We start from the raw sequence: 288,358 nt of genomic DNA, 5'->3' as shown, positions 1-288,358 counted from the left end.
GACTGAAAACCCGGGTCCCAGAAAACGCGTTGCAAGCCCCTTTGGACCATCCAAAAGTGTCACTAAAGGAAGGCTTTGGGTACAAGTGAACTCCCCAGGGGAGCCTTTACGCAGCCCCACATGCAACTGGACCCTCCGGGTTCGCTGTTTCCGAGCATCACTAAACATAGCCCTAGCCGGCATTGAAGACGACTGAAAAATCAGGCCCCAGCAAATGCGTTGCGAGCCCTTTTCGCCCATCCAAAAGTGCCCCCAAAGGAAGGCTTTGGGTACAAGAGAACTCCCCAGGGGAGCCTTTACGCAGCCCCACATGCAACTGGACCCTCCGGGTTCGCTGTTTCCGAGCATTCCTAAACATAGCCCTAGCCGGCATCGATGACGACTGAAAAATCAGGCCGCAGGAAATGAGTTCCGAGCCCTTTTAGCCCTTCCAAAAGTCGCCCCAAATGAAGACTATGGGTACAAGTGAACTCCACAGGGGAGCCTTTACGCAGCCCCACATGCAAGTGGACCCTCCGGGTTCGCTGTTTCCGAGCATCCCTAAACATAGCCCTAGCCGGCATCGAAACGACTGAAAAATCAGGCCCCAGGAAATGCGTTGCGAGCCCCTTTGGACCATCCAAAAGTGCCCCCAAAGGAAGGCTTTGTGTACAAGTGTACTCCCCAGGGGAGCCTTTACGCAGCCCCACATGCAACTGGACCCCCCGGGTTCACTGTTTCTGAGCATCCCTAAACATATCCCTAGCCAGCATCGAAGTCGACTGAAAAATCAGGCCCCAGGAAACGCGTTGCAAGCCCCTTTGGACCATCCAAAAGTGTCACCAAAGGAAGGCTTTTGGTACAAGTGAACTCCCCAGTGGAGCCTTTACGCAGACCCACATGCAACTGGACCCTCCGGGTTCGCTGTTTCCGAGCATCCCTGAACATAGCCGTAGCCAGCATCGATGACGAATAAAAAATCAGGCCCCAGGAAATGCGTTCCGAGCCCTTTTCGCCCATCCAAAAGTGCCCCCAAAGGAAGGTTTTGGGTACAAGTGAACTCCCCAGGGGAGCCTTTACGCAGCCCCACATGCAACTGGACCCTCCGGGTTCGCTGTTTCCGCGCATCCCTAAACATAGCCCTAGCCGGCATCGAAGACGACTGAAAAATCAGGCCCCAGGAAATGCGTTCCGAGCCCTTTTCGCCCATCTAAAGTGCCCCCAAAGGAAGGCTTTGGGTACAAGTGAACTCCCCATGGGAGCCTTTACGCAGCCCCACATGCAACTGGACCCTCCGGGTTCGCTATTCCTGAGCAAACCTAAACATAGCCCTAGCCGTCATCGGAGACGACTGAAAAATCAGGCCCCAGGAAATGCGTTGCAAGCCCTTTTCGCCCATCCAAAAGTGCCCCCAAAGGAAGGCTTTGGGTACAAGTGAACTCCCCAGGGGAGCCTTTACGCAGCCCCACATGCAACTGGACCCTCCGGGTTCGCTGTTTCCGAGCATCCCTAAACATAGCCCTAGCCGGCATCGAAGACGACTGAAAAATCAGGCCCCAGCAAATGCGTTGCGAGCCCTTTTCGCCCATCCAAAAGTGCCCCCAAAGGAAGGCTTTGGGTACAAGTGAACTCCCCAGGGGAGCCTTTACGCAGCCCCACATGCAACTGGACCCTCCGGGTTCGCTGTTTCCGAGCATCCCTAAACATAGCCCTAGCCGGCATTGAAGACGACTGAAAAATCAGGCCCCAGGAAATGCATTACGAGCCCTTTTCGCCCATCCAAAAGTGCCCCCAAAGGAAGGCTTTGGGTACAAGTGAACTCCCCATGGGTGCCTTTACGCAGCCCCACATGCAACTGGACCCTCCGGGATCGCTGTTTCCGAGCATCCCTACACATAGCGCTAGCCTTCATCGATGACGACTGAAAAATCAGGCCTCAGGAAATGCGTTGCGAGCCCTTTTCGCCCATCCAAATGTGCCCCCAAAGGAAGGCTTTGGGTACAAGTGAACTCCCCAGGGGAGCCTTTACGCAGACCCACATGCAACTGGACCCTCCGGGTTCGCTGTTCCTGAGCAAAATTAAACGTATCCCTAGCCGTCATTGGAGACGAGTGAAAAATCAGGCCCCAGGAAATGCGTTGCGAGCCCCTTTGGACCATCCAAAAGTGCCCCCAAAGGAAGGCTTTGGGTACAAGTGAACTCCCCAGGGGAGCCTTTACGCAGCCCCACATGCAACTGGACCCTCCGGGTTCGATTTTTCCGAGCAACGCTAAATATATCACTAGTCGGCATGGGAGAAGACTGAAAACCCGGGTCCCAGAAAACGACTTTCAAGCCCCTTTGGACCATCCAAAAGTGTCACCAAAGGAAGGCTTTGGGTACAAGTGAACCCCCAGGGGAGCGTTGACGCAGCCCCACATGCAACTGGACCCTCCGGGTTCGCTGTTTCCGAGCATCCCTAAACATAGCCCTAGCCGTCATCGAAGACGAGTAAAAAATTAGGCCCCAGGAAATGCGTTGCGAGCCCCTTTCGCCCATCCAAAAGTGCCCCCAAAGGAAGGCTATGGGTACATCTGAAGTTCCCAGGGGAGCCTTTACGCGGCCCCACATGCAACTGGACCCTCCAGGTTCGCTGTTTCTGAGCATCCCTAAACATAGCCCTAGCCGGCATCGAAACGAATGAAAAATCAGGCCCCAGGAAACTTGTTGCAAGCCCCTTTGGACCATCCAAAAGTGTCACCAAAGGAAGGCTTTTGGTACAAGTGAACTCCCCAGGGGAGCCTTTACGCAGCCCCACATGCAACTGGACCCTCCGGGTTAGCTGTTTCCGACCATCCCTGAACATAGCCCTAGCCGGCATCGATGACGAATGAAAAATCCGGCCCCAGGAAATGCGTTACGAGCCCTTTTCGCCCATCCAAAAGTGCCCCCAAAGGAAGGCTTTGGGTACAAGAGAACTCCCCAGGGGTGCCTTTACGCAGCCCCACATGCAACTGGACCCTCCGGGTTCGCTGTTTCCGAGCATCCCTAAATATAGCCCTATCCGGCATCGAAGACGACTGAAAAATCAGGCCCCAGGAAATGCGTTGCGAGCCCTTTTCGCCCATCCAAAAGTGCCCCCAAAGGAAGGCTTTGGGTACAAGTGAACTCCCCAGGGGAGCCTTTACGCAGCCCCACATGCAACTGGACCATCCGGGTTCGCTGTTTCCGAGCATCCCTACACATATCGCTAGCCTTCATCGAAGACGACTGAAAAATCAGGCCCCAGGAAATGCATTACGAGCCCTTTTCACCCATCCAAAAGTGCCCCCAAAGGAAGGCTTTGGGTACAAGTGAACTCCCCAGGGGAGCCTTTACGCAGCCCCACATGCAACTGGACCCTCCGGGTTCGCTGTTTCCGAGCATCCCTAAACATAGATCTAGCCGGCATCGAAGACGACTGAAAAATAAGGCCCCAGGAAATGTGTTCCGAGCCCTTTTCGCCCATCCAAAAGTGTCACCAAAGGAAGGCTTTGGGTACAAGTGAACTCCCCAGGGGAGCCTTTACGCAGCCCCACATGCAACTGGACCCTCCGGGTTCGCTGTTCCTGAGAAAACCTCAATGAATCACTAGCCGCCATCGGAGACTATTGAAAAATCAGGCCCCAGAAAATGCGTTGCGAGACCCTTTGGACCATCCAAAAGTGCCCCCAAAGGAAGGCTTTGGATACAAGTGAACTCCCCAGGGGAGCCTTTACGCAGCCCTACATGCAACTGGACCCTCCGGGTTCGATTTTTCCGAGCATCCCTAGCCGGCATGGGAGAAGACTGAAAACCCGGGTCCCAGAAAACGCGTTGCAAGCCCCTTTGGACCATCCAAAAGTGTCACTAAAGGAAGGCTTTGGGTACAAGTGAACTCCCCAGGGGAGCCTTTACGCAGCCCCACATGCAACTGGACCCTCCGGGTTCGCTGTTTCCGAGCATCCCTAAACATAGCCCTAGCCGGCATCGAAGACGACTGAAAAATTAGGCCCCAGGAAACGCGTTACGAGCCCTTTTCGCCCATCCAAAAGTGCCCCCAAAGGAAGGCTTTGGGTACAAGTGAACTCTCCAGGGGAGTCTTTACGCGGCCCCACATGCAACTGGACCCCCCGGGTTCGCTGTTTCTGAGCATCCCTAAACATAGCCCTAGCCAGCATCGAAGTCGACTGAAAAATCACGCCCCAGGAAACGCGTTGCAAGCCCCTTTGGACCATCCAAAAGTGTCACCAAAGGAAGGCTTTTGGTACAAGTGACTCCCCAGTGGAGCCTTTACGCAGACCCACATGCAACTGGACCCTCCGGGTTCGCTGTTTCCGAGCATCCCTGAACATAGCCCTAGCCGGCATCGATGACGAATACAAAATCAGGCCCGAGGAAATGCGTTCCGAGACCTTTTCGCCCATCCGAAAGTGCCCCCAAAGGAAGGTTTTGGGTACAAGTGAACTCCCCAGGGGAGCCTTTACGCAGCCCCACATGCAACTGGACCCTCCGGGTTCGCTGTTTCCGAGCATCCCTAAACATAGCCCTAGCCGGCATCGAAGACGACTGAAAAATCAGGCCCCAGGAAATGTGTTCCGAGCCCTTTTCGCCCATCCAAAAGTGCCCCCAAAGGAAGGCTTTGGGTACAAGTGAAATCCCCATGGGAGCCTTTACGCAGCCCCACATGCAACTGGACCCTCCGGGTTCGCTGTTCCTGAGCAAACCTAAACGTAGCCCTAGCCGTCATCGGAGACGAATGAAAAATCAGGCCCCAGGAAATGCGTTGCGAGCCCTTTTCGCCCATCCAAAAGTGCCCCCAAAGGAAGGCTTTGGGTACAAGAGAACTCCCCAGGGGTGCCTTTACGCAGCCCCACATGAAACTGGACCCTCCGGGTTCGCTGTTCCTGAGAAAACCTAAATGAATCACTAGCCGTCATCGGAGACGATTGAAAAATCAGGCCCCAGGAAATGCGTTGCGAGACCCTTTGGACCATCCAAAAGTGCCCCCAAAGGAAGGCTTTGGATACAAGTGAACTCCCCAGGGGAGCCTTTACGCAGCCCCACATGCAACTGGACCCTCCGGGTTCGATTTTTCCGAGCAACCCTAAATATATCCCTAGCCGGCATGGGAGAAGACTGAAAACCCGGGTCCCAGAAAACGCGTTGCAAGCCCCTTTGGACCATCCAAAAGTGTCACTAAAGGAAGGCTTTGGGTACAAGTGAACTCCCCAGGGGAGCCTTTACGCAGCCCCACATGCAACTGGACCCTCCGGGTTCGCTGTTTCCGAGCATCCCTAAACATAGCCCTAGCCAGCATCGAAGACGACTGAAAAATTAGGCCCCAGGAAACGCGTTACGAGCCCTTTTCGCCCATCCAAAAGTGCCCCCAAAGGAAGGCTTTGGGTACAAGTGAACTCCCCAGGGGAGTCTTTACGCGGCCCCACATGCAACTGGACCCCCCGGGTTCGCTGTTTCCGAGCATCCCTAAACATAGCCCTAGCCAGCATCGAAGTCGACTGAAAAATCAGGCCCCAGGAGCTGCGTTCCGAGCCCTTTTCGCCCATCCAAAAGTGCCCCCAAAGGAAGGCTTTGGGTACAAGAGAACTCCCCAGGGGAGCCTTTACACAGACCCACATGCAACTGGACCCTCCGGGTTCGCTGTTTCCGAGCATTCCTAAACATATCCCTAGCCGGCATCGATGACGACTGAAAAATCCGGCCCCAGGAAATGAGTTCCGAGCCCTTTTTGCCCTTCCAAAAGTCGCGCCAAATGAAGACTATGGGTACAAGTGAACTCCCCAGGGGAGCCTTTACGCAGCCCCACATGCAACTGGACCCTCCGGGTTCGCTGTTTCCGAGCATCCCTAAACATATCCCTAGCCGTCATCGAAGACGACTGAAAAATCAGGCCCCAGGAAATGCGTTGCGAGCCCTTTTCGCCCATCCAAAAGTGCCCCCAAAGGAAGGCTTTGGGTACAAGTGAACTCCCCAGGGGAGCCTTTACGCAGCCCCACATGCAACTGGACCCTCCGGGTTCGCTGTTCCTGAGCAAAATTAAACGTAGCCCTAGCCGTCATTGGAGACGAGTGAAAAATCAGGCCCCAGCAAATGCGTTACGAGCCCCTTTGGACCATCCAAAAGTGCCCCCAAAGGAAGGCTTTGGGTACAAGTGAACTCCCCAGGGGAGCCTTTACGCAGCCCCACATGCAACTGGACCCTCCGGGTTCGCTGTTTCCGAGCATCTCTAAACATAGCCCTAGCCGGCATCGAAGACGACTGAAAAATAAGGCCCCAGGAAATGTGTTACGAGCCCTTTTCGCCCATCCAAAAGTGTTACCAAAGGAAGGCTTTGGGTACAAGTGAACTCCCCAGGGGAGCCTTTACGCAGCCCCACATGCAACTGGACCCTCCGGGTTCGCTGTTCCTGAGAAAACCTAAACGAATCACTAGCCGTCATCGGAGACGATTGAAAAATCAGGCCCCAGGAAATGCGTTGCGAGACCTTTTGGACCATCCAAAAGTGCCCCCAAAGGAAGGCTTTGGATACAAGTGAACTCCCCAGGGGAGCCTTTACGCAGCCCCACATGCAACTGGACCCTCCGGGTTCGATTTTTCCGAGCAACCCTAAATATATCCCTAGCCGGCATGGGAGAAGACTGAAAACCCGGGTCCCAGAAAACGCGTTGCAAGCCCCTTTGGACCATCCAATAGTGTCACTAAAGGAAGGCTTTGGGTACAAGTGAACTCCCCAGGGGAGCCTTTACGCAGCCCCACATGCAACTGGACCCTCCGGGTTCGCTGTTTCCGAGCATCCCTAAACATCGCCCTAGCCGGCATCGAAGACGACTGAAAAATCAGGCCCCAGGAAATGTGTTCCGAGCCCTTTTCGCCCATCCAAAAGTGCCCCCAAAGGAAGGCTTTGGGTACAAGTGAACTCCCCAGGGGAGTCTTTACGCAGCCCCACATGCAACTGGACCCTCCGGGTTCGCTGTTTCTGAGCATCCCTAAACATAGCCCTAGCCAGCATGGAAGTCGAATGAAAAATCACTCCCCAGGAAACGCGTTGCAAGCCCCTTTGGACCATCCAAAAGTGTCACCAAAGGAAGGCTTTTGGTACAAGAGAACTCCCCAGGGGAGCCTTTACGCAGCCCCACATGCAAGTGGAACCTCCGGGTTCACTGTTTCCGAGCATCCCTAAACATAGCCCTAGCCGGCATTGAAGACGACTGAAAAATCAGGCCCCAGCAAATGCGTTGCGAGCACTTTTCGCCCATCCAAAAGTGCCCCCAAAGGAAGGCTTTGGGTACAAGAGAACTCCCCAGGGGAGCCTTTACGCAGCCCCACATGCAACTGGACCCTCCGGGTTCGCTGTTTCCGAGCATTCCTAAACATAGCCCTAGCCGGCATGGGAGAAGACTGAAAACCCGGGCCCCAGAAAACGAGTTTCAAGCCCCTTTGGACCATCCAAAAGTGTCACCAAAGGAAGGCTTTGGGTACAAGTGAACCCCCAGGGGAGCGTTGACGCAGCCCCACATGCAACTGGACCCTCCGGGTTCGCTGTTTCCGAGCATCCCTAAACATATCCCTAGCCGTCATCGAAGACGAGTAAAAAATTAGGCCCCAGGAAATGCGTTGCGAGCCCCTTTCGCCCATACAAAAGTGCCCCCAAAGGAAGGCTATGGGTACATCTGAAGTTCCCAGGGGAGCCTTTACGCGGCCCCACATGCAACTGGACCCTCCAGGTTCGCTGTTTCTGAGCATCCCTAAACATAGCCCTAGCCGGCATCGAAGACGAATGAAAAATCAGGCCCCAGGAAACTTGTTGCAAGCCCCTTTGGACCATCCAAAAGTGTCACCAAAGGAAGGCTTTTGGTACAAGTGAACTCCCCAGGGGAGCCTTTACGCAGCCCCACATGCAACTGGACCCTCCGGGTTAGCTGTTTCCGACCATCCCTGAACATAGCCCTAGCCGGCATCGATGACGAATGAAAAATCCGGCCCCAGGAAATGCGTTACGAGCCCTTTTCGCCCATCCAAAAGTGCCCCCAAAGGAAGGCTTTGGGTACAAGAGAACTCCCCAGGGGTGCCTTTACGCAGCCCCACATGCAACTGGACCCTCCGGGTTCGCTGTTTCCGAGCATCCCTAAATATAGCCCTAGCCGGCATCGAAGACGACTGAAAAATCAGGCCCCAGGAAATGCGTTGCGAGCCCTTTTCGCCCATCCAAAAGTGCCCCCAAAGGAAGGCTTTGGGTACAAGTGAACTCCCCAGGGGAGCCTTTACGCAGCCCCACATGCAACTGGACCATCCGGGTTCGCTGTTTCCGAGCATCCCTACACATAGCGCTAGCCTTCATCGAAGACGACTGAAAAATCAGGCCCCAGGAAATGCATTACGAGCCCTTTTCACCCATCCAAAAGTGCCCCCAAAGGAAGGCTTTGGGTACAAGTGAACTCCCCAGGGGAGCCTTTACGCAGCCCCACATGCAACTGGACCCTCCGGGTTCGCTGTTTCCGAGCATCCCTAAACATAGATCTAGCCGGCATCGAAGACGACTGAAAAATAAGGCCCCAGGAAATGTGTTACGAGCCCTTTTCGCCCATCCAAAAGTGTCACCAAAGGAAGGCTTTGGGTACAAGTGAACTCCCCAGGGGAGCCTTTACGCAGCCCCACATGCAACTGGACCCTCCGGGTTCGCTGTTCCTGAGAAAACCTCAATGAATCACTAGCCGCCATCGGAGACTATTGAAAAATCAGGCCCCAGAAAATGCGTTGCGAGACCCTTTGGACCATCCAAAAGTGCCCCCAAAGGAAGGCTTTGGATACAAGTGAACTCCCCAGGGGAGCCTTTACGCAGCCCTACATGCAACTGGACCCTCCGGGTTCGATTTTTCCGAGCATCCCTAGCCGGCATGGGAGAAGACTGAAAACCCGGGTCCCAGAAAACGCGTTGCAAGCCCCTTTGGACCATCCAAAAGTGTCACTAAAGGAAGGCTTTGGGTACAAGTGAACTCCCCAGGGGAGCCTTTACGCAGCCCCACATGCAACTGGACCCTCCGGGTTCGCTGTTTCCGAGCATCCCTAAACATATCCCTAGCCGGCATCGAAGACGACTGAAAAATTAGGCCCCAGGAAACGCGTTACGAGCCCTTTTCGCCCATCCAAAAGTGCCCCCAAAGGAAGGCTTTGGGTACAAGTGAACTCTCCAGGGGAGTCTTTACGCGGCCCCACATGCAACTGGACCCCCCGGGTTCGCTGTTTCTGAGCATCCCTAAACATAGCCCTAGCCAGCATCGAAGTCGACTGAAAAATCACGCCCCAGGAAACGCGTTGCAAGCCCCTTTGGACCATCCAAAAGTGTCACCAAAGGAAGGCTTTTGGTACAAGTGACTCCCCAGTGGAGCCTTTACGCAGACCCACATGCAACTGGACCCTCCGGGTTCGCTGTTTCCGAGCATCCCTGAACATAGCCCTAGCCGGCATCGATGACGAATACAAAATCAGGCCCGAGGAAATGCGTTCCGAGACCTTTTCGCCCATCCGAAAGTGCCCCCAAAGGAAGGTTTTGGGTACAAGTGAAATCCCCATGGGAGCCTTTACGCAGCCCCACATGCAACTGGACCCTCCGGGTTCGCTGTTCCTGAGCAAACCTAAACGTAGCCCTAGCCGTCATCGGAGACGAATGAAAAATCAGGCCCCAGGAAATGCGTTGCGAGCCCTTTTCGCCCATCCAAAAGTGCCCCCAAAGGAAGGCTTTGGGTACAAGAGAACTCCCCAGGGGTGCCTTTACGCAGCCCCACATGAAACTGGACCCTCCGGGTTCGCTGTTCCTGAGAAAACCTAAATGAATCACTAGCCGTCATCGGAGACGATTGAAAAATCAGGCCCCAGGAAATGCGTTGCGAGACCCTTTGGACCATCCAAAAGTGCCCCCAAAGGAAGGCTTTGGATACAAGTGAACTCCCCAGGGGAGCCTTTACGCAGCCCCACATGCAACTGGACCCTCCGGGTTCGATTTTTCCGAGCAACCCTAAATATATCCCTAGCCGGCATGGGAGAAGACTGAAAACCCGGGTCCCAGAAAACGCGTTGCAAGCCCCTTTGGACCATCCAAAAGTGTCACTAAAGGAAGGCTTTGGGTACAAGTGAACTCCCCAGGGGAGCCTTTACGCAGCCCCACATGCAACTGGACCCTCCGGGTTCGCTGTTTCCGAGCATCCCTAAACATAGCCCTAGCCAGCATCGAAGACGACTGAAAAATTAGGCCCCAGGAAACGCGTTACGAGCCCTTTTCGCCCATCCAAAAGTGCCCCCAAAGGAAGGCTTTGGGTACAAGTGAACTCCCCAGGGGAGTCTTTACGCGGCCCCACATGCAACTGGACCCCCCGGGTTCGCTGTTTCCGAGCATCCCTAAACATAGCCCTAGCCAGCATCGAAGTCGACTGAAAAATCAGGCCCCAGGAGCTGCGTTCCGAGCCCTTTTCGCCCATCCAAAAGTGCCCCCAAAGGAAGGCTTTGGGTACAAGAGAACTCCCCAGGGGAGCCTTTACACAGACCCACATGCAACTGGACCCTCCGGGTTCGCTGTTTCCGAGCATTCCTAAACATATCCCTAGCCGGCATCGATGACGACTGAAAAATCCGGCCCCAGGAAATGAGTTCCGAGCCCTTTTTGCCCTTCCAAAAGTCGCGCCAAATGAAGACTATGGGTACAAGTGAACTCCCCAGGGGAGCCTTTACGCAGCCCCACATGCAACTGGACCCTCCGGGTTCGCTGTTTCCGAGCATCCCTAAACATATCCCTAGCCGTCATCGAAGACGACTGAAAAATCAGGCCCCAGGAAATGCGTTGCGAGCCCTTTTCGCCCATCCAAAAGTGCCCCCAAAGGAAGGCTTTGGGTACAAGTGAACTCCCCAGGGGAGCCTTTACGCAGCCCCACATGCAACTGGACCCTCCGGGTTCGCTGTTCCTGAGCAAAATTAAACGTAGCCCTAGCCGTCATTGGAGACGAGTGAAAAATCAGGCCCCAGGAAATGCGTTACGAGCCCCTTTGGACCATCCAAAAGTGCCCCCAAAGGAAGGCTTTGGGTACAAGTGAACTCCCCAGGGGAGCCTTTACGCAGCCCCACATGCAACTGGACCCTCCGGGTTCGCTGTTTCCGAGCATCTCTAAACATAGCCCTAGCCGGCATCGAAGACGACTGAAAAATAAGGCCCCAGGAAATGTGTTACGAGCCCTTTTCGCCCATCCAAAAGTGTTACCAAAGGAAGGCTTTGGGTACAAGTGAACTCCCCAGGGGAGCCTTTACGCAGCCCCACATGCAACTGGACCCTCCGGGTTCGCTGTTCCTGAGAAAACCTAAACGAATCACTAGCCGTCATCGGAGACGATTGAAAAATCAGGCCCCAGGAAATGCGTTGCGAGACCTTTTGGACCATCCAAAAGTGCCCCCAAAGGAAGGCTTTGGATACAAGTGAACTCCCCAGGGGAGCCTTTACGCAGCCCCACATGCAACTGGACCCTCCGGGTTCGATTTTTCCGAGCAACCCTAAATATATCCCTAGCCGGCATGGGAGAAGAATGAAAACCCGGGTCCCAGAAAACGCGTTGCAAGCCCCTTTGGACCATCCAATAGTGTCACTAAAGGAAGGCTTTGGGTACAAGTGAACTCCCCAGGGGAGCCTTTACGCAGCCCCACATGCAACTGGACCCTCCGGGTTCGCTGTTTCCGAGCATCCCTAAACATCGCCCTAGCCGGCATCGAAGACGACTGAAAAATCAGGCCCCAGGAAATGTGTTCCGAGCCCTTTTCGCCCATCCAAAAGTGCCCCCAAAGGAAGGCTTTGGGTACAAGTGAACTCCCCAGGGGAGTCTTTACGCAGCCCCACATGCAACTGGACCCTCCGGGTTCGCTGTTTCTGAGCATCCCTAAACATAGCCCTAGCCAGCATGGAAGTCGAATGAAAAATCACTCCCCAGGAAACGCGTTGCAAGCCCCTTTGGACCATCCAAAAGTGTCACCAAAGGAAGGCTTTTGGTACAAGAGAACTCCCCAGGGGAGCCTTTACGCAGCCCCACATGCAAGTGGACCCTCCGGGTTCACTGTTTCCGAGCATCCCTAAACATAGCCCTAGCCGGCATTGAATACGACTGAAAAATCAGGCCCCAGCAAATGCGTTGCGAGCCCTTTTCGCCCATCCAAAAGTGCCCCCAAAGGAAGGCTTTGGGTACAAGAGAACTCCCCAGGGGAGCCTTTACGCAGCCCCACATGCAACTGGACCCTCCGGGTTCGCTGTTTCCGAGCATTCCTAAACATAGCCCTAGCCGGCATCGATGACGACTGAAAAATCAGGCCGCAGGAAATGAGTTCCGAGCCCTTTTTGCCCTTCCAAAAGTCGCCCCAAATGAAGACTATAGGTACAAGTGAACTCCACAGGGGAGCCTTTACGCAGCCCCACATGCAAGTGGACCCTCCGGGTTCGCTGTTTCCGAGCATCCCTAAACATAGCCCTAGCCGGCATCGAAACGACTGAAAAATCAGGCCCCAGGAAATGCGTTGCGAGCCCCTTTGGACCATCCAAAAGTGCCCCCAAAGGAAGGCTTTGGGTACAAGTGAACTCCCCAGGGGAGCCTTTACGCAGCCCCACATGCAACTGGACCCCCCGGGTTCGCTGTTTCTGAGCATCCCTAAACATTTCCCTAGCCAGCATCGAAGTCGACTGAAAAATCAGGCCCCAGGAAACGCGTTGCAAGCCCCTTTGGACCATCCAAAAGTGTCACCAAAGGAAGGCTTTTGGTACAAGTGAACTCCCCAGTGGAGCCTTTACGCAGACCCACATGCAACTGGACCCTCCGGGTTCGCTGTTTCCGAGCATCCCTGAACATAGCCGTAGCCAGCATCGATGACGAATAAAAAATCAGGCCCCAGGAAATGCGTTCCGAGCCCTTTTCGCCCATCCAAAAGTGCCCCCAAAGGAAGGTTTTGGGTACAAGTGAACTCCCCAGGGGAGCCTTTACGCAGCCCCACATGCAACTGGACCCTCCGGGTTCGCTGTTTCCGCGCATCCCTAAACATAGCCCTAGCCGGCATCGAAGACGACTGAAAAATCAGGCCCCAGGAAATGCGTTAAGAGCCCTTTTCGCCCATCCAAAAGTGCCCCCAAAGGAAGGCTTTGGGTACAAGTGAACTCCCCAGGGGAGCCTTTACGCAGCCCCACATGCAACTGGACCCTCCGGGTTCGCTATTCCTGAGCAAACCTAAACGTAGCCCTAGCCGTCATCGGAGACGACTGAAAAATCAGGCCCCAGGAAATGCGTTGCAAGCCCTTTTCGCCCATCCAAAAGTGCCCCCAAAGGAAGGCTTTGGGTACAAGTGAACTCCCCAGGGGAGCCTTTACGCAGCCCCACATGCAACTGGACCCTCCGGGTTCGCTGTTTCCGAGCATCCCTAAACATAGCCCTAGCCGGCATCGAAGACGACTGAAAAATCAGGCCCCAGGAAATGCGTTGCGAGCCCTTTTCGCCCATCCAAAAGTGCCCCCAAAGGAAGGCTTTGGGTACAAGTGAACTCCCCAGGGGAGCCTTTACGCAGCCCCACATGCAACTGGACCCTCCGGGTTCGCTGTTTCCGAGCATCCCTAAACATAGCCCTAGCCGGCATCGAAGACGACTGAAAAATCAGGCCCCAGGAAATGCGTTACGAGCCCTTTTCGCCCATCCAAAAGTGCCCCCAAAGGAAGGCTTTGGGTACAAGTGAACTCCCCAGGGGAGCCTTTACGCAGCCCCACATGCAACTGGACCCTCCGGGATCGCTGTTTCCGAGCATCCCTACACATAGCGCTAGCCTTCATCGATGACGACTGAAAAATCCGGCCCCAGGAAATGCGTTGCGAGCCCTTTTCGCCCATCCAAAAGTGCCCCCAAAGGAAGGCTTTGGGTACAAGTGAACTCCCCAGGGGAGCCTTTACGCAGACCCACATGCAACTGGACCCTCCGGGTTCGCTGTTCCTGAGCAAAATTAAACGTATCCCTAGCCGTCATTGGAGACGAGTGAAAAATCAGGCCCCAGGAAATGCGTTACGAGCCCCTTTGGACCATCCAAAAGTGCCCCCAAAGGAAGGCTTTGGGTACAAGTGAACTCCCCAGGGGAGCCTTTACGCAGCCCCACATGCAACTGGACCCTCCGGGTTCGATTTTTCCGAGCAACGCTAAATATATCACTAGTCGGCATGGGAGAAGACTGAAAACCCGGGCCCCAGAAAACGAGTTTCAAGCCCCTTTGGACCATCCAAAAGTGTCACCAAAGGAAGGCTTTGGGTACAAGTGAACCCCCAGGGGAGCCTTTACGCAGCCCCACATGCAACTGGACCCTCCGGGTTCGCTGTTTCCGAGCATCCCTAAACATAGATCTAGCCGGCATCGAAGACGACTGAAAAATAAGGCCCCAAGAAATGTGTTACGAGCCCTTTTCGCCCATCCAAAAGTGTCACCAAAGGAAGGCTTTGGGTACAAGTGAACTCCCCAGGGGAGCCTTTACGCAGCCCCACATGCAACTGGACCCTCCGGGTTCGCTGTTCCTGAGAAAACCTCAATGAATCACTAGACGTCATCGGAGACTATTGAAAAATCAGGCCCCAGAAAATGCGTTGCGAGACCCTTTGGACCATCCAAAAGTGCCCCCAAAGGAAGGCTTTGGATACAAGTGAACTCCCCAGGGGAGCCTTTACGCAGCCCCACATGCAACTGGACCCTCCGGGTTCGATTTTTCCGAGCATCCCTAGCCGGCATGGGAGAAGACTGAAAACCCGGGTCCCAGAAAACGCGTTGCAAGCCCCTTTGGACCATCCAAAAGTGTCACTAAAGGAAGGCTTTGGGTACAAGTGAACTCCCCAGGGGAGCCTTTACGCAGCCCCACATGCAACTGGACCCTCCGGGTTCGCTGTTTCCGAGCATCCCTAAACATATCCCTAGCCGGCATCGAAGACGACTGAAAAATTAGGCCCCAGGAAACGCGTTACGAGCCCTTTTCGCCCATCCAAAAGTGCCCCCAAAGGAAGGCTTTGGGTACAAGTGAACTCTCCAGGGGAGTCTTTACGCGGCCCCACATGCAACTGGACCCCCCGGGTTCGCTGTTTCTGAGCATCCCTAAACATAGCCCTAGCCAGCATCGAAGTCGACTGAAAAATCACGCCCCAGGAAACGCGTTGCAAGCCCCTTTGGACCATCCAAAAGTGTCACCAAAGGAAGGCTTTTGGTACAAGTGACTCCCCAGTGGAGCCTTTACGCAGACCCACATGCAACTGGACCCTCCGGGTTCGCTGTTTCCGAGCATCCCTGAACATAGCCCTAGCCGGCATCGATGACGAATACAAAATCAGGCCCGAGGAAATGCGTTCCGAGCCCTTTTCGCCCATCCGAAAGTGCCCCCAAAGGAAGGTTTTGGGTACAAGTGAACTCCCCAGGGGAGCCTTTACGCAGCCCCACATGCAACTGGACCCTCCGGGTTCGCTGTTTCCGAGCATCCCTAAACATAGCACTAGCCGGCATCGAAGACGACTGAAAAATCAGGCCCCAGGAAATGTGTTCCGAGCCCTTTTCGCCCATCCAAAAGTGCCCCCAAAGGAAGGCTTTGGGTACAAGTGAAATCCCCATGGGAGCCTTTACGCAGCCCCACATGCAACTGGACCCTCCGGGTTCGCTGTTCCTGAGCAAACCTAAACGTAGCCCTAGCCGTCATCGGAGACGAATGAAAAATCAGGCCCCAGGAAATGCGTTGCGAGCCCTTTTCGCCCATCCAAAAGTGCCCCCAAAGGAAGGCTTTGGGTACAAGAGAACTCCCCAGGGGTGCCTTTACGCAGCCCCACATGAAACTGGACCCTCCGGGTTCGCTGTTCCTGAGAAAACCTAAATGAATCACTAGCCGTCATCGGAGACGATTGAAAAATCAGGCCCCAGGAAATGCGTTGCGAGACCCTTTGGACCATCCAAAAGTGCCCCCAAAGGAAGGCTTTGGATACAAGTGAACTCCCCAGGGGAGCCTTTACGCAGCCCCACATGCAACTGGACCCTCCGGGTTCGATTTTTCCGAGCAACCCTAAATATATCCCTAGCCGGCATGGGAGAAGACTGAAAACCCGGGTCCCAGAAAACGCGTTGCAAGCCCCTTTGGACCATCCAAAAGTGTCACTAAAGGAAGGCTTTGGGTACAAGTGAACTCCCCAGGGGAGCCTTTACGCAGCCCCACATGCAACTGGACCCTCCGGGTTCGCTGTTTCCGAGCATCCCTAAACATAGCCCTAGCCAGCATCGAAGACGACTGAAAAATTAGGCCCCAGGAAACGCGTTACGAGCCCTTTTCGCCCATCCAAAAGTGCCCCCAAAGGAAGGCTTTGGGTACAAGTGAACTCCCCAGGGGAGTCTTTACGCGGCCCCACATGCAACTGGACCCCCCGGGTTCGCTGTTTCCGAGCATCCCTAAACATAGCCCTAGCCAGCATCGAAGTCGACTGAAAAATCAGGCCCCAGGAGCTGCGTTCCGAGCCCTTTTCGCCCATCCAAAAGTGCCCCCAAAGGAAGGCTTTGGGTACAAGAGAACTCCCCAGGGGAGCCTTTACACAGACCCACATGCAACTGGACCCTCCGGGTTCGCTGTTTCCGAGCATTCCTAAACATATCCCTAGCCGGCATCGATGACGACTGAAAAATCCGGCCCCAGGAAATGAGTTCCGAGACCTTTTTGCCCTTCCAAAAGTCGCGCCAAATGAAGACTATGGGTAAAAGTGAACTCCACAGGGGAGCCTTTACGCAGCCCCACATGCAACTGGACCCTCCGGGTTCGCTGTTTCCGAGCATCCCTAAACATATCCCTAGCCGTCATCGAAGACGACTGAAAAATCAGGCCCCAGGAAATGCGTTGCGAGCCCTTTTCGCCCATCCAAAAGTGCCCCCAAAGGAAGGCTTTGGGTACAAGTGAACTCCCCAGGGGAGCCTTTACGCAGCCCCACATGCAACTGGACCCTCCGGGTTCGCTGTTCCTGAGCAAAATTAAACGTAGCCCTAGCCGTCATTGGAGACGAGTGAAAAATCAGGCCCCAGGAAATGCGTTACGAGCCCCTTTGGACCATCCAAAAGTGCCCCCAAAGGAAGGCTTTGGGTACAAGTGAACTCCCCAGGGGAGCCTTTACGCAGCCCCACATGCAACTGGACCCTCCGGGTTCGCTGTTTCCGAGCATCTCTAAACATAGCCCTAGCCGGCATCGAAGACGACTGAAAAATCAGGCCCCAGGAAATGTGTTACGAGCCCTTTTCGCCCATCCAAAAGTGTTACCAAAGGAAGGCTTTGGGTACAAGTGAACTCCCCAGGGGAGCCTTTACGCAGCCCCACATGCAACTGGACCCTCCGGGTTCGCTGTTCCTGAGAAAACCTAAACGAATCACTAGCCGTCATCGGAGACGATTGAAAAATCAGGCCCCAGGAAATGCGTTGCGAGACCTTTTGGACCATCCAAAAGTGCCCCCAAAGGAAGGCTTTGGATACAAGTGAACTCCCCAGGGGAGCCTTTACGCAGCCCCACATGCAACTGGACCCTCCGGGTTCGATTTTTCCGAGCAACCCTAAATATATCCCTAGCCGGCATGGGAGAAGACTGAAAACCCGGGTCCCAGAAAACGCGTTGCAAGCCCCTTTGGACCATCCAAAAGTGTCACTAAAGGAAGGCTTTGGGTACAAGTGAACTCCCCAGGGGAGCCTTTACGCAGCCCCACATGCAACTGGACCCTCCGGGTTCGCTGTTTCCGAGCATCCCTAAACATCGCCCTAGCCGGCATCGAAGACGACTGAAAAATCAGGCCCCAGGAAATGTGTTCCGAGCCCTTTTCGCCCATCCAAAAGTGCCCCCAAAGGAAGGCTTTGGGTACAAGTGAACTCCCCAGGGGAGTCTTTACGCAGCCCCACATGCAACTGGACCCTCCGGGTTCGCTGTTTCTGAGCATCCCTAAACATAGCCCTAGCCAGCATGGAAGTCGAATGAAAAATCACGCCCCACGAAACGCGTTGCAAGCCCCTTTGGACCATCCAAAAGTGTCACCAAAGGAAGGCTTTTGGTACAAGAGAACTCCCCAGGGGAGCCTTTACGCAGCCCCACATGCAAGTGGACCCTCCGGGTTCACTGTTTCCGAGCATCCCTAAACATAGCCCTAGCCGGCATTGAAGACGACTGAAAAATCAGGCCCCAGCAAATGCGTTGCGAGCCCTTTTCGCCCATCCAAAAGTGCCCCCAAAGGAAGGCTTTGGGTACAAGAGAACTCCCCAGGGGAGCCTTTACGCAGCCCCACATGCAACTGGACCCTCCGGGTTCGCTGTTTTCGAGCATTCCTAAACATAGCCCTAGCCGGCATCGATGACGACTGAAAAATCAGGCCGCAGGAAATGAGTTCCGAGCCCTTTTTGCCCTTCCAAAAGTCGCCCCAAATGAAGACTATAGGTACAAGTGAACTCCACAGGGGAGCCTTTACGCAGCCCCACATGCAAGTGGACCCTCCGGGTTCGCTGTTTCCGAGCATCCCTAAACATAGCCCTAGCCGGCATCGAAACGACTGAAAAATCAGGCCCCAGGAAATGCGTTGCGAGCCCCTTTGGACCATCCAAAAGTGCCCCCAAAGGAAGGCTTTGGGTACAAGTGAACTCCCCAGGGGAGCCTTTACGCAGCCCCACATGCAACTGGACCCCCCGGGTTCGCTGTTTCTGAGCATCCCTAAACATTTCCCTAGCCAGCATCGAAGTCGACTGAAAAATCAGGCCCCAGGAAACGCGTTGCAAGCCCCTTTGGACCATCCAAAAGTGTCACCAAAGGAAGGCTTTTGGTACAAGTGAACTCCCCAGTGGAGCCTTTACGCAGACCCACATGCAACTGGACCCTCCGGGTTCGCTGTTTCCGAGCATCCCTGAACATAGCCGTAGCCAGCATCGATGACGAATAAAAAATCAGGCCCCAGGAAATGCGTTCCGAGCCCTTTTCGCCCATCCAAAAGTGCCCCCAAAGGAAGGTTTTGGGTACAAGTGAACTCCCCAGGGGAGCCTTTACGCAGCCCCACATGCAACTGGACCCTCCGGGTTCGCTGTTTCCGCGCATCCCTAAACATAGCCCTAGCCGGCATCGAAGACGACTGAAAAATCAGGCCCCAGGAAATGCGTTAAGAGCCCTTTTCGCCCATCCAAAAGTGCCCCCAAAGGAAGGCTTTGGGTACAAGTGAACTCCCCAGGGGAGCCTTTACGCAGCCCCACATGCAACTGGACCCTCCGGGTTCGCTATTCCTGAGCAAACCTAAACGTAGCCCTAGCCGTCATCGGAGACGACTGAAAAATCAGGCCCCAGGAAATGCGTTGCAAGCCCTTTTCGCCCATCCAAAAGTGCCCCCAAAGGAAGGCTTTGGGTACAAGTGAACTCCCCAGGGGAGCCTTTACGCAGCCCCACATGCAACTGGACCCTCCGGGTTCGCTGTTTCCGAGCATCCCTAAACATACCCCTAGCCGGCATCGAAGACGAGTGAAAAATCAGGCCCCAGGAAATGCGTTGCGAGCCCTTTTCGCCCATCCAAAAGTGCCCCCAAAGGAAGGCTTTGGGTACAAGTGAACTCCCCAGGGGAGCCTTTACGCAGCCCCACATGCAACTGGACCCTCCGGGTTTGCTGTTTCCGAGCATCCCTAAACATAGCCCTAGCCGGCATCGAAGACGACTGAAAAATCAGGCCCCAGGAAATGCGTTACGAGCCCTTTTCGCCCATCCAAAAGTGCCCCCAAAGGAAGGCTTTGGGTACAAGTGAACTCCCCAGGGGAGCCTTTACGCAGCCCCACATGCAACTGGACCCTCCGGGATCGCTGTTTCCGAGCATCCCTACACATAGCGCTAGCCTTCATCGATGACGACTGAAAAATCCGGCCCCAGGAAATGCGTTGCGAGCCCTTTTCGCCCATCCAAAAGTGCCCCCAAAGGAAGGCTTTGGGTACAAGTGAACTCCCCAGGGGAGCCTTTACGCAGACCCACATGCAACTGGACCCTCCGGGTTCGCTGTTCCTGAGCAAAATTAAACGTAGCCCTAGCCGTCATTGGAGACGATTGAAAAATCAGGCCCCAGGAAATGCGTTACGAGCCCCTTTGGACCATCCAAAAGTGCCCCCAAAGGAAGGCTTTGGGTACAAGTGAACTCCCCAGGGGAGCCTTTACGCAGCCCCACATGCAACTGGACCCTCCGGGTTCGATTTTTCCGAGCAACGCTAAATATATCACTAGTCGGCATGGGAGAAGACTGAAAACCCGGGCCCCAGAAAACGAGTTTCAAGCCCCTTTGGACCATCCAAAAGTGTCACCAAAGGAAGGCTTTGGGTACAAGTGAACCCCCAGGGGAGCGTTGACGCAGCCCCACATGCAACTGGACCCTCCGGGTTCGCTGTTTCCGAGCATCCCTAAACATAGCCCTAGCCGTCATCGAAGACGAGTAAAAAATTAGGCCCCAGGAAATGCGTTGCGAGCCCCTTTCGCCCATCCAAAAGTGCCCCCAAAGGAAGGCTATGGGTACATCTGAAGTTCCCAGGGGAGCCTTTACGCGGCCCCACATGCAACTGGACCCTCCAGGTTCGCTGTTTCTGAGCATCCCTAAACATAGCCCTAGCCGGCATCGAAGACGAATGAAAAATCAGGCCCCAGGAAACTTGTTGCAAGCCCCTTTGGACCATCCAAAAGTGTCACCAAAGGAAGGCTTTTGGTACAAGTGAACTCCCCAGTGGAGCCTTTACGCAGCCCCACATGCAACTGGACCCTCCGGGTTAGCTGTTTCCGACCATCCCTGAACATAGCCCTAGCCGGCATCGATGACGAATGAAAAATCCGGCCCCAGGAAATGCGTTACGAGCCCTTTTCGCCCATCCAAAAGTGCCCCCAAAGGAAGGCTTTGGGTACAAGAGAACTCCCCAGGGGTGCCTTTACGCAGCCCCACATGCAACTGGACCCTCCGGGTTCGCTGTTTCCGAGCATCCCTATATATAGCCCTAGCCGGCATCGAAGACGACTGAAAAATCAGGCCCCAGGAAACGCGTTGCGAGCCCTTTTCGCCCATCCAAAAGTGCCCCCAAAGGAAGGCTTTGGGTACAAGTGAACTCCCCAGGGGAGCCTTTACGCAGCCCCACATGCAACTGGACCCTCCGGGTTCGCTGTTTCCGAGCATCCCTAAAAATAACCCTAGCCGGCATCGAAGACGAATGAAAAATCAGGCCCCAGGAAGTGCATTACGAGCCCTTTTCACCCATCCAAAAGTGCTCCCAATGGAAGGCTTTGGGTACAAGTGAACTCCCCAGGGGAGCCTTTACGCAGCCCCACATGCAACTGGACCCTCCGGGTTCGCTGTTTCCGAGCATCCCTAAACATAGCCCTAGCCGGCATCGAAGACGACTGAAAAATAAGGCCCCAGGAAATGTGTTACGAGCCCTTTTCGCCCATCCAAAAGTGTCACCAAAGGAAGGCTTTGGGTACAAGTGAACTCCCCAGGGGAGCCTTTACGCAGCCCCACATGCAACTGGACCCTCCGGGTTCGCTGTTCCTGAGAAAACCTCAATGAATCACTAGCCGTCATCGGAGACGATTGAAAAATCAGGCCCCAGGAAATGCGTTGCGAGACCCTTTGGACCATCCAAAAGTGCCCCCAAAGGAAGGCTTTGGATACAAGTGAACTCCCCAGGGGAGCCTTTACGCAGCCCCACATGCAACTGGACCCTCCGGGTTCGATTTTTCCGAGCATCCCTAGCCGGCATGGGAGAAGACTGAAAACCCGGGTCCCAGAAAACGCGTTGCAAGCCCCTTTGGACCATCCAAAAGTGTCACTAAAGGAAGGCTTTTGGTACAAGTGACTCCCCAGTGGAGCCTTTACGCAGACCCACATGCAACTGGACCCTCCGGGTTCGCTGTTTCCGAGCATCCCTGAACATAGCCCTAGCCGGCATCGATGACGAATAAAAAATCAGGCCCGAGGAAATGCGTTCCGAGCCCTTTTCGCCCATCCAGAAGTGCCCCCAAAGGAAGATTTTGGGTACAAGTGAACTCCCCAGGGGAGCCTTTACGCAGCCCCACATGCAACTGGACCCTCCGGGTTCGCTGTTTCCGAGCATCCCTAAACATAGCCCTAGCCGGCATCGAAGACGACTGAAAAATCAGGCCCCAGGAAATGTGTTCCGAGCCCTTTTCGCCCATCCAAAAGTGCCCCCAAAGGAAGGCTTTGGGTACAAGTGAAATCCCCATGGGAGCCTTTACGCAGCCCCACATGCAACTGGACCCTCCGGGTTCGCTATTCCTGAGCAAACCTAAACGTAGCCCTAGCCGTCATCGGAGACGACTGAAAAATCAGGCCCCAGGAAATGCGTTGCAAGCCCTTTTCGCCCATCCAAAAGTGCCCCCAAAGGAAGGCTTTGGGTACAAGTGAACTCCCCAGGGGAGCCTTTACGCAGCCGCACATGCAACTGGACCCTCCGGGTTCGATTTTTCCGAGCAACGCTAAATATATCACTAGCCGGCACAGGAGAAGACTGAAAACCCGAGCCCCCAAAAACGCGTTGCAAGCCCCTTTGGACCATCCAAAAGTGTCACCAAAGGAAGGCTTTGGGTACAAGTGAACTCCCCAGGGGAGCCTTTACGCAGCCCCACATGCAACTGGACCCTCCGGGTTCGCTGTTTCCGAGCATCCCTAAACATATCCCTAGCCGTCATTGGAGACGAGTGAAAAATCAGGCCCCAGGAAATGCATTGCGAGCCCTTTTCGCCCATCCAAAAGTGCCCCCAAAGGAAGGCTTTGGGTACAAGTGAACTCCCCAGGGGGGCCTTTACGCAGCCCCACATGCAACTGGACCCTCCGGGTTCGCTGTTTCCGAGCATCCCTAAACATAGCCCTAGCCGGCATCGATGACGACTGAAAAATCAGGCCCCAGGAAATGCGTTCCGAGCCCTTTTCGTCCATCCAAAAGTGCCCCCAAAGGAAGGCTTTGGGTACAAGTGAACTCCCCAGGGGAGCCTTTACGCAGCCCCACATGCAACTGGACCCTCCAGGTTCGCTGTTCCTGAGCAAACCTAAACGTAGCCCTAGCCGTCATTGGAGACGAGTGAAAAATCAGGCCCCAGGAAATGAGTTGCGAGACCCTTTGGACCATCCAAAAGTGCCCCCAAAGGAAGGCTTTGGATACAAGTGAACTCCCCAGGGGAGCCTTTACGCAGCCCCACATGCAACTGGACCCTCCGGGTTCGATTTTTCCGAGCAACGCTAAATATATCACTAGCCGGCATGGGAGAAGACAGAAAACCCGGGTCCCAGAAAACGCGTTGCAAGCCCCTTTGGACCATCCAAAAGTGTCACCAAAGGAAGGCTTTGGGTACAAGTGAACTCCCCAGGGGAGCCTTTACGCAGCCCCACATGCAACTGGACCATCCAGGTTCGCTGTTCCTGAGCAAACCTAAACGTAGCCCTAGCCGTCATCGGAGACGAGTGAAAAATCAGGCCCCAGCAAATGCGTTAAGAGCCACATTCGCCCATCCAAAAGTGCCCCCAAAGGAAGGCTTTGGGTAAAAGAGAACTCCCCAGGGGAGCCTTTACGCAGACCCACATGCAACTGGACCCTCCAGGTTCGCTGTTTCCGAGCATCCCTAAACATAGCCCTAGCCGGCATCGAAGACGACTGAAAAATCAGGCCGCAGGAAATGAGTTCCGAGCCCTTTTTGCCATTCCAAAAGTCGCCCCAAATGAAGACTATGGGTACAAGTGAACTCCCCAGGGGAGCCTTTACGCAGCCCCCCATGCAACTGGACCCGACGGGTTCGCTGTTTCCCAGCATCCCTAAACCTAGCGCTAGCCGGCATCGAAGACGACTGAAAAATCAGGCCCCAGGAAATGCGTTACGAGCCACATTCGCCCATCCAAAAGTGCCCCCAAAGGAAGGCTTTGGGTACAAGTGAACTCCCCAGGGGAGCCTTTACGCAGCCCCACATGCAACTGGACCCTCCGGGTTCGATTTTCCGAGCAACGTTAAATATATCACTAGCCGGCATGGGAGAAGACTGAAAATCCGGGACCCATAAAACGCGTTGCAAGCACCTTTGGAACATCCAAAAGCGCCCCTAAAGGAAGGCTTTGGATACAAGTGAACTCCCCAGGGGAGCCTTTACGCAGCCCCACATGCAACTGGACCCTCCGGGTTCGCTCTTTCTGAGCATCCCTAAACAAATCCCTAGCCGGCATCGAAGACGAATGAAAAATCAGGCCCCAGGAAATGCGTTGCGAGCCCATTTCGCCCATCCAAAAGTGCCCCCTAAGGAAGACTTTGGGTACATCTGAAGTTCCCAGGGGAGCCTTTACGCAGCCCCATATGCAACTGGACCCTCCGGGTTCGCTGTTTCCGAGCATTCCTAAACATAGCCCTAGCCGGCATCGATGACGACTGAAAAATCAGGCGGCTGGAAATGAGATCCAAGCCCTTTTTGCCCTTCCAAAAGTCCCCCCAAATGAAGAGTATGGGTACAAGTGAACTCCCCAGGGGAGCCTTTACGCAGCCCCACATGCAACTGGACCCTCCGGGTTCGCTGTTTCCGAGCATCCCTAAACATAGCCCTAGCCGGCATCGAAGACGACTGAAAAATCAGGCCGCAGGAAATGCGTTGCGAGCCCCTTTGGACCATCCAAAAGTGCCCCAAAGGAAGGCTTTGGATACAAGTGAACTCCCCAGGGGAGCCTTTACGCAGCCCCACATGCAACTGGACCCTCCGGGTTCGCTGTTTCCGAGCAACGCTAAATATATCACTAGCCGGCATGGGAGAAGACTGAAAACCCGGGCCCCAGAAAACGCGTTGCAAGCCCCTTTGGACCATCCCAAAGTGTCACCAAAGGAAGGCTTTGGGTACAAGTGAACTCCCCAGGGGAGCCTTTACACTGCCCCACATGCAACTGGACCCTCCGGGTTCGCTGTTCATGAGCAATATTAAACGTAGCCCCAGCCGGCATCGAAGACGAGTGAAAAATCAGGCCCCAAGAAATGCGTTGCGAGCCCCATTGGACCATCCAAAAGTGCCCCCTAAGGAAGGCTTTGCGTACATCTGAAGTTCCCAGGGGAGCCTTTACGCAGCCCCATATGCAACTGGATCCTCCAGGTTCGCTGTTTCCGAGCAAACCTAAACATAGCCCTAGCAGTCATCGGAGACGAGTGAAAAGTCAGGCCCCAGGAAATGCGTTCCGACCCCCTTTGCACCATCCAAAAGTGTCACCAAAGGAAGGCTTTGGATACAAGTGAACTCCCCAGGGGAGCCTTTATGCAGCCCCACATGCAACTGGACCCTCCGGTTTCGCTGTTTCCGAGCATCCCTAAACATAGCCCTAGCCGGCATCGAAGACGACTGAAAAATCAGGCCCCAGGAAATGCGTTGCGAGCCCTTTTCGCCCATCCAAAAGTGCCCCCAAAGGAAGGCTTTGGGTACAAGTGAACTCCCCAGGGGAGCCTTTACGCAGCCCCACATGCAACTGGACCCTCCCCGTTCGCTCTTTCCCAGCAACACTTAACATAGCCCTAGACGGCATGGGAGACGACTGAAAACACAGGCCCCAAAAAACTCATTCCAAACCCCTTTCGCCCATCCAAAAGTGCCCCCAAAGGAAGGCTTTGGGTACATCTGATCTCCCCAGGGGAGCCTTTATGCAGCCCCACATGCAAATGAACCCTCGTTTTTCGCTCTTTCACTGCAAGCCTAAATATAACCCTCGGCGCAATGGGAGAAGACTGAAAAAGCGGGCCTCAGAATACGCATTGCGATTCCCCTCGGACTATCCAGAAGTGCCCCCAAAGGAAGGCATTAGGTACAAGTGAACTCCCCAGGGGAGCCTTTACACTGCCCCACATGCAACTGGACCCTCCGGGTTCGCTGTTTCCGAGCAACACTATATATATCCCTAGCTGGTATTGGAGACGACTGAAAACTCGGGCCCCAGAAAACGCATTCCGAGCCCCATTCGCCCAACCAAAAGTGCCCCCAGAGGAAGGCTTTGGGTACATCTGATCTCCCAGGGGAGCCTTTATGCAGCCCCACATGCAGATGGACCCTCCGGGTTCGCTCTGTCCTGGTTTCAGTTAGCACAGAATTAATTTTCTTCCTAGTAGCTGGTGGAATGCTGTGTTTTGGCTTAGGATGAGAAGAGTGCTGATAACACCCCGATGCTTTAATTGTTGCAGAGCAGTGCTTATACTAAGCCAAGGACATCTCAGCCTTTTGCTCTGTCCTGCAAACAGGCAGGCTGGGGGTGCAGTAAGAGCTGGGAGGGGACAGACCCAGGACAGGTGACCCAAACTAGCCAAAGGGGTATTCCATACCATCTGACGTCATGCTAAACAATATATAGGGGTGGCTAGCTGGGGGGAGGGGGCCGGACTGCTCGGGGTTAGGCTGGGCATCGGTCAGCGGGTGGTGAGCAATTGCATTGTGCATCACTTGTTTGTACATACTATTACTTTCGTATTATCACCATTGTATCATTATTATTATTATTGTTATTAATATTTTTGTTATTATTATTTTCCTGTCTTATTAAACTGTCTTTATCTCAACTCACGGGCTTCACTCTCCATTTCTCTCCCCCGTCCCAGAGAGGGAGGGGGGAGGGTGAGCGAACGGCTGCGTGGTGTTTACCTGCCGGCCGGGTTAAACCACGACACGCTCTTTCCGAGCAACACTAAACATAACCCTAGCCGGCATGGGAGACTACTGAGAACTGAGGCCCCAGAAAACGCTTTCCGAGCCCCTTTCGCCCATCCAAAAGTGGCCCCAGAGGAAGGCTTTGGGTACAACTGAACTCCTCAGGGGAGCCTTTATGCAGCCCCACATGCAACTGGACCCTCCGTGTTCGCTGTTTAAGAGCAACCCTAAATATAACCCTAGCCAGCATGGCAGACGACTAAAAAATCGGGCCTCCGAAAACGCGTTACAAGCCCCATTCGCCCATCCAGAAGTGCCCCCAAAGGAAGGCTTTGGGTACAAGTGAACTCCCGACGGGAGCCTTTATGCAGCCCCACATGCAACTGGACCCTCCGTATTCGCTCTTTCACCGCAAGCCTAAATATAGCCCTCGGCGCAATGGGAGAAGACAGAAAAACTGGGCCTCAGAAAAGGCATTGCGATTCCCCTTGGACGATCCAAAAGTGCCCCCAAAGGAAGGCTTTGGGTACATCTGAAGTTCCCAGGAGAGCCTTTACGCAGCCCCACATGCAACTGGACCCTCCGGGTTCGCTGTTTCCGAGCATCCCTAAACATAGCCCTAGCCGGCATCGAAGACGACTGAAAAATCAGGCCCCAGGAAATGCGTTGCAAGCCCTTTTCGACCATCCAAAAGTGCCCCCAAAGGAAGGCTTTGGGTACAAGTGAACTCCCCAGGGGAGCCTTTATGCAGCCCCCCATGCAACTGGACCCTCCGGGTTCGCTGTTTCCGAGCATCCCTAAACATAGCCCTAGCCGGCATCGAAGACGACTGAAAAATCAGGCCCCAGGAAACGCGTTGCAAGCCCTTTTCGACCATCCAAAAGTGCCCTCAAAAAAAGGCTTTGGGTACAAGTGAACTCCCCAGGGGAGCCTTTATGCAGCCCCACATGCAACTGGACCCTCCGGGTTCACTCTTTCACCGCAAGCCTAAATATAGCCCTCGGCGCTTTGGGAGAAGACTGAAAAAGCGGGCCTCAGAAAACGCATTGCGATTCCCCTTGGACAATCCAAAACTGCCACCAAAGGAAGGCTTTGGGTACAAGTGAACTCCCCAGGGGAGCCTTTATGCAGCCCCACATGCAGATGGACCCTCCGGGTTCGCTCTGTCCTGGTTTCAGTTAGCACAGAATTAATTTTCTTCCTAGTAGCTGGTGGAATGCTGTGTTTTGGCTTAGGATGAGAAGAGTGCTGATAACACCCCGATGCTTTAATTGTTGCAGAGCAGTGCTTATACTAAGCCAAGGACATCTCAGCCTTTTGCTCTGTCCTGCAAACAGGCAGGCTGGGGGTGCAGTAAGAGCTGGGAGGGGACAGACCCAGGACAGGTGACCCAAACTAGCCAAAGGGGTATTCCATACCATCTGACGTCATGCTAAACAATATATAGGGGTGGCTAGCTGGGGGGAGGGGGCCGGACTGCTCGGGGTTAGGCTGGGCATCGGTCAGCGGGTGGTGAGCAATTGCATTGTGCATCACTTGTTTGTACGTACTATTACTTTCGTATTATCACCATTGTATCATTATTATTATTATTGTTATTAATATTTTTGTTATTATTATTTTCCTGTCTTATTAAACTGTCTTTATCTCAACTCACGGGCTTCACTCTCCATTTCTCTCCCCCGTCCCAGAGAGGGAGGGGGGAGGGTGAGCGAACGGCTGCGTGGTGTTTACCTGCCGGCCGGGTTAAACCACGACACGCTCTTTCCGAGCAACACTAAACATAACCCTAGCCGGCATGGGAGACTACTGAGAACTGAGGCCCCAGAAAACGCTTTCCGAGCCCCTTTCGCCCATCCAAAAGTGGCCCCAGAGGAAGGCTTTGGGTACAACTGAACTCCTCAGGGGAGCCTTTATGCAGCCCCACATGCAACTGGACCCTCCGTGTTCGCTGTTTAAGAGCAACCCTAAATATAACCCTAGCCAGCATGGCAGACGACTAAAAAATCGGGCCTCCGAAAACGCGTTACAAGCCCCATTCGCCCATCCAGAAGTGCCCCCAAAGGAAGGCTTTGGGTACAAGTGAACTCCCGACGGGAGCCTTTATGCAGCCCCACATGCAACTGGACCCTCTGTATTCGCTCTTTCACCGCAAGCCTAAATATAGCCCTCGGCGCAATGGGAGAAGACAGAAAAACTGGGCCTCAGAAAAGGCATTGCGATTCCCCTTGGACGATCCAAAAGTGCCCCCAAAGGAAGGCTTTGGGTACAAGTGAACTCCCCAGGGGAGCTTTTATGCAGCCCCACATGCAACTGGACCCTACGTGTTCGCTGTTTCCGAGCAACTCTAAACATAGCCCTAGCAGTCATCGGAGACGAGTGAAAAATCAGGCCCCAGGAAATGCGTTGCGAGCCCCTTTGGAACATCCAAAAGTGCCCCCAAAGGAAAGCTTTGGGTACATCTGAAGTTCCCAGGAGAGCCTTTACGCAGCCCCACATGCAACTGGACCCTCCGGGTTCGCTGTTTCCGAGCATCCCTAAACATAGCCCTAGCCGGCATCGAATACGACTGAAAAATCAGGCCCCAGGAAATACGTTGAGAGCCCTTTTCGCCCATCCAAAAGTGCCCCCAAAGGAAGGCTTTGGGTACAAGTGAACTCCCCAAGGGAGCCTTTATGCAGCCGCACATGCAACTGGACCCTCCGTATTCGCTCTTTCACAGCAACCCTAAATATAACCCTGGCACGCATGGCAGACGACTGAAAAATCGGGCCCCATGAAATGCATTGCGAGCCCTTTTCGGCCATCCAGAAGTGCCCCCAAAGGAAGGCTTTGGGTACAAGAGAACTCCCCAGGGGAGCCTTTACGCAGCCCCACATGCAACTGGACCCTCCGTATTCGCTCTTTCACAGCAACCCTAAATATAGCCCTGGCCAGCATGGCAGACGACTGAAAAATCGGGCCCCCCAAAACGCATTACGAGCCCCATTCGCCCATGCAGAAGTGCCCCCAAAGGAAGGCTTTGGGTACAAGTGAACTCCCCAGGGGAGCCTTTATGCAGCCCCACATGCAACTGGACCCTCCGGGTTCGCTCTTTCTGAGCAACCCTAAATATAACCCTAGCAAGCATTGCAGAAGACTGAAAACTCGGGCCACAGAAAACGTTTTCTGAGCCCCTTTCGCCCATCCAAAAGTGGCCCCAGAGGAAGGCTTTGGGTACAAGAGAACTCCCCAGGGGAGCCTTTATGCAGCCCCACATGCAACTGGATCCTCCGTGTTCGCTGTTTACGAGCAACCCTAAATATAACCCTAGACAGCAGGGAAGTCGACTGAAAAATCGGGCACCCCAAAACGCGTTACAAGCCCCATTCGCCCATCCAGAAGTGCCCCCAAAGGAAGGCTTTGGGTACAAGTGAACTCCCCAGGGGAGCCTTTACGTAGCCCCACATGCAACTGGACCCTCCGGGTTCGCTGTTTCCGAGCAACACTAAATATAGCCCTAGCTGGCATTAGAGACGACTGAAAACTCGGGCCCCAGAACACGCATTCCGAGCCCCATTCGCCCATGCAGAAGTGCCCCCAAAGGAAGGCTTTGGGTACAAGTGAACTCCCCAGGGGAGCCTTTACGCAACCCCACATGCAACTGGACCCTCCGGGTTCGCTGTTTCCGAGCAACACTAAATATAGCCCTAGCTGGCATTAGAGACGACTGAAAACTCGGGCCCCAGAACACGCATTCCGAGCCCCATTCGCTCATCCAGAAGTGCCTCCAAATGAAGGCTTTGGGTACAAGAGAACTGCCCAGGGGAGCCTTTACGCCGCCCCACATGCAACTGGACCCTCCGTATTCGCTCTTTCACAGGAACCCTAAATATATCCCTGGCCCGCATGACAGACGACTGAAAAATCGGGCCCCCCAAAACGCGTTAGAAGCCCCATTCGCACATCCAGAAGTGCCCCCAAAGGAAGGCTTTGGGTACAAGTGAACTCCCCAGGGGAGCCTTTATGCAGCCCCACATGCAACTGGACCCTCCGTATTCGCTCTTTCACAGCAACCCTAAATATATCCCTGGCCCGCATGACAGACGACTGAAAAATCGGGCCCCCCAAAACGCCTTACAAGCCCCATTCGCCCATGCAGAAGTGCCCCCAAAGGAAGGCTTTGGGTACAAGTGAACTCCCCAGGGGAGCCTTTATGCAGCCCCACATGCAACTGGACCCTCCGGGTTCGCTCTTTCCGAGGAACCCTAAATATAACCCTAGCCAGCATTGCAGAAGACTGAAAACTCGGGCCACAGAAAACGCTTTAAGAGCCCCTTTCGCCCATCCAAAAGTGGCCCCAGAGGAAGGCTTTGGGTACAAGTGAACTGCCCAGGAGGGCCTTTATGCAGCCCCACATGCAACTGGACCCTCCGGATTCACTCTTTCACCGCAAGCCTAAATATAGCCCTCGGCGCAATGGGAGAAGACTGAAAAAGCGGGCCTCAGAAAATGCATTGCGATTCCCCTTGGACAATCCAAAACTGCCGCCAAAGGAAGGCTTTGGGTACAAGTGAACTCCCCAGGGGAGCCTTTATGCAGCCCCACATGCAGATGGACCCTCCGGGTTCGCTCTGTCCTGGTTTCAGTTAGCACAGAATTAATTTTCTTCCTAGTAGCTGGTGGAATGCTTTGTTTTGGCTTAGGATAAGAAGAGTGCTGATAACACCCCGATGCTTTAATTGTTGCAGAGCAGTGCTTATACTAAGCCAAGGACATCTCAGCCTTTTGCTCTGTCCTGCAAACAGGCAGGCTGGGGGTGCAGTAAGAGCTGGGAGGGGACAGACCCAGGACAGGTGACCCAAACTAGCCAAAGGGGTATTCCATACCATCTGACGTCATGCTAAACAATATATAGGGGTGGCTAGCTGGGGGGAGGGGGCCGGACTGCTCGGGGTTAGGCTGGGCATCGGTCAGCGGGTGGTGAGCAATTGCATTGTGCATCACTTGTTTGTACATACTATTACTTTCGTATTATCACCATTGTATCATTATTATTATTATTGTTATTAATATTTTTGTTATTATTATTTTCCTGTCTTATTAAACTGTCTTTATCTCAACTCACGGGCTTCACTCTCCATTTCTCTCCCCCGTCCCAGAGAGGGAGGGGGGAGGGTGAGCGAACGGCTGCGTGGTGTTTACCTGCCGGCCGGGTTAAACCACGACACGCTCTTTCCGAGCAACACTAAACATAACCCTAGCCGGCATGGGAGACTACTGAAAACTGAGGCCCCAGAAAACGCTATCCGAGCCCATTTCGCCCATCCAAAAGTGGCCCCAGAGGAAGGATTTGGGTACAACTGAACTCCCCAGGGGAGCCTTTATGCAGCCCCACATGCAACTGGACCCTCCCCGTTCGCTGTTTATGAGCAACCCTAAATATAACCCTGGCCGGCATGGCACAAGACTGAAAAATCGGGCCCCCGAAAACGCATTTCAAGCCCCATTCGCCCATCCAGAAGTGCCTCCAAAGGAAGGCTTTGGGTACAAGTGAACTCCCCAGGGGAGCCTTTATGCAGCCCCACATGCAACTGGACCCTCCGGGTTCGCTTTTTCCGAGCAACACTAAACATAGCCCTAGCCGGCATGGGAGACGACTGAAAACTCGGGCCCCCGAAAACGCGTTACAAGCCCCATTCGCCCATCCACAAGTGCCCCCAAAGGAAGGCTTTGGGTACAAGTGAACTCCCCAGGGGAGCCTTTACGCAACCCCACATGCAACTGGACCCTCCGGGTTCGCTGTTTCCGAGCAACACTAAATATAGCCCTAGCTGGCATTAGAGACGACTGAAAACTCGGGCCCCAGAACACGCATTCCGAGCCCCATTCGCTCATCCAGAAGTGCCTCCAAATGAAGGCTTTGGGTACAAGAGAACTCCCCAGGGGAGCCTTTACGCAGCCCCACATGCAACTGGACCCTCCCCGTTCGCTGTTTATGAGCAACCCTAAATATATCCCTGGCCCGCATGGCAGACGACTGAAAAATCGGGCCCCCTAAAACGCGTTACGAGCCCCATTCGCCCATGCAGAAGTGCCCCCAAAGGAAGGCTTTGGGTACAAGTGAACTCCCCAGGGGAGCCTTTATGCAGCCCCACATGCAGATGGACCCTCCGGGTTCGCTCTGTCCTGGTTTCAGTTAGCACAGAATTAATTTTCTTCCTAGTAGCTGGTGGAATGCTGTGTTTTGGCTTAGGATGAGAAGAGTGCTGATAACACCCCGATGCTTTAATTGTTGCAGAGCAGTGCTTATACTAAGCCAAGGACACCTCAGCCTTTTGCTCTGTCCTGCAAACAGGCAGGCTGGGGGTGCAGTAAGAGCTGGGAGGGGACAGACCCAGGACAGGTGACCCAAACTAGCCAAAGGGGTATTCCATACCATCTGACGTCATGCTAAACAATATATAGGGGTGGCTAGCTGGGGGGAGGGGGCCGGACTGCTCGGGGTTAGGCTGGGCATCGGTCAGCGGGTGGTGAGCAATTGCATTGTGCATCACTTGTTTGTACATACTATTACTTTCGTATTATCACCATTGTATCATTATTATTATTATTGTTATTAATATTTTTGTTATTATTATTTTCCTGTCTTATTAAACTGTCTTTATCTCAACTCACGGGCTTCACTCTCCATTTCTCTCCCCCGTCCCAGAGAGGGAGGGGGGAGGGTGAGCGAACGGCTGCGTGGTGTTTACCTGCCGGCCGGGTTAAACCACGACACGCTCTTTCCGAGCAACACTAAACATAACCCTAGCCGGCATGGGAGACTACTGAAAACTGAGGCCCCAGAAAACGCTATCCGAGCCCATTTCGCCCATCCAAAAGTGGCCCCAGAGGAAGGATTTGGGTACAACTGAACTCCCCAGGGGAGCCTTTATGCAGCCCCACATGCAACTGGACCCTCCCCGTTCGCTGTTTATGAGCAACCCTAAATATAACCCTGGCCGGCATGGCACAAGACTGAAAAATCGGGCCCCCGAAAACGCATTTCAAGCCCCATTCGCCCATCCAGAAGTGCCTCCAAAGGAAGGCTTTGGGTACAAGTGAACTCCCCAGGGGAGCCTTTATGCAGCCCCACATGCAACTGGACCCTCCGGGTTCGCTTTTTCCGAGCAACACTAAACATAGCCCTAGCCGGCATGGGAGACGACTGAAAACTCGGGCCCCCGAAAACGCGTTACAAGCCCCATTCGCCCATCCACAAGTGCCCCCAAAGGAAGGCTTTGGGTACAAGTGAACTCCCCAGGGGAGCCTTTACGCAACCCCACATGCAACTGGACCCTCCGGGTTCGCTGTTTCCGAGCAACACTAAATATAGCCCTAGCTGGCATTAGAGACGACTGAAAACTCGGGCCCCAGAACACGCATTCCGAGCCCCATTCGCTCATCCAGAAGTGCCTCCAAATGAAGGCTTTGGGTACAAGAGAACTCCCCAGGGGAGCCTTTACACAGACCCACATGCAACTGGACCCTCCCCGTTCGCTCTTTCACAGCAACCCTAAATATATCCCTGGCCCGCATGGCAGACGACTGAAAAATCGGGCCCCCTAAAACGCGTTACGAGCCCCATTCGCCCATGCAGAAGTGCCCCCAAAGGAAGGCTTTGGGTACAAGTGAACTCCCCAGGGGAGCCTTTATGCAGCCCCACATGCAACTGGACCCTCCGGGTTCGCTCTTTCCGAGCAACCCTAAATATAACCCTAGCCAGCATTGCAGAAGACTGAAAACTCGGGCCACAGAAAACGCTTTAAGAGCCCCTTTCGCCCATCCAAAAGTGGCCCCAGAGGAAGGCTTTGGGTACAAGTGAACTGCCCAGGAGGGCCTTTATGCAGCCCCACATGCAACTGGACCCTCCGGGTTCACTCTTTCACCGCAAGCCTAAATATAGCCCTCGGCGCAATGGGAGAAGACTGAAAAAGCGGGCCTCAGAAAATGCATTGCGATTCCCCTTGGACAATCCAAAACTGCCACCAAAGGAAGGCTTTGGGTACAAGTGAACTCCCCAGGGGAGCCTTTATGCAGCCCCACATGCAGATGGACCCTCCGGGTTCGCTCTGTCCTGGTTTCAGTTAGCACAGAATTAATTTTCTTCCTAGTAGCTGGTGGAATGCTGTGTTTTGGCTTAGGATGAGAAGAGTGCTGATAACACCCCGATGCTTTAATTGTTGCAGAGCAGTGCTTATACTAAGCCAAGGACATCTCAGCCTTTTGCTCTGTCCTGCAAACAGGCAGGCTGGGGGTGCAGTAAGAGCTGGGAGGGGACAGACCCAGGACAGGTGACCCAAACTAGCCAAAGGGGTATTCCATACCATCTGACGTCATGCTAAACAATATATAGGGGTGGCTAGCTGGGGGGAGGGGGCCGGACTGCTCGGGGTTAGGCTGGGCATCGGTCAGCGGGTGGTGAGCAATTGCATTGTGCATCACTTGTTTGTACATACTATTACTTTCGTATTATCACCATTGTATCATTATTATTATTATTGTTATTAATATTTTTGTTATTATTATTTTCCTGTCTTATTAAACTGTCTTTATCTCAACTCACGGGCTTCACTCTCCATTTCTCTCCCCCGTCCCGGAGAGGGAGGGGGGAGGGTGAGCGAACGGCTGCGTGGTGTTTACCTGCCGGCCGGGTTAAACCACGACACGCTCTTTCCGAGCAACACTAAACATAACCCTAGCCGGCATGGGAGACTACTGAAAACTGAGGCCCCAGAAAACGCTATCAGAGCCCATTTCGCCCATCCAAAAGTGGCCCCAGAGGAAGGATTTGGGTACAACTGAACTCCCCAGGGGAGCCTTTATGCAGCCCCACATGCAACTGGACCCTCCCCGTTCGCTGTTTATGAGCAACCCTAAATATAACCCTGGCCGGCATGGCACAAGACTGAAAAATCGAGCCCCCGAAAACGCGTTTCAAGCCCCATTCGCCCATCCAGAAGTGCCTCCAAAGGAAGGCTTTGGGTACAAGTGAACTCCCCAGGGGAGCCTTTATGCAGACCCACATGCAACTAGACCCGCCGGGTTCGCTTTTTCCGAGCAACACTAAACATAGCCCTAGCCGGCATGGGAGACGACTGAAAACTCGGGCCCCCGAAAACGCGTTACAAGCCCCATTCGCCCATCCAGAAGTGCCCCCAAAGGAAGGCTTTGGGTACAAGTGAACTCCCCAGGGGAGCCTTTACGCAACCCCACATGCAACTGGACCCTCCGGGTTCGCTGTTTCCGAGCAACACTAAATATAGCCCTAGCTGGCATTAGAGACGACTGAAAACTCGGGCCCCAGAACACGCATTCCGAGCCCCATTCGCTCATCCAGAAGTGCCTCCAAATGAAGGCTTTGGGTACAAGAGAACTCCCCAGGGGAGCCTTTACGCAGCCCCACATGCAACTGGACCCTCCGGGTTCGCTCTTTCCGAGCAACCCTAAATATAACCCTAGCCAGCATTGCAGAAGACTGAAAACTCGGGCCACAGAAAACGCTTTAAGAGCCCCTTTCAACCATCCAAAAGTGCCCCCAAAGAAAGGCTTTGGGTACAACTGAACTCCCCAGGGGAGCCTTTATGCAGCCCCACATGCAACTGGACCCTCCGTATTTGCTCTTTCCGAGCAACACTAAACATAACACTAGCCGGCATGGGAGACTACTGAAAATTCTGGCCCCAGAAAACGCTATCTGAGCCCATTTCGCCCATCCAAAAGTGGCCCCAGAGGAAGGCTTTGGATACAAGTGAACTCCCCAGGGGAGCCTTTATGCAGCCCCACATGCAACTGGACCCTCCGTGTTCGCTGTTTATGAGCAACCCTAAATATAACCCTGGCCGGCATGGCACAAGACTGAAAAATCGGGCCCCCGAAAACGCGTTTCAAGCCCCATTCGCCCATCCAGAAGTGCCCCCAAAGGAAGGCTTTGGGTACAAGTGAACTCCCCAGGGGAGCCTTTATGCAGCCCCACATGCAACTGGACCCTCCGGGTTCGCTTTTTCCGAGCAACACTAAACATAGCCCTAGCCGGCATGGGAGACGACTGAAAACTCGGGCCCCCGAAAACGCGTTACAAGCCCCATTCGCCCATCCGCAAGTGCCCCCAAAGGAAGGCTTTGGGTACAAGTGAACTCCCCAGGGGAGCCTTTACGCAACCCCACATGCAACTGGACCCTCCGGGTTCGCTGTTTCCGAGCAACACTAAATATAGCCCTAGCTGGCATTAGAGACGACTGAAAACTCGGGCCCCAGAACACGCATTCCGAGCCCCATTCGCTCATCCAGAAGTGCCTCCAAATGAAGGCTTTGGGTACAAGAGAACTCCCCAGGGGAGCCTTTACGCAGCCCCACATGCAACTGGACCCTCCCCGTTCGCTGTTTATGAGCAACCCTAAATATATCCCTGGCCCGCATGGCAGACGACTGAAAAATCGGGCCCCCTAAAACGCGTTACGAGCCCCATTCGCCCATGCAGAAGTGCCCCCAAAGGAAGGCTTTGGGTACAAGTGAACTCCCCAGGGGAGCCTTTATGCAGCCCCACATGCAACTGGAACCTCCGGGTTCGCTCTTTCCGAGCAACCCTAAATATAACCCTAGCCAGCATTGCAGAAGACTGAAAACTCGGGCCACAGAAAACGCTTTAAGAGCCCCTTTCGACCATCCAAAAGTGCCCCCAAAGAAAGGCTTTGGGTACAACTGAACTCCCCAGGGGAGCCTTTATGCAGCCCCACATGCAACTGGACCCTCCGTATTTGCTCTTTCCGAGCAACACTAAACATAACACTAGCCGGCATGGGAGACTACTGAAAATTCTGGCCCCAGAAAACGCTATCTGAGCCCATTTCGCCCATCCAAAAGTGGCCCCAGAGGAAGGCTTTGGATACAAGTGAACTCCCCAGGGGAGCCTTTATGCAGCCCCACCTGCAACTGGACCCTCCGTGTTCGCTGTTTATGAGCAACCCTAAATATAACCCTGGCCGGCATGGCACAAGACTGAAAAATCGGGCCCCCGAAAACGCGTTTCAAGCCCCATTCACCCATCCAGAAGTGCCCCCAAAGGAAGGCTTTGGGTACAAATGAACTCCCCAGGGGAGCCTTTATGCAGCCCCACATGCAACTGGACCCTCCCCGTTCGCTCTTTCCGAGCAACACTTAACATAGCCCTAGCCGGCATTGGAGACGACTGAAAACTCAGGCCCCAAAAAACTCATTCCAAGCCCCATTCGCCCATCCAGAAGTGCCCCCAAAGGAAGGCTTTGGGTACAAGTGAACTCCCCAGGGGAGCCTTTATGCAGCCCCACATGCAACTGGACCCTCCAGGTTCGCTCTTTCCGAGCAACACTTAACATAACCCTAGCCGGCGTGGGAGACGAGTGAAAATTCAGGCCCCAAAAAACTCATTCCAAGCCCCATTCGCCCATCCAGAAGTGCCCCCAAAGGAAGGCTTTGGGTACAAGTGAACTCCCCAGGGGAGCCTTTATGCAGCCCCACATGCAACTGGACCCTCCAGGTTCGCTCTTTCCGAGCAACACTTAACATAACCCTAGCCGGCGTGGGAGACGAGTGAAAATTCAGGCCCCAAAAAACTCATTCCAAGCCCCATTCGCCCATCCAGAAGTGCCCCCAAAGGAAGGCTTTGGGTACAAGTGAACTCCCCAGGGGAGCCTTTACACAACCCACATGCAACTGGACCCTCCGGGTTCGCTGTTTCCGAGCAACACTATATATATCCCTAGCTGGCATTGGAGACGACTGAAAACTCGGGCCCCAGAAAACGCATTCCGAGCCCCATTCGCCCATCCAAAAGTGCCCCCAAAGGAAGGCTTTGGGTACAAGTGAACTCCCCAGGGGAGCCTTTATGCAGCCCCACATGCAACTGGACCCTCCGGGTTCACTCTTTCACCGCAAGCCTAAATATAGCCCTCGGCGCAATGGGAGAAGACTGAAAAAGCGGGCCTCAGAAAACGCATTGCGATTCCCCTTGGACAATCCAAAACTGCCCCCAACGGAAGGCTTTGGGTACAAGTGAACTCCCCAGGGGAGCCTTTATGCAGCCCCACATGCAGATGGACCCTCCGGGTTCGCTCTGTCCTGGTTTCAGTTAGCACAGAATTAATTTTCTTCCTAGTAGCTGGTGGAATGCTGTGTTTTGGCTTAGGATGAGAAGAGTGCTGATAACACCCCGATGCTTTAATTGTTGCAGAGCAGTGCTTATACTAAGCCAAGGACATCTCAGCCTTTTGCTCTGTCCTGCAAACAGGCAGGCTGGGGGTGCAGTAAGAGCTGGGAGGGGACAGACCCAGGACAGGTGACCCAAACTAGCCAAAGGGGTATTCCATACCATCTGACGTCATGCTAAACAATATATAGGGGTGGCTAGCTGGGGGGAGGGGGCCGGACTGCTCGGGGTTAGGCTGGGCATCGGTCAGCGGGCGGTGAGCAATTGCATTGTGCATCACTTGTTTGTACATACTATTACTTTCGTATTATCACCATTGTATCATTATTATTATTATTGTTATTAATATTTTTGTTATTATTATTTTCCTGTCTTATTAAACTGTCTTTATCTCAACTCACGGGCTTCACTCTCCATTTCTCTCCCCCGTCCCAGAGAGGGAGGGGGGAGGGTGAGCGAACGGCTGCGTGGTGTTTACCTGCCGGCCGGGTTAAACCACGACACGCTCTTTCCGAGCAACACTAAACATAACCCTAGCCGGCATGGGAGACTACTGAAAACTGAGGCCCCAGAAAACGCTTTCCGAGCCCATTTCGCCCATCCAAAAGTGGCCCCAGAGGAAGGCTTTGGGTACAAGTGAACTCCCCAGGGGAGCTTTTATGCAGCCCCACATGCAACTGGACCATCCGGGTTCACTCTTTCACCGCAACCCTAAATATAGCCCTCGGCGCAATGGGAGAAGACAGAAAAATTGAGCCTCAGAAAACGCATTGCGATTCCCCTTGGACGATCCAGAAGTGCCCCCAAAGGAAGGCTTTGGGTACAAGTGAATTCCCCAGGGGAGCCTTTATGCTGCCCCACATGCAACTGGACCCTCCGGGTTCGCTGTTTCCGAGCAACACTAAAAATAGCCCTAGCTGGCATTGGAGACGACTGAAAACTCGGGCCTCAGAAAACGCATTCCGAGCCCCTTTCGCCCATCCAAAAGTGCCCCCAAAGGAAGGCTTTGGGTATAACTGAACTCCCCAGGGGAGCCTTTATGCAGCCCCACATGCAAATGGACCCTCCGGGTTCACTCTTTCACCGCAAGCCTGAATATAGCCCTCGGCGCAATGGGAGAAAACTAAAAAAGCGGGCCTCAGAAAACGCAATGCGATTGCCCTTAGACCATCCAGAAGTGCCCCCAAAGGAAGGCTTTGGGTACAACTGAACTCCCCAGGGGAGCCTTTATGCAGCACCACATACAACTGGACGCTCCGGGTTCGCTGTTTCCGAGAAACACTATATATAGCCCTAGCTGGCATTGGAGACGACTGAAAACTCAGGCCTCAGAAAACGCATTCCGAGCCCCATTCGCCCATGCAGAAGTGCCCCCAAAGGAAGGCTTTGGGTACAACTGAACTCCCCAGGGGAGCCTTTATGCAGCCCCACATGCAACTGGACCCTCCGTGTTCGCTGTTTCCGAGCAACACTATATATAACTCAAGCCAGCATGGAAGAAGACTGAAAACTCGGGCCCCAGAAAATGCATTCCGAGCCCCATTGGCCCATCCAAAAGTGCCCCCAGAGGAAGGCTTTGGGTACATCTGATCTCCCAGGGGAGCCTTTATGCAGCCCCACATGCAACTGGACCCTCCGGGTTCGCTCTTTCCGAGCAACACTAAACATAGCCCTAGCCGGCTGGAGACGACTGAATACTCGGGCCCCAGAAAACTCATTCCGAGCCCCTTTCGTCCATCCAGAACTGCCCCCAAAGGAAGGCTTTGGGTACATCTGAACTCCCCAGGGGAGCCATTATGCAGCCCTACATGCAATTGAACCCTCCGTATTCGGTCTTTACAGCAACCCTAAATATATCCCTCGGCGCATTGGGAAAAGACTGAAAAAGTGGGCCTCAGAATACGCATTGCGTTTCCCCTTGGACTATACAAAAGTGCCCCTAAAGGAAGGCTTTGGGTACAACTGAACTCCCCAGGGGAGCCTTTATGCAGCCCCACATGCAACTGGACCCTCCGGGTTCGCTGTTTCCGAGCAACACTAAATGTAACTCAAGACAGCATGGCAGAAGACTGAAAACTCGGGACCCAGAAAAAGCATTCCGAGCCCCATTGGCCCATCCAAAAGTGCCCCCAGAGGAAGACTTTGGGTACATCTGATCTCCCAGGGGAGCCTTTATGCAGCCCCACATGCAACTGGACCCTCCGTATTCGCTCTTTCACAGCAACCCTAAATATAACCCTGGCCAGCATGGCAGACGACTGAAAAATCGGGCCCCAGAAAACGCGTTACAAGCCCCATTTGCCCATCCACAAGTGCCCCCAAAGGAAGGCTTTGGGTACAACTGAACTCCTCAGGGGAGCCTTTATGCAGCCCCACATGCAACTGGACCCTTGGGGTTCGCTGTTTCCAAGCAACACTATATATAGACCTAGCTGGCATTGGAGACGAATGAAAACTCGGGCCTCAGAAAACGCATTCCGAGCCCCTTTCGCCCATCCAAAAGTGCCCCCAAAGGAAGGTTTTGGGTACAAGTGAACTCCCCAGGGGAGCCTTTATGCAGCCCCACATGCAACTGGACCCTCCGGGTTCGCTCTTTCTGAGCAACCCTAAATATAACCCTAGCAAGCATTGCAGAAGACTGAAAACTCGGGCCCCAAAAAATGCGTTACAAGCCCCATTCGCCCATCCAAAAGGGCCCCCAAAGGAAGGTTTTGGGTACAACTGAACACCCCAGGGGAGCCATTACGCAGCCCCATATGCAACTGGATCCTCCGCGTTCACTCTTTCTACGCAAGCCTAAATATAGCCCTAGCCGCAAAGGGAGAAGACTGAAAAAGCGGGCCTCAGAAAACGCATTGCGAGTCTCTTTCGACCATCCAGAAGTGCCCCCAAAGGAAGGCTTTGGGTACAACTGAACTCCCCAGGGGAGCCTTTATGCAGCCCCACATGCAACTGGACCCTCCGGGTTCGCTGTTTCCGAGCAACACTAAATATAACTCAAACCAGCATGGCAGAAGACTGAAAACTCGGGCCCCAGAAAATGCGTTACAAGCCCCATTCGCCCATCCAAAAGTGAACCCAAAGGAAGGTTTTGGGTACAACTGAACACCCCAGTGGAGCCATTACGCAGCCTCACATGCTACTGGATCCTCCGCGTTCACTCTTTCTACGCAAGCCTAAATATAGCGCAAGCCGCAAAGGGAGAAGACTGAAAAAGCGGGCCTCAAAAAACGCATTGCTAGTCTCTTTCGACCATCCAAAAGGGCCCCCAAAGGAAGGCTTTGGGTACAAGTGAACTCCCCAGGGGAGCCTTTACGCAGCCCCACGTGCAACTGGACCCTCCGCATTCACTCTTTCTACGCAAGCCAATATATATAGCCCTAGCCGCAAAGGGAGAAGACTGAAAACTCGGGCCACAGAAAACGCATTGCGAGTCTCTTTCGACCATCCAAAAGGGCCCCCAAAGGAAGGCTTTGGGTACAAGTGAACTCCCCAGTGGAGCCTTTATGCAGCCCCACATGCAACTTGACCCTCCGGGTTCGCTGTTTCCGGGCAACACTAAACATAGCCCTAGCTGGCATTAGAGACGACTGAAAACTCGGGCCCCAGAACCCGCATTCCGAGCCCATTTCGCCCATCCAAAAGTGGCACCAGAGGAAGGCTTTGGGTACAACTGAACTCCCAAGGGAAGCCTTTATGCAGCCCCACATGCAACTTGACCCTCCGGGTTCGCTGTTTCCGAGCAACACTAAACATAGCCCTTGCTGGCATTAGAGACGACTGAAAACTCGGGCCCCAGAACCCGCATTCCGAGACCTATTCGCCCTTGCAGAAGTGCCCCCAAAGGAAGGCTTTGGGTACAAGTGAACTCCCCGGGGGAGCCTTTATGCTGCCCCACATGCAACTGGACCCTCCGGGTTCACTCTTTCACTGCAAGCCTAAATATAGCCCTCGGCGCAATGGGAGAAGGCTGAAAAAGCGGGCCTCAGAATTCGCATTTCGTATCCCCTTGGACCATCCAAAAGTGCCCCCAAAGGAAGGCTTTGGGTACAAGTGAACTCCCCAGGGGAGCCTTTATGCAGCCCCACATGCAAATGGACCCTCCGTATTCGCGCTTTCCGAGCAACACTAAACATAACACTAGCCGGCATGGGAGACTACTGAAAACTCGGGCCCCAGGAAACGCTTTCCGAGCCCCTTTGGCCCATCCAAAAGTGCCCCCAGAGGAAGGCTATGGGTACAACTGAACTCCCCAGGGGAGACTTTATGCAGCCCCACATGCAACTGGATCCTCCGGGTTCACTGTTTACGAGCAACCCTAAATATACCCCTTGCCCGCATGGCAGATTACTGAAAAATCGGGCCCCTGAAAACGTGTTACAAGCCCCATTCGCCCATCCAGAAGTGCCCCCAAAGGAAGGCTTTGGGTACAACTGAACTCCCCAGGGGAGCCTTTATGCAGCCCCACATGCAACTGGACCATCCCCGTTCGCTCTTTCCGAGCAACACTTAACATATCCCTAGCCGGCATGGGAGACGACTGAAAACTCAGGCCCCAAAAAACTTATTCCAAGCCCCTTTCGCCCATCCAGAAGTGCCCCCAAAGGAAGGCTTTGGGTACATCTGATCTCCCAGGGGAGCCTTTATGTAGCCCCACATGCAACTGGACCCTCCGTGTTCACTGTTTAGGAACAACCCTAAACATTACCCTAGCCGGCATCGAAGACGAGTGAAAAATCAGGCCACAGGAAACGCGTTGCGAGCCCTTTTCACCCATCCAAAAGTGCCCCCAAACGAAGGCTTTGGGTACAACTGAACTCCCCAGGGGAGCCTTTATGCAGCCCCACATGCAACTGGACCATCCGGGTTCACTCTTTCACTGCAAGCCTAAATATAACCCTCGGAGCAATGGCAGAAGACTGAAAAAGCGGGCCTCAGAAAACGCATTGCGATTCCCCTTGGACGATCCAGAAGTGCCCCCAAAGGAAGGCTTTGGGTACAACTGAACTCCCCAGGGGAGCTTTTACGCAGCCCCACATGCAAATGGACCCTACGTGTTCGCTGTTTACGAGCAACCCTAAATATAACCCTAGCCAGCATGGTAGACGACTGAGAAATCGGGCCCCCCAAAACGCGTTACAAGCCCCATTCGCCCATCCAGAAGTGCCCCCAAAGGAAGGCTTTGGGTACAACTGAACTCCCGAGGGGAGCCTTTATGCAGCCCCACATGCAACTGGACCCTCCGTATTCGCTCTTTCACAGCAACCCTAAATAAATCCCTGGCCAGCATGGCAGACGTCTGAAAATTCGGGCCCCCGAAAACGCGTTACAAGCCCCATTCGCCCATCCTGAAGTGCCCCCAAAAGAAGGCTTTGGGTACAAATGAACTCCCCAGGGGAGCCTTTATGCAGCCCCACATGCAACTGGACCCTCTGGGTTCACTCTTTCACCGCAAGACTAAATATAACCCTCGGCACAATGGGAGAAGACTGAAAAAGAGGGCCTCAGAAAACGCATTGCGATTCCCCTTGGACAATCCAAAACTGCCGCCAAAGGAAGGCTTTGGGTACAAGTGAACTCACCAGGGGAGCCTTTATGCAGCCCCACATGCAACTGGACCCTCCGGGTTCGCTCTTTCCGAGCAACACTAAACATATCCCTAGCCGGCTGGAGACGACTGAAAACTCGGGCTCCAGAAAACGCATTCCGAGCCCCTTTCGCCCATCCAGAAGTGCCCCAAAAGGAAGGCTTTGGGTACAACTGAACTCCCCAGGGGAGCCTTTATGCAGCCCCACATGCAACTGAACCCTCCGTATTCGGTCTTTCACAGCAACCCTAAATATAACCCTGGCCAGCATGTCAGACGACTGAAAAATCGGGCCCCAAAAAACGCATTCCGAGCCCCATTGGCCCATCCAAAAGTGCCCCCAGAAGAAGGCTTTGGGTACATCTGATCTCCCAGGGGAGCCTTTATGCAGCCCCACATGCAACTGGACCCTCCGTATTCGCTCTTTCACAGCAACCCTAAATATAACCCTGGCCACCATGGCAGATGACTGAAAAATCGGGCCCCAGAAAACGCGTTACAAGCCCCATTCGCCCATCCAGAAGTGCCCCCAAAGGAAGGCTTTGGGTACAACTGAACTACCCAGGGGAGCCTTTATGCAGCCCCACATGCAACTGGACCCTCCGGGTTCGCTCTTTCCGAGCAACACTAAATATAACTCAAGCCAGCATGGCAGAAGACTGAAAACTCGGGCCCCAGAAAATGCGTTACAAGCCCCATTCGCCCATCCAAAAGTGAACCCAAAGGAACGTTTTGGGTACAATTGAACACCCCAGTGGAGCCATTACGCAGCCTCACATGCTACTGGATCCTCCGCGTTCACTCTTTCTACGCAAGCCTAAATATAGCCCTAGCCGCAAAGGGAGAAGACTGAAAAAGCGGGCCTCAGAAAACGCATTGTGAGCCTATTTCGACCATCCAAAAGTGCCCCTAAAGGAAGGCTTTGGGTACAACTGAACTCCCCAGGGGAGCCCTTATGCAGCCCCACATGCAACTCGAACCTCCGGGTTCACTCTTTCTACGCAAGCCTATATATAGCCCTAGCCGCGAAGGGAGAAGACTGATAAAGCGGGCCTCCGAAAATGCATTGCGAGTCTCTTTCGACCATCCAAAAGGGCCCCCAAAGGAAGGCTTTGGGTACAACTGAACTCCCCAGGGGAGCCTTTATGCAGCCCCACATGCAACTGGACCCTCCGGGTTCGCTCTTTCCGAGCTACACTAAACATAGCCCTAGCCAGCATGGGAGACGTCTGAAAACTCGGGCCCCAGAAAACGCTTTCCGAGCCCCTTTCGCCCATCCAGAAGTGCCCCCAAAGGAAGGCTTTGAGTACAACTGAACTCCCCAGGAGAGCCTATACACAGCCCCACGTGAAACTGGTCCCTCCTGGTTCACTCTTTCTACGCAAGCCTAAATATAGCCCTCAATGCGGTGGGAGAAGACTGAAAAAGCTGGCCTCAGAATACACATTGCGATTCCCCTCGGACCATCCAGAAGTGCCCCCAAAGGAAGGCTTTGGGTACAAGTGAACTCCCCAGAGGAGCCTTTACGCAGCCTTACATGCAACTGGACCCTCCGGGTTCGCTCTTTCACCGCAATCCTAAATATATCCCTCGGCGGTATGGGAGACGACTGAAAACTCGGGCCCCCGAAAACTCATTCCAAGCCCCTTTCGCCCATCCAAAAGTGCCCCCAAAGGAAGGCTTCGGGTACAAATGAACTCCCCAAGAGAGCCTTTACGCAGCCCCACAAGTAACTGGACCCTCCTTATTCGCTCTTTCCGAGCAAGCCTAAATATAATCCTAGCCGGCATCGGATATTACTGAAAATTCGGGCCCCAGAAAACGCATTCCGAGCCCCATTCGCCCATCCAGAAGTGCCCCGAAAGGAAGGCTTTGGGTACAACTGAACTCCCCGGGGGAGCCTTTATGCAGCCCTACATGCAACTGGTCCCTCCTGGTTCACTCTTTCTACGCAAGCCTAAATATAGCCCTCAACGCGGTGGGAGAAGACTTAAAAAGCCGGCCTCAGAAAACGCATCGCGATTCCCCTTGGACCATCAAAAAGTGCCCCCAGAGGGAGGTTTAGTTACAACTGAACACACCAGGGGAGCCTTTATGCAGCCCCACATGCAACATGACCCTCCGGGTTCACTCTTTCACCGCAAGACTAAATATAGCCCTAGCCGCAAATGGAGAAGACTGAAAAAGCGGGCCTCAGAAAACGCATTTCGAGTCTCTTTCGACCATACAAAAGGGCCCCCAAAGGAAGGCTTTGGGTACAAGTGAACTCCCCAGGGGAGCCTTTATGCAGCCCCACATGCAACTGGACCCTCCGGGTTCGCTCTTTCACAGCAAGCCTAAATATAGCCCTAGCCGGCATGGGAGACGACTGGAAACTCGGGCCCCAGAAAACTCATTCCAAGCCCCTTTCGTCCATCCAGAAGTGCCCCCAAAGGAAGGATTTGGGTATAACTGAACACCCCAGGGGAGGCATTACGCAGCCCGACATGCAACTGGATCCTCCGCGTTCACTCTTTCTACGCAATCCTAAATATTACCCTAGCCGCAAAGGGAGAAGACTGAAAAAGCGGGCCTCATAAAAAGCATTGCGAGTCTCATTCGACCATCCCAAAGGGCACCCAAGGGAAGGCTTTGGGTACAAATGTACTCCCCAGGTGAGCCTTTATGCAGCCCCACATGCAACTGGACCCTCCGGGTGCGTTCTTAACGAGCAACACTAAGTATAGCCCTAGCCGGCATGGGAGATGACTGAAAACTCGGGCCCCAGAAAACGCTTTCCGAGCCCCTTTCGCCCATCCAGACGTGCCCCCAGAGGAAGGCTTTGGGTACAAGTGAACTCCCCAGGGGAGCATTTATGAAGCCCCACATGCAACTGGACCCTCCGGGTTCGCTGTTTACGAGCAACCCTAAATATAACACGGGCCGGCATGGCAGACGACTGAAAAATCGGGCCCCCCAAAACGCGTTACAAGCCCCATTCGCCCATCCAGAAGTGCCCCCAGAGGAAGGCTTTGGGTACAACTGAACTCCCGAGGGGAGCCTTTATGCAGCCCCACATGCAACTGGACCCTCCGTATTTCCTCTTTCACAGCAACCCTAAATATAACCCTGGCCCGCATGGCAGAAAACTGAAAAATCGTGCCCTAGGAAACGTGTTACAAGCCCCATTAGCCCATCCAGAAGTGCCCCCAAAGGAAGGCTTTGAGTACAACAGAACTCCCCAGGGGAGCCTTTATGCAGCCCCACATGCAACTGGACCCTCCGTATTCGCTCTTTCACAGCAACCCTAAATATAACCCTGGCCCGCATGGCAGACGACTGAAAACGCGGGCCCCCGAAAACGCGTTTCAAGCCCCATTCGCCCATCCAAAAGTGCCCCCAAAGGAAGGCTTTGGGTACAACTGAACTCCCCAGGGGAGCCTTTATGCAGCCCCACATGAAACTGGACCCTCCTGGTTCACTCTTTCACCACAAGCCTAAATATAGCCCTCAACGCAATGGGAGAAGACTGAAAAAGCGGGCCTTAGAAAACGCAATGCGATTCCCCTTGGACCATCCAAAAGTGCCCCCAAACGAAGGCTTTGGGTAAAACTGAACTCCCCAGGGGAGCCTTTACGCAGCCTTACATGCAACTGCACCCTCCGCGTTCACTCTTTAAACGCAAGACTATAGAGAGCCCTAGCCGCAAAGGGAGAAGACTGAAAAATCGTGCCTCAGAAAACGCGTTACAAGCCCCATTCGCCCATTCAAAACTGCCCCCAAAGGAAGGCTTTGGGTACAAATGAACTCCCCAGGGGAGCCTTTATGCAGCCCCACATGAAACTGGACCCTCCGGGTTCACTCTTTCACCGCAAGCCTAAATATAGCCCTCAACGCAATGGGAGAAGACTGAAAAAGCAGGCCTTAGAAAACGCATTGCGATTCCCCTTGGACCAACCAAAAGTGCCCCCAAAGGAAGGCCTTGGGTACAACTGAACACCCCAAGAGAGCCTTTACGCAGCCCCACATGCAACTGGACCCTCCGGGTTCGCTGTGTCTGAGAAACACTAAATATATCCCTAGCCGGCATTGGAGACGACTGAAAAATCGGGCCAAATAAAACGCTTACAAGCCCCATTGGCCCATCCAAAACTGCCCCCAAAGGAAGTCTTTAGGTACAAGTGAACTCCCCAGGGGAGCCTTTATGCAGCCCCACATGCAACATGACCCTCCGGGTTCACTCTTTCCGAGCAATACTAAATATAGCCCTCGGCGCTATGGGAGAAGACTGGAAAAGCGGGCCTCAGAATACGCATTGCGATTCCCCTTGGACCATCCAAAAGTGGCCCCAAAGGAAGGTTTAGTTACAAGTGAACTCCCAAGGGGAGCCTTTATGCAGCCCCACATGCAACTGGACCCTCCGTATTCGCTCTTTCACAGCAACCCTAAATATAACCCTGGCCCGCCTGGCAGACGACTGAAAACTCGGGCCCCCGAAAACGCGTTACAAGCCCCATTCGCCCATCCAGAAGTGCCCCCAAAGGAAGGCTTTGGGTACAACTGAACACCCCAAGAGAGCCTTTACGCAGCCCCACATGCAACTGGACCCTCCGGGTTCGCTCTTTCCGAGCAATACTAAATATAGCCCTAGCTGGCATTGGAGACGACTGAAAACTCGGGCACCAGAAAACGCATTCCGAGCCCCATTCGCCCATGCAGAAGTGCCCCCAAAGGAAGGCTTTGGGTACAAGTGAACTCCCCAGGGGAGCCTTTATGCAGCCCCACATGCAACTGGACCCTCCGCGTTCACTCTTTCACCGCAAGCCTAAATATATCCCTCGGCGCAATGGGAGAAGTCTTAAAAAGCGGGCTTGAGCGGGTCCAAAGAAGGGCGACGAAGCTGGTGAGGGGCCTGGAGAGCAAGTCCTATGAGGAGCGGCTGAAGGAGATGGGCTTGTTCAGCCTAGAGAAGAGGAGGCTCAGGGGTGACCTTATTGCTCTGTATAAGTACATTAAAGGAGGCTGTAGCGAGGTGGGGGTTGGCCTGTTCTCCCATGTGCCTGGTGACAGGACGAGGGGGAATGGGCTAAAGTTACGCCAGGGGAGTTTTAGGTTAGATGTTAGGAAGAATTTCTTTACTGAAAGGGTTGTGAGGCACTGGAACGGGCTGCCCAGGGAGGTGGTGGAGTCACCATCCCTGGAAGTCTTCAAAAGACGTTTAGATGTAGAGCTTAGGGATATGGTTTAGTGGGGACTGTTGGTGTTAGCTTAGAGGTTGGACTCGATGATCTTGAGGTCTCTTCCAACCTAGAAATTCTGTGATTCTCAGAAAAACGCATTTCGATTCGCTTGGACCTTCCAAAAGTGGCCCCAAAGGAAGGGTTTGGGCACAACTGAACTCCCCAGGGGAGGCTTTATGCAGCCCCATATGCAACTGGACCCTCCGGGTTCGCAGTTTCCGAGCAACACTAAATATATCCATAGCCGGCTTGGGAGACAACTGAAAACTCGGGCCCCAGAAATCGCTTTCCGAGCCCCTTTTGCCCATCCAGAAGTGCCCCGAAAGGAAGGCTTGGGGTACAACTGAACTCCCCAGGAGAGCCCTTACGCAGCCCCACATGCAACTGGACCCTCCGGGTTCGCTCTTTCCGAGCAACACTAAATATATCCCTAGCTGGAATTGGAGATTACTGAAATCTCGGGCCTCAGAAAACGCATTCCGAGCCCCTTTCGCCCATCCAAAAGTGTCCCCAAAGGAAGGCTTTGGGTACAACTGAACTCCCCAAGGGGAGCCTTTATGCAGCCCCACATGCAACTGGACCCTCCGCGTTCACTCTTTCTACGCAAGACTAAATATAGCCCTCGGCGCAATGGGAGAAGACTGAAAAAGTGGGCCTCAGAAAACGCATTGCGATTCCCCTTGGACCATCCAAAAGTGCTCCCAAAGGATGGCTTTGGGTACAAGTGAACTCCCCAGGGGAGCCTTTGAGCATCCGCACATGCAACTGGACCCTCCGTGTTCGCTCTTTCACAGCAAACCTAAATATCGCCCTGGCCCGCCTGGCAGTCGACTGAAAACTCGGGCCCCAGAAAATGCGTTAAAAGCCCCATTCGCCCATCCAGAAGTGCCCCCAGAGGAAGGCTTTGGGTACAACTGAACTCCCAGGGGAGCCTTTATGCAGCCCCACATACAACATGACCCTCCGTATTCGCTCTTTCACAGCAAACCTAAATATCGCCCTGGCCCGCTTGGCAGACGACTGAAAATTCGGGCCCTAGGAAACGCGTTACAAGCCCCATTGGCCCATCCAAAAGTGCCCCCAGAGGAAGGCTTTGGGTACATCTGAACTCCCCAGGGGAGCCTTTATGCAGCCCTACATGCAACTGGACCCTCCGGGTTCGCTCTTTCCGAGAAGGACTATACTTATCCCTAGCCGGAATGGGAGACGACTGAAAACTCGGGCCCCAGAAAACTCATTCCAAGCCCCTTTCGCCCTCCCAGAAGTGAACGCAAAGGAAGGCTTTTGGTATAACTGAACACCCCAGGGGAGCCATTACGCAGCCCCACATGCAACTGGATCCTACGCGTTCACTCTTTCTACACAATCCTAAATATAGCCCTAGCCGCAAAGGGAGAAGACTGAAAAATCAAGCCTCAGAAAACGCATTGCGAGTCTCTTTCGACCATCCCAAAGGGCCCCCAAAGGAAGGCTTTGGGTACAAGTGAACTCCCCAGTGGAGCCTTTATGCAGCCCCACATGCAACTGGACCCTCCGGGTTCGCTCTTAGCGAGCAACACTAAGTATAGCCCTAGCCGGCTTGGGAGACGACTGAAAACTCGGGCCCCAGAAAACGCTTTCCGAGTCCCTTTCGCCCATCCAGACGTGCCCCCAGAGGAAGGCTTTGGGTACAATTGAATTACCTAGGGGAGCATTTATGCAGCCCCACATGCAACTGGACCCTCCGTGTTCGCTGTTTACGAGCAACCCAAAATATAACCCTGGCCCGCATGGCAGACGACTGAAAACTCGAGCCCGAAGAAACGCGTTACAAGCCCCATTCGCCCATCCAGAAGTGCCCCCAAAGGAAGGCTTTGGGTACAACTGAACTCCCCAGGGGAGCCTTTATGCAGCCCCACATGCAACTGGACCCTCCGTATTTGCTCTTTCACAGCAACCCTAAATATAACCCTAGCCCGCATGGCAGACGACTGGAAACTCGGGCCCCAGAAAACGCGTTACAAGCCCCATTCGCCCATGCAGAAGTGCCCCCAAAGGAAGGTTTTGGGTACAAGTGAACTCCCCAGGGGAGCCTTTACGCAGCCTTACATGCAACTGCACCCTCCGGGTTCATTCTTTCACCGCAAGACTAAAGAGAACCCTAGCCGCAAAGGGAGAGATCTGAAAAATCGTGCCTCAGAAAACACGTTACAAGCCCCATTCGCCCATTCAAAAGTGCCTCGAAAGGAAGGCTTTGGGTACAAGTGAACTCCCCAGGGGAGCCTTTATGCAGCCCCACATGAAACTGGACCCTCCTGGTTCACTCTTTCACCGCAAGCCTAAATATAGCCCTCAACGCAATGGGAGAAGACTGAAAAAGCAGGCCTTAGAAAACGCATTGCGATTCCCCTTGGACCAACCAAAAGATCCCCAAAGGAAGGCTTTGGGTACAAGTGAACTCCCCAGGGGAGCCTTTATGCAGCCCCACATGCAACTGGACCCTCCGGGTTCACTCTTTCCGAGCAATACTAAATATAGCCCTAGCCGGCATTGGAGACGACTGAAAACTTGGGCCCCAGAAAACTCATTCCAAGCCCCATTCGCCCATCCAGAAGTGCCCCCAAAGGAAGGCCTTGGGTACAACTGAACACCCGAAGAGAGCCTTTACGCAGCCCCACATGCAACTGGACCCTCCGGGTTCGCTCTTTCCGAGCAATACTAAATATAGCCCTAGCTGGCATTGGAGACGACTGAAAACTCGGGCTCCAGAAAACGCAATCCGAGCCCCATTCGCCCATGCAGAAGTGCCCCCAAAGGAAGGCTTTGGGTACAACTGAACTCCCCAGGGGAGCCTTTATGCAGCCCCACATGCAACTGGACCCTCCGTATTCGCTCTTTCACAGCAACCCTAAATATATCCCTGGCCCGCATGGCAGACGACTGAAAAATCGCGCCCCCGAAAACGCGTTACAAGCCCCATTTACCCATCCAGAAGTGCCCCCAAAGGAAGGCTTTGGGTACAACTGAACACCCCAAGAGAGCCTTTACGCAGCCCCACATGCAACTGGACCCTCCGGGTTCGCTCTTTCCGAGCAATACTAAATATAGCCCTAGCTGGCATTGGAGACGACTGAAAACTCGGGCACCAGAAAATGCATTCCGAGCCCCATTCGCCCATGCAGAAGTGCCCCCAAAGGAAGGCTTTGGGTACAAGTGAACTCCCCAGGGGAGCCTTTATGCAGCCCCACATGCAACTGGACCCTCCGCGTTCACTCTTTCACCGGAAGCCTAAATATATCCCTCGGCGCAATGGGAGAAGTCTTAAAAAGCGGGCTTGAGCGGGTCCAAAGAAGGGCGACGAAGCTGGTGAGGGGCCTGGAGAGCAAGTCCTATGAGGAGCGGCTGAAGGAGCTGGGCTTGTTCAGCCTAGAGAAGAGGAGGCTCAGGGGTGACCTTATTGCTCTGTATAAGTACATTAAAGGAGGCTGTAGCGAGGTGGGGGTTGGCCTGTTCTCCCATGTGCCTGGTGACAGGACGAGGGGGAATGGGCTAAAGTTACGCCAGGGGAGTTTTAGGTTAGATGTTAGGAAGAATTTCTTTACTGAAAGGGTTGTTAGGCACTGGAACGGGCTGCCCAGGGAGGTGGTGGAGTCACCATCCCTGGAAGTCTTCAAAAGACGTTTAGATGTAGAGCTTAGGGATATGGTTTAGTGGGGACTGTTACTGTTAGGTTAGAGGTTGGACTCGATGATCTTGAGGTCTCTTCCAACCTAGAAATTCTGTGATTCTCAGAAAAACGCATTTCGATTCGCTTGGACCATCCAAAAGTGCCCCCAAAGGAAGGGTTTGGGCACAACTGAACTCCCCAGGGGAGCCTTTTTGCAGCCCCACATGCAACTGGACCCTCCGCGTTCACTCTTTCTACGCAAGACTAAATATAGCCCTAGCTTTAAAGGGAGATGACTGAAAAAGCGGGCCTCAGAAAATGCATTGCGATTCTCTTTGGACCATCGAAAAGTGCCCCCAAAGGAAGGCTTGGGGTACAACTGAACTCCCCAGGAGAGCCCTTACGCAGCCCCACATGCAACTGGACCCTCCGGGTTCGCTCTTTCCGAGCAACACTAAACATAGCCCTAGCTGGCATTGGAGATTACTGAAATCTCGGGCCTCAGAAAACGCATTCCGAGCCCCTTTCGCCCATCCAAAAGTGTCCCAAAAGGAAGGATTTGGGTACAACTGAACTCCCCAAGGGGAGCCTTTATGCAGCCCCACATGCCACTGGACCCTCCGCGTTCACTCTTTCTACGCAAGACTAAATATAGCCCTCGGCGCAATGGGAGAAGACTGAAAAAGCGGGCCTCATAATACGCATTGCGATTCCCCTTGGACCATCCAAAAGTGCACCCAAAGGAAGGCTTTGGGTACAACTGAACACCCCAGGGGAGCCATTACGCAGCCCAACATGCATCTGGATCCTCCGCGTTCACTCTTTCTACGCAAGCCTAAATATATCCCTAGCCAGCATGGGAGACGACTGAAAACTCGGGCCCCAGAAAACGCTTTCCAAGCCCCTTTCGCCCATCCAAAAGTACCCCCAGAGGAAGGCTTTAGGTACAAGTGAATTCCCCAGGGGAGCCTTTACGCAGCCCCACATGCAACTGGACCCTCCGTGTTCGCTGTTTATGAGCAACACTAAATATAACGCTAGCCAGCATGGAAGAAGACTGAAAATTCGGGCCACAGAAAAAGCGTTTCAAGCCCCATTCGCCCATCCAGAAGTGCCCCCAAAGGAAGGCTTTGGGTACAATTGAACTCCCCAGGGGAGCCTTTTGCAGCCCCACATGCAACTGGACCATCCGGGTTCACTCTTTCACCGAACGCCTAAATATATCCCTCGGCGCAATGGGAGAAGACTGAAAAAGTGGGCCTCAGAAAACGCATTGCGATTCCCCTTGGACCATCCAAAAGTGCTCCCAAAGGATGGCTTTGTGTACAAGTGAACTCCCCAGGGGAGCCTTTGAGCATCCGCACATGCAACTGGACCCTCCGTGTTCGCTCTTTCACAGCAAACCTAAATATCTCCCTGGCCCGCCTGGCAGTCGACTGAAAACTCGGGCCCCAGAAAATGCGTTAAAAGCCCCATTTGCCCATCCAGAAGTGCCCCCAGAGGAAGGCTTTGGGTACAACAGAACTCCCAAGAGAGCCTTTACGCAGCCCCACATGCAACTGGACCCTCCGGTTTCGCTCTTTCCGAGCAACACTATATATATCCCTAGCATATATGGGAGACGACTGAAAAATCGGGCCAAATAAAACGCCTTACAAGACCCTTTCGCCCATCCAAAAGTGCCCCTAAAGGAAGGCTTTGGGTACAAATGAACTCCCCAGGTGAGCCTTCATGCAGCCCCACATACAACATGACCCTCCGTATTCGCTCTTTCACAGCAATCCTAAATATAGCCCTGGCCCGCTTGGCAGACGACTGAAAATTCGGGCCCTAGAAAACGCGTTACAAGCCCCATTGGCCCATCCAAAAGTGCCCCCAGAGGAAGGCTTTGGGTACAACTGAACTCTCCAGGGGAGCCTTCATGCAGCCCCACATGCAACATGACCCTTCCGGTTCACTCTTTCCGAGCAACACTAAAGATAGCCCTAGCCGGCATGGGAGACGACTGAAAACTCGGGCCCCAGAAAAAGCGTTTAAAGCCGTATTCACCCATCCAGAAGTGCCCCCAAAGGAAGGCTTTGGGTACAACTGAACTCCCCAGGGGAGCCTTTATGCAGCCCCACATGCAACTGGATCCTCCGCGTTCACTCTTTCTACGCAAGCCTAAATAAAACCCTAGCTTTAAAGGGAGATGACTGGAAAAGCAGGCCTCAGAAAATGCTTTGCGAGTCTCTTTGGACCATCGAAAAGTGCCCCCAAAGGAAGGCTTTGGGTACATCTGAACTCCCCAGGGGAGCCTTTATGCAGCCCCACATGCAACTGGACCCTCCGCGTTCACTCTTTCACCGCAAGCCTAAATATATCCCTCGGCGCAATGGGAGAAGTCTTAAAAAGCGGGCTTGAGCGGGTCCAAAGAAGGGCGACGAAGCTGGTGAGGGGCCTGGAGAGCAAGTCCTATGAGGAGCGGCTGAAGGAGATGGGCTTGTTCAGCCTAGAGAAGAGGAGGCTCAGGGGTGACCTTATTGCTCTGTATAAGTACATTAAAGGAGGCTGTAGCGAGGTGGGGGTTGGCCTGTTCTCCCATGTGCCTGGTGACAGGACGAGGGGGAATGGGCTAAAGTTACGCCAGGGGAGTTTTAGGTTAGATGTTAGGAAGAATTTCTTTACTGAAAGGGTTGTTAGGCACTGGAACGGGCTGCCCAGGGAGGTGGTGGAGTCACCATCCCTGGAAGTCTTCAAAAGACGTTTAGATGTAGAGCTTAGGGATATGGTTTAGTGGGGACTGTTAGTGTTAGGTTAGAGGTTGGACTCGATGATCTTGAGGTCTCTTCCAACCTAGAAATTCTGTGATTCTCAGAAAAACGCATTTCGATTCGCTTGGACCATCCAAAAGTGCCCCCAAAGGAAGGGTTTGGGCACAACTGAACTCCCCAGGGGAGCCTTTATGCAGCCCCACATGAAACTGGACCCTCCGTATTCGATCTTTCCGAGCAACACTAAACATAGCCCTAGCTGGCATGGGAGATGACTGAAAATTCGGGCCCCAGAAAACGCTTTCCGAGCCCCTTTCGCCCATCCAAAAGTACCCCCAGAGGAAGGCTTTGGGTACAACCGAACTCCCCAGGGGAGCCTTTTTGCAGCCCCACATGCAACTGGACCCTCCGCGTTCACTCTTTCTACGCAAGACTAAATATAGCCCTAGCTTTAAAGGGAGATGACTGAAAAAGCGGGCCTCAGAAAATGCATTGCGATTCTCTTTGGACCATCGAAAAGTGCCCCCAAAGGAAGGCTTGGGGTACAACTGAACTCCCCAGGAGAGCCCTTACGCAGCCCCACATGCAACTGGACCCTCCGGGTTCGCTCTTTCCGAGCAACACTAAACATAGCCCTAGCTGGCATTGGAGATTACTGAAATCTCGGGCCTCAGAAAACGCATTCCGAGCCCCTTTCGCCCATCCAAAAGTGTCCCAAAAGGAAGGATTTGGGTACAACTGAACTCCCCAAGGGGAGCCTTTATGCAGCCCCACATGCCACTGGACCCTCCGCGTTCACTCTTTCTACGCAAGACTAAATATAGCCCTCGGCGCAATGGGAGAAGACTGAAAAAGTGGGCCTCATAATACGCATTGCGATTCCCCTTGGACCATCCAAAAGTGCACCCAAAGGAAGGCTTTGGGTACAACTGAACACCCCAGGGGAGCCATTACGCAGCCCAACATGCATCTGGATCCTCCGCGTTCACTCTTTCTACGCAAGCCTAAATATATCCCTAGCCAGCATGGGAGACGACTGAAAACTCGGGCCCCAGAAAACGCTTTCCAAGCCCCTTTCGCCCATCCAAAAGTACCCCCAGAGGAAGGCTTTAGGTACAAGTGAATTCCCCAGGGGAGCCTTTACGCAGCCCCACATGCAACTGGACCCTCCGTGTTCGCTGTTTATGAGCAACACTAAATATAACGCTAGCCAGCATGGAAGAAGACTGAAAATTCGGGCCACAGAAAAAGCGTTTCAAGCCCCATTCGCCCATCCAGAAGTGCCCCCAAAGGAAGGCTTTGGGTACAATTGAACTCCCCAGGGGAGCCTTTTGCAGCCCCACATGCAACTGGACCATCCGGGTTCACTCTTTCACCGAACGCCTAAATATATCCCTCGGCGCAATGGGAGAAGACTGAAAAAGTGGGCCTCAGAAAACGCATTGCGATTCCCCTTGGACCATCCAAAAGTGCTCCCAAAGGATGGCTTTGTGTACAAGTGAACTCCCCAGGGGAGCCTTTGAGCATCCGCACATGCAACTGGACCCTCCGTGTTCGCTCTTTCACAGCAAACCTAAATATCTCCCTGGCCCGCCTGGCAGTCGACTGAAAACTCGGGCCCCAGAAAATGCGTTAAAAGCCCCATTTGCCCATCCAGAAGTGCCCCCAGAGGAAGGCTTTGGGTACAACAGAACTCCCAAGAGAGCCTTTACGCAGCCCCACATGCAACTGGACCCTCCGGTTTCGCTCTTTCCGAGCAACACTATATATATCCCTAGCATATATGGGAGACGACTGAAAAATCGGGCCAAATAAAACGCCTTACAAGACCCTTTCGCCCATCCAAAAGTGCCCCTAAAGGAAGGCTTTGGGTACAAATGAACTCCCCAGGTGAGCCTTCATGCAGCCCCACATACAACATGACCCTCCGTATTCGCTCTTTCACAGCAATCCTAAATATAGCCCTGGCCCGCTTGGCAGACGACTGAAAATTCGGGCCCTAGAAAACGCGTTACAAGCCCCATTGGCCCATCCAAAAGTGCCCCCAGAGGAAGGCTTTGGGTACAACTGAACTCTCCAGGGGAGCCTTCATGCAGCCCCACATGCAACATGACCCTTCCGGTTCACTCTTTCCGAGCAACACTAAAGATAGCCCTAGCCGGCATGGGAGACGACTGAAAACTCGGGCCCCAGAAAAAGCGTTTAAAGCCGTATTCACCCATCCAGAAGTGCCCCCAAAGGAAGGCTTTGGGTACAACTGAACTCCCCAGGGGAGCCTTTATGCAGCCCCACATGCAACTGGATCCTCCGCGTTCACTCTTTCTACGCAAGCCTAAATAAAACCCTAGCTTTAAAGGGAGATGACTGGAAAAGCAGGCCTCAGAAAATGCTTTGCGAGTCTCTTTGGACCATCGAAAAGTGCCCCCAAAGGAAGGCTTTGGGTACATCTGAACTCCCCAGGGGAGCCTTTATGCAGCCCCACATGCAACTGGACCCTCCGGGTTCGCTCTTTCCGAGCAATACTAAATATAGCCCTAGCTGGCATTGGAGACGACTGAAAACTCGGGCACCAGAAAACGCATTCCGAGCCCCATTCGCCCATGCAGAAGTGCCCCCAAAGGAAGGCTTTGGGTACAACTGAACTCCCCAGGGGAGCCTTTATGCAGCCCCACATGCAACTGGACCCTCCGCGTTCACTCTTTCACCGCAAGCCGAAATATATCCCTCGGCGCAATGGGAGAAGACTGAAAAAGCGGGCTTGAGCGGGTCCAAAGAAGGGCGACGAAGCTGGTGAGGGGCCTGGAGAGCAAGTCCTATGAGGAGCGGCTGAAGGAGCTGGGCTTGTTCAGCCTAGAGAAGAGGAGGCTCAGGGGTGACCTTATTGCTCTGTATAAGTACATTAAAGGAGGCTGTAGCGAGGTGGGGGTTGGCCTGTTCTCCCATGTGCCTGGTGACAGGACGAGGGGGAATGGGCTAAAGTTACGCCAGGGGAGTTTTAGGTTAGATGTTAGGAAGAATTTCTTTACTGAAAGGGCTGTTAGGCACTGGAACGGGCTGCCCAGGGAGGTGGTGGAGTCACCATCCCTGGAAGTCTTCAAAAGACGTTTAGATGTAGAGCTTAGGGATATGGTTTAGTGGGGACTGTTACTGTTAGGTTAGAGGTTGGACTCGATGATCTTGAGGTCTCTTCCAACCTAGAAATTCTGTGATTCTCAGAAAAACGCATTTCGATTCGCTTGGACCATCCAAAAGTGGCCCCAAAGGAAGGGTTTGGGCACAACTGAACTCCCCAGGGGAGGCTTTATGCAGCCCCATATGCAACTGGACCCTCCGGGTTCGCAGTTTCCGAGCAACACTAAATATATCCATAGCCGGCTTGGGAGACAACTGAAAACTCGGGCCCCAGAAATCGCTTTCCGAGCCCCTTTTGCCCATCCAGAAGTGCCCCGAAAGGAAGGCTTGGGGTACAACTGAACTCCCCAGGAGAGCCCTTACGCAGCCCCACATGCAACTGGACCCTCCGGGTTCGCTCTTTCCGAGCAACACTAAATATATCCCTAGCTGGAATTGGAGATTACTGAAATCTCGGGCCTCAGAAAACGCATTCCGAGCCCCTTTCGCCCATCCAAAAGTGTCCCCAAAGGAAGGCTTTGGGTACAACTGAACTCCCCAAGGGGAGCCTTTATGCAGCCCCACATGCAACTGGACCCTCCGCGTTCACTCTTTCTACGTAAGACTAAATATAGCCCTCGGCGCAATGGGAGAAGACTGAAAAAGTGGGCCTCAGAAAACGCATTGCGATTCCCCTTGGACCATCCAAAAGTGCTCCCAAAGGATGGCTTTGGGTACAAGTGAACTCCCCAGGGGAGCCTTTGAGCATCCGCACATGCAACTGGACCCTCCGTGTTCGCTCTTTCACAGCAAACCTAAATATCGCCCTGGCCCGCCTGGCAGTCGACTGAAAATTCGGGCCCCAGAAAATGCGTTAAAAGCCCCATTTGCCCATCCAGAAGTGCCCCCAGAGGAAGGCTTTGGGTACAACTGAACTCCCAGGGGAGCCTTTACGCAGCCCCACATGCAACTGGACCCTCCGGTTTCGCTCTTTCCGAGCAAAACTAAATATATCCCTAGCCGGCATGGGAGACGACTGAAAAATCGGGCCAAATAAAACGCCTTACAAGAACCTTTTGCCCATTCAAAAGTGCCCCTAAAGGAAGGCTTTGGGTACAACTGAACTCCCCAGGGGAGCCTTTATGCAGCCCCACATACAACATGACCCTCCGTATTCGCTCTTTCACAGCAAACCTAAATATCGCCCTGGCCCGCTTGGCAGACGACTGAAAATTCGGGCCCTAGGAAACGCGTTACAAGCCCCATTGGCCCATCCAAAAGTGCCCCCAGAGGAAGGCTTTGGGTACATCTGAACTCCCCAGGGGAGCCTTTAAGCAGCCCTACATGCAACTGGACCCTCCGGGTTCGCTCTTTCCGAGAAGGACTATACTTATCCCTAGCCGGAATGGGAGACGACTGAAAACTCGGGCCCCAGAAAACTCATTCCAAGCCCCTTTCGCCCTCCCAGAAGTGAACGCAAAGGAAGGCTTTTGGTATAACTGAACACCCCAGGGGAGCCATTACGCAGCCCCACATGCAACTGGATCCTACGCGTTCACTCTTTCTACACAATCCTAAATATAGCCCTAGCCGCAAAGGGAGAAGATTGAAAAATCAAGCCTCAGAAAACGCATTGCGAGTCTCTTTCGACCATCCCAAAGGGCCCCCAAAGGAAGGCTTTGGGTACAAGTGAACTCCCCAGTGGAGCCTTTATGCAGCCCCACATGCAACTGGACCCTCCGGGTTCGCTCTTAGCGAGCAACACTAAGTATAGCCCTAGCCGGCTTGGGAGACGACTGAAAACTCGGGCCCCAGAAAACGCTTTCCGAGTCCCTTTCGCCCATCCAGACGTGCCCCCAGAGGAAGGCTTTGGGTACAATTGAATTACCTAGGGGAGCATTTATGCAGCCCCACATGCAACTGGACCCTCCGTGTTCGCTGTTTACGAGCAACCCAAAATATAACCCTGGCCCGCATGGCAGACGACTGAAAACTCGAGCCCGAAGAAACGCGTTACAAGCCCCATTCGCCCATCCAGAAGTGCCCCCAAAGGAAGGCTTTGGGTACAACTGAACTCCCCAGGGGAGCCTTTATGCAGCCCCACATGCAACTGGACCCTCCGTATTTGCTCTTTCACAGCAACCCTAAATATAACCCTAGCCCGCATGGCAGACGACTGGAAACTCGGGCCCCAGAAAACGCGTTACAAGCCCCATTCGCCCATCCAGAAGTGCCCCCAAAGGAAGGTTTTGGGTACAAGTGAACTCCCCAGGGGAGCCTTTATGCAGCCCCACATGAAACTGGACCCTCCTGGTTCACTCTTTCACCGCAAGCCTAAATATAGCCCTCAACGCAATGGGAGAAGACTGAAAAAGCAGGCCTTAGAAAACGCATTGCGATTCCCCTTGGACCAACCAAAAGATCCCCAAAGGAAGGCTTTGGGTACAAGTGAACTCCCCAGGGGAGCCTTTATGCAGCCCCACATGCAACTGGACCCTCCGGGTTCACTCTTTCCGAGCAATACTAAATATATCCCTAGCCGGCATTGGAGACGACTGAAAACTTGGGCCCCAGAAAACTCATTCCAAGCCCCATTCGCCCATCCAGAAGTGCCCCCAAAGGAAGGCCTTGGGTACAACTGAACACCCCAAGAGAGCCTTTATGCAGCCCCACATGCAACTGGACCCTCCGGGTTCGCTCTTTCCGAGCAATACTAAATATAGCCCTAGCTGGCATTGGAGACGACTGAAAACTCGGGCTCCAGAAAACGCAATCCGAGCCCCATTCGCCCATGCAGAAGTGCCCCCAAAGGAAGGCTTTGGGTACAACTGAACTCCCCAGGGGAGCCTTTATGCAGCCCCACATGCAACTGGACCCTCCGCGTTCACTCTTTCACCGCAAGCCGAAATATATCCCTCGGCGCAATGGGAGAAGACTGAAAAAGCGGGCTTGAGCGGGTCCAAAGAAGGGCGACGAAGCTGGTGAGGGGCCTGGAGAGCAAGTCCTATGAGGAGCGGCTGAAGGAGCTGGGCTTGTTCAGCCTAGAGAAGAGGAGGCTCAGGGGTGACCTTATTGCTCTGTATAAGTACATTAAAGGAGGCTGTAGCGAGGTGGGGGTTGGCCTGTTCTCCCATGTGCCTGGTGACAGGACGAGGGGGAATGGGCTAAAGTTACGCCAGGGGAGTTTTAGGTTAGATGTTAGGAAGAATTTCTTTACTGAAAGGGCTGTTAGGCACTGGAACGGGCTGCCCAGGGAGGTGGTGGAGTCACCATCCCTGGAAGTCTTCAAAAGACGTTTAGATGTAGAGCTTAGGGATATGGTTTAGTGGGGACTGTTACTGTTAGGTTAGAGGTTGGACTCGATGATCTTGAGGTCTCTTCCAACCTAGAAATTCTGTGATTCTCAGAAAAACGCATTTCGATTCGCTTGGACCATCCAAAAGTGCCCCCAAAGGAAGGGTTTGGGCACAACTGAACTCCCCAGGGGAGGCTTTATGCAGCCCCATATGCAACTGGACCCTCCGGGTTCGCAGTTTCCGAGCAACACTAAATATATCCATAGCCGGCTTGGGAGACAACTGAAAACTCGGGCCCCAGAAATCGCTTTCCGAGCCCCTTTTGCCCATCCAGAAGTGCCCCGAAAGGAAGGCTTGGGGTACAACTGAACTCCCCAGGAGAGCCCTTACGCAGCCCCACATGCAACTGGACCCTCCGGGTTCGCTCTTTCCGAGCAACACTAAATATATCCCTAGCTGGAATTGGAGATTACTGAAATCTCGGGCCTCAGAAAACGCATTCCGAGCCCCTTTCGCCCATCCAAAAGTGTCCCCAAAGGAAGGCTTTGGGTACAACTGAACTCCCCAAGGGGAGCCTTTATGCAGCCCCACATGCAACTGGACCCTCCGCGTTCACTCTTTCTACGTAAGACTAAATATAGCCCTCGGCGCAATGGGAGAAGACTGAAAAAGTGGGCCTCAGAAAACGCATTGCGATTCCCCTTGGACCATCCAAAAGTGCTCCCAAAGGATGGCTTTGGGTACAAGTGAACTCCCCAGGGGAGCCTTTGAGCATCCGCACATGCAACTGGACCCTCCGTGTTCGCTCTTTCACAGCAAACCTAAATATCGCCCTGGCCCGCCTGGCAGTCGACTGAAAACTCGGGCCCCAGAAAATGCGTTAAAAGCCCCATTTGCCCATCCAGAAGTGCCCCCAGAGGAAGGCTTTGGGTACAACTGAACTCCCAGGGGAGCCTTTACGCAGCCCCACATGCAACTGGACCCTCCGGTTTCGCTCTTTCCGAGCAAAACTAAATATATCCCTAGCCGGCATGGGAGACGACTGAAAAATCGGGCCAAATAAAACGCCTTACAAGAACCTTTTGCCCATTCAAAAGTGCCCCTAAAGGAAGGCTTTGGGTACAACTGAACTCCCCAGGGGAGCCTTTATGCAGCCCCACATACAACATGACCCTCCGTATTCGCTCTTTCACAGCAAACCTAAATATCGCCCTGGCCCGCTTGGCAGACGACTGAAAATTCGGGCCCTAGGAAACGCGTTACAAGCCCCATTGGCCCATCCAAAAGTGCCCCCAGAGGAAGGCTTTGGGTACATCTGAACTCCCCAGGGGAGCCTTTAAGCAGCCCTACATGCAACTGGACCCTCCGGGTTCGCTCTTTCCGAGAAGGACTATACTTATCCCTAGCCGGAATGGGAGACGACTGAAAACTCGGGCCCCAGAAAACTCATTCCAAGCCCCTTTCGCCCTCCCAGAAGTGAACGCAAAGGAAGGCTTTTGGTATAACTGAACACCCCAGGGGAGCCATTACGCAGCACCACATACAACTGGATCCTACGCGTTCACTCTTTCTACACAATCCTAAATATAGCCCTAGCCGCAAAGGGAGAAGACTGAAAAATCAAGCCTCAGAAAACGCATTGCGAGTCTCTTTCGACCATCCCAAAGGGCCCCCAAAGGAAGGCTTTGGGTACAAGTGAACTCCCCAGTGGAGCCTTTATGCAGCCCCACATGCAACTGGAGCCTCCGGGTTCGCTCTTAGCGAGCAACACTAAGTATAGCCCTAGCCGGCTTGGGAGACGACTGAAAACTCGGGCCCCAGAAAACGCTTTCCGAGTCCCTTTCGCGCATCCAGACGTGCCCCCAGAGGAAGGCTTTGGGTACAATTGAATTACCTAGGGGAGCATTTATGCAGCCCCACATGCAACTGGACCCTCCGTGTTCGCTGTTTACGAGCAACCCAAAATATAACCCTGGCCCGCATGGCAGACGACTGAAAACTCGAGCCCGAAGAAACGCGTTACAAGCCCCATTCGCCCATCCAGAAGTGCCCCCAAAGGAAGGCTTTGGGTACAACTGAACTCCCCAGGGGAGCCTTTATGCAGCCCCACATGCAACTGGACCCTCCGTATTTGCTCTTTCACAGCAACCCTAAATATAACCCTAGCCCGCATGGCAGACGACTGGAAACTCGGGCCCCAGAAAACGCGTTACAAGCCCCATTCGCCCATCCAGAAGTGCCCCCAAAGGAAGGTTTTGGGTACAAGTGAACTCCCCAGGGGAGCCTTTATGCAGCCCCACATGAAACTGGACCCTCCGGGTTCACTCTTTCCGAGCAATACTAAATATATCCCTAGCCGGCATTGGAGACGACTGAAAACTTGGGCCCCAGAAAACTCATTCCAAGCCCCATTCGCCCATCCAGAAGTGCCCCCAAAGGAAGGCCTTGGGTACAACTGAACACCCCAAGAGAGCCTTTATGCAGCCCCACATGCAACTGGACCCTCCGGGTTCGCTCTTTCCGAGCAATACTAAATATAGCCCTAGCTGGCATTGGAGACGACTGAAAACTCGGGCTCCAGAAAACGCAATCCGAGCCCCATTCGCCCATGCAGAAGTGCCCCCAATGGAAGGCTTTGGGTACAAGTGAACTCCCCAGGGGAGCCTTTATGCAGCCCCACATGCAACTGGACCCTCCGGGTTCGCTGTGTCTGAGAAACACTAAATATATCCCTAGTCGGCATTGGAGACGACTGAAAAATCGGGCCAAATAAAACGCTTACAAGAGCCTTTCGCCCATCCAAAAGTGCACCTAAAGGAAGTCTTTAGGTACAAGTGAACACCCCAGGGGAGCCTTTATGCAGCCCCACATGCAACATGACCCTCCGGGTTCACTCTTTCCGAGCAATACTAAATATAGCCCTCGGCGCTATGGGAGAAAACTGAAAAAGCGGGCCTCAGAATTCGCATTGCGATTCCCCTTGGACCATCCAAAAGTGGCCCCAAAGGAAGGTTTAGTTACAAGTGAACTCCCCAGGGGAGCCTTTATGCAGCCCCACATGCAACTGGACCCTCCGTATTCGCTCTTTCACAGCAACCCTAAATATATCCCTGGCCCGCATGGCAGACGACTGAAAAATCGCGCCCCCGAAAACGCGTTACAAGCCCCATTTGCCCATCCAGAAGTGCCCCCAAAGGAAGGCTTTGGGTACAACTGAACACCCCAAGAGAGCCTTTACGCAGCCCCACATGCAACTGGACCCTCCGGGTTCGCTCTTTCCGAGCAATACTAAATATAGCCCTAGCTGGCATTGGAGACGACTGAAAACTCGGGCACCAGAAAATGCATTCCGAGCCCCATTCGCCCATGCAGAAGTGCCCCCAAAGGAAGGCTTTGGGTACAACTGAACTCCCCAGGGGAGCCTTTATGCAGCCCCACATGCAACTGGACCCTCCGCGTTCACTCTTTCACCGCAAGCCTAAATATATCCCTCGGCGCAATGGGAGAAGTCTTAAAAAGCTGGCTTGAGCGGGTCCAAAGAAGGGCGACGAAGCTGGTGAGGGGCCTGGAGAGCAAGTCCTATGAGGAGCGGCTGAAGGAGATGGGCTTGTTCAGCCTAGAGAAGAGGAGGCTCAGGGGTGACCTTATTGCTCTGTATAAGTACATTAAAGGAGGCTGTAGCGAGGTGGGGGTTGGCCTGTTCTCCCATGTGCCTGGTGACAGGACGAGGGGGAATGGGCTAAAGTTACGCCAGGGGAGTTTTAGGTTAGATGTTAGGAAGAATTTCTTTACTGAAAGGGTTGTTAGGCACTGGAACGGGCTGCCCAGGGAGGTGGTGGAGTCACCATCCCTGGAAGTCTTCAAAAGACGTTTAGATGTAGAGCTTAGGGATATGGTTTAGTGGGGACTGTTACTGTTAGGTTAGAGGTTGGACTCGATGATCTTGAGGTCTCTTCCAACCTAGAAATTCTGTGATTCTCAGAAAAACGCATTTCGATTCGCTTGGACCATCCAAAAGTGCCCCCAAAGGAAGGGTTTGGGCACAACTGAACTCCCCAGGGGAGCCTTTATGCAGCCGCACATGAAACTGGACCCTCCGTATTCGATCTTTCCGAGCAACACTAAACATAGCCCTAGTCGGCATGGGAGAAGACTGAAAATTCGGGCCCCAGAAAACGCTTTCCGAGCCCCTTTCGCCCATCCAAAAGTACCCCCAGAGGAAGGCTTTGGGTACAACCGAACTCCCCAGGGGAGCCTTTTTGCAGCCCCACATGCAACTGGACCCTCCACGTTCACTCTTTCTACGCAAGACTAAATATAGCCCTAGCTTTAAAGGGAGATGACTGAAAAAGCGGGCCTCAGAAAATGCATTGCGATTCTCTTTGGACCATCGAAAAGTGCCCCCAAAGGAAGGCTTGGGGTACAACTGAACTCCCCAGGAGAGCCCTTACGCAGCCCCACATGCAACTGGACCCTCCGGGTTCGCTCTTTCCGAGCAACACTAAACATAGCCCTAGCTGGCATTGGAGATTACTGAAATCTCGGGCCTCAGAAAACGCATTCCGAGCCCCTTTCGCCCATCCAAAAGTGTCCCAAAAGGAAGGATTTGGGTACAACTGAACTCCCCAAGGGGAGCCTTTATGCAGCCCCACATGCCACTGGACCCTCCGCGTTCACTCTTTCTACGCAAGACTAAATATAGCCCTCGGCGCAATGGGAGAAGACTGAAAAAGCGGGCCTCATAATACGCATTGCGATTCCCCTTTGACCATCCAAAAGTGCACCCAAAGGAAGGCTTTGGGTACAACTGAACACCCCAGGGGAGCCATTACGCAGCCCAACATGCATCTGGATCCTCCGCGTTCACTCTTTCTACGCAAGCCTAAATATATCCCTAGCCAGCATGGGAGACGACTGAAAACTCGGGCCCCAGAAAACGCTTTCCAAGCCCCTTTCGCCCATCCAAAAGTACCCCCAGAGGAAGGCTTTAGGTACAAGTGAATTCCCCAGGGGAGCCTTTACGCAGCCCCACATGCAACTGGACCCTCCGTGTTCGCTGTTTATGAGCAACACTAAATATAACGCTAGCCAGCATGGAAGAAGACTGAAAATTCGGGCCACAGAAAAAGCGTTTCAAGCCCCATTCGCCCATCCAGAAGTGCCCCCAAAGGAAGGCTTTGGGTACAATTGAACTCCCCAGGGGAGCCTTTTGCAGCCCCACATGCAACTGGACCATCCGGGTTCACTCTTTCACCGAACGCCTAAATATATCCCTCGGCGCAATGGGAGAAGACTGAAAAAGTGGGCCTCAGAAAACGCATTGCGATTCCCCTTGGACCATCCAAAAGTGCTCCCAAAGGATGGCTTTGTGTACAAGTGAACTCCCCAGGGGAGCCTTTGAGCATCCGCACATGCAACTGGACCCTCCGTGTTCGCTCTTTCACAGCAAACCTAAATATCTCCCTGGCCCGCCTGGCAGTCGACTGAAAACTCGGGCCCCAGAAAATGCGTTAAAAGCCCCATTTGCCCATCCAGAAGTGCCCCCAGAGGAAGGCTTTGGGTACAACAGAACTCCCAAGAGAGCCTTTACGCAGCCCCACATGCAACTGGACCCTCCGGTTTCGCTCTTTCCGAGCAACACTATATATATCCCTAGCATATATGGGAGACGACTGAAAAATCGGGCCAAATAAAACGCGTTACAAGCCCCATTGGCCCATCCAAAAGTGCCCCCAGAGGAAGGCTTTGGGTACAACTGAACTCTCCAGGGGAGCCTTCATGCAGCCCCACATGCAACATGACCCTTCCGGTTCACTCTTTCCGAGCAACACTAAAGATAGCCCTAGCCGGCATGGGAGACGACTGAAAACTCGGGCCCCAGAAAAAGCGTTTAAAGCCGTATTCACCCATGCAGAAGTGCCCCCAAAGGAAGGCTTTGGGTACAACTGAACTCCCCAGGGGAGCCTTTATGCAGCCCCACATGCAACTGGATCCTCCGCGTTCACTCTTTCTACGCAAGCCTAAATATAACCCTAGCTTTAAAGGGAGATGACTGGAAAAGCAGGCCTCAGAAAATGCTTTGCGAGTCTCTTTGGACCATCGAAAAGTGCCCCCAAAGGAAGGCTTTGGGTACATCTGAACTCCCCAGGGGAGCCTTTATGCAGCCCCACATGAAACTGGACCCTCCGTATTCGATCTTTCCGAGCAACACTAAACATAGCCCTAGCCGGCATGGGAGATGACTGAAAATTCGGGCCCCAGAAAACGCTTTCCGAGCCCCTTTCGCCCATCCAAAAGTACCCCCAGAGGAAGGCTTTGGGTACAACCGAACTCCCCAGGGGAGGCTTTATGCAGCCCCACATGCAACTGGACCCTCCGCGTTCACTCTTTCTACGCAAGACTAAATATAGCCCTATCCGCAAAGGGAGAAGACTGAAAAAGTGGGCCTCAGAAAACGCATTGCGATTCCCCTTGGACCATCCAAAAGTGCTCCCAAAGGATGGCTTTGTGTACAAGTGAACTCCCCAGGGGAGCCTTTGAGCATCCGCACATACAACTGGACCCTCCGTGTTCGCTCTTTCACAGCAAACCTAAATATCGCCTTGGCCCACCTGGCAGTCGACTGAAAACTCGGGCCCCAGAAAATGCGTTAAAAGCCCCATTTTCCCATCCAGAAGTTCCCCCAGAGGAAGGCTTTGGAGACAACTGAACTCCCAGGGGAGCCTTTACGCAGCCCCACATGCAACTGGACCCTCCGGTTTCGCTCTTTCCGAGCAAAACTAAATATATCCCTAGCCGGCATGGGAGACGACTGAAAACTCGGACCCCAGAAAACGCTTTCCGAGTCCCTTTCGCCCATCCAGACGTGCCCCCAGAGGAAGGCTTTGGGTACAATTGAATTACCTAGGGGAGCATTTATGCAGCCCCACATACAACTGGACCCTCCGTGTTCGCTGTTTACGAGCAACCCTAAATATAACCCTGGCCCGCATGGCAGACGACTGAAAACTCGGGCCCCAGAAAACGCGTTACAAGCCCCATTCGCCCATCCAGAAGTACCCCCAAAGGAAGGCTTTGGGTACAAGTGAACACCCCAGGGGAGCCTTTACGCAGCCTTATATGTAACTGCACCCTCCGGGTTCACTCTTTCACCGCAAGACTAAAGAGAGCCCTAGCCGCAAAGGGAGAAGACTGAAAAATCGTGCCTCAGAAAACGCGTTACAAGCCCCATCGCCCATTCAAAAGTGCCCCGAAAGGAAGGCTTTGGGTACAAGAGAACTCCCCAGGGGAGCCTTTATGCAGACCCACGTGAAACTGGACCCTCCTGGTTCACTCTTTCACCGCAAGCCTAAATATAGCCCTAAACGCAATGGGAGAAGACTGAAAAAGCGGGAGTTAGAAAACGCATTGCGATTCCCCTTGGACCATCCAAAAGTGCCCCGAAAGGAAGGCTTTGGGTACAAGTGAACTCCCCAGGGGAGCCTTTACGCAGCCTTACATGCAACTGCACCCTCCGGGTTCACTCTTTCACCGCAAGACTAAAGAGAACCCTAGCCGCAAAGGGAGAAGACTGAAAAATCGTGACTCAGAAAACGCGTTACAAGCCCCATTCGCCCATTCAAAAGTGCCCCGAAAGGAAGGCTTTGGGTACAAGTGAACTCCCCAGGGGAGCCTTAATGCAGCCCCACATGCAACTGGACCCTCCGGGTTCGCTCTTTCCGAGCAATACTAAATATAGCCCTAGCTGGCATTGGAGACGACTGAAAACTCGGGCTCCAGAAAACGCAATCCGAGCCCCATTCGCCCATGCAGAAGTGCCCCCAATGGAAGGCTTTGGGTACAAGTGAACTCCCCAGGGGAGCCTTTATGCAGCCCCACATGCAACTGGACCCTCCGGGTTCGCTGTGTCTGAGAAACACTAAATATATCCCTAGTCGGCATTGGAGACGACTGAAAAATCGGGCCAAATAAAACGCTTACAAGAGCCTTTCGCCCATCCAAAAGTGCACCTAAAGGAAGTCTTTAGGTACAAGTGAACACCCCAAGGGAACCTTTATGCAGCCCCACATGCAACATGACCCTCCGGGTTCACTCTTTCCGAGCAATACTAAATATAGCCCTCGGCGCTATGGGAGAAAACTGAAAAAGCGGGCCTCAGAATTCGCATTGCGATTCCCCTTGGACCATCCAAAAGTGGCCCCAAAGGAAGGTTTAGTTACAAGTGAACTCCCCAGGGGAGCCTTTATGCAGCCCCACATGCAACTGGACCCTCCGTATTCGCTCTTTCACAGCAACCCTAAATATATCCCTGGCCCGCATGGCAGACGACTGAAAAATCGCGCCCCCGAAAACGCGTTACAAGCCCCATTTGCCCATCCAGAAGTGCCCCCAAAGGAAGGCTTTGGGTACAACTGAACACCCCAAGAGAGCCTTTACGCAGCCCCACATGCAACTGGACCCTCCGGGTTCGCTCTTTCCGAGCAATACTAAATATAGCCCTAGCTGGCATTGGAGACGACTGAAAACTCGGGCACCAGAAAATGCATTCCGAGCCCCATTCGCCCATGCAGAAGTGCCCCCAAAGGAAGGCTTTGGGTACAACTGAACTCCCCAGGGGAGCCTTTATGCAGCCCCACATGCAACTGGACCCTCCGCGTTCACTCTTTCACCGCAAGCCTAAATATATCCCTCGGCGCAATGGGAGAAGTCTTAAAAAGCGGGCTTGAGCGGGTCCAAAGAAGGGCGACGAAGCTGGTGAGGGGCCTGGAGAGCAAGTCCTATGAGGAGCGGCTGAAGGAGATGGGCTTGTTCAGCCTAGAGAAGAGGAGGCTCAGGGGTGACCTTATTGCTCTGTATAAGTACATTAAAGGAGGCTGTAGCGAGGTGGGGGTTGGCCTGTTCTCCCATGTGCCTGGTGACAGGACGAGGGGGAATGGGCTAAAGTTACGCCAGGGGAGTTTTAGGTTAGATGTTAGGAAGAATTTCTTTACTGAAAGGGTTGTTAGGCACTGGAACGGGCTGCCCAGGGAGGTGGTGGAGTCACCATCCCTGGAAGTCTTCAAAAGACGTTTAGATGTAGAGCTTAGGGATATGGTTTAGTGGGGACTGTTACTGTTAGGTTAGAGGTTGGACTCGATGATCTTGAGGTCTCTTCCAACCTAGAAATTCTGTGATTCTCAGAAAAACGCATTTCGATTCGCTTGGACCATCCAAAAGTGCCCCCAAAGGAAGGGTTTGGGCACAACTGAACTCCCCAGGGGAGCCTTTATGCAGCCCCACATGAAACTGGACCCTCCGTATTCGATCTTTCCGAGCAACACTAAACATAGCCCTAGCCGGCATGGGAGAAGACTGAAAATTCGGGCCCCAGAAAACGCTTTCCGAGCCCCTTTCGCCCATCCAAAAGTACCCCCAGAGGAAGGCTTTGGGTACAACCGAACTCCCCAGGGGAGCCTTTTTGCAGCCCCACATGCAACTGGACCCTCCACGTTCACTCTTTCTACGCAAGACTAAATATAGCCCTAGCTTTAAAGGGAGATGACTGAAAAAGCGGGCCTCAGAAAATGCATTGCGATTCTCTTTGGACCATCGAAAAGTGCCCCCAAAGGAAGGCTTGGGGTACAACTGAACTCCCCAGGAGAGCCCTTACGCAGCCCCACATGCAACTGGACCCTCCGGGTTCGCTCTTTCCGAGCAACACTAAACATAGCCCTAGCTGGCATTGGAGATTACTGAAATCTCGGGCCTCAGAAAACGCATTCCGAGCCCCTTTCGCCCATCCAAAAGTGTCCCAAAAGGAAGGATTTGGGTACAACTGAACTCCCCAAGGGGAGCCTTTATGCAGCCCCACATGCCACTGGACCCTCCGCGTTCACTCTTTCTACGCAAGACTAAATATAGCCCTCGGCGCAATGGGAGAAGACTGAAAAAGCGGGCCTCATAATACGCATTGCGATTCCCCTTGGACCATCCAAAAGTGCACCCAAAGGAAGGCTTTGGGTACAACTGAACACCCCAGGGGAGCCATTACGCAGCCCAACATGCATCTGGATCCTCCGCGTTCACTCTTTCTACGCAAGCCTAAATATATCCCTAGCCAGCATGGGAGACGACTGAAAACTCGGGCCCCAGAAAACGCTTTCCAAGCCCCTTTCGCCCATCCAAAAGTACCCCCAGAGGAAGGCTTTAGGTACAAGTGAATTCCCCAGGGGAGCCTTTACGCAGCCCCACATGCAACTGGACCCTCCGTGTTCGCTGTTTATGAGCAACACTAAATATAACGCTAGCCAGCATGGAAGAAGACTGAAAATTCGGGCCACAGAAAAAGCGTTTCAAGCCCCATTCGCCCATCCAGAAGTGCCCCCAAAGGAAGGCTTTGGGTACAATTGAACTCCCCAGGGGAGCCTTTTGCAGCCCCACATGCAACTGGACCATCCGGGTTCACTCTTTCACCGAACGCCTAAATATATCCCTCGGCGCAATGGGAGAAGACTGAAAAAGTGGGCCTCAGAAAACGCATTGCGATTCCCCTTGGACCATCCAAAAGTGCTCCCAAAGGATGGCTTTGTGTACAAGTGAACTCCCCAGGGGAGCCTTTGAGCATCCGCACATGCAACTGGACCCTCCGTGTTCGCTCTTTCACAGCAAACCTAAATATCTCCCTGGCCCGCCTGGCAGTCGACTGAAAACTCGGGCCCCAGAAAATGCGTTAAAAGCCCCATTTGCCCATCCAGAAGTGCCCCCAGAGGAAGGCTTTGGGTACAACAGAACTCCCAAGAGAGCCTTTACGCAGCCCCACATGCAACTGGACCCTCCGGTTTCGCTCTTTCCGAGCAACACTATATATATCCCTAGCATATATGGGAGACGACTGAAAAATCGGGCCAAATAAAACGCGTTACAAGCCCCATTGGCCCATCCAAAAGTGCCCCCAGAGGAAGGCTTTGGGTACAACTGAACTCTCCAGGGGAGCCTTCATGCAGCCCCACATGCAACATGACCCTTCCGGTTCACTCTTTCCGAGCAACACTAAAGATAGCCCTAGCCGGCATGGGAGACGACTGAAAACTCGGGCCCCAGAAAAAGCGTTTAAAGCCGTATTCACCCATCCAGAAGTGCCCCCAAAGGAAGGCTTTGGGTACAACTGAACTCCCCAGGGGAGCCTTTATGCAGCCCCACATGCAACTGGATCCTCCGCGTTCACTCTTTCTACGCAAGCCTAAATATAACCCTAGCTTTAAAGGGAGATGACTGGAAAAGCAGGCCTCAGAAAATGCTTTGCGAGTCTCTTTGGACCATCGAAAAGTGCCCCCAAAGGAAGGCTTTGGGTACATCTGAACTCCCCAGGGGAGCCTTTATGCAGCCGCACATGAAACTGGACCCTCCGTATTCGATCTTTCCGAGCAACACTAAACATAGCCCTAGTCGGCATGGGAGAAGACTGAAAATTCGGGCCCCAGAAAACGCTTTCCGAGCCCCTTTCGCCCATCCAAAAGTACCCCCAGAGGAAGGCTTTGGGTACAACCGAACTCCCCAGGGGAGCCTTTTTGCAGCCCCACATGCAACTGGACCCTCCACGTTCACTCTTTCTACGCAAGACTAAATATAGCCCTAGCTTTAAAGGGAGATGACTGAAAAAGCGGGCCTCAGAAAATGCATTGCGATTCTCTTTGGACCATCGAAAAGTGCCCCCAAAGGAAGGCTTGGGGTACAACTGAACTCCCCAGGAGAGCCCTTACGCAGCCCCACATGCAACTGGACCCTCCGGGTTCGCTCTTTCCGAGCAACACTAAACATAGCCCTAGCTGGCATTGGAGATTACTGAAATCTCGGGCCTCAGAAAACGCATTCCGAGCCCCTTTCGCCCATCCAAAAGTGTCCCAAAAGGAAGGATTTGGGTACAACTGAACTCCCCAAGGGGAGCCTTTATGCAGCCCCACATGCCACTGGACCCTCCGCGTTCACTCTTTCTACGCAAGACTAAATATAGCCCTCGGCGCAATGGGAGAAGACTGAAAAAGCGGGCCTCATAATACGCATTGCGATTCCCCTTGGACCATCCAAAAGTGCACCCAAAGGAAGGCTTTGGGTACAACTGAACACCCCAGGGGAGCCATTACGCAGCCCAACATGCATCTGGATCCTCCGCGTTCACTCTTTCTACGCAAGCCTAAATATATCCCTAGCCAGCATGGGAGACGACTGAAAACTCGGGCCCCAGAAAACGCTTTCCAAGCCCCTTTCGCCCATCCAAAAGTACCCCCAGAGGAAGGCTTTAGGTACAAGTGAATTCCCCAGGGGAGCCTTTACGCAGCCCCACATGCAACTGGACCCTCCGTGTTCGCTGTTTATGAGCAACACTAAATATAACGCTAGCCAGCATGGAAGAAGACTGAAAATTCGGGCCACAGAAAAAGCGTTTCAAGCCCCATTCGCCCATCCAGAAGTGCCCCCAAAGGAAGGCTTTGGGTACAATTGAACTCCCCAGGGGAGCCTTTTGCAGCCCCACATGCAACTGGACCATCCGGGTTCACTCTTTCACCGAACGCCTAAATATATCCCTCGGCGCAATGGGAGAAGACTGAAAAAGTGGGCCTCAGAAAACGCATTGCGATTCCCCTTGGACCATCCAAAAGTGCTCCCAAAGGATGGCTTTGTGTACAAGTGAACTCCCCAGGGGAGCCTTTGAGCATCCGCACATGCAACTGGACCCTCCGTGTTCGCTCTTTCACAGCAAACCTAAATATCTCCCTGGCCCGCCTGGCAGTCGACTGAAAACTCGGGCCCCAGAAAATGCGTTAAAAGCCCCATTTGCCCATCCAGAAGTGCCCCCAGAGGAAGGCTTTGGGTACAACAGAACTCCCAAGAGAGCCTTTACGCAGCCCCACATGCAACTGGACCCTCCGGTTTCGCTCTTTCCGAGCAACACTATATATATCCCTAGCATATATGGGAGACGACTGAAAAATCGGGCCAAATAAAACGCGTTACAAGCCCCATTGGCCCATCCAAAAGTGCCCCCAGAGGAAGGCTTTGGGTACAACTGAACTCTCCAGGGGAGCCTTCATGCAGCCCCACATGCAACATGACCCTTCCGGTTCACTCTTTCCGAGCAACACTAAAGATAGCCCTAGCCGGCATGGGAGACGACTGAAAACTCGGGCCCCAGAAAAAGCGTTTAAAGCCGTATTCACCCATCCAGAAGTGCCCCCAAAGGAAGGCTTTGGGTACAACTGAACTCCCCAGGGGAGCCTTTATGCAGCCCCACATGCAACTGGATCCTCCGCGTTCACTCTTTCTACGCAAGCCTAAATATAACCCTAGCTTTAAAGGGAGATGACTGGAAAAGCAGGCCTCAGAAAATGCTTTGCGAGTCTCTTTGGACCATCGAAAAGTGCCCCCAAAGGAAGGCTTTGGGTACATCTGAACTCCCCAGGGGAGCCTTTATGCAGCCCCACATGAAACTGGACCCTCCGTATTCGATCTTTCCGAGCAACACTAAACATAGCCCTAGCCGGCATGGGAGATGACTGAAAATTCGGGCCCCAGAAAACGCTTTCCGAGCCCCTTTCGCCCATCCAAAAGTACCCCCAGAGGAAGGCTTTGGGTACAACCGAACTCCCCAGGGGAGGCTTTATGCAGCCCCACATGCAACTGGACCCTCCGCGTTCACTCTTTCTACGCAAGACTAAATATAGCCCTATCCGCAAAGGGAGAAGACTGAAAAAGTGGGCCTCAGAAAACGCATTGCGATTCCCCTTGGACCATCCAAAAGTGCTCCCAAAGGATGGCTTTGTGTACAAGTGAACTCCCCAGGGGAGCCTTTGAGCATCCGCACATACAACTGGACCCTCCGTGTTCGCTCTTTCACAGCAAACCTAAATATCGCCTTGGCCCACCTGGCAGTCGACTGAAAACTCGGGCCCCAGAAAATGCGTTAAAAGCCCCATTTTCCCATCCAGAAGTTCCCCCAGAGGAAGGCTTTGGAGACAACTGAACTCCCAGGGGAGCCTTTACGCAGCCCCACATGCAACTGGACCCTCCGGTTTCGCTCTTTCCGAGCAAAACTAAATATATCCCTAGCCGGCATGGGAGACGACTGAAAACTCGGACCCCAGAAAACGCTTTCCGAGTCCCTTTCGCCCATCCAGACGTGCCCCCAGAGGAAGGCTTTGGGTACAATTGAATTACCTAGGGGAGCATTTATGCAGCCCCACATACAACTGGACCCTCCGTGTTCGCTGTTTACGAGCAACCCTAAATATAACCCTGGCCCGCATGGCAGACGACTGAAAACTCGGGCCCCAGAAAACGCGTTACAAGCCCCATTCGCCCATCCAGAAGTACCCCCAAAGGAAGGCTTTGGGTACAAGTGAACACCCCAGGGGAGCCTTTACGCAGCCTTATATGTAACTGCACCCTCCGGGTTCACTCTTTCACCGCAAGACTAAAGAGAGCCCTAGCCGCAAAGGGAGAAGACTGAAAAATCGTGCCTCAGAAAACGCGTTACAAGCCCCATCGCCCATTCAAAAGTGCCCCGAAAGGAAGGCTTTGGGTACAAGAGAACTCCCCAGGGGAGCCTTTATGCAGACCCACGTGAAACTGGACCCTCCTGGTTCACTCTTTCACCGCAAGCCTAAATATAGCCCTAAACGCAATGGGAGAAGACTGAAAAAGCGGGAGTTAGAAAACGCATTGCGATTCCCCTTGGACCATCCAAAAGTGCCCCGAAAGGAAGGCTTTGGGTACAAGTGAACTCCCCAGGGGAGCCTTTACGCAGCCTTACATGCAACTGCACCCTCCGGGTTCACTCTTTCACCGCAAGACTAAAGAGAACCCTAGCCGCAAAGGGAGAAGACTGAAAAATCGTGACTCAGAAAACGCGTTACAAGCCCCATTCGCCCATTCAAAAGTGCCCCGAAAGGAAGGCTTTGGGTACAAGTGAACTCCCCAGGGGAGCCTTAATGCAGCCCCACATGCAACTGGACCCTCCGGGTTCGCTCTTTCCGAGCAATACTAAATATAGCCCTAGCTGGCATTGGAGACGACTGAAAACTCGGGCTCCAGAAAACGCAATCCGAGCCCCATTCGCCCATGCAGAAGTGCCCCCAATGGAAGGCTTTGGGTACAAGTGAACTCCCCAGGGGAGCCTTTATGCAGCCCCACATGCAACTGGACCCTCCGGGTTCGCTGTGTCTGAGAAACACTAAATATATCCCTAGTCGGCATTGGAGACGACTGAAAAATCGGGCCAAATAAAACGCTTACAAGAGCCTTTCGCCCATCCAAAAGTGCACCTAAAGGAAGTCTTTAGGTACAAGTGAACACCCCAAGGGAACCTTTATGCAGCCCCACATGCAACATGACCCTCCGGGTTCACTCTTTCCGAGCAATACTAAATATAGCCCTCGGCGCTATGGGAGAAAACTGAAAAAGCGGGCCTCAGAATTCGCATTGCGATTCCCCTTGGACCATCCAAAAGTGGCCCCAAAGGAAGGTTTAGTTACAAGTGAACTCCCCAGGGGAGCCTTTATGCAGCCCCACATGCAACTGGACCCTCCGTATTCGCTCTTTCACAGCAACCCTAAATATATCCCTGGCCCGCATGGCAGACGACTGAAAAATCGCGCCCCCGAAAACGCGTTACAAGCCCCATTTGCCCATCCAGAAGTGCCCCCAAAGGAAGGCTTTGGGTACAACTGAACACCCCAAGAGAGCCTTTACGCAGCCCCACATGCAACTGGACCCTCCGGGTTCGCTCTTTCCGAGCAATACTAAATATAGCCCTAGCTGGCATTGGAGACGACTGAAAACTCGGGCACCAGAAAATGCATTCCGAGCCCCATTCGCCCATGCAGAAGTGCCCCCAAAGGAAGGCTTTGGGTACAACTGAACTCCCCAGGGGAGCCTTTATGCAGCCCCACATGCAACTGGACCCTCCGCGTTCACTCTTTCACCGCAAGCCTAAATATATCCCTCGGCGCAATGGGAGAAGTCTTAAAAAGCGGGCTTGAGCGGGTCCAAAGAAGGGCGACGAAGCTGGTGAGGGGCCTGGAGAGCAAGTCCTATGAGGAGCGGCTGAAGGAGATGGGCTTGTTCAGCCTAGAGAAGAGGAGGCTCAGGGGTGACCTTATTGCTCTGTATAAGTACATTAAAGGAGGCTGTAGCGAGGTGGGGGTTGGCCTGTTCTCCCATGTGCCTGGTGACAGGACGAGGGGGAATGGGCTAAAGTTACGCCAGGGGAGTTTTAGGTTAGATGTTAGGAAGAATTTCTTTACTGAAAGGGTTGTTAGGCACTGGAACGGGCTGCCCAGGGAGGTGGTGGAGTCACCATCCCTGGAAGTCTTCAAAAGACGTTTAGATGTAGAGCTTAGGGATATGGTTTAGTGGGGACTGTTACTGTTAGGTTAGAGGTTGGACTCGATGATCTTGAGGTCTCTTCCAACCTAGAAATTCTGTGATTCTCAGAAAAACGCATTTCGATTCGCTTGGACCATCCAAAAGTGCCCCCAAAGGAAGGGTTTGGGCACAACTGAACTCCCCAGGGGAGCCTTTATGCAGCCCCACATGAAACTGGACCCTCCGTATTCGATCTTTCCGAGCAACACTAAACATAGCCCTAGCCGGCATGGGAGAAGACTGAAAATTCGGGCCCCAGAAAACGCTTTCCGAGCCCCTTTCGCCCATCCAAAAGTACCCCCAGAGGAAGGCTTTGGGTACAACCGAACTCCCCAGGGGAGCCTTTTTGCAGCCCCACATGCAACTGGACCCTCCACGTTCACTCTTTCTACGCAAGACTAAATATAGCCCTAGCTTTAAAGGGAGATGACTGAAAAAGCGGGCCTCAGAAAATGCATTGCGATTCTCTTTGGACCATCGAAAAGTGCCCCCAAAGGAAGGCTTGGGGTACAACTGAACTCCCCAGGAGAGCCCTTACGCAGCCCCACATGCAACTGGACCCTCCGGGTTCGCTCTTTCCGAGCAACACTAAACATAGCCCTAGCTGGCATTGGAGATTACTGAAATCTCGGGCCTCAGAAAACGCATTCCGAGCCCCTTTCGCCCATCCAAAAGTGTCCCAAAAGGAAGGATTTGGGTACAACTGAACTCCCCAAGGGGAGCCTTTATGCAGCCCCACATGCCACTGGACCCTCCGCGTTCACTCTTTCTACGCAAGACTAAATATAGCCCTCGGCGCAATGGGAGAAGACTGAAAAAGCGGGCCTCATAATACGCATTGCGATTCCCCTTGGACCATCCAAAAGTGCACCCAAAGGAAGGCTTTGGGTACAACTGAACACCCCAGGGGAGCCATTACGCAGCCCAACATGCATCTGGATCCTCCGCGTTCACTCTTTCTACGCAAGCCTAAATATATCCCTAGCCAGCATGGGAGACGACTGAAAACTCGGGCCCCAGAAAACGCTTTCCAAGCCCCTTTCGCCCATCCAAAAGTACCCCCAGAGGAAGGCTTTAGGTACAAGTGAATTCCCCAGGGGAGCCTTTACGCAGCCCCACATGCAACTGGACCCTCCGTGTTCGCTGTTTATGAGCAACACTAAATATAACGCTAGCCAGCATGGAAGAAGACTGAAAATTCGGGCCACAGAAAAAGCGTTTCAAGCCCCATTCGCCCATCCAGAAGTGCCCCCAAAGGAAGGCTTTGGGTACAATTGAACTCCCCAGGGGAGCCTTTTGCAGCCCCACATGCAACTGGACCATCCGGGTTCACTCTTTCACCGAACGCCTAAATATATCCCTCGGCGCAATGGGAGAAGACTGAAAAAGTGGGCCTCAGAAAACGCATTGCGATTCCCCTTGGACCATCCAAAAGTGCTCCCAAAGGATGGCTTTGTGTACAAGTGAACTCCCCAGGGGAGCCTTTGAGCATCCGCACATGCAACTGGACCCTCCGTGTTCGCTCTTTCACAGCAAACCTAAATATCTCCCTGGCCCGCCTGGCAGTCGACTGAAAACTCGGGCCCCAGAAAATGCGTTAAAAGCCCCATTTGCCCATCCAGAAGTGCCCCCAGAGGAAGGCTTTGGGTACAACAGAACTCCCAAGAGAGCCTTTACGCAGCCCCACATGCAACTGGACCCTCCGGTTTCGCTCTTTCCGAGCAACACTATATATATCCCTAGCATATATGGGAGACGACTGAAAAATCGGGCCAAATAAAACGCCTTACAAGACCCTTTCGCCCATCCAAAAGTGCCCCTAAAGGAAGGCTTTGGGTACAAATGAACTCCCCAGGTGAGCCTTCATGCAGCCCCACATACAACATGACCCTCCGTATTCGCTCTTTCACAGCAATCCTAAATATAGCCCTGGCCCGCTTGGCAGACGACTGAAAATTCGGGCCCTAGAAAACGCGTTACAAGCCCCATTGGCCCATCCAAAAGTGCCCCCAGAGGAAGGCTTTGGGTACAACTGAACTCTCCAGGGGAGCCTTCATGCAGCCCCACATGCAACATGACCCTTCCGGTTCACTCTTTCCGAGCAACACTAAAGATAGCCCTAGCCGGCATGGGAGACGACTGAAAACTCGGGCCCCAGAAAAAGCGTTTAAAGCCGTATTCACCCATCCAGAAGTGCCCCCAAAGGAAGGCTTTGGGTACAACTGAACTCCCCAGGGGAGCCTTTATGCAGCCCCACATGCAACTGGATCCTCCGCGTTCACTCTTTCTACGCAAGCCTAAATATAACCCTAGCTTTAAAGGGAGATGACTGGAAAAGCAGGCCTCAGAAAATGCTTTGCGAGTCTCTTTGGACCATCGAAAAGTGCCCCCAAAGGAAGGCTTTGGGTACATCTGAACTCCCCAGGGGAGCCTTTATGCAGCCCCACATGAAACTGGACCCTCCGTATTCGATCTTTCCGAGCAACACTAAACATAGCCCTAGCCGGCATGGGAGATGACTGAAAATTCGGGCCCCAGAAAACGCTTTCCGAGCCCCTTTCGCCCATCCAAAAGTACCCCCAGAGGAAGGCTTTGGGTACAACCGAACTCCCCAGGGGAGGCTTTATGCAGCCCCACATGCAACTGGACCCTCCGCGTTCACTCTTTCTACGCAAGACTAAATATAGCCCTATCCGCAAAGGGAGAAGACTGAAAAAGTGGGCCTCAGAAAAAGCATTGCGATTCCCCTTGGACCATCCAAAAGTGCTCCCAAAGGATGGCTTTAGGTACAAGTGAACTCCCCAGGGGAGCCTTTGAGCATCCGCACATGCAACTGGACCCTCCGTGTTCGCTCTTTCACAGCAAACCTAAATATCGCCTTGGCCCACCTGGCAGTCGACTGAAAACTCGGGCACCAGAAAATGCGTTAAAAGCCCCATTTTCCCATCCAGAAGTTCCCCCAGAGGAAGGCTTTGGAGACAACTGAACTCCCAGGGGAGCCTTTACGCAGCCCCACATGCAACTGGACCCTCCGGTTTCGCTCTTTCCAAGCAAAACTAAATATATCCCTAGCCGGCATGGGAGACGACTAAAAAATCGGGCCCCAGAAAACTCATTCCAAGCCCCCTTCGCCCTTCCAGAAGTGCCCGCAAAGGAAGGCTTTGGGTATAACTGAACACCCCAGGGGAGCCATTACGCAGCCCCACATGCAACTGGATCCTACACGTTCACTCTTTCTACACAATCCTAAATATAGCCCTAGCCGCAAAGGGAGAAGACTGAAAAATCAAGCCTCAGAAAACGCATTGCGAGTCTCTTTCGACCATCCCAAAGGGCCCCCAAAGGAAGGCTTTGGGTACAAGTGAACTCCCCAACGGAGCCTTTATGCAGCCCCACATGCAACTGGACCCTCCGGGTTCGATCTTAGCGAGCAACACTAAGTATAGCCCTGGCCGGCTTGGGAGACTACTGAAAACTCGGACCCCAGAAAACGCTTTCCGAGTCCCTTTCGCCCATCCAGACGTGCCCCCAGAGGAAGGCTTTGGGTACAATTGAATTACCAAGGGGAGCATTTATGCAGCCCCACATACAACTGGACCCTCCGTGTTCGCTGTTTACGAGCAACCCTAAATATAACCCTGGCCCGCATGGCAGACGACTGAAAACTCGAGCCCCAGAAAACGCGTTACAAGCCCCATTCGCCCATCCAGAAGTACCCCCAAAGGAAGGCTTTGGGTACAAGTGAACACCCCAGGGGAGCCTTTACGCAGCCTTATATGTAACTGCACCCTCCGGGTTCACTCTTTCACCGCAAGACTAAAGAGAGCCCTAGCCGCAAAGGGAGAAGACTGAAAAATCGTGCCTCAGAAAACGCGTTACAAGCACCATCGCCCATTCAAAAGTGCCCCGAAAGGAAGGCTTTGGGTACAAGAGAACTCCCCAGGGGAGCCTTTATGCAGACCCACGTGAAACTGGACCCTCCTGGTTCACTCTTTCACCGCAAGCCTAAATATAGCCCTAAACGCAATGGGAGAAGACTGAAAAAGCGGGAGTTAGAAAACGCATTGCGATTCCCCTTGGACCATCCAAAAGTGCCCCGAAAGGAAGGCTTTGGGTACAAGTGAACTCCCCAGGGGAGCCTTTACGCAGCCTTACATGCAACTGCACCCTCCGGGTTCACTCTTTCACCGCAAGACTAAAGAGAACCCTAGCCGCAAAGGGAGAAGACTGAAAAATCGTGACTCAGAAAACGCGTTACAAGCCCCATTCGCCCATTCAAAAGTGCCCCGAAAGGAAGGCTTTGGGTACAAGTGAACTCCCCAGGGGAGCCTTAATGCAGCCCCACATGCAACTGGACCCTCCGGGTTCACTCTTTCACCGCAAGCCTAAATATAGCCCTCAGCGCAGTGGGAGAAGACTGAAAAAGCGGGCCTTAGAAAACGCATTACGATTCCCCTTTGACCAACCAAAAGTGCCCCCAAACGAAGGCTTTGGGTACAAGTGAACTCCCGAGGGGAGCCTTTATGCAGCCCCACATGCAACTGGACCATCCGGGTTCACTCTTTCCGAGCAATACTAAACATATCCCTAGCCGGCATGGGAGACGACTGAAAACTTGGGCCCCAGAAAACTCATTCCAAGCCCCATTCGCCCATCCAGAAGTGCCCCCAAAGGAAGGCCTTGGGTACAACTGAACACCCTAAGAGAGCATTTACGCAGCCCCACATGCAACTGGACCCTCCGGGTTCGCTCTTTCCGAGCAATACTAAATATAGCCCTAGCTGGCATTGGAGACGACTGAAAACTCGGGCTCCAGAAAACGCAATCCGAGCCCCATTCACCCATGCAGAAGTGCCCCCAATGGAAGGCTTTGGGTACAAGTGAACTCCCCAGGGGAGCCTTTATGCAGCCCCACATGCAACTGGACCCTCCGGGTTCGCTGTGTCTGAGAAACACTAAATATATCCCTAGCCGGCATTGGAGACGACTGAAAAATCGGGCCAAATAAAACGCTTACAAGAGCCTTTCGCCCATCCAAAAGTGCCCCTAAAGGAAGTCTTTAGGTACAAGTGAACTCCCCAGGGGAGCCTTTATGCAGCCCCACATGCAACATGACCCTCCGGGTTCACTCTTTCCGAGCAATACTAAATATAGCCCTCGGCGCTATGGGAGAAGACTGGAAAAGCGGGCCTCAGAATTCGCATTGCGATTCCCCTTGGACCATCCAAAAGTGGCCCCAAAGGAAGGTTTAGTTACAAGTGAACTCCCCAGGGGAGCCTTTATGCAGCCCCGCATGCAACTGGACCCTCCGTATTCGCTCTTTCACAGCAACCCTAAATATAACCCTGGCCCGCATGGCAGACGACTGAAAAATCGCGCCCCCGAAAACGCGTTACAAGCCCCATTCGCCCATCCAGAAGTGCCCCCAAAGGAAGGCTTTGGGTACAACTGAACACCCCAAGAGAGCCTTTACGCAGCCCCACATGCAACTGGACCCTCCGGGTTCACTCTTTCCGAGCAATACTAAATATAGCCCTAGCCGGCATGGGAGACGACTGAAAACTTGGGCACCAGAAAACTCATTCCAAACCCCATTCGCCCATCCAGAAGTGCCCCCAAAGGAAGGCCTTGGGTACAACTGAACACCCCAAGAGAGCCTTTACGCAGCCCCACATGCAACTGGACCCTCCGCGTTCACTCTTTCACCGCAAGCCGAAATATATCCCTCGGCCCAATGGGAGAAGACTGAAAAAGCGGGCTTGAGCGGGTCCAAAGAAGGGCGACGAAGCTGGTGAGGGGCCTGGAGAGCAAGTCCTATGAGGAGCGGCTGAAGGAGATGGGCTTGTTCAGCCTAGAGAATAGGAGGCTCAGGGGTGACCTTATTGCTCTGTATAAGTACATTAAAGGAGGCTGTAGCGAGGTGGGGGTTGGCCTGTTCTCCCATGTGCCTGGTGACAGGACGAGGGGGAATGGGCTAAAGTTACGCCAGGGGAGTTTTAGGTTAGATGTTAGGAAGAATTTCTTTACTGAAAGGGTTGTTAGGCACTGGAACGGGCTGCCCAGGGAGGTGGTGGAGTCACCATCCCTGGAAGTCTTCAAAAGACGTTTAGATGTAGAGCTTAGGGATATGGTTTAGTGGGGACTGTTAGTGTTAGCTTAGAGGTTGGACTCGATGATCTTGAGGTCTCTTCCAACCTAGAAATTCTGTGATTCTCAGAAAAACGCATTTCGATTCGCTTGGACGATCCAAAAGTGCCCCTAAAGGAAGGGTTTGGGCACAACTGAACTCCCCAGGGGAGCCTTTATGCAGCCCCACATGCAACTGGACCATCCTTATTCGCTCTTTCACAACAAGCCTAAATATAGCCCTAGCCAGCATCGAAGATGACTGAAAAATCGGGCCAAAGAAAACGCATTATAAGACTCTTTCACCAATCCAGGAGTGCCGCCAAAGGAAGGCTTTGGGTACAACTGAACTCCCCAGGGGAGCCTTTATGCAGCCCCACATGCAACTGGACCCTCCGGGTTCGCTGTTTCCGAGCAACACTAAATATATCCATAGCCGGCATGGGAGACGACTGAAAAAGCGGGCCTCAGAATACGCATTGCGATTCCCCTTGGACCATTCAAAAGTGCTCCCAAAGGAAGGCTTTGGGTACAACTGAACACCCCAGGGGAGCCATTACGCAGCCCAATATGCAACTGGATCCTCCGCGTTCACTCTTTCTACGCAAGCCTAAATATAGCCCTAACCGGCATGAGAGATGACTGAAAACTAGGGCCCCAGAAAACGCATTCCGAGACCCTTTCGCCCATCCAAAAGTGCCCCCAGAGGAAGGCTTTAGGTACAAGTGAACTCCCCAGGGGAGCCTTTACGCAGCCCCACATGCAACTGGACCCTCCGTGTTCGCTGTTTATGAGCAACACTAAATATAACGCTAGCCAGCATGGAAGAACACTGAAAACTCGGGCCACAGAAAAAGCATTTCAAGCCCCATTCGCCCATCCAAAAGTGCCCCTAAAGGAAGTCTTTAGGTACAACTGAACTCCCCAGGGGATCCTTCATGCAGCCCCACATGCAACATGACCCTCCGTATTCGCTCTTTCACAGCAATCCCAAATATATCCATGGCCCGCTTGGAAGAGGACTGAAAAGTCGGGCCCTAGAAAACGCGTTACAAGCCCCATTGGCCCATCCAAAAGTGCCCCCAAAGGAAGGCTTTGGGTACAACTGAACTCCCCAGGGGAGCCATTACGCAGCCCCACATGCAACTGGACCCTCCGTGTTCACTCTTTCTACGCAAGCCTAAATATAGCCCTAGCAGGCATGGGACACGACTGAAAAATCGGGCCAAAAAAAACGCCTTACAAGACCCTTTCTCCCATTCAAAAGTTCCCCTAAAGGAAGGCTTTGGGTACATCTGAACTCCCCAGGGGAGCCTTTATGCAGCCCCACATGCAACTGGACCCTCCGGGTTCACTCTTTCCGAGCAACACTAAAGATAGCCCTAGCCGGCATGGGAGACGACTGAAAACTCGGGCCCCAGAAAACTTATTCCAAACCCCTTTCGCCCATCCAAAAGTAACCCCAACGGAAGGCTTTGAGTACAAATGAACTCCCCAGGGGAGCCTTTACGCAGCCACACATGCAACTGGACCCTCCGTGTTCGGTGTTTACGAGCAACCCTAAATATAACCCTAGACAGCATGGCAGAAGACTGAAAACTCGGGCCCCAGAAAACTTATTCCAAACCCCTTTCGCCCATCCAAAAGTAACCCCAACGGAAGGCTTTGGGTACAACTGAACTCCCCAGGGGAGCCTTTATGCAGCCCCACATGCAACTGGACCCTCCGCGTTCACTCTTTCACGGCAAGCCTAAATATATCCCTAGCCGCAAAGGGAGAAGTCTGAAAAAGCGTGACTCAGAAAACGCGTTACAAGCCCCATTCGCACATCCAAAAGTGCCCCCAAAGGAATGCTTTGTGTACAAGTGAACTCCGCAGGGGAGCCTTTATGCAGCCCCACATGAAACTGAACCCTCCGCGTTCACTCTTTCTACGCAAGCCTAAATATAGCACTAGCTTTAAAGGGAGATGACTGAAAAAGCGGGCCTCAGAAAACGCATTGTGATTCCCCTTGGACCATCCAAATGTGCCCCCAGAGGAAGGCTTTGGGTACAAGTGAACTCCCCAGGAGAGCCTTTACGCAGCCCCACGTGCAACTGGACCCTCCGGGTTCGCTCTTTCCGAGCAACACTAAACATAGCCCTAGCCGGCATGGGAGACGACTGAAAAATCGGGCCAAAAAAAACGCCTTACAAGACCCTTTCTCCCATTCAAAAGTTCCCCCAAAGGAAGGCTTTGGGTACAACTGAACTCCCCAGGGGAGCCTTTATGCAGCCCCACATGCAACATGACCCTCCGTATTCGCTCTTTCACAGCAATCCTAAATATAGCCCCGGCCCACGTGGCAGACGACTGAAAGGTCGGGCCCTAGAAAAAGCGTTACAAGCCCCATTCGCCCACCCAAAAGTGCCCCCAAACGAAGGCTTTGGGTACAACTGAACTCCCCAGGGGAGCCTTTATGCAGCCCCACATGCAACTGGACCCTCCGGGTTCACTCATTCCGAGAATCCCGAAACATATCCCTGGGCGACATCACAGACGACTGAAAAATTGGGCCCCAAAAAATGTGTTGCGAGCCCCTTTCACCCATCCAAAAGTGCACCTAAAGGAAGGCGTTGGGTAAAAGTGAACTCCCCAGGGGAGCCTTTATGCAGCCCCAAATGCAACTGGACCCTCCGGGTTCGATGTTTCTGAGGAAGCCTTAATATATCCATAGCCGGCAGAGAAGACAACTGAAAAATCAGGCCCCAGGAAACGCGTTGCGAGCCCCATTCGCCCATTCAAAAGTGCCCGCAAATAAAGGCTTTGGGTACAAGTGAACTCCCCAGGGGAGCCTTTACGCAGCCCCACATGCAACTGCACCCTCCGAGTTCGCTCTTTCCGAGCAAACCTAAATACATCCCTAGCTGGATTGGGAGAAAACTGAAAATCAGGCCCCAGAAAATTCGTTGCGAGCCCCTTTCGCCCATCCAAAAGTGCCCGCAAAGGAAGGCTTTGGGTACAAGTGAACTCCCCAGGGGAGCCTTTACGCAGCCCCACATGCAATTGGACCCTCCGAGTTCACTCATCCCGAGCAACCCGAAACATATCCCTGGCCGGCATCAGAGACGACTGAAAAATCGGGCCCCAGATAACGCGTTGCAAGGCCCTTACACCCATCCAAAAGTGCCCCGAAAGGAAGGCTTTGGGTACAAGTGAACTCCCCAGGGGAGTTTTTACGCAGCCCCACATGCAACTGGACCCTCCGGGTTCGTTGTTTCCGAGCAAGCCTTAATATAGCCCTAGCTGGCATAGAAGACGTCTGAAAAATCAGGCCCCAGGAAACGCTTTGCGAGCGACTCTCGCCCATCCAAAAGTGCCCCCAAAGGAAGGCTTTGGGTACAAGTGATCTCCCCAGGGGAGCCTTTACGCAGCCCCAAATGCAACTGGACCCTCCGGGATCACTTTTTCACAACAAGCCTAAATATATCCCTTACCGGCATGGGAGAAGACTGAAAATCCCGGTCCCAGGAAACTCATTCCAAGCCCCTTTCACCAATCCAAAAGTGCCCGCAAAGGAAGGCTTTGGTACAACTGAACTCCGCAGGGGAGCCTTCACGCAGCCCCACATGCAACTGGACCCTCCGGGATCACTCATTCTGAGCAACCCAAAAACATAACCCTGGCCGGCATCAGAGACGACTGAAAAATCTGGCGCCAGAAAACGTGTTGCGAAGCCCATTTGCCCATCCAAAAGTGCCCCCAAATGAAGGCTATGGGTACATCTGAACTCCCCAGGGTAGGCTTTACGCAGCCCCACATGCAACTGGACCCTCCGGGTTCACTGTTTCCGAGCAACCCTAAATATATCCCTAGCCGTCATCGAAGACGACTGAAAAATTGGGCCCCAGAAAACGCGTTGCGATCCCCTTTCGCCCATTCAAAAGTGCCCCCAAAGGAATGCTTTGGGTACAAGTGAACTCCCCAGGGGAGCCTTTACGCAGCCCCACACGCAACGGGACCCTCCGGGTTCACTCATCCCGAGCAACCCAAAACATATACCTGGCCGGCATCAGAGACGACTGAAAAATCGGGCCCCAGATAACGCGTTGCAAGGCCCTTACACCCATCCAAAAGTGCCCCGAAAGGAAGGCTTTGGGTACAAGTGAACTCCCCAGGGGAGCCTTTACGCAGCCCCACATGCAACGGGAACCTCCGGGTTCACGCTTTCATAGTAAACCTAAATATGTCCCTTACCTGCACGTAAGACTGAAAATCCAGGCCCGTGGAAACGCATTCCGAGCCACTTTCACCCATACAAAAATGCCCCCAAATGAAGGCTTTGGGTACAAGAGAACTCCCCAGGGGAGCCTTTACGAAGCCCCACACGCAACGGGACCCTCCGGGTTCACTCTTTCATAGCAAGCCAAAATATATCCCTTACCTGCACGTAAGACTGAAAATCCGGGCCCGAGAAAACCCATTTCGAGCCCTTTTCGCCCATCCAAAAATGCCCCCAAAGGAAGGCTTTGGGTACAAGTGAACTCCCCAGGGGAGCCTTTACGCAGCCCCACATGCAACTGGACCCTCCGGGTTCGTTGTTTCCGAGCAAGGCTTAATATAGCCCTAGCCGGCATAGAAGACGACTGAAAAATCGGGCCCCAGGAAACGCGTTGCGAGCCCCTTTCGCCCATCCAAAAGTGTCCGCAAAGGAAGGCTTTGGGTACAAGTGAACTCCCCAGGGGAGACTTTACGCAGCCCCACATGCAACGGGACCCTCCGGGTTCGCTCTTTCCGAGCAAACGTAAATATATCCCTAGCCGTGGTGTGTAAGACTGAAAAACCAAGCCCGAGAAAACACGTTGCGAGCCACTTTCGCCCATCCGAAAGTGTCCGCAAAGGAATGCTTTGGGTACAAGTGAACTCCCCAGGGGAGCCTTTACGCAGCCCCACATGCAACGGGACCCTCCGGGTTCACTTTTTCACAACAAGCCTAAATATAACCCTTACCGGCATGGGAGAAGACTGAAAATCCGGGTCCCAGGAAACGCATTCCTAGCCCCTTTCACCCATTCAAAAGTGCCCGCAAAGGAAGGCTTTCGGTACAAGTGAACTCCGCAGTGGAGTCTTCACGCAGCCCCACATGCAACTGGACCCTCCGGGATCACTCATTCTGAGCAACCCAAAAACATAACCCTGGCCGGCATCAGAGACGACTGAAAAATCTGGCGCCAGAAAACGCGTTGCGATCCCCTTTCGCCCATTCAAAAGTGCCCGCAAAGGAAGGCTTTGGGTACAAGTGAACTCCCCAGGGGAGCCTTTACGCAGCCCCACATGCAACTGGACCCTCCGGGTTCGATCTTTCCGAGCAAACCTAAATACATCCCTAGGCGGATTGGGAGAAAACTGAAAATCAAGCCCCAGAAAACGCGTTGCGAGCCACTTTCGCCGATCCAAAAGTGCCCGCAAAGGAAGGCTTTGGGTACAACTGAACTTCCCAGGGGAGCCTTTACGCAGCCCCACATGCAACTGGACCCTCTGGGTTCGTTGTTTCCGAGCAAGCCTTAATTTATCCTTAGCCGGCATAGAAGACGACTGAAAAATCGGGCCCAAGGAAACGCGTTGCGAGCCCCTTTCGCCCATCCAAAAGTGTCCGCAAAGGAATGCTTTGGGTACAAGTGAACTCCCCAGGGGAGCCTTTACGCAGCCCCACATGCAACGGGACCCTCCGGGTTCACGTTTTCATAGTAACCCTAAATATGTCCCTTACCTGCTCGTAAGACTGAAAATCCAGGCCCGAGGAAACGCATTCCGAGCCACTTTCACCCATACAAAAATGCCCGCAAAGGAAGGCTTTGGGTACAAGTGAACTCCCCAGGGGAGCCTTTACGCAGCCCCACATGCAAGTGGACCCTCCGGGTTCGTTGTTTCCGAGCAAGCCTTAATATAGCCCTAGCCGGCATAGAAGACGACTGAAAAATCGGGCCCCAGGAAATGCGTTGCGAGCCCCTTTCGCCCATCCAAAAGTGTCCGCAAAGGAAGGCTTTGGGTACAAGTGAACTCCCCAGGGGAGCCTTTACGCAGCCCCACATGCAACTGGACCCTCCGGGTTCGCTCTTTCCGAACAAACGTAAATATAGCCCTAACCGGCATAGAAAACGACTGAAAAATGGGGCCCCAGGAAACGCGTTGCGAGCCCCTTTCGCCCATCCAAAAGTGTCCGCAAAGGAAGGCTTTGGGTACAAGTGAACTCCCGAGGGGAGACTTTACGCAGCCCCACATGCAACGGGACCCTCCGGGTTCGCTCTTTCCGAGCAAACGTAAATATATCCCTAGCCGTCGTGGGTAAGACTGAAAAACCAAGCCCGAGAAAAAGCGTTGCGAGCCACTTTCGCCCATCCAAAAGTGTCCGCAAAGGAATGCTTTGGGTACAACTGAATTCCCCAGGGGAGCCTTTACGCAGCCTCACATGCAATTGGACCCTCCGAGTTCACTCATCCCGAGCAACCCGAAACATATCCCTGGACAGCATCAGAGACGACTGAAAAATCGGGCCCCAGATAACGCGTTGCAAGGCCCTAACACCCATCCAAAAGTGCCCCCAAAGGAAGGCTTTGGGTACAAGTGAACTCCCCAGGGGAGTTTTTACGCAGCCCCACATGCAAATGGACCCTCCGGGTTCGTTGTTTCTGAGCAAACCTTAATATAGCCATAGCTGGCATAGAAGACGTCTGAAAAATCAGGCCCCAGGAAACGCGTTGCGAGCGACACTCGCCCATCCAAAAGTGCCCGCAAAGGAAGGCTTTGGGTACAAGTGAACTCCCCAGGGGAGCCTTTACGCAGCCCCACATGCAACTGGACCCTTTGCGTTCACTGTTTCCGAGCAACCCTAAATATATCCCTAGCCGTCATCGAAGGCGACTGAAAAATTGGGCCCCAGAAAACGCATTGCGATCCCCTTTCGCCCATTCAAAAGTGCCCCCAAAGGATGGCTTTGGGTACAAGTGAACTCCCCAGGGGAGCCTTTACGCAGCCCCACATGCAACTGGACCCTCCGGGTTCGATCTTTCCGAGCAAACCTGAATACATCCCTAGCCGGATTGGGAGAAAACTGAAAATCAGTCCCCAGAAAACGCGTTGCGAGCCACTTTCGCCCATCCAAAAGTGCCCGCAAAGGAAGGCTTTGGGTACAAGTGAACTCCCCAGGGGAGCCTTTACGCAGCCCCACATGCAACTGGACCCTCCGGGTTCGTTGTTTCCGAGCAAGCCTTAATATAGCCCTAGCCGGCATAGAAGACGTCTGAAAAATGGGGCCCCAGAAAACGTGTTGCGAGCCCTTTCGCGCATCCAAAAGTGTCCGCAAAGGAAGGCTTTGGGTACAAGTGAACTCCCCAGGGGAGCCTTTACGCAGACCCACATGCAACTGGACCTTCCGGGTTCGTTATTTCCGAGCAAGCCTTAATATATCCTTAGCCGGCATAGAAGACGTCTGAAAAATTTGGCCCCAGGAAACGTGTTGCGAGCCCCTGTGGCCCATCCAAAAGTGCCCGCAAAGGAAGGCTTTGGGTACAAGTGAACTCCCCAGGGGAGCCTTTACGCACCAGCACATGCAACTGGACCCTTTGGGTTCACTGTTTCCGAGCAACCCTAAATATATCCCTAGCTGGCATCGAAGACGACTAAAAAACTGTGCCCCAGAAAATGCGTTGCGATCCCCTTTCGCCCATTCCAAAGTGCCCCCAAAGGAAGACTTTCAATACAAGTGAACTCCCCAGGAGAGCCTTTACGCAGCCCCATATGCAACGGGACCCTCCGGGTTCACGCTTTCATAGTAAACCTAAATATGTCCCTTACCTGCACGTAAGACTGAAAATCCAGGCCCGAGGAAACGCATTCCGAGCCACCTTCACCCATACAAAAATGCCCCCAAAGGAAGGCTTTGGGTACAAGTGAACTCCCCAGGGGAGCCTTTACGCAGCCCCACATGCAACTGGACGCTCCGGGTTCGTTGTTTCCGAGCAAGCCTTAATATAACCCTAGCCGGCATAGAAGACGTCTGAAAAATCGGGCCCCAGAAAACGTGTTGCGAGCCCCTTTCGCCCATCCAAAAGTGCCCCCAAAGGAAGGCTTTGGGTACAAGTGAACTCCCCAGGGGAGCCTTTACGCAGCCCCACATGCAACTGGACCCTCCGGGTTTGCTCTTTCCGAGCAACACTAAATATATCCCTAGCCGGCATGGGAGACGACTGAAAAATCGGGCCAAATAAAACGCGTTACAAGCCCCATTGGCCCATCCAAAAGTGCCCCTAAAGGAAGGCTTTGGGTACAAATGAACTCCCCAGGTGAGCCTTCATGCAGCCCCACATACAACATGACCCTCCGTATTCGCTCTTTCACAGCAATCCTAAATATAGCCCTGGCCCGCTTGGCAGACGACTGAAAATTCGGGCCCTAGAAAACGCGTTACAAGCCCCATTGGCCCATCCAAAAGTGCCCCCAGAGGAAGGCTTTGGGTACAACTGAACTCCCCAGGGGAGCCTTTATGCAGCCCCACATGCAACTGGATCCTCCGCGTTCACTCTTTCTACGCAAGCCTAAATATAACCCTAGCTTTAAAGGGAGATGACTGGAAAAGCAGGCCTCAGAAAATGCATTGCGAGTCTCTTTGGACCATCGAAAAGTGCCCCCAGAGGAAGGCTTTGGGTACATCTGAACTCCCCAGGGGAGCCTTTATGCAGCCCCACATGAAACTGGACCCTCCGTATTCGATCTTTCCGAGCAACACTAAACATAGCCCTAGCGGGCATGGGAGATGACTGAAAATGCGGGCCCCAGAAAACGCATTCCGAGCCCCTTTCGCCCATCCAAAAGTACCCCCAGAGGAAGGCTTTGGGTACAACCGAACTCCCCAGGGGAGCCTTTATGCAGCCCCACATACAACATGACCCTCTGTATTCGCTCTTTCACAGCAACCCTAAATATAGCCCTGGCCCGCATGGCAGACGACTGAAAAATTGGGCCCCAGAAAACGCCTTACAAGCCCCATTCGCACATCCGAAAGTGCCCCCAATGGAAGGATTTGGGTAGAACTGAACTCCCCAGGGGAGCCTTTTTGCAGCCCCACATGCAACTGGACCCTCCGCGTTCACTCTTTCTACGCAAGACTAAATATAGACCTATCCGCAAAGGGAGAAGACTGAAAAAGTGGGCCTCAGAAAACGCATTGCGATTCCCCTTGGACCATCCAAAAGTGCTCCCAAAGGATGGCTTTGGGTACAAGTGAACTCCCCAGGGGACCCTTTGAGCATCCGCACATGCACCTGGACCCTCCGTGTTCGCTCTTTCACAGCAAACCTAAATATCGCCATGGCCCGCCTGGCAGTCGACTGAAAACTCGGGCCCCAGAAAATGCGTTAAAAGCCCCATTTTCCCATCCAGAAGTGCCCCCAGAGGAAGGCTTTGGGTACAACTGAACTCCCAGGGGAGCCTTTACGCAGCCCCACATGCAACTGGACCCTCCGGTTTCGCTCTTTCCAAGCAAAACTAAATATATCCCTAGCCGGCATGGGAGACGACTGAAAAATCGGGCCCCAGAAAACTCATTCCAAGCCCCCTTCGCCCATCCAGAAGTGCCCGCAAAGGAAGGCTTTGGGTATAACTGAACACCCCAGGGGAGCCATTACGCAGCCCCACATGCAACTGGATCCTACGCGTTCACTCTTTCTACACAATCCTAAATATAGCCCTAGCCGAAAAGGGAGAAGAATGAAAAATCAAGCCTCAGAAAACGCATTGCGAGTCTCTTTCGACCATCCCAAAGGGCCCCCAAAGGAAGGCTTTGGGTACAAGTGAACTCCCCAACGGAGCCTTTATGCAGCCCCACATGCAACTGGACCCTCCGTGTTCGCTGTTTACGAGCAACCCTAAATATAACCCTGGCCCGCATGGCAGACGACTGAAAACTCGGGCCCCAGAAAACGCGTTACAAGCCCCATTCGCCCATTCAAAAGTGCCCCGAAAGGAAGGCTTTGGGTACAACTGAACTCCCCAGGGGAGCCTTTACGCAGCCCCACATGAAACTGGACCCTCCGGATTCACTCTTTCACCGCAAGCGTAAATATAGCCCTCAACGCAGTGGGAGAAGACTGAAAAAGCAGGCCTTAGAAAACGCATAGCGATTCCCCTTGGAACAACCAAAAGTGCCCCCAAACGAAGGCTTTGGGTACAAGTGAACTCCCGAGGGGAGCCTTTATGCAGCCCCACATGCAACTGGACCCTCCGGGTTCACTCTTTCCAAGCAATACTAAATATAGCCCTAGCCGGCATGGGAGACGACTGAAAACTTGGGCCCCAGAAAACTCATTCCAAACCCCATTCGCCCATCCAGAAGTGCCCCCAAAGGAAGGCCTTGGGTACAACTGAACACCCCAATAGAGCCTTTACGCAGCCCCACATGCAACTGGACCCTCCGGGTTCGCTGTGTCTGAGAAACACTAAATATATCCCTAGCCGGCATTGGAGACGACTGAAAAATCGGGCCAAATAAAACGCTTACAAGAGCCTTTCGCCCATCCAAAAGTGCCCCAAAAGGAAGTCTTTAGGTACAAGTGAACTCCCCAGGGGAGCCTTTATGCAGCCCCACATGCAACATGACCCTCCGGGTTCACTCTTTCCGAGCAATACTATATATAGCCCTCGGCGCTATGGGAGAAGACTGAAAAAGCGGGCCTCAGAATACGCATTGCGATTCCCCTTGGACCATCCAAAAGTGGCCCCAAAGGAAGGTTTTGTTACAAGTGAACTCCCCTGGGGAGCCTTTATGCAGCCCCGCATGCAACTGGACCCTCCGTATTCGCTCTTTCACAGCAACCCTAAATATAACCCTGGCCCGCATGGCAGACGACTGAAAAATCGCGCCCCCGAAAACGCGTTACAAGCCCCATTCGCCCATCCAGAAGTGCCCACAAAGGAAGGCTTTGGGTACAACTGAACACCCCAAGAGAGCCTTTACGCAGCCCCACATGCAACTGGACCCTCTGGGTTCGCTCTTTCCGAGCAATACTAAATATAGCCCTAGCTGGCATTGGAGACGACTGAAAACTCGGGCACCAGAAAATGCATTCCGAGCCCCATTCGCCCATGCAGAAGTGCCCCCAAAGGAAGGCTTTGGGTACAACTGAACTCCCCAGGGGAGCCTTTATGCAGCCCCACATGCAACTGGACCCTCCGCGTTCACTCTTTCACCGCAAGCCTAAATATATCCCTCGGCGCAATGGGAGAAGACTGAAAAAGCGGGCTTGAGCGGGTCCAAAGAAGGGCGACGAAGCTGGTGAGGGGCCTGGAGAGCAAGTCCTATGAGGAGCGGCTGAAGGAGATGGGCTTGTTCAGCCTAGAGAAGAGGAGGCTCAGGGGTGACCTTATTGCTCTGTATAAGTACATTAAAGGAGGCTGTAGCGAGGTGGGGGTTGGCCTGTTCTCCCATGTGCCTGGTGACAGGACGAGGGGGAATGGGCTAAAGTTACGCCAGGGGAGTTTTAGGTTAGATGTTAGGAAGAATTTCTTTACTGAAAGGGTTGTTAGGCACTGGAATGGGCTGCCCAGGGAGGTGGTGGAGTCACCATCCCTGGAAGTCTTCAAAAGACGTTTAGATGTAGAGCTCAGGGATATGGTTTAGTGGGGACTGTTAGTGTTAGCTTAGAGGTTGGACTCGATGATCTTGAGGTCTCTTCCAACCTAGAAATTCTGTGATTCTCAGAAAAACGCATTTCGATTCGCTTGGACGATCCAAAAGTGCACCTAAAGGAAGGGTTTGGGCACAACTGAACTCCCCAGGGGAGCCTTTATGCAGCCCCACATGCAACTGGACCATCCTTATTCGCTCTTTCACAACAAGCCTAAATATAGCCCTAGCCAGCATCGAAGATGACTGAAAAATCGGGCCAAAGAAAACGCATAATAAGACTCTTTCGCCAATCCAGGAGTGCCCCCAAAGGAAGGCTTTGGGTACAACTGAACTCCCCAGGGGAGCCTTTATGCAGCCCCACATGCAACTGGACCCTCCGGTTTCGCTCTTTCCGAGCAACACTAAATATATCCCTAGCTGGCATGGGAGACGACTGAAAAATCGGGCCAAATAAAACGCCTTACAAGACCCTTTCGCCCATCCAAAAGTGCCCCTAAAGGAAGGCTTTGGGTACAACTGAACTCCCCAGGGGAGCCTTTATGCAGCCCCACATGCAACTGGATCCTCCGCGTTCACTCTTTCTATGCAAGCCTAAATATAGCCCTAGCTTTAAAGGGAGATGGCTGGAAAAGCAGGCCTCAGAAAATGCATTGCGAGTCTCTTTGGACCATCGAAAAGTGCCCCCAAAGGAAGGCTTTGGGTACATCTGAACTCCCCAGGGGAGCCTTTATGCAGCCCCACATGAAACTGGACCCTCCGCGTTCACTCTTTCTACGCAAGCCTAAATATAGCCCTAGCATTAAAGGGAGATGACTGAAAAAGCGGGCCTCAGAAAATGCATTGCGAATCTCTTTGGACCATCGAAAAGTGCCCCCAAAGGAAGGCTTTGGGTACAACTGACTTCCCCAGGGGAGCCTTTTTGCAGTCCCACATGCAACTGGACCCTCCGCGTTCTATCTTTCTACGCAAGCCTAAATATAGCCCTAGCCGGCATGGGAGACGACTGAAAACTCGGGCCCCAGAAAACTTATTCCAAACCCCTTTTGCCCATCCAAAAGTAACCCCAAAGGAAGGCTTTGAGTACAAATGAACTCCCCAGGGGAGCCTTTACGCAGCCACACATGCAACTTGACCCTCCGTGTTCGGTGTTTACGAGCAACCCTAAATATAACCCTAGACAGCATGGCAGAAGACTGAAAACTCGGGCCACAGAAAAAGCGTTTAAAGCCCTATTCGCCCATCCAGAAGTGCCCCCAAAGGAAGGCTTTGGGTACAACTGAACTCCCCAGGGGAGCCTTTATGCAGCCCCACATGGAACTGGACCCTCCGCGTTCACTCTTTCACGGCAAGCCTAAATATATCCCTAGCCGCAAAGGGAGAAGTCTGAAAAAGCGTGACTCAGAAAACGCGTTACAAGCCCCATTCGCACATCCAAAAGTGCCCCCAAAGGAATGCTTTGTGTACAAGTGAACTCCGCAGGGGAGCCTTTATGCAGCCCCACATGAAACTGGACCCTCCGGGTTCACTCTTTCACCGCAAGCCTAAATATAGCCCTAGCTTTAAAGGGAGATGACTGAAAAAGCGGGCCTCAGAAAACGCATTGTGATTCCCCTTGGACCATCCAAATGTGCCCCCAGAGGAAGGCTTTGGGTACAAGTGAACTCCCCAGGAGAGCCTTTACGCAGCCCCACGTGCAACTGGACCCTCCGGGTTCGCTCTTTCCGAGCAACACTAAACATAGCCCTAGCCGGCATGGGAGACGACTGAAAGGTCGGGCCCTAGAAAACGCGTTACAAGCCCCATTCGCCCACCCAAACATGCCCCCAAAGGAAGGCTTTGGGTACAACTGAACTCCCCAGGGGAGCCTTTATGCAGCCCCACATGCAACTGGACCCTCTGCGTTCACTCTTTCTACGCAAGCCTAAATATTGCCCTAGCTTTAAAGGGAGATGATTGAAAAAGCGGGCTTCAGAAAATGCATTGCGAGTCTCTTTGGACCATCGAAAAGTGCTTCCAAAGGAAGGCTTTGGGAACATCTGAACTCCCCAGGGGAGCCTTTATGCAGCCCCACATGAAACTGGACCCTCCGGGTTCGATCTTTCCGAGCAACACTAAACATAGCCCTAGCCGGCATGGGAGATGACTGAAAAATCGTGCCCCAGAAAACGCTATCAGAGCCCCTTTCGCCCATCCAAAAGTGCCCCCAAAGGAAGGCTTTGGGTACAACTGAACTCCCCAGGGGAGCCTTTATGCAGCCCCACATGCAACATGACCCTCCGCGTTCATTCTTTAACCGCAAGATTAAATATAGCCCTAGCCGCAAAGGGAGAAGAATGAAAAAGCGGGACTCAGAAAACGCATTGCGATTACCTTTGGACCATCGAAAAGTGCCCCCAAAGGAAGGCTTTGAGTACAAGTGAACTCCCCAGGGGAGCCTTTATGCAGCCCCACATGCAACTGGACCCTCCTTATTCGCTCTTTCACGGAAAGCCTAAATCTAGCCTTCCTGGCATCAGAGATGACTGAAAAATCGGGCAAAGAAAACGCCTTACAAGCCCCTTTCGCCCATTCAAAAGTGCCCCCAAAAGAAGGCTTTGGGTACAAGTGAACTCCCCAGGGGAGCCTTTATGCAGCCTCACATGCAACTGGACCCTCCGCGTTCTCTCTTTCACCGCAAGCCTAAATATAGCCCTCGGCGGAAAGGGAGAAGACTGAAAAAGCGGGCCTCAGAAAACGCATTGCGAGTCTCTTTCGACCATCCAAAAGTGCCCCCAAAGGAAGGCTTTGGTACATCTGAACTCCCCAGGGGAGCCTTTACGCAGCCCCAAATGCAACTGGACCCTCCGGGTTCGCTCTATCCGAGCAACACTAAATATATCCATAGCCGGCATGGGAGACGACTGAAAACTCGGGCCCCAGAAATCGCTTTCCGAGCCCCTTTTGCCCATCCAGAAGTTCCCCCAAAGGAAGTCTTGGGGTTCAACTGAACTCCCCAGGGGAGCCTTTATGCAGCCCCACATGCAACTGGACCCTCCGCGTTCACTCTTTCTACGCAAGACTAAATATAGCCCTCGGCGCAATGGGAGAAGACAGAAAAAGCGGGCCTCAGAATACGCATTGCGATTCCCCTTGGACCATTCAAAAGTGCCCCCAAAGGAAGGCTTTGGGTACAACTGAACACCCCAGGGGAGCCATTACGCAGCCCAACATGCAACTGGACCCTCCGCGTTCACTCTTTCTACGCAAGACTAAATATAGCCCTCGGCGCAATGGGAGAAGACAGAAAAAGCGGGCCTCAGAATACGCATTGCGATTCCCCTTGGACCATTCAAAAGTGCCCCCAAAGGAAGGCTTTGGGTACAACTGAACACCCCAGGGGAGCCATTACGCAGCCCCACATGCAACTGGATCCTCCGCGTTCACTCTTTCTACGCAAGCCTAAATATAGCCCTAACCGGAATGGGAGACGACTGAAAACTCGGGCCCCAGAAAACGCATTCCGAGCCCCTTTCACCCATCCAAAAGTGCCCCCAGAGGAAGGCTTTAGGTACAAGTGAACTCCCCAGGGGAGCCTTTATGCAGCCCCACATGCAACTGGACCCTCCGTGTTCGCTGTTTATGAGCAACACTAAATATAACGCTAGCCAGCATGGAAGAAGACTGAAAACTCGGGCCACAGAAAAAGCGTTTCAAGCCCCATTCGCCCATCCAGAAGTGCCCCCAAAGGAAGGCTTTGGGTACAACTGAACTCCCCAGGGGAGCCTTCACGCAGCCCCACATGCAACTGGACCATCCAGGTTCACTCTTTCACCGAACGCCTAAATATATCCCTCGGCGCAATGGGAGAAGACTGAAAAAGTGGGCCTCAGAAAACGCATTGCGATTCCCCTTGGACCATCCAATAGTGCTCCCAAAGGATGGCTTTGTGTACAAGTGAACTCCCCAGGGGAGCCTTTGAGCATCCGCACATGCAACTGGACCCTCCGTGTTCGCTCTTTCACAGCAAACCTAAATATCGCCCTGGCCCGCCTGGCAGTCGACTGAAAACTCGGGCCCCAGAAAATGCGTTAAAAGCCCCATTTGCCCATCCAGAAGTGCCCCCAGAGGAAGGCTTTGGGTACAACTGAACTCCCAGGGGAGACTTTACGCAGCCCCACATGCAACTGGACCCTCCGGTTTCGCTCTTTCCGAGCAACACTAAATATATCCCTAGCTGGCATGGGAGACGACTGAAAAATCAGGCCAAATAAAAAGCCTTACAAGACCCTTTCGCCCATCCAAAAGTGCCCCCAAAGGAAGGCTATGGGTACAAATGAACTCCCCAGGGTAGCCTTTACACAGCCCCACATGCAACTTGACCCTCCGTGTTCGCTGTTTACGAGCAACCCTAAATATAACCCTAGACAGCATGGCAGAAGACTGAAAACTCAGGCCACAGAAAAAGCGTTTAAAGCCCTATTCGCCCATCCAGAAGTTCCCCCAAAGGAAGTCTTGGGGTTCAACTGAACTCCCCAGGGGAGCCTTTATGCAGCCCCACATGCAACTGGACCCTCCGCGTTCACTCTTTCACGGCAAGCCTAAATATATCCCTAGCCGCAAAGGGAGAAGTCTGAAAAAGCGTGACTCAGAAAACGCGTTACAAGCCCCATTCGCCCATCCAAAAGTGCCCCCAAAGGAAGGCTTTGGTACATCTGAACTCCCCAGGGGAGCCTTTACGCAGCCCCAAATGCAACTGGACCCTCTGGGTTCGCTCTTTCCGATCAACACTAAACATAACCCTAGCGGCATTGGAGAAGACTGAAAACTCGGGCCCCAGAAAACGCATTCCGAGCCCCTTTCGCCCATCCAAAAGTGCCCCCAGAGGAAAGCTTTGAGTACCACTGAACTCCGCAGGGGAACCTTTATGAAGCCGCACATACAACTGGACCCTCCTTATTCTCTCTTTCACTGCAAGCCTAAATATAGCCCTAGCCGTCATCAGAGAAGACTGAAAAAGCGGGCCTCAGAAAACGCATTGCGAGTCTCTTTCGCCCATCCAAAAGTGCCTGCAAAGGAATGCTTTGGGTACAAGTGAACTCCCAAGGGGAGCCTTTACGCAGCCCCACATGCAACTGGACCCTCCGGGTTCGTTGTTTCTGAGCAAGCCTTAAAACAGCCCTAGCCGGCATAGAAGACGTCTGAAAAATTGGGCCCCAGGAAACGCGTTGCGAGCCCCTTTCACCCATCCAAAAGTGCCCGCAAAGGAAGGCTTTGGGTACAAGTGAACTCCCCAGGGGAACCTTTACGCAGCCCAACATGCAACGGGACCCTCCAGGTTCGCTCTTTCTGAGCAAACGTAAATATATCCCTAGGCGTCTTGGGTCAAGACTGAAAAACCAAGCCCGAGAAAACACGTTGCGAGCCACTTTCGCCCATCCAAAAGTGCCCCCAAAGGAGGGCTTGGGGTACAAGTGAACTCCCCAGTGGAGCCTTTACGCAGCCCCACATGCAATTGGACCCTCCGGGTTCGTTGTTTCCGAGCAAGCCTTAATATAGCCCTAGCTGGCATAGAAGACGTCTGAAAAATCGAGCCCCAGGAAACGCGTTGCAAGGTCCTTACACCCATCCAAAAGTGCCCCCAAAAAAAGGCTTTGGGTACAAGTGAACTCCCCAGGGGAGCCTTTATGCAGCCCCACATGCAACTGGACCCTCCGCGTTCACTCTTTCACCGCAAGACTAAATATATCCCTAGCCGCAAAGGGAGAAGACTGAAAAAGCGGGCCTCAGAAAACGCATTGCGATTCCCCTTGGACCATCCAAATGTGCCACCAACGGAAGGATTTGTGTACAAGTGAACTCCCGAGGGGAGACTTTATGCAGCCCCAAATGCAACTGGACCCTCCTTATTCGCTCTTTCTCCGCAAGCCTAAATATAGCCCTCGGCGCAGTGGGAGAAGACTGAAAAAGCGGGCCTCAGAAAACGCATTGCGAGTCTCTTTCGACCATCCAAAAGTGCCCCCAAAGGAAGGCTTTGGGTACAGCTGAACTCCCCAGGGGAGCCTTTATGAAGCCCCACATGCAACTGGACCCTCCGGGTTCGATGTTTCCGAGCAACACTAAACATAGCCCTAGCCGGCATGGGAGACGACTGAAAACTCGGGCCCTACAAAATGCTTTCCGAGCCCATTTCGCCCATTCAAAAGTGCCCCCAGAGGAATGCTTTGGGTACAACTGAACTCCCCAGGGGAGCCATTACGCAGCAAAACATGCAACTGGAACCTTTGTATTCGCTCTTTCACAGCAACCCTAAATATAACCCTGGCCCGCTTGGCAGACGACTGAAAATACGGGCCCTAGAAAACGCGTTACAAGCCCCATTGGCCCATCCAAAAGTGCCCCCAGAGGAAGGCTTTGGGTACAACTGAACTCCCCAGGGGAGCCTTTATGCAGCCCCACATGCAACATGACCCTCCGGGTTCACTCTTTCACCGCAAGCCTAAATATAGCCCTCAACGCAGTGGGAGAAGACTGAAAAAGCGGGCCTTAGAAAACGCATTGTGATTCCCCTTGGACCAACCAAAAGTGCCCCCAAACGAAGGCTTTGGGTACAAGTGAACTCCCGAGTGGAGCCTTTATGCAGCCCCACATGCAACTGGACCCTCCGGGTTCACTAATTCCGAGAATCCCGATACATATCCCTGGGCGACATCACAGACGACTGAAAAATTGGGCCCCAAAAAATGTGTTGCAAGCCCCTTTCACCCATCCAAAAGTGCACCCAAAGGAAGGCGTTGGGTACAAGTGAACTCCCCAGGGGAGCCTTTACGCAGCCCCAAATGCAACTGGACCCTCCGGGTTCGATGTTTCTGAGGAAGCCTTAATATATCCATAGCCAGCAGAGAAGACAACTGAAAAATCAGGCCCCAGGAAACGCGTTGCGAGCCCCATTCGCCCATTCAAAAGTGCCCGCAAATAAAGGCTTTGGGTACAAGTGAACTCCCCAGGGGAGCCTTTACGCAGCCCCACATGCAACTGCACCCTCCGAGTTCGGTCTTTCCGAGCAAACCTAAATACATCCCTAGCCGGATTGGGAGAAAACTGAAAATCAGGCCCCAGAAAATTAGTTGCGAGCCCCTTTCGCCCATCCAAAAGTGCCCCCAAAGGAAGGCTTTGGGTACAAGTGAACTCCCCAGGGGAGCCTTTACGCAGCCCCACATGCAACTGGACCCTCCGAGTTCGTTGTTTCCGAGCAAGCCTAAATATATCCCTAGCCGGCATAGATGACAACTGAAAAATCGGGCCCCAGAAAACGCGTTGCGAGCCCCTTTCGCCCATCCAAAAGTGTCCGCAAAGGAAGGCTTTGGGTACAAGTGAACTCCCCAGGGAAGCCTTCACGCAGCCCCACATGCAACTGGACCCTCTGGGGTCGCTCATTTCGAGCAACCCAAAAACATAACCATAGCCGTCATCAGAGACGATTGAAAAATCAGGCCACAGATAAATCGTTGCGAGCCCCTTTCGCCCATCAGAAAGTGCCCCCAAAGGAAGGCTTTGGGTACAAGTGAACTCCCCAGGGGAGCCTTTACGCAGCCCCACATGCAACTGGACCTTCCGGGTTCACTCTTTCACAACAAGCCTAAATATATCCCTAGCTGGCATCGAAGACGACTGAAAAATTGGGCCCCAGAAACGCGTTGAGAGCTCCTTTCGCCCACTCAAAAGTGCCCCCAAAGGAAGGCTTTGGGTATAACTGAACTCCCCAGGGGAGCCTTTACGCAGCGCCACATGCAACTGGACCCTCCGGGTTCTCTTTTTCACAACAAGCCTAAATATATGCCTTACCTAATGGGAGAAGACTGAAAATTCGGGCCCTAGAAAAAGCGTTGCGAGCCACTTTCGCCCATCCAAAAGTGCCCCCAAAGGAAGGCTTTGGGTACAAGTGACCTCCCCAGGGGAGCCTTTACCCAGCCCCACATGCAACTGGACCCTCCGTGTTCGTTGTTTCCGAGCAAGCCGTAATACAGCCCTAGCCGACATAGAAGACGACTGAAAAATCGGGCCCCAGAAAACGCTATCAGAGCCCCTTTCGCCCATCCAAAAGTGTCCGCAAAGAAAGGCTTTGGGTACAAGTGAACTCCCCAGGGGAGCCTTTACGCAGCCCCACATGCAACTGGACCCTCCGGGTTCACTCTTTCACAGCAAGGCTTAATATAACCCTAGCCGTCATAGAAGACGTCTGAAAAACTGGGCCCCAGGAAACGCGTTGCGAGGTCCTTTCGCCCATCCAAAAGTGCCCGCAAAGGAAGGCTTTGGGTACAAGTGAACTCCCCAGGGGAGCCTTCACGCAGCCCCACATGCAACTGGACCCTCCGGGGTCACTCATTCCGAGCAACCCAAAAATATTTCCCTGGCCGGAAACAGAGACAACTGAAAAATCTGGCCCCAGAAAACGCGTTGCTAGCCCCTTTCGCCCATCCAAAAAAGCCCCCAAAGGAAGGCTTTGGGTATAAGTGATCTCCCCAGGGGAGCCTTTACGCAGCCCCACATGCAACTGGACCCTCAGAGTTCACTGTTTCCGAGCAAGCCTAAATATACCCATAGCTGGCATCGAAGACAACTGAAAAATTTGGCACTAGAAAATGCGTTGCGAGCCACTTTCACCCATCCAAAAGTGCCCGCAAAGGAAGGCTTTGGGTACAAGTGAACTCCCCAGGGGAGCCTTCACGCAGCCCCACATGCAGCTGGACCCTTTGGATTCACTGTTTCCGAGCAACCCTAAATATAGCCCTAGCTGGCGTAGGAGAAGACTGAAAATCTGGGCCCGAGGAAATGCGTTGCGAGCCCCTTTCGCCCATCCAAAAGTGCCCCCAAAGGAAGGCTTTGGATACAAGTGAACTCCCCAGGAGAGCCTTTACGCAGCCCCACATGCAACTGGACCCTCTGAGTTCACTCATTCCAAGCAACCCTAAATATATCTCTAGCCGTCATCAGAGACGACTGAAAAATCAGGCCACAGATAAATCGTTGTGAGCCCCTTTCGCCCATCCAAAAGTGCCCGCAAAGGAAGGCTTTGGGTACAAGTGAACTCCCCACGGCAGCCTTTACGCAGCCCCACATGCAACTGGACCCTCCGGGTTCACTCTTTCACAACAAGCCTAAATATATCCCTTACCGGCATGGGAGAAGACTGAAAATCCGGTCCCTAGAAAAAGCGTTGCGAGCCCCTTTCGCCCATCCAAAAGTGCCCGCAAAGGAAGGCTTTGGGTACAAGTGAACTCCCCAGGGGAGCCTTTACGCAGCCCTACATGCAACTGGACCCTCCGGGTTCGTTGTTTCCGAGCAACCCTAAATATAGCCCTAGCCGGCGTGGGAGAAGACTGAAAAACCAAGCCCGAGAAAACGCATTGTGAGCCCCTTTCGCCCATCCAAAAGTGCCCCCAAAGGAAGGCTTTGGGTACAAGTGTTCTCCCTAGGGGAGACTTTACGCAGCCCCACATGCAACTGGACCCTCCGGGTTCACTCTTTCACAACAAGCCAAAATATATCCCTTACCGGCATAGGAGAAGACTGAAAATCCGGGCCCCAGGAAACGCATTCCTAGCCCCATTCGCCCATCCAAAAGTGCCCGCAAAGGAAGGCTTTGGGTACAAGTGAACTCCCCAGGGGAGCCTTCACGCAGCCCCACATGCAACTGGACCCTCCGGGGTCACTCATTCCGAGCAACCCAAAAAGATATCCCTGGCCGGCATCAGAGACAACTGAAAAATCTGGCCCCAGAAAACGTGTTGCGAGCCTTTTTCTCCCATCCAAACGTGCCCCCAAAGGAAGGCTTTGGGTACAAGTGATCTCCCCAGGGGAGCCTTTATGCAGCCCCACATGCAACTGAACCCTCCGGGTTCAATGTTTCCGAGCAACCCTAAATATATCCCTAGCTGGCATCAGAGACGACTAAAAAATTGAGCCCCAGAAAACGCGTTGTGAGCTCCTTTCACCCATTCAAAAGTGCCCCCAAAGGAAGGCTTTGGGTACAAGTGACCTCCCCAGGGGAGCCTTTACCCAGCCCCACATGCAACTGGACCCTCCGGCTTCACTTTTTCATAGCAAGCCTAAATATATCCCTTACCTGCACGTAAGACTGAAAATCCGGGCCCGAGAAAAGCGTTCCGAGCCACTTTCACCCATCCAAAATTGCCCCCAAAGGAAGGCTTTGGGTACAAGTGAACTCCCCAGGGGAGCCTTTACGCAGCCCTACATGCAACTGGACCCTCCGGGTTCGTTGTTTCCGAGCAACCCTATATATAGCCCTAGCCGGCGTGGGAGAAGACTGAAAATCTGGGCCCCAGGAAACGCGTTGCGAGCCCCTTTCGCCCATCCAAAAGTGCCCGCAAAGGAAGGCTTTGGGTACAAGTGAACTCCCCAGGGGAGCCTTTATGCAGCCCCACATGCAACTGGACCCTCCGGGTTCACTCTTTCACAGCAAGCGTATATATATCCATAGCCGGCATCGAAGACGACTGAAAAATCAGGCCCTAGGAAACGCATTCCGATCCCCTTTCGCCCATCCAAAAGTGCCCGCAAAGGAAGGCTTTGGGTACAAGTGAACTCCCCAGTGGAGCCTTTACGCAGCCCCACATGAAACTGGACCCTCCGGGTTCACTCTTTCACAGCAAGCCTGAATATATCCATAGCCGGCATAGAAGACGACTGAAAAATCGGGCCCCAGAAAACGCGTTGCGAGCCCCTTTCGCCCATCCAAAAGTGCCCCCAAAGGAAGGCTTTGGGTACAAGTGACCTCCCCAGGGGGGCCTTTACGCAGCCCCACATGCAACTGGACCCTCCGGGTTCGTTGTTTCTGAGCAAGCCTTAATATAGCCCTAGCCGGCATAGAAGACGACTGAAAAATCGGGCCCCAGGAAATGCGTTGCGAGCCCCTTTCGCCTTTCCAAAAGTGCCCCCAGAGGAAGGCTTTGGGTACAAGTGAACTCCCCAGGGGAGCCTTTACACAGCCCCACATGCAACTGGACCCTCCGGGTTCGTTGTTTCCGAGCAAGCCTTTATATAGCCCTAGCCGGCATAGAAGACGTCTGAAAAATTGGGCCCCAGGAAACACGTTGCGAGCCCATTTCGCCCATCCAAAAGTGCCCCCAAAGGAAGGCTTTGGGTACAAGTGAACTCCCCAGGGGAGCCTTTACGCAGCCCCACATGAAACTGGACCCTCCGGGTTCATTGTTTCCGAGCAAGCCTTAATGTATCCCTAGCCGGCATAGAAGACGTCTTAAAAATTGGGCCCCAGGAAACGCGTTGCGAGCCCATTTCGCCCATCCAAATGTGCCCCCAAAGGAAGGCTTTGGGTACAAGTGAACTCCCCAGGGGAGCCTTTACGCAGCCCCACGTGCAACTGGACCCTCCGGGTTCGTTGTTTCCGAGCAAGCCTTAATATAGCCCTAGCCGGCATAGAAGACGACTGAAAAATCGGGCCCCAGGAAACGCGTTGCGAGCCCCTTTTGCCCATCCAAATGTGCTTCAAATAAAGGCATTGTGTACAAGTGAACTCCCCAGGAGAGCCTTTAGGCAGCCCCACATGCAACTGGACCTTCCGGGTTCACTCTTTCACAACAAGCCTAAATATAGCCCTTACCGGCATGGAAGAAGACTGAAAATCTGTCCATCAGTGTCACCATTTTATCGTGCTGGAGAGAGTGAAGCAATGCAACAACAAATCTGTAAAAATATGATCTTGTCCTTGTTCTTTCCTCCTTTGAAAGAAAGTTTGTCTTGCAGTCTCCTGTTGGATGTCCTCTTTCATCCCAGGGTGTTAGTTGTCATGCCAGAATTTGCATTCCCATTTCCATCCAGTAGAACAGCCGGACTTGTCGAAGAATGCAGCCAAAGCTGGTTGCAATACCACCACCTCCAATCCCAGCAGTTTCTGTACTTCCTCGCAGGTGTTTGTCTTCCATGGGGGTGACAGCTGAATTGTGTGCAGAAGGATTGACTGAGGCTGGCACACATACAAAGGCAAGTCTCCTCTTGGCTTCCTGTCTTCCTCTGGCCAGATGTTGCCACTGTGGAGCAGAGGCTACTGGAAACAAATTCTTGTTCAAGCAGTCATTTGCTCAGTTCGGACAACAGGCTTCCAGCACTAAGTCTTGAGCAATCTTCACTAGGAAAGCTATGTGTTTCTGCAGCAAGGCTCTTTTTTCTTTCAGTGGCTTCTGCTCTGAGACGATTTGGAGTAGAGAGAAGCATTTTCTGAAAGACTCTTCTGGGCAGAGGATCTTCATTGTTAGTCTTGTAGTAGCACATGCTCTGAGATTTCCATCAAATTAGGTTTTGGACATAGTTGTAGATAAGATTGTCATTGGGTTTCTAGGTCTGTATTTCTTGATGTCAACTAGGTACGGAACAAATCAAAGAGGCACACTGTATTCTTGTGCCTCTTTCCTCCTAATGAATGAATCCTTCCCTTTTTCTACAAGAATGGGTGAAATAAATGTCATGCTCATGTAAGGTGATCTACAGCTTATCTTCTGGCACAACCGCAATGTTGTCATCTGAAATCCAAGGTTACTCTGCACTGTAACCTAGTCATCAGCTGTCACCCAACTTGCGAGCATTTCTAACCAGTCCTACCTTACCAGTCAGGCATTTTTGTTAAATGCTCCAGGGAATTCTATACATATTGTACAAGTGTGACTTTTGCTTCAATATGCACATTACAGACCCTTCACTTCAGAATGAGAACTACCAAGAATTCACGAGCTTCTTCCTCTAAGCCCAGAATGCACGTTGATGTGTTTGCGTTCTGCTCTGCAAAATGGCATGGCAACTTTACAACAGCTACAGACTTCTGCGTAGTAGCTTTTTACTTATTGTCAATCCCAGCTAAGATGCTTGCTTTTCCCACCCAGCTAAGATGCTTGCTTTTCCCATGAGTCTTGTTTTCCCCATTATTTTTCCACTTCAAGAAAGACATTTGGTTATCTCTTTTCCTTTATCCGCACGTGACACTGCTACCTGTGTTTTTCTCAGATCTATTTCATGGCTGATCTTTGTCTCCACTTCCTCTGTTATAAATCCCTACATCTGTTAGATTTGGACTCCTGTTTTCAAACACCTTGGTAACTTTTTGCTTTTTGAGATGCTTCTACTTTCTTAAAGAAGAAAGACCTGGATGTACAAGTCAAGTATCTCCAAAGAAAGGAAGCATGCAGAATTCATGAGAAAAGCCACAAAGCAAATTGCCAGCTGATTCACAGCATACCTGATCATTTTGTTTTCCAAGATATTAAAAACACCACGGCTGTGCTGGCCAAGAGGAAATGTGGCAATTCCCTTCGGGCTTGGAGTACTTACGACACTCAAGATACTAATGCTTATCTGGTATCTTTTCAATATTGAGTACCTTGTGTTCTTTTGCCCAAGGTGAAGACAGGCAGTTTTGGAACCAACAGACTACACCTGGGTAGCCAGATAGCATACCATATAGGCATCCTTCTTCACTTCTATGAAATTCTGAAGTGGTCCACCTGGGAAATACAACAGCAGCATAGTTGTTAGACAGCCAGTCATGTGAAAGGCTTTGTTCAATTGACTGCTGCTTGTAAGCAATAATTACATCATGACAGAAAGTGACAGAGTGACATAATTTTTTAGTGCATAACTCCGGTCTGTATGTGAATAGCTGGATTAGTATGAATGGGAAAGAACCACTTAAGTAAATCTACACAGGAAATAAAGATAGATAGAATCATTTTTGTCTGTTCTTCTAAAAGCTGTCTATTAATTATGAAGCCACAGCACTGCTTCAAATGCTGGAATTGACACTGTTCCTGTAAATTTACACTGTTCCTTTCATTTCATTAGACCAACTATACAGAGTTGTATAGAGAAGACTATTCTTGTGAAGAAGAGTTGTATAGCATAGCCTAAGTACCCTAAATCTAAGCAGGTAAAATCATACCTAGTAAAGAACATGTCTTTCTTTCATGAGGTAAGTGTAAGAGCATTCCCAAAATTCCATCCTGACTTGGGGAACAACAAACCAAAACTGTGCAAAAGAAATCATGAGCCACTGGGATGAGTGCTCTGGCAAGCAGACCCAGATTCTTCAGATTCTTTGCAGCAAATCTACCCAGGCTATCATTTGCACTTCCTATCTACTTCAGTGCAACCAACTTTTGATTTATCCTCGGAGTATTTCTCAAGTTTTTCAGTCCTTCCCCAGACCTCTCCCCTTCACACGGTCCATGAAGCCCACCTTCAGCCAGAGAGGAGGCATGGCCACCCTGAAGAAAGAAAATGAATGGGGACAGTCCCTGCCACCTCATCCTAGTACTACGTACTGGGACCAGGTTGCCATAGGCATCTGTCCCTGGAGTGGAGCAGGGTGGAGCATTAATCAGAAAGGAATTTGTCTCTATTGCCGAGAGCAAGCCACATTCCTCATGGATATCACAAGTCTTCTTTTCATTCCCTGTGGAGCTCTTGAAGCCCTCTGCTCAGGGAACCTCACTGCTGGAGACCCCTGTATGTTCTACAGGGACTCCTGGTACCTCAAGTGACCTGAGGCGTGGATTTCACAGCTCAACTGGAAGCTTGAGCGATGCATAAGCCTTAGGTATTGCAACCTGTTCCTTCCTTAGATCTCTCCTTACCTACGTATGGACAAGATTGTCAGGTGTTGTTTTTGAACCTTCCAGTACCCACTAATCACTGAATTGAAAAAGCCAATCTGCAAGCAAGGACTGGATTTCCAACAAAAAACGGAGAGAAGCACTGGAAAAGCTGTTGTGAACAATAGCCCCCTCTTGTGTGTTAAAGGAGCAGCAGGTCTGTGTCTGCATAGGCCTGAGCTTTGGAGCTTTACGCAAACTTGGTAAACTTGTGAGGAAAGCAACCAGTGCAAGTGGCTTCCCCAAGGGGCGACTGGACAGAAGCGAACGCCTGACAGTGGCTGCCCAAGCTGACGGCTTAGCTCTGGTCTGGATATATCATAAGCTTTGTTGTGCAGGGTAGAAGTGAATTTCCGTCATGAAAAACAGCCCGGTGCTGTATGATATCATGTTTATTTCATAAAGAAGCAAGGAGGGAGGAAAACTTGACTGTTTTCTAAGACTCTTGCACATCCTCAGCACATTGAGCACGTAGGTCCTAGCACTGCACTAGTAAGGGAAGACCTCAATCAGGAGCAGATTATTCTTGATTAATTTAAACTGGGGGAGCGGGAATCACACCAGACAAAGACGTCCTTTTCACCAACATAGTTTATTTTGCCTGTCACGGCTCTACACGAAGACAGTAAAAAGGTAACAAATAAGGCAATATTCTCTCCTTCCCCTTCCCTCTCCTCCCCTCCACTTCCTTCCCCGACTCTCTCCTCCCCTATACTCCCGTACATTCCCCCCACACACACTCCCCTACACTCTCCTCACCTACACTCCCCTACACACACCTCCCCTACACACTGCTCCCCTACACTCCTCTACACTCTGCTCCCCTACCCTCTTCTTCACCCAGTTCCCCTACACTCCCCTACACTCTGCTCCCCTACCCTCTTCTTCACTCAGTTCCCCTACACTCTCCTACACTCTGCTCCCCTACCCTCCCCTACATTCTGCTCCCCTACCCTCTTCTTCACTCAGTTCCCCTACACTCCCCTACACACACCTCCCCTACCTTCCCCTTCACTCTGTTCCCCTACACTCCCCTTCCCTACACTCCCCTCCACTCTCCTCTCCTACACTCCCCTATACTCTCCTCCCCTACGCTCCCCTACACTCTCCTCACCAAACAATCCCCTCCCCTACACTACCCTACACTACCATACACTACCCTACACTCCACTACACTCTGCTCCCCTGCCCTCCCCTGCCCTCCCGTGCCCTCCCCTGCCCTCCCCAGAACTCCCCTGCCCTCCCCTGCCCTTCCCTCCCCTCCCATTCTCGTTTTTACCCTTCCCTCCCCTCCCTCCCGTTCTCTTCATTCCCTCCCCTTCCCTCCCGTCTTCTCCTTTCTTCTTCTCCTCTCTTCTCCTTTCTTTCACAAATTGCAATGGAGAACAGGGAGAAGCATCACTTCCAGTCACTTCCGTCGTTCTCGTAGCTTGTGTCACTGCCTGATTCGTGGCAATCCATCAGCAGTATCCAGAAGCGTTCCAGCTGCTGTGCTACTAGGTGAGCAGCAGTCTCCAAGGGGCAATCACGGACTTCTTGCTGTGGCTCGGACATGGCACTTTCAAGTCCACCCTGGCTTGGCCATGTCCTCTTGCTACGTCCCCACCTACATTACAGTTCTGTTTAGAAGCCGAAGCACGGTGCTGAAGTAGTTCCACTCCTTCCATTTGCAATGATTGAGTTTATCTAGCCAAGTGGTTTCTGTCCATAGAACACAAGAAAGAGGTTTTGCTTAGAAACAACGCAAGGAGGACTTCTTTTCCACATGGGCAAGGAATAGTCACGCTTTTCTAATGGAGACTCTAGTGGAAGAGAGAATGACAGATCATTCCGAGAGCTTTGAAATATCCCTTGGGGATGCTTAGTGCAGAGGACCAGAGGAAAGCTGTCCAAAGGACACCAGAGAATCACTCTGAATTACTTCCTCACAGACACATGTCCTTACTATGTCTGATATGGCTTCATGTCTGATATGGCTTCAGCTGGTTTCAGGGTTCTTGTTCACCTAAAACCTAAATTCAGAGTTGTAAATGAAGATGGAAAGATTGACAAATGTATAAATCACTGATGGGGAAAAAAAAAAAAAAGAAAAAAAAGTGCTTTGAGAACTTTGGCCATTAGCCCTGGAAAGCATCAAAGTACTGTCCTCTGAAGCAAATGCCTTCTTCTCTTGACACCTAAAGAGGTAAATCAATCCAATGTTGTAACATTAGAAAAGCAAACACTAAACACAAGCAAAGGAGAAGAACACAAGTAAGCAATTGCAATGCCTATGGGGCTATTGCAGGGTTAGGCAAAGAACTATTGTACCATGAAATCTTGGGATAGAAGAAATATTATGTGCATTTTTTACTGTTTCATTTGTTGAGCTAATTTAGAAGTGGATATAAAATTGTTTTCTTTTTTTTTTTTTCCTCTTGAGTTCACTCCTTTTTATAGGATTTCATAATAGAATAGATATATACTAAAAAAAAAAAAAAAAAAAAAAAAAAAAGATTCCAAGCAGGTAATCATATTCACAATTATTTTTTCAATCCAGAAACAATAGCAAGGATGAGCTGAAAAGTATTTCTATGCCATTAGAGTGTCAAGGTGTGTCCCATACGTTAGTAACAGTCAGAGGATTCATTTTGGAGAACAAAAGATATCTTGAAAGAAGTAAAGACAGAAGTAAATATGTATGCATGTACATCTCTCTCTCTCTACAGAAACCTAAGAAACTCGTATGCAGGTTAGCTTCTTGCGCTCTCTTCTCAAAGTTCTAGTGAATACAGCATCAGTGTGTGTTCCAAACATTACACTCAGTCCAGCACGGATACACACGAGAGGTCAGTCTGCAGGTTGTGCAGGCCAAGAAACTGCTCTGGCTTGATGGGAAGAGCCAAGGCAGAAGTTGCTGTCAGAGAAAAGATGCTGTCAAAGCGTGTCACGTCCATGCTAGAGCCTCTCTCCCACCATCTAGCTCTACTGCATCTAGATGCATCTATACTAGAGCGTCGCTACTTAGCCAGTCTGGGGGATCTTAGGAGCCTTCTGAAGACCCAGAGGAGGGGCTCTTTGTCCTTTCTGTTTTAACAGCCAGTGAAAACTCTTAGCGTTTGACACAGAGTGGCTGAAAAACACAAAGTGGACTTGCAATCTTCACAGCTTCGAAGCAAGTGGAGATTGTGGAGGTTGTGGAGTAACCAAGGAAACTGTTGATCTAGAAGCAGCCTACAGATTGTGTTTAGCCAGGGCCTTGTATTGCCCTTCTGGCTGATCTGCCAGCAATTCAAGAAAGTCTCCCTGGCAAGCCAGCCCTGGAGTCACCCAAAACTTGGTGAAACCCATGAGATTAGAAAGGAGACAGTTGCACTCCATAAACTGCAGGTTTCTGTGCTTTTTGATTGCTTGCTTGCTTGCTTGTTTTCCAGGCTGAATTGGATTAGCTGGACAAGTTGGCAGCTGCCTACAGACAAATACCTTATCAGGAGTCTAAACTACGGGATTGCTCTAACTGAGAACAATGAATTGGACTTGACGTTCTTAGGAAGTCTTTCCAGCTACGCTTTCTACCACTACAGAAATGCACCTGATTCTTTCACAAAGCTTACGCGTGCTGACTGCAAATAGTCCTCATCATTCTCCATTGCCTTCCTCATCTCCATTCTCTTTTGGCCCGTGAAGCTTTTCCGAGCAGAGATGAAGAGCAGCTCTAATACGCAGTCTGGGATTCTGCAAAGGAAAAGAAGAATCCTCCTGAAAACTCTTTGCAACCTCACCCACCATCCCCAAAGCAAAGAAGAGCAAAAGAACACCGCTTGATCACAGCAAGCATCAACTCGAGCATAGGTCTCCTGCAAGTGTAGCGGGGTTCAACAGCTGCCGAACAAGCTTAAGGAGCACACCCAGAATCAAGTCCATCAAACCGTGTCTTCAAACAGGTGCTTGAAAGAGTTAGGTTTTCTTAGGCATGAGGAATGAAAAAGAAAGCAAGAACTGACAACTTACCAGCACACAGTTTCCCTCGAGCTTGCTTGGCTTCATTCCGCACCTGAGGCTGGGCTCCCAAGCAGGATTGAGCAGCATTGTGCAGAAATGCCAAAGCCTCCCCAGCTGTGCTGGATCTTCAGCCCGAAGGGCTTTGGCTCTGTTGCCTCCTCAGCAACATGGGCAATTGCCCAGGCAAGCCGGAGTCCAGCAGCTTGACTCAGGAAGCACAGCCCCCCCTTGCCACCGCTTGCCGCTCACACCAGGAGCCCCCACGGTGGTGGCAGCCGTTGCGCGGCGCTTGGTGCAGTGCGGTGCGTTGCGGGCAGAGGGCTGCGGGCTCCTTCTCCTCGGGGGCGGCTCTGCCATGGGGCGTCCGCCACGGGGCTGCTGAGGCGGCGGGGGGCTCCATGGGGGAGCGGAGGGCGACGTGCGCTGGGGCTGGGATGGGCCTGGGGCTGGGGCACCGCGCCGCCGCCGCCATGCCAAGCAGCACTCCTGGCATCTGTGCTGCAGAGCCAGCCAGTGTGATGCCTTGGCGTTTGTGACTTCACAGAATCACAGAATGTCTACGTTGGAAGAGACCTCAAGACCATCGAGTGCCAAACAAAGGCAACTCTGCATTTCCTTCTTAAACACCCGGTTTCTTCAGAAAAACAAAACAAAACAAAACAAAACAAAAACAAAACAAAAAACACAGAACTTCATCCCTCACACGGGATTCCCGAAGTGAGCCTGCAGGGGCTGCCAAAGGCAGCAGCTCCTCAAGCACTGCTCCCACATGGCTCCCTACCACGGGCTCCATCCATCCCCCAGGAGCAAACTTGGTCAAACTAAGCCCCTTTGGAGATATTGGATGGCAGGCCTTACCAAATGCCGGACAAAGGAGAAGATCTAACCCATTTCGGAAACCAATATTTGCAACAACATCTTACAGTTTGGTGCAAGCAACTAGAACAAATCAATGTTTTAGGCACTAGACCTTTTATTTGCCTCCCAAGGGGAAGGATGCACTTTAATCAATATTAGTTGCTGTATGTGTGTAAATGAGGCAGGAGGAATTGAGACTGAGCACGAAAACATTTGGGGAAAGACTACGGTAATAAGGTGATTAGTCTAAGGTGATTACATAAGGTAATTCAAGATGACACCTCCTGGGGTTTTCGAGAATTATGCAACAAAATCACCTTTTTGGTTACCCAACTTTTCTTGGCTTAAGCAATCGTTTAGAGGAATCCTGATCTTCTTTTTAAGAGTAGTAGTCTTGACTTGTGTAGTGGTACAATGTGCATTTTGGTGCTGTATGAAGGACTAGATTATGATACCTGGAAGTGTAACTGAAACAAGCACCAAGTCAAAACTGGTAAGAATTTAATGAAAACTTTTAATCAAGAAGGATTGTAATAAGCCAAAGAATTTGCTTAGGCTCAAGAAAAGGGGGGACTTGAGACAGGGAACAAGATAAAGACTGGTGATTCCTAGGTCTGAGCTAGCACCATTGTATGTTAAGCACCCGAAAGACGAGGAAGTAAAAGACTGTGTCTTTTACTTTCCGCTGGCTCTTTGCTTGTAATACAAGCTTCACCATTCTAACTTGCAATTTAGGCAATCTTAAAACAACTGAACCATGACAGTAAAATATGAAATTCTTTGTATTTTCAAAAGTAGTCTGCAATTTCATTAGCAGAACACACAAAACATAGTCTTTGAATGTGACTTTAACGTACACAGGGATTTTTGTTATTTTTAAAGCTCATCACTTTTTTATTGCATTGTATTATGCCCCAAAATATATTCAGAGGAAAGATAACTAAAGGTAATTATACAAAAATACTGAGCGCTTCTTACAAACGTTACAAACATATGGATTTGAAAAAGTTAGAAATTCACAGGGACATTCATCCTTCTACATTTCGCTACAGTTTGGCTGCGATGGATGTTTCCTCACAGCAAAACATGTCCTGGACTACATGCTTCTTTGTGTATTAGACACAGAATAATCTTCCCCATGCTCATTTACAGTCCAACCTGTGCAATATTCATGTTCACACCGTCACAGCATACTTTCGAGTAATGAACCTCTAGGCTTATTATCCTGCCTGGAGAGCTAAACCTCAATTCACTCTGGTAGCAACAGATGCATATGTGACCAGCATCTACGTGTTACAAAGACATGGCACTACCTCAAGTGTGACGAAATAGAACCATCAGTTAAGAGGAAGAATGAGTCACACTGAGCCTTAAGACGAAACACGGGGCCAAGAAGGCTGCACTGTGCGTGTGAAGTGGTGGTGGTGGCAGTGTGAGGTGTAAGACAACCAAGATAATGACAATGATTAAACCATTTTTGCTTCTACACTAGAACTACTTCATTTTAAGTTTGAGTTGTGGTTAGTAGGACCTGGAACAATCAAAAAAACTTTTCATAGTTGTTTGTTGGTCCTTTTTTTTTTTTTTTTTTTTTTTTTGGTCAAAGCACAGATCACATTAGGAAGCTTATCTTCTTACTACAAATATCTAGGTCTTTTAACCTTAATAAAGAATGATTTTAGTTAACTGGAAGTATGGACCTCCTCATTGACAATCTTCCAAGAAATAACTTCTATGAAATCAAGTGCTGGCAGCAAAATCAAGTTGATTGTTTAAAATACTGGCATCTAAAAGCATAGCATATTACACATTTGTTAATTATAATGCCATTCAGAGTCTTTCAGATAATAAAATACCGTTTTCTCAACCACAACAGTGTGAGACTGTAGCTTCTGAAATTATGCTCGAATCCACAGAAAACCAAACACGAATTTAGAACAGTGTTATACCACTGCCTCTATTACAAACTGATGTTGTCTCTCCTTTGCAAGTGTGGGGAGATGTAGTACCTTCCTGGATAAGAGTTAGTTCAGTAAAAATATGAGTTTTATGTCTATCTGATATACTTCTGTCTGTTTGCTACCCCTCAAATGATCTACTGACAAACACAAAAGCATTTTAAGATCATGTACTTACATTTAGTAGGTGCCATTAGTTGATGGGGTGACTCTCCAAAAAAGCCCTTCAATTTCTTCTTCAGCTCTCTGCTGGTTTTCTCTAGAATAAAAGAAGTCTTTTTCCAGTTGCTGGACTTTTACTTCATACTCTTTCAAGGTTTCTGCAATACCTTCACCATCTTGTTCTAGGGCAAGTAAAACTAGTATGAGAATCAAATCTTCACTTCACTTCTCTGTGCCAAAATCAAGATGCCCAGCTAGAGAATGTCCTGTATTTTGCTGACACTCTGCTTTCAGGGTGTACATTTAAACTAGTATGACAGAGGAGCAAAAAGCCCATGCCAACCCCAATTCTCCATTTTAATAGGAGCATTTAGAGGATAAAGATCAAGGGGATTGCTATCTTTCACCTTTCCAATGTCAACAAATTGAATATAAAAATGTGACAATTCTGACCGTTTTTTAAAAATGGTCAGCTTTTTTCTTTTATACAAGCACCTTGTGTCTGTTCATCAGCATCCTACACGACATCAGAATTAGTAACAGCCAAAATGTTATCTTTCTACCTCATATCTTCTTTTTTCTTTCATATGAAACACAGTATTTCTCAACAGTGACTAAAGATAATATCTGCTGTACAATTCCCCTTGGAAAACAAACAAGCACCCTTGAAATGATGCAGTATCAACTGTAGTTTTTTCTCATGTTCTCTGTGTTGTAACATCAGCTGCCTGTCACACTGCAACTTGATGTGCTCAAGTGCAGATTCCAATTCACGTTTTATATTTTCCTGGTCTATGACCTTCATCTCCTGTTCTTCAGTCTGCAGTTGTAATTTACGTTCAGACTCTCGCAGGCCAACAATCTAAGACAATCTAATACACTTCTATCAAACCATTTCAACAAATGCTTTTACAGTTCTGCTTAATAGATGAATGGATACAAAAGCAATTGTCTGTATAAGCTGTAAGCTTATACTGGAAACAGATTTGCCTGCTGACACGAGTTCACACTTCAGAATTGAGCTCTGTAGATTTTGATCACATGGACTAGTGGATTTTTTAATGCCCTGTGCAGAACTTAAACTGATACAAGAGTTTTTTTCCTGTTTCTGGAAAACTGCCAATTTGTGTACCACAGACAACTTGTTCACAAAATCACCCAAGGTTCACCCATGGGCAAAGAGAGACACCAAGTCCTAATGCATTTCTTTTTTATGTTTCCAGGTGTCATTACGATTCTTCAGTATATGGTGGTAAGCGCTTGTTTGCAGAAAGATTTTATAATGGATTTGGAAAAAAGAAATACTATCCTGAGGTTAATAAAGACTGCAGGTGGGAAGAATTTCAATACGACACCACTGTTTAAATATGTTGCTACTTGAGAAGTTAGCAGCATAAAGCAGTGGAAAGGAGCAAGGAAATTTCCAGAGTTGCAACACCTTTTAAGCTAATGACACCAAAACAAGATACAAACAAGTAATAGAAAAGCATCCTTTTTTATGTTGATGTCAAGATGCAAAATATCCAAATTAACAACAGATGTGAGTAACCTAAGCAGGCTTTCAAGGAAAGTGGATTAAATTGACTTTACTTCTTGACACTATTTCATTTAACTATTTAGTGCAATAACAGGTAATAGGATAAAATATTGATCATTAGCCAAAGCAAACCTTGTTAAAGTATTTGAAGAGGATAGCTCTGAGCTCATCAGCAGACAAGGAAACTAGTTTTCCTATTGCATTATCCTCACTCTGTGAAAGGATCTGTGAAGAGGATCTAAGCAAGTACTGGCGACTCTGAATACTTTCATTCTTGTAATTAATAGCAGCCTCCAGGGCTTCAATTCCTTCTTCCAGCTGCAAAAGGACATGTTCTTCCTACACAGAAACACAGGAGTGAGATTGTAAAAAAAGTACAAAACAAACCTTTGTGTGCATAAGACATTAACTTCATTCTCAAAGGTGAATCTAAATTGAAGAGCAAGACTAACTAGTAGTAGTACAGAGAATGGAATGGGAAAAATAAGAGGAAGAGTACAAATCTAGAACCTGCTTGGAGCAAGCAGGAAATGTCTTGATATCCCTTCCACAGACCAGAGTTCAAACAAATGGTTCATCACCACAAAAGCTTACATTCTATTCTTCCTCCATTTTCCCCTCCCCACAATTTGATGACTTCTATTACTTTTTCAGTTGAACTAGTTTTCTAATTAGCGATTAATGAACCAATCAGATCTGTAAGCAGTTTGGTGACCATTATCTGTGCAGGAAGGTGGCAGAAATTCATGCCCTGAAGTATTGCAGAAGATTCTGTGGAGTGAAGCAAATAGGATTCTTTCTGGCATGCTATCAGCTCAGTAATAGGCCCCAACTGCTGCTTCTCAAGACCTAAAACAAATCTGTGTATTTTACATCAATTTATTCAATCTTCAACTTAATTATACTGATCAATTCAAGTGTGTAACATCCACAATATGGCTTATTTTCATTGTAACTATATGGAGGCCTTCAGGTGAGGTTTGGTCTTTCACAAAAGCCTATGAAAAAAAAAATCAAGGGACATCACTATTAGAGTACTTCACCTTGTTCTATGTCCTGATAGGAAAATAGCTGCCTAAGATAAATTGATGGACATCCTGTTTCATTATTTCTAATTATAGAATTGTTAGGCCAGCGACATTTGTCCGGACTCTAGCTAAAGTAAGTAAGTTCCTCTGAAAGTATATGTTGTTCACTGTTATGGAAGTAGTGCCATTATAGCAGTATTTTCATGTCGGCTGTTAACAAAAACACCCAACCTCAGTTCCTTGATTCTCTACTGTCTAATACTGGGAGACATTTTAGGTCATGATTGGAATACTTTATTATACAACATTGCCTAAAACTTTGATGTATCTCAGAGATAGTTACTTACTTCAGCTGACAACACTTTTCAGTTACCCTCTTTCAGTTTCTCATCCACACTATTTCTTCTTCTGAGTAGCTGATCCCTTTCCTTCTGAAGAACCTGAATTTTTTCCAGAATGTCTGTCTTATCTTCAGTAGTGCTGTCCTGAAGCTGCATACCTTTATCACACAATTCCTGGTCCAGCATACTTAAGCGAGTAGACAATTTCATACTATCTTTGTTTAAAGCCTTTAAAAAAAGAAAAAAAAGAGAGAGAGAGAGAGAAAGAAAGAAGAGGAAGAATGAAAGAAACCGTAAATATAAAACTCCTTCCCCATAAACATGTACATGAGACTGTCGCATCCTAAAGTGGAAGACCTGTCTACTTCTTGTAAAGGGATGCCATTTAGGCTAAGTAGACAGCTACCATAAAATTTACTATTTAATCAAAAGATGAAAGAAAACAAAGAAAAGCAATGTGCAGTTTTCTACATATCTTACATGAGTTAGTCATTACGGTGACAATGACATTTCAATTTCTGTTTCTCAGTAGCCAAAGTAAATAATACAGAATGTTTCTCTGCCATGTTCTCTACTTTGCAGGCATTGAGCAATTTTTTAGATATCGTTATTTAATGTGCTGCAATAACAGAACTTTGGAAGTCAGATTTTGTTTTGTTGTTAGAATTTCGGGGATATCATGTAAAAAAAGGTTATTACATTCTATTATTCATGTTTAAAATGTTCATTTGATCAAGCCACACAATAATGTAATGGCAGCGCTAGAGATACAAGTCGCATGGCTTAAACCTCTTCTGTTACCCGGCTGCCCTCCTCCCATAGTCTTTTCAGGCAGCTCTACAATTGTGTTAAATTTCTTTCTTTCTTTCTTTTTTTTTTTTTCTTAAATCACCTGGCTAGATCTCAGTTTCTTGATTTCTAGGAGGCTCTTCTCTTGCAATAATGCTTCTTTTTTAGCTACAATGGCTTCTCTTTTCTTTAAATCTTCTTCTAGTTCCGCTAACTGTTGGTGCTGTTGAAGAATTCTTTCCATTTCTTCATCCAGCCATTTCTTTTGCTCTTCTAACTTCTATAATTTAAACAGAGATCCAGAGAGCATTAACGAGGACTATTTGGGTCAGAATTTTATGACTATGTTTTTCCTCTTTTAGAGTAACTGATAAAACGTGAGAAATCAACATTTCAATTCTTAACATTAAGTGATCAACAGAATCCTGATTCAGGATAATACAGAAATAGGACTGACTTAAGGAGAGGCTCAGCAATGTTATATTACTACATCTTATGCAAACAATTTTATCAGATGCTTTTAAGGAAATGTATTATTTTCCTAAAAACAGTTATAGAAATAGATGTCATATATAGAATGACAACAACTAAGTTTGAAAGGTACCACAAGAAATCAGCTAGCCCATCCTCATTGCATGATTCTTGCCCAAGACCAAGATTTGTGGAAAAACACATCGTGATGAGAAACTGCGATGCTGAAAGAAAGAAAAAATGGGAGTTCTGATCCTGCTAGCAGAGTCTATTATAAGTCTCTTCTGAAGCAATGGTTTATCAGTGGGCATATTGCTGGTATGGCTAAGAAGTTGCTTTTATTTCGTTTTTTAAATTGATTTTCACCTCTAAAGACTTTGGTTAACTCATGAAACTCTCATGTTCCAATGTCTAGTTCTGAAATCATGCAGGTAGCACTGTTGCACAGGAAACCTACTATTCTAACACTGTCATGAACAACCAAAACCATAGCCGTCTGTCATATTTGTCAGATGGGAAAAGAAATAAACAAACAAACCGTGCAACATTTATAACAGAGCTCATCAGAATCACCTTCAAGCCTACCAGACAACCAAACTCGTTGAATTTCCAGCTATCTGAATTACTACCTTTGACAAGTCATAGAAAAAACAAAGACATTACAGCCCTCTCCTTTCGTTCATTCAAAACCAGTTAAAGAGCTTCTTGACTTGTCTCAGTTTTTGCTACAAAAAAAAAAAAAAAAAAAAAAAAAAAAACAATTTAAAAAAAAAACAGGGGAGGGAGGACGGAATGCTCTTCTTCCAAACACTTTACAAAGATGACACGGGGTGAATAAAACACCTTTCTTTTCAGTGTCCACACAGATTTGGAATAGATTAGCTACCTCTGATTTCTGTAAAGTCCACACCGAGTTATTTTTCTTCTTTTTAAATGCAGCAATCTCTCTGTCTTTAAGAATCTTCTGTTGCTGTTCCATCTTAAGCTGAAGTTCCTCTAAACAAAAACAAACAAACAAAACTTTCTTTCTGCCTCAGTCAGTGTGTTTTTCAAACACATTTAATGACAGAATCTACACAATCATGAAATCAGAAATATTGAACTAATTTACATGCAAAATTGCAACTCAGGGCTAGACATCACATAATAACATTCAAAAAAATAGCTGAAGAGAAAGGAAGAATGAAGATTTCTGTGAAAATACTTATACACAATTTCTTCAGTGTCAAGTAAGCAATTACTTAAAAGGACAAAATCTGGTAGTATAGTACATTGCCTTTGGGAAAACAAAGGTCAAACTGGTTGATCTTATTCTTTGTCATAAGGAAACAGAAAGAATCCTACTTTAATTTGTAGCTGGTCCCGCTGAAGCTCTGCTTCTAGTTGCTTCTTTTTTTTCACTCTCCTCACGCAGTCTTTTCTCTAGCAGGGTCTGCTGATGCTTCATCTGAGCCACGTTCTGTTCAAGTTCTATTGCTCGTTTTTCACTTTGGTTAGATAGAGAAGCCAGATTCTTAGTGTCTTGCTTCTTCTTCTGTAAGGCCTGAATGTTCATGGAAAATTTCAGCTTAACAACAGGAAAACTTAAAACTAAAACCCGACTCAGGTTAATTCTCTATTTCACTGAGTTAGGACAGTGAGCAAGACTTGCTACATTTTGCCACAACAATCACACATTATCTCTAAGGTCTCTGAGCCTTCGTAAAATCATCAAAGACAGAACTATCTAACTACTTAGTTGTTAAATAGTAGTGGGTATAACTGTGTGAAGGTTCTCATTGGCTACTTCAATCCAACTAGCTTCAATTGTGTGAAGCTGGTGAGAGTTTCACAAGCAGAGTGTACGGATTTCAAAGGTGATGCTGAGACAGGAATTTGCAAATCCTAATGGTCATATTGGAAATACCTGCACTTTCAGCTTAGCTGCATCCATCTTCTTTCGGAACTCTCTTTGCAGCTTGGCTTTCTCAGCTCCTTATTCTCCAGCTCCTGAAGCTGCTTTTGAGTTTCGGCCAGTTCCATTTTGGCCTGCTCGGATTCTTGCTCCGGTTTAGTTATCTTCAAAGAATATTGCCTTCTTACACACTCTGCATCCTTACCTTAAAGACATCATATCCAAATAGTTTTAAAACAGCAAGCTAATAATTTGCAATGTATCACTTAAACCTGTAATTGAATCGTTACTTACTTCATCCTGATTAAACCAAAAATTTCTGAGACATTTTCCAAACCTAAACAAACAGCTCCCTTATAACACTGAAATATAGATGAACAAAGGAATCTTAAATCTGAACTCTTCATAAATCATCTGATGTCACCAAAAAAAGTAACACCTGAGTGCCACATCAAGTGAAAATTTTCTGCCTACTGCAGTCCTTGACAAAATAGCTTGCCTGTATTATTATGTTTTTTGTTGTTTGTTTGTATGTTTGTTTGTTTGTTCCCCAGAAGAATATGCTACATATTTCTCAGCTTTCAACTTGGTAATCAGCAAAAAACTCTCGATTGTGTTTCTACTGATTTGCCCTGTTCGGGCAATCTGATTTGCTCTGTTTGGGATTCCGTAAGTACTGTTACTGGGGGCGCACAATGTTTCTCAATGCCAAAAGACTGCCTCAGGAGAATATGTACACACTAGAAGAGTGTGATTGAAACAGGTAAGCACAGATCTTTAGGGTCATCACAATGATAAGTTTCTGGCAAGCATATATATATCAGGACAGGTGTGTAATGATATAGGCTAACAGGGACACTGACCTTTTCCCTCATCCACTTCTGACTCCTGCTTCTCTACTGCTATGATGGCAATGCAAGCATTCCCAGCACAGTGTCGTATCTTCTCTCCTATCCCAGACACTGGGTGACAAACACATGTCCATGAAGAGATCAGTTGCACTAAGCATACATGAAAAATTACACTATAGGTGGACAAACACAATAAGCTACAAAACACAAAAAAATATTTAACAAACAAATCTGCAGATCACAGCTGAGTAGGACACAATAAAAATTTGCAGCCTTCAATGCACTCATAGCAAGTAATTCATAGAAGTTAGGAAACTGTAAGTTACCAGAAGTATTCCCGCAGAAGAAAATTACCCAAAAACTAAGATATGCAGGTCTTCAGAAGTTTTGTGTCTTTTTTCTTGCTTATTTCTGAATGTCTTCATTTCAATTTTTCAGTCACTTACCTGTTCTTACTAATTCCTTAATAAGTTCTTCTTTCATTTTGATGTTAAGTGCAAGTTCTCCCATTTTTTGCTTGGCCTCAGTGAGTCTCAACTCTGAATTCTTTAACTTCTGCATGTTAAAAACATGACTTTTCTGGAGGCAGTTGATTTCTTCACCTTGAAAGAAAACAAAACAATGTGGAGACCAAAAAAAAAAGGAATAAAAAAGGAATAAAAGGAATACACTCTTTAGCCAAAAGACAGTGATCTGAAATATAGTATGTATAGAATTCTTACAAATGAAGCGAAAGAGCCAAAAGGAGAGAGTATTGCAAAGAGTCTTTTCCCTGCCGTCTAAATATGGAAATGACAGCATGCATTAGCATTTCAAGAATGCTAATGAATGCTAATCTGAGAGAGAAAAAACATATTTAATTTAAGCATTTTCAGTGCATCTCTGATGAAATAATAGCATGTTTCCTTTTCTTGAACTAGTACTAGATTTGTAGGTCAAGTGCTTTCTCGCTAGTAAGTAGTACTCAAACATTAAGGTCACTGATGTCAATTTCAGAAAAGGGAAAAGGAAAATAATTAAAAAATAAATTTATGTTGAGCTATAATGAAAAAAGTATTTGTAGCAAATAAAGACATTTTGATGAGAAAAATAATTACATGTGATAAAGACATTATTGCATATTCTAGTATTATATCTAACACAATTTACTCTCATGACTTCCATTTTACCTGTGGCTGTATCAGACTGTGGCACAGATTTGTCACATAAGCTGGACTTGTCAACTTGACATTTCATGTCACTTTGCTCAAAGGGAAAGCACAGAGAAGCCTGTTTTCGTGTCCATTTTTTGTTTATTGAATGCCTAAGAAAGAATGGAAAACATGATACATTCTAAACACAAAGGGATTTTTTTTTCTTTTAACTTTATATAAAGTACATGATATTAAAGAGAAGAGTGCCAAACTGAGAAAGCTTACATAAGCATTTGCACCTTCTTCTTCCCATGCTTGATCTTGTTGGATGATGTCCCCAAAACAAAGATCATGCAATCTTTATCGCATCAAAAAAATGTGGTTTTTAAACTAGTTTCATAATATGCCTAGTTGGTCCTGCAAATTTATTTTAAGTAGTATCACAAATGGCCTCACATTACAGTAGGATTAGGCAGTAATATTATATTTGCTATATATTTATCTGTAACAAAAGTTAAAGAAAAAATTACCTAAATGAGAAAAAAAAAATAAATTACTTTTGACTGTCTGTATTTTCTTTCTCTTCATCACTCTGATAGAGAGGTGGCAGTGAAGGACTTCATCTTGATCTTCTATGTAGCTCAGTATCATCTGGCTACGAGCACGGAATCCTGCCATCATCCGAGCCAGGGAAAAAGCAGGGGGACTGGTATACACCTGCCAAAAAGCACCAAAAAAACACTTGGAATAGTTCAGTAATTCTTCATTGATATTCCAATAGTATTTCAGTTTAAAAGTCTATCACTACCTGACCTTGTATGCAGAATTGCAGGTGTTTAAATAATATTTCTGAGTACCTGTGTACCAGAAGGTTTTGCAAGAGAAGGTTCTGCTTAGAACACTTGTCCCAAGTGCAAAAGAAGGTACTGTTACCAACTTATTACCCAAAATGTTCAGTTTATCAGTACAGAATAATCATTCATTTTGGGAATGCTTCCTATCTGAACTGTTAAACATTGCACAAAAAGATCACTAAAGACTACAGCTTTATGACTGTGATAAATTCTGTGTTTTAAGTCAATTTGTATGGGGCTTTGAGCAACCTGATCTAGTGAAAGGTGTCTCTGTCCATGGCAGAGTTGGACTAGATGATTTTTAAAGGTCCCTTCAAACTCCAGCCATTCTGGGATTCAAAATGTAAGCCAATAGATTTTGGACAACTGGGACATAGCATGTGTTGCAAGACATTCAAAAGTACTTTTTCAGTCTTCAATGCTAAAATGCTTCAAAGCTAAACAGCAGCTGACAAGAGGTCACCATAATTTGTCACGCCCAATAGAATTATTGAACAATAACTGTTAAAAAAAATATAATGCTTAGGTAGACCTTACCTTTCGTGTCTCTGTCCCTGAAGATGGGTAAAGCGAGTGTAGCAGACTCTTTGTGAGTGGGACACTGTATGGCCTTCTTGCAGATGCCGTAACAGCAGGCCCATCTCCACAAGCACTTGAGAAGTCCCAAGTTTTCACAACCATAAACTTCTCTAATTTTTCTTTTAGCTGATCAATAAGGATTTGCTGTTCCACCATTTTTTCATTCTCATATGAAAAAAACAAAAACAAAAACGGTTGCTGATCATCAGATTTGCATCATACCTTTCTAAATTCATTATAAAGGTCAGTCTTCTTGTATATCATTCACTAACTCTAAATTCTTCTGCAGTGCACAGGCAAATTCTGCAACAAACTGAAAATTCTCTGGCATGACAGGTAGAATCTTACCTCTCCCCAAACTCCAATCATTTTTTTGAGACATTTTTGTCTCTAAAGGACCTGTCCTATATAAATTATGTCAGCTAGATTTAGACATCTAGTGAGAAGTAGATGACATATTTATCAGCCCTTGCTTGCCTTATTTGTGTGTTCATGGATAAATAAAACGGTAATTCAAGAAAAATGTTCAAATGAAGCACATGGTCTGAGTTTAAAGAATGAAATGTACATACATGTAGGCTTCCTCTTCCTCTTGGAGTGGTCCAACTTGAAAGATTATTTTTATTAATTAACATTCATAAAATTGTACGTGACCCCAGGATCCCCTGTATCAACCGTTACTTTCTTTTCTACCCAGCCTCAAATTTGTCGGTAATGCTAGTTTGAAGAACTTACTTGCCTTTCCTACAGCAATCTCTGTGCATTGTTCAAAATTACATATCTTCACTGAACTGATTTATCCATAAGGCCAAGACCATACAATTTTCAGTCTTCTCTGTTCCTTTCAGAATACATCGAAAATCTTGCCTACCAACAGGAAATTTGAATAACAGCTAGAGATAGTTAACTAAAGTATGCATTCTCCTACTTTGAATCATATATTTTTTATTTATTCTTTTTTTCTCATCTTCTTAGACTGCAAGTCCTTTCCCCATACATAGACAATGCCCCACAAATTGACATTTTGTTGGAATACAATACATAATATTTCTGTGTCATAGCAAAAAGAATATATATGTCAATACCATACATTTTATGATTGTGGAAGTAGTAATGGGCAACTCCACCTTGCAACTTTTTTTTTTTTTTAATCCCTATAAGACTCTGTCCCTTATGCCCTTGTACATACAACCCCATAGTGCATAACCTGTTACATAAATACATGGGTACAAACATTTACATGCTACTTTTACAGTTCTTATTCTGTCATGTATCATTGAAACGACACTTTCCTGTGCATACAACTTTAAGCCATTTGACACAAGCATTTGATTTAATTATTATACTGATTTTTCTGTTTTTAAGTAAAAGTGAGAGCTGCGATCTTTTGCCTACAGTACAACTGTTTCTGTTCATAACATCTGCCTCGTATCCTCCATAGGATACAATTATAAGCATAATCGTATATAAGCATCTATGTGTATTAGAAGCATGGATTATTTCAGTCTAATAAGCTGACAATATGCAGTATGGGTTAAAAAAGGAAAACACACAAAAAAAGCCTATCCAGAGATGACAGAACAGAAAAAAAGTTACAGAGGGAAGGAAAAGATGGTGACCAGTGTACTTACCTTTCATTCATTGACTCTCCCCAAGCCATCAGCAAAGAAGAGGAAAAAGGAGGAAAAGGAGGAAAAGGAGAATAAGGAGGAAAAGGAGAATAAGGAGAATAAGGAGAATAAGGAAAAAAAGGAGAAAAAGGAGAAGAGTACTAACTAGCCATGTTTATGCTGTTCCCTTTAAAAAAGGTCAGATCTATCATCCTATAAAGTCAGATCTATCAACTATCCTATATATGGTCTCCTGGATCTTGAAATGCTATTCACTTACTACCCATTACAATTTCATTAGCATATACAAGATCTAGAGAGGGAAGGAGGCAAGCAGTGTTTCCACTGTGTCACTCAGCTTCTTGTAATAGTAAACTCTCAGAATACTAGGATGAAATTCTGTCTTAAAAAGTCAAAAGGCAACAATACTTTACTCTCACACTGAATAAAGATATAACAAAGCATGTTTCTACACAGCCTTTCAATTAAAGCATTCTGTAGGAACTTGATGGTCTTTTTGAGATTCTAAACAATCTTTTAAAGCCTTTCAAGTCCTAAATCATGAATCGTCCTGAAACAACTTAGCAACAACACAGATCTGGAGGAAGGCAGGAAGCAAAGAGAGGGTGAATGAATCACTTAATATCATACAGGAAGGCTGTGGCAGTTAGGCTGATACACAAACTTCAGGAATCACAGTACTGTGATTCACCCACTAGATGATCTCAGCTCATTAGGGAATACAGCTCTAATTCAAACAAGGTGCTTGTAAGACTGGTAGGTGTTTACATCCAAAAAAATTCTGAAGGATCTGTCTTGAAATCATGAGTACATTCCTATAGTGGATGGATGGTTCGATATAGATACATGTAATATATGCCAGAGGAAAAATACCTGTAATCTATGTGTTTCTTCAGCCTTCTTTAAAGATTCCAGTTGCTCTTCATTTTCCTGTATTAATGTCTTTATCTGATTCTGCAATATCTTCAATTCATGATCCTTCTGGATGAATACTTCCTCATCCATAGCTAGAGCCTGCTAGATAATAAAAGGAAAATTCAGCCAGTGGAAAAGCAGGCATTGTTATTCTTGAAGTTGGAAAATTAAATACATACATATATTTATTTGTTGTTCAAAGATGTGATTGGAACTGCAAAGTTGGGACGTATATATGGCAAATTCTCCCACCATAGAATCACAGAACAGCTGAGGCTGGAAAGGACCTCTGGAGGTCACCTGGTTTAACCCCTGGCTCAAGCAAGGCCACCTTGAGCAGGATGCCCAGGACCATGTCCAGGTGGCTTTTGATGGTCTCAGAGGATGACTCCACCTCTTTGGGCAACTTGTTCCAGTGCACAGCCACGGCCACCACACAGTACACAAGTGCTTCCAGATGTTAGCCTAGAAGCTCTTGTGCCCACTGCCTTTTGTCCTGGCTGCACGTTCACTGCACCTTCCCTTCAGGTATTTGTAAGACATTGCTAAAATCCCCCACTGAGCCTCCTCTTCTCCAAACTGAACAGTCCCATCTCTCTCAGCCTTTCCTCATTGGAGAGGTGCTCCAGTCCCTTAAGCATCTTTGTGGCCCTCTGCTGCACTTTTTCCATTATGTCCCTGAATCTCTTGCATGGGGGAGCCCGGAACTGAACAGAATCAAGCAGAATGCAGTAGAGAAGTTGGAAAGGACCTACAAAGATCATCAAGTCCAACTGGCTGACCACTTCAGGACTAACCTAAAGTTACAGCATGTTATTGCGGGCAGTGCCCAAACGCCTCCTGAATACTGACAGGCATGGGGCACCAAACAGCTCGCTAGGAAGCCGGTGCCAGTGTCTGACCATCCTCATGGTACAGAAATTTTCCCTGATGTCCAGCGTGAACTGGACATCCCCCACAGCTTTGTGCCATTCCCATGCATTCTTCCCTCAGTTACCAGCAGCACAGACCAGCACCTTCCCTCCTCAGCAAGTTGCTGAGAGCCATGAGGTCGCCTCTTGGCCTCCTATTCTTCAGACTGGACAACACAAGTGTTCTCAGTCTCTCCTCATAGGACCTGCCTTCCAGCCCTTCTACCAGCTTTGTTGCCTTCCTCTTCACACTTTCAATTATCTTCACATCCTTTTTCAACTGGGGTGCCCCTGAGCACACGATACTCAAGGTGAGGCCACATCAATGCTAAATATGGTGGGAGACTCCTCTTTTGACTGGCTGCCTATGCTGTGTATAACGCACCACAAAATACAGTTTGCAACTGCAACTGGACACACTACTCCAGCTGTGGCCTCACTGAGCGGAAGGATCACATCTGTTGACCTGTTAGTGACACTTTGCCTAGTGCAGCCAACAAAACCACTAGCCTTCTTAGGAGGAAGGGCACATGGCTGACTCATGTTCAACTTGGTGGCCACCAGGACGCCCAGCTCCTTTTCTGCAGGGCTGCTTTCCAGCAGGGTGGCCCCCGGCATGCACTAGTGCCTGCAGTTGTTCCTCTTCAGGTGCAGGACTCTGAACTTGCCCTTGCTGAACTTCATGAGGTTCTTGTCAGCCCACCTTTCTAGGCTGTCAAGGTCCCTGTGGCTATGGCAGCATGGCCCTCTGGGGAATCAGCTGCTCCCTTCAAAAGTGGTTTCCACCAGTCGTTTCTTTACTTCTGTTTCTCATCTATTGATTTTGTTTTGACAAGTTTCTTTCTCCCAAAGGAAATAATGGACCCATAACCAACACTACCTTACAAAGTGGGTATTTAAATCCAATTACTTTCTTCGGTGTGCTGTGAGATTTGGCTGTAAAATCTCAGCATCAATCATAATATTAATACACTTCTCAAACAAAAAAATAAGGATGGCCCTCCTCATTTTTCATCTCAAAGAAGAGCCTAAAGATTAAAGAAATTATAATGTTATTTTTTTTCAGATGTTTTTCTGGGTAAGTGATCCAATAGTGATTGAAGGTTACTTCCAAATGTAGTTGGCCTTCCAGAAAACCTTTAGGAGCCAAATGCAAAGTATAGACACACTATGTCTTACCATTCTAAAGACAGATACTTCTGTACAACTGTATCTTTTCTGTACAACCTATATCTTTCAAGTAAATACAACTCTTAAGAGCTGCTCAAGAGCCTTTATTGCCCTGTTTATTTTAGCATCTCCCTAACCATCTCCTCCGAGCTGTGGATGGCATGCTTACCTGGGTATCTTTCAGTTTAAACCCAGCTCTTACACTGTTTTGAACCTGGGAAGCAGAGCTTTACAATAAGCCAGAGAAAAAAAATGAAGAATAAATAACAGAGCTGTAATTTAGGATGATGAGAACCAAGAAAAGCCAGAATTTGTGTATGCGATTGCGAGGTAACAATCTACAGGCTTACCAGAATTCAGTGTGAAAAATGAAAATAGGTTGATTTTATAAAATTCTAACTTGTTGGAACTCTATCTCCTCCTCCTACAAGACAGACACATTAGCTTTCCTGATTTGTTCATAGGTACCTAAACAATCAACCTAGAATGAAATACCTGGCAGTTCTTTAGTTCTCTCCTCAGCTGAAGAATTGTGATATGATGGGGCTCTTGCATGGTGCCAGTTCCAGTGTCAATTTGCTGCACGGTGAGAGCTTCCTGCTTTTTAAGCTAACATCATCATTCAAATCAACCAGGAATGGGAAGGCTTCGTCCAAACAGTTTCTGTAGCTGAAGCACTGAACTTGAAGCTGGGTGAGCTGTTCTTCTAGCAAACTGATTCGGGTTCTTTCTTGATTTAAGTCATGTCAACACTGATTACCAACTTGTTGGTTCTGCAAAGCTTCTCGGAGCAATCTGATTTCAAGTTCCATTTCATCAATCCGGTCTTGATCAGGGTTGTAGTTGACAACTGGTTTATTTCTAATGTTTTTGGCTCTGTTTGCATATTTGAGCGAATTTAAAGATTCATCAAAGTCTGATGAGGATGGACTTATACATGTTATCATGACAGTCTTGGCGTTCCCTCCTAGGGAGTCTTTCAGAATGCGAGTGATTTTAGCATCCCTGTATGGAATATGTACGCTTTTCCTTTTTGGGTCTCCAAGAGCACTGATGACATTTCCCAAGGCCAACAAACCACTATTGATTTGAATTGATTCTTTGAATCCTTCACTGGTATTTCCAGTCTTTGTCACCCTCTCTGATCCTGCCAAATCCACAAAATGGAACTTTGAAGCAATCATCTGGACTGATTTCCAAGATGAATCCTGTGGATCACTATTTTTTTTGAGACTCTGCAGATTGTTTCTGACAAATACTGATAGTAAAAATGGCATGTGATCGACTAGAGTGTTCGTTCATTTGTGTTGTGCCTGCGTGACGAGCTGCATTGCCACTTTCCAACAGGCTCATCACTTCATCTGCACATTCTACTTGGAATTCCTTAGCACCAACAATCACTTCAAACACAAAAAGAAAATCAGAATAATTACATTAATTTTAAACTTTTCAGTAAAAGTTTACTGCAATTATGAAAAGTCAATCTATAAACACAAATCACAGAAGCATACAAGCCTGCATTATTATAAGGTCGTAGCACATAGCTAAATAAAATAAAACAGTATGTGGAAAGCATGAAGTACAGCACATCTGAAACCTGCAGAAATAGAATATATGGGTGTATTTTGTCACACCATTTGAAACAGTATTGTAAACAGAATACACAGAATACACTTAGGTGTTTACACATCGTCTTATGCAATTTGCAACCTAGTGCTATCTAGAAAAAAAGTATGAGCAAACCTAGCTCAAAGCTTACTTTGTCAGTTAAAAAAAAAAAAAAAAGACAGAAATTTTGAAAGTTTGTAGTAAAAGTGACTCCCACCCTATGTTAAGAACATAGTTCTTAGTGGAATGGAAGCAGATATTTACAGCATAAGTAGCTTAACAAATATAACTTTGAAGTGAGAAGCAAAGGCTTAATCTTAAAGCATTCATTCAACTGAATAATCATGCACAATTGTGTTTCTATGCTGAATTTGCAGAAACAGTAACAGTACTACCTTACCACCTGATGCTGCTTCTGGAGGAACATTGATATTGTTCATAGGAATCTCAAATGAAGGCTGCTTCAGATCAGCTAAACTGAATTGATATTTTGAAAACGTGACTTCGTCTAGTATTAGTCATCGGTAAGCTCTCTTTTCAAGAGATGGAAACAATAATTTGTGCACACAACAGAAATCAAATGCACGAAGTTCTAGAGCTGAAATCCTACCTGTATTTCCGTTTTCATCTTCTCAGATATGTAAATCTTTCACAGAGGTCTCCAACTCCAATAAATCTCAAAGTTCTTCCTCGTAAACCTCTATATAAGATACCTTCACTCGGAAATTGATGTTATGGTTTTCAGAAATATGCTGAAATAACTCCTGAATAGCCCGTGGGATTATGCCTTTTTCATCCTCTGAAAATGATGCTAAAATAGAAACACAGATGTCACAGACACTTGCAGTCATTCTGTCACACAAATTACAAAGACTAAAACTAAAGAGAAGTCTGCGAGGTTTATCACTCAATATAATAAGGAATAGGAAGAGCTCAGTTTTCCCAAGTTTTCATGTAAAGATTTGCTTTTCTGTTGATCAGAAATGCATGGAAATGATACAGAACTTTACTACTTTCTGCGGGTACGAGACTACAAGAAAATTAAATTAGTAAAAAATCACGTTAGAAGAAAAAAATATTTTGAACTTGCTAATGAATTAATGATAAAACTTCAAATCCTTTATGCAAAAAGAACGAATACATAATTTTCAGGGTTTCAAATTCAGAATCAAGGACCAAGAAAAATCCAGATAGTCTTCTAATTCCTGCTACTCCACTTCTTCTCTCTTATTCAGCAGAACAGACAAACAAATTGTGACTTCTCGATACGGAAGGGAAGATAACCAGAGCTGGTGATACACGATTTCAGGGAAAGTCAGAAAGCAAAATTGTATACATGCAGAAGCTGAAGAATTCTTCTGCGAACTAATACAGAAAAATAGTAGTTTCCAGTCTCAGGTGTTTGAGAAACACTGACTTGGAAATACCAAGTAAGTCGAATAGTAGAGTTTCAGATATCTGCCTTTAAAAAAGCAAAATTTGAATTCCACATAAAGTTCAACAAGGCCAATATGCAAGGTTCTGCACTTGTGCTGGAACAGTTCCAAGCACAACTACAGTCTGGACAGAAAACAGATTGAGAGCAGCCTTGAGGAGAAGGACCTGGCGGTGTTGGATGATGAGAATCTCCACCTGAGCCAGCAATGTGTGCTTCCAGCCCAGAAAGCCAACCATATCCTGGGCTGCATCAAAAGCAGCATGGCCAGCAGGGGGAGGGAAGTGATTGTCCCCCTCTGCTCTGCTCTCGTGAGACCCCACCTGGAGCTCTGGGTCCCCCAGCACGAGGACGTGGAAGTATTTGAGAGAGTCCAGGAGGGCCACAGGGATACTTAGAGAGATGGAGCACCTCTCTTACGAAGACAGGCTGAGGGAGTTGGAGTTGTGCAGCCTGGAGAAGAGGCTTTAGGCACAGCAGCCTGCCAGTGCCTAAAGGGGGCCTACAGGAAAGCTGGGGAGGGACTCTGGAGGGACTCTTTGGCAGGTGGTGTAATGATAGGACAAGGAGGAATGGCTTTCCAACTAAAAGAGGGTTGATTTGGATTAGATATTCAGAAGAAATTCTTTACTCAGAGGGTGGCAAGGCACTGGCACAGGTTGCCCAAAGAAGCTGTGGATGCCCCATCCCTGGGGGTGTTCAAGGCCAGGCTGGATGGGGCCCTGGGCAACCCGGTCTAGTGGGTGACATCTTTGCCCGTGGCGGGGGGTTGCAACTGGGTGATCTTTAAGGTCCCTTCCAACCCAAACCATTCTAGGATTCTATTCCATGAAATTTATCTATGAAATCTCTTTGTCAGACTCTGAAAAAAGTCCAAGAGTGAGTTTGCTTCATACAATTACCTAAAGCAGATACTTTCTAAGTAGGATAAATGGAGCCAAAATTTCTAAAGCACTGTGTTTCAGAAAGTAGGGTAAGTTGCCTGTTAGAATAGAGAATGGGAAAGAGCACTTTAATTTTTTTTTATTTTTTTTTTCTCTCATACTTTTGGTATAGCCTAACGGACACAGAATTTGTGTTTAGAACACAACCATCACATAAACTTTGGAATATATATGTCTTTTTTTGCTATACATTTTTTCATTATCTCTTAAAAATTCTCAAGCATCATCTGTTATGTATTAAATACTTAATTTGCAGAACTACATTGTTCACACACACACAAAAAAAGACTTTTTACAACGTACCAATGTGACCTCCTCCAATGGTGTAAGTCTTCCCAGAACCTGTCTGTCCGTATGCAAATACTGTAGCATTATATCCCTCAGCCAAAGACACTAGAAGAGGTTTAATGCAAACTGGATAAACTTCTTCTTGGGTTGAGTTTTTGCCAAATACAACATCAAAAGTGAAGACACGGTCTTTCCCAATGATTATTTGTTGTGTATTTGGGACTAATCTCACGCATACTTGGTGGTTATGAAGTACTTCCTTGGAAAGCAGAGGTCTGACCCTTACTGCAACTTTAACCAGGATCTCCTCCATGCCGGCCTCCATCTCTGTGCTCCCCACTCAGTATTCAGGAAGTCATTACGAGATCTGTTACAATTCCTCTGTTCACCTCATTTGCAATTTTCTGCACCTAAGAAAAAATGTTCTCCGAGTTAAATAATAAAGAATTAACTCCCTGCTGAAACAGAATGTTGAAGAGTTTCCCAAAGAATACATAAGCATCATTACACCCTGGAAAGGAACTGTGATAAAAAAGCAGATATGTTAACAACTGTTAAACCAGTGCAGAAACTAATTTTGCTTCTATTACCTTCTAAGCTAGCAGACTTAACCTTTGGTCTGAAAGTGGTCAGACTTTCTGTTTGGATGTTATACTGCCGGATGAAGCAACAATATTGTAAGATCTTGTTAATGAACTCTTGATAAAGCATAGACTTACAATGAACCTTATTTTCTCACTGCTACAGTACCGATGCATAGGCAACAGAAATTATTCAAACAAAACCTTTTTATCCTGAATTTATACCTACAGACACACACGTGCTTGAAAGCCATCTTCTGCTTACAAGGGCCAAGTATTTAGAATTTCAGAAGCACAGAAAGCTGTCGTATTGCTTACATGGGGGGTATGATTTTAAATAGTTGTGATTACTACACACCAAGCATTCCTCTGATTTTAATCCGTCTCTTTATGCCCATATGGAACTATTTTTTATTAGTTATATATTTCAGCAACCATGGTTCCTTATACTGCCCCCCATCTATTAATTCTGAAGCACAAGAAGAAGCATCGAATAGGATTTCTTTACAAATGTCTACCAGAAACACTCCAAAGCCTCGATGGGTATCAAATGCTGCCGGATCCCAAACACATCTTCTGCTCTTGCTGATTCTCAGTCAAGGAGGCTTTGCCATGCAAAGGACAGTTTGCTGAACTTCCTTCTTGCTCAACTCCCACGCAGCCTTTTTGCTCTGTTACCCAACTGGCAGAACTCACCAGCTAAGCACATCAAATTCAGCCTGCATGAAAATGCAACCAGATTGAAACACAAGTCTTCTGTGGTTGCAAAGAGAAGAGTTTTGGCATTTCACTCACACCCATTTGCATTGAGGGCTTGTCCATTCAGAGCTGAGAAACTTTGGAAGCTGACAAAAAGCCTTGTTGTACAGAACAGAGCAAAGGGAAGCCAAGAAAGAGAAGCAAGAGCCTGAAATCCTGCTCATTTCAGAAAGGGCACGGCAATCACGAGCACATACTGAAAACTTACTGACTCCCCCTCCCCCGCCCCCCCCTCCCAAAATGACACCCAAACCAGTCGCGGGAGGGGAGGGGCGGAGGAGGGGAGAGATCCCATTTCCTACTTCCTCAAACAAACACCAAGCAAAATGCCGGCTCAGCGGCGCTGTGGGGCGGCTCCCCCCAGCCCCAGCCCCGGCCCCGGCCCCGTCGCTCCCCGCTCCAAACCTGCTCCGGGCGGCGGGAGGCAGCCTCCGGGCGGGCTGAGGGGCCGGCGGGCCGCGCCTGGGCCGCCCGCGCTGCTGGTGACAGCGCCTCGCTAGGCAACGGCCGCAACCTTCGGCGGCGCCGCCCCGCCGCGCACAGCGGCCCCCCGCGGCAGGAGGGCGCGGGCGGAGCGGGGGTTGAGGGGTGGGTGTGAGGGGACACCGGGGGGCAGCCCCCGGCCCCCAGGGACGCGCACAGCTCGCCCTCGAGTCCTGGGGAGGGTGGAGGGGGCCGTCTGCTTGTGGTCAAAGCAGGGGTGCGAAATGCGGCTTCCATCGCCGCGCTCGTCATGGAGGAGAGCGTCTCCTTACGGCTCCGGTGGAGCTCAGCGGTAAAGGCTGAGTTTTCCCTCAAACACAAGCGGTCTCCAAGTAGGCGAGCCACGCTCACAACTGCTCGCAGCTGCTGGCCCAGCAGCCGCCGGGAGTGCCCAGGCACACATCCACACACAGACACATCTGTAGACACAATGCCGACAGAGCTCAAGGAGCAAAACACGAACGGATTCTGTCCGATTTGTATATGAAAAACAACAGATAAGACCGAGTCGGTCCCATTCATGACATGGAACACTGCTTTAGCAATTTGTAAGTGCACAGAGCTTACTCCACCCTAAAGACTTGATAAACAAAGAGACATTTAGAAAGCTAAGCTGTGAAATGACTGAAACAAAAAGGTGTATTTCCAGCTTCAGTTCCCTAAAGCGTGTAAGTACTTCTCAGAAACATAAGACAGGACAATGTAAAGATGTAATCTGCGATTAAGTAGTTCTTCTTTCACAGGGAAAACCAAAACCAATGACTTTTCAGGGACAGCAAAAACTCTTGATGAGAAAACAACCTTACTCACTGTTGAAAATACAATCCCTTTACATCATTGGCCTCACTCTGCTGCTGTTCTCTCCTTTTTCTTCTTTTCTCTCTTTTCTTCACATTTATAGATCTACACCCTGAAGCTAGAGATTTACCAGCACGTCGGCCACTTCTGCCTTTTCCAGGCTCTGAATCAGTATCACTTTCCAGTTGTAGTAAGGCAAAACGAGACGCAATGGTAGGGACTGAACTGATTAGAGCAGATTCCATTGCCATGTCTGAAATTCTAGGGAGCTGGCTTCTTTTAATTATCAGTTTCCTGGGAAAGTAGCACAGAAGGTAGAATGAAAACATTGTTTGATCAAACAAGCAATAATTCATATCATTAAACCACAGAAGTGGGTTTTTTTGGCTCAGAAAGCATAAGACAGGGCTGGAATTGGGGGAATGAGGGAGAAATCAAAAAGATACAGTATAATTTATTTATATTTTAACCGACTACACTGTATTACCTTAGGTAACTAAAGAAGAATTACATAAAAAAAAAAAAAAACAACAATCTACCAAACACATTTTAGGCTAATACATTCGCTCTTGAGAGATTTCGTGGAAAAAAGGTGGCTCTACAAGAAGCTGGTCTTCATGTTCTGGGTGGAAATAGACACAATTAGAATAGAATAGAATAGAATAGAATAGAATAGAATAGAATAGAATAGAATAGAATAGAATAGAATAGAATAGAATAGAATAGAATAGAATAGAATAGAATAATTTAGTGCTTAAAAACTATTTCAGATGCCATCCCCAGAGCCTGACAAACACAATTTAAAAATGAAGTAGATAATACACATACGCAAGCTCCAGTTTGGGGTAAGCAGTCTTATCTCTTCTTTTACAAGAAGTTTAATTTTGTTTGCAATGCACTGGAGATTCAGCAAGCAGTTTTCTCCACAGGGAGGTGAACCCAGCATTTCAGCTGGTACCGTCCACAAACATCAAGTTCACCTGTTCTTAGAGCAAGACACAGAGGATACGTTGGGAGGAGACAGAACTAAGTAACACTTATGCCTTCTGTTGTTGCCTGTAGCTAAAAGCAACATGTACATCCCTGGGACACCATTCTAAAGATCAAATCATTTACCTAGCATTAAAGATAGATCCTGGGTATATCTATGTTTGTCCAACTGCAATTTTTCCATGCAGAGTTTGGTCAATTAGCAGAGTATTGAAAGTGATGATATCCATCTCTGATTACAAATTTCATAGAAAACAGACATCTAGATATGCTGACATATTATGACAGCGGTGTAGTGAGATAATACATACTTCTTGAAATTACTGTTCAAAAGGGATCTTTAGATTTTGAAACAAGTTCTTGAGTTATCTGCTTAGATAACCTACAAATCTGTTCCTTATTAAGTACTATTACAAAAGAACATGAGACTCTGCAGAAGTTTCCACAGGCTCTCTTTACCACTTAACTCCAGAATTTCTCCAGTCCAAAATTGTATAGGTGCTCCATATATACTCAGGTATGTCAACATGCAACAATAGCATGGCAGAGACCATTCCCCAAAATAATGATTTAAAAGGAATATGTCATTTCACTTTTCAGAGATGAAAGAACCATGCTCTACTCTTAAGTTTACAGGAGACAAAAAGGTTACAGAAAAGAGCATTCTCATCACACAAAGTTACTCAACTCCATTTCTCTCAAAAGAAGAGAAAATGAAGCTGGTCATCTTAGGAGAAAACGGCCATTGAGCTGTGAATCTACTTGATGCTGATATTCAGATTAGCTGATCAGACCACAACTATGTATCTAGAAAATACAGGTCAATCATATCTACATCATAAGTAATTCATATTTGTCACTCTTTAAATGACAGAACAGGATACATTTGGATTTTTGTGCAGACAAGACTGTGCACATATGCACACGTGTGCATACATTGACAAATATTTTAATGCTAAATAACTATATAGTTAACCAGCTGAGGAAATTAGTTAAAGTTGAGAGACTTCATGCTCTTACTAGCTGGACACGAAATATGTTGAAACTTGAAGCTCAGAGAAAAGATTACAGGTGCATCTTTACAGCAAGAAAAAGCACCAGATAAAAGTGCTCAGTCATGTTCCACAAGACCTTATGATGCTGGATGTTGCTCTAAAGCAGACAACACTCAAAGTTTTGTCTGCAGACTCCCTGCTGTGCTTGGCTTAAGAAAAAAAAAAGAACTATAGTATGACTCTTCAGTAAAAGCTTGGAATTTCTAGTCTCTCTCTACTGTGGTGTATTTATAGTTAATGTAAACAGTACAACGGCACAACAGTCTTTATTTGTACAGTGGCAGCAGTGGCTAATGCTGCCAAATCCTTCTTTTTGCACATACAATCTGAAAATAATTACACATAGCTGAACCTCTACACAGGTACATAAAGTGGCTGCAAACTCCCTTCTTTCGTCTATAAATACACCAATATAAACACACCAATAAGTATACCTTTGCTGTCTTATCGTAGTTGGCATGCAATTAAGAGCCCAGCTGACAAGTACATTTAACAAGTACTACCCATGGAATTCTGCTGTTCCAATTCACTGAAATACTATAGTGACAACATGATATCAATTTACAAAACCTTATTCCTGAATTCGGTGTTTCTACATCATCATCATCATCATGGATGGCAATGAGTTTATAAAGTGAATTGCAAATACATGAGATTGCAGGTTATTTTCTAGTTGAGTCGCAGATAGTTGTTAACATTGCTAATTCAGTTGGTAGGACATTTCAATACTATTCATATTACAGCAGGATCAAATTATCCCACTTCTGCAACACCTAAAGATGGATCCAGTGATTCACCAAGGCCTACCACCATGCCAGGCTTCATATTTTAGCACCACACCTACAATTCTGGCAGACCCATTTTATTAAGCACCTAGCACTTCAGTTTCAAAGTATGGCTCCCATTCCCCCTTCCCTGAAAAAACAATGGGCTGATACCTCAAAAGCTTTCAGCTAATTAGAAGTGCTTGCTAGCACCCTTTCAGAGGCTGGTATAGTTCCCCCCACCTCAGGAATTATGAGCAGTGTTATTCTGTATTGCTATAGAAATAACCAGCCGTAGAAAATTAAAAACACACTGGTGTAATTGAGCTTGAGGCTGTGTTTAAGGAAGCTTTTTGATCACAGAAAGAAAGTGTTCAAATATGATTCAAAGATCGAAGCCGAAATTCCTTGAAGTGGTATAGTCTTTATTGCAGCGCTGGATGATGCACAGGGGATCTCTCCACCTATCGTGCATACCCAAGGTGGAAAGCAGTCTTGAATTTATACAATCAATCTATCAATATTCTACAAGCGCCTATACATATTCCTTACCTATCCCCGCCTTCCCTCGCTTCTCATGCTAATTAGCCTTTTGGCACCTTGCGCCTGCGTAGAGCCTCCCAAGAATTGTGGGCAGGGGTCTTTGGGACGTGGGCAGGGGTCTTTGGGAGGAAGACCCCGAGACTTCCTCACAGTGTACTTTTCACCTTTGGTCAGGAATCTGCTGAGTTGGCATGTTTCTTAATTGCAAGCTCTGGTTGTTGCTAATTCTTCCATTTGTTGTATCTTTATAATGAATTCCAATGTCCAGTTTTGAGATTTATAGTCCTTCCATTTGTTTCTCTGTCCGTCTGCCGCTTCCTTATCATGAGTTGCAGCGTCTTGTTTCGAGATATACAGTCCTTGTCTGGGGATTGTCCTTGCCTCCCCAATGCCTCCCCAATGCCTCCTTAATCAAATACCACAAGGAGTTTCATAATTCCACAGATCAAACTATGACCTGAAGCATCATTTCAACTTCTACAGTAGTTTTCAAGTAAGAGTTTTGAAGTGCGGTAAAATATTGGAAGTAAATAACAGCCTGTTGCCCAAACCCTATTTATCTGAACACAATATTCCCTACTACATAGGCTACAGGAAAAATCCGCATGAAGGTAAAAGGAAGCAAAGCCTGCTGGCAAGTATTTGAAATTGTTTCCATTTGTGTTATGTATTAGCAAGAGCCATAGTCTTGAGAGAAGGCTTTCACTAATGTGTCAAGGAAGTAAGTAACCCCGTTACAAAAAGAGCCCTCAATAATCCAACTTGCAACACCATCATGGCATGGATTGACAGCTCCCATAAATGACCCAGTTCCCAAACGTTCTGATCTGCATATCACTAGCAGGCTGTTAGTGCAACTCTCTGTGCAGTCTGCTCCAAGCAGTAAGAGTTGTGAACACAGCTCCTGCAGCCAAAAGTACCTGTTACTCAGATTCATGCATCACCAACAGAAGATGAGCATTATATACATGTACCATATAATTTTAAGGCAACATTATAGCAATGGTTATTTCTAGCAAGTAGTAATTTATTTATTTATTTATTTATTTATTTAGTGCTTTACTCATTTGTAGGTCATGCTTTTCTACAAACCATGTCAGCATACGTGAATGGATTATTTCAGATTTTTATATTAAAACAACAGATAAGACCAAGTCGGTCCTACTAATGACATGGAACACTGCTTTAGCATGTCTGATGCAGCAATTTGTAAGTACACAGAGCTTACTCCACCCTAAAGACTTGATAAACAAAGAGACATTTAGAAAGCTAAACTGTGAAATGACTGAAACAAAAGGGTGTATTTCTAGCTTCAGTTCCCTAAAGCATTTAAGTACTTCTCAGAAACAGAAGACAGGACAATGCCCTGAAGAGCTTCAGTCTAGTTTTAGACATGATGTAACAAAGCTAACTATGATAAAAGTAACATATCCAGTGTTTCAGTAACACCGAATCCCTTTTCTATGTTACCCACCTTAACCCACACTGCAGGTCAAATAGCTCTACTGTAAGCACTGCTGTAAGCCCCCAACACACATGTTAAGAGGAGCGTAATGCACACCCAGAAACTCAGTTGGAGCATCAGCATCTTCCTGGTCTGCGTACAGCTTTGTATACATGCATGAATTTACAGTTAACTGGCAAATGTTCAAACACCACAAAGAAATGAGCAGCACATCACAATTTAGGACTCTAGGCTGACGTTAGGAGCAGACTTTCAAGCATTTGTGGAATAACCACATAGCTTTAAATACGGTGATCTACTGTTTCAAGGAAAATACGCTGAATAGCCCAAAAACACAACTCAGTTCCTCTTGAACCACTTCCATCTTCAACTAAACTAATAAAGCCACAGATTTCCAAGAACTTTGAAAAGAGCATCTTCCCACATGCTGTCTCCTTGTGTCTATTACTAACATGCTTATTTGCCACCATCTATCATCGAAACACATGCTCAGCTAACACCTAAAGTACTGACTGTACTAACTCACCACTGTGTCTCTTATTTTTTTCCTTCATCTTCTGAGATTTGATTTCCTCAAGTGTTTTTATTCCAAAATTCAGATTGCCCTCTGAAAATAGGAAACAGTTCATGAGACTGGCTTAGAGGCACTCACTGAGGACCACAGCTCCTCAGGCTTCTTAGCGCTCAGCAACTTTCTGAAGTATTTAGAATAAAGCCTGTCAACACTCCTCACAAGTGAAAGAGCCAGAGAACCAAGGGCATTTTGCCCCTCCTTTCATCCTTCAGGCTTAAAAATGTAGTTTTAATTTTAATCCATTTACACGATATTAGATCCCTCTATCGTTAGATATGGCTTATCAACAGTGGTTGCAAGGCTGCACGTGCAGCCATTTCAACTCCATGCTGTGGCCCTGTTTTGTTCTCCAAAAATAAAGAAAAGGAGTTCACCTTTCTGACCCAATTGGCACATGATGGTATTCATGGCAGAAATGAGATCATGGAAATAACCGAGTCCATTCAGCATCCCTACATTTTGTTGTGTTTTTACACCACACTGCTTTTGAGTTAACTGTCAAGTTCTTCTGATTTATCCTACTAAGGTGCTGGAATACCTTGTTTAGTAGCAGTAGAACTGCCTTTGCGAGTGGAAATCACCCGTAATCCATTTTTGCCTTCCACAGCTGGTTGCTGGACAGGAGTTTTAGTTTCTTCTTCCTCAGAAAGTTGGTCTGAAGGGGAAAAATCTATTCAGTTATGCATAGACCAGATTGTTCATGATTACATAGCTCATGCAGTGACACTTCAGCCCATGCTTCATATAAAAAACTTTGTTGCTCTTTTGTTTTGTTTTGTTTTTTAAAGAGCTACATTGACCTGATGAACTCCTAAGTAGAATACACTAGGACAAAACATCTAGGACTCTAGATTCTCTCTGCAGCTTTAACTACTACACAACACATTGCTCTTCAGACAGAAAAAAGAAATTTCCTTCCTAGTTTCACATAGAACTTTACACAACAGACCAGCTAAAGCCAGGAGTGGTTCTAAGCTTTCCTCCAACATTTCAGGTTCTGTCCACTGACTGCCGGACAAAGCCACCAGTGACCTGGCCACACTGCCTGCCCTATCGCTAGTCAGACCTCAGGTCATCTGTGATTTCTACATTCCTTTACAGCACAGATTCCTTCAAGAACCAAAGATTTACACAATCATTTACAGCACAAATTCCTTCCAAGAACCAAAACATGCTCACCATCATCATCTTCATCATCATCTGCAGCCTTGATTACAACTGAAGGGTGTGTAGGGCTTGGGACATTTTCAGAGTTTTCCACTTTCATCACCCCCTTAGCTGTGGAGAGGGATTTGACTGGACAGAAAGTTTGTTTTGTTGCAGTGACATCTGATCCACTTTCAAATCATCGTCCGCGGACTCAGGCGGACTTGGCAGTGTAGCTAGAGGAAGAGGATGATCATCGGTAATATGGCAGTTTAAAACTTTGACCACAATTTAGCAAAGAGGTGGTAGGAAAGGCAGATAACCCGCACAGACAATGAATTCATCATCTCCTTTTGCCCATCCCATCACTGTTTACACCGTCAACAAAGACTTCCCTTCGAACAACAACACATCTCCCTACCACCCAGCAAAAGATGAAACAACAGGAAGCAAACTGCAAGGCAAACATCACACAAAGCCAAGAGAAGCTGAGCACGAAAGCAGAAAACAAACACCAGCAGTACACTCGGTGCAGTACACCTATGACTGCAGACCTTTTCCTGTACTCACAAATGAACAGTTACCTGATGCCCCCTACAGGATTGGCACCCACTAAGTAATACTCCAAATTAAGTCTTCAGCACTTCAAGAAAAAGGACCTAAACTCACTCTTGCTTGGTGGGAAGAATTGTCCATCGATGTAACGTCCCTTTGCATGATGAAAAGCACAGTTGGCTTTCTGACAGCCTCCCGGCTGCTTCTCCCAGTAGCAAGGAATCTCACTGCACTTTTTCTGAAGACAGAAAGAAAGAATCACAGAATCACAGAATCACAGAATTTCTAGGTTGGAAGAGACCTCAAGATCATCGAGTCCAACCTCTAACCTAACACTAACAGTCCCCACTAAACCATATCCCTAAGCTCTACATCTAAACGTCTTTTGAAGACTTCCAGGGATGGTGACTCCACCACCTCCCTGGGCAGCCCGTTCCAGTGCCTCACAACCCTTTCAGTAAAGAAATTCTTCCTAACATCTAACCTAAAACTCCCCTGGCGTAACTTTAGCCCATTCCCCCTCGTCCTGTCACCAGGCACATGGGAGAACAGGCCAACCCCCACCTCGCTACAGCCTCCTTTAATGTACTTATACAGAGCAATAAGGTCACCCCTGAGCCTCCTCTTCTCTAGGCTGAACAAGCCCAGCTCCTTCAGCCGCTCCTCATAGGACTTGCTCTCCAGGCCCCTCACCAGCTTCGTCGCCCTTCTTTGGACCCGCTCAAGCACCTCGATGTCCTTCTTGTAGCGAGGGGCCCAAAACTGAACACAGTACTCGAGGTGCGGCCTCACCAGAGCCGAGTACAGGGGGACGATCACCTCCCTAGCCCTGCTGGTCACAGTGTTTCTGATACAAGCCAGGATGCCGTTGGCCTTCTTGGCCACCTGAGCACACTGCTGGCTCATATTCAGCCGACTGTCCACCATCACTCCCAGGTCCTTCTCTGCCTGGCAGCTCTCCAACCATTCCTCTCCCAGCCTGTAGTTCTGCTTGGGGTTATTGCGCCCCAGGTGCAGGACCCGGCACTTGGCCTTGTTGAACTTCATACAGTTGACCTCAGCCCACCGGTGCAGCCTATCCAGATCCTCCTGCAGAGCCTTCCTACCCTCGAGCAGATCGACACACGCACCTAGCTTGGTGTCATCTGCGAACTTACTGAGGGTGCACTCAATGCCGTCATCCAGATCATTGATGAAGATGTTAAAGAGGACCGGCCCCAGCACCGAGCCCTGGGGGACGCCACTAGTGACTGGCCTCCAACTGGACTTGGCTCCATTTACCACAACTCTTTGGGCCCGGCTACCCAGCCAGTTTCTAACCCAACGAAGCGTGCGCCAGTCCAAGCCAAGAGCAGCCAGTTTCTTGAGGAGAATGCTGTGGGAGACGGTGTCAAAAGCCTTGCTGAAGTCAAGGTAGACCACATCCACAGCCTTTCCCTCGTCCACCCAGCGCGTCACTTTGTCGTAGAAGGAGATCAGGTTCGTCAAGCAGGACCTGCCTTCCATAAACCCATGCTGGCTGGGCCTGATCGCCTGCTTGCCCTTCAAGTGCCGCATGATGACTCCCAAGAGGATCTGCTCCATGAGCTTCCCTGGTACTGAGGTCAAACTGACCGGCCTGTAGTTCCCCGGGTCTGCCCTCCGGCCCTTCTTGTAGATGGGCGTCACATTTGCTAGTCGCCAGTCAGCTGGGACCTCCCCCGATAGCCAGGACTGCTGATAAATGATGGATAGGGGCTTGGCCAGCTCCTCTGCCAGTTCTCTCAGTACCCTCGGGTGGATCCCATCCGGCCCCATCGATTTGTGCACATCCAAGTGCCGTAGCAGGTCACCAACCAGTTCTTCGTGGATGGTGAGGGCCACATCCTGCTCCCTGTCCCCTTCCACCAGTTCTGGGTACTGGGTATCCAGAGAGCAACTGGTTTTGCCGCTAAAGACTGAGGCAAAGAAGGCATTAAGCACCTCCGCCTTTTCCTCATCTCTTGTAACTAAGTTTCCCACCGCATCCAGTAAAGGATGGAGATTCTCCCTACTCCTCCTTTTGGTGTTGATGTATTTATAAAAGCGTTTTTTGTTATCTTTAACAGCAGTAGCCAGATTGAGCTCCAGATGAGCTTTGGCCTTCCTAATCTTGTCCCTGCACAGCCTCGCTACATCCTTATAGTCCTCCTTAGTGGCCTGCCCAATTTTCCAAAGATTATAAACCCTCTTTTTTCTCCTTAGCTCAAGCCACAATTCTCTGTTGAGCCAGGCTGGTCTTCTTCCCCGCTGGCTCATCTTTGGGCGCATGGGAATAGACCGCTCCTGCGCCATTAGGATTTGCCTCTTAAAGAGCGCCCAGCCTTTCTGGACCCCTCTGCCCTTCAGAACCGCCTCCCATGGGACTCCACCAACCAGTGTCCTGAGCAGCCCAAAGTCAGCCCTCCGGAAGTCCAATACAGTGGTTTTACTGGTTCCCTTCCTGGCCCCGCCAAGAATAGTGAACTCCACCATTTCGTGGTCACTCTGCCCAAGACTGTTCCCGACAATCACATCCTCCACCAGTCCTTCTCTGTTTGTGAAGAGAAGGTCTAGCAGGGCACCACCCCTGGTAGGTTCACTAACCAGCTGTGTCAGGAAGCTATCTTCCACGCTCTCCAGAAACCTCCTAGACTGCTTCCTCTGGGCTGTGTTGTGCTTCCAGGATATGTCAGGGAAGTTGAAGTCCCCCACGAGTACAAGCGCTGACGATTTTGCAACTTCTGTCAGCTGCCTGTAGAACTCCTCATCCGTCTCCTCATCCTGGTTCGGCGGTCTATAGCAGACCCCGACCAGGACACTAGCCTTGTTGTCCCTGCCGATCCTAACCCAAAGGGACTCGATCTTGTCATTCCTAGCCTCGAGTTCTACAACATCGAAAGACTCTCTAATACAGAGAGCCACACCGCCACCCCTTCTGTGCTGCCTGTCCCTTCTGAAGAGCCTATAGCCAGGCATCGCAGCACTCCAGTCGTGGGACTGGTCCCACCACGTTTCCGTGATGGCAACCAAGTCGTAGCCTGCCCGCTGCACGATGGCTTCCAGCTCCTCCTGTTTGTTACCCATGCTGCGTGCATTGGTGTAGATGCACTTCAGCTGGGCCATTGCCTTATCCTCCGGCCTTGCCATTGCTCCCCCTGGCACAGCCCCAACAGTCCTTGCTTCAACCCCATCCCCCTTCTTACCTAGTTTAAAGCCCTATCAATGAGCCCCGCCAGCTCCTGGCCCAGGATCCTTTTTCCCCTAGAGGATAGGGACCCGTCTACAGCCATCAGGCCAGGTGCCGAGTAAACTGCCCCATGGTCGAAAAACCCAAGATTTCTGCGTAGGCACCAGCCCCGGAGCCACGTGTTTAACAAGTGGGCTTTCCTTGTCCTCTCCGTACCCCTCCCTATCAACGTAGGGATGGACGAAAATACTACCTGCACTCCTGCTCCGTCCACTAACCGTCCCAGCCCCCTAAAGTCTCTTTTGATAGCCTTCAGGCTTCTGTCATCAATGTCATCACTGCCCGCCTGGACTATCAGGAGAGGATAATAGTCTGAGGGGCGTACCAGGTTGGGGAGCTTCCTGGCAACGTCCCTGACCCTGGCCCCAGGGAGGCAGCAGACTTCCCTACGGGTAGGGTCAGGCCGACAAATAGGGCCCTCCGTCCCCCTAAGGACAGAGTCTCCCACGACAATCACCCTTCTTTCTTTCTTGGTGGAGGCAGTCCTGATGCGTGGAGTCGACCTCCTCGCCCTAGGCATCCTCCTGGGAACACTGTCTATCTCTTCCTCAGTTGCTGTTGATCTCTCATTCTCCAGGGCCTCAAACCTGTTTTGTAAGGGCACCTGGGAAGGTGGGGCCGGAAGGGGAGGGCATCGCCTGCCATGTCGCGCAGGGACCTGTCTCCACTCCTCCTCAACTCCCAGATCCCCTCCGTCTGTCCGACGGCGACAGGGCAGGGGGTCCACCCCCGTTTGGGGTGTCTCACCCCGGTACCTCTCCTTGAGGCCCTGCAGGGAGTTGCTCCAGAAGTCTATCTCCCGCTCACATTCCCTGATGGCCCTCAGCCTCTCCACCTCCTCCTTGAGCTCCGCCACCATGCGGATCAGGTCATCCACTTGCTCACATCTCACGCACGCAGCGTCTCTGCCTCCCGCCGACAGTAGCAGCAGGCTCTGACACTCCCTGCATCCGGTGACCTGAACCGCTGCATTCTTTAGCGGGTACTCGGTCTGGGTGTGTACCGACCTCCTGCAGAGCGCTCCGTGCCTGGTGGAGACCATTATCGCCTAGCTAGAGACCGTCGTTAAGAGGCGTTCGTGTGGGCGGGGGTTCCTCTCCGCCCTTCCTGCTCGCCCTGCCTGCGCGAACTGCCGCGCTAACTGCCGCGCCACTCCCTTCTGACGCGCCACGCCCTGTTTGCCCGTCCTGTTCGCCGCGCTCCTGGTCGCTCGCGCTCCCTAGGGGCTGCTTTTGAACGGCCGGGCAGGGGGCACTGCTGGCCCCGCCTTCGCCTCGTCAGCCTCCCTCACGAGGGCTGCCGGCTCCTGGCGGCTCCCTGAAGTCGGCTCGATGCCGGAAAGTTAGCCCTGCCTGGCCCGATCCCCCGCTCCGCTGCAGAACGCGTCTGCCCCGGAGCCGATCGCCTCGGCAAATGGCCAAGCTCGTGATAACATGCACCTGAGGCTTGCAAAGAGATGCGCAGCTCCAGATCATGACAGCTGTCACAACACAGTGCTGAAACATCATTCCAAAGGTCAGTTTCTCAGTTCAGTGGAGTATTTCTGGGCATATTCACAAAGTTTGCATAAGCTGGAACCACTATGCACATTTAGATTTGTCATCATTCAGTTTGAGAAGACAGGCACTCTCAGACACCAGATGAGGGTGGGTTAAACTAATACACCTAGGATTATACTAGCATTATTCAGAGGGAAAAAGAACATCTGAAATTGCCTAGGTTAACCCTGTCTAGAACTACTTCTTGGAGACTTAGTTCTTCTGCACCTTTAACTTTCCCCACTTCCTACCCCAGGCAGCTAGAACAGCGTTATCGGAAGGACTGTGGGTCAGAAGAGACCTGAGAGTTCATTATCAAGCCTGCTCCCATGACGATAGAACAGCCTGTTTATTACCCCCCTGCTCCAGCAGGTTTTAGCAGTCTATTTAACAGCTATTCTGCATCTGTTGAGAAAACTGTCAGCATCTAATAAAAATATATATATATCTTGCTAAGACATACCTAAGGCATTGATTTTATTTTCCTCTGCTTCCTCCCACCCCCTCTCTTGGTAACAGAAACAAGTATGATTTTGAAGCAAACAAATCTATCCTGCAAAAGCACAATCAGTACACCTACGGCACTGAAAAATGCTTTTGTTGATTGATTTTGAGAACACATCGTTAGGCACTCACGTCAATTTCCATGTGTCTGAATCGGCAGACGTTCCTGAAACAACGACCCTCCTGCCACAGCTTGCAGACCGTCTCATTGCCCAGAGCAGCTTCGCAGTGGTGGTAGGCACATTTGTCTCCCTGGAACCAAAAGGAAACCAACGAGGAAAATAGAGTACAGCCTCAAAAATGGCCATGCTGCTGCCTAATGTTGCTACAACTGAATTCAGAATCTATCTGGTTCTCAAGTTAACCAAAGACCAGCGTGCTTCCTCCTCCTAATCTACTCCTTCCTGAAAAAAAAATGGGAAAAAAAAAGCAAAGCAAAGGAAAGCCAGCCATACCTTGGTACAGGTAGAATAGAAATAGAAGTAGCAATCGTCTCCTTGTTTAGACATGCCGACGAGTTCTGCTAACAAGCTCGGCTTCTCTCCACAGGGCCTTCCTCTGCTCTTGGAGAGAGCTGTCTTCACCCTTGCTTGGGCTGAAAGTCTTCTACTGGCTTGTGAGCAGGGAAATCTTCTTTTGAAAAGTAACCCTAAAGAAAGTAACAAGTGAAAAATAATGAGGAACCAACATTTTTCCAGCTTTCTTCAGTTCATCAAATCAAGTTATCAGTCTCTCGAAGAGAGCAAAGCCTTGAAATCAGCTGTTACATGAACTAACTAAATATGAAAGTTCCGTAAAGCTGCCAGGAGCTTTGTCAGCAAGCGTTCTCTTCCACATCCTCAATAAGATGACTTGGAGCACATCTGGAAGCCTGAAAACGGAGTCATTCCTTAAAAAACCACCTGATCATACATGCAAGTCAATAATCAACTCTGGCTACAAATAACTTCTCTAGAACACAGTTAGGACGCATTAAACAGCACGTTCCAGGCACTGTGGGTCTTCCATTTCACCTACCTGGACAACCTCAGCAAAGTTATCGATCTTCAAAGACTTCCAGTTAACTTCTCCTGTAGGCCAAACCAAGACTGAATCCGTGAATTAAAAATAAAGGGGTAGGAAGAATTTTCCTCCTCACTTTGCCAAGGGAACCTCTCATCCGCAATTCAAACATAGGATGTGCTTTTAAACGGCTTATAACTAATAGAGGAAGCAAGTCCATTTGAATGCTCTCTCAGACTGGAGACAGCCAGGGATAGTTAGCTCTTCAAAAAAATAAAAACCAAAAAACAAAACAAAACAAAAACAAAAAACCCAGCGCATTTAGAGATGAACTCGTGATTCAAAGTGGCTGCAAAAATGAGGCTCCATCTTCCACAGCCAGACAATTTAACTTTTTTTTTTTTTTTTAATTTAAAATTCAGTATGTTCCAATCTCTGGTCTTCAAGATTTCTTCACCTATTAAGAAAACACAAAAACCTTTCCCCGTCTTTATTACCTGTACAGCAAAAAACATACCAGTGCATATAAATCCACAGATGTGCATACGCATACACACATCTGTGTTTATACACACACGAGGAGGGAGTGAGAGAAAGTTAGCGAGAGCGACAGTGAAAATCAGAATTTTTGCCTTTTCGACACAGAGAGCGCGTAAAAATTCTCTCATTTTGAGGGAACTAGAAAAAAATGGAGGCTCTACAAAAGATTTTGATGAGTATGCCTTCGAGGCCGATGCTTTGTAAGATGAGTGATCTGGGGGCCAGCACACAAATATGCAGACGTATGTACATGCATACAGGATAAACAGATCTATACACACAAGCGTGCACAGTATATGTTGTATGATCTCCATAGCGAGAACAACTCGTAGCCCTGATCAGACACGTAGAGTTGCAATCAATTAACAGCAGGAAGACAGCAGATCAAGGGTACAGCAAGCTTTGAGAGGCAGGGGAATGCTCACTTTGCCAGTGGCATGACTGCATGATGCCAAGGATTTTGAATTAGTTGGATTTTTTGGAAGCAATTGGGTTTTTCTTTCTGCGCTGTAGCAAATACCACAGGTTTGCCACCACGTGCTGTTCCCTAATCCATATATCCATCCTCATCCATTGCTGCAGGATCATGAAAGGTTAGAGAAGACGACTTAGGTCCAATTTAACAGCCAATGATTTTTCGATGAGCAGAGCTGCAACAGATTTTATTTAGCCACAAGCATTTTTTTTTTCTTTTTTCTGAGATGAAGTCAGAAATTTTAATTATTATTTTTTTTAAAGACACTAAACACAAAACCTGCAACCAGACCAGATAAAGTTCAAATTAGAGTGATTCTGAAACCTTTCATTAAAACGCTGCACATTTCTGTGCAAATTATTTCTGACTCTTCTGGACAAAAGTGGATGAAATAGTTCTTACAAATTAATAATCAAAGGTTGGAACCTTTTACTCACACAAACACTAGTGAATTTTCCAGGAAATATTTTTTTGGCAGGGAATTTTCTCAAATCTAAAATAAAGAGAGGAAAAGTTGGCTTCTCATATTAGTTACTGCTTTTGACTGCTGGGCAAAGGGAATAAAAACAGTAGTTAAGTGCAAGCTTTCCTTCTCTTCTTTACTATGGATAGGAATCGTCACTTCGGACCTTTAGCACCTTCAGAAACACACCCAGTGCCATGCAGGTTCCTCTGCATCTACTTCTAACAATTACTGGTGCTCCTTAGCATGGAAGTTTGACTCAAAACACTCTCCAGATTTAGGTCTTTTGACTGCCCAAGGAGCTCATCATTTTGCTTGTTGCCTTCCAGTTTCCTGAACAGACCGGGAACGCTGTTCAGAATCTGAATGGATCTGGTCTAAGGAATGGGAAGAAAGCAAAACCAAGCATACCTCGCAGCCCTAAATTCCAAAAAAGCAGTCTCATTTTAAAAAGGACCTCAAAAGCTTTTTTTTTTTTAAACTGACACCTGCTAACACGGCAATCCGGGCGCTAAACCAACTGAAGTTGCCCCTGAAAGCCTGAATAAAAATGAGTAACTCTGGTGCACTCAGCAGGTCTGTAATAGAAGTTGGTAAGATTTTTAGATTTCTTTTTTTTGCTCCAGGGTGCGGGTAAAATGTTTGCATTAAGAGATTTTGAACCTTTTGTACCAAAGAATTAGAGATGCGCTACAGTGCCAGTAGCTGGGGGTCTGGAAATACACACCAACAAGTGTCATAAGCTTTGCCTTTGCTGAAGGAAGATAAATAGTACCAAGAAAATCTGTCTAGTTTGTTTTACAGGCTTGTCTTTCTCAGTATGGAACAAACTGACCTCCCTGGTCTAACTTTGCAGTTGCCTATTCTGCCTTTGTCCTGGAGAGAAGAGCAAGAAAGGAACAAATCTATTTTTGCACTCCAAAAACGCATTAGAGGAGGATTATCACACCCACCTAAGGGTACTTCCTTGTTTGTTTATAAAGCACCAAGTATTTCTCTTGGACAGTCTCTGTAGCTGGTCTGTTTTGTGCCTTCCATTTATAATAAAGATATTAAGATGCTTACCCCTTGTTTTTTGTTTTTTGTTTTTGTTTTTGTTTTTTTTCTAACGAACAGTGGAAGTGGAGAGTCGGATGACAAGCAAGAACAAACACTAGAAACTCCTTGTTCTGCCCCTGCTTTTTAATCACCCAGCATCACCCCGGCTGCAAAACAGCCTCTGCTGATTTACCTGCTTGTTAAAGCACCCCACAGGCTGCAAGTGCGGTGTGCTAGGTGTCAAGTTCTATTTAACGGTGCACAGGTAACCATTCATCTTCCCACATTCGAAGCACAGAACAGCCTCTTGCTAACAGAACTCATCCCTGCTGCTGCAAGAAACCTCATGGCCTGCAGGAAAACCTCAAGCTAAGAGTTCCAAAGCAAAAGCAGAAAACGCATGATTTGTACTCTTTATATTGGAGTGAATTCTAGCTGCTAAACGCTGCCTACATATGAGGGCACGTGCTGAGGCTGGGGGGAAGGACACTCAACACCCACTGACAGCAGGAGTGCAAAGATGACAGCCAAGAAGGCAAAGGTTAGAGCTGAACGCTGCCTCAGCTTCCTCCAGCAGCCAGCTGGGGGTCACCTTTCAGCACGCTCTCTGAGACTCTGAGCCCCGAGTTACCGCAGCCGCCAGGTACAGCTGCTCCTTGCTGGCCCAAACTATTGGAAGAGTCTTCAAACTTCAGGGACCTGTTTTATGACAGCCTCGAGATCCAATTAATCTGTTCCTGGCTGATCGTCCTGGTGTTTCTGGAGCTGTCCAAGAACAATCCTGAACTGAGGCACTCGTCTGATCAGACAGTGCTTTGGCACAGATTTGTCTTTAGCTTGACACATCAAGGTGAAGAGGAATCGATTCTTGCAAGCAACCTCTCAAGCAGGGATCTGATAAGGTGACCAAAACGACAGATCTGTTGTACAGATCTGAGCACGTCCCTCTGCAGGGAATCACTTTCAAGCCTAAGATGTTTCACCCATCTCCCTGCCCCAGAGCGACACAAGTAAAGCTCTTAAGCAATTGCTAACCTGTTCTCAGTGCTCACGAGTCCCAAATCACTCATTTTACAATCTATAAAACATGGCAGCTGGCACCTAGTTGGCACACGGTGACACTGCACACGTTGGCAGTGTCGTCAGGAGCTGCAAAGTCAGGGCTGAGGGGGTTAAGGGAAAACCACACATCAGTTTAGCAACTTGGCTCCCGTAGGATACTTCCTACGGCAGGAGTTTCAGCAAAGCCACTCAGAGGGACCTGCTGGCTAATTCAAACGGGACTTCTGCTGGAGCAGTCAGAAGGCAGCAGGAGATATCCAGTGGGCATCGCTGTCAGTCTGTGGCAGTTTGGGGTCCAGGTATCAGTGGTTAGGTGGGGTTTTCTCTGCTTCACTTTCTCCAAAGCTGTGAAAAAATATTTCTTTTAAAGCACTGTACAGTCCCACGTTAAGGATGGAACCAGCTGCATCAACTTCCAGTACGACGGTGTTGGAAAAAGGTGCCTTTGGTGGTCAGGAGCACAACAGCTCTGCTGATGTGTTATTTAAGTGTGTTCTTACATCTGAGTTTCCTCACAGCAGTATGTAGCTGAGGGGGTCCTACTTTCCTAGGGAAGATTTATGGTTTTTCTCCTACCAAGCACCAGCTCAGTATACAAAGCTCTGTTAATAACACCCAAGCATGTAGATGGAATGCAATTGTTTTCCTTACAACCCCCCAGTTATTTCCATGTCTGTTCTGGACCTTGGGATCTCTTTTGGGAGCTACATTACGCAGAGAACTACAATAAGGCTGAGATCACCACTGCCTCAATGTAATGCAAAGGTGAAGGCCTTTATGACAGCCAGTTTGGAAATGAATGCAGCCCCATCTTGTCAGCATCAGAGCAGAGCCAGCTCCAGATGGCTCCAAAAAGGAGCTGCTGCTGGCCAGAGCCGAGGCAGGGAGTGCTGCTGGGTGGGCTTCGGGGGAGCAGATTTAAGGAAGGGGGGAAAATACTGCTGTGCAACAGCAGCTGGGAGAGAGGATTGTGAAAGCGTGAGAGAAGCAGCCCTGCAGCTCCCAGGTGAGCACCACAGGAGGGCAGGAGGTGCTGCAGGCAGGCAGCAGCAGTTCCCCTGCGGGCTGTGCAGGGAGAGGCCCCTGGTGGAGCAGGCTGTCCCCCTGCAGCCCATGGGTCCCCCATGGAGCAGATCTCCACGCTGCAGCCCCCCCATGGGTGGAGGAGCCCCCAGTGGAGCAGGTGGATGTGGCCTGGAGGAGGCTACGGCCCATGGAGAGCCCCCGCAGGAGCAGGCCCCGGGCCGGAGCTGCAGCCCGTGGACAGGAGCCCACGTGGAGCAGGGGCAGAGAGGGACCGAGAAGGAGTGGTGGAGATGAAGTGCTACAGACTGACCACAACCCCCAGTCCAGTCCCCCTGTTCCCCTGCGCTGCACGGGGGGAGGAGCTGGAAGAGGTCAGATGGGGGGAAGGAAGGTGTTTTTGGTTTCTTTCCTTTGGTTCTCACTTGTCTAGCCTGGTAGTAGTAGTAGTTAGGCAGGAAATCTTACTGTCTCCCTATGCTGAGTCTGCTTTGCCCATCACGATCCTTGTTGAGCGATCTCCCTGTCCTTGTCTCAACCCTTGAGCCCTTTGCCTCGTATTTTCTCTCCCTTTCTCTTTGAGGAGGGGGAGGGAGAGAGTGGCCGTGATGGAGCTCGGCTGCCCACCCACCGAAAAGCACTGCAGCTGCAAAGTACTGGACAAGTTTTCAGAGCAACAAGGTGTTTAACAAGGAAATGTATAGTTTCCTTTTTCAGGCTTCCTAAATAATTGGGCTTATTTCATATTCCCAACTCGGAGGAGGAGAATTGTTGATTTCACCTTCTTTTTTCTTCCTTGGAAATCAAAGGCGAACAGCTCTAAAAGGAAGGGGAACGTATCAGAAGCAAGCTTTTTTTGGCTTGTAATCCTTTCTTAAGGAAAAGATTTCTCACACACCTTCCCCAGATGTAGGGGGGCAGAGAATAATTTTGGAACTACTCCAATTAAAGTCAGCTTGGGGAGAGTGGGACTTCTCTACTTGTTTCTGAGACATTCGCATTAGCAAGAGAGAGTGTTGTGTTGCCGCTGCCAGGGGCCTACGGTGATGACTTCAGAAACAGAATTGAATGATGTCACTGTGACACCTTGGTAACAGCTGCCTCTGAGCAAGTTTAGCGAGGAGGGACAGAGAAGAGTGCTGGATGAAACCACGTGAGGACTTGTGGATCCCACGTTGAGGTGCATCGAGAGGGCCCACCCTTCTGTAAGTGTTTGGATGCTTCATTTTAGATTTCTGTAGTTTGTGTAAAGTCCTTTCACAAGCATGAAGTTTGGTACTTTGGCTCAGGGATGTAGCTGCACAGAGTGACAGGTGCACCATGTGGCTGAGGGCCTCTGCACGTTCTCTCTTTCCCACACACGATCAAGAAAGAAGGGTAGACAAATAAGAGTGTGCTGTGGTCCTGCCATAGACCTCAAGTACTACAGCATAAACAAGAGACTTAAAAGTAGCCCATCACATGAAACTTCAGGACAGCAATGCACTTCATCAGCTGGTCTGGCCTGTTGAGTGGAGTGTCTCAGGATGGAGTGTATGAAGATGCACTCCATCTGCTTTCAGATTAGCACTTGCAGTGAGCAAGCTGCCTGGCCTTAACATTTTTCATTTCATTTTTCACCCGACTTTTGCTGGTTCTTCTTGGTCTAGAAAAAAAAAAAAAAAAAAGTGAACTCAGATCAAAATAGAAGGATTTCCTTTTCATTAATTCCATGTTCTTAACTTGACAGGTTTGGTTATTGACGTAGAAGGGACATATCTGGCCTGACTTGAGTTACTCATAATGTTTCACTTCATTGTAGATATGACTGGAAACCAGAGACAAGACTGGTAAAATCATTCCTAGAACTCTGTGTTGTTTTCCTTCAGGTACCTTGTCTCTCAAGTCGGTGAGGGCTGGGACAGAATGAGATTGGAAAAGTCAAGTGTAGTATTCATTGTTACAGAAGTAGTTGTCCTGTATCTTCTATGGCAAAAGAATTTTCCTGAATAAATATATAAATAAATAGATAAAATTCCCCTGGCAAAGATTGGAAGCTGACACTTACCTGAAAGTTACCAAAGCAACTTCCTCCCGGCAAGGTAACATAGCTCACAAATGGTGGGCCCAGGGAGCTCAGTGATTCATACACAATGATGCCTTCGCTTGGGAATACGGCCTTCTGCTTCTGTTTGCCTTCCCAGAACTCCTGCAATATTGCTACGACATTCACTGTCAAAGACATAAAAATGCTGAATGTAGGATGCATACATGTCCTTGATCTTAGTGTTTTCTGTGTTACACAAGAAATGCAGACATATGAGCTTGATACATTTATTATTGATAATAAAATGTCTGTGATTATTTCTGCTGGTGTGAAAAATATGATTTTGTGGCAATTTTGGACTTTCTGGGATTGCAGGCTACTGTAGTACATAAATTGCAGGTCAGCAATATTGTACTATTAAGTCAATGTGTTGGAACTTTGATATCACAGCAGCCATTAAGCTGCTCACTTTCAAACATGAGAAAATGTTATACTCAGATTCCTCTTTTCCATTCTCAAAAAACAAAAACAAAAACAAAAACACATGGTCATGCAAGGAAAGCAGCTGACTTTTAATGCAAAACTTTATGAAGTAGCTGGAAAAAAAGGTGTTGTATATTATGATGATAATAGTTGCAGGCTAATGTGAAAATAGAAATGTGAAAACCAGAAATCCAATTGACATCATGACTATTGAGCCAGTACTCCAAAGTTTTACGTTCTGTGTTGGGGTTTTCTCAACACTTTTCGGCTTGGACTCGAAAAGAATTTTAGTATAGTTTATCTAGACTCCTTTTACAGAGCCATGTGTAGCTTAGAGATAATTTTCTTTCTTTCTGGGCATCGTTCAGCAGGTGGTGAGCAATTGCATTGTGCATCACTTGTTTTGTACACATTAGTGGTATTAATACTCTTATCATCATTATTATTATTTTCCTTTTTTTTCTTCTTCTTTTTTTTTTTTTTTTTCCTCTCTCCAAATAAACTGTCTTTATCTCAACCTACAGGCTTTCTTTCCTTTTTTTTTTTTTTTTCTTTTTCTTTTTCCTGATTCTCTCCCCCATCCCACAGAGGGAGGGAGGAGGGTAAGCAAATGGCTGCGTGGTGCTTAGCTGCCTAATAGGTTAAACCACAACACTATGCAAAAACAAACAAATGAACAAACAAACAAAAAAAAACCAGCTGTGTATGATGTTCATCATTTCTCACTTGAAAATTTAAATTCAGAAGGTAAGAAGTATGTTTCTTAATTTGGACCTTCCAGTGGAAATATGGAAGCCCTAGGCAGCAGTATGGGTCCTTCAGAGTACTGATACTGGTTCAGTATCAAGTATTAGTGCATACAGGAATCAGTGGCAGAGATAATTTTCCTCATACATGTATAATTTTCCTCTTTCTTCATCTCGTCTGACCTTGTTAGTAGTGGAATAATGTAGAAGTGATCCATTTTGAGACAGTGTCACCCTGGTGGTAGCTCACATGCAATCTATGGACAGGGCATTGCTCTGTTTGCTGCAGGGTGAGCAATGTGAGCTCCAATATTGTCACCGCCTGTTTCCTGACTTCTGGCAGCTGCACTGCTCTCACAGACAACAGCTTTTCTTGGCATTTAGCCATGACAAGGGCAGACACACAGAGTGTGGTCATCACCAGTTCCCTTTTTGCTGTGCTCAAGCCATGAGGAAGTGTGGGTGGCGTGGTCTGAGCTCTGGGGAGGCGAGGCAGGGTGTTTGGAGCACACTGCTGTCTGCCACTGGATGGTGTCACGGATGCAGCAGCAGTGTTGGCTCCTACCAGTTCTGGCATTTTGGGCATTTAAAGCTGCAGAACTCTCATGGCATTGGAATATTGCTTCACCGTAAAGAAGAAAGTTATCTGAATAAATTTTGTATTTGTAACAGGAAACACATTGGGATAACCACTGTCTCAGTGCAGCTGTGAGAAAAAACTGAAATATTGAGGAACTCTTAACCACAGAAACTGACTTCTGCTTTTCTAAATGATGATGAATGTGGGAGAAAAACTGGTCTACTAGCCAGGGAAACTGCTACCGGTACGGACTCCAAATGGTAATCCACCTTCAGAAATTGGTCTCTGGCTGAATACCTCACTGATGTAAACATCTGAGTGTTTTTTTTTTCTTCTTTTTTTTTTCTTTTTTATGAGACCTTCTGCTCCACAGAGCATGCACACATTGGGTAACAATCTAATTTTAAACCCATTAAGTGAAAACTGATATTTGAACATAAAATTCATGAATGTAAAATTTCCAAGTTTAAACATGACAATTCAGTAGGAGCTGTTGCTTCAGTGTGAGAATGGTATTGGTGACATTCAGTCCTTTACTGGTATTGAAATAGATAGCAACAGAAAGTATCAGCTTTAAGAATATCACTGATTTAGGATGTTTCCATAAAGTGCTTTGGTTTTTGAAACAACTGTTGTCCAAGAGTGCAGTCCTTAAAAACAATAATGCAAAGTCCACAGGAATAATGAATTTGGTGGTGTAGGTAACCCACAGTACTCTTTCTGGTCTCATCATTCAGCCTGTATGATACAACTTTTGGTAAAACAATAAATAAATAAATTTTAATAAAGCTTGATTTCTCCCACATCATGATGAGATCGATTATTCTGTAGGTAATAAACTGCTGAGTCTTCTAAGAAGATGTACAATGCAATTGGCAAAGCTGCACAGGGAAATCCCAAGCATGATCATTTTTTGTCCAGTCCAAGTCCCTAGATTTTAGTATCCTAAGCCCCTCATTGATGGAGGGGAAACTACCCATAAATATCATGCGTGCTTTTGCTTACCAAGAGGAAATTATACTGGTATAGTGGTCTATAAAAGAAACAGGTATTTAAACTGTTTAGTACCAATGATAGCAATAAGTGACCTAAATTGCTGTGTGTCTGATCCTTGCTTCTCTTCTGTTGTTAGTTTTACAGAAATTAAGAGTTCAGAGTGTAAAATTTCTGTTTTAATTTCCATTCTTGTTCATGAGTCCTTTCGATGGTAATTCAGCATTTAGACAGCCTGCATCTCTCACTTGGCTGAAAGTTTCCACTCTGAAAACTAATATTCAAAAGACTTTTTAGAGCTATAGAGAGGTATCTACTTTCACTGCAATACACCAACAGAAATATATTTCCCTTCTTTTCCTGAAATCCTGAAACATGCTTTAAGCTGTCTCAAATTTTACAGATAAAGCAATATTTTACCAGAGGACTAGTAAGCAGTGAGTAGCTGCTACAGATTAAACTAATACATGTATGACTAACACAGAAACAGTAGCTGAGCAGCATCATTTTTATTCTGTTTAGAATTTCTGTCAAATGAAAGCTATGTGCCTATCCCACAGTGCAGCTGGATATCTCTGTAATTAAGTAATTAAAAGTGCCTGGGTTTGTACTGAATTGGATAAACATAAAACCTGGCTTAGCTGTGAGGATGGTAGCAGGAAATACTTGGTGGTATATATGTAGTGGCAGCATCAAATTATCACTGCAGTTTTTGCTGTGATTTTTTCAATCCTAGCCAAAACTAGCACCTCAAAACAGTGATGAACATGAAGATGCATCAGGTTAAACTACAGAATGCAGCCATGATATCAAAGCCTCAAACTTTTTTTTTCCCCAAGAATTCTTTATGTTTTGATTTAATTAATTTTATTTTATTCAACTGTTTAGCTTGAATCAGTATGTTTATCATCATTAAATTAAAACAGCATATCAATTTCAAATATATAATTAAAACAATTTCAGCTAAACTTGTAAAAATTCGGTGTGTGTGAAAACAGCTCTCTATTAAAAAAAAAAAAAAAAAGATTTTATTTATGCCTAACAGCCACTACAGCCACTATTATTTTTTTTTTCCTTCATTATGTATCACATGGATTTGTAGTAGTTTAGGAAGATGTGAAAAATGTATACATATGATCAGATGCACAATCAAATATACTAAGTGACTATTCTAAGATAGTAACTAATGATTACTAATATGATGATTACTAATGTTGTATTAAGATCTCTCACTATTCATTTTTCCTGCAATCACATGCATTGTTTGCCTTCATTTCTAAACATTCCAGGCAGAATGTTGTTCAGTCTCTATGCTGTATATCAGTATTTGGCATCCAACTGGCTTAAGTCTAAAAATGCAGTATGGAAAACAATGAGAATTTTCAGAAGTACATAAATGAAACAACAAGATTCATGGTTTAATGCAGCAAAATACTGTAATTTACGTCTCATTTTGAAAGGACATTCTCATTGTAATTGACTTTCGTATTTTGAAAGATGCCTATGATGTGGTTGAGTTTTTAAGATAATGCTTATAGTATTTGTATGCAATGACAAACAATTTTCTTCAGGATTAAATCATCCATGCTTTAAAACAATTTATTTTGTACACTGTCAGTTGCTGAATTAGTTAACAGTATTGATTTTGTTGTAGGCAATGCCAAGACCCCATTCAGACAATATTTTATCCACTTTATACCTCAGATCTTTCTCGGTTAGAGTTTCATAGTAGTACGTGCATCACCAAGTTCAAGAGCAAGAATTCCATATACCCTCCTTTAGTACTCTCCCATCTGTGAATATTAATGGTTCCACAATAGTCTATTTGAAGCTGGCTGTAATGCCTAGTTACGAGGTGAGAAGATGATTTTTCTTCTCTACTTTGCTTTTTACTCAGCTGGAAAAGCCTCTTGCCCAGGGGCTGAGCATTGTACCAAATGAAGCTGTCCCCAAGTGCAAATCCTGGTAGAGTTCTTGAAGTTTTCCTAGACTCTAAGGACTTTTTATTATTTATTTATTTATATATATATATATATTTGAATTTAGGACAGGCTGCGAGTTCTGTGGAACAACAAATATGTGGGTTATACAGCTGCATTTACCCTAAATGAACCCTGAGCTCTTTTGAGAGTTCAGAAATACAGTTTGATGTGAACTGTGTTTGAAAGAGGATTAAATGATAACACATTTATTATAACACAACATTGTTTTCCAGACAATTTCTCACCTTTCAGTAGCAACTGTCTTGCCTCTGCTCAAGGAAGTCTGTGAGTCAAATTAAATATCATTCTAAGTGGGAAACAGAACTCTCCAACTTGGATTATGTCAGTAAGTTTGCACTGCATTGATGCCAGAAAAAAAATAGCTCCAGGTTTCTGTGAATTACTGCTAAAAATACTGGCTAGGCATTCACCTCAACCAAGGCAAACAAACAATGCCATAAACAGGAGGCTGGCCAACTGGGAGGGGGGTGTTTTGGCCAAGACTGGAAGGGCAAATCGGAGTGGGAGCCAAGTGACTCTGCCACTGAAGTGGAATGGAGTCATATACTTGACAACGTCTCACTGCCGAGAGAGTGGAGTATAAAGAACACACACCCAAGATAACCACCTACTTTGTCATTTTAAAACTTAAAACAGCTGTTTCTAAAAGTCCTTTTAACTGCCTTCGTGGATTTAATTTAATACGTGAATGCAGAAGAAAAATACAAGCTTTTTGAATGAAAGAAATATGTAATATGAAATCTATTAAAGAAGATTCTTCAGTGAGAGGCTAGTAAAGTTCCCTTACATGTCTTAAATCAAGCCATGGCACATAATCAGTAAAACTATATCGTTTAAACAAAGTTCATAAGTTACAAGTGCACCCTTCCCCAGCTGCAGCCTATTAAGGCTTGTAACTTAATGCATACATCTTAGGGAAGCTGTTAAATTGGGCTCAGGCTAGCAAAGAGATACTGTTTAAATCTCTAGAAAAAAAAAAAAAAAAAAAAAGGCAGCAACTGGAGTGGGATCCAGCTGTTTTGAGGGAAGGTTTTATTTTTATTGCTTCTCTTTTGATTTATTTTGCATATTTTTAAACATATAAATAATAGCTTTAGGAAAAAAAAGGTACAAATGCGAGTAGGCAATATCAATTAATTTTCCCATGATCTTACTATGCATTTATCATATATATTATGTTATGTATTAGCATGTTAGCAGTGATTTTGTTAGGATATTCTGGTCCATATGCTATACTATTCTGTTCTCCATGTATATGTACAAAAATAAAAAGCCCCATATCCTTACTAAACCTAATGAAATTAGGTATATTGTTAAATATATATAAAAACATTATCAAGTATCATGTACTGGGACACCAACAATATGCTGAGAGGACTTCAGGGGCATTTTTCCTTCTCCATGATGGATTTGGATGCTATATGAGTGAGCTGATCTAGCAGTGGACTACTAGGTGATTCTGTCTAAAACCCTTAAAAAGCACAAAAAGTAGCAAGATGTTGTTTCAGGAAAAGAAGATCTGATTGTGGGGTGAGATTCCACTTGTGAGAAGCAACATCTTTAATTGGCAATGGCTACCTTAAATCCAGCACTGACTGACAGTTCCTAGACTTCAAGGATTTGGAAAAAGAACAAAATAAAATTAAATAAATGAACTGGATGGCCTCCTCAAGAGCCATTCTGAACATGTTACCAAGTAAAGGAAGAAAGAAGAAGATGTTGGAGGCAAGCAGCTCAGAGAATGGTGTAGGCTTTGTGAACCATTGGTATGTTTGTAGTCACAGCAGATTTAGATGCAGCTAGGGAAAGGAAGGGTAGAGACTGGGAGGGTTTCACTGACACCACCGTTGGACTGAGGCAAAAAGTCAATCCCTGCAGCGTTATGAATTGAGTAAGCAGGTTATCACTTGGAACAGAATGAGTAGACATACTAAAGTCAGGTGTTTTTAAGCTGATAGTCTGAAGACAACTGTTAATCATTGCCGAACAGCTTGGCTTGGTCTACATTCTTATGTAGCATTACATGGGAAAATGATAAGAACCTTGGTATAATTTCAGCATCTGAATATAGCAATAAAGAATTATAAATTGGTCAATCTCCTGTGATAACCAGAAGTATAACTGATTCGCATAGGAATAGTATAGTAATAATAACATTAATCTAGAAAGGAAAAGACTGTTTGTTTGATAAAACTTTTAATCTTGTAATATTTCTCCAAGGCAACTGACTTACTCTGGCTATAGTGCACTTCAATTTAAAAGCTTGTATCAGAGAGCTAGTATGGTACCCACTGACAAATCTATTTCAATGTTAAATGAAGAAAAGTGAGCTGGGCTGATTCTACCAAAAATTATGGGCAGATCCCCATAAGTTAACATACTTTCTTATTAAAAACTCTACAGTCTAACCTGTCCATCTATTGCTGACCTGAAATCTTTGCTGGCAAAACGTGCAAAGGAAAATGTGCGATTTGTTGCTACCAGTAAAAAGAAATGGAGACACAGTGCTGTTCAGCTGATGTAAAATCACTTTGCTAAATGTTCACAAACCAACCAAGTAGCAATCCATCTAGGAACCATGAATTCAAGTCAGGGCTTAAAAAGACTTTCTGGAAGTACTTAGCTTTTTTCCAAGCTTTATCGTAACTCCTACCTGATACCATAATATTTTTTGATATGAAAACGAAGTCGTAATAAGGTCAGCATATGGATTAGACCAGTGCTGGGGTTAATTAGGTCTGCATGGTAGAAAGCATTATCTTTTTATCATGTTATCTGGGATGGAAGCTACATACAGCGCACAGTTCAGGGAAACACACACACCAAAAAGCAAACACAACTCTTGCAGTAGCATGGGTTGAGCACTGGGCTCCTTCTTCTTGCCTTCCTCCTCCATGTCTTTGCCTGTCCCATTCTTGCTGGAGCTGCCAGCCCCTCTGCAGCCCACTGTTCCCCGTCCCCCATCAGTGGGCTGGTGACAGGCCTGCACCACGGGGCCTTGCTCAGACCCCTGCTCTCTGCCAAAGATTGTCTACCACTATAAGGATAAAGCATTCTCATGGCAGGGAGGAACTTGTGAGAAACAAATTATCCCTGCTGTCTTGTTGCCAGGGCACCCAGCCATGATCTTGCATCTTTCCCAAATCCCATCATCTCTGCCTCTGCTGGGCAGATGCTAGCCCAGAAGGAGCACTGCTGCAGCAGGCACAGCACCACTCACTGTATTTGCTCCTGCAAGCTGCACCCAGGAGGGCAGGGACTTTTGAACATCTTGTCTCTCCCTGCTGCTGTTGAAGAAAGCCCTCTGTGAGACATTCCCAACAGAACAAAGTGTTGGGACAGTGCAAGCCAAGACCTCTAGGTTGGAATGGGAACAAAAAGTGTATGTGGTGCTGAGCAGTGATGAGCAGACTTGCTCTGACATCTTGCTCTAGCAAAACTCAGTCCTGTTGACATACTGAGTCACACCACATTGTGAAAAGGGTAGATGCTGCTGCAACAAAGTAGATCCTGAATGGACTTCATTCTTACTTTGTTCTTTCCAATAAGGTCTGAAAGTAATGCGTTTGTAAGAGATGTGGACGTGGTCCCATGGGGAAACATGAGACACTATGTTCTTTCTAGTCTAATACTTGCTTGCTGTATTTAAATCTGATTAAAAGTCAGAGATGGACACCACCTAGATCTAAAGATGACTTTTTGCTGAAGATAAAAAGAATGCATGTAAATTCTCATCTGACTCATCAGACAAAGCACTATGAATGTCTGTCACCAGTCAGAATTAGTGGCACACACTCACAGCAACTTCAAGCCTGTATAGGTTAAATTTATATTAGAATGCCTTCAAAATTCTTTTCATACCTCAGAAAATCTAAAGTAGAAAAAAAAAACCAAAACTACTCGAATCCACTCGCACTTTTGTTTCTATTTAATCATCTCTCCCTCCCTTAGATCTGTGGGTGGTCACAAATGCATTGTCCAAGCAGCTTGTACATACACTTTCAATAAAAGCCTTGTCAGTAGACCTGCAGGAACTGGTTACCAGTGGAAACTTATGAAAGGGAATGCCCCTCTCCTCGAGCCCACCCCCCACACTGCACCCCGATCAAATTCTTTGTTCCTGTGATGTGTGTACATTCACAGACTGCTCCACGAGGTCCCAAGACTGCAACAGTAATACAAACCTACCCAGCAGCATACAAACCTCCTGCAGGGTGGCCTGAGAAACAGATGTCAGACTCCTAAGCTCTGGGACAGATCCTTATGCTACATTCACACAAGAGTAACATCCTTCTACAAGAGTAAATCCAACTTAGTCCCAGGGAACTACTGGGTCAGCCTCTGACTTTTCAGTGTGGCTATGAGCATAAGAATCTGGCAAGTGGAGTTGTTTAATGCAGATGTACATGGGTTTTTCCCCTAGCTCCATCACTAGCCATGTCTTTAAGTCTTTATTCCTTTTACAGCAAGTTTAGAAGGCAACAGTTGACTGTATGAGACTGATTTTATTAACTCTAACAGAGCTGTTGACAAAAGAATGAAGTGGAGATTAAATAAATGTCTCTGCAGTGTGCCTCAGGTCACACGGGAGATTACGATTAGAAGTGAATGTTAAATAAATAAATAAATAAAACTCCCTTCTAAAAATCTAACATTGTTCCAGCATTGTTTGCATGTTAAATGATTGACTAGGTGATTCAGACTGAAATGACACCCAGCAAAATACTAATTTTACAATCAAATTGTTTATGTAGGACCAGATTTGGGGGCATGACATCAAGAGATCTCATTCACCTGTGAAGAAAACTGAGAACAATGGAATTTAACTATTGTTTCATTTGATCTGTTGAAGAGGGTTTTTTCCATTGTATGAAATCTGTGGATGTATTTTCTAAGAAATTACTAATTAAATAGCACTTTGTTCCATGCATAGCCCCACTCAAATCATAAATTCAAATTTAAATACTCTTATTTCCGTGATGTGAGTTGCATTGAACTCTGTTTCAAGGGATGCATCAGGCCAGTTTATTATGTGCCATCTACTGAAAGGTACTTCAGAACATTTCACAAGGGATAGTTTGTAAAATGAGAGAGAAAGAGAGAATAAAGTGTTTTGGCCAGGTTTAAAAAGTGCATCCATAGTCAAGTCTGATATGGGGGGGGGGGAGGGAAATCACATTCCATATACTTGCAGGAAAACATCTTATGTTTTAAGATTGCAATATTTGATATTTTGCAGTACTACAGTCAAGAAAGGTAATTTATAGGACAAACTAACCACAGAAAGAGAGTTGGCATAAAGTTTTCCAAAATTGTCAAGCAGTAAAGTTTTTACCATGTTATTAGAATGTAATTAAATATCCTAGGTAAAAGTTGTGAATCAGTTTTCTGAAATGCAAACTTAAAAAATAAGCAGCAACACTGCCTTCAAATAGGCAAGATAAAATAATGATAGTTTGTGGTATGCACACGAATACATGTACAAGCATGTTAATTACTTCTCTCTCTTAATTTGTTGGGTACAACAGACATTTGAATTAAATACACTCACTATCAGGGAAATAAAATCATTATCTTTGGTACTTACAGTCTTTAAAAACCAGGGCAGGGTCTCGATGAGGCAGAACTTGGGCAATTACAAGTTGCAGAGACTCCAAGGTTCTGTCCATCTCTGCTCTGCTTTTCCAGAAAGCAGCCACAAGCTGCCCTCATGCCTGAGTCAGGCAAGTCCTGTACCAACTCTGGATTCCTGAGGAATCTCCCCACGTCTCCCAATCAGGCATTGCCTCAAACCCCACGACCCTCCGCAGGGTCCACCTCCCCGGACTGCTTATCTTTGCTGTATGCTGAGCTAATTAGCTGCAAAGGCAGGCTGACAGGCGCATTCCTACTCCTTCCTTCTGTTAAACACACCCACCTACAGGCCAGGGAGAGAAGCTAATCACCAGAAAGAAGTTTGTTTCATCGGTTTATTGGCGATGTGCTGAGGCAAAGACCTCTGGTTCATACCAAATGAATAAAGAGACTCTCTTGCTCACCCAAACCCTCAAATTATGGAAAAGATTGCAAATATAAGGAAATACTTATGTAAAGCTATACTAAACGTGATAGCCTGAAAGCAGCATGCAGGCTCTTGTTTAAAAACAACAAATTCGATAAAAAGTATGGTGTTTTTTTTTTTTCTTCCTGTAACTATGTAACTGGAGAAGAAGGATATTAATGGCAAATAGAAAATTAATCCAATTAGCAAAATTAAACTTGTGATATATTAGGTTAACCCAATTTGAATCTGGTTTCCTGAAAAGCAGTTTCCTTACTCCCTATACAATAAATGTATTAAAATACCAGTGAATTAAACTGTTTACATCTAAAAGGACCTGTGGGATATGCAGAGGTCTGAAGAGGCACTCCAATCAAGGCAAACACAGATGCAGTGGCAAAAGCTTGAAGCACGAATGTAAATACATTGCTGTCACACACATTTGTGTAAGAGTCATAAACTGTACAAAATAGTTGCTTTGCTCAGCTTACTTTTATTTCAATTCCAGTAAAGTCTTCTTTTTGATTTGGAAAAAATCCCAAAGTAAGGATGTGTGTTCTTTAATTACTGTACAGTCTTTCCCAAAGAAAAATTATTTTTTTCTTTTTTTCTTTTTAAAGATGCAGCAGTGGAAAACTGCTGGGCAACCTTTTATCTCCATCACTTGCAAGTTTCAGTACATACTGTTTCATTTATAGAGTGTGCATTGCACAAGGTGTATCTACTCTTTATCTTCATGTTTTGTTTACAAATTAATGAACTAACATTGTGTTTGTTTACTAAAACATTTAAAACCCATTTTGTTATTACCCGCACATTCCTTGCTAGGTGAATTCGCTAAGATAATCAATAATGCTATTGTCTTAACCTCTGCATTTTCCCAAGTTCACTCTAAGAGAACTCTAAACTTCATCCCATGTGTAAACTTTGTGGCGACCTTTGATGACTTCAGATATTTCAGGAATTCTGCTGCTTTGAAAAAAAAAAAAAAAAAAAAAAAAAAAGGCTTAATAAAGATATATTAAGCTGTAACTCCCTCACTTACTCTACTCTCTGAAAAGTCTCGTCTGGCAGAGTAAATGAAAATGATAACTTACAGCCATCCATTAGAATACCTTTAAAAGAGTTAATGGATGCTTTAAAGGAACATTTTGAAAATAAACAGCATGGATTTCCATCATTCCATCCTTTCTATTCTCATGGAGCACAATCAAACGGGACAGGCTTTGTATATTTTTGGAACCCATTACCAAGACAGACTTCAGGTCATGCACCAGAAAGAACTCACCCACTGTGAAAAGCTCTAAATTAGAAGCCAAAAAGTGTGTGCACATCTTATGCAAAGAGCTTCAACTGAAATCTCATTAAGCAGTCACTGAAACAACCCCTTAACAGATAAGAGTGTAGAAACATAAAAATATGTTTTTTCCCTTTACATTTAAAATGGAAATAAAATTAAATTCAATTAGGCTGCTTTTCTGCCCGTGCTAAAAAGAGCTATTTGCATCAGGAAACAGCCCTACATACCTTGATAACAATCACATTTAAGATTTAATTGGACTTCCTTACTTCTGTCACCAGACCTTCCTGCAGCTTTGATGCTAAAAGAAACACTTATCTATTACATCTCTGCTCCGGCCTGCCATGCTTTTAAGAATGTATACCGCTGCTAGCTAAGACTAGTTTTTTTATTGTAAAAGCAAAAAGACAGAAGTTGAAAACTTTCAAAGCAGAGCATGCTGCAAGACAGGACAGAGGCTGTAATTCTCAATAGACTAAAAGCTGATTTTCAGTTAGGGTAAAGTAGAATATAGATAGTATCAGGTGTGAGTAAAAAATCAACCTCAAATCCAAACTTCCTCATTTCCCCAGCCAAGTAAAAGATTTAAAACGTTGCAAACTATGGGTTGATGACAAACTTTACCATGTCATACGTCTCTAGGAAGGCTCTTCACCTAAATCACAGATACATCAAGATACTTGTTTTTCTAGGTCTTCAGAGACCCAAAATAACATAAAAAAAAACATGGTAATATTTTTTAAAAAGAGAAGTTCAGAATGCTCACCACTTTATGTAAATTGTTAAATGAATTAGATTTATTGGTAACTGCACAGCCAAATTCAAAACCTGAGTGACTGCCAGATCTCTACAGCACTGATTTATTCCTTTTCTCTTATCTATAGATCTTTTCAAGATCTATACAAGATCCTGGAGTGAAAGGAAAAACAAGTAAGAATTGCTTGGTTCAAAGAATGTACATTATCATGTTGTTTGATGATCCTTGTACAGGTTCAAAAGAAATTTTAGAGTGTTAAAAGCTATCAGTTTTTATTTCCTTTTGATTTTTAATTAAATCAAACAAATATCTGTTTGTAACCTGAGGGCAGAATTTCACATTTAAATTTTATGTTGTAGGAACAAAGGAAAATTTTTAAAGAGGAATCCTCTGCACATCAGAAGATTCTTAATCTATACAAAAACAGTAAAATTGACCTAAAACAAGATACTGTTGGAAATACTGTACTTAAATGATCGTACCTAGTACTACTAATTTATTTTAAATCACAGTCGATATTTTTAACTAGGAACACAAAATAAAATCATGCAAACAAAACCAGAGGAACCAGCGTGATGTTTATTAGTTTCCAAAAATACACGGTATTGTTAAGAACTTTTTCCTCCACTGTATAAAAGGATGCTTGGTTATTAGGTAACTGTTTTAGCTGTATGTACTGTGAGTTTTCTCATGTTCGGTGGCAGCTATGATAAATTATCCCCAGAAACTAGCTGCATCCAAGCTTGACTTAATGTTGTGCATATTTTCTCGACGTTGTTTGGTATAAACGTTTGCCTCTCCTTTCTGTAGTCGTCGCCTCAGAGCAGACTTCTGCTGTTTTGTCAGCTGACATTTTATCTTCCTTTTCACCAGTTCCTACAAATAAATAAACAATTCAGTATCAGAAGTTTTTGAACATCATTTAGTACTAACATTACCATAATGATACTGTATTCTCAGTACTAACATGAACATGTGGTAGTGAACCTGTCGAGAAGACCACCATGCGCTGAGCAGCTGGTGATCCACACCAGGGTTAACTCGAGTTTGCCCAGGCCTGCCCTGTGCTGTGCTGCCCATACTGTGTGGCCCCAGAACCCCCTGTGGGGCTGCACAAATCCCTTGGCCTGGGGCAAACTCAGCCAGCTTCTTGGGACAGAGGAGCCTGCAGGCAGCTTCCGCCTGGTTCCAGTGATTACCACTGCTCTGTGGTCTTGCCTTTATCTAACAGAGCAGAAAGAAGTTATAATAAGAACTTCACCTCTTCTCAACAGCAGAAATTGAGCAAGCAGAGTTGTTTCTTTGTAAGAAAATCATGTAATTATCTCAACTGAGTGAAAGGGGAGAACCTCTGCTACAGACAAGGTCTACAGTATAGCTATGTGGTTTGGAGTCAGGGTCAGGGCTCTAGCATTTGAAGGGGTGTACGATCACCTGTGCTATTTTTTTTTTCTTTTAGCGTTAGCTCTAATAAAAAGCATCTTAGGTGATATCTTGCAGAGTTTAGGTGCCTTTCATTCAGGAATCATAATGAACCAGTACTTTTCAGTGCAAAACATATGCCTTCAGCACAAATGATAATGTCCTGTGTTTGGAGATTTGACAAACATCTTGTAAGTAGAAAAAGGACCAAGAGAGTTTGCTCCAGCACAAGGAGAGATCTCCTTGTCCTTATCACAACCCATGAATATTTTTTACATCATCATGTTTTCTCCCCCTTTTTCCACCTGAGGACAGGGCTAAGAGAAGCATGGAGGAGCTGAGGTACCTGCTGGTGCAAAATTACCCCACAATCTAGTAACATTTCTTTTGCATTTACCCCAATTTCTCTTGCCTTGTTTTTTGTTTATGATACTGTCAGCACATTAAGTAGTAAGTTGGTAGTTAAGTCAGGAACCAGAAAGAATTCTTTTGGCACTGTTTAAAAACTGCTGTGACTAATACAACTAAATTATGCAAATACAAGGTAGTAAATAAATCCAGGTACCCAATGCTGATTTCAGTAAGAATGCTGTAGTAATTACATAGTATTCACCTGAATAGTAGTTTCCTAAGCTTTACCACATGCAGGTTGACTATCAAAAATGTGAATAAAAAGAGTAGTATAAGATCTGTCTTTCTTTCCTCGGAAGCTTAGCAGAACTCAGTATTTAAACAAGAGCATTTTGGAAATTAAATCTGTGAATGCTCTTTAAAAATATTCCAGAAGAAATTCCTGAGGAAAGCTGGTAAGAACTAGTTTAAACTGGGCCACTGATGTTTTTCTTCTGTCAGGAAGACAATTGTCATCCTCTGCTTTTTATAGGCAGAGCTCTGAAAGAAGGCTTCTCTACTTCTCCCACTTCAGTGGACAGATGACTTCCTTCACAGTTCATACAAGGCTCGCTAGAAGAAACTTTGCAATACAAATACCAGATATTTTCACTATGCAAAAATGTAAATTCACAAAATACTACTGCTCAACCACAGCATGCAAGTCTCACTAGTCTCTCCATCATCCTAAGCCTGACTGTAAGCAAAATGAATAAACAAATCTATCATTTATTATTTAAATTTTTGCATAGTTTGCATTATTTCCTATAATTAAATTGCAGCAGTCCCTACAAAGATTTGTACAAGCACAACAAGACATTTTATTTTGTCTGGAATAGCTTATTGTCTGTAACTCATAAGGCTTTCTTTTTGGCACAGTCACCCAGCTATGACTGCACCTACTGCTATTACTGCTATTGTTCATACATGCCCATATGAATTCCTTCTGTGTGTTTAATCTGGAAACCTGCTTATGTTTTAATGTGTTTCTTCATTGAGAAAGCTATATAAACAACAGAGAAGTGCTAGAAGCAGTAACAGGCATTGGCTCTAAGCAGCTCAGTGGGTCTTACTGCAGTGCCTTTTGTGTTTTTCGTTTTGCAATCACGTTCTAATGTTACAAATAGCTCATCATGCATATCCTTTCTTTAGTTCTAGTATTCAAAAGTTCAAATAAGATTTAACAATGGGCAGAAACATTTTACTTAGCGTAAGAGCATATAAATGGAAAGATTACACAAAGTAAATTGACACAGGATGTTTATGTGGCTGAATCTCTTGAAAGCTGCTTCTGCTTTTATCTTTCTTTTAGAACAGAATATTAGGTACTTAAATGCCATTTGAATATTTTAACAAGTTCGATGTGTCTGCCTACAGAAAAAACATGTGTTCGCTAAACAATCAGGAAGGTTTCTACAGTGAGTGACCACTGCTACCACCTACTGGTGTACAGAAATATAATTTCAAATAGGGATCTATAGGCGATTCCAAAAGAAATCCTACACATTTAGGTTAGCAAACTGAAAGGGAAAAAATATGTATCGCATGGATCAGAAGCCAGGCGATTCCTAGCATTTATCCTAGCATTTATCCTAGCTCTTCTTTACTTCATTTCATAATTCAAGGCTAATTCTTTTTCTCCTTAATAAGGCACAAGGCCATGTCCTACAGTAAGAACAGGGATGACTAACAAAAGTCTCTCTTTCCTTCACACGAAGTCCTGTAAAAGTCTTACACAACTTGCAAACATGCTGTTCCCTAACACATTTATTTATGCATAAAACTGGCCTTTCTTCCATTTAAAATTTAGACACACTCTTTAAAATGTGATAGAGGTAGCCATACTGGATAGTATACTGAGTAGGGATGAAGAAAGATGTAAAATTCTGCCACAAAGTATTGATTTATGTAATGCTGAAAGTCAAATTCATATTGCCAAAGACACCATGACTACAATGAATTCATATCTATGTTTCAGAAATGTGGTAAGAGATATGTTAAAAAGACAGATGAAAAAAGGCCAAGTTAAATCTTTACTCACGCATGCAAATTTAAAATACAAAAACATTAATTATGGGCAACAGAATTGATTTCTAGCAACAGAAATGAAATTAAAGTTGCTAATGCCGGAGTAGAACTTTTGTGAAAGAGCAAAGAACAACACATGAAGTACAGCACTGGATATAATTCACTTGTAAACATGTAGAAAGCATCAGACCTATTTTCTGTGAACATGGAACTACAAACCAAAGATGTACATAGTAGTAATCAATTAAAGACAGTTACTGCTAACTACGTATTTGTAAAAATATCTTCAACAGCTACGTCCTAAGATGGTATCAGAGTAAACTAGACAGTAGCAGTAATAATTCCCGGTGGAATGGTTGAACAGCTCCCAACACTGCTGGCTGACGTACTTTTAGTTCTTGTTCTGTGCTCCGCAATATGAACCATACTGTCTTCATTTCTAAAATATGTAAATTAATGTTTTATTCCATTCAGTGAGCATCATGTTTCAGTCATTTTTTTGATATACAATCAAAAGTGCTAGCAGAACATTTGAGTACTACAGAAAGAACATTTACATTTGAAATATTAACACTAGTTCAAAAAACACATTTTATGACAGGAAGGATTATAGTGCAATAGCCACATACATACTACACAAAGTAGTGTAAGAAAAAGAAGCTTCAGAACACTAAAAAGATTAATTCAGATTCTGTACATTGCCTAGGCGTAGAATTTCATGAAAAAGGAAAAATTCAAAAAGAAAACAGGGTATATGAACTTTATATATGCATTCAGGTACATGGGGAGCTTGCAAACTAATAGTTTGAATTTTATATAAGAAGGGGTTAGCTTAAAGGTAAGAAGGAATTTCCAAGTGTGTCAGTAAAGGCATTAAAAGCCACATGGTATGACGTTCAGTAAAATATATTTGAATAATATATTCCAAAGAGCTTGTTCTTGCTAATTTCAGCCGAATGAGGGGCAGAGGCTGAGAAAGAGCACTCTAATTATAAACTCACTTGTCAAAGCTACTTAGCAGCAGCAGCGTTTTAATATAAAAAAAAACTTTTACTCACATTATTACTAGAAATAAAGAAAAAAGAAGAAAATTTCACCACACCACTAGACAGTAAATATAAGTATTTACCTGTAAGGTCTCAATTCCTTATTTAAAGTTGACAAGTCAACCAGATCAGGGCATTCATCGTTGTCCTTATCACTGCTGCCCTCTGTCTGATTTTCAGCAGCATTGTCAGGTATTCTTTTGTGCTCAGAAAAACCAAGTGCACAACTCTCTGCATCTTCACTGGACTTCGAAAGCACAGACTGCCCTTCAACCTTTTCTCAGGCTGAACTCAACTCTGACATACTCAGTCCTTGTGAATTTTCACTACTTTCTGTGGCTTCAGCATCTTCACTGTGATAACAAGTCTTCAGAGGTTCTGCTTTCAGAAACCACTTCATATATGAAGTCTGCATTGTTTTCTTTATCTTGGCTGAGGAAGTTGGCGTTACTTTCAGCATCTTCTACAAATTCCCTCTCCTCTGTTGTATGATCATCCTCATCAGAGCACTCTGGGAAAAGCAGCTCATCATCTTCCTGCATTTCCTTTGTATAACCACTGGCAGCAATCTCTATGTCAAGAGAACTCTCTCTCCTGAAAGAAATAGAAGTGAGCTTTCTTTTAATATATCAAATCATTATGCTGTATTTTGGATTAAAAATACTATCCAGTTAGACTATAATTACCATGCTATTAACAAAAAGAGTATACTCCATTGGAACATAGGTAACATATTACAGTGCAGGGCTTTGGGTAGTTAGCAGAATGTAGCCTGACAGAACCAGACTTTCATACAAGATGATTCCATCTTCATAATCAGCACTTACTGAAAGCAAACAATTTGATTTTAACAAATATAATACTTAAATTATGCTTGTGCAAACAGAACGATGAAGGACATGTTGACACACACACAGACAATTCCCCTTTGAGAAAGGGCTCAGAGTGATATAAAACCCTTTTAACTGAATCAGCTTTGCTCTTAAAATATGTGAGAAAATTGTTTGCTTTTCAAAAGGGACAAGCTACAGTAGGAAAATTTTGAAGATAATATTTGAAGAGGCGGTCACCACATGTACTAGCATTTTGAAAATTAAATTTAAAATTAAAAACTAAGTTAATACTTGATCCCCCAGGACTGTTAAATATGTTTTTAAGAGTCAGAGAAACTAATTCTGTGTCACCGTAACATTTACGGCATTTGGATGTATCTCCTTCCCCTAGCTGCAAGAGGTAAGACAAAGGAGACAGCAGATTTTAAGACGTGCTTCAGTTTTTGGAAACCACTTTTAGTAACTGCCAGTGAAGAAAGTATGTATCCTTTTTACTGTAAGAATGACAAAAATATTTCAAATTGGCTCTTTTTCCCCCTGTTCACTTCTAAAATCATCTCTCAGAGGCATCCATTTTTCTCAGAAAACCAACGTAACTACCATAACATGGGGGAATTACGAGTCAGCTGGCATTTTTTACCTGATATCTTGGAATGATGGGAAGAGCTCACTCTCATAGTTGAAGCATTTCTTAAAAAACTCCTTAATGCAGTTAACATCCCTGTCAAAATACCTGTTTAAAAAATACAGAATTGTAAAAATGCAATAATCAAGGAAATTAAGTCTACTGGTATGACAAACTTTTACTCTACTTTCTTGCCTTTTATTTGAATATTAATAACCATCAGTGACTCGAAGTGAGAAAGTACACGTGTAGGTATACATACATAAATGCAGATTATTTCTATTCATTTCTTAATTGAAAGAAATAATATTAACTGAGAAGCAATTAATTACACATTTATCCTAAGGAGATTTCTACTCATTCATGAAACAAATTGCATTTGTAATGTATGGTGAAAACAGTAGAAAAAGAATTTGAAGCAGGCTTATGAAAACAAATCATGGTTGACTATTTGTTGTTATCAGCACTTAACTGGTTTATTTTGCATACATCATTTGTACGTACCATTCAGCATTTGGATGTGATGTTGATATCATCTGAGGGAAATCAATCATAGTGACATGATCATCATTATCCAGTATGAGATTAAATTCATTGAAATCCCCATGAATCAAACCATGATTGCCAAGTTTTACAATTAGATCCATTAATTCACTGTAGACAGCAGCAGGGTCTTCGATGTGGTGTACTTGGCATCTGGAAAGTTAAATAAAAAAGAAAATATCCTGAACCCTGAAGGAATTAATTTAAAAATATAGACAAGGCATATGAGTTACATCTGAGAGAATGACAGGGTCACAATTTGAGTCATAAGGGATCTCCAGAGGTTACTAGTCCAATACTCTGCTCATAGCTATGTCAATTCTGAGATTAGATGAGACTAATCAGAGCTCTACCAATGCGGGCTTGAAAGTTTCCAGGGATGGAAACATACTGTGCAATCTCCACCACACTGCCCTCATGGGGAGAAAGCTTCTCCTATCTCCAGGTTAAATCCCTCGTTTTAACTAAAGCCCTTTGTCTCTTGTACTCCTATCAAACACGATGGTTATGCTGCCTAATTTAAACAATGGATCAGCGAATTTTTATGTCTGGATTGTTTTAGGTAACTTAGGTCTTCTTGTATTCAAATGCCATTCAAATGTCTCACAAAAAAGTGTTTTCAAGACTAAGCTGGGGATAAGGCAAAGCCAAAAAAAAAAAAAAAAAAGCTTAAAGCACTCCAGAATATACTCCAGCATAAACTCCAGAATAAAAGCAAAGTATATGTTTTGCCCCAAAAGTGCGCAGAATAGACATCACCTTATTTTTACAAGCAGAATAAATAGGCAGCTATCTTATTATACCAGGAGCTGTCAAGAAGCCGTCATTTACAGCTAATTTGTGATATATTTTGGCCTGAATGCAACACTGTAGTGTTATGAGAACATATCAGTTGCACATACAAACAAAACACAATGGAATTCAAGCAGCTCTGTAATAGGCTGCTGTTGAATATTTTCATATTAACAGCAAAATTAATTGGTGACATTTCTTATAGCCAGAGGTCTGTATCATAAAATATATCATTTGTTCTTTGAATTTGGAAGTCATCTAAACTGGTATCTTCTGAGATGCTGATCACCTGAAATAATTTCTCATCTAGTACAGCATCTCCTTCAGAAATGCTTAGTTAAAATTGCAGAACTGGGATAGCATGGTAAGCCTCACCTGCAATGCCCACATGTAACTTTAAAGCTTTCTGTCTACAGGACAGATGTGGAACTATTTAACAAAGGCGGGGAAACGGGATAGAATAAAGTCTTAAAAGGCACTTCTTCAATGTAACTCTTCAACTGTATACTTTGGGATTAATTACACTGAACCTTTGTTACTGTACATTATACAGAGTATCAAATAGCTATTTTGCATTCTGCTATGGAAACAAAACAAGCCATTCATTCACATACAAAATTCAACATTTTTTCATGTTTCTGGATGTTGAAAAACTGAAGAAAAGTAATCTTCCTTGAGCAAAAAACAGCGTTCAATGCACACAAATACATAAAATAAAAAATAAAACAAACAAAAAACAAACACCCCCAAAAAAAATCAACACAGAAGTTCTACAATGGCAACTGTACAAGTTGTAATCCTACCTGAATCTTTACCACAACATGGATCATGAACTGGAGCTCAGAACGTGGAGGATACACAACTCAATACTGAATATTTGATATACTGAATATATCAATATTGAATATCATTGAATAGATAACATATAGAACATAAAAATTCTGTGTAGAAAATGGTTGTAGCACTAACCTCTGTATCACATTGCTCCTCTGATGTATTCCGTACTTAAAAAAAAAAAAAAAGTCTATTTCCACCAGTCTTTTTGGACAAAGAGAGTATGTTTTTAGTTTTCCTTCTCCCACCAATTTCTCCAAATATAATGAAGCAGAACCCTAGCTGTTCTGGGCCTGACTTTATTCATGCTTTATTCAGCATGATCAGAACTAACTCACACGATAAGGAAAAACGTCATCCCTGCTGGCTTACTGAACCTATCGTTGTTAGGGTTTCTGTAAAACAGACTTCAAGCTTCCAAACTTATTAAGGGTAGCCATCAAGGAGTTCCATAATAACTGCATGCCTGTTGTAGTCTACAGGTTTTGGAACAGGAAATCCTCTGTCATACAAAGCCTGGAAAGAGACAACATATTGAAAAAATAAAAGATAACCATTAAGAAAACATTACATACCTGACAAACTACAAATATAAGATAAGCAGTTAAGCACCATTGCGGAAGCAGCATCCTACACATTATTCAACTGCTAACTGTAAAAGTCAAATCATGTGCTTAAGGAGGAAGAGCAATCTGAACTTTCACTACTAACTATGCTTCTGTATTTTCCAGTTTAGTTATCCTGCAGGTGGCAGGAAAACACAACGGGATAGAAAAACAGCAGAATCGTACCTGGTCTGTTAGCTTAAGAAACCACCAGCAGATAATTGGGAATAGGGTGTTAGAAAAAGGTTCAACAGTTCTTGTAAATACAGTTTGGCCTGGTCAGGTAATCCACACTCAGTCTCAGTAAGGCAAAAGTTTCTTCTTAAATATTAATATCCAGTATTACACTACATTAAAGATTAACTAAAGGTAGGCCATAGTATTTTGTAGCTCTGTTAGCTTGCTCTAACCATATTTACCAAATCATTCACTTGATTCACAGAATGGCTCAGGTTGGAAGGAACCTTAAAGACCACCTGGTTCCACCCCTTCTGCCATGGGCAGGGACACCTCCACTAGACCAGGCTGCTGAAAGCCCCATCCATCCTGGCCTTGAACACCTCCAGGGATGGGGCATCCACAGCTTCTCTGGGCAGCCTATGCCAGTGCCTCACCATCTTGAGCACAGAATTTCCTCCTAGTATCTAATCTCAATCTACCATTATTTTAATTTAAAACTGTTACTCCTTGTCCTATCACAACACTCCCTGAAAGAGTCCCTCCCCAGCTTACCAGTAGGCCCCCTTAAGTACTGCAGGCTGCTATTAGCATTCCCTTAAGCCTTCTCTTCTCCAAGCTAAATAACCCTGACTCTCAGCTTTTCTTCACAGGAGAGGTGCTTCACCCCTCTGATCACCTTTGTGGTCCTCCTCTGGGCCCACTCTAACAGCTCCACATACTTCTTGTGCTGGGGGCCCCAAACCTGGATGCAGCACTCCAAGTGGGGCCTCACAAGGGCAGAGCAGAGGGAGACATTCACCTCTCTCCACCTGCTGGCCACTCCTCTGTTGACGCAGCTCAGGAGGCTGCTGGCCTTCAGGGATGCAAACAAATACTTCTGGCTTATGTCAAGCTTTTCATCCACCAGAACATCCAAGTCCTTCTCTGCAGGGCTGCTCTCAGTGTGCTCTCCTCCCAGTTTGAAACTCATCGCTTACAGACCTAACAAATACTCTGTAATTATGTTTGTGGAAGTGATCCAAATAGACAAGACTAAAATACTAGTAGATACTTCACAAATTTTCCCTAGCATATAGTCTTTCCTAAGACAAGGTTAAGTGAAATGGCAATAGTTTATTCACTGCCTTTATTAAGACTCAGATGACTGGACAGCTTCACCTGAAATTTTATGGAAATTGCTTCAGTTCCATACGACTTCCATGGCAAAGTTTGATTTTGTCACTTGAAAGTATACAAAATGCATCAGCACTGTCATTCTCTGAAATGTATACTTTAAGTCCACTAAAAAAAACAAATAAAAAGCATACACCCTAACATATACTGCAAATATGAAGTGATGAGAAGATAATCTGAGAAGTACATTCCAGACTATTACATCGTTGTTAATATGGTGCAAACAACCACCTACCTTCATGTAGGCAAACTCTTTCATTGCTGCTAGCCGGGATAAATACAGCCATGACATTTTGTGCCTGTGCTTATGGTAGTCACGCTTATTTTTCAGGCTGCGAAAGGAAGTTCTTCCAAGCCTGTGCAATTTCATTGCAAACTGCTGCTCGTCTTCATTTGCAACAATATAAATATCTAGGAGAAAAAACAGCAGCACAGATCTGAGAAATAAATGGTATCTGACAGGTATATAATGCAACAGTGCAGTGAGAAATCGGTTGCTTGACTTCTTGTAACTGCTATTTCTGGAATAGCAAAGTCTACTACACTTCTTTTAACAGAAAAGACAACCAAATTTGTATATTATGTATTACAAATCTGAACAAGAAGAAGTCATTGGTGAAGAGATTATGCTGCTCCACTAGTAGAATATCATAGAATCATTACGGTTGGAAAAGACCTCCAAGATCATCTGGTTGAACCATCCATCTGATCTGAAACATATTTCAGACTAGGGGATAAGAAGTAACTTAATGGCACACTAGAAAAGACTTCTCTTGACTGGACAGAAAACTCAAGGTACCTCTTACTTTAAAACAGTGTTAGCAATTGGCTATGTTTCATTTTTACCATTTGTCCCCAATAATCCTCTTTTTTTTTTTCGTCATTTTTTAATGACAAAAGACATGCAGTGCCAAATTACAATCAACATATGAGCATGAGAAACCAAGATAGCACTCCAATAGTTTGGACTGTATATTACTTTTTTTTTTTTTTTTAGGTGGGATGAAACATTTGATGTTAATCTTTTTGACAGAAGGCTTCAAAATTCTTTGCAAGTCACAAGACAACTGTCACCTGTTTGCAAAATACCTTTTAAGGAACCATCCAAGAATTGTACAAAATGGTCAAAGTGGAACAACACTTGTGAAAAAAATCAGATGTAGTCAAGACTCACACAGAACTTGAAGTGACCATAAATTTTGGTGTTTGACAGATTAACTGATATGACTATCCAAAGGTAAATTCACCAAGTTTCCAACAAATTAACAAAAATACAGACCCATTTCTTCTAAAAAAAAAATTATATACTGAAAACACTTTTTTAAATTACCTGATTCTTTGCCAACACCCATCTGGTTTCCAACAGAACTGACGACTTGCCGGGAAGACAGAGTTCTCAAGGCAAGGTAATCATATCCTGCATTAGTTAACCGATAGCCCTGGACAGCTAGGAAAAAATAAATTACACAACATTTCATTCCATATTATGCATGTGTTTCTTTTAAAAGAAGTTTCATTTTGGTCTCTCTTTTTTTTTTTTTCCTGCTTATGGTACACAACACTCAAATAGTATTTTCACTGTTGGCTAGTATCAACCCAACTTGACAGTAAGTTTAAATTCGTGCAAGCCTTTTGAAAACTAACTGGATAAAAAGTAGACATTTTGTTAGCCCCTTGGTAACGCAGGCAGTGACAATGGTTCAAATTGCATAGGATTACTTTGAAAGATGATTACTTAGGAGACACGGCAAGGATTCAGGATTGTTTCAAAGACCTAAACCAAACCTTAATGGTCTGAAAAACGGAGACAAAAAGGAGATGAATTTCATGAAGACTCCCACATTGTGCTTGCAAAGCCAGATGCAAGTGCAAGACTAAAGGAAATCCAACGCTACTAACAGAATGGGACAGAATAAATACTACTTTAGTGATCGTTCCTGACCGGCTGAAGGTATAAGGCTTTTGCAGTCCGCTCCAGTTTGTCTGCTGTAAGACTGTAACACATTTGGGCTGATCCCTATGTGAACTTAAATACTACCTTAGCTAACAATTATTTATTTTATCCACGAATTTGGACGAACGAATCCATGAATTTCAGAAATCACCAACACCATTTGTTGCTGAAGGAGTTCACATTCCCTAGCTAGCCCCAAGGCGAGACGGGGCTCACAAACGCCCCGGACACCCGAATGACCAAGCTACCGCACTTCTGTGGCGCTGAAGAACCGGGAGGGCCGGGAGGAGGCTCCCAGCGCAGGCCCCACACTCACTTTTGGTCCGCTCGTAGGCCAGGAGCTTGTGCTTGGCCAGCTCCCGCAGCACCTTGTTGCAGCCGCCGTGCTTCAGGCTGGCGATGGGCGCCACCGGGCTGCCAGGCACGATCTCGTGGTTCTTCATGCCCATCTCCACCTGCCGGGGGGCGAGAGGGAACGGTCGGCGGCATCAGCGGGGAGGGGACGGGAGGGGAGGGGGGGAGCTGCGCCTTGCCTTCCCTTCGTTCCCTTCCCTTCCCTTCCCTTCCCTTCCCTTCCCTTCCCTTCCCTTCCCTTTTCCCTTCCCTTTTCCCTTCCCCTGTCCCCGTCCCGTCCCGTCCCGTCCCGTCCCGTCTCACCGCGGTGAGCACCCTGAAGTGCTGCCCGCTGAGGTACCGCAGCACGGCCACGTTCAGCTTCCCCATGGCGGCCGCGCCCGCACCCCCCTCACAGGGCTGGCCGGCCTCACGCGGACGCACCGCGCATGCGCACGCCCCCCTCTCCCCTACCTCGCCCTACCGGCGGAGCCTGTTTTGGGTCCTGGCAGCTACATAGAGACGCGTGTCCTCCAAAGTATCTTCGCATACCGAGCCGGTAGCAAAGTCACTTACAACTCAAAATAGAGACAAAACAAGCCTCTACGAATCGAGACAGAATAAGCCTTAAGGTGATGGCTTAACCCCTCGCTCTACTCTAAAAGAGTTAATGGGGTTGCGTGTGTATCTGCCCAGACCGATCCAGTGGGAACACCACCCAGGGCACCAGACACCCAGAGCGCTGCCCCCGGCTGCAACTGCGCATGCGCGGCCACCGCCCATGGCCATGAGGGGGGTGGGTGGGTGGGTGTGTGGGGGGGGGGGAGAGGCTCCCAGTGCGCATGCGCCTGGCAGCCCCGCTCGGTGCGCACGCAGAGGGCAGTGGGGCGGGGCGGGGCGGGGCGGTTCCAGACCCGGGGGTTGCGGGTTCGAGTCCCGGGGCGGACACGTTTCTTCGCCGTGACACCCCGTTATTGCCATAACTAATACCGGGGCCCAAAGAGGCAGAAATACAGCTGCAGCCATCCCATCCGTGTGTGGTTAGGTAGCAATACCTGGGAACAAATCATGTCTAACCTGCGGTGTGATGTTGCTCACGGAGGCTGGTTTTCCATTATATGTTATCACGGTTACCTCTGTCTGCACCGGTTAACGCGAAAACGCCCAGCAATGTTTCTCAGGCGCTCAAATTTTGCTCGAATTTTGCAAATTTTAGCTGACAGAGCTGCAGCTCGCGAACCGCTGCCTCTGGGGGGCGGCAGTGTTTTAGAGATGAAACTGAAGTGTTTTTTGGTGGTGGTTCCTTCCCCCTCCGTCCTGCAAGATGGCATGGCAGAGAAATTATTTTCTGGTTTCTCATGTAGGTCCTCGTGTAGTCCTTCTTATAAGCTGCCTATATGGACTAGTCTATAAAGTATTTCTGCTAGAAACATGAGGAATATGTGACTGCAACGTGAGTATCCAAATGAGGTAACTCCATGCAAAAAAAGGGGATGTTAACTCCCTGTATAATCAGCTAATTAAGAGGCTGGCTGTTTCAATATATGCATAATATAGTGGACAGTAAGGCTATCCAGAATTTAATTCTTGGCTCTTAAGGCATCTGGAAAGTTGAATTTGTGAAATCAGATCTTAAATTTCAGCATGAACAGACAAACAGTTCAAACAAACAAAAAAGCAAAAAACAAAATGTGATCTTAAAGTCAGAAGTTTAACCATGAAACTTCTCTAGAAGTCTGTACTGATGTAACTGTTAATAAGCACTGTAAAAAATACTGTTATTTTTGACTGGTCAGTATACTTCTAAGGACCTGGCTGACATCATGAAGAATACACATAAGTACATTCAATTTTTTGTATTTTTAAGCATTATAGGTTTCACCCATTTTATATGCATGCATGTATATGTGTATGTACATGAATGATCATTGTGGTGTCAGAAAAAACTCAGCGTTTATAAAGTTTTTCTAATGAATAGCAGAATCCATGCCAACTGTACAAATGCTGCACATTTGTTGCAGGAAGCACGGCCGAAAGCACGACAGACACACAGTAGAGTCAGATCATGCTCCATTTTATTGCCCGAATAGCCTAACTTTTATAGAGAACTTAACAGGGGTGGACAGTGTTTCACACAAGATTATTGGTCAAAAGCACTCAGACAAACAACTGCAAGAAAACAACCCCACCTGCAAGAAAACAACCCCCTTGTGATTAGCAGTCACATAGACCTTGTCCTTGAAGCCAGCTACTGGTAACAATATTTTTCTGAATCCCTCAATTGGGCGATGTGGGAACACTGTCATGGGAACTTCTCATAGTTGCCCTGGTAGCTTGGTTTGCTCAGCTACAGCAAGCCATGGGATTTTTGCTGTTTCAAGAAATCCCTCAACAATTCCCCCTTCTTCTTTTGAGCAAACCAAGCCCGACACAGCAGTTTTACAAGTGACTCTATAGCTGTACTTACAACACACAACGATGGTTACCACCACCATAAACCAAATCCTTAATCCCCTTGTAACTAAACCCAGCAACCATCTACACCTTGTTTCAAACAAGTCAGTGAACCATTGATTGAAAGGATTGATACCATACTGAATCTTTCTCATATGCTCTTTCAGGAAAGTAATGGATTTGTGAATTGGCTCATTATGATCAGAAAGGTTTAAACAGTACATTCCCTTAAAGTCCTCACACCCATTCCTTTGAGCCAAAAGCAAGATGTCAATAGCAGCTTGATCCTGTAAAAGCAGATGTCGCAGACTATTTTGATCTGGTAACATCTCCTCAAGTATCTCTGTCGTGGCATAGGCTTGCCTCTCGGCCCAGCATTCCAATTTTTCTAAGTTGTTATGTGCGGCCGCAGATGCCACTCCAGGCACTGAAATTGCTAATGCCGCTCTAGCTGCAACCCCACACAATTCAACATTATCATTGCTATCCGGTGCAAGCAATGCCCATTTATGTCTGGTGATCTCACGCAACTGTAACAAGCTAGGAGCAAATACAATGAGTTTATCTAAGTAACATGGACATCTGATAGCATTTGCAGGGATACCTTGCCAGGCCCCATCCCCACAAATCAGAAGCACATCAGGAGGTAAGGCCAAAGCTGTACAATTGTTCCAAACACTGTAGTTGTTACCCCTTGTCTCCATGCTACAAACCCCTAAACCCTGCTTAGCAGCGTCATTGTAATCACAGGTGTTATTTGTGTTTTTGTACCAGTATGGCCCTTTCCCGGTTCCTGTAGCAGGATTCACCTGATAGCCACGGCTACGTTCACATTTGTAGCCACCTTTCAGGTTGATACAGATTTGACTACAGATACCAGGGTTTTGACATTCATCAATATCTCCACAGTTTCTCTTGTCTACAAACTCAAACCCAGCTGGACAGTCACATTCATGTATGTTGCATTCCTTCAGGGGCTCATCACCCCAGTCCTTGCAGTCTCTCTGCTGGTTACACACTTTATTGATATCTATGCATTCTCCACTTCTGCACTTGAATTTGCCAGGTCCTGAGCACTGAATAACATCGTTACGGTTTGCTTCATCAGTGCCATCCAGACAGTCTCTCACACCACTGCACTGCCTTCTTCCGTGGACACAGTTCCCATCTTCACATCTGAACTGGTCTGGCCTGCAGGTCTGAGAAGGGCAGTTAATTTCATCACTTCCATCCTTGCAATCAGGATCTCTGTTACAGTCTTTTTCACCATCACATTTCCAGGACACCAGGATACACAGGGTTGACTGAGGACCACAGCTGATTTCATTTACCTGGCATGTTCTCATATAACACAGATCAGCAATCTCATCAGACCCATTTTCACAGTCCGGATCCCCATCACACTGCCATCTGTTTGGCACACACTGACCACTGTTACACACAAAGTCAGATTCAGCACACGTCTTCTTCACACAAGCACTCTCATCACTGCCGTCTGAGCAGTCTTCACATTTTGCTCTAGCACTGTCGGCAGCAGTGCACAGGCAGGTGAGGGCGAGCAGCAGGCAGAATGCCCCACAGCGCGGCAGTGCCTGCCGCCGCCCTGCACCTATGTCACTTATACTACTCCTATTACCCGTGCTAGTAGTGTCAGTGGCATCCTCCTGGTACCGTTTCTGTCTTTGCCGCCCCTTACTCTCCCCCTTTTCTTTTTGCCACTGACCATTCACCACAAATGGATAAGACACATGATTACTAGTTAGGAAAGAGAGTGTAACGTCTGCTATACGGCTGCAGGCAGTGCCGGCTGCAATCCTAGAAGCTGTTTGTGAACGAGCCTGCCGGTGGGCATTTGGCAGTGTAATCTGCGTCTCTGCACTCCTGCCCTGCAATAGAGCTAAATCGTCATTAATAGTCCGTAGACTGAGGCAACCCCACGGAATGTTATCCAGAAACATAGTTATAACACCGATCTGGGGACGAATAGTCTTTTTTGCATTGCAAGATAAACCTCTTATAAAAAGAATGCCAAAGAGAAGCAGCACAGCCGCCGCTGCCTCCATGGTTACGTCAGACAGGCTGCAGGGTCCTGATGTCCGCCCCTCTGCTCTGTGCCGACTCGCCACACGGTGAGGGTCAGCTACCGGTGTCCACTGACGCCTCTGGTCTCCCGTAGCAACTCGATCTCGGATGTCCCGCATCGCACCGTGATCACGTCAATTTCCCGCGGCCCTCCGCAACTCCACGTCCCGCCGCGACTCCGTTTCCCGCGGCCCTCCGCAATTCCACGTCCCGCCGCAAAACCCCGTTTCCCACCGTGTTCCGCGTCTCTCAGCGGGAGTACCGCGTCTCACCGTGAGGCCTGTGTACCGTGTTTCCGGGCCGGTGTCCGGTCTGCTCAAGCGCCGGTCGGATGGGCGCTCCGAAGTCCCGACGGCGCGGCGAGATCGCGGCGCCGCTGGTCCCGGCGCCGCCGGTCCCGGCGCCGCTGGTCTCCTGGTCTACCTGCGTTCGGATGTGCCGGCGCCGCTGGTGTCCCGCTGCGCTGCGATGTTTGCCCCGGCGCCGCTGCGATGTCCGTGCTCGGCTGCGATGTCTGCTCCGGTGCTGCGATGTCCTGCTCCGGTGCGATGTCCTGTTCAGGTCCTGTTCAGGTCTCAGCCTGTTCGGGCGCCATATGTTGCAGGAAGCACGGCCGAAAGCACGACAGACACACAGTAGAGTCAGATCATGCTCCATTTTATTGCCCGAATAGCCTACCTTTTATAGAGAACTTAACAGGGGTGGACAGTGTTTCACACAAGATTATTGGTCAAAAGCACTCAGACAAACAACTGCAAGAAAACAACCCCACCTGCAAGAAAACAACCCCCTTGTGATTAGCAGTCACATAGACCTTGTCCTTGAAGCCAGCTACTGGTAACAATATTTTTCTGAGTTCCTCAATTGGGCGATGTGGGAACACTGTCATGGGAACTTCTCATAGTTGCCCTGGTAGCTTGGTTTGCTCAGCTACAGCAAGCCATGGGATTTTTGCTGTTTCAAGAAATCCCTCAACACACATTCTCTTCTGCAAGGAGTTTTATAAATCCCCAAAAGCTGTAGGTTAGTGTAAGATTTGAACAGTGCAGTTCATATAGTGGGCTCTTTCATAGTTGTTTTAGGAAACTACTGTTCTCAAGATAGATATGAATGCTTAGCAGTTTTATTGCTTCAGGTGTTCCGTTTCAAATGAAAATTAGTAATAAACCTAAAGGGAATAGATTGTGGGAGCGTTAATTTTATAGTTTAGGTAATTGCTAAGGTGTGTGAATTAGTAAAAAAAAAAAAAAAAAAAAAAAAAAAAAAGTAATTGCTGTATGTATAAAGAGCCCACAGTGGTGGCTCTATGTTACCTACATGTTTATATCTGGAATTTTAGATCAGCATTTGGCACTTGTCAAGTGTTTAGTCACTTCATGAGCCTTAGTTGGTGGTCAGACAGCTCCGTTTGCATTGGAGTTGAGGCTTGTCTGATACGTGTGAGGTCTAGCTGGGGTCTATTCCCCCATCGTAGCTGAAAACAGCCTCCAAAAGGCTGTAAAGCAGGGTAGTGGATATTTTTAGAGTGGATAACATGGGAACCTTTCAGCTTTAATTCAGTGATACAGAATATTTAACACTTAAGTCTTTCCTAAAATGCTTACTAATTCAGCTTTTCAGATTCTTTTATTTGTTAAAAACTATAGGGCTTGCAAAGCACACCATTATTTTAATGCTCACGTTGAGCAGTATGTAAAGCTTAGCGCTCGTGCAGTACATTAGTGAGGTTTCTTTCCACACATGCAGGCTTCTCAGCTCTGCCTCATCGTGGTGGTACTGCTCTCAGTAGTAGGGATAAACATAAAGTCTGAAAGGTTGGCTCGTTTGCTAAGCTAGTTAAGTTTCTTATGTTTGGTGAGAGACTTCCAACAAGTTCTATACACAGTAGTGTGTTTTTTAGACATTAAACATTTAACATTAAAGGCAGGTAACAGCCCCTTCCTGCAGACTGAGTGGTGCTAACTTAAGGTGTGTGGCAGTCAGAGGTGGGTACAAGTTGATGCCATGTGGTAAAATTGTATACATGTATATGCCATTGGCAGTTCTTCTGACTGGTTACTAAGGTTCTGTAAGCCAAATTCTATAATCATCAATCATCTGTTGTTTGCATATGTCTTAAGGAGGGCAGTCATTTTTCTTTGTCATTGTGATAACTGCTTAGTTTTCAAAAAAGGAAGGAAAGACAGAGAGCTTTATTATTATTATTATTATTATTATTATTATTATTATTATTATTATTATTATTTGAATTTGAATTGCTGTCCAGCCAGAGACATGGGTGCAGAGGGAGTTTGTCTGTCAGATGCCATTTAGAGAGCTCTTGTACATAAATTAGAGTGGAGAGATCAGAATGAGCCTCGATACTACTTCATTTATTTGATCACAGTGTGGGGAGAATTGAGACTTTGAAGCCAGTTTCTATGTGTTCAGATGGAGAATAAAACCATGAGAAGAAAAAGAGTAGAGCTCTCTCCTGGGCATAGAAAACTGGCAGGCTGTGACAAAGCGAGAGCTCTCAAAACCTTCCTATCAAACCTCAAACTTGGACCTGTCATTTTCTGGATGGCCAGTTTCCTGCCAGCCCACCTATTAGGTCATTAGAGGTTGGAGGTATGTCCCTTCTAGGCCCTGGGTAGACTACCAGAGGGGCAGTGTCTAGCATCAAATGAACCTAGCTGCTCATTTTTGAAGTAGTAAGGACCTAGTGTCAGAAACTGGTTTTGTTATTTGAGCCAGGTTCTACTGACTGCATATGATTGACTCCAAGCCTGGACAGATATTCTCTCCACTTGAATACGTCTTTTACCAGAGCATAACAATCACTTAACAATCAATTAACAATCGACCTCATCGCAGTCTACAACTTCCTAGTAAGGGGGTGTCGAGAGGCAGGAGACCTTTTCTCCATTAACACCAGCGACAGGACCCGCGGGAACGGGGTTAAGCTGAGGCAGGGGAAGTTTAGGCTTGACATCAGGAGGGGGTTCTTCACAGAGAGGGTGGTTGCACACTGGAACAGGCTCCCCAGGGAAGTGGTCACTGCACCGAGCCTGTCTGAATTTAAGAAGAGATTGGACTGTGCACTTAGTCACATGGGCTGAACTTTTGGGTAGACCTGTGCGGTGTCAAGAGTTGGACTTGATGATCCTTAAGGGTCCCTTCCAACTCAGGATATTCTATGATTCTATGATTCTATGAATTTATGCTGACATACTTCTCAATTTTTATGTTTTTCCACCTGTAGATTGCATCTCACTGTAGGTTGCATTTTAGTCTCCTAATTTATTCCCTGGTTTTTATTTTTATTTTTGTACCACCTCATTAGTGAATGTAGAAGAAAATGCATACTAGCTGGGCTGCATCCGGAAGTGCAAACCAAAGTGCTATAGATAGCATGAATGTAGGAAAAACACACTTTATTGTCTTAATGAAGAAAAATAAGCTTTAAACTGACTTTAAATATGTCATAAGACTTCATGGTATTAGAAAACATGCTAAAACAGGCTGAAAAAACTATTATGAATCTCTCGTTTTCCAATACATTCTTAGACCAAATCCTTTGAGATTCAGAGCTATTGTCCTCACTTTAATGTGACCTTCTTTAATGCAACCTTATAATACCTTGAATATACATCTCTATGAGCCTGTGATAATATTAAACAATCATAAAGTCAATTGTTTTATAACTATTACATTATGAATTCTTCGTGGTACACTGAAAATTTGTTCATTGATCTTTTGCTTAATTCTACAGATACTTTTCTTACTACAGCCTGCATACAGAATGTTCTTTAAATGAGCACAGAATGTGCTTCAGGTAATTTAAAGGCTTCCTGGCTATCTTAAAAATTATATTGATTTTCACCTTGAATATTCACCTGTCCTTTATTTTTAGAGATATACAGGGAATGTGGGAGGGGAAGTGCGCCTTTTCCCCTTTTTTTTTTGTCACTCAGCACAAGGACAGTTATTGCCCAGCAATAACAGTATGTTCCATTTAGAGTCCAAAGCACTAATATCATTACTTTTTCTCTAGCTTTGATGTAAAAAAGATCCTGATTGTGGTTACAGAATCATAATCCTTCAGTATTTATTTTGAGGAGCTGTGAAGCCAACTTTTAACTGCCTTTGTATTCTACAGCTTTTTGTTTACAGCCTTTCTTCCTCTCTTTTTTCAATCTTATTTTTAGAAAAAATATAATAATGTTGCTGATAAGAGAAATGTAGCAGTCTTTCAGGCAAGTAAGAATAACCAGTAGTAAACAAAAGGTAGAAAATCAGAAAACTATTGGCTAAAAGCTGCTATCTTGAAATGAGACTTGTTTGTTTTCAATAAGTAATTTTCTTATTTCTCTTCAAGAATGAAAGATTCTCAGTGAAAGCTAGTAGTTAAAATTAATATCCACTTGATGTGAAAATGGAACAAACATCAGAAGGACCAAGCATTTTGCTTGGCTAAAGAAACTGCAGTTCTCAAGGTAGGATAATAATTCTAAGTGAAAAATTTTCGTTTTTAAATACTTTTAATATTTCACTTTTAGAATTTGCATTTGCTTTCAAAAAGCAAATGTGGTTGGATTAGAAGGGTGTAAACTTGTATGTTCTAGTTTATTTTTAAAAGTGTTAACTTATGATTTTTTTATTTTTATTTTTTAACAGAGGAGGAATTTATCTACGTTGGGAATTTGTTAATAGATAATTGATGTATACAATGGATATGCATATACCATTTGGATTTTTTTTCTACTGTAGCTTCACGCAATTTTTGGCATTGTAATCTTTCAAGATGTCAATGCTTCTTTATACATTTCATGCGCTTATATGTAAAGTATGTTTAAATAAGCCACTGTTTTCAGTAGATCCTGCTTTTTCAGTGAAACTCGCGTTTTGAATATTGTGGTTGTCAGAATTCTGAAGCAGCAATGCAATAAAAGAAGTTGTATAAGATCTTTTATATACAGAAACCTAGATGTACACTTTGCATATATGTATAAGTGCTTTTCTCTGGTTACAGTGTTTGCAGTCTAGTGCTAGTAATCTTTACTATGAAAGGACTTTCTATTTTTAATCCTTTAGATAATTTTTCTTTATAAAGAAATATAATTAAAAGTGACTTTATTGCGAACAGTTTTGAAGTGCTGAAATTACACATGCTGCCTATTTTTCAAAGCCTGTTACTGCTAATGAGTTTTTTATCATTATTCTGCAAAGAATGGTGATGTTATGAATTGGTATGTTATATTGTCAACAAGCATTGTTTTTGAAGAAAAGGTTTGAAGATATTCAAAACTATCACTGTTGCAACAAATCTATTGCTTTCTTTTAAATAGTTGCGCCATCCATTACAGTCCTTTGAATTCTGACAGTAATTCAGGCAAACAGGAGGAACCAAAGACCAGATGATGCTTGTGTAGCAGGCATTTTTCTGTTCATTGCCAAGTGCACAGTTCACTGTTCGGTCACCTGTGTCGGCTGGTTTAGTGCCTTTAATGCAGTTCTCTGCATGCTCCCTATTCTATAAAGCTTACTTGGGGACTTCAGACATGGCCTGTCTTATTATTCCCTAAGGAAGGGTAAGGCCTTTACTGTCCAGCTGGAAGGATCACTAATTAGAGCCCTTGCTTTGGCACAGAGTGTGTCAAGCCTGCAAGCCTTCCTGCTGGGATCAATGGCATTCATGTTTGCTTTCATGAATGCACAATGGACAGGGATCTTGGCAAAGAACTGCCTATTCAGCTTGTGCTGAGAAGCTGAGTCTTCACAACATTTTAAAGTAATTGTAGAGGTAGAAAGGGAGCTATAAGAATACACCCTTATTATTCTGCTCAAAAAAAAAAAAAAAAAAAAAGAAGAAAAGTATTCTCTCTAACGAGAATCCAATCCGCAGTCAAAACCCAGCATATATTTTTGCCCACATAATGCTCGTAAAGAAATTTAGAGTCATTACTCCTCTATGCTTGCAACTTTCTGAGAATTTAGGATACATTTCTATTTTAACCATCTATAAAAATTTAAAACTTACCTTGCAGTAAATGCAAACTCTGTAAGCAATATGATTAATTCAGACTATGTGTGAGGTGTTGCCATTAATAAATAATGGTTATTGGCAGGGCAAATGCTTCATTTAATTCTTTCTTTTTTTCCTCTTTCCCTTTAGAGACAGGTATGTTTCTGCAAAGGGGGTAAGATTTTTAAAATGAGCTTGTTTTGGCATGTATTTTTCATGGAAATACAGACCTGGGTCTGTATTCTGGAGTGTCTCTTCAGGGGTCACCCAAATACACCATGAATATTATTTACCAGTAAAACAGCTTGACCGTGGCAACTGCCAGGTGCCCACCTAGCCTCCTCCAGCCTCCCACACCCTGTCCTTGACAGGGCAGGGTGGAAAAGCTCCTAACCTGTGATAAGAACATGGAAATCACCAATTACCATCATGGCCAAAAAACCCTTGACTAGGGGAAATTTATTATAGTTTATTGTCAAGTAAAAATAGAGAAGCGTGGTGAGAAACAAAACAAAAACAGCTGCCCCTCACCTGCTCCTTCTTCCCAGGCTCAACTTCACTCCCAACTCTTCCACCTCAGCACCCTGAGCCCTGAATGGTGTGAGAGGCTGGCAGTGGAGGTTGTGGTCTCTTCGTAACAGGTAGCCTCTGTCACTCCTTCCTCCTAACAAGTTCCCCTTTCTCCCTGGCTGCCATTCTTCAAGAACGCTCCAGTGGGGTGCAGTCCTCCAGCAGCAGACTGCTCAGGCATGGGCCCAACTTGGGCCACAGTTCTGCCAAAAAAACACCTGTGTGGGCTCTCCATGGGCAGCAGCATTTTTCAGAGCACAACCAACTGCTGCAGGGGCCTCCGTAGTCTGCAGGACTGCTTCACTGTGGTCTTCTCCACAGTCTGGAGGGCAATCTCTGCCAAAACCTTGCCTCATAAACCCAACACAGTGTGGTAGATACTGCATGCCTTCACTTTATGTTCTTTTATCATTAGAAATAATGGATTTTTTAAAATAAACTTTAGAATAAAAATTTGAGCATGATGTTAATATAATAAAGGATGCTAGCCCCAGTAAATGAAATGTTATCTAATTGTATTTCACAGAATCACAGAATTTCTAGGTTGGAAGAGACCTCAAGATCATCGAGTCCAACCTCTAACCTAACACTAACAGTCCCCACTAAACCATATCCCTAAGCTCTACATCTAAACGTCTTTTGAAGACTTCCAGGGATGGTGACTCCACCACCTCCCTGGGCAGCCCATTCCAGTGCCTCACAACCCTTTCAGTAAAGAAATTCTTCCTAACATCTAACCTAAAACTCCCCTGGCGTAACTTTAGCCCATTCCCCCTCGTCCTGTCACCAGGCACATGGGAGAACAGGCCAACCCCCACCTCGCTACAGCCTCCTTTAATGTACTTATACAGAGCAATAAGGTCACCCCTGAGCCTCCTCTTCTCTAGGCTGAACAAGCCCAGCTCCTTCAGCCGCTCCTCATAGGACTTGCTCTCCAGGCCCCTCACCAGCTTCGTCGCCCTTCTTTGGACCCGCTCAAGCACCTCGATGTCCTTCTTGTAGCGAGGGGCCCAAAACTGAACACAGTACTCGAGGTGCGGCCTCACCAGAGCCGAGTACAGGGGGACGATCACCTCCCTAGCCCTGCTGGTCACGGTGTTTCTGATACAAGCCAGGATGCCGTTGGCCTTCTTGGCCACCTGAGCACACTGCTGGCTCATATTCAGCCGACTGTCCACCATCACTCCCAGGTCCTTCTCTGCCTGGCAGCTCTCCAACCATTCCTCTCCCAGCCTGTAGCTCTGCTTGGGGTTATTGCGCCCCAGGTGCAGGACCCGGCACTTGGCCTTGTTGAACTTCATACAGTTGACCTCAGCCCATCGGTGCAGCCTATCCAGATCCTCCTGCAGAGCCTTCCTACCCTCGAGCAGATCGACACACGCACCTAGCTTGGTGTCATCTGCAAACTTACTGAGGGTGCACTCAATGCCGTCATCCAGATCATTGATGAAGATGTTAAAGAGGACCGGCCCCAGCACCGAGCCCTGGGGGACGCCACTAGTGACTGGCCTCCAACTGGACTTGACTCCATTTACCACAACTCTTTGGGCCCGGCTATCCAGCCAGTTTCTAACCCAACGAAGCGTGCGCCAGTCCAAGCCAAGAGCAGCCAGTTTCTTGAGGAGAATGCTGTGGGAGACGGTGTCAAAAGCCTTGCTGAAGTCAAGGTAGACCACATCCACAGCCTTTCCCTCATCCACCCAGCGCGTCACTTTGTCGTAGAAGGAGATCAGGTTCGTCAAGCAGGACCTGCGTTCCATAAACCCATGCTGGCTGGGCCTGATCGCCTGCTTGCCCTTCAAGTGCCGCATGATGACTCCCAAGAGGATCTGCTCCATGAGCTTCCCTGGTACTGAGGTCAAACTGACCGGCCTGTAGTTCCCCAGGTCTGCCCTCCGGCCCTTCTTGTAGATGGGCGTCACGTTTGCTAGTCGCCAGTCAGCTGGGACCTCCCCCGATAGCCAGGACTGCTGATAAATGATGGATAGGGGCTTGGCCAGCTCCTCTGCCAGTTCTCTCAGTACCCTTGGGTGGATCCCATCCGGCCCCATCGATTTGTGGACATCCAAGTGCCGTAGCAGGTCACCAACCAGTTCTTCGTGGATGGTGAGGGCCACATCCTGCTCCCTGTCCCCTTCCACCAGTTCTGGGTACTGGGTATCCAGAGAGCAACCAGTTTTGCCGCTAAAGACTGAGGCAAAGAAGGCATTGAGTACCTCCGCCTTTTCCTCATCTCTTGTAACTAAGTTTCCCCCTGCATCCAGTAAAGGATGGAGATTCTCCCTAGTCCTCCTTTTGGTGTTGATGTATTTATAAAAGCGTTTTTTGTTATCTTTAACAGCAGTAGCCAGATTGAGCTCCAGATGAGCTTTGGCCTTCCTAATCTTGTCCCTGCACAGCCTCGCTACATCCTTATAGTCCTCCTTAGTGGCCTGCCCAATTTTCCAAAGATTATAAACCCTCTTTTTTTTCCTAAGCTCAAGCCACAATTCTCTGTTGAGCCAGGCTGGTCTTCTTCCCCGCTGGCTCATCTTTGGGCGCATGGGAATAGACCGCTCCTGCGCCATTAGGATTTGCCTCTTAAAGAGCGCCCAGCCTTTCTGGACCCCTCTGCCCTTCAGAACCGCCTCCCATGGGACTCCACCAACTAGTGTCCTGAGCAGCCCAAAGTCAGCCCTCCGAAAGTCCAATACAGTGGTTTTACTGGTTCCCTTCCTGGCCCCGCCAAGAATAGTGAACTCCACCATTTCGTGGTCACTCTGCCCAAGACTGTTCCCGACAATCACATCCTCCACCAGTCCTTCTCTGTTTGTGAAGAGAAGGTCTAGCTGGGCACCACCCCTGGTAGGTTCACTAATCAGCTGCGTCAGGAAGCTATCTTCCACTTTCTCCAGAAACCTCCTAGACTGCTTCCTCTGGGCTGTGTTGTGCTTCCAGGATATGTCAGGGAAGTTGAAGTCCCCCACGAGTACAAGCGCCGACGATTTCGCAACTTCTGTCAGCTGCCTGTAGAACTCCTCATCCGTCTCCTCATCCTGGTTCGGCGGTCTATAGCAGACCCCGACCAGGACACTAGCCTTGTTGTCCCTGCCGATCCTAACCCAAAGGGACTCGATCTTGTCATTCCTAGCCTCGAGTTCTACAACATCGAAAGACTCTCTGATATAGAGAGCCACACCGCCACCCCTTCTGTGCTGCCTGTCCCTTCTGAAGAGCCTATAGCCAGGCATCGCAGCACTCCAGTCATGAGACTGGTCCCACCACGTTTCCGTGATGGCAACCAAGTCGTAGCCTGCCCGCTGCACGATGGCTTCCAGCTCCTCCTGTTTGTTACCCATGCTGCGTGCATTGGTGTAGATGCACTTCAGCTGGGCCTTTACCTTATCCTCCGGCCTTGCCATTGCTCCCCCTGGCACAGCCCCAACAGTCCTTGCTTCAGCCCCATCCCCCTTCTTACCTAGTTTAAAGCCCTATCAATGAGCCCCGCCAGCTCCTGGCCCAGGATCCTTTTTCCCCTAAAGGATAGGGACCCGTCTACGGCCATCAGACCAGGTGCTGAGTAAACTGCCCCATGGTCGAAAAACCCAAGATTTCTGCGTAGGCACCAGCCCCGGAGCCACGTATTTAACAGGTGGGCTTTCCTTGTCCTCTCCATACCCCTCCCTGTCAACGTAGGGATGGACGAAAATACTACCTGCACTCCTGCTCCGTCCACTAACCGTCCCAGCCCCCTAAAGTCTCTTTTGATAGCCTTCAGGCTTCTGTCATCAATGTCATCACTGCCCGCCTGGACTATCAGGAGAGGATAATAATCAGAGGGGCGTACCAGGTTGGGGAGCTTCCTGGCAACATCCCTGACTCTGGCCCCAGGGAGGCAGCAGACTTCCCTACGGGTAGGGTCAGGCCGACAAATAGGGCCCTCTGTCCCCCTAAGGATAGAGTCTCCCACGACAATCACCCTTCTTTCTTTCTTGGTGGAGGCAGTCCTGATGCGTGGAGTCGACCTCCTCACCCTAGGCATCCTCCTGGGAACACTTTCTATCTCTTCCTCAGTTGCTGGTCTCTCAGTCTCCAGGGCCTCAAACCTGTTTTGTAAGGGCACCTGGGAAGGTGGGGCCGGAAGGGGAGGGCATCGCCTGCCATGTCGCGCAGGGACCTGTCTCCACTCCTCCTCAACTCCCAGATCCCCTCCGTCTGTCCGACGGCGACAGGGCAGGGGGTCCACCCCCGTTTGGGGTGTCTCACCCCGGTACGTCTCCTTGAGGCCCTGCAGGGAGTTGCTCCAGAAGTCTATCTCCCGCTCACATTCCCTGATGGCCCTCAGCCTCTCCACCTCCTCCTTGAGCTCCGCCACCATGCGGATCGGGTCATCCACTTGCTCACATCTCACGCACGCAGCGTCTCTGCCTCCCGCCGACGGCAGCAGCAGGCTCTGACACTCCCTGCATCCGGTGACCTGAACCGCTGCATTCTTTAACGGGCAGTCGGTCTGGGTGTGTACCGACCTCCTGCAGAGCGCTCCGTGCCTTGTGGAGACCATTATCGCCTAGCTAAAGACCGTCGTTAAGAGGCGTTCGTGTGGGCGGGGGTTGCCCTTCCTGCTCGCCCTGCCTGCGCGACCTGTTTGATTTCACAGTGGAGAAGATTTTAAAAATGACTAATCTAAGAAGAACAAAAGGCAGGCTGCAGCAGGGAAAAGGTAAAGTTGCTTTTGTACTTTGCAAGATGTGATAAAGTATCAGCCTTTTAAGGCCAATAATAATTCAATTCTCTGATTAAAAAATGAAAGAGGTGAGAGGAAATATGTGAATGAAAGGATTATGGATAATGTTGAGTTCTGCTGTGCTTCTGTTTTTAAAAGGCAACCAAAGTGCAATATCTTGTTACATTTCATGTGTGCTGGAAATGAAACAATACATTCTGGGATAGCTCAAGTTTCATATGAGAGAGAGATTTTTAATTTTAATTTTTATTATTATTATATATTTTTTGAGATAAAGGGGCTACATGAAACATTGTCAGGTTGTCAGGACTTGCATTTTAAAACAGAAGTGCATCAAGATTCTGTTCTGGGTCTTCTATGTTTTCTCTGAACTGTGAAGCGATAGACTAAGCAGTTCTCTTAATGCAGTAAAATTTAGTTTTGCATTGCATTTTGTGGATGCAAATGTAGTACTTTAGCACTGGCAGGTAATTGGTGAAAGAGACAGCTGCTGTCTTTCTCCTAACTTTGCTCTCCAATTTAAAATGCACTAGGTGAGTGGGTGAGTCATTTTTTTTTTAATAATTACTAACTTTTGACTCTGTTTTTAAAACCTTAAATATTCTCTCCTGTCTTTGGTAAGATTGTGGTTTTATTGTTGATATTGCTGATCATAGGACACCTGTGCTATTGCTACTATATGTTTTTGCTCCACTGTGATGAAATTCTTGTTTGTACACGAAAGTAGCGTGTGAAGAGTTCCTCTTTCACTTGTGTGTGTGTTAGCTCCCTGTCAGATTTAACCCCCCCACCTTCCAAACCAGTAATTTGCCTTTCATGCCAAATGCTATGTGAAGTTACAGTGTTTGAGTGGTGATCACTCATGTGGGTAACATTGCCTGATTTTTCCTAATATGAGAAAATATCTGGATGCTATAATGTGCTGATTTTTGAAAGAGATACCAGAGAAGAGACCTTGTGCTCTGTATCTCTGTTGTGCTCTCATGCCATCATTGGGTGTGCACCCCTTCCCCCGTGTGCCCTCTGTTACGCACTCTCTTCATTTTACCTCTGGCTCACTTGCTGTCTCTCATTGTCTTGGCTCTTGCCCTTTCACTTGCTGTTCGTCAGTCTTCTGTATGCTCCTTTGTGTTCAGTCATGGGCACGTGCTCTCTTGCTCTGTCTTTCTCACACGTGCTTCTTCATGCTTAGTCTTGTGTGCTTGCCCAAGTCTTTTTCTTACACAGTCACATTGTCCCTCTTCATCTCTCATACCGTCTTGTGCTCTGGCTCACTCTACTTTATTGCTTCTTCCAAATTTCTCATTCACTTATACACTACGTACATCAGGTACGGAGGCATACACTACATCAGTTGTTTATTCTAAATAGTGGATATGTTGAACCCTTCTTTGTAACATGTTGCATGTTTTATGGCTAATCTGATGATCCATCAGTGAATGACAAACTGCTCCATTAATTGGATCATTAATATTAATCCAATATTAATGCTTGGTTTTGTTTACTTCCACTACTTTATTAATATTATTCTCATTTTGTTTCAGAAACTCCAAGTGGAAAATAAAAAATCAAGTATTAGAGAATTTAAGGTCTTTGGGATTTGCTAAATTCAGTTAAGAACTGATTTCATTATTAATTCCAATGTCCAATAAAAATTGAATCTCACTGGGCAGGGTTTAAAATTCTGGCAAGGGTATTATCCATACAACAGCCTAGTCTGTCAGTGGCTAAGCATGTTGCAGTGGAAAAACTGAAGTCATAGCTTCAGGTAGTACTGTAGTCCAGCAGAAGGAATTAAAAAAAAAATAAAAATTAGGACTGTAGGCCTACTGCTAGCTAATATTTATCGACCCTAGCCTTGGTTAAATGATGCAAACACTAAGCAAATGTTTTCAGTAATATGGTCTATCAGAATTCATTGGAACTTAGAACTGAAACGTAATTAAAGTCAAATATAAATTATTGAGAGCAAATAGTTTCAGGTTAAGGAGTTGAACAAAGATAAGCTAGTAACTACTTTCCTCCATGAGAAGGGATGATGTATGAAGAAATTACATATTTCCATTAACTTTTTGTGTGTTGCCTGCAGTCTGCTTTGGAGAACATACCAGTTCCTCAACCTGAACTTATATATCAAATTCCAGGTGTCAAACCAACAAGTAGATGTGTCAAAATGTTTGATTCCTGGGTTCTCAGTTAGAGGTTCTGAACCCTCTACAAAGAAAAATGGGCAGAAATAAATGGGTCATCTTGAAGTTGGGGACTAATAATGATGGAGAAGAAAAAGAAATTTAAGTAAGCAGAAAATGTGACAAAAAGAAGTGGCTATCTCTGAGAGAAAAACAAAACAAAACAAACAAAAAAAAAAACAGGAATCTGTAGGTGCTGCTAAAAGACTTCATGTAGACCTTCACTCAGCTTGATGCAGAAAGTGGGCTTGTCCTACACATGTATGGAAGACTGGTGACACTGACTGTGTAGCTTTGTGTCAAGGAAGCTGCAGCATAGTCCTGACTGTACGTGATCGTCTCTAGCACAGAACACAATTATCAGATTCAGTTCAAAGAGAAATTCCAGACTTTGGTCAAACATACATTGAAGGTCAGCTTATGATTTTTTAATTATGTATTTTGTTTCCTAGAGATCATTATCATTATAGATGAAATGGCAAAAATTTTTATCAGTTTACTGAAAGCACAAGTAATACAGTTGTAGAGGCTAGTAATAACGTGAAAGAACACAAAATTATTACACAAGTTTATATTTCAAAGAATCATTCCTGATTCTGTTTCTTATACAGGAATATCAAAGAATGGCATTCATTCAATTGAAATGAGAGTGCACTATAGCAGTTTCCAAATATTAAGATTGCTGGAGGGAACTCCTGTAACAATAAGTATATATCTTCCAACATACTTAGGTATGCACAGCAGAAACCGATGCCATTTACAACAAAGTGTATTGGTTCTTTTCTTTGTAATCGTCTGTCACTTCTTGTCTGGTAGTAACATGCATTATTCATTGATAATAATTTATATTTGTTATAGTTTTTGAATTTTATAGAGGTTTTCCTCATTATTGAAACATTATGTACACAGATTTTGTTAAACTCGGAACTTAGAAAATGGAAAGAAGTGGTTTCAAGTAGAGTATTTGGAAGATCATAAGAATGTGGATGAAGAACTTCATGCTTCTTGTCATCTTAAATGAATTTGATTATTTAAGTTCCTCTTTGGCTGTATATAATTGCTTTATAAATATTAAAGTGTCTAATAATCAATAATATTGAAACTGTGAAGGTTTACGGATATCTTCAAGGCAAAAATGGCAGGGAGAGTAACATTTTTAGCTAGACCAATACAGTTAAAAAAAAACAGGCAAGCTTTTGGATATGAAGCCATTTTCTGGCACCTACGCAAAAAGACACTTAAATAAGGCATGAAATAAATTCTCTTATGTTCCTGCAAGATTGAGAACTGTTGCAAAACTTTCATAACGAGTTATAATGTAGTTCAGAAACATCTGTCAGTGCTGTTGGTCTAAATTTCTTGATACTTTTAACATCCATTAATAACTTTTTTTCCATTTAATAACTTTTTTTTTCTCTCTAGATTTATAGTTTAAAGAAAAAAAATAGCCTATCACACAGAAATATTTTCCTATTAAAACTTTATTAACAATATATCTTCTTATTAACAGTCTCTTATTTAAAGAAAAGCAAACAGACACTATATATATATGTTTATATATATGTTTATATATATATAATGTCTATATATATATAGATATATAGATATATATCTATATCTATATATATATATAAAAACAGTAATGACAAAAGAGCCTCACAACATTTACATCCGTATCTTTGTTTTTTTCTTCTTCCTCTTCTTCTGAATGTTTGTGTAGAGTCTGCTTCCAAAGAAAAAATGTTGATGGCTTTATTTCCTCTTTCACATAAAAGGAATATTTAATGCAAGAGGCTATCACTGAAAATTGCAGGTTCTGACCATCTCCTAAATTCCTGGTTTTATGCGTGTCTGAGTATTAAAAAGAGTAGCCACTGGGTGGCTGCTGTGGTTGAGAGAATAATGAAATTCTTTGTAATGGTTATAGCATGACATTCTCTTTCAGAGTAAAGAGTGCTGTAGTGGATGAAGATCTTCATTTTCTTCTGTTATGGATTGTCCTATCATATAAAAGAATGCGTTTTATGTGATATAAAAGTATCTTTAAAAATGTATTGGAACTCTGAGAACCCACTTGCAAGAATCTAAATGATTTTCACTTCATTCTTGAACACGGCTAAGTGCTTTAGTTGTTATTACTGAATATGATTTCATCCTGTAATTAAGTAATTCAGTGTGAGGCTAATAAAAGTTGTGTTTTGCAATTTGTGCATAAGAACAACAGAAAATATCATGAGAATCACCTTGACTAATTTTAAATTAATGAAATAACATTATCTTTAATGCTTTGCTGAAAGCAATTTGCAAATTATGTTAAAAAAAACAAACAAACAAACAAAAACATAATGGGAAAGAGTAGTTTGGGGGTTAAATAGTAATTAGTAAGATTAGAATAGTAAGACGGAAATAAAGGATCAGTGCCTTAAAAGATGTCAGGGTAAAAACTTCCATTCTCTAGAAGGACATTCTTTCACTTAAAAAGAAAATTTTGGGTGTCTAGTATGGAGGGGGACGGTAAGCTGGTAACAATGTCACTACTAGCAAAGACTGGTACTTGGAACAAATGACAATTATTTGCTCTAACGAGTAATTGCCCAAGATTAGGAAAGGTGCTGGGGCTATATGGGTGAAATTATTTTAATCCCCTTAATAAATAAATAAATAAATAAATAAAAGTTAAAAAAGAAACAAAAATCACTTCAAGATTCATTTAGAATACCTGACTACAAGGTAACATTCAACGAAATCAAGCTCTTCATGATGGATAGATTCCACTGCAATAGTGTAATCTTCAAATTGAGAGTGGAAAAATAGTAAAAGAAAGTGTCAAAAATGAGACTTCGGAAGAAGTAATGAATTCTTTTAAACTAACTTAGTACTTAAGAAGAATTAAAAAAAGAAAATGGCAAATGTAGTAAAAATAGCAAAAGAGTAATAGGAGAAGTGGCAAGGGAAAAAGGAAGATATAAATACTGATAATAGGGATAACCAGATATGTAACTCCATTGAAGAATGGATTTGATTATTAATTAGTTGTGGTCAGCATGCCACTATAGAGGTGTTCGTGTGGAATGGGGGAAGTCTCATAGACATAGGAACATATGTCTAGACATAGGAACTTGATCTGCTTGAACCCCAGCTCTATAGGTTAACTAACGAAAGTAATTACAAAAATTAAGATGATGTTCAGAGAAAATAGAAAGGAAGCTAAGATGTGTGGTCAATAACATTGTTTCTTGAGTCAGTGAAGTCTGGAAGAGATACTAAGGAATTTCTGATGAGGTAGTTTTTGGAAACTGTGGATCTCTCTAACAGTATTAAAGGGAAAAAAGTAGATAGGAGTGTTCACTCTAGTCATATATGACATTTTAGCTTTCTAAATATGGATTATGGGGAAAAAAATGGTAGTAATAATCCAAGAGCCTAGGTACTGACATTCAACCAGTATCTTCATTGATTTCTTTGCCATGACAAATCTGATATTGAGGATTAAGAAAAATTTTAGGAAAAAACAAAAGAACTTTAGATCCTATGATTCTTCATTGATTTGCTTTAACTTAAATGGGTAAACAGGAAGAGATCTTTAATGCCCTTGGTTTTTAAAGGGCAAACTCAGAGAAATGAAATATTTACAAATACAACACTGAGGAGCCCAAATACTCAAAAGTGAGACATAAATTCAACATGAAAATTTGTTTTTGTTCCCAGAAATGTAGGTTGAAAGAGGGCCTGCAGCTGTCTGAAGAGTACTGACTTCCAAAAGGGTAGTAAGGAAAGAGGATGTGAGAATCCCAGAATCATAGAATGGTTTGGTTTGGAAGGTACCTTAAAGATAATTGAGTTCCAAGCCCCCTGACAAGGGCAGGGACACTTCCCTGGTGCCCAAGGACCAGGTTGCCCAAGGACCCATCCAGCCTGGCCTTGAATACTTCCAGGGGTGGGGAAGTGTTCCACATCTTCTCTGTGGGTAAGTGCATCCACAGCTTCTCTGGGCAACCTGTTGCTGTACCTCTCCACCCTCAGAGCAAATAATTTCTTCTTTATATCTAAACTAAGCCTCTCCTCTTTAGGTTACTCCTTGCCTGTAAAGCAATTCCGTGTTTCTCTTAGATAAACATTATTTTACCTAAAGTTACTTAGTAATGCACCAGGAATTTATTCAAAATAGTATATTGCTTTTTGTGTGTACTAATATTTCTAACTAATTTAAAATTTATGTACTTCCTTGCAGTAAACTTACGTTTTGTCTTCTAATCTTTTCTAAATGAAACATATTTGGTAAGGTGTCACTCTCAGCTCTGTTTCCAAGCAAGTGTTGGAAATAGGTGGAGAATTCATTCAAAATTTTAGTAAACTGCACCAATTTTGTGATTCTGGAGATGAATGAGGTTAACATTATTTAAGAGAGAACATGGTGAAAGCAGTATTGGACCATTTGCATGGAATTGCTGAAGTGCCTAAATTCTCCATACAGATAAGAATGTTTGAAATTGAATGGTTTTCACACATGCCAAATAGTGTATGCATGACTTCCCTGCTTAAATGCTTTATGCTTCCTGAAATTTGGTGACTTGTTGCCTCTTCAGGTGTAGGTAGAATATGTGTTGTTCTAAGACATTAGAAAACAAGAAGAGAAATTATTTTTGTGCCCTTATTTCCTTTGTTGGGGAAAGGGGCATAGGCCAGTAAGATTCTGAACAACTGAAATGTTAAAGCTTGTGGGCGTTGCAAAAAAATGACTACATATATAAGTCTTTGCAACTGTTTGGAGCTGCTTTTATGAAAATGGTAATATACAATGAGAAGTAGTCCATGGAAACTAGTGCCTAGAACAAAAAGCCAATGTATTTTTTCTTTATTATATAATGTTCAATTATATGTGCCCGATAGCCATCCTGTGCAAAGAACATATCAAGAGCTTTAAACAAAATCTGATTATAGTTATATTCAAAGCTATTAGAATTGATTTCAGAAAAGCTCTCCATAACATTTACAGAGCCATTTGCAATTCTGGCTATAGCGGTGGGGGGGGCGAGGGGACAAAGAGATTGTGGTCTCCTAGAGTACACAAACCTTTACAAAATCTTTTCTTACTCTTTGCTCCTATGAATCTCTGTGGTCAGTAATTCTGAGAAATTCCTTTGTTACCATTAAGATGGCCAATCCTTTCAGTTCTCTGAAGTACACTTGTCTAAAGCTAAACCCGTAAGTATAGACTATGTTAGAGGGAGGACTGCCATTTGTCTGGAAAATAGGAATTAAACCTGTGTTATCCTCATTGCGTTCTGTTAGGGTTTCTAGAAAAGATAGAAACTGCAAACAATTCAGCTTGATTTCCATATCTGTGTGGACATACAACAGGTCAGGTGCTTGGTAATTCCTTATTTTGTAGCTCAACCGTGCATACGAGAGAAACTGACTTCTTACCAAGAGACACAAATGCATGATGTATCTAACTTCAAAACTGCTCACTCAGAATTAATTTGCTGTTTGCTAAGAAATGTGCAGATGCATATGGAGTTCTTTGTCTTTTTTTTTTCCTTTCAGTGCCATGAGCACTAGGTTAATTGAGGTGCTGGGTACTATCATTTAAATGTTAAAATTGCATTGTGGTTATCTTCTTCAACAAAGATATGTGCCTTGATGTAATAAACTTGGCATGATATTTAATTGTTTGTAATAAGTGTGGTAAAATCACGGTCATTCATATTTTACAAAATCACAGAATCATCTAGGTTGGAAGAGGACTCCAGTATCACCTATTCCAACCTCTGACCTAACACTAACAAGTCCTCCACTAAACCATATCACTAAGCTCTACATCTAAACGTCATTTAAAGATTTGTTACAGAAAATGTCCAGTGCCAATCCATTAAAAAAAAAAAAAGTAATAAAAAGGTGTGCTTGTATATATATGTATTTAATAGTGGAATTTTAATTTGCAAGTGTAATTATGCAAATACCCAAAATATATTTGAAGGCTTTAAACTTATGCTGGCTTCGTATTTTTATAGCAAACTTTAATCTGAAAATAGACACAGCTCACAGCCTGTTAATAAAAATATATCTTCATCAGTATTAATTTATCTTCAATCCATCCATGATTCTTTTTAATTTTATTGTCCACTTCCCATCCCACAGTTAGAAAGACATAGTCTAGAAATGAAAAATTGAAAACAAGTGGTCTGGAAATTAAAAGTTGTGCTTAGATTGATCATAGCAACTATTAAAGAAGTTTCCTATTATTGTTTTTAAGACGTTCATGAAAATTTTAACTTCCATGTTTAAGGTTTCCATGATTTGTCTACTGTAGCATGCAGTAGGCAAGCAAGCATATTGTCCTTATCATTCTGCTTTCTCCTGAATAGGCAGAAGGCACGGTACAAAAACATACCTGGTACAAAAGGCTTGACAAGCAGAGATAAAACAAGGCACTTACAAAGTTATAAGTTGAGAAAAGTGGTATTGCAGTAAACTGACTGCTCCACCTGATCCTCCTGTGCACATCGGATTACTTGCAAACTAGCTGGATGCAGACGTTCTGTGTCTGAAGAAACAGATTGTTCTACCATTCTCTGAATTTGTATTGACCATGTCTTTCATCTTCATTTTATGACGAGATCAGTTGACTGGACTTAAAAAGGTCTAGGAGCTAATGATTTACCTTGAAGACTTTCCATCATAGCTGTTTTTTTCCTGGTGGCTACAGCCTGTTGCCTTTTTTTTTTTTTTTTTTTTTACTGCTTATAGTGAATTGAGCGTCCTGCCCTAGAAGTGAAGAATGGGAGATAGTTAGAGAAAGAATGAAGTGATAAACTGTTCCCTCCTTGTCACATTCATCCTGGTTTCCTAATAAGGGACTTTTTAAAATTGAGCCTTGCGCTACTGTGCATCAGGAAGAGATCTAAGCAACCAAGAGGTGACATACATAGAAGTTTGCTGTGGTAAGTGGAAAGTTTAAATTCGTGATTTAAACTTTCTGGCTCAGCTCTGGCCAGCAGCCAGAACCTTTTGGAGCCGGCCGGAGCTAGCTCTGCTCTGACATGAGGCAGCTGCTGGGCTCTGCTCACCCCTGCAGCCAAACCTTTACCATGTGTACCCAGTACACAAAGCTTGGCTGGAATGCTACAGTACAGTTCCAACAATTCATAGAATCACAGAATGGTTTGGATTGGAAGGGCCCTTAAAACCACCTGGTTCCACCCCTTCTGCCATGGGCAGGGACACCTCACACCAGACCAGGTTGCTCAAAGTCCCATCCAGCCTGGCCTTGGGCACTGCCAGGGATGGGGCACCCACAGCTCCTCTGGGCAGCCTGTGCCACTGCCTCACCACCCTCATAGTGGGTGAAATTTGTTTAATGCACTTCTTCACAGATTTAGTCTTAATTTCTGAGGATTAAAGCTACAGCTGCCTAGAGGAGCCTGCTAAAAATTGATCAAGGGAACTGTCATCATCTTTCTTTTTCTCTTATGAAGTATGTATTTCTGTATGGACACCATTGGCACACAGAGATGAGGTAGGAATGGAGCACAGATGTGTTAAAACTTCAATTAAAAGCAAATTTCAAGCCTTAGGAGAGGTGATACTTTGGCATAGGGTGCGTGTGTTTTTCTTTCTTTGTTTTTCATGAAAAGCAGATAAAAACACTCATATCCTTATGGACAGTACTTAATAAGTTTATCTTTTTATTTGACGTGAGGGTATGGAACTGGATTTAATTTTTTTTTTTGACCCATACAAGTGACTGGAAATTTTGGTACAGTTGCCAGAGACAACATCTGATTTTTTCACTGGTCTCTATTGCAAATTATATTTCCATCAGAGTACTTTTCATGACGAATTGTTCATGAAAATGATTTCAGGAGGTAGAGCACCTGCTGAAGTCCTGCATTGCATATTAATGTAAAGGCGACAGGTCTTGCAATTCTTGTGTGATGTTCAACTCTGGCAACATGCAAACTGCTTTTTGTTAATGAATTGTGCTAAGTAATGCTTTACTCTTTTATGTATGTAATTATTAATATGTAAATTACCAATGCAGGTTGGCAGTTTGGCAGAGCGAGACCTTTTTTTATAGTTTGTCTTGTTTAGACTGAAGAAAATCAGAGGCAGTTATGGAAAAAAAAGGAAAATGGCTGAAATATATAGTTGCAATAGTTGTAAGCTGTGAGTAGGCATGAAACATTAGTTAAAATACATTAAATGTTTACTTAGTCAAATAGTGACTTCAGTCATGCAACAGAATGGTTCCCTGCTAGTTCAATAAATCTAATGAGGCAAAGCAGTACCTTTCCTGATGTTACTGGTTTACAGCCATTCAAAGGATACTACAGTGAGCAAATGGCTACTTCATTTCTTGATGCCAAGGACATTCAGCATAGCTAATGAGGGACCAAGACAAAAAAGGCTGTAAACTATTTTTGACGATTGGAGCTCCTGGATTAGTGAAAAACTAAGAGTTAAATCTCGGTGTCTGTTGCAGGAAATCTGTGCTTTTGGGTCTGTTCTTGTTTTAAATATTTATTGCCATATGAAATCAGGCTATGTCTAGCAAAAACATTGGAAGACTTGCAGAGAAGCAGGATCCAGAAAGATTAAAAATTTGGGCAAGTGCTTGGGTTATTGAAAGACCAAAGCAAATTTTGTCTGTAGACTTTCAGACTTTGGAAAGAGTTCAGTTACTTTTTGTTTGTGATTGCTATTTTCTGTCTCTTAATGAAATAAAATAGAAATCCATGTGTTCATATGAGATGTTAATTTGCATGTAATTATGAGAAATAATGATTCAGAACACTTCGAATCAAAAACAGTGATAGGATTCAAGTTTCCATAAAAATATCATCTTTAAGTGGTAGTTTTAATTCCAGGTTCTTTGCATTTCAATATGAAATATAAGACTTTACATCAGAGATTTTACATTACTTTACAAGCTATGTAATAAGTTGTAATAAAAACTTCCCATTAAAAAAAAAAAAAAAAAGAAAGAAAAAAAAGAAAAAATAAAGATAACCAGCTGATGCATTGCCTGAGTACATATTTTCTCAGCCATTTGCCTCATTTTATGTACAGCTTAATATGTATTTTCTCTCTACTTTGTCTATAAATATATATTTTCATATCCATAAGAATATACTCATGTTCTTAGTAAATGAAGGCATGCTTTCAATAAATTGAATGTCCAGCTGGCTGAAGATTTAAACAGAAAAAGGATACAAGAAGATATTTGGTAGATAAACATGTTCTTGTTTAGTCTTTTTTGATACTGATTGTTTAGAACTCTGAGTGCTTGCTTATGCTAGCTTTGGGCTGTTCTTCAAAAAGTCAATCAGCACAGTCTAGATGGTGGCTTTGATCTTTGTTTTTATATTTGTTTTAAGAGACTAAAAGACACGAAATTTGTGATTACATGGTTTCTGAGATCATCCCCCCCTCCACACATTATCCACAGATGGTTTAAGGGGACTAAAGAAAGGCTGCCCGCCTGAGGTTTTGACATCTTCATTATAGTCCCAGCAGGCTACTTTATAAACATCAGCATTTTTGCAGTTGTTCTTGCAGGTGCTTAAAGGAGATTGTGGCCTTTCACCTAGCATAATCAGCTTCCTTTTATTTCACAACATTTACTATTCCTTTGCATAGCCTTATTGTTTTTACACAGTGCTCTTAAAGGAAAACTTAACGAATTATTCCAACACCTGCTGGCCACAAGGCAAACACTGATCTTCATGTTAGTCCTATGAGAGCTTACCACAGCCTCCCTAAGGCACATTTATCATGCAACTAGACGTCATCAGTCTCTGAAGGAATGTGATAGTGACTTGCTTACTTTCACATCGTGTGTCATCTGCACTGTGCAAAATTTACATTTCTAAACTTTGTATTTTATAGTTCAGTAAATAATAAAACCAACTTTTACAGACTTTTGGCAGAATATTTCTTAGGTCCAAATCCTTACATTTTAAATCACCTAAATTATGCTTGCTGCATTTGTCTGTTGCTTTTATGCATATCATTTTCCCATGTTTCTAGTTATGCTTCTCTATGCTTTGGATAAGTGGATAAGTATGATAATCAAAGTTTGTTTGTAATTTAAAATATTTATCAGCATGAAGAGTGATGCACATAAGCAACATTACACCCTGGAAAGGAACTGTGATAAAAAAGCAGATATGTTAACAACTGTTAAACCAGTGCAGAAACTAATTTTGCTTCTATTACCTTCTAAGCTAGCAGACTTAACCTTTGGTCTGAAAGTGGTCAGACTTTCTGTTTGGACGTTATACTGCCGGATGAAGCAACAATATTGTAAGATCTTGTTAATGAACTCTTGATAAAGCATAGACTTACAATGAACCTTATTTTCTCACTGCTACAGTACCGATGCATAGGCAACAGAAATTATTCAAAAAAACCTTTTTATCCGGAATTAATACCTATAGACACACACGTGCTTGAAAGCCATCTTCTGCTTACAAGGGCCAAGTATTTAGAATTTCAGAAGCACAGAAAGCTGTCGTGTTGCTTACATGGGGGGTATGATTTTAAATAGTTGTGATTACTACACACCAAGCATTCCTCTGATTTTAATCCGTCTCTTTATGCCCATATGGAACTATTTTTTATTAGTTATATATTTCAGCAACCATGGCTCCTTATACTGCCCCCCACGGATTAATTCTGAAGCACAAGAAGAAGCATCGAATAGGATTTCTTTACAAATGTCTACCAGAAACACTCCAAAGCCTCGATGGGTATCAAATGCTGCCGGATCCCAAACACATCTTCTGCTCTTCTCTTGCTGATTCTCAGTCAAGGAGGCTTTGCAAGAGCCTGAAATCCTGCTCATTTCAGAAAGGGCACGGCAATCACGAGCACATACTGAAAACTTACTGACTCCCCCCCCCTCCCAAAATGACACCCAAACCAGTCGCGGGAGGGGAGGGGCGGAGGAGGGGAGAGATCCCATTTCCTACTTCCTCAAACAAACACCAAGCAAAATGCCGGCTCAGCGGCGCTGTGGGGCGGCTCCCCCCAGCCCCAGCCCCGGCCCCGGCCCCGTCGCTCCCCGCTCCAAACCTGCTCCGGGCGGCGGGAGGCAGCCTCCGGGCGGGCTGAGGGGCCGGCGGGCCGCGCCTGGGCCGCCCGCGCTGCTGGTGACAGCGCCTCGCTAGGCAACGGCCGCAACCTTCGGCGGCGCCGCCCCGCCGCGCACAGCGGCCCCCCGCGGCAGGAGGGCGCGGGCGGAGCGGGGGTTGAGGGGTGGGTGTGAGGGGACACCGGGGGGCAGCCCCCGGCCCCCAGGGACGCGCACAGCTCGCCCTCGAGTCCTGGGGAGGGTGGAGGGGGCCGTCTGCTTGTGGTCAAAGCAGGGGTGCGAAATGCGGCTTCCATCGCCGCGCTCGTCATGGAGGAGAGCGTCTCCTCACGGCTCCGGTGGAGCTCAGCGGTAAAGGCTGAGTTTTCCCTCAAACACAAGCGGTCTCCAAGTAGGCGAGCCACGCTCACAACTGCTCGCAGCTGCTGGCCCAGCAGCCGCCGGGAGTGCCCAGGCACACATCCACACACAGACACATCTGTAGACACAATGCCGACAGAGCTCAAGGAGCAAAATGCGAACGGATTCTGTCCGATTTGTATATGAAAAACAACAGATAAGACCGAGTCGGTCCCATTCATGACATGGAACACTGCTTTAGCAATTTGTAAGTGCACAGAGCTTACTCCACCCTAAAGACTTGATAAACAAAGAGACATTTAGAAAGCTAAGCTGTGAAATGACTGAAACAAAAAGGTGTATTTCCAGCTTCAGTTCCCTAAAGCATGCAAGTACTTCTCAGAAACAGAAGACAGGACAATGTAAAGATGTAATCTGCGATTAAGTAGTTCTTCTTTCACAGGAAAAACCAAAACCAATGACTTTTCAGGGACAGCAAAAACTCTTGATGAGACAACAACCTTACTCACTGTTGAAAATACAATCCCTTTACATCATTGGCCTCACTCTGCTGCTGTTCTCTCTTTTTTCTTCTTTTCTCTCTTTTCTTCACATTTGTAGATCTACACTCTGAAGCTAGAGATTTACCAGCACGTCGGCCACTTCTGCCTTTTCCAGGCTCTGAATCAGTATCACTTTCCAGTTGTAGTAAGGCAAAACGAGATGCAGTGGTAGGGACTGAACTGATTAGAGCAGATTCCACTGCCATGTCTGAAATTCTACTGAGCTGGCTTCTTTTAATTATCAGTTTCCTGGGAAAGTAGCACAGAAGGTAGAATGAAAACATTGTTTGATCAAACAAGCAATAATTCATATCATTAAACCACAGAAGTGTTTTTTTTTTTGGCTCAAAAAGCATAAGACAGGGCTGGAATTGGGGGAATGAGGGAGAAATCAAAAAGATACAGTATAATTTATTTATATTGTAACTGACTACACTGTATTACCTTAGGTAACTAAAGAAGAATTACATAAAAAAAAAAAAAAAACAACAACAATCTACCAAACACATTTTAGGCTAATACATTCGCTCTTGAGAGATTTCGTGGAAAAAAGGTGGCTCTAAAAGAAGCTGGTCTTCATGTTCTGGGCGGAAAAAGACACAATAGAATAGAATAGAATAATTTAGTGCTTAAAAACTATTTCAGATGCCATCCCCAGAGCCTGACAAACACAATTTAAAAATGAAGTAGATAATACACATACGCAAGCTCCAGTTTGGGGTAAGCAGCCTTATCTCTTCTTTTACAAGAAGTTTAATTTTGTTTGCAATGCACTGGAGATTCAGCAAGCAGTTTTCTCCACAGGGAGGTGAACCCAGCATTTCAGCTGGTACCGTCCACAAACATCAAGTTCACCTGTTCTTACAGCAAGACACAGAGGATACGCTGGGGGGAGACGGAACTAAGCAACACTTATGCCTTCTGTTGTTGCCTGTAGCTAAAAGCAATATGTACATCCCTGGGACACCATTCTAAAGATCAAATCATTTACCTAGCATTAAAGATAGATCCTGGGTATATCTATGTTTGTCCAACTGCAGTTTTTCCATGCAGAGTTTGGTCAATTAGCAGAGTATTGAAAGTGATGATATCCATCTCTGATTACAAATTTCATAGAAAACAGACATCTAGATATGCTGACATATTATGACAGAGGTGTAGTGAGATAATACATACTTCTTGAAATTGCTGTTCAAAAGGAATCTTTAGAGTTTGAAACAAGTTCTTGAGTTATCTGCTTAGATAACCTACAAATCTGTTCCTTATTAAGTACTATTACAAAAGAACATGAGACTCTGCAGAAGTTTCCACAGGCTCTCTTTACCACTTAACTCCAGAATTTCTCCAGTCCAAAATTGTATAGGTGCTCCATATATACTCAGGTATGTCAACATGCAACAATAGCATGGCAGAGACCATTCCCCAAAATAATGATTTAAAAGGAATATGTCATTTCACTTTTCAGAGATGAAAGAACCATGCTCTACTCTTAAGTTTACAGGAGACAAAAAGGTTACAGAAAAGAGCATTCTCGTCACACAAAGTTACTCAACTCCATTTCTCTCAAAAGAAGAGAAAATGAAGCTGGTCATCTTAGGAGAAAACGGCCATTGAGCTGTGAATCTACTTGATGCTGATATTCAGATTAGCTGATCAGACCACAACTATGTATCTAGAAAATACAGGTCAATCATATCTACATCATAAGTAATTCATATTTGTCACTCTTTAAATGACAGAACAGGATACATTTGGATTTTTGTGCAGACAAGACTGTGCACATATGCACACGTGTGCATACATTGACAAATATTTTAATGCTAAATAACTATATAGTTAACCAGCTGAGGAAATTAGTTAAAGTTGAGAGACTTCATGCTCTTACTAGCTGGACACGAAATATGTTGAAACTTGAAGCTCAGAGAAAAGATTACAGGTGCATCTTTACAGCAAGAAAAAGCACCAGATAAAAGTGCTCAGTCATGTTCCACAAGAACTTATGATGCTGGATGTTGCTCTAAAGCAGACAACACTCAAAGTTTTGTCTGCAGACTCCCTGCTGTGCTTGGCTTAAGAAAAAAAAAAAAAAGAACTATAGTATGACTCTTCAGTAAAAGCTTGGAATTTCTAGTCTCTCTCTACTGTGGTGTATTTATAGTTAATGTAAACAGTACAACGGCACAACAGTCTTTATTTGTACAGTGGCAGCAGTGGCTAATGCTGCCAAATCCTTCTTTTTGCACATACAATCTGAAAACAATTACACGTAGCTGAACCTCTACACAGGTACATAAAGTGGCTGCAAACTCCCTTCTTTCGTCTATAAATACACCAATATAAATACACCAGTAAGTATACCTTTGCTGTCTTATCGTAGTTGGCATGCAATTAAGAGCCCAGCTGACAAGTACATTTAACAAGTACTACCCATGGAATTCTGCTGTTCCAATTCACTGAAATACTACAGTGACAACATGATATCAATTTACAAAACCTTATTCCTGAATTCGGTGTTTCTACATCATCATCATCATCATGGATGGCAATGAGTTTATAAAGTGAATTGCAAATACATGAGATTGCAGGTTATTTTCTAGTTGAGTCGCAGATAGTTGTTAACATTGCTAATTCAGTTGGTAGGACATTTCAATACTATTCATATTACAGCAGGATCAAATTATCCCACTTCTGCAACACCTAAAGATGGATCCAGTGATTCACCAAGGCCTACCACCATGCCAGGCTTCATATTTTAGCACCACACCTACAATTCTGGCAGACCCATTTTATTAAGCACCTAGCACTTCAGTTTCAAAGTATGGCTCCCATTCCCCCCCTCCCTGAAAAAACAATGGGCTGATACCTCAAAAGCTTTCAGCTAATTAGAGGTGCTTGCTAGCACCCTTTCAGAGGCTGGTATAGTTCCCCCCACCTCAGGAATTATGAGCAGTGTTATTCTGTATTGCTATAGAAATAACCAGCCGTAGAAAATTAAAAACACACTGGTGTAATTGAGCTTGAGGCTTTGTTTAAGGAAGCTTTTTGATCACAGAAAGAAAGTGTTCAAATATGATTCAAAGATCAAAGCCGAAATTCCTTGAAGTGGTATAGTCTTTATTGCAGCGCTGGATGATGCACAGGGGATCTCTCCACCTATCGTGCATACCCAAGGCGGAAAGCAGTCTTGAATTTATACAATCAATCTCTCAATATTCTACAAGCGCCTATACATATTCCTTACCTATGCCCGCCTTCCCTCGCTTCTCATGCTAATTAGCCTTTTGGCACCTTGCACCTGCATAGAGCCTCCCAAGAATTGTGGGCAGGGGTCTTTGGGATGTGGGCAGGGGTCTTTGGGAGGAAGACCCCGAGTCTTCCTCACAGTGTACTTTTCACCTTTGGTCAGGAATCTGCTGAGCTGGCATGTTTCTTAATTGCAAGCGCTGGTTGTTGCTAATTCTTCCATTTGTTGTACCTTTATAACAAATTCCAATGTCCAGTTTTGAGATTTATAGTCCTTCCATTTGTTTCTCTGTCCGTCTGCCGCTTCCTTATCATGAGTTGCAGCGTCTTGTTTCGAGATATACAGTCCTTGTCTGGGGATTGTCCTTGCCTCCCCAATGCCTCCCCAATGCCTCCTTAATCAAATACCACAAGGAGTTTCATAATTCCACAGATCAAACTATGACCTGAAGCATCATTTCAACTTCTACAGTAGTTTTCAAGTAAGAGTTTTGAAGTGCGGTAAAATATTGGAAGTAAATAACAGCCTGTTGCCCAAACCCTATTTATCTGAACACAATATTCCCTACTACATAGGCTACAGGAAAAATCCGCATGAAGGTAAAAGGAAGCAAAGCCTGCTGGCAAGTATTTGAAATTGTTTCCATTTGTGTCATGTATTAGCAAGAGCCATAGTCTTGAGAGAAGACTTTCACTAATGTGTCAAGGAAGTAAGTAACTCTGTTACAAAAAGAGCCCTCAATAATCCAAGTTGCAACACCATCATGGCATGGATTGACAGCTCCCATAAATGACCCAGTTTCCCAACTTTCTGATCTGCATATCACTAGCAGGCTGTTAGTGCAACTCTCTGTGCAGTCTGCTCCAAGCAGTAAGAGTTGTGAACACAGCTCCTGCAGCCAAAAGTACCTGTTACTCAGATTCATACATCACCAACAGAAGATGAGCATTGTGAGGAATGTGTTAACAATTCGTGTCCATAAAGAACAATTCTGTTTGAATCCTGTCTGCCTCTGGGTCCTGCACTGGCAATTTAATTCTTGAACCACAGATGCAGTGTGTCCCAGTCTCCCCCTCATTCTAGTCAATTTATCAGGTCTTCAGAAAACACTCCTTAAATTTATGAACCTGTTTGCTTTTGTTATTCCGGACTTCTATTTCTAACAGTTACAGCCTTTTTTTCCTGTCTTCTTCGAGATTAACTTAACACTGCTATAGATGTGTCTGTGAATGGCTGGGGAAGAAAGTTTTAATTACTCGTGAAGCGTCAAATAAGAAAGCTGTTTGTGTTTGATGTCTGGGAGTTTCAGAACAACTGATAACAACTAGTGACTGTTATGGGATACTATGCGGATCTTTGGTATCTGGCCAGGGGGGCCAAGAGATTAAGAGGAAGGAAAAAGAAGCTGAAGGACGGCTGGGAGACAAGACCTGTAGAGAGTGTTCCATAAACTTGGAATGGTGCCGAGTGAGTACAAAGGGTGAGAGGAAGACTACGAGCCTTCAGCATGAAAGACCCCTAGAGACCCCCAGAGGAGACTGATGCGCATGCTCCAGTAGGAGGGACTGGACCCCGGAAGCTAATTATAATAATCTATTTTTTTAGAAGTAGTAATGAATATGTATTAGTCTAGGTGCATAAAAATCAGCTGCTTGATGTAACTGGTGTGCGTCCTGGTGGAGCGGAGACTCCCGGTGCACCCAGCGCTGTTTGCTTACCTCTATTCCTTTATATTCTTTTAATAAATCCTATTTTTTTATTTAATCCTAATTTGAATCCTGAGCCAATTATAACAAATCTGTTCAGATCTCTCTGCAAGGCCTTTCCACCCTCAACAGCCAACAACTTCAAGTTTAGTGTCATCAGCAAATTTGCTCAAAACACCTTCTAGTCCTACATCCAAATTGTTTATAAAAGCATTGAAAAGAACTGGCCCTAAAACGGAGCCCTGGGGGACCCCACTGGTGACCAGCCACCAGCCTGATGTAGCCCCATTTAACATAACCCTCTGAGCCCTACCTGTCAGACATTGTTCACCCATCGTATGATGTTTTTTATCTGTGCTTGACATTTTTAATGGGATTGTGTATATGGTTTGCTTTTCTTGTTCTCTAAAATGACTTTTTGAGAAATCCTTTATATAATGAACATGAAGTTGAGGAATCACAGACAAGACAGGTGACAAGAACTTCTGAGGTGCTCAAAAGAGTACACCATAAAAATATCCATTTCTGCTTCCTAGCTTTTTTCCTAATCTGTTGTAAGTGCATTGTCATCTTTCTCCCGTGACTGCATTCTACAGGGCTGAGTTTTTGGGATACTAGCTAGCACTCCTGAGCACATTACTTCAGGTTTCTAGGCCAGTCTAATAAGCGTCTTCCACCACTGTGGCACCAGTATGAATATGAACCAGTCCTTTTTGTTAGAATTGTAGGGGTTGGAAGGGACCTCCAGAGATCATCGGGTCCAACTCCCCTGCCAAAGCAGGTTCCTTAGAGCAGGTTGCCCAGGTAGGCATCCAGATGGGCCTTGAATATCTCCAGAGAAGGGGACTCCACAACCTCCCTGGGCTGCCTGTCCCAGTGCTCCGTCACCCTCACCGTGAAGAAGTTCTTTCACATGTTGGTGCGGAGCTTCCTGGGCTCCATTTTGTGGCCATTGCCCCTTGTCCTGTCCCCACAAACCACTGAAAAGAGGTTAGCCAAATCCCTCTGTCCACCACATCTCAGATATTTATACACATTGAGGAGATCCCCTCTCAGTCTTTTCTCCAGGCTGAACAGCCCCGGGTCTCTCAGCCTTTCCTCACAGGGGAGATGCTCCAGGCCCCATTATCGTCTTTGTTGCCCTCCGCTGGACTCTTTCCAGGAGACCCCTGTCTTTTTTGTACTGGGGAGCCCAGAACTGCTGGACACAGTGCTCCAAGTCTAACTTTTCTCAATTGTTTCAGGATCTATCTATGCTATATAAACCATGGAGCTTTCTAGGCAAACACTGGCAAATCATGAGCCAGGTGCAACTCAATGCCGACGTTTCCGTCAGTGTGTTAGGTGTGATAAATTAGTAGGGGTTTGTTCATTGTCCTTGAGAATTTAAAGAATCTACTGAGGAGATAAGGTTTCACAACTCATGGCATTGTAACATGGGGACAAATGGGGAAGGGGGGTTGGGTAAACATCCTTGTTAAAACAAGGATTTTGTAAGATACCACCCACCCACCGTAAGACATCCTATTTTGCCCCCACCTGAACACAAGCACAACGCATGATCACCGGAGGAAGAATAACGACCCCCAACAACAGACTGCGCAGCCTCAGAACAAGTCTCGACAAGTCGACAAGTCGACAGGTCAAGTCTCGACAAGCCAGAACTTGAATGCTCTAAAACAGCGACACTGGAAAGGGGAAGTTGCGTGCTGTGGTGGAGCGGAGACTCCCCAGCTGCCCAGCGCTGTTTTGCTTGTGTCTGCTTACTTGATTAATAAAATAATTTCAATAGACCAGAAAATTGTGTGGTCTAACTTATAACAATTTGGTGCCGTGACTCGGATAAAGGCATCAGACTGAGGCGCATCTCAGGGGAGGCGCCCTGCCGAGTTCGGCGGCCTCTGAGAATGCAGGCCTCACTTGGGACCTTTTACCGACGAACCCTAAATTGGATACAAGCAAATAAAACCGGTAAACCTCAGGCAACCTTTGTGCACGAAGACCAAACGAAGACTCAGAGGAGGAGTGAGTCAAAAAATGATAGGCCGGTGTTCCGTTCGGTTGGGGTTGGGTTTCCCAGAGTATGACAACTGAGACGTCCAATTGCGGACGAAGCGAGAGCGGACCCCTCGGTAGTGCGGTTCCCACATCCCGCGAGGGACTGGGCCACGAAAAGGGGGAGTGTGTGTGTGTGTGGGGGGGGACACTCTGGAAGATGGGCCAGAAAAAGAGTAAGCTTTCTGGTTCCATGGGTGGGGGAAATAGTGGTAAGGATATGTCCTCCATTCCCCCCCGATAGTCCTCTAGGAATAATGATTAAAAATTGGAATGATTCCCCTTTTAGGCGGGGAAGGAATAAAGTAAAAATGATACGTTATTGTGTTGAAGTTTGGGATGGTAAACAGATTTGAGGAGACCACCTTTACTGGCCTGTATTTGGGTCTTTTGAAGACTGGGTTTGTCAGGCCTAAATATTTATGTAAACTCAAAGGAACCTTTTAGTCTGGAAGAAAGTGAGTATGCACACCTCTGGATAAATTCAGATATGAGGACGCATCTACATCTCTAAAAGAAAAAGGAGGGCAGGATAAAAAGAGAAAGGACTTAGAAGTCCTAACACCGCCCCCACCTGATATAGTATAAACTCACTTTAGGATAGAATAAAACTTGTGGTTAAAAGTTAGCAAGGACAAAGTAAACGACATCTTGTTATCTGCAGACCTTTTGTTATGTTTAAGCATCTTGTTATTTGAAAACATCCCAGTATCTGTTAACCGTTAGTCAGGCTGAGACTTGAGATAACTTGAGTCAATTGTCTTGTCTTGTTAACTGAGACTTCCTGTTATCTGCCGACCCTCAGTTAAACTGAAAGCCAACTCAGCATTTTTACAGCTTGGAAAACAACTGATTAAGCAAAGGTGAAAAGTGCATTACGAGGAAGACCTACGGCCTTCCTCCCAAAGACCACTGCCCACATCCTGGAGACCCCGGCCCACAATTCTTGGAAGGCTTTGCGCAAGCGCAAGGACTGATAAGCTAATTAGCATACGAAGCGAGGGTAGGCGGGGTTAGGTAATGAATATGTATGAGTGCTAATTGAATATTCGTTGATTCGCTGTATAAATATGAGATATTTTGTCACTTCGAACGTGCACGATAGGCGGAAGGATCCCCCATGCATCCAGCACTGCAATAAAGAATATACCACTTAAAGAAATTTTGGCTTTGATCTTTAAATCAATTTGGCACCCCAGATGGGACAACCTCTCTGCCGGTCCGCAGGACCCGCTGGGGACAGGACTCCCTAGGGTACCCCCGGGATTTCCCGGAGGGACTCCTCGACTCACCGGATCACTGCGGAGGCAGACAAGGACCCCATCATTGTAAGTGAGTATATTCTTTATTCTGGTTTGGTTTTCTGGTAGACCGGTCATTTGGAACTGTCCGTTAAGTCGGAAGGTGACTTCTGCAGGACAGTATTTGGTATATACTTTGTGGTTAGTACCACAAGTATATCTGGGGACCTTGAGGTCCATCTGTATCTGGAACTGTCTGTAAGTCAGAAGGTGATCTTCTGCGAGGCAGTGTTTGGTATATACTTTGTGGTAAGCACCATAAGTATATTTGGGGACCTTAAGGAAAGAGCTCGCTTTAAGGTCCATCTGGAATTGTGTTGCCTACTTTGGTTTTCTGACTCATGGAGTGTGATATTTAACTCTGGTTATTGTTACTGCGATTTTGGCTATTTTCTTGGTGATAATAGTAGTTTCGTGGCGTTGTTATAAGAAAGATATCGTTACAGTGTTACATATCTTGGTTTTCTGACCTATCGCATGTGGAATTTGACTCTGATTATTGTTATTGTGATTTTGGCAATATCTCCTGGTAATAATAGTAGTTTTGTGACATCGCTATTGAAAGATACCTGTGTGCCCACAGTTTTGTAAGTGATACATGTATTCTGAGAGTGTGAACTGGAAAATGGGGGGACGAGTAAGCAGTGAAATTCCTAAGAAAAGTACGTTGGGCTGTATTTTGAGTTATTGGAAGGATATAGGGGGGGCTCCGGGTGGAAGTGAAAATAAGAAAACTCTGACAAAATATTGTAATCAATGGTGGCTGCTTTATAAGCTGGAATGTTGAAAAAAGTGGCCTTTTAATGGAGCTTTAAACTATAATACTTTGCTACAGTCAATGTTTTTGAGAAGGAAAATAGGATGGAATGTCGTATACTGATGTTGTTTCAGCATCTTGGAGGGAAAAGGTACGGAATTAAGTTGGTCCCTGACTGTGCTTTTGATGCTGGCATTAGAAAAGTACAGGCTGGAGAAAGATAAAGGAAGTGTTAAAAGGGTTATTGCAAGTGTTAAAGGTGTTTGAAGTTGAATGAGCAGGGAAAGAGGATGTAGGAATGTTAACAGTTCTGCCTCGGCCTCGGGCTGAGACCTTAAAATCTTGGGTGTTAGCCCTCTGGGGCAAAGGGATCATGATGGGTCCCAGAGAGTTGTCACAGAAACAGAAAAGCAGTTAACTCTGAAAACAACCTGAGTTCATGTGTGAGCTCAGATTGCCGATGGGATTGTGGGAATAGAAATGTTGTTTTTGCAGAGTTACATTGTTTAGAAGGAGGGAATGTGGTACTGAGATATGCTTACAGTGATAAGAAAGTTTAGCAGGCGACCTAGTAAAATGCAGACAACCAGTCTCCTTAGGACAATTAGGTGAAAATCACGGTGTCAAGTCAAGTCAGATAAGTGAAGAAACATTACCACTTCAAACAGTAAAAATGTCAAAAGAAATTTGAAATTTAACAGGCCGGCAACTGAAGGCCATGCATTGTTTGTGAAGCATCAGATAGATTGTGAACCTGGATTACCCACTCAGTGGGGAAACAGGGGAGGGTCCTGCCATCAAAAGGTATATAAACTGTGTTTTGGAACTAGTAGAGGCGCTCTCTCCTGCTTGTGGGGCGCCCGCCATTGCAATTGCGAATAAATTACTACTTCACTGAGATCCTCGCCTGAGCCTAAGTTATTGGCTACGGAGTGTTTCTCACAATTTGGGGGCTCGTCCGGGATCCAGTCACCTACTGGGGAGCCCCACCGCCGCAGCAGCAGGAAGGCATGCCCCGCTGATTTCAGCGGTCCTGTGCATCGACGGTGGCGGTTCTGCGGAGAGCTGACAGAGGGCCCGAGACTGGTTAAAGAGGCAGGATCCGTGAAGTAGTGGGGAAAGGAAGAAGGTAGGCACTCCGGGTTTTTAAGAATCGATCCGGTAACTCTGTGCACAGACCAAGGTAAGAAATATTAAGTATTGCCTTGGGGGTCGGGTATCTGGTGTATGGTAAGCCCTTGCACGGGGAAGTGCTGGCACTACACCAGGGGAATCTGGTGTACGGTAATCCTTGCACGGGGAAGTGCTTGGAAGTACACCAGGGAATCTGGTAAACTCAGGTGTGCGGTAACGCTGGCACGGGGAAGTGCTTGGCGGTACACCCCCATCTTTCAGTACGTTGGTGTGTGGTACACTGCAGAAGGGAAAATTCTGTAGCACATACTGGCGAGGGTTAGGAAAGATGGGAAGTACGAGTTCCAGGGAATCTGGTAAACTCATAGGTGTGCGGTAACGCTGGCACGGGGAAGTGCTTGGCGGTACACCCCCATTTTTCAGTACGTTGGTGTGTGGTACACTGCAGAAGGGAAATTTCTGTAGCACATACTGGCGAGGGTTAGGAAAAATGGGAAAATATGAGTTCCAGGGGACAGGGAGATATCCCTGGGGGAGTGCCTACTAATAGTTCTTCCTGAAGAATGATAAGAAATTGGAAACATAATCCCAAAATTAGAGGGATTGTAAAAGAAAAATAATTTAAAAAGGTTAAATATTGTGTATCAGTCTGGACAAAAGAACCAATTAAGGAAACAGCAGTATTTTGGCCAAAATACGGGTCTGGTGAAAATTCAGGCTTTAAATTTATGTGCAAACAAGAAGATTCCTTTTTCAGAGAAGGAGCCAAGTTATGCTCCCTATAATCTTAATATTGAACTGGTGGCAGCAGCAGTCACTCCAGGAAGGGAGACAGGGACTATAATTAACACTGTCCCTAAAAAAAGTATCGTACCCTAGGCTCCGGCAAGAATTAGAACAAGGTAGAAGAGATATTGAGAATTTTGCCTTCCCTGATACTAACAGTACTAACACTAACTGTGTATCCTCTTAGGTGAACTACCCCCTCCTCCTTACCAGCAGAGAGGTTAGGACTTTTAAGAAGGAGAGGAAGTCTTTATTCGAGGACCCCAACAGCCTAGTTGAACAATTAGACCAGTTCCTATGACCTGATTTATACTCTTGGGGGAGGGAATTATGTCTATAAGTATGTTGTTTACAGGGAAAGAAATGGGAATGATCAGGAGGAGAGCTGCTATACAAGAATGGGAAAGAGCTCATCCTCCAGGACCAGGGGTAATACCGGCAGGGCAGAAATACCCACTTGCCAATCCTGGCTGGAATAATAATAGTGTGCAACACAGAAATCATATGAGAGACTTGGGGTCAGAATGAGAAAGTACTTGGGGATGAGACCTGAGGACCCAGTAACCCAAGGGCTCTTGAAAGTTCATTGTGTGATTAAAGCCTGGCAAAATACGCAGAAAATGATTCAGAAGGTGGGGGGATGTAGTGAACAGTCACTGGGGGACCCTCCTGCGGGAGGCCCTGGAGGTGGGTGTCCAAAGGGGAGATAAGAAGGAAAAAAAAAAAAAAAAAAAAAAAAAAAAAAAGAGCGAAGCTAATGGTATTGTTATAAATGGCTCAGGATTCAAATTAGGATTAAATAAAAAAATAGGATTTATTAAAAGAATATAAAGGAATAGAGGTAAGCAAACAGCGCTGGGTGCACCGGGAGTCTCTGCTCCACCAGGACGCACACCAGTTACATCAAGCAGCTGATTTTTATGCACCTAGACTAATACATATTCATTACTACTTCTAAAAAAAGAGATTATTAAAATTAGCTTCCGGGGTCCAGTTCCTCCTACTGGAGCATGCGCATCAGTCTCCTCTGGGGGTCTCTAGGGGTCTTTCATGCTGAAGGCTCGTAGTCTTCCTCTCACCCTTTGTACTTACTTGGCACTATTCCAAGTTTATGGAACACTCTCTGTACACTCTCCACAGGTCTTGTCTCCCAACCGTCCTTCAGCTTCTTTTTTCTTCCTCTTAATCTCTTGGCCCCCCTGGCCAGATACCAAGGATCCTCATAGTATCCCATAACAGTCACTAGTTGTTATCAGTTGTTCTGAAACTCCCAGACATCAAACACAAACAGCTTTCTTATTTGACGCTTCACGAGTAATTAAAACATTCTTCCCCAGCCATTCACAGACACATCTATAGTAGTGTTTAGTTAATCTCGAAGAAGACAGGAAAAAAGGCTGTAACTGTTAGAACTAGAAGTCAGGAAAAAGCAAACAGGTTCATAAATTTAAGGAGTGTTTTCTGAAGACGTGATAAATTGACTGGAATGAGGGGGAGACTGGGGCATACTGCATCTGTGGTTCAAGAATTAAACTGCCATTGCAGGGCCCAGAGGCAGACAGGATTCAAACAGAATTATTCTTTATGGACACGAATTTATGGACACGAATTGGAATTGTTAAAACATTCCTCACAGTATTGACAGTGCAGCGGGTAGTGAGGCAGAGGGTTGGAGAAAGAGGAAGAAAATCTTCAGGGAGAGTCAGGGCCAGGATGGAAAGGAGAGGAAGAGAGATGAAGGAATGGCAGGCAAAGAAGGCTGCCTGTGTTGTGGCCTGAGTCCTAGCAGGGACAGGCTTTGATAAGATGTTTTAAGTGTGGCCAGGCTGGCCACTTCGAATAGGAATATCTGGAGTGGAAGAAGGAGGGAAGAAGGAAAATGGGATGAAATATGCTATATTGATATGTTGTTTATCTTGGAGGGAAAAAGTATGGAATTAAGTTGGACCCTGACTGAGCCTTTGGTGCTGGTATTAAAGTACAGGCTGGAGAAAGATAAAGGAAGTGTTAAAAGGGTTGCTGAAGGGGTTAAAGGTGTGGCATGTAGTATTTAACAGAGCTGTTTGAAGTTGAATGAGCAGGGAAAGGGGATGTAGGCATTATCTAAGTAACAGTCTAGAAGTTTTGGTATATTTGCTGTGGTGTTTGGTCAGTTTCCCAAGCATCGGGGAGGGGGACGGTGGGGGGGAACAGCCTGCTCCACCAGGAGCCTCTCCAGCGGCCGCAGGGGGGGCTTCGGCTCCAGCGCCTGGAGCGCCTCCTCCCCCTCCTTCTGCACTGACTTTGGTGTCTGCGGGGGGGCTTCTCGCTCTCCCAACTGCTGTTGAGCAGCAGGTTTTTGTTTGTTTCTTTGTTTGTTTGTTTTCGTGGATGTGCTCTCACAGAGGCAGGGACTGTATTGCTCATGGCTTGGCTCTGGGCGGCAGTGAGCCCCTTAGGGGCCGGATGAAAGTGTTTGAAATTGAATTGAATTACCTGCCACGGGGAGGCTTCTGGGTTTTTCTCACAGGGGCTGCCACTGCAGTTTCCCACGCCCCCCACTCACAGCTCCCGAACCTTGCCATCAAACCCAATACACTGGGGAACAGCTAGGTCATTACTGACTTGTAAAGTATCAGGGATTAAATTAACTAATGAAACCCTAAAAAGTGACGGGGGCAGAAGGAACTGGGATAACAGTACCACTTTTGGGGGATACCAAGCTGAGACCAGGGGATAAAATGATCACTGGGTAATTATTGTATGTACCCAAGGCAGGGACTAACTTGTTGAGAAGGGATTTGATGATTAAATTGGGCATTCAAATAGTAAATTGTTAGACTGGAATAACAGTGTTATTAATGGAGTGCTCTCAGGCCCTGAGAGCAAACATACATGTGTGTTCACCTCTGACTGGAAAGACCCTGAAATGGGGGCGGAAGCAACAATATAGGTGGACAAATTTATCCAATTTTACCTCAGGGGTTTACAGGGCCACCTATCCATTTGGGTAAATTCTAAAAAAAAAAAAAAATAATAATAATAATAAAAATAAATAGATTTTGGAGCAATTACAACCTCCCAAGGAGGTATTAATGTTAACAAATACGTGGATCATTTTCTATTGTCAGGACAGGAGAAAAGAGTTGTGAAGAAAGCTACTAACAAGCTATTCAACTTTCTGGGAAAGCAGGGCTTGGGAGTATTGAAAAACAAATTACAATATGGAGAAAGAGAAGTCAGGTATTTAAGGCATCTAATGTCTGAAGGAAAACAGGATAAATGCAGAAAGGATTCAGGGAATTGTTGAAAATTAAGAAAGAACTAAAAAGTTTTAAAAGAAAGATTTTTTTAAGGAATCAGGAGCTATGAAGTCTGAAAGAAAATGGATACTCCTTGATGGGAGAGAAATGCTGAATAAAGTGATAATGAGGCAAATATTAACTGTTTTACATCAAAAGAGTCATTGGGAGGTGCAAGCAACGTGTGATGTTGTGCTACGAAAGTATGTCTGTATAGGAATATACACTTTAGGGAAGCACATATGTAGAGGATGTACCATATGTCAAAAGGTAAATAAAAAGATCTTCTGTAACCCATCTAGAGGGGGACGGGAGCCAGGGGTTTGACCTTTCCAAAGTATACAGGTAAATTTTACTGAGTTACTTGTTTGTCCTAATTGACCACGTGACTGGATGGGTGTAAAGCTTTACTGCAAGGGTTAAAGCGGGCCTTAGCGATTGAGTGGGATTTTCACAGCCCCTGGCACCCCTCCTCTTCTGGGAAGGTGGAGCTAATGAATCAGACATTAAAGAAGCAATTAACTAAACTAGTGTTAGAAACCCAACTTCCTTGGGTAAAATGCTTACTCCTACAGGTTTAAACAGCACCAAGAAAGGACATAGGAATTTCACCATATGAGATGCTGTTCAGATTGCCCTATCTGGGCAGAAGGGATGAGATACCACAATTCGAAACCAGAGAGTTTTCTTAAGAACTGTATTCTGGGGTTGTCCTCTTCTTTGTCATTTCTCAGGACCTGTGGGTTGCTGGCTCAAACCCCACCTTTGGAATTCCCCATTCACCACCATCACCCAGGAAACCGGGTCCTGATTCGGACCTGGAAAGAGTCAACTCTGGCCTGAATGGGAAGGACAATTACTAACCACTGAAACAGCCCTAAGAACTGCGGAAAAAGGTTGGACTCACTATACTCGAGTGAAGGCATCCGTCGACGCTAGTACCTGGGAAGCTGTTCCTACAAAAGACTTGTTGGAAGTTGAAATTGAATAGAAAAATCTCATAGTGGACTCTGAGCAGGATAAGAGCTTACAATTGTAAACTAACCTTTTATTTTCACAGGTAACTAACGACTGTGACTTGTGATTGAAAGAAAGAACAGACCTATAGCGAAATGCAGTGCTCCCAAGGGGGGGGGTTGTTATAGTAGTAGTGTACATCTTATTTTTTGTATCGATAATTATTTGGAAACCTAAGGTTTAAAAATAATGACAGGGAAAAATTGATTATTAATTTTGTTTTTAGTGATTCTAGGCCTCAGAGAAGGCCTTGGTCAATTGGCAACTTGCAAAAGGCATGACCAGATAATAGCAAAAACGGGATACCCCATCAAAATATGGGTGACTGTGACAGAGGGTTATGTACCACATTCTGTCACGTTTGATGTTTGTGAGGTGTTAGCTTGTGGAGATCTAAATGCCCAACGACAATTGAGCAGAGAGAACAAATAACTGGGAGAGACCCAACAGCCAGATTGAGAATAGCTGTATGGAAACAATCCTCTATTGCCATCAGAGAAAGGGAGAAACTCAAGGAGAAAACAGGAGAGAAAACAGGAAGCCCTCTGAAATGTGTCAGTTCAAACAAGGTATGGGGATGTGAATGCCTGGATAGAATGGGTCAAATATACCGTCCAGAGTCTCAACCGTAGCTACTGCTATGCTTGTGCCTCGGGATGACCGATTGCCCAGATAGTGCCTTTCCCATGGTGGTGGACCAAAGACTCCCAAGGGATGCGATGTATGATTGCATTGTACCAAGAAAAGACTGCCTGGGGAAATGAGGCCTGTAAGTCTCTCTTTGCTGTTCCTTGCATGATAACAGTATCACGGTTCCCCCTGCATTCTCTACAGCTATAGGTAACCATACAGCTTGCCTCTCACGGCAGGGTGTGAGTGCTACCTGGCATCTACGAGAATTTGCCTTGTGCTACCAAGGACTTGATGGGAAACTGCTCAAGACTAGAGATCCCCAGGGCAGATCTCTGGTGGTACGGTGGAGGGAAGATCTTATGGTCCACCCTACCATCTAATTGGGAAGGCACTTGTGCACTTGTTCAATTAGCTATACCCTTCACCCTGGCATTTGAAAGAGAAACATCACAAATACCCAGAGGAAGTAAAAGAGGCTTAGGAATATCATTTGATGATAGAGTATACATAGATTCTATTGGGGTACCTAGAGGAGTTGCAGATGAACATAAAGCCAGAAATCAAATTGCTGCAGAGTTTGAGTCACTGTTCTGGTGGGTAACAATCAATAAAAATGTGGATTGGATTAATTATTTCTATTATAATCAGCAGAGATTCATCAATTATACCAAGGATGCGATGAGAGGAATCACTGAACAACTAGATGCCATCAGCAAAATGGCTTGGGAAAACAGGATAGCATTAGATATGATGCTCGCAGAGGAAGGAGGTGTGTTTGTGTGTGTAATACTGAGCAACCATTGTTGCAATCTTATACCCAACAATAGTGTCCCAGATGGCTCGGTAACAAGAGCATTGCAAGGGCTTACCACCCTTGCCAGTGAATTGGCAGAAAAAAAAAAATAAAAAAAAAAAAAAAAAAAATAGGCATATTTGCAACATTGATCGTAGTTGTAGGAGTTTTGACAGCCATTGGTTGCTGCATTATCCTCTGTGTAAGAGGACCAGTACAGTGGTTAACTGAAACCGCACTATTGAAACAAATGACCATGGAGCCACCACCTTACTCAGATAAGGTGATAATGAGGAGATGGAAAGCAAAGAAAGCAAAGAAGAAGTCTATCAAATTGCACCTTAGAGAAAGGTTTTGCAAAAATCAACAGTTTATAAAAAAAAAGAAAAGGGGGGAATTGTGGGAATAGAAATGTTGTTTTTGCAGAGTTACATTGTTTAGAAGGAGGGAATGTGGTACTGAGATATGCTTACAGTGATAAGAAAGTTTAGCAGGCGACCTAGTAAAATGCAGACAACCAGTCTCCTTAGGACAATTAGGTGAAAATCACGGTGTCAAGTCAAGTCAGATAAGTGAAGAAACATTACCACTTCAAACAGTAAAAATGTCAAAAGAAATTTGAAATTTAACAGGCCGGCAACTGAAGGCCATGCATTGTTTGTGAAGCATCAGATAGATTGTGAACCTGGATTACCCACTCAGTGGGGAAACAGGGGAGGGTCCTGCCATCAAAAGGTATATAAACTGTGTTTTGGAACTAGTAGAGGCGCTCTCTCCTGCTTGTGGGGCGCCCGCCATTGCAATTGCGAATAAATTACTACTTCACTGAGATCCTCGCCTGAGCCTAAGTTATTGGCTACGGAGTGTTTCTCACAGGATCGCTCAGGAAACTGTGGACAATTGCATTTTCCTGACCGACCCCCACTAAGACCCTAATCATCCTGAAAATTATGAACGGTTAAGTAAATACTAGAATCTGGACGAATTGGGAATTGAGAATATGCTTCCAACAAGGTCTAAAAGAAACCCCTGTGGAATTTTTGGACCAACTCTGAAATGTAATGGGGAAGAAAGAAAAAAACAAAAACAAAAACAAAAACAAAACGGTTTGGACCTGGCTTCAGAGGACAAATCGACTAGCCTTTTTCTAGGGTAATCATCGGCCCCTGATTTCAACAGGTCTAATGGGGACCCCGGGAATCTACCCTAGCAGATCCTCCACTGATTATAATGAAGTTAGGAGAGGAACAGAAGTGAAATTTCTTATTGATATGGGGCAACGTATTCAGTTCTAAATCAAGCATTAATGCCTTTACGGAATGATTATGTTAAGGTAAAAGGGTGTAACCGAAAAGGCTTATTTTTGTGAACCTTTGAAATACAAGTTGGGGAAATGTTATATATGGAGTGGTAATTCGTGTCGAGAAAATGGTTGATATTAACAAAGAAGGGTAATTCAGGAGACTCCATGCAGTCTGGGGTTTCTTGTTCTCCAGGTGGTTTCTTGTTCTCCAGCCATTAAGGCATGGATGTTTCTGGGTGTTTGCTATTGTTGTTACATTCAAAGTTGTTTGACTAATTAAACAGTTGTTTTGAAAAGAACTGCTGTGGAGAGAAGGGTATTAGAGGGGAGCCTGCTCTTAAAAAAAAAAAAAAAAAAAAAGGCAACACTATGAAGTTACATCAGTACAGAAGCAGGAAAAAGAAGTGAAGAGGAACAGGCTGGCAGAATGGGGACTGTTAAGTTATGGAACTCAAAGGATTGTTTGTTACCTATCCTGATTGTATGTATGTATAGGCATGTGAGGAATGTTTTAACAATTCCAATTCGTGTCCATAAATTCGTGTCCATAAAGAACAATTCTGTTTGAATCCTGTCTGCCTCTGGGCCCTGCACTGGCAATTTAATTCTTGAACCACAGATGCAGTGTATCCCAGTCTCCCCCTCATTCCAGTCAATTTATCACGTCTTCAGAAAACACTCCCTAAATTTATGAACCTGTTTGCTTTTGTTATTCCGGACTTCTATTTCTAACAGTTACAGCCTTTTTTTCCTGTCTTCTTCGAGATTAACTTAACACTGCTATAGATGTGTCTGTGAATGGCTGGGGAAGAAAGTTTTAATTACTCGTGAAGCGTCAAATAAGAAAGCTGTTTGTGTTTGATGTCTGGGAGTTTCAGAACAACTGATAACAACTAGTGACTGTTATGGGATACTATGAGGATCCTTGGTATCTGGCCAGGGGGGCCAAGAGATTAAGAGGAAGGAAAAAGAAGCTGAAGGACGGTTGGGAGACAAGACCTGTGGAGAGTGTACAGAGAGTGTTCCATAAACTTGGAATAGTGCCGAGTAAGTACAACGGGTGAGAGGAAGACTACAAGCCTTCAGCATGAAAGACCCCTAGAGACCCCCAGAGGAGACTGATGCGCATGCTCCAGTAGGAGGGACAGGACCCTGGAACCTAATTATAATAATCTATTTTTTTTTAGAAGTAGTAATGAATATGTATTAGTCTAGGTGCATAAAAATCAGCTGCTTGATGTAACTGGTGTGCGTCCTGGTGGAGCAGAGACTCCCGGTGCACCCAGCGCTGTTTGCTTACCTCTATTCCTTTATATTCTTTTAATAAATCCTATTTTTTTATTTAATCCTAATTTGAATCCTGAGACATTTAAAACACTGAGGTCCTATTGCTGAGGTCTTATTTCTGAGGTCAGAATGATGAGGTCCTACTGCTGAGGTCCTATTGCTGAGCTCCTATTGCTTAGGTCACATTTCAGAGGTCCTATTGCTGAGGTCACAATGCAGAGGTCACAATTCTGAGGTCCTATTGCTGACGTCCTATTGCTGAGGTCACAATGCAGATGTCACAATGCTGAGGTCCTATTGCTGAGGTCCTATTGCTGAGGTCACAATGCTGAGGTCACAATGCTGAGGTGCTATTGCTGAGGTCACAGTGCTGTGGTCCTATTGCTGTGGTCCTATTGCTGTGGTCCTATTGCTGTGGTCCTATTGCTGAGGTCCTATTGCTGAGGTCACAATGCTGAGGTCACAATGCTGAGGTCACAATGCTGAGGTCCTATTGCTGAGGACTTATTGCTGAGGTCACAATGCTGAGGTCCTACTGCTGAGGTCCTATTGCTGAGGTCTTTTGCTGATGTCCTATTGCTGAGGTCACAATGCTGAGGTCCTATTGCTGAAATCCTATTGCTGAGGTCCTATTGCTGAGGTCCTATTCCTGAGGTCACAATGCTGAGATCACAATGCTGAGGTTCTATTGCTGAGGTCACAATGCTGAGGTCCTACTGCTGAGGTCCTATTGCTGAGGTCTTTTGCTGATGTCCTATTGCTGAGGTCCTATTTCTGAGGTCCTATTGCTGAGGTCCTATTGCTGAGGTCACAATGAAGAGGTCACAATTCTGAGGTCCTATTGCTGAGGTCCTATTGCTGAGGTCCCTTTGCTGAGGTCCAATTGCTGAGGTCCTAATGCTGAGGTCCTAATGCTGAGGTCCTAATGCTGAGGTCCTATTGCTGAAGGTCCTATTGCTGAGGTCACAATGCTGAGGTCACAATGCTGAGGTCCTATTGCGGAGGTCACAATGCTGATGACACAATGCTGAGATCACAATGCTGAGGTCCTACTGCTGAGGTCCTATTGCTGAGGTCCTATTGCTGAGGTCACAATGCTGAGGTCACAATGCTGAGGTCACAATGCTGAGGTCACAATGAGGAGGTCCTATAGCTGAGGTCCTATTGCTGAGGTCACAATGCTGAGGTCCTATTGCGGAGGTCCTATTGCTGAGGTCCTATTGCTGAGGTCCTATTGCTGAGGTCCTATTGCTGAGGTCACAATGCTGAGGTCCTATTGCTGAGGTCCTATTGCTGAGGTCACAATGCTGAGGTCCTGTTGCTGAGGTCACAATGCTGAGGTCACAATGCTGAGGTCCTATTGCTGAGGTACTATTGCTGAGGTCACAATGCTGAGGTCCTGTTGCTGTGGTCCTATTGCTGAGGTCCTATTGCTGAGGTCCTATTGCTGAGGTCACAATGCTGAGGTCACAATGCTGAGGTCCTATTGCTGAGGTCACAATGCTGAGGTCACAATGCTGAGGTCCTATTGCTGAGGTCACAAGGCTGAGGTCCTATAGCTGAGGTCCTATAGCTGAGGTCCTATTGCTGAGGTCACAATGCTGAGGTCCTATTGCTGAGGTCCTATTGCTGAGGTCCTGTTGCTGTGGTCCTATTGCTGAGGTCACAATGCTGAGGTCCTATTGCTGAGGTCCTATTGCTGAGGTCACAATGCTGAGGTCCTACTGCTGAGGTCTTATTGCTGAGGTCACAATGCTGAGATCACAATGCTGAGGTCCTATTGCTGAGGTCCTTTTGCTGAGGTCACAATGCTGAGGTCCTACTGCTGAGGTCCTATTGCTGAGGTCACAATGCTGAGGTCCTATTGCTGAGGTCAAAATGCAGAGGTCCTATTCCTGAGGTCCTATTCCTGAGGTCCTATTTCTGAGGTCCTATTTCTGAGGTCCTATTTCTGAGGTCCTATTTCTGAGGTCCTATTGCTGAGGTCCTATTGCTGAGGTCACAATGCTGAGGTCCTATTGCTGAGGTCGTATTACTGAGGTCACAATGCTGAGGTCACAATGCTGAGGTCCTATTACTGAGGTCCTATTGCTGAGGTCACAATGCTGAGGTCCTTTTGCTGAGGTCTTATGGCTGAGGTCCTATTGCGGAGGTCACAATGCTGAGGTCCTATTGCTGAGGTCACAATGCTGAGGTCACAATGCTATGGTGCTATTGCTTAGATCACAATGCTGAGGTCCTACTGCTGAGGTCTTATTGCTGAGGTCACAATGCTGAGATCACAATGCTGAGGTCCTATTGCTGAGGTCCTTTTGTGTTGCAGGAAGCACGGCCGAAAGCACGACAGACACCAGCAGAGTCAGATCATGCTTCACCATTTTATTGCCCGAATAGCCCAACTTTTATAGTCAATTTTACAGGGGTGGACAGTGTTTCACACAAGATTATTGGTCAAAAGCACCAGACAAACTGTTAAGAAAATAACACCACCTTTTGATTAGAAGTTAGGAAAACAACCCCCTTTGTGCTTAACGGTCGCGTAGACCTAGTCCTTGAGGCCAGCTGCTGATAACAATATTTTCTGAGTTCCTTAATTGGGTGATGTGGGAGTCATTGCTGTGGGAGCTTCTCACAGTTACTCTGGCAGCTTGGTTTGCTCAGCTACAGCAGGCCCTGAGATTTCTAAGGCCTACCCCTGGTTGCTTAAAGCAAGCTTAGATCGAACAATTATGCCAATTCCCAACAATTCCCCCGTTTTCTTTTAGTACAAGCAGTACTTGGTTTTACATCAGATGTCAAATACATAACATAACACAACTATACAACTTAACCCTAATAACACCACAATTACTGTAAACACTTAATGGTAACACAATTTAATAGTAAGCAACACAACTTAATAGTAACACACTTAAACCTAATCACTTGATGGTGATCAAAGGCTGTTCTTGACAGTCCTTGAGGTGTCACAGCCCACGTCATTGTCAGATTATCAGGAACCTCTTCTTGGTCGTCTTCAGCGTGTGCAGATTCTAAAACTGCTTCAGTCCACTTTACAGTGATCCACTGGATACCTGTTCCCGGCACCACTTCAAAATCCCTATAACATTTTGCAAATAACCCTTTAACCACATTTATCACAATATTACGTGTAATGATGATTGACACCACAATGAACAGAATCCTTAATGCCCCTTTGACTAATCCCAGTCACCATCTATGCATTGTTTCAAACAAATCAGTGAACCATTGATTGAAAGGATTGATATCATATTGAATCTTTTTAATAAATCCATTTTTCTATGATTTTTGCTGGCACCAATTACCTATGCTTTTAGCCTGCACTGTGGTTATATCCCAGGATCCTACACTGTGGCAACAATAACCTGTACTAAGGCTATATTCCAGAATCCTGCACTATGGCAACGATAACCTGGACTATGGCTATATGCACTCTCACTCACACAGTACACAGTACAATCACACATACAGAGCACAATCATACACCCAGAGGCCTCTGGCACATCTCACTCTCAATCATACAACATCCTCAATCATACCACAAGAATATAATTTAGAATGATAAGCAAACAAACAAGTTTTGTCTCTCATTGTGTTCCTCGTGAAGTGACTTGCAACACTTTGTTTTAAAACCTTACCCTTACACAAATACTTTCAACACAAAATACCTGGACATTTAAGAATAACACATATAATTATTAATACTCCAGTTAGTATCCCTCCAGCAGCTGAAAACCTACTGTTTGTCTGCAGCTACAGGAGATATTTGTCTGCTCCTGCGGTGAGCAGCTGAGAGTGGAGTCCCCTCCGAACAAAACGCTCAGGGTGCACCTAGGGGCGTCCATACCACAGCCGATCCCCACAGCCAAGCAGTTGTTACGTGCGGCCACAGATGCCACTCCAAGCACTAAAATTGCCAATGCCGCTCTAGCTGCAACCCCACACAATTCAACATTATCATTGCTATCCGGTGCAAGCAATGCCCATTTATGTCTGTTGATTTCATACAACTGCAACAAGCTAGAAGCAAATACAATGAGTTTATCTAAGTAACATGGACTTCTGATAGCATTTGCAGTGATACCTTGCCAGGCCCTATCCCCACAAATCAGAAAAACATCAGGAGGTAAGGCCAAAGCTGTACAATTGTTCCAAACACTGTAGTTGTTACCCCTTGTCTCCGTGCCATAAACCCCTAAGCCCTGCTTAGCAGTGTCATTGTAATCACAGGTGTTATTTGTATTTTTGTACCGGTATGGCACTTTCCAGGTTCCTGTAGCAGGATTCATCTGATATCCAGGGCTACGTTCACATTTGTAGCCACCTTTCAGGTTGATACATATTTGACTACAGATACCAGGGCTTTGACATACATCAATATCTCCACAGTTTCTCTTGTCTACAAACTCAAACCCAGCTGGACAGTCACATTCATTTATGATGCATTCCTTCAGGGGCTCATCACCCCAGTCCTTGCAGTCTCTCTGCTGGTTACACACTTTATTGGTATCTATGCATTCTCCACTTCTGCACTTGAATTTGCCAGGTCCAGAGCACTGAATAACATCGTTACAGTTTGCTTCATCAGTGCCATCCAGACAGTCTCTCACACCACTGCACTGCCTACTTCCATGGACACAGTTCCCATCTTCACATCTGAACTGGTCTGGCCTGCAAGTCTGAGAAGGGCAGTTAATTTCATCACTTCCATCCTTGCAATCAGGATCTCTGTCACAGTCTTTTTCACCTGAGCCGCACTGCACCTCACTCACATAACACTTCACCAGAGGTGCAGGCTGACGGCCACACTGCTCCAAAGATTCATCCGAGTGGTCGGAGCAGTCACCTTGACCATTGCAGACAAAGCTTTTGGAAATACATTGCCCACTACTGCATGTGGACTCTGCTGCACTACAAATCACATTGCCACAATTCTCTTCATCTTCTCCACTGTCACAGTCTCTTTCACCATCACATTTCCATGACACTGGGATACACTGGGTCGACTGAGGACCACAGCTGATTTCATTTACCCGGCATGTTCTCATATGACACAGCTCAGCACTCTCGTCAGACCCATCTTCACAGTCCGGATCCCCATCACACTGCCATCTGTTTGGCACACGCTGACCACTATTGCACACAAAGTCAGATTCAGCACGTCTTCTTCACACAAGCACTCTCATCACTGCCATCTGAGCAGTCTTCATCACCATCACATTTCCAGGACACTGGTGCCCGCCGCCCCGCACCTGTGTCACTTATACTACTGCTATTACCCGTGCCGTCAGTGTCAGTGGCATCCTCCTGGTACCGTTTCTGTCTTTGCCGCCCCTTACTCTCCCCCTTTTCTTTTTGCCACTGACCATTCACCACAAATGGATGAGACACATGATTACTAGTTAGGAAAGAGCGTGTAACATCTGCTATACAGCTGCAGGAGATCTGCTGGTTTTGGTAATACTCTAGCTGCCTCTCTGCCAGGTCCATGCGCTGCAGCAGGTTCTCAATGAAGTGCTGGAGCCTGGCTTTTCCCTGCAATTCTTTTTCTGCCTCCTCCTCGAACTCGCTGAGGCGCTGCTTCAAGGCCGCGATCATCTCCACTGCCACGTCCACCTGCCTGCTGAGCACCCGCTCCCTTCGCTGCACCTCCTGCTTCTTCTGCGAGAGCTGCATGAAGGCCTCCCGCACCTCCAGCAGCTCCGCCGTCTTCTGGGCCAGCTCCCCGGTCAGCCTGTCGAGCCGCTTCTCCTTCGTCTTGTCCACGGCCTCCACCATCCTGCTGAACTTCGCCCTGACATGCGCGCCACGGCCGAACCGACCGCGCTCCCCGCAGCGCGGGCAGCGGAACGGCAGCGCCGGGCCGGCCACGGGCAGCGGCTCCGGCCAGGGGAAGCCGCCCTGCTCCGCGCCGTCCTGCTGCATCCTCCGCCTCGGCGGGGCGGGCTTGGGAAACTTCGGGCACAGGGACCGGGACCGGCCCCAGCCGAGAGGTGGCCGCCCGCGGCCGCGCTGCCCCGGCCGGTGCCGGCGCTGGGGCCAGGGCCGGGAGCGGAGCGGCCACGGGAGGCGTTTGCGACTCTTGCCGCTGTTCCGGCCGTTTCCCGGCATGTTGCGTCGACATGCCGCTTCCTTGTGATTGTTCGACTGACAATTTGAGCACCATACTGCCCCAGCTTTGCAGTTTCGTCTCACGTGTCCAAAAGCACCACAACGATAACATCGGCAGTGGTGTGGTAATTGGTTACTAGGGGGTGGTACTTGACCACCGGCGGTTTGCAAAGGAGCAAGAGCTGCAAGGACCTGACTCTGTGTAAACTCAGCATGCTCTTTCACAGCCTGTGCCTGTTCTCGCATGCTGTCACCTAATTGCTTTACTGCTTCTACTAACATAGCCTGTGGGCCTACTGGTACCTGAGCCATTCTTTCCAACCCTTCCTCGATTGTCCATGTCACGGGCAAGGAAGCCAATATATTGCGAGTAGAGGGGTTGCTATTCTGAATTGCGCACTGTTTTAATATCATGTCCTTGAGGTAATCGGGCACCCCTGCCGCCTGTATGGCGTTTGCTACACGATCAATAAAAAGCCCAAATGGTTCCTCTCTACCCTGTTTGATTCCCATGTAGGAAGGTATTCCCCCTGGCCCCTTTATCCGATCCAATGCTCTTCTGGCCGTTCTCATTGATTCCTTGGCTTTATCAGGTCCCAGCAAGGCCTGTGCTTCTGTCCTAAAATACGGTCCTATCCCCATCAACTCTTCCAGCGTGACCCCATGTAAAGGGTCCCCCGGTGGTCTTATCACTGCGACTGCTTCTTGACAAGCAGCCTGCCAATGGGCATTAAATAAGAGCTGCTGGTGTTGGGTCAAAATTAACTTCATTATTGCGTATGTCTCCTGGAAGCAAAATATTTGTTCCCCAAATGTAGTCCAGCATGTGTGTCGTAGGTTCACCTTTCAGACCTGAGTCATTTACTGTGGACCGCAGCTGAGTTAACAATTTCCAGTCCAAATTCACTAGATTAACCGTAACATTACCCTGGGTGTCCGGTGGTGAGTATATTACCGGGAAGGCCTCTGGAATCAATTGTGCAGCTATCTCGTGTTCACCCTCACATAGGGCCTCAATTGCTATTTGGTTCCACATCCTCTGCCTCTGTTGAACACCGTCTGTAAACGGGCTTGTGTTTTTTCTGTCTGGTTTTTGCTCTCTTATTTCCTCGTCCATCTGAGGGTTAACACTACCAGCTCTTCCTGGCAATCCCAGTCGCTCTGTAGCGGCAGCAGCGACTCTCTGCTCAGCCTGATGTATAGCCAAGGCGTTAGTGACTGCTTTCCAAGGCTTCAATAATTTGTTAGCAGTCTTATTGTCATTAATAACTTCATCAAACAATTTGTCCCCAAATTTGCACCACTCTGCGTGTTCAAAAACTGTATCCGGATTGATAAAACAACCCTTTGTTACTCCATATGCTAATAATCCTGGTAAATCTTTTTTGCAGTCTATACCCTGCGTGCTGCGGTTTTCTAAAAAGCATTTGAGCAAATCATATGCCTCCATGCCTCTATTTATGCTGTTGCAGCCTTTGCGAGACACATGACTGACAGAGACCCTCTATAGGTGCTCTCGGGTGCGGGGATTCCGCGTTTACATCCCGTTACGTCCCAGTCACCTGTCAGACTGCGGGTGTGGGGATTATCGTCCCTTTCACCTCCACCGCGATTACTTCAATGTCCCGCGATTACTTCAATTTCCTGCGCGGTTCCGTACCCCGCGTCTCTCACCGTGAGTCCCCGCGTCCCCGCGTCCCACCGTGTCCCGCGTCTCTCACCGGGAGTACCGCGTTTTCCGCGTCTCTCACCGGGAGTAGCGCGTCTCACCGTGAGTCCTGTGTACAGCGTGTGCGGCTCGGTGTCTGGTCAGCTGCAGCGCCGCTCCGATGCCCGCTCCGAAGTTCCGGTGGCGCTCCGATGTCTCAGTCTCGGCGCTGTGACCCCGGCGCTGGTCCCCGGCGGCACTGGTCCCGGCGCCGCGCCGATGTCCCAACGCCGCTGGTCCCGACGCCGCTGGTCTCCTGGTCTACCTGCGTTCGGATGTGCCGGCGCCGCTGGTGTCCCGCTGCACTGGTGTCCCACTGCGCTGCGATGTTTGCCCCGGCGCCGCTGCGATGTCCGTGCTCGGCTGCGATGTCCTGCTCCGGTGCGATGTCTGTCCCGCTGCGATGTCCTGTTCAGGCCTTGTTCAGGTCTCAGCCTGTTCGGGCGCCATTTGTTGCAGGAAGCACGGCCGAAAGCACGACAGACACCAGCAGAGTCAGATCATGCTTCACCATTTTATTGCCCGAATAGCCCAACTTTTATAGTCAATTTTACAGGGGTGGACAGTGTTTCACACAAGATTATTGGTCAAAAGCACCAGACAAACTGTTAAGAAAATAACACCACCTTTTGATTAGAAGTTAGGAAAACAACCCCCTTTGTGCTTAACGGTCGCGTAGACCTAGTCCTTGAGGCCAGCTGCTGATAACAATATTTTCTGAGTTCCTTAATTGGGTGATGTGGGAGTCATTGCTGTGGGAGCTTCTCACAGTTACTCTGGCAGCTTGGTTTGCTCAGCTACAGCAGGCCCTGAGATTTCTAAGGCCTACCCCTGGTTGCTTAAAGCAAGCTTAGATTGAACAATTATGCCAATTCCCAACACTTTTGCTGAGGTCACAATGCTGAGGTCCTATTGCTGAGGTCCTATTGCTGAGGTCACAATGCTGAGGTCAAAATGCAGAGGTCCTATTGCTGAGGTCACAATGCTGAGGTCACAATGCTGAGGTCACAATGCTGAGGTCCTATTGCTGAGGTCACAATGCTGAGGTCACAATGCTGAGGTCCTATTGATGAGGTACTATTGCTGAGGTCACAATGCTGAGGTCAAAATGCAGAGGTCCTATTGCTGAGGTCACAATGCTGAGGTCCTATTGCTGAGGTCCTATTGCTGAGGTCCTATTGCTGAGGTCACAATGCTGAGGTCACAATGCTGAGGTCCTATTGCTGAGGTCCTATTGCTGAGGTCACAATGCTGAGGTCCTATTGCTGAGGTCCTATTGCTGAGGTCCTATTGCTGAGGTCACAGTGCTGAGGTCACAATGCTGAGGTCACAATGCTTCCGTCCTATTGCTGAGGTCCTATTGCTGAGGTCACAATGCTGAGGTTTTATTGCTGAGGTCCTATTGCTGAGGTCACAATGCAGAGGTCACAATTCTGAGGTCCTATTGCTGAGGTCCTACTGCTGAGGTCCTATTGATGAGGTCCTATTGCGGAGGTCACAATGCTGAGGTCCTATTGCTGAGGTCCTATTGCTAAGGTCCTATTACTGAGGTCACAATGCTGAGGTCCTATTGCTGAGGTCCTATTGCTGAGGTCCTATTGCTGAGGTCATATTGCTATGGTCCTATTGCTGAGGTCACAATGCTGAGGTCCTATTGCTGAGGTCCTATTGCTGAGGTCCTATTACTGAGGTCACAATGCTGAGGTCCTATTGCTGAGGTAACAATGCTGAGGTCACAATGCTGAGGTCCTATTGATGAGGTACTATTGCTGAGGTCACAATGCTGAGGTCCTATTGCTGTGGTACTATTGCTGAGGTCCTATTGCTGAGGTCCTATTGCTGAGGTCACAATGCTGAGGTCACAATGCTGAGGTCCTATTGCTGAGGTCCTATTGCTGAGGTCCTATTGCTGAGGTCCTATTGCTGAGGTCACAATGCTGAGGTCACAATGCTGAGGTCCTATTGCTGAGGTCAGAATGCTGAGGTCACAATGCTGAGGTCCTATAGCTGAGGTCCTATTGCTGAGGTCTTATTGCTGAGGTCACAGTGCTGAGGTCCTATTGCTGAGGTCCTATTGCTGAGGTCACAATGCTGAGGTCCTATTGCTGAGGTCCTATTGCTGAGGTCGTATTGCTGTGGTCCTATTGCTGAGGTCACAATGCTTAGGTCCTATTGCTGGGGTCCTATTGCTGAGGTCCTATTGCTGAGGTCACAATGCTGATGTCACAATGCTGAGGTCACAATGCTGAGGTCCTATTGCTGGGGTCCTATTGCTGAGGTCCTATTGCTGAGGTCACAATGCTGATGTCACAATGCTGAGGTCACAATGCTGAGGTCCTATTGCTGAGGTCCTATTGCTGAGGTCCTATTGCAGAGGTCCTATTGCTGAGGTCAAAATGCTTAGGTCCTATTGCCGAGGTCCTATTGCCGAGGTCCTATTGCCGAGGTCCTATTGCAGAGGTGCTATTGCTGAGGTCCTATTGCAGAGGTGCTATTGCTGAGGTCCTATTGCTGAGGTCCTATTGCTGAGGTCCTATTGTAGAGGTCCTATTGCTGAGGTCCTATTGCTGAGGTCCTATTACTGAGGTCCTCTTGCTGAGGTCACAATGCTGAGGTCACAATGCTGAGGTCCTATTGCTGAGGTCCTATTGCTGAGGTCCTATTGCTGAGGTTCTATTGCTGAGGTCACAATGCTGAGGTCCTATTGCTGACGTCCTATTGCTGAGGTCCTATTGCTGAGGTCCTATTGCTGTGGTCCTATTGCTTAGGTCACAATGCTGAGGTCCTATTGCTGAGGTCCTATTGCTGAGGTCACAATGCTGAGGTCCTATTGCTGAGGTCACAATGCTGAGGTCCTATTGCTGAGGTCCTCTTGCTGAGGTCCTATTGATGAGGTCACAATGCTGAGGTCCTATTGCTGAGGTCCTATTGCTGAGGTCCTATTGCTGAGGTCACAATGCTGAGGTCCCTTTGCTGAGGTCACAATGGAGAGGTCACAATTCTGAGGTCCTATTGCTGAGGTCCTATTGCTGAGGTCCTATTCCTGAGGTCACAATGCTGAGGTCACAATGCTGAGATCACAATGCTGAGGTCCTATTGCTGAGGTCCTATTGCTGAGGTCCAATTGCTGAGGTCCTATTGCAGAGGTCCTATTGCTGAGGTCATAATGCTGAGGTCCTATTGCTGAGGTCAGAATGCTGAGGTCACAATGCTGAGGTCCTATTGCTGAGGTCCTATTGCTGAGGTCGTATTACTGAGGTCACAATAATGAGATCACAATGCTGAGGTCCTATTGCTGAGGTCACAATGCTGAGGTCCTATTGCTGAGGTCACAATGCTGAGGTCACAATGCTGAGGTCCTATTGCTGAGGTCCTATTACTGAGGTCCTATTGCTGAGGTCACAATGCTGAGATCACAAAGCTGAGGTCCTATTGCTGAGGTCCTATTGCTGAGGTCACAATGCTGAGGTCACAATGCTGAGGTCACAATGCTGAGGTCCTATTGCTGAGGTCCTATTGCTGAGGTCACAATGCTGAGGTCCTATTGCTGAGGTCACAATGCTGAGGTCACAATGCTGAGGTCCTATTGCTGAGGTCCTATTACTGAGGTCCTATTGCTGAGGTCACAATGCTGAGATCACAAAGCTGAGGTCCTATTGCTGAGGTCCTATTGCTGAGGTCAAAATGCTGAGGTCACAATGCTGAGGTCACAATGCTGAGGTCATAATGCTGAGGTCCTATTGCTGAGGTCAGAATGCTGAGGTCACAATGCTGAGGTCCTATAGCTGAGGTCCTATTGCTGAGGTCTTATTGCTGAGGTCACAGTGCTGAGGTCCTATTGCTGAGGTCCTATTGCTGAGGTCACAATGCTGAGGTCCTATTGCTGAGGTCCTATTGCTGAGGTCGTATTGCTGTGGTCCTATTGCTGAGGTCACAATGCTTAGGTCCTATTGCTGGGGTCCTATTGCTGAGGTCCTATTGCTGAGGTCACAATGCTGATGTCACAATGCTGAGGTCACAATGCTGAGGTCCTATTGCAGAGGTCCTATTGCTGAGGTCCTATTGCAGAGGTCCTATTTCTGAGGTCAAAATGCTTAGGTCCTATTGCCGAGGTCCTATTGCCGAGGTCCTATTGCCGAGGTCCTATTGCAGAGGTGCTATTGCTGAGGTCCTATTGCTGAGGTCCTATTGCTGAGGTCCTATTGCAGAGGTCCTATTGCTGAGGTCCTATTGCTCAGGTCCTATTGCCGAGGTCCTATTGCAGAGGTGCTATTGCTGAGGTCCTATTGCTGAGGTCCTATTGCTGAGGTCCTATTAATGAGGTCCTCTTGCTGAGGTCACAATGCTGAGGTCCTATTGCTGAGGTCCTATTGCTGAGGTCCTATTGCTGAGGTCCTATTGCTGAGGTCCTATTGCTGAGGTCACAATGCTGAGGTCCTATTGCTGACGTCCTATTGCTGAGGTCCTATTGCTGAGGTCCTATTGCTGTGGTCCTATTGCTTAGGTCACAATGCTGAGGTCCTATTGCTGAGGTCCTTTTGCTGAGGTCACAATGCTTACGTCCTATTGCTGAGGTCCTATTGCTGAGGTCCTATTGCTGAGGTCACAATGCTGAGGTCCTATTGCTGAGGTCCTATTGCTGAGGTCCTATTGCTGAGGTCACAATGCTGAGGTCACAATGCTGAGGTCCTATTGCTGAGGTCACAATGCTGAGGTCACAATGCTGAGGTCCTATTGATGAGGTACTATTGCTGAGGTCACAATGCTGAGGTCCTATTGCTGTGGTACTATTGCTGAGGTCCTATTGCTGAGGTCCTATTGCTGAGGTCACAATGCTGAGGTCACAATGCTGAGGTCCTATTGCTGAGGTCCTATTGCTGAGGTCACAATGCTGAGGTCACAATGCTGAGGTCACAATGCTGAGGTCATAATGCTGAGGTCCTATTGCTGAGGTCAGAATGCTGAGGTCACAATGCTGAGGTCCTATAGCTGAGGTCCTATTGCTGAGGTCTTATTGCTGAGGTCACAGTGCTGAGGTCCTATTGCTGAGGTCCTATTGCTGAGGTCCTATTGCTGAGGTCCTATTGCTGAGGTCACAATGCTGAGGTCCTATTGCTGACGTCCCATTGCTGAGGTCCTATTGCTGAGGTCCTATTGCTGTGGTCCTATTGCTTAGGTCACAATGCTGAGGTCCTATTGCTGAGGTCCTATTGCTGAGGTCACAATGCTGAGGTCCTATTGCTGAGGTCACAATGCTGAGGTCCTATTGCTGAGGTCCTCTTGCTGAGGTCCTATTGATGAGGTCACAATGCTGAGGTCCTATTGCTGAGGTCCTATTGCTGAGGTCCTATTGCTGAGGTCACAATGCTGAGGTCCCTTTGCTGAGGTCACAATGGAGAGGTCACAATTCTGAGGTCCTATTGCTGAGGTCCTATTGCTGAGGTCCTATTCCTGAGGTCACAATGCTGAGGTCACAATGCTGAGATCACAATGCTGAGGTCCTATTGCTGAGGTCCTATTGCTGAGGTCCAATTGCTGAGGTCCTATTGCAGAGGTCCTATTGCTGAGGTCCTAATGCTGAGGTCATATTGCTATGGTCCTATTGCTGAGGTCACAATGCTGAGGTCCTATTGCTGAGGTCCTATTACTGAGGTCCTATTACTGAGGTCACAATAATTAGATCACAATGCTGAGGTCCTATTGCTGAGGTCACAATGCTGAGGTCCTATTGCTGAGGTCACAATGCTGAGGTCACAATGCTGAGGTCCTATTGCTGAGGTCCTATTACTGAGGTCCTATTGCTGAGGTCACAATGCTGAGATCACAAAACTGAGGTCCTATTGCTGAGGTCCTATTGCTGAGGTCACAATGCTGAGGTCACAATGCTGAGGTCACAATGCTGAGGTCCTATTGCTGAGGTCCTATTGCTGAGGTCACAATGCTGAGGTCACAATGATGAGGTCACAATGCTGAGGTCCTATTTCTGAGGTCCTAATGATGAGGTCCTATTACTGAGGTCCTATTGCTGAGGTCACAATGCTGAGATCACAAAGCTGAGGTCCTATTGCTGAGGTCCTATTGCTGAGGTCAAAATGCTGAGGTCACAATGCTGAGGTCACAATGCTGAGGTCATAATGCTGAGGTCCTATTGCTGAGGTCAGAATGCTGAGGTCACAATGCTGAGGTCCTATAGCTGAGGTCCTATTGCTGAGGTCTTATTGCTGAGGTCACAGTGCTGAGGTCCTATTGCTGAGGTCCTATTGCTGAGGTCACAATGCTGAGGTCCTATTGCTGAGGTCCTATTGCTGAGGTCACAATGCTGAGGTCACAATGCTGAGGTCCTATTGCAGAGGTCCTATTGCTGAGGTCCTATTGCAGAGGTCCTATTTCTGAGGTCAAAATGCTTAGGTCTTATTGCCGAGGTCCTATTGCCGAGGTCCTATTGCCGAGGTCCTATTGCAGAGGTGCTATTGCTGAGGTCCTATTGCTGAGGTCCTATAGCTGAGGTCCTATTGCAGAGGTCCTATTGCTGAGGTCCTATTGCTGAGGTCCTATTGCCGAGGTCCTATTGCAGAGGTGCTATTCCTGAGGTCCTATTGCTGAGGTCCTATTGCTGAGGTCCTATTGTAGAGGTCCTATTGCTGAGGTCCTATTGCTGAGGTCCTATTACTGAGGTCCTCTTGCTGAGGTCACAATGCTGAGGTCCTATTGCTGAGGTCCTATTGCTGAGGTCCTATTGCTGAGGTCCTATTGCTGACGTCCTATTGCTGACGTCCTATTGCTGAGGTCCTATTGCTGTGGTCCTATTGCTTAGGTCACAATGCTGAGGTCCTATTGCTGAGGTCAAAATGCTGAGGTCACAATGCTTACGTCCTATTGCTGAGGTCCTATTGCTGAGGTCCTATTGCTGAGGTCCTATTGCTGAGGTCACAATGCTGAGGTCACAATGCTGAGGTCCTATTGCTGAGGTCACAATGCTGAGGTCACAATGCTGAGGTCCTATTGATGAGGTACTATTGCTGAGGTCACAATGCTGAGGTCCTATTGCTGTGGTACTATTGCTGAGGTCCTATTGCTGAGGTCCTATTGCTGAGGTCCAATTGCTGAGGTCCTATTGCAGAGGTCCTATTGCTGAGGTCATAATGCTGAGGTCCTATTGCTGAGGTCAGAATGCTGAGGTCACAATGCTGAGGTCCTATTGCTGAGGTCCTATTGCTGAGGTCGTATTACTGAGGTCACAATAATGAGATCACAATGCTGAGGTCCTATTGCTGAGGTCACAATGCTGAGGTCCTATTGCTGAGGTCACAATGCTGAGGTCACAATGCTGAGGTCCTATTGCTGAGGTCCTATTACTGAGGTCCTATTGCTGAGGTCACAATGCTGAGATCACAAAGCTGAGGTCCTATTGCTGAGGTCCTATTGCTGAGGTCACAATGCTGAGGTCACAATGCTGAGGTCACAATGCTGAGGTCCTATTGCTGAGGTCCTATTGCTGAGGTCACAATGCTGAGGTCCTATTGCTGAGGTCACAATGCTGAGGTCACAATGCTGAGGTCCTATTGCTGAGGTCCTATTACTGAGGTCCTATTGCTGAGGTCACAATGCTGAGATCACAAAGCTGAGGTCCTATTGCTGAGGTCCTATTGCTGAGGTCGTATTGCTGTGGTCCTATTGCTGAGGTCACAATGCTTAGGTCCTATTGCTGGGGTCCTATTGCTGAGGTCCTATTGCTGAGGTCACAATGCTGATGTCACAATGCTGAGGTCACAATGCTGAGGTCCTATTGCAGAGGTCCTATTGCTGAGGTCCTATTGCAGAGGTCCTATTTCTGAGGTCAAAATGCTTAGGTCCTATTGCCGAGGTCCTATTGCCGAGGTCCTATTGCCGAGGTCCTATTGCAGAGGTGCTATTGCTGAGGTCCTATTGCTGAGGTCCTATTGCTGAGGTCCTATTGCAGAGGTCCTATTGCTGAGGTCCTATTGCTCAGGTCCTATTGCCGAGGTCCTATTGCAGAGGTGCTATTGCTGAGGTCCTATTGCTGAGGTCCTATTGCTGAGGTCCTATTACTGAGGTCCTCTTGCTGAGGTCACAATGCTGAGGTCCTATTGCTGAGGTCCTATTGCTGAGGTCCTATTGCTGAGGTCCTATTGCTGAGGTCCTATTGCTGAGGTCACAATGCTGAGGTCCTATTGCTGACGTCCTATTGCTGAGGTCCTATTGCTGAGGTCCTATTGCTGTGGTCCTATTGCTTAGGTCACAATGCTGAGGTCCTATTGCTGAGGTCCTTTTGCTGAGGTCACAATGCGTACGTCCTATTGCTGAGGTCCTATTGCTGAGGTCCTATTGCTGAGGTCACAATGCTGAGGTCCTATTGCTGAGGTCCTATTGCTGAGGTCCTATTGCTGAGGTCACAATGCTGAGGTCACAATGCTGAGGTCCTATTGCTGAGGTCACAATGCTGAGGTCACAATGCTGAGGTCCTATTGATGAGGTACTATTGCTGAGGTCACAATGCTGAGGTCCTATTGCTGTGGTACTATTGCTGAGGTCCTATTGCTGAGGTCCTATTGCTGAGGTCACAATGCTGAGGTCACAATGCTGAGGTCCTATTGCTGAGGTCCTATTGCTGAGGTCACAATGCTGAGGTCACAATGCTGAGGTCACAATGCTGAGGTCATAATGCTGAGGTCCTATTGCTGAGGTCAGAATGCTGAGGTCACAATGCTGAGGTCCTATAGCTGAGGTCCTATTGCTGAGGTCTTATTGCTGAGGTCACAGTGCTGAGGTCCTATTGCTGAGGTCCTATTGCTGAGGTCCTATTGCTGAGGTCCTATTGCTGAGGTCACAATGCTGAGGTCCTATTGCTGACGTCCCATTGCTGAGGTCCTATTGCTGAGGTCCTATTGCTGTGGTCCTATTGCTTAGGTCACAATGCTGAGGTCCTATTGCTGAGGTCCTATTGCTGAGGTCACAATGCTGAGGTCCTATTGCTGAGGTCACAATGCTGAGGTCCTATTGCTGAGGTCCTCTTGCTGAGGTCCTATTGATGAGGTCACAATGCTGAGGTCCTATTGCTGAGGTCCTATTGCTGAGGTCCTATTGCTGAGGTCACAATGCTGAGGTCCCTTTGCTGAGGTCACAATGGAGAGGTCACAATTCTGAGGTCCTATTGCTGAGGTCCTATTGCTGAGGTCCTATTCCTGAGGTCACAATGCTGAGGTCACAATGCTGAGATCACAATGCTGAGGTCCTATTGCTGAGGTCCTATTGCTGAGGTCCAATTGCTGAGGTCCTATTGCAGAGGTCCTATTGCTGAGGTCCTAATGCTGAGGTCATATTGCTATGGTCCTATTGCTGAGGTCACAATGCTGAGGTCCTATTGCTGAGGTCCTATTACTGAGGTCCTATTACTGAGGTCACAATAATTAGATCACAATGCTGAGGTCCTATTGCTGAGGTCACAATGCTGAGGTCCTATTGCTGAGGTCACAATGCTGAGGTCACAATGCTGAGGTCCTATTGCTGAGGTCCTATTACTGAGGTCCTATTGCTGAGGTCACAATGCTGAGATCACAAAACTGAGGTCCTATTGCTGAGGTCCTATTGCTGAGGTCACAATGCTGAGGTCACAATGCTGAGGTCACAATGCTGAGGTCCTATTGCTGAGGTCCTATTGCTGAGGTCACAATGCTGAGGTCACAATGATGAGGTCACAATGCTGAGGTCCTATTTCTGAGGTCCTAATGATGAGGTCCTATTACTGAGGTCCTATTGCTGAGGTCACAATGCTGAGATCACAAAGCTGAGGTCCTATTGCTGAGGTCCTATTGCTGAGGTCACAATGCTGAGGTCACAATGCTGAGGTCACAATGCTGAGGTCATAATGCTGAGGTCCTATTGCTGAGGTCAGAATGCTGAGGTCACAATGCTGAGGTCCTATAGCTGAGGTCCTATTGCTGAGGTCTTATTGCTGAGGTCACAGTGCTGAGGTCCTATTGCTGAGGTCCTATTGCTGAGGTCACAATGCTGAGGTCCTATTGCTGAGGTCCTATTGCTGAGGTCACAATGCTGAGGTCACAATGCTGAGGTCCTATTGCAGAGGTCCTATTGCTGAGGTCCTATTGCAGAGGTCCTATTTCTGAGGTCAAAATGCTTAGGTCTTATTGCCGAGGTCCTATTGCCGAGGTCCTATTGCCGAGGTCCTATTGCAGAGGTGCTATTGCTGAGGTCCTATTGCTGAGGTCCTATAGCTGAGGTCCTATTGCAGAGGTCCTATTGCTGAGGTCCTATTGCTGAGGTCCTATTGCCGAGGTCCTATTGCAGAGGTGCTATTCCTGAGGTCCTATTGCTGAGGTCCTATTGCTGAGGTCCTATTGTAGAGGTCCTATTGCTGAGGTCCTATTGCTGAGGTCCTATTACTGAGGTCCTCTTGCTGAGGTCACAATGCTGAGGTCCTATTGCTGAGGTCCTATTGCTGAGGTCCTATTGCTGAGGTCCTATTGCTGACGTCCTATTGCTGACGTCCTATTGCTGAGGTCCTATTGCTGTGGTCCTATTGCTTAGGTCACAATGCTGAGGTCCTATTGCTGAGGTCAAAATGCTGAGGTCACAATGCTTACGTCCTATTGCTGAGGTCCTATTGCTGAGGTCCTATTGCTGAGGTCACAATGCTGAGGTCCTATTGCTGAGGTCCTATTGCTGAGGTCCTATTGCTGAGGTCACAATGCTGAGGTCACAATGCTGAGGTCCTATTGCTGAGGTCACAATGCTGAGGTCACAATGCTGAGGTCCTATTGATGAGGTACTATTGCTGAGGTCACAATGCTGAGGTCCTATTGCTGTGGTACTATTGCTGAGGTCCTATTGCTGAGGTCCTATTGCTGAGGTCCAATTGCTGAGGTCCTATTGCAGAGGTCCTATTGCTGAGGTCATAATGCTGAGGTCCTATTGCTGAGGTCAGAATGCTGAGGTCACAATGCTGAGGTCCTATTGCTGAGGTCCTATTGCTGAGGTCGTATTACTGAGGTCACAATAATGAGATCACAATGCTGAGGTCCTATTGCTGAGGTCACAATGCTGAGGTCCTATTGCTGAGGTCACAATGCTGAGGTCACAATGCTGAGGTCCTATTGCTGAGGTCCTATTACTGAGGTCCTATTGCTGAGGTCACAATGCTGAGATCACAAAGCTGAGGTCCTATTGCTGAGGTCCTATTGCTGAGGTCACTATGCTGAGGTCACAATGCTGAGGTCACAATGCTGAGGTCCTATTGCTGAGGTCCTATTGCTGAGGTCACAATGCTGAGGTCCTATTGCTGAGGTCACAATGCTGAGGTCACAATGCTGAGGTCCTATTGCTGAGGTCCTATTACTGAGGTCCTATTGCTGAGGTCACAATGCTGAGATCACAAAGCTGAGGTCCTATTGCTGAGGTCCTATTGCTGAGGTCAAAATGCTGAGGTCACAATGCTGAGGTCACAATGCTGAGGTCATAATGCTGAGGTCCTATTGCTGAGGTCAGAATGCTGAGGTCACAATGCTGAGGTCCTATAGCTGAGGTCCTATTGCTGAGGTCTTATTGCTGAGGTCACAGTGCTGAGGTCCTATTGCTGAGGTCCTATTGCTGAGGTCACAATGCTGAGGTCCTATTGCTGAGGTCCTATTGCTGAGGTCGTATTGCTGTGGTCCTATTGCTGAGGTCACAATGCTTAGGTCCTATTGCTGGGGTCCTATTGCTGAGGTCCTATTGCTGAGGTCACAATGCTGATGTCACAATGCTGAGGTCACAATGCTGAGGTCCTATTGCAGAGGTCCTATTGCTGAGGTCCTATTGCAGAGGTCCTATTTCTGAGGTCAAAATGCTTAGGTCCTATTGCCGAGGTCCTATTGCCGAGGTCCTATTGCCGAGGTCCTATTGCAGAGGTGCTATTGCTGAGGTCCTATTGCTGAGGTCCTATTGCTGAGGTCCTATTGCAGAGGTCCTATTGCTGAGGTCCTATTGCTCAGGTCCTATTGCCGAGGTCCTATTGCAGAGGTGCTATTGCTGAGGTCCTATTGCTGAGGTCCTATTGCTGAGGTCCTATTACTGAGGTCCTCTTGCTGAGGTCACAATGCTGAGGTCCTATTGCTGAGGTCCTATTGCTGAGGTCCTATTGCTGAGGTCCTATTGCTGAGGTCACAATGCTGAGGTCCTATTGCTGACGTCCTATTGCTGAGGTCCTATTGCTGAGGTCCTATTGCTGTGGTCCTATTGCTTAGGTCACAATGCTGAGGTCCTATTGCTGAGGTCCTTTTGCTGAGGTCACAATGCTTACGTCCTATTGCTGAGGTCCTATTGCTGAGGTCCTATTGCTGAGGTCACAATGCTGAGGTCCTATTGCTGAGGTCCTATTGCTGAGGTCCTATTGCTGAGGTCACAATGCTGAGGTCACAATGCTGAGGTCCTATTGCTGAGGTCACAATGCTGAGGTCACAATGCTGAGGTCCTATTGATGAGGTACTATTGCTGAGGTCACAATGCTGAGGTCCTATTGCTGTGGTACTATTGCTGAGGTCCTATTGCTGAGGTCCTATTGCTGAGGTCACAATGCTGAGGTCACAATGCTGAGGTCCTATTGCTGAGGTCCTATTGCTGAGGTCACAATGCTGAGGTCACAATGCTGAGGTCACAATGCTGAGGTCATAATGCTGAGGTCCTATTGCTGAGGTCAGAATGCTGAGGTCACAATGCTGAGGTCCTATAGCTGAGGTCCTATTGCTGAGGTCTTATTGCTGAGGTCACAGTGCTGAGGTCCTATTGCTGAGGTCCTATTGCTGAGGTCCTATTGCTGAGGTCCTATTGCTGAGGTCACAATGCTGAGGTCCTATTGCTGACGTCCCATTGCTGAGGTCCTATTGCTGAGGTCCTATTGCTGTGGTCCTATTGCTTAGGTCACAATGCTGAGGTCCTATTGCTGAGGTCCTATTGCTGAGGTCACAATGCTGAGGTCCTATTGCTGAGGTCACAATGCTGAGGTCCTATTGCTGAGGTCCTCTTGCTGAGGTCCTATTGATGAGGTCACAATGCTGAGGTCCTATTGCTGAGGTCCTATTGCTGAGGTCCTATTGCTGAGGTCACAATGCTGAGGTCCCTTTGCTGAGGTCACAATGGAGAGGTCACAATTCTGAGGTCCTATTGCTGAGGTCCTATTGCTGAGGTCATATTCCTGAGGTCACAATGCTGAGGTCACAATGCTGAGATCACAATGCTGAGGTCCTATTGCTGAGGTCCTATTGCTGAGGTCCAATTGCTGAGGTCCTATTGCAGAGGTCCTATTGCTGAGGTCCTAATGCTGAGGTCATATTGCTATGGTCCTATTGCTGAGGTCACAATGCTGAGGTCCTATTGCTGAGGTCCTATTACTGAGGTCCTATTACTGAGGTCACAATAATTAGATCACAATGCTGAGGTCCTATTGCTGAGGTCACAATGCTGAGGTCCTATTGCTGAGGTCACAATGCTGAGGTCACAATGCTGAGGTCCTATTGCTGAGGTCCTATTACTGAGGTCCTATTGCTGAGGTCACAATGCTGAGATCACAAAACTGAGGTCCTATTGCTGAGGTCCTATTGCTGAGGTCACAATGCTGAGGTCACAATGCTGAGGTCACAATGCTGAGGTCCTATTGCTGAGGTCCTATTGCTGAGGTCACAATGCTGAGGTCACAATGATGAGGTCACAATGCTGAGGTCCTATTTCTGAGGTCCTAATGATGAGGTCCTATTACTGAGGTCCTATTGCTGAGGTCACAATGCTGAGATCACAAAGCTGAGGTCCTATTGCTGAGGTCCTATTGCTGAGGTCACAATGCTGAGGTCACAATGCTGAGGTCACAATGCTGAGGTCATAATGCTGAGGTCCTATTGCTGAGGTCAGAATGCTGAGGTCACAATGCTGAGGTCCTATAGCTGAGGTCCTATTGCTGAGGTCTTATTGCTGAGGTCACAGTGCTGAGGTCCTATTGCTGAGGTCCTATTGCTGAGGTCACAATGCTGAGGTCCTATTGCTGAGGTCCTATTGCTGAGGTCACAATGCTGAGGTCACAATGCTGAGGTCCTATTGCAGAGGTCCTATTGCTGAGGTCCTATTGCAGAGGTCCTATTTCTGAGGTCAAAATGCTTAGGTCTTATTGCCGAGGTCCTATTGCCGAGGTCCTATTGCCGAGGTCCTATTGCAGAGGTGCTATTGCTGAGGTCCTATTGCTGAGGTCCTATTGCTGAGGTCCTATTGCAGAGGTCCTATTGCTGAGGTCCTATTGCTGAGGTCCTATTGCCGAGGTCCTATTGCTGAGGTCACAATGCTGAGGTCCTATTGCTGAGGTCCTATTGCTGAGGTCCTATTGTAGAGGTCACAATGCTGAGGTCACAATGCTGAGGTCCTATTGCTGAGGTCACAATGCTGAGGTCACAATGCTGAGGTCCTATTGCTGAGGTCCTATTGCTGAGGTCCTATTGCTGAGGTCCTATTGCTGAGGTCCTATTGCTGAGGTCCTATTGCTGACGTCCTATTGCTGACGTCCTATTGCTGAGGTCCTATTGCTGAGGTCACAATGCTGAGGTCACAATGCTGAGGTCACAATGCTGAGGTCATAATGCTGAGGTCCTATTGCTGAGGTCAGAATGCTGAGGTCACAATGCTGAGGTCCTATAGCTGAGGTCCTATTGCTGAGGTCTTATTGCTGAGGTCACAGTGCTGAGGTCCTATTGCTGAGGTCCTATTGCTGAGGTCACAATGCTGAGGTCCTATTGCTGAGGTCCTATTGCTGAGGTCGTATTGCTGTGGTCCTATTGCTGAGGTCACAATGCTTAGGTCCTATTGCTGGGGTCCTATTGCTGAGGTCCTATTGCTGAGGTCTCAATGCTGATGTCACAATGCTGAGTTCACAATGCTGAGGTCCTATTGCTGAGGTCCTATTGCTGAGGTCCTATTGCAGAGGTCCTATTGCTGAGGTCAAAATGCTTAGGTCCTATTGCCGAGGTCCTATTGCCGAGGTCCTATTGCCGAGGTCCTATTGCAGAGGTGCTATTGCTGAGGTCCTATTGCAGAGGTGCTATTGCTGAGGTCCTATTGCTGAGGTCCTATTGCTGAGGTCCTATTGCTGAGGTCACAATGCTGAGGTCCCTTTGCTGAGGTCACAATGGAGAGGTCACAATTCTGAGGTCCTATTGCAGAGGTGCTATTGCTGAGGTCCTATTGCAGAGGTGCTATTGCTGAGGTCCTATTGCTGAGGTCCTATTGCTGAGGTCCTATTGTAGAGGTCCTATTGCTGAGGTCCTATTGCCGAGGTCCTATTACTGAGGTCACAATGCTGAGGTCACAATGCTGAGGTCCTATTGCTGAGGTCCTATTGCTGAGGTCCTATTGCTGAGGTCACAATGCTGAGGTCCTATTGCTGACGTCCTATTGCTGAGGTCCTATTGCTGAGGTCCTATTGCTGTGGTCCTATTGCTTAGGTCACAATGCTGAGGTCCTATTGCTGAGGTCCTATTGCTGAGGTCACAATGCTGAGGTCCTATTGCTGAGGTCCTCTTGCTGAGGTCCTATTGATGAGGTCACAATGCTGAGGTCCTATTGCTGAGGTCCTATTGCTGAGGTCCTATTGCTGAGGTCACAATGCTGAGGTCCCTTTGCTGAGGTCACAATGGAGAGGTCACAATTCTGAGGTCCTATTGCTGAGGTCCTATTCCTGAGGTCACAATGCTGAGGTCACAATGCTGAGATCACAATGCTGAGGTCCTATTGCTGAGGTCCTATTGCTGAGGTCCAATTGCTGAGGTCCTATTGCAGAGGTCCTATTTCTGAGGTCCTAATGCTGAGGTCATATTGCTATGGTCCTATTGCTGAGGTCACAATGCTTAGGTCCTATTGCTGAGGTCCTATTGCTGAGGTCCTATTACTGAGGTCACAATAATGAGATCACAATGCTGAGGTCCTATTGCTGAGGTCACAATGCTGAGGTCCTATTGCTGAGGTCACAATGCTGAGGTCACAATGCTGAGGTCCTATTGCTGAGGTCCTATTACTGAGGTCCTATTGCTGAGGTCACAATGCTGAGATCACAAAGCTGAGGTCCTATTGCTGAGGTCCTATTGCTGAGGTCACAATGCTGAGGTCACAATGCTGAGGTCACAATGCTGAGGTCCTATTGCTGAGGTCCTATTGCTGAGGTCACAATGCTGAGGTCCTATTGCTGAGGTCACAATGCTGAGGTCACAATTCTGAGGTCCTATTGCTGAGGTCCTATTACTGAGGTCCTATTGCTGAGGTCACAATGCTGAGATCACAAAGCTGAGGTCCTATTGCTGAGGTCCTATTGCTGAGGTCACAATGCTGAGGTCACAATGCTGAGGTCACAATGCTGAGGTCCTATTGCTGAGGTCCTATTGCTGAGGTCCTATTGCTGAGGTCCTATTTCTGTGGTCCTATTGCTTAGGTCACAATGCTGAGGTCCTATTGCTAAGGTCCCATTGCTGAGGTCACAATTCTTACGTCCTATTGCTGAGGTCCTATTTCTGAGGTCCTATTGCTGAGGTCACAATGCTGAGGTCCTATTGCTGAGGTCCTATTGCTGAGGTCCTATTGCTGAGGTCACAATGCTGAGGTCACAATGCTGAGGTCCTATTGCTGAGGTCCTATTGCTGAGGTCACAATGCTGAGGTCCTATTGCTGAGGTCCTATTGCTGAGGTCCTATTGCTGAGGTCACAGTGCTGAGGTCACAATGCTGAGGGCACAATGCTGAGGTCACAATGCTGTGGTCCTATTGCTGAGGTCACAATGATTAGGTCACAATGCTGAGGTCCTATTGCTGAGGTCACAATGCTGAGGTCCGATTGCTGAGGTCCTATTGTTGAGGTCCTATTGCTGATGTCCTATTGTTGAGGTCACAATGCTGAGGTCACAATGCTGAGGTCCTATTGCTGAGGTCCTATTGCTGAGGTCCTATTGCTGAGGTCACAATGCTGAGGTCACAATGCTTCCGTCCTATTGCTGAGGTCCTATTGCTGAGGTCACAATGCTGAGGTTTTATTGCTGAGGTCCTATTGCTGAGGTCACAATGCAGAGGTCACAATGCTGAGGTCCTATTCCTGAGGTCCTACTGCTGAGGTCCTATTGATGAGGTCCTATTGCGGAGGTCACAATGCTGAGGTCCTATTGCTGAGGTCCTATTGCTAAGGTCCTATTACTGAGGTCACAATGCTGAGGTCCTATTGCTGAGGTCCTATTGCTGAGGTCCTATTGCTGAGGTCATATTGCTGAGGTCACAATGCTGAGGTCCTATTGCTGAGGTCCTATTGCTGAGGTCCTATTACTGAGGTCACAATGCTGAGGTCCTATTGCTGAGGTCACAATGCTGAGGTCACAATGCTGAGGTCCTATTGATGAGGTACTATTGCTGAGGTCACAATGCTGAGGTCCTATTGCTGTGGTACTATTGCTGAGGTCCTATTGCTGAGGTCCTATTGCTGAGGTCACAATGCTGAGGTCACAATGCTGAGGTCACAATGCTGAGGTCATAATGCTGAGGTCCTATTGCTGAGGTCAGAATGCTGAGGTCACAATGCTGAGGTCTTATAGCTGAGGTCCTATTGCTGAGGTCTTATTGTTGAGGTCACAGTGCTGAGGTCCTATTGCTGAGGTCCTATTGCTGAGGTGTCGTGGTTTAACCCGGCTGGCAGCTAAACACCACGCAGCCGTTCGCTCACCCTCCCCCCTCCCTCTCTGGGACGGGGGAGAGAAATGGAAAGTGAAGCCCGTGAGTTGAGATAAAGACAGTTTAATAAGACAGGAAAATAATAATAACAAAATAATAATAAAAATAATAACAATAATAATACAATGGTGATAATAGGAAAGTAATAATAGTATGTACAAACAAGTGATGCACAATGCAATTGCTCACCACTCGCTGACCGATGCCCAGCGTAACCCCGAGCAGTCCGGCCCCTTCCCCCCAGCTAGCCACCCCTATATATTGTTTAGCATGACGTCAGATGGTATGGAATACCCCTTTGGCTAGTTTGGGTCACCTGTCCTGGGTCTGTCCCCTCCCAGCTCTTACTGCACCCCCAGCCTGCCCGTTGGCAGGACAGAGCAAAAGGCTGAGATGTCCTTGGCTTAGTATAAGCACTGCTCTGCAACAATTAAAGCATCGGGGTGTTATCAGCACTCTTCTCATCCTAAGCCAAAACACAGCATTCCACCAGCTACTAGGAAGAAAATTAATTCTGTGCTAACTGAAACCAGGACATCTATCCACCCCTTATTCCATACCATTTATGTCATGCTCAGGTTACACTCTTTTCCATACATTCTAATTAGTCACCTATAGTAATCATGGTAGTGATAACATACAGTATAATATACTATTTAACATGGTACAATTCAGTTCATGGGCTATTCTCACCCAGTATTAAATCTCCTTGAGGTACACACCGGACCTCTCCGTTCTTTTGCATCACCCACCAAGTGTATCCAGGTCCCTGAGCGAAAACAATTCCACGAATAGGTTTGCCTTTTCCTGAGGCAGGAGTAGCCCAGACTGTTTTACCCAGCATATTTTTTACATGCACTACAGGAACTTTATCCCCATCTACAGTACGTAACAGGTTTGATTGGGCAGGTCCAGCTCGGTTGGTAGATCCCCTAGTATTGACTAACCAGGTGGCCTTTGCCAAATGCGTATCCCAGTTTTTGAACGTCCCAGCGCCCATTGCTTTCAAGGTAGTCTTTAACAGGCCATTGTATCGTTCAACTTTCCCGGAGGCTGGTGCATGATAGGGGATGTGATACACCCATTCAATACCATGTTCTTTGGCCCAAGTGTCTATAAGGTTGTTTCGGAAGTGAGTCCCATTGTCTGATTCTATTCTTTCTGGGGTGCCATGTCGCCATAGGACTTGCTTTTCAAGGCCCAGGATGGTGTTCCGGGCGGTGGCATGAGGCACAGGATATGTTTCCAGCCATCCGGTGGTTGCTTCCACCATTGTAAGTACGTGGCGCTTGCCATTGCGAGTTTGAGGGAGTGTGATGTAATCAATCTGCCAGGCCTCTCCATATTTATATTTCAGCCATCGTCCTCCATACCAAAGAGGCTTTGACCGTTTGGCTTGCTTGATTGCAGCACATGTTTCACAGTCATGAATAACCTGTGCTATAGCGTCCATGGTCAAGTCCACCCCTCGATCACGAGCCCATCTGTATGTTGCGTCTCTACCTTGATGGCCTGAGGTGTCATGGGCCCATCGGGCTATAAATAATTCACCTTTATGCTGCCAATCCAAGTCCACCTGAGCTACTTCAATCTTAGCAGCCTGATCCACCTGCTGGTTGTTTTGATGTTCTTCAGTAGCCCGATTCTTGGGCACATGAGCATCTACGTGGCGTACTTTCACAGCCAGGTTCTCTACCCGAGCAGCAATATCTTGCCACAATGCAGCAGCCCAGATGGGTTTGCCCCTACGCTGCCAGTTGTTTTGCTTCCATTGCTGTAACCATCCCCACAGGGCATTTGCTACCATCCATGAATCGGTGTAGAGATAGAGAACTGGCCATTTTTCTCGTTCAGCAATGTCTAAAGCCAGCTGAATGGCTTTCACTTCTGCAAACTGACTCGATTCACCTTCTCCCTCAGCAGCTTCTGCAACTCGTCGCGTAGGACTCCATACAGCAGCCTTCCATCTCCGATGCTTCCCCACAATACGACAGGACCCATCAGTGAACAGGGCATATTTCTTTTCATTCTCTGGCAACTGGTTGTACAGTGGGGCTTCTTCAGCACGACCCACCTCCTCCTCTGATGATATCCCAAAGTATTTGCCTTCTGGCCAGTCCATGATCACTTCCAATATTCCTGGGCGACTGGGGTTTCCTATTCGAGCCCGCTGAGTAATCAGTGCAACCCACTTGCTCCATGTAGCATCAGTTGCATGATGCGTAGAGGGGACCCTTCCCTTGAACATCCAGCCTAGTACCGGCAATCGGGGTGCTAGGAGGAGCTGCGCTTCAGTACCGACCACCTCCGAAGCAGATCGAACTCCTTCATATGCTGCCAATATCTCCTTTTCAGTTGGAGTATAGCGGGCCTCAGATCCTCTGTATCCCCGACTCCAAAACCCCAGGGGCCGACCTCGAGTTTCCCCAGGTTCTTTCTGCCAGAGGCTCCAGGTGGGGCCGTTCTCCCCGGCTGCAGTGTAGAGCACATTCTTTACATCTGGTCCTGTTCGAACTGGCCCAAGGGCTACTGCATGGACTATTTCCTGCTTGATTTGTTCAAAGGCTTGTCGTTGTTCAGGGCCCCATTCAAACTCATTCTTCTTACGGGTTACTTGGTAGAGCGGGTTTACAATCAGACTGTAATTTGGGATGTGCATTCTCCAAAACCCCACAACACCTAGGAAAGTCTGTGTTTCTTTTTTGTTAGTTGGTGGAGACATAGCTGTTATTTTGTTGATCACATCCATTGGGATTTGACGACGTCCATCTTGCCATTTTATTCCTAAAAACTGGATCTCTCGTGCAGGTCCTTTGACTTTATTCTGTTTTATGGCAAAACCGGCTTTCAGAAGGATTTGGACTATTTTCTTCCCTTTCTCGAAAACTTCCTCTGCTGTGTCACCCCACACAATAATGTCATCGATGTACTGCAGGTGTTCAGGAGCTTCCCCCTGCTCTAGCGCAGACTGGATCAGCCCATGGCAAATGGTAGGGCTGTGTTTCCACCCCTGGGGCAGCCTATTCCAAGTATATTGGACTCCCCTCCAAGTGAAGGCAAATTGTGGCCTGCACTCTGCTGCTAGAGGGATGGAGAAAAATGCATTAGCGATATCAATTGTGGCGTACCACTTGGCTGCCCTCGATTCAAGTTCATACTGAAGTTCCAGCATGTCCGGCACTGCAGCACTCAGTGGTGGCGTGACTTCGTTCAGGCCACGATAGTCCACTGTTAGTCTCCACTCGCCATTAGACTTTCGCACTGGCCATATGGGGCTATTGAAAGGTGAATGGGTCTTACTGATCACTCCTTGGCTCTCCAATTGACGAATTAGCTTATGGATGGGAATCAGGGAGTCTCGGTTAGTGCGATATTGCCGCCGGTGCACAGTTGTGGTAGCGATTGGCACTTGCTGTTCTTCGACCCTCAGCAACCCCACAACAGAGGGGTCCTCTGAGAGACCAGGCAAGGTAGATAATTGTTTAATGCCCTCTGTCTCTAAGGCAGCTATACCAAAAGCCCACCGGAACCCTTTTGGGTCCTTGCAATATCCTCTTCTAAGATAGTCTATGCCAAGGATACATGGAGCATCTGGGCCAGTCACAATACGGTGCTTTTCCCACTCATTCCCAGTCAGACTCACTTCAGCCTCCAATACAGTCAACTGCTGAGATCCTCCTGTCACTCCACAAATATAGATGGGCTCTGGTCCTTTATAGCTCGATGGCATTATAGTACATTGTGCACCGGTGTCTACTAAAGCCTTATACTTCTGTGCGCGTGATGTGCCAGGCCATCGAATCCACACAGTCCAATAAACTCGATTGTCCCTTTCCTCCCCCTGGCTGGAGGCAGGGCCCCCCTAATCCTGGTCAGAATCTTCTTCGTTTCTGTGTTTGAAGGATTGTCTGCTGGAAGTTGGAGCAGCAAACTTTTCGGAGAATCCTTTTTTCCTGATTGTTTTCTTTTGCAACTCACGTACCCGTGCCTCTAGGGTCGCGGTAGATTTTCCATCCCATTTTCTCATGTCCTCTCCATGGTCTCGTAAGTAAAACCACAGGGTGGCACGGGGTGAGTACCCACCATATCGTCTTCCTTGTGTGGGTGAACGCCTACCCCTGACAGCTGAGACACTGCTTTGTGCAGGTGCAGAGGAGAATAATCTCTCTTCAAGTTGGTGAACCTTTTCAGAAAGTTTCTCCCAAGTGTTCTCTTTTGGTCGGTGGACACTGGTTGGTTCAGGTGGGGAGGACAATAGATTCTCTTCAAGTTGGTGAAACTTTTCAGAAAGTTTCTCCACAGCTGAGACGCAGGCCTGTAAGGAAGAGGAGAGACTTTCTTCGTACTGCCGGAGTTGTTTAGCCGCTTCATCTACTGTGGGTTCCTCATCCTCTTTCCAGGCCATTACTGCCAATGAGCTGGCATATGATGATGGTGCACTCCGTACAAACTTCCGCCACATGGGTCGTGTACACTTGACTTCATCTGGATCTTTGGATGTTTGTCTCTGGTCTGGATCCTCATAAATCACTTCCCGTACGGCTAATTCCCTCAGGTACTGGATTCCCTTCTCCATAGTGGTCCACTTGCCTGGTAGACATAAAATATCTTCCTTGAAGGGATACCTTTCCCTCACAGCTGAGAGGAGACGCCTCCAGAGGCTGGTGGATTGTGCTCCATCTGCAATTGCTTTGTCAATGCCGGCGTCTCGAGCAAGGGATCCCAACCGTCTGGCTTCCCTGCCGTCTAATTCCACACAATTGGCTCCAGAGTCCCAGCACCGGAGCAGCCAGGTGACAAGCTGCTCACCTATACAGCGACCAAAATCTTTTCGCACATCTCGTAGCTCGCGCTCGTTTAGGCTTCGGGTAGTTACTGTTGCTCTTTCGGCATCCTCATCTTCCTCCTCCTGAATCCTTGATGGCCCAGCATCGTCATCATCTTCGTCATCTCTATACTTAGTTTTGGCAGAAGCTTTACCTGGATTGGCAGAAGACTCTCTGCGTTCTAAACGACTTGAATTTCTATACCATATTTTCACCTTCTCTACAGGGGCAGCTTGCACTGCTACTGCTCGTTTCTCTGACTTTGTTACAGGGTCTGCCACAGAGGTTGGAATACCCTCTGCAGGGGCAGCTTGCACTGCTACAGCTCGTTTCTCTGACCCCGTTACAGGGATTGGAATACCCTCTGCAGGGTCAACTTGCACTGCTACAGCTCGTTTCTCTGACACGGCCACAGGAGCTGGAGCGGCTGCAGGAGCTGGAGCAGTTGCAGGAGCTGGGACTGGAGCAGCAGTAGGAGCTGGAGCTGGAGCGGCTGCAGGAGCTGGAGCTGGAGCGGCTGCAGGAGCTGGAGCTGGAGCGGCTTCAGGAGCTGGGACTGGAGAAGTTGCAGGAACTGGGACTGGAGCGGCTGCAGGAGCTGGAGCTGGAGCGGCTGCAGGAGCTGGAACTGGAGCGGCTGCAGGAGCTGGAGCTGGAGCGGCTGCAGGAGCTGGGACTGGAGAAGTTGCAGGAACTGGGACTGGAGCGGCTGCAGGAGCTGGAACTGGAGCGGCTGCAGGAGCTGGGACTGGAGCGGCTGCAGGAGCTGGGACTGGAGCGGCTGCAGGAACCGGATCTGGAGCGGCTGCCGAGTCCACCGTAGGGGTCACAGTGGCTGTTGGATCTGTCACAGGGCTTGGAGTGGCCGCAGGGTCTGTCACTAAGTTGATAGCAGTATCAATGGCAGCTCGATAGGCATGAGCCAGGCCCCAGCACGTTACAATGATTTGTGTTACTTTAGAACTGCCAGAATCATGACACCTTTTTTTCAAGCATTCTGCCAGTTTTTGAGGATTTTGCCATTGTTCAGGGGTGAATTTCCAACACACTGGGGGTGCCAACTGCTCTAGATGCCTGCCCATATCCACCCATACTCCCTGCCACCCACAACTATCCTGCCTCCGGGCACATCTCCGGAAGAGCTTCCCAAGTAGTTGTTTAACTTTAAGCAGAACCTGAAGTGCATTCATGAGGCAGAACAACAAGACTATGGTACTCTGAGTATTCCAGAAATATTCAATATCTTGGAGAGCTATTGTGACAAGCTCAGGGGATAAGAGGGTGGTGAAGGAGGAAGGCAGAGTGACCCAGGAGGATACAGGGGTGGTGAAGGAGAAAGGGAGAGTAAGCAAGTAAGGAAAAATATCCTCCCCTTTCCCCTCCACAGATTGACTCCCTAATGGAAAAAAACAATAGGTATAATTGCTAATAGTTTCCAAGATACAGTTTCCAAAGTACAGAGTCGACGATGTTACTGAATACAAATAACAAGTTAGAGTCATGACCACATATTTCATCATCTCATAAGCCATTGCTACAACACACAGCACCATAATGATCTGAAACCAGGGCCCGGAGAGGATAAACAACACGACAGAGAGCAAATAGGGAAAATAATGTACTATAATACTCAATTTGGAAAACAGGCGCAGCAGAGTTGAGATTAAAGCAATCAGCATCATGACAAGTGACTATTAAGCAGGTCTAATCCTTACACCAATTTTAGTTTAACACACTCTGGTCAGATCTGCCGTTATCTCAACCTTTCGGGCCCCACGTTGGGCGCCAAAAAAGGCTGTCGTGGTTTAACCCGGCTGGCAGCTAAACACCACGCAGCCGTTCGCTCACCCTCCCCCCTCCCTCTCTGGGACGGGGGAGAGAAATGGAAAGTGAAGCCCGTGAGTTGAGATAAAGACAGTTTAATAAGACAGGAAAATAATAATAACAAAATAATAATAAAAATAATAACAATAATAATACAATGGTGATAATAGGAAAGTAATAATAGTATGTACAAACAAGTGATGCACAATGCAATTGCTCACCACTCGCTGACCGATGCCCAGCGTAACCCCGAGCAGTCCGGCCCCTTCCCCCCAGCTAGCCACCCCTATATATTGTTTAGCATGACGTCAGATGGTATGGAATACCCCTTTGGCTAGTTTGGGTCACCTGTCCTGGGTCTGTCCCCTCCCAGCTCTTACTGCACCCCCAGCCTGCCCGTTGGCAGGACAGAGCAAAAGGCTGAGATGTCCTTGGCTTAGTATAAGCACTGCTCTGCAACAATTAAAGCATCGGGGTGTTATCAGCACTCTTCTCATCCAAAGCCAAAACACAGCATTCCACCAGCTACTAGGAAGAAAATTAATTCTGTGCTAACTGAAACCAGGACAATTGCTAAGGTCACAATGCTGAGGTCCTATTGCTGAGGTCCTATTGCTGAGGTCACAATGCTGAGGTCCTATTGCTGAGGTCCTATTGCTGAGGTCCTATTGCTGAGGTCACAATGCTTAGGTCCTATTGCTGAGGTCCTATTGCTGAGGTCCTATTACTGAGGTCACAATGCTGAGGTCCTATTGCTGAGGTCTTATTGCTGAGGTCCTATTGCTGAGGTCACAATGCTGAGGTCCTATTGCTGAGGTCTTCTTGCTGAGGTCACAATGCTGAGGTCCTATTGCTGAGGTCACAATGCTGAGGTCCTATTGCTGAGGTCCTATTGCTGAGGTCGTATTGCTGTGGTCCTATTGCTGAGGTCACAATGCTTAGGTCCTATTGCTGGGGTCCTATTGCTGAGGTCCTATTGCTGAGGTCACAATGCTGATGTCACAATGCTGAGGTCACAATGCTGAGGTCCTATTGCTGAGGTCCTATTGCTGAGGTCCTATTGCAGAGGTCCTATTGCTGAGGTCAAAATGCTTAGGTCCTATTGCCGAGGTCCTATTGCCGAGGTCCTATTGCCGAGGTCCTATTGCAGAGGTGCTATTGCTGAGGTCCTATTGCAGAGGTGCTATTGCTGAGGTCCTATTGCTGAGGTCCTATTGCTGAGGTCCTATTGTAGAGGTCCTATTGCTGAGGTCCTATTGCTGAGGTCCTATTACTGAGGTCCTCTTGCTGAGGTCACAATGCTGAGGTCACAATGCTGAGGTCCTATTGCTGAGGTCCTATTGCTGAGGTCCTATTGCTGAGGTCACAATGCTGAGGTCCTATTGCTGACGTCCTATTGCTGAGGTCCTATTGCTGAGGTCCTATTGCTGTGGTCCTATTGCTTAGGTCACAATGCTGAGGTCCTATTGCTGAGGTCCTATTGCTGAGGTCACAATGCTGAGGTCCTATTGCTGAGGTCACAATGCTGAGGTCCTATTGCTGAGGTCCTCTTGCTGAGGTCCTATTGATGAGGTCACAATGCTGAGGTCCTATTGCTGAGGTCCTATTGCTGAGGTCCTATTGCTGAGGTCACAATGTTGAGGTCCCTTTGCTGAGGTCACAATGGAGAGGTCACAATTCTGAGGTCCTATTGCTGAGGTCCTATTGCTGAGGTCCTATTCCTGAGGTCACAATGCTGAGGTCACAATGCTGAGATCACAATGCTGAGGTCCTATTGCTGAGGTCCTATTGCTGAGGTCACAATGCTGAGGTCCTATTGCTGAGGTCTTATTGCTGAGGTACTATTGCTGAGGTCACAATGCTGAGGTCCTATTGCTGAGGTCTTCTTGCTGAGGTCACAATGCTGAGGTCCTATTGCTGAGGTCACAATGCTGAGGTCCTATTGCTGAGGTCCTATTGCTGAGGTCGTATTGCTGTGGTCCTATTGCTGAGGTCACAATGCTTAGGTCCTATTGCTGGGGTCCTATTGCTGAGGTCCTATTGCTGAGGTCACAATGCTGATGTCACAATGCTGAGGTCACAATGCTGAGGTCCTATTGCTGAGGTCCTATTGCTGAGGTCCTATTGCAGAGGTCCTATTGCTGAGGTCAAAATGCTTAGGTCCTATTGCCGAGGTCCTATTGCCGAGGTCCTATTGCCGAGGTCCTATTGCAGAGGTGCTATTGCTGAGGTCCTATTGCAGAGGTGCTATTGCTGAGGTCCTATTGCTGAGGTCCTATTGCTGAGGTCCTATTGTAGAGGTCCTATTGCTGAGGTCCTATTGCTGAGGTCCTATTACTGAGGTCCTCTTGCTGAGGTCACAATGCTGAGGTCACAATGCTGAGGTCCTATTGCTGAGGTCCTATTGCTGAGGTCCTATTGCTGAGGTCACAATGCTGAGGTCCTATTGCTGACGTCCTATTGCTGAGGTCCTATTGCTGAGGTCCTATTGCTGTGGTCCTATTGCTTAGGTCACAATGCTGAGGTCCTATTGCTGAGGTCCTATTGCTGAGGTCACAATGCTGAGGTCCTATTGCTGAGGTCACAATGCTGAGGTCCTATTGCTGAGGTCCTCTTGCTGAGGTCCTATTGATGAGGTCACAATGCTGAGGTCCTATTGCTGAGGTCCTATTGCTGAGGTCCTATTGCTGAGGTCACAATGCTGAGGTCCCTTTGCTGAGGTCACAATGGAGAGGTCACAATTCTGAGGTCCTATTGCTGAGGTCCTATTGCTGAGGTCCTATTCCTGAGGTCACAATGCTGAGGTCACAATGCTGAGATCACAATGCTGAGGTCCTATTGCTGAGGTCCTATTGCTGAGGTCCAATTGCTGAGGTCCTATTGCTGAGGTCCTATTACTGAGGTCCTATTGCTGAGGTCACAATGCTGAGATCACAAAGCTGAGGTCCTATTGCTGAGGTCCTATTGCTGAGGTCACAATGCTGAGGTCACAATGCTGAGGTCACAATGCTGAGGTCCTATTGCTGAGGTCCTATTGCTGAGGTCACAATGCTGAGGTCCTATTGCTGAGGTCACAATGCTGAGGTCACAATGCTGAGGTCCTATTGCTGAGGTCCTATTACTGAGGTCCTATTGCTGAGGTCACAATGCTGAGATCACAAAGCTGAGGTCCTATTGCTGAGGTCCTATTGCTGAGGTCACAATGCTGAGGTCACAATGCTGAGGTCACAATGCTGAGGTCCTATTGCTGAGGTCCTATTGCTGAGGTCACAATGCTGAGGTCACAATGCTGAGGTCCTATTGCTAAGGTCCTATTGCTGAGGTCACAATTCTTACGTCCTATTGCTGAGGTCCTATTGCTGAGGTCCTATTGCTGAGGTCACAATGCTGAGGTCCTATTGCTGAGGTCCTATTGCTGAGGTCACAATGCTGAGGTCACAATGCTGAGGTCACAATGCTGAGGTCCTATTGCTGAGGTCACAATGCTGAGGTCACAATGCTGAGGTCCTATTGATCAGGTACTATTGCTGAGGTCACAATGCTGAGGTCAAAATGCAGAGGTCCTATTGCTGAGGTCACAATGCTGAGGTCCTATTGCTGAGGTCCTATTGCTGAGGTCCTATTGCTGAGGTCACAATGCTGAGGTCACAATGCTGAGGTCCTATTGCTGAGGTCACAATGCTGAGGTCCTATTGCTGAGGTCCTATTGCTGAGGTCCTATTGCTGAGGTCACAGTGCTGAGGTCACAATGCTGAGGGCACAATGCTGAGGTCACAATGCTGTGGTCCTATTGCTGAGGTCACAATGATGAGGTCACAATGCTGAGGTCCTATTGCTGAGGTCACAATGCTGAGGTCCGATTGCTGAGGTCCTATTGTTGAGGTCCTATTGCTGATGTCCTATTCTTGAGGTCACAATGCTGAGGTCACAATGCTGAGGTCACAATGCTGAGGTCCTATTGCTGAGGTCCTATTGCTGAGGTCACAATGCTGAGGTCACAATGCTTCCGTCCTATTGCTGAGGTCCTATTGCTGAGGTCACAATGCTGAGGTTTTATTGCTGAGGTCCTATTGCTGAGGTCACAATGCAGAGGTCACAATTCTGAGGTCCTATTGCTGAGGTCCTACTGCTGAGGTCCTATTGATGAGGTCCTATTGCGGAGGTCACAATGCTGAGGTCCTATTGCTGAGGTCCTATTGCTAAAGTCCTATTACTGAGGTCACAATGCTGAGGTCCTATTGCTGAGGTCCTATTGCTGAGGTCCTATTGCTGAGGTCATATTGCTATGGTCCTATTGCTGAGGTCACAATGCTGAGGTCCTATTGCTGAGGTCCTATTGCTGAGGTCCTATTACTGAGGTCACAATAATGAGACCACAATGCTGAGGTCCTATTGCTGAGATCACAATGCTGAGGTCCTATTGCTGAGGTCACAATGCTAAGGTCACAATGCTGAGGTCCTATTGCTGAGGTCCTATTACTGAGGTCCTATTGCTGAGGTCACAAGGCTGAGATCACAAAGCTGAGGTCCTATTGCTGAGGTCCTATTGCTGAGGTCACAATGCTGAGGTCACAATGCTGAGGTCCTATTGCTGAGGTCCTATTGCTGAGGTCCTATTGCTGAGGTCACAATGCTGAGGTCCTATTGCTGAGGTCACAATGCTGAGGTCACAATGCTGAGGTCCTATTGGTGAGGTCCTATTACTGAGGTCCTATTGCTGAGGTCACAATGCTGAGATCACAAAGCTGAGGTCCTATTGCTGAGGTCCTATTGCTGAGGTCACAATGCTGAGGTCACAATGCTGAGGTCACAATGCTGAGGTCCTATTGCTGAGGTCCTATTGCTGAGGTCACAATGCTGAGGTCCTATTGCTGAGGTCACAATGCTGAGGTCACAATGCTGAGGTCACAATGCTGAGGTCCTATTGCTAAGGTCCTATTGCTGAGGTCACAATGCTGAGGTCCTGTTGCTGAGGTCCTATTGCTGAGGTCACAAGGCTGAGGTCCTATTGCTGAGGTCTTCTTGCTGAGGTCACAATGCTGAGGTCCTATTGCTGAGGTCACAATGCTGAGGTCCTATTGCTGAGATCCTATTGCTGAGGTCCTATTGCTGAGGTCACAATGCTGAGGTCCTATTGCTGAGGTCCTATTGCTGAGGTCACAATGCTGAGGTCCTATTGCTGAGGTCCTATTGCTGAGGTCCTATTGCTGAGGTCACAATGCTTAGGTCCTATTGCTGAGGTCCTATTGCTGAGGTCCTATTACTGAGGTCACAATGCTGAGGTCCTATTGCTGAGGTCTTATTGCTGAGGTCCTATTGCTGAGGTCACAATGCTGAGGTCCTATTGCTGAGGTCTTCTTGCTGAGGTCACAATGCTGAGGTCCTATTGCTGAGGTCACAATGCTGAGGTCCTATTGCTGAGATCCTATTGCTGAGGTCCAATTGCTGAGGTCACAATGCTGAGGTCCTATTGCTGAGGTCTTATTGCTGAGGTCCAATTGCTGAGGTCACAATGCTGAGGTCCTATTGCTGAGATCCTATTGCTGAGGTCCAATTGCTGAGGTCACTATGCTGAGGTCCTATTGCTTAGGTCCTATTGCTGAGATCCTATTGCTGAGGTCCTATTGCTGAGGTCACAATGCTGGGGTCCTATTGCTGAGGTCCTATTCCTGAGGTCACAATGCTGAGGTCAGAATGCTGAGGTCATATTGCTGAGGTCCTATTCCTGAAGGTCACAATGCTTAGGTCCTATTGCTGAGGTCCTATTGCTGAGGTCTTATTTCTGAGGTCAGAATGATAAGGTCCTATTGCTGAGGTCCTATTGCTGAGGTCCTATTGCTGAGGTCACAATGCTGAGGTCCTATTGCTGAGGTCACAATTCAGAGGTCACAATTCAGAGGTCACAATTCTGAGGTTCTTTTCCTGAGGTCCTATTGCTGAGGTCCTATTGCTGAGGTCACAATGCTGAGGTCCTATTACTGAGGTCTTATTGCTTACGTCCTCTTGCTGAGGTCCTATTGCTGAGTTCCTAATGCTGAGGTCACAATGCTGGGGTCCTATTGCTGAGGTCACAATGGTGAGGTCACAATTCTGAGGTCCTATTGCTGAGGTCCTATTGCTGAGGTCCTATTGCGGACGTCACAATGCTGAGGTCCTATTGCTTAGGTCCTATTGCTTAGGTCCTATTGCTGAGGTCACAATGCTGAGGTCCTATTGCTGAGGTCCTATTGCTGAGGTCCTATTGCTGAGGTCCTATTCCTGAGGTCACAATGCTGAGGTCCTATTGCTGAGGTCACAATGCTGAGGTCACAATGCTGAGGTCCTATTGCTGAGGTCCTATTGCTGATGTCCTATTGCTGAGGTCCTATTGCTGAGGTCCTATTGCTGAGGTCAAAATGCTTAGGTCCTATTGCCGAGGTCCTATTGCAGAGGTGCTATTGCTGATGTCCTATTGCTGAGGTCCTATTGCTGAGGTCCTATTGCTGAGGTCACAATGCTGAGGTCCTATTGCTGAGGTCCTATTGCTGAGGTCACAATGCTGAGGTCCCATTGCTGAAATCCTATTGCTGAGGTCCTATTGCTGAGGTCACAATGCTGAGGTCACAATGCTGAGGTCCTATTGCTGAGGTCACAATGCTGAGGTCCTATTCCTCAGGTCCTATTGCTGAGGTCCTATTGCTGAGGTCCTATTGCTGAGGTCACAATGCAGAGGTCACAATGCTGAGGTCCTATTGCTGAGGTCCTATTGCTGAGGTCCTATTGCTGAGGTCACAATGCTGAGGTCACAATGCTGAGGTCACAAGGCTGAGGTCACAATTACGAGGTCCTATTGCTGAGACCGTATTGCTGAGGTCACAATGCTGAGGTCCTATTGCTGAGGTCACAATGCTGAGGTCCTATTGCTGAGGTCCTCTTGCTGAGGTCCTATTGATGAGGTCACAATGCTGAGGTCCTATTGCTGAGGTCCTATTGCTGAGGTCCTATTGCTGAGGTCACAATGCTGAGGTCCCTTTGCTGAGGTCACAATGGAGAGGTCACAATTCTGAGGTCCTATTGCTGAGGTCCTATTCCTGAGGTCACAATGCTGAGGTCACAATGCTGAGATCACAATGCTGAGGTCCTATTGCTGAGGTCCTATTGCTGAGGTCCAATTGCTGAGGTCCTATTGCAGAGGTCCTATTTCTGAGGTCCTAATGCTGAGGTCATATTGCTATGGTCCTATTGCTGAGGTCACAATGCTTAGGTCCTATTGCTGAGGTCCTATTGCTGAGGTCCTATTACTGAGGTCACAATAATGAGATCACAATGCTGAGGTCCTATTGCTGAGGTCACAATGCTGAGGTCCTATTGCTGAGGTCACAATGCTGAGGTCACAATGCTGAGGTCCTATTGCTGAGGTCCTATTACTGAGGTCCTATTGCTGAGGTCACAATGCTGAGATCACAAAGCTGAGGTCCTATTGCTGAGGTCCTATTGCTGAGGTCACAATGCTGAGGTCACAATGCTGAGGTCACAATGCTGAGGTCCTATTGCTGAGGTCCTATTGCTGAGGTCACAATGCTGAGGTCCTATTGCTGAGGTCACAATGCTGAGGTCACAATTCTGAGGTCCTATTGCTGAGGTCCTATTACTGAGGTCCTATTGCTGAGGTCACAATGCTGAGATCACAAAGCTGAGGTCCTATTGCTGAGGTCCTATTGCTGAGGTCCTATTGCTGAGGTCCTATTTCTGTGGTCCTATTGCTTAGGTCACAATGCTGAGGTCCTATTGCTAAGGTCCTATTGCTGAGGTCACAATTCTTACGTCCTATTGCTGAGGTCCTATTTCTGAGGTCCTATTGCTGAGGTCACAATGCTGAGGTCCTATTGCTGAGGTCCTATTGCTGAGGTCCTATTGCTGAGGTCACAATGCTGAGGTCACAATGCTGAGGTCCTATTGCTGAGGTCCTATTGCTGAGGTCACAATGCTGAGGTCCTATTGCTGAGGTCCTATTGCTGAGGTCCTATTGCTGAGGTCACAGTGCTGAGGTCACAATGCTGAGGGCACAATGCTGAGGTCACAATGCTGTGGTCCTATTGCTGAGGTCACAATGATTAGGTCACAATGCTGAGGTCCTATTGCTGAGGTCACAATGCTGAGGTCCGATTGCTGAGGTCCTATTGTTGAGGTCCTATTGCTGATGTCCTATTGTTGAGGTCACAATGCTGAGGTCACAATGCTGAGGTCACAATGCTGAGGTCCTATTGCTGAGGTCCTATTGCTGAGGTCACAATGCTGAGGTCACAATGCTTCCGTCCTATTGCTGAGGTCCTATTGCTGAGGTCACAATGCTGAGGTTTTATTGCTGAGGTCCTATTGCTGAGGTCACAATGCAGAGGTCACAATTCTGAGGTCCTATTCCTGAGGTCCTACTGCTGAGGTCCTATTGATGAGGTCCTATTGCGGAGGTCACAATGCTGAGGTCCTATTGCTGAGGTCCTATTGCTAAGGTCCTATTACTGAGGTCACAATGCTGAGGTCCTATTGCTGAGGTCCTATTGCTGAGGTCCTATTGCTGAGGTCATATTGCTGAGGTCACAATGCTGAGGTCCTATTGCTGAGGTCCTATTGCTGAGGTCCTATTACTGAGGTCACAATGCTGAGGTCCTATTGCTGAGGTCACAATGCTGAGGTCACAATGCTGAGGTCCTATTGATGAGGTACTATTGCTGAGGTCACAATGCTGAGGTCCTATTGCTGTGGTACTATTGCTGAGGTCCTATTGCTGAGGTCCTATTGCTGAGGTCACAATGCTGAGGTCACAATGCTGAGGTCACAATGCTGAGGTCATAATGCTGAGGTCCTATTGCTGAGGTCAGAATGCTGAGGTCACAATGCTGAGGTCTTATAGCTGAGGTCCTATTGCTGAGGTCTTATTGTTGAGGTCACAGTGCTGAGGTCCTATTGCTGAGGTCCTATTGCTGAGGTGTCGTGGTTTAACCCGGCTGGCAGCTAAACACCACGCAGCCGTTCGCTCACCCTCCCCCCTCCCTCTCTGGGACGGGGGAGAGAAATGGAAAGTGAAGCCCGTGAGTTGAGATAAAGACAGTTTAATAAGACAGGAAAATAATAATAACAAAATAATAATAAAAATAATAACAATAATAATACAATGGTGATAATAGGAAAGTAATAATAGTATGTACAAACAAGTGATGCACAATGCAATTGCTCACCACTCGCTGACCGATGCCCAGCGTAACCCCGAGCAGTCCGGCCCCTTCCCCCCAGCTAGCCACCCCTATATATTGTTTAGCATGACGTCAGATGGTATGGAATACCCCTTTGGCTAGTTTGGGTCACCTGTCCTGGGTCTGTCCCCTCCCAGCTCTTACTGCACCCCCAGCCTGCCCGTTGGCAGGACAGAGCAAAAGGCTGAGATGTCCTTGGCTTAGTATAAGCACTGCTCTGCAACAATTAAAGCATCGGGGTGTTATCAGCACTCTTCTCATCCTAAGCCAAAACACAGCATTCCACCAGCTACTAGGAAGAAAATTAATTCTGTGCTAACTGAAACCAGGACATCTATCCACCCCTTATTCCATACCATTTATGTCATGCTCAGGTTACACTCTTTTCCATACATTCTAATTAGTCACCTATAGTAATCATGGTAGTGATAACATACAGTATAATATACTATTTAACATGGTACAATTCAGTTCATGGGCTATTCTCACCCAGTATTAAATCTCCTTGAGGTACACACCGGACCTCTCCGTTCTTTTGCATCACCCACCAAGTGTATCCAGGTCCCTGAGCGAAAACAATTCCACGAATAGGTTTGCCTTTTCCTGAGGCAGGAGTAGCCCAGACTGTTTTACCCAGCATATTTTTTACATGCACTACAGGAACTTTATCCCCATCTACAGTACGTAACAGGTTTGATTGGGCAGGTCCAGCTCGGTTGGTAGATCCCCTAGTATTGACTAACCAGGTGGCCTTTGCCAAATGCGTATCCCAGTTTTTGAACGTCCCAGCGCCCATTGCTTTCAAGGTAGTCTTTAACAGGCCATTGTATCGTTCAACTTTCCCGGAGGCTGGTGCATGATAGGGGATGTGATACACCCATTCAATACCATGTTCTTTGGCCCAAGTGTCTATAAGGTTGTTTCGGAAGTGAGTCCCATTGTCTGATTCTATTCTTTCTGGGGTGCCATGTCGCCATAGGACTTGCTTTTCAAGGCCCAGGATGGTGTTCCGGGCGGTGGCATGAGGCACAGGATATGTTTCCAGCCATCCGGTGGTTGCTTCCACCATTGTAAGTACGTGGCGCTTGCCATTGCGAGTTTGAGGGAGTGTGATGTAATCAATCTGCCAGGCCTCTCCATATTTATATTTCAGCCATCGTCCTCCATACCAAAGAGGCTTTGACCGTTTGGCTTGCTTGATTGCAGCACATGTTTCACAGTCATGAATAACCTGTGCTATAGCGTCCATGGTCAAGTCCACCCCTCGATCACGAGCCCATCTGTATGTTGCGTCTCTACCTTGATGGCCTGAGGTGTCATGGGCCCATCGGGCTATAAATAATTCACCTTTATGCTGCCAATCCAAGTCCACCTGAGCTACTTCAATCTTAGCAGCCTGATCCACCTGCTGGTTGTTTTGATGTTCTTCAGTAGCCCGATTCTTGGGCACATGAGCATCTACGTGGCGTACTTTCACAGCCAGGTTCTCTACCCGAGCAGCAATATCTTGCCACAATGCAGCAGCCCAGATGGGTTTGCCCCTACGCTGCCAGTTGTTTTGCTTCCATTGCTGTAACCATCCCCACAGGGCATTTGCTACCATCCATGAATCGGTGTAGAGATAGAGAACTGGCCATTTTTCTCGTTCAGCAATGTCTAAAGCCAGCTGAATGGCTTTCACTTCTGCAAACTGACTCGATTCACCTTCTCCCTCAGCAGCTTCTGCAACTCGTCGCGTAGGACTCCATACAGCAGCCTTCCATCTCCGATGCTTCCCCACAATACGACAGGACCCATCAGTGAACAGGGCATATTTCTTTTCATTCTCTGGCAACTGGTTGTACAGTGGGGCTTCTTCAGCACGACCCACCTCCTCCTCTGATGATATCCCAAAGTATTTGCCTTCTGGCCAGTCCATGATCACTTCCAATATTCCTGGGCGACTGGGGTTTCCTATTCGAGCCCGCTGAGTAATCAGTGCAACCCACTTGCTCCATGTAGCATCAGTTGCATGATGCGTAGAGGGGACCCTTCCCTTGAACATCCAGCCTAGTACCGGCAATCGGGGTGCTAGGAGGAGCTGCGCTTCAGTACCGACCACCTCCGAAGCAGATCGAACTCCTTCATATGCTGCCAATATCTCCTTTTCAGTTGGAGTATAGCGGGCCTCAGATCCTCTGTATCCCCGACTCCAAAACCCCAGGGGCCGACCTCGAGTTTCCCCAGGTTCTTTCTGCCAGAGGCTCCAGGTGGGGCCGTTCTCCCCGGCTGCAGTGTAGAGCACATTCTTTACATCTGGTCCTGTTCGAACTGGCCCAAGGGCTACTGCATGGACTATTTCCTGCTTGATTTGTTCAAAGGCTTGTCGTTGTTCAGGGCCCCATTCAAACTCATTCTTCTTACGGGTTACTTGGTAGAGCGGGTTTACAATCAGACTGTAATTTGGGATGTGCATTCTCCAAAACCCCACAACACCTAGGAAAGTCTGTGTTTCTTTTTTGTTAGTTGGTGGAGACATAGCTGTTATTTTGTTGATCACATCCATTGGGATTTGACGACGTCCATCTTGCCATTTTATTCCTAAAAACTGGATCTCTCGTGCAGGTCCTTTGACTTTATTCTGTTTTATGGCAAAACCGGCTTTCAGAAGGATTTGGACTATTTTCTTCCCTTTCTCGAAAACTTCCTCTGCTGTGTCACCCCACACAATAATGTCATCGATGTACTGCAGGTGTTCAGGAGCTTCCCCCTGCTCTAGCGCAGACTGGATCAGCCCATGGCAAATGGTAGGGCTGTGTTTCCACCCCTGGGGCAGCCTATTCCAAGTATATTGGACTCCCCTCCAAGTGAAGGCAAATTGTGGCCTGCACTCTGCTGCTAGAGGGATGGAGAAAAATGCATTAGCGATATCAATTGTGGCGTACCACTTGGCTGCCCTCGATTCAAGTTCATACTGAAGTTCCAGCATGTCCGGCACTGCAGCACTCAGTGGTGGCGTGACTTCGTTCAGGCCACGATAGTCCACTGTTAGTCTCCACTCGCCATTAGACTTTCGCACTGGCCATATGGGGCTATTGAAAGGTGAATGGGTCTTACTGATCACTCCTTGGCTCTCCAATTGACGAATTAGCTTATGGATGGGAATCAGGGAGTCTCGGTTAGTGCGATATTGCCGCCGGTGCACAGTTGTGGTAGCGATTGGCACTTGCTGTTCTTCGACCCTCAGCAACCCCACAACAGAGGGGTCCTCTGAGAGACCAGGCAAGGTAGATAATTGTTTAATGCCCTCTGTCTCTAAGGCAGCTATACCAAAAGCCCACCGGAACCCTTTTGGGTCCTTGCAATATCCTCTTCTAAGATAGTCTATGCCAAGGATACATGGAGCATCCGGGCCAGTCACAATACGGTGCTTTTCCCACTCATTCCCAGTCAGACTCACTTCAGCCTCCAATACAGTCAACTGCTGAGATCCTCCTGTCACTCCACAAATATAGATGGGCTCTGGTCCTTTATAGCTCGATGGCATTATAGTACATTGTGCACCGGTGTCTACTAAAGCCTTATACTTCTGTGCGCGTGATGTGCCAGGCCATCGAATCCACACAGTCCAATAAACTCGATTGTCCCTTTCCTCCCCCTGGCTGGAGGCAGGGCCCCCCTAATCCTGGTCAGAATCTTCTTCGTTTCTGTGTTTGAAGGATTGTCTGCTGGAAGTTGGAGCAGCAAACTTTTCGGAGAATCCTTTTTTCCTGATTGTTTTCTTTTGCAACTCACGTACCCGTGCCTCTAGGGTCGCGGTAGATTTTCCATCCCATTTTCTCATGTCCTCTCCATGGTCTCGTAAGTAAAACCACAGGGTGGCACGGGGTGAGTACCCACCATATCGTCTTCCTTGTGTGGGTGAACGCCTACCCCTGACAGCTGAGACACTGCTTTGTGCAGGTGCAGAGGAGAATAATCTCTCTTCAAGTTGGTGAACCTTTTCAGAAAGTTTCTCCCAAGTGTTCTCTTTTGGTCGGTGGACACTGGTTGGTTCAGGTGGGGAGGACAATAGATTCTCTTCAAGTTGGTGAAACTTTTCAGAAAGTTTCTCCACAGCTGAGACGCAGGCCTGTAAGGAAGAGGAGAGACTTTCTTCGTACTGCCGGAGTTGTTTAGCCACTTCATCCACTGTGGGTTCCTCATCCTCTTTCCAGGCCATTACTGCCAATGAGCTGGCATATGATGATGGTGCACTCCGTACAAACTTCCGCCACATGGGTCGTGTACACTTGACTTCATCTGGATCTTTGGATGTTTGTCTCTGGTCTGGATCCTCATAAATCACTTCCCGTACGGCTAATTCCCTCAGGTACTGGATTCCCTTCTCCATAGTGGTCCACTTGCCTGGTAGACATAAAATATCTTCCTTGAAGGGATACCTTTCCCTCACAGCTGAGAGGAGACGCCTCCAGAGGCTGGTGGATTGTGCTCCATCTGCAATTGCTTTGTCAATGCCGGCGTCTCGAGCAAGGGATCCCAACCGTCTGGCTTCCCTGCCGTCTAATTCCACACAATTGGCTCCAGAGTCCCAGCACCGGAGCAGCCAGGTGACAAGCTGCTCACCTATACAGCGACCAAAATCTTTTCGCACATCTCGTAGCTCGCGCTCGTTTAGGCTTCGGGTAGTTACTGTTGCTCTTTCGGCATCCTCATCTTCCTCCTCCTGAATCCTTGATGGCCCAGCATCGTCATCATCTTCGTCATCTCTATACTTAGTTTTGGCAGAAGCTTTACCTGGATTGGCAGAAGACTCTCTGCGTTCTAAACGACTTGAATTTCTATACCATATTTTCACCTTCTCTACAGGGGCAGCTTGCACTGCTACTGCTCGTTTCTCTGACTTTGTTACAGGGTCTGCCACAGAGGTTGGAATACCCTCTGCAGGGGCAGCTTGCACTGCTACAGCTCGTTTCTCTGACCCCGTTACAGGGATTGGAATACCCTCTGCAGGGTCAACTTGCACTGCTACAGCTCGTTTCTCTGACACGGCCACAGGAGCTGGAGCGGCTGCAGGAGCTGGAGCAGTTGCAGGAGCTGGGACTGGAGCAGCAGTAGGAGCTGGAGCTGGAGCGGCTGCAGGAGCTGGAGCTGGAGCGGCTGCAGGAGCTGGAGCTGGAGCGGCTTCAGGAGCTGGGACTGGAGAAGTTGCAGGAACTGGGACTGGAGCGGCTGCAGGAGCTGGAGCTGGAGCGGCTGCAGGAGCTGGAACTGGAGCGGCTGCAGGAGCTGGAGCTGGAGCGGCTGCAGGAGCTGGGACTGGAGAAGTTGCAGGAACTGGGACTGGAGCGGCTGCAGGAGCTGGAACTGGAGCGGCTGCAGGAGCTGGGACTGGAGCGGCTGCAGGAGCTGGGACTGGAGCGGCTGCAGGAACCGGATCTGGAGCGGCTGCCGAGTCCACCGTAGGGGTCACAGTGGCTGTTGGATCTGTCACAGGGCTTGGAGTGGCCGCAGGGTCTGTCACTAAGTTGATAGCAGTATCAATGGCAGCTCGATAGGCATGAGCCAGGCCCCAGCACGTTACAATGATTTGTGTTACTTTAGAACTGCCAGAATCATGACACCTTTTTTTCAAGCATTCTGCCAGTTTTTGAGGATTTTGCCATTGTTCAGGGGTGAATTTCCAACACACTGGGGGTGCCAACTGCTCTAGATGCCTGCCCATATCCGCCCATACTCCCTGCCACCCACAACTATCCTGCCTCCGGGCACATCTCCGGAAGAGCTTCCCAAGTAGTTGTTTAACTTTAAGCAGAACCTGAAGTGCATTCATGAGGCAGAACAACAAGACTATGGTACTCTGAGTATTCCAGAAATATTCAATATCTTGGAGAGCTATTGTGACAAGCTCAGGGGATAAGAGGGTGGTGAAGGAGGAAGGCAGAGTGACCCAGGAGGATACAGGGGTGGTGAAGGAGAAAGGGAGAGTAAGCAAGTAAGGAAAAATATCCTCCCCTTTCCCCTCCACAGATTGACTCCCTAATGGAAAAAAACAATAGGTATAATTGCTAATAGTTTCCAAGATACAGTTTCCAAAGTACAGAGTCGACGATGTTACTGAATACAAATAACAAGTTAGAGTCATGACCACATATTTCATCATCTCATAAGCCATTGCTACAACACACAGCACCATAATGATCTGAAACCAGGGCCCGGAGAGGATAAACAACACGACAGAGAGCAAATAGGGAAAATAATGTACTATAATACTCAATTTGGAAAACAGGCGCAGCAGAGTTGAGATTAAAGCAATCAGCATCATGACAAGTGACTATTAAGCAGGTCTAATCCTTACACCAATTTTAGTTTAACACACTCTGGTCAGATCTGCCGTTATCTCAACCTTTCGGGCCCCACGTTGGGCGCCAAAAAAGGCTGTCGTGGTTTAACCCGGCTGGCAGCTAAACACCACGCAGCCGTTCGCTCACCCTCCCCCCTCCCTCTCTGGGACGGGGGAGAGAAATGGAAAGTGAAGCCCGTGAGTTGAGATAAAGACAGTTTAATAAGACAGGAAAATAATAATAACAAAATAATAATAAAAATAATAACAATAATAATACAATGGTGATAATAGGAAAGTAATAATAGTATGTACAAACAAGTGATGCACAATGCAATTGCTCACCACTCGCTGACCGATGCCCAGCGTAACCCCGAGCAGTCCGGCCCCTTCCCCCCAGCTAGCCACCCCTATATATTGTTTAGCATGACGTCAGATGGTATGGAATACCCCTTTGGCTAGTTTGGGTCACCTGTCCTGGGTCTGTCCCCTCCCAGCTCTTACTGCACCCCCAGCCTGCCCGTTGGCAGGACAGAGCAAAAGGCTGAGATGTCCTTGGCTTAGTATAAGCACTGCTCTGCAACAATTAAAGCATCGGGGTGTTATCAGCACTCTTCTCATCCAAAGCCAAAACACAGCATTCCACCAGCTACTAGGAAGAAAATTAATTCTGTGCTAACTGAAACCAGGACAATTGCTAAGGTCACAATGCTGAGGTCCTATTGCTGAGGTCCTATTGCTGAGGTCACAATGCTGAGGTCCTATTGCTGAGGTCCTATTGCTGAGGTCCTATTGCTGAGGTCACAATGCTTAGGTCCTATTGCTGAGGTCCTATTGCTGAGGTCCTATTACTGAGGTCACAATGCTGAGGTCCTATTGCTGAGGTCTTATTGCTGAGGTCCTATTGCTGAGGTCACAATGCTGAGGTCCTATTGCTGAGGTCTTCTTGCTGAGGTCACAATGCTGAGGTCCTATTGCTGAGGTCACAATGCTGAGGTCCTATTGCTGAGGTCCTATTGCTGAGGTCGTATTGCTGTGGTCCTATTGCTGAGGTCACAATGCTTAGGTCCTATTGCTGGGGTCCTATTGCTGAGGTCCTATTGCTGAGGTCACAATGCTGATGTCACAATGCTGAGGTCACAATGCTTAGGTCCTATTGCTGGGGTCCTATTGCTGAGGTCCTATTGCTGAGGTCACAATGCTGATGTCACAATGCTGAGGTCACAATGCTGAGGTCCTATTGCTGAGGTCCTATTGCTGAGGTCCTATTGCAGAGGTCCTATTGCTGAGGTCAAAATGCTTAGGTCCTATTGCCGAGGTCCTATTGCCGAGGTCCTATTGCCGAGGTCCTATTGCAGAGGTGCTATTGCTGAGGTCCTATTGCAGAGGTGCTATTGCTGAGGTCCTATTGCTGAGGTCCTATTGCTGAGGTCCTATTGTAGAGGTCCTATTGCTGAGGTCCTATTGCTGAGGTCCTATTACTGAGGTCCTCTTGCTGAGGTCACAATGCTGAGGTCACAATGCTGAGGTCCTATTGCTGAGGTCCTATTGCTGAGGTCCTATTGCTGAGGTCACAATGCTGAGGTCCTATTGCTGACGTCCTATTGCTGAGGTCCTATTGCTGAGGTCCTATTGCTGTGGTCCTATTGCTTAGGTCACAATGCTGAGGTCCTATTGCTGAGGTCCTATTGCTGAGGTCACAATGCTGAGGTCCTATTGCTGAGGTCACAATGCTGAGGTCCTATTGCTGAGGTCCTCTTGCTGAGGTCCTATTGATGAGGTCACAATGCTGAGGTCCTATTGCTGAGGTCCTATTGCTGAGGTCCTATTGCTGAGGTCACAATGTTGAGGTCCCTTTGCTGAGGTCACAATGGAGAGGTCACAATTCTGAGGTCCTATTGCTGAGGTCCTATTGCTGAGGTCCTATTCCTGAGGTCACAATGCTGAGGTCACAATGCTGAGATCACAATGCTGAGGTCCTATTGCTGAGGTCCTATTGCTGAGGTCACAATGCTGAGGTCACAATGCTGATGTCACAATGCTGAGGTCACAATGCTGACGTCCTATTGCTGAGGTCCTATTGCTGAGGTCCTATTGCAGAGGTCCTATTGCTGAGGTCAAAATGCTTAGGTCCTATTGCCGAGGTCCTATTGCCGAGGTCCTATTGCCGAGGTCCTATTGCAGAGGTGCTATTGCTGAGGTCCTATTGCAGAGGTGCTATTGCTGAGGTCCTATTGCTGAGGTCCTATTGCTGAGGTCCTATTGTAGAGGTCCTATTGCTGAGGTCCTATTGCTGAGGTCCTATTACTGAGGTCCTCTTGCTGAGGTCACAATGCTGAGGTCACAATGCTGAGGTCCTATTGCTGAGGTCCTATTGCTGAGGTCCTATTGCTGAGGTCACAATGCTGAGGTCCTATTGCTGACGTCCTATTGCTGAGGTCCTATTGCTGAGGTCCTATTGCTGTGGTCCTATTGCTTAGGTCACAATGCTGAGGTCCTATTGCTGAGGTCCTATTGCTGAGGTCACAATGCTGAGGTCCTATTGCTGAGGTCACAATGCTGAGGTCCTATTGCTGAGGTCCTCTTGCTGAGGTCCTATTGATGAGGTCACAATGCTGAGGTCCTATTGCTGAGGTCCTATTGCTGAGGTCCTATTGCTGAGGTCACAATGCTGAGGTCCCTTTGCTGAGGTCACAATGGAGAGGTCACAATTCTGAGGTCCTATTGCTGAGGTCCTATTGCTGAGGTCCTATTCCTGAGGTCACAATGCTGAGGTCACAATGCTGAGATCACAATGCTGAGGTCCTATTGCTGAGGTCCTATTGCTGAGGTCCAATTGCTGAGGTCCTATTGCTGAGGTCCTATTACTGAGGTCCTATTGCTGAGGTCACAATGCTGAGATCACAAAGCTGAGGTCCTATTGCTGAGGTCCTATTGCTGAGGTCACAATGCTGAGGTCACAATGCTGAGGTCACAATGCTGAGGTCCTATTGCTGAGGTCCTATTGCTGAGGTCACAATGCTGAGGTCCTATTGCTGAGGTCACAATGCTGAGGTCACAATGCTGAGGTCCTATTGCTGAGGTCCTATTACTGAGGTCCTATTGCTGAGGTCACAATGCTGAGATCACAAAGCTGAGGTCCTATTGCTGAGGTCCTATTGCTGAGGTCACAATGCTGAGGTCACAATGCTGAGGTCACAATGCTGAGGTCCTATTGCTGAGGTCCTATTGCTGAGGTCACAATGCTGAGGTCACAATGCTGAGGTCCTATTGCTAAGGTCCTATTGCTGAGGTCACAATTCTTACGTCCTATTGCTGAGGTCCTATTGCTGAGGTCCTATTGCTGAGGTCACAATGCTGAGGTCCTATTGCTGAGGTCCTATTGCTGAGGTCACAATGCTGAGGTCACAATGCTGAGGTCACAATGCTGAGGTCCTATTGCTGAGGTCACAATGCTGAGGTCACAATGCTGAGGTCCTATTGATCAGGTACTATTGCTGAGGTCACAATGCTGAGGTCAAAATGCAGAGGTCCTATTGCTGAGGTCACAATGCTGAGGTCCTATTGCTGAGGTCCTATTGCTGAGGTCCTATTGCTGAGGTCACAATGCTGAGGTCACAATGCTGAGGTCCTATTGCTGAGGTCACAATGCTGAGGTCCTATTGCTGAGGTCCTATTGCTGAGGTCCTATTGCTGAGGTCACAGTGCTGAGGTCACAATGCTGAGGGCACAATGCTGAGGTCACAATGCTGTGGTCCTATTGCTGAGGTCACAATGATGAGGTCACAATGCTGAGGTCCTATTGCTGAGGTCACAATGCTGAGGTCCGATTGCTGAGGTCCTATTGTTGAGGTCCTATTGCTGATGTCCTATTCTTGAGGTCACAATGCTGAGGTCACAATGCTGAGGTCACAATGCTGAGGTCCTATTGCTGAGGTCCTATTGCTGAGGTCACAATGCTGAGGTCACAATGCTTCCGTCCTATTGCTGAGGTCCTATTGCTGAGGTCACAATGCTGAGGTTTTATTGCTGAGGTCCTATTGCTGAGGTCACAATGCAGAGGTCACAATTCTGAGGTCCTATTGCTGAGGTCCTACTGCTGAGGTCCTATTGATGAGGTCCTATTGCGGAGGTCACAATGCTGAGGTCCTATTGCTGAGGTCCTATTGCTAAAGTCCTATTACTGAGGTCACAATGCTGAGGTCCTATTGCTGAGGTCCTATTGCTGAGGTCCTATTGCTGAGGTCATATTGCTATGGTCCTATTGCTGAGGTCACAATGCTGAGGTCCTATTGCTGAGGTCCTATTGCTGAGGTCCTATTACTGAGGTCACAATAATGAGACCACAATGCTGAGGTCCTATTGCTGAGATCACAATGCTGAGGTCCTATTGCTGAGGTCACAATGCTAAGGTCACAATGCTGAGGTCCTATTGCTGAGGTCCTATTACTGAGGTCCTATTGCTGAGGTCACAAGGCTGAGATCACAAAGCTGAGGTCCTATTGCTGAGGTCCTATTGCTGCGGTCACAATGCTGAGGTCACAATGCTGAGGTCCTATTGCTGAGGTCCTATTGCTGAGGTCCTATTGCTGAGGTCACAATGCTGAGGTCCTATTGCTGAGGTCACAATGCTGAGGTCACAATGCTGAGGTCCTATTGCTGAGGTCCTATTACTGAGGTCCTATTGCTGAGGTCACAATGCTGAGATCACAAAGCTGAGGTCCTATTGCTGAGGTCCTATTGCTGAGGTCACAATGCTGAGGTCACAATGCTGAGGTCACAATGCTGAGGTCCTATTGCTGAGGTCCTATTGCTGAGGTCACAATGCTGAGGTCCTATTGCTGAGGTCACAATGCTGAGGTCACAATGCTGAGGTCACAATGCTGAGGTCCTATTGCTAAGGTCCTATTGCTGAGGTCACAATGCTGAGGTCCTGTTGCTGAGGTCCTATTGCTGAGGTCACAAGGCTGAGGTCCTATTGCTGAGGTCTTCTTGCTGAGGTCACAATGCTGAGGTCCTATTGCTGAGGTCACAATGCTGAGGTCCTATTGCTGAGATCCTATTGCTGAGGTCCTATTGCTGAGGTCACAATGCTGAGGTCCTATTGCTGAGGTCCTATTGCTGAGGTCACAATGCTGAGGTCCTATTGCTGAGGTCCTATTGCTGAGGTCCTATTGCTGAGGTCACAATGCTTAGGTCCTATTGCTGAGGTCCTATTGCTGAGGTCCTATTACTGAGGTCACAATGCTGAGGTCCTATTGCTGAGGTCTTATTGCTGAGGTCCTATTGCTGAGGTCACAATGCTGAGGTCCTATTGCTGAGGTCTTCTTGCTGAGGTCACAATGCTGAGGTCCTATTGCTGAGGTCACAATGCTGAGGTCCTATTGCTGAGATCCTATTGCTGAGGTCCAATTGCTGAGGTCACAATGCTGAGGTCCTATTGCTGAGGTCTTATTGCTGAGGTCCAATTGCTGAGGTCACAATGCTGAGGTCCTATTGCTGAGATCCTATTGCTGAGGTCCAATTGCTGAGGTCACTATGCTGAGGTCCTATTGCTTAGGTCCTATTGCTGAGATCCTATTGCTGAGGTCCTATTGCTGAGGTCACAATGCTGGGGTCCTATTGCTGAGGTCCTATTCCTGAGGTCACAATGCTGAGGTCAGAATGCTGAGGTCATATTGCTGAGGTCCTATTCCTGAAGGTCACAATGCTTAGGTCCTATTGCTGAGGTCCTATTGCTGAGGTCTTATTTCTGAGGTCAGAATGATAAGGTCCTATTGCTGAGGTCCTATTGCTGAGGTCCTATTGCTGAGGTCACAATGCTGAGGTCCTATTGCTGAGGTCACAATTCAGAGGTCACAATTCAGAGGTCACAATTCTGAGGTTCTTTTCCTGAGGTCCTATTGCTGAGGTCCTATTGCTGAGGTCACAATGCTGAGGTCCTATTACTGAGGTCTTATTGCTTACGTCCTCTTGCTGAGGTCCTATTGCTGAGTTCCTAATGCTGAGGTCACAATGCTGGGGTCCTATTGCTGAGGTCACAATGGTGAGGTCACAATTCTGAGGTCCTATTGCTGAGGTCCTATTGCTGAGGTCCTATTGCGGACGTCACAATGCTGAGGTCCTATTGCTTAGGTCCTATTGCTTAGGTCCTATTGCTGAGGTCACAATGCTGAGGTCCTATTGCTGAGGTCCTATTGCTGAGGTCCTATTGCTGAGGTCCTATTCCTGAGGTCACAATGCTGAGGTCCTATTGCTGAGGTCAC

General features: G+C 47.4%; 2 protein-coding genes and 2 long non-coding RNA genes across 6 annotated transcripts; 1 reads left to right on the top strand and 3 right to left on the bottom strand.

The window, feature by feature from the left end:
• Positions 1-113,803: 113,803 nt before the first annotated feature.
• Positions 113,804-170,155, bottom strand: LOC113841777 (kinesin-like protein KIF27). The gene is given in 30 exon segments (XM_072025275.1): positions 113,804-115,060; positions 115,337-118,487; positions 119,975-120,181; positions 121,218-121,439; positions 122,104-122,280; positions 123,358-123,465; positions 123,816-123,866; positions 123,868-124,014; positions 124,378-124,442; positions 124,445-124,570; positions 125,229-125,366; positions 125,663-125,818; positions 126,386-126,519; positions 126,880-126,946; positions 126,949-127,066; positions 127,741-127,947; positions 130,287-130,430; positions 132,905-133,011; positions 133,014-133,635; positions 133,637-133,809; positions 134,628-134,828; positions 136,700-137,094; positions 145,235-145,351; positions 145,876-146,078; positions 146,512-146,635; positions 151,819-151,938; positions 152,142-152,335; positions 152,704-158,934; positions 159,337-159,500; positions 169,708-170,155. Coding segments are annotated over 21 exon segments (3,513 nt in total). The 5' UTR covers positions 137,010-137,094; positions 145,235-145,351; positions 145,876-146,078; positions 146,512-146,635; positions 151,819-151,938; positions 152,142-152,335; positions 152,704-158,934; positions 159,337-159,500; positions 169,708-170,155; the 3' UTR covers positions 113,804-115,060; positions 115,337-118,454.
• A 2,620-nt stretch (positions 170,156-172,775) lies between these two features.
• LOC139999023 (serine/threonine-protein kinase RIO2-like) lies at positions 172,776-185,456 on the bottom strand. Of its 3 annotated transcripts, XM_072025298.1 has the most exons (9): positions 185,300-185,456; positions 184,959-185,097; positions 184,019-184,135; positions 182,924-183,099; positions 180,866-181,246; positions 179,066-179,257; positions 178,577-178,669; positions 177,187-177,697; positions 172,776-173,093 (listed from the first exon to the last, which is right to left on the bottom strand). In XM_072025298.1, exons 1-5 carry the CDS (start codon positions 185,363-185,365, stop codon positions 181,157-181,159), a joined length of 588 nt encoding a protein of 195 aa, XP_071881399.1. In that variant the 5' UTR covers positions 185,366-185,456; the 3' UTR covers positions 172,776-173,093; positions 177,187-177,697; positions 178,577-178,669; positions 179,066-179,257; positions 180,866-181,156. The 3 variants fall into 3 exon arrangements, with proteins under 3 accessions (XP_071881399.1, XP_071881400.1, XP_071881401.1); XM_072025299.1 differs by lacking the exons at positions 172,776-173,093; positions 180,866-181,246; XM_072025300.1 differs by lacking the exons at positions 172,776-173,093; positions 184,019-184,135.
• Positions 185,457-185,879: 423 nt separating this feature from the next.
• Positions 185,880-195,372, top strand: LOC139999032 (uncharacterized). Its single transcript, XR_011804016.1, has 4 exons — positions 185,880-186,428; positions 193,266-193,328; positions 193,872-193,989; positions 194,171-195,372. It is a non-coding gene; the product is annotated as an uncharacterized lncRNA (long non-coding RNA).
• A 16,573-nt stretch (positions 195,373-211,945) lies between these two features.
• Positions 211,946-215,926, bottom strand: LOC139999028 (uncharacterized). Its single transcript, XR_011804004.1, has 2 exons — positions 214,080-215,926; positions 211,946-213,841 (listed from the first exon to the last, which is right to left on the bottom strand). It is a non-coding gene; the product is annotated as an uncharacterized lncRNA (long non-coding RNA).
• Positions 215,927-288,358: the final 72,432 nt, after the last annotated feature.

Source organism: Anas platyrhynchos, chromosome 18, assembly GCF_047663525.1.
Source record: "Anas platyrhynchos isolate ZD024472 breed Pekin duck chromosome 18, IASCAAS_PekinDuck_T2T, whole genome shotgun sequence".
NCBI lineage: Eukaryota > Metazoa > Chordata > Aves > Anseriformes > Anatidae > Anas > Anas platyrhynchos.
The sequence above is the reverse complement of the archived record's forward strand: the minus strand, read 5'-3'. Positions and strand labels throughout refer to the sequence as shown.

Coding starts and splice junctions, on each gene's coding strand:
- LOC139999023 (XM_072025298.1), bottom strand. CDS start 185,365: ATGGGGAAGCTGAACGTGGCCGTGCTGCGGTACCTCAGCGGGCAGCAC. Junction 184,136..184,958: donor GGCCTACGAGCGGACCAAAA/GTGAGTGTGGGG, acceptor ATTTTTTCCTAG/CTGTCCAGGGCTATCGGTTA. Junction 183,100..184,018: donor GGGTGTTGGCAAAGAATCAG/GTAATTTAAAAA, acceptor TTTTTCTCCTAG/ATATTTATATTGTTGCAAAT.